The sequence below is a fragment of the Notamacropus eugenii genome, chromosome 5 (assembly GCF_028372415.1).
Source record: "Notamacropus eugenii isolate mMacEug1 chromosome 5, mMacEug1.pri_v2, whole genome shotgun sequence".
NCBI lineage: Eukaryota > Metazoa > Chordata > Mammalia > Diprotodontia > Macropodidae > Notamacropus > Notamacropus eugenii.
The window spans coordinates 418,689,093-418,977,450 of record NC_092876.1 but is presented as its reverse complement, the minus strand read 5'-3'; the positions used below and the strand labels follow the sequence as shown (position 1 = coordinate 418,977,450).

The following is a 288,358-nucleotide window of genomic DNA, read 5'->3' as shown; positions in this document are numbered from 1 at the left end:
GTCCCCTTAGGTGTACCCAATGACTTCTGGTTCATCAACTCCTGAACAATAAGTTCTGTCATATTAGCAGCTGATTAGAAGAATTTTCATCCTCACACATTACAAGCTCCTCAGATGCCTGTGATATCAGCAGCATCTTGTCTAGCTGCCATGTGGTGGCTTCAGCTGGAGCTAGTCATGGAATAGCTACACAAGCTCCCTATAACAATGAAAAGGTTGGGTCCCCATAACAATGAAAAAATGTAACCTATGGCTCAAAGCTAATTTGCAAAAGACTCCATGACTTCATGAGTAGAGCTGGAAAGAATTTGCGAAAGAGAGATCCTGATTTTCTGACTTCCACCTTCGAAGAAGCCAACACTTAGAGGATGCAGCACATCAATCAAATCCCTCTCCTCAGTTTACTATATCATAGATTCTGGAAGATTTCCCCTTGAGTGAGAGCTAGGACTTTTCTTTGGTTAAGCTGGGATTTCTCACTCTGTGTATTGTCCGATACATTCTTATCTCTATACTTTCTCCTCTATACTTTGGTTTATGTTTGTTATCAGCTTGGATAAATGAGTTTATCTATACTATTCATTATATGTGCTCTGTGTAGAACTGGAATTTGGTGGGGAAGGAGTCAAGCCTTGGATATACAACTTGACACAATCCTTCCCCTTTAAAGTACAGTAATCAAAATCTCAGCTTGAATCTATACATTATTTCTTCTAAACTGGGTGTGGGTGGGGGGTGGCAGTAGATAGATATAATATTAGCCATGTATCCCACTTCTAAATAGTGGAGAGTGGTCAGTCTCTGGTACCAACATCCTCCTTCCTCTCCTGGCAGAATCAGACTTTCTTATAGAAAGGGGAGGTGAGTGCATAAGTCTCTAGATATCTATTCTTACATAAGCATGAGCTTATGCAGATCTATGTAGACACACCTAACCCTTATATGAGCAAAATACACAAATACCCTTTAAAAAGAGATGGAATAATAAAGAAAAGTTTGGGCAGGTAAGACAAAGACTGAGTGAATACAACAGTGACTTGGCAGAAGAATGAATAAAAGGTTGAGACAATGGATAATTGAAACTGTATGAGTCACAAATTGAACTAAAAAATATTAAACAGAATTACTTTTCCCCCCATTATATTGCCTTTAGCATATTTTTGTCACTTGTGTACTTTTATTTCCACTTTGTAGAGACAAAGTATCTGCAAATGAGGAGAGGGATAAACTCCAACAACCCAGGACATTTTTCTTTCCTAATTTGCTAAAATCATTGGTCCTCTTCCAAAACGAAATACGAACAACAGTGGGAGGACTGATAAAAACCCCATTTTGAGAGCAAGTCCTAGGAGAAAAGGAAATGCCGCAAAGGCTGAAAGGCAAACTGGGAGACTTTTCCATGCATAGTTATGGGAAGAAGGAAGTACAGCGATAAAGAACACTGGAAAAGCCTGTGTTTGTGTTAGGAATTGGGGAGGGGAGGCCAGATTCCTCCGTGAAAGAAAACTAGAGATTACATAGCTTAAATTCTATATAGATAATCAAATTAAGCGTAATTAAGTTCAATTAAGTTCCAAATAAGTTCCAATAGGGATTTGGACAAAAAGAGACAATTCCATTTTCCTTGGGGCAGCCCACATTTCGAAAAGATTGTGAAAATTTTCCTTCCTCTCCTGTCACAAGCCCCTCCTCCTTTGGACAGAAAATCTTTCAACCCCGTTCTCCTCTCCGTAAGAACTTTCTGCGTCGGTTAACACCTTCATTTCAAAGCCACCGCTATAGCCATTTCCCTTTCTGGAGGAAAAGGGTGGGGGAGGTTGTCAGGACTTCTCTGATTTCTTTGCATACACGTCCTTATTCCAGTAATCCCGGTCTTCGTAGGTTGGATAATATGGTTCCCACCAGTTACTAGCAGTCTAAAGGAAGTCTTGGATTTGATATGGGTGTGGTCAGGAGCTGGAGGACAACCCGAGGAGTGCCTGGAGTTAATTTTGAGAGAGGAAGAAGATTGGGCGGGACACTGCCGCTCAAATGGAAGGGGAGCATTTCCATTCTTTCACTAAAGGGAAATTAACTCAGACCCAGAAAAGAATTGAGATCCCTGTGAGGGTAATAGTCCAAGCGAGAGGCGACATAGATTCTTTTTGGAAGCAAGCGCCCAGCAGGCTTCCACCCCTGGACCAAGTGGAGGGTGGGTTGAAAGAACAAGGAATGGGGGTGGGGACGGGGATTGTAGCAAACTGACAATAGGAAACATTTGAGCCAGGGTGGTAGATTTCATCCCGAGGCCAAGATGGGCTCAAAAGAAGGAATCTCCCGGGAAGAGGTAGTTAGAAATATTCCTAGACTACCCTTTCCCCTACACGTTACACCATCTCTCCTTCCGAGCTACAAAATTTCGGGAGACTGGAGTTTGTTGGATGGAGGGACAGTTGCTTTTGTGAAGTAGGGGGGAAGGGTGTTGATAACAGAGGAACTTTCTGCCACCAAAGCAGCTACTAAGACAAAAACCATCCACAACAACGCCCCTTCAGTTGGTGACTAACGAAGGAATGGCCCAGAGCCAGGTTTAGTTTCGCACCCCTACCCCCACCGTTATTCCCCCAGTCCTCAGCCTCTGCTCAGCCTGAGGCTGCTGGGGCTGCATGAGCGAAGTTACGTATGAACTTAGCTCACAGGCACATTAAAAAAAAAGGGGGGGCGGTGCTCCCGTAAGCAGGGGTGGGGGCTCTGGGGACAAAACATTATAAAATAGAGACCGGGCTGCCAGGTTTCTGCACTCCCACTGCAAAGCCTCAAGGAGATTGAGTCAAGCAAGGCCAAAGCAAGGGATTTGCCTTCCTTGCCTCAGCATTCCCTTATCATCCCAAAGAAAAAAACTAAACACGAGGCAGCCACAGACAGGACGCTGAGTACCAGAAGAAGCTTAAGGGAGTACGGGAGATTAACCAGTTCCTGCCCTCTCTCGTCCTTCTGCCTGGAGAATCCCACCGAAAAAAAAAGAGACGTAGACATTTCTTCCACCATCACCACTTGCAGGACAGTTTCAGCAGCCATCAGAGAAAGCAAAGCGCCAAGCAGTGTACCAGGCTCCTTACCCTCAGTTTCTAGTTAATGCAAACTTTTTTTTTCTGCTGTAAACTTTAGATGACTGCAAATGTTACTACCAAAAGTAATAGTTTAAAAAAAAAATAAAGAAAGACGTCAAGGTTTTCAGGCTCCCTAATTGAAACGCTAGCTTTCACACTTGAGCTGACAGAGAATGGGGGCAGTAGCGTGGCCATTGGAAAAGGAGAGGTCCCTGCCAATTTTGATGGAAGCTTCTCTGGTAGTAGTGGCAGTGGTTTTCCTGACTATGCCAGGCGTACACTGTCTCCCCGTGGAAGAGGACGAGGAACTAGTACTCCCAGTCCCGGTGGATTCTCCAGATCCAGGCAAAAAGCTCTACCGCTTGGATGCCTTCGGAAAGCGCCTGAGCTTGGAGCTACACCCCGACAGCAGCTTCCTCGGCCAGGGCTTCACGCTCCAGTACTTGGGGGGCAAAGTTGAGGAGGAGCAGCGCTCATTCATCCCCACGAACGAACTGTCGCTTTGTTTCTACTCTGGGACCGTGAACGGAGACCCCTATTCAGCGGCGGCTCTCAGCCTCTGTGAGGGCATCCGCGGGGCATTTTACCTGCAGGGAGAAGAGTATTTCATCCAGCCGCCTGCCACCAACGAAATCCGCTTCCCCTCCTTTTCCACCCCAGAAGACGCGCAGCAGGAGCCCCAACTTCACCTCCTCAGACGGAGACCGAAAAGCCAAAGCGGCGCCAAGTGCGGGGTGGTTGACCAGAACTTCCAACAAAGAGAGGGCGAACCCGTGGAGGGGCAGGGGCAGCCGACAAAGGAGTGGAAGCAACGCCTGGGACCTCTAACAGGTAGGTATGGGACCCGGGACGGCCGAACTCTTTTTCTCTTCTCCCTCTATGTGCCCTTACTTCTCCTATATAGCCTTACTTCCATTCAGTGTGGAAGATGCCCCGGGAGACAAGTTCTGTGTGAACACATGCCTATATATGTGCATCTGCAACATGTTTGATAGGAATGTATCATAGGCCTCAGCACATAATCGTGCTCAGACACAGATCTGCCAGCAATATTGGTGGAAATGAAGTCCGTTTCATTTACTAAATGCTTAGTCAAGATTAACATCTCCATACCCATGAGAAACCTAGAAATGTGTACCGGGAGAAAAATGTCATAATCCTGGGACGCCGATGCCTGGGGGACCCACGGGCGGAGAGGTGAGGCGAAGGAGATAGAGGCAGTTTCATAACCTGAACTCCTTCCTGCTTTAGTAGTGTGGCAGGAAGGAAGGGCGGGGATTTCTCTCCCCACCCCCATCCCCACGATTTTTTCCTTCCCTTCTTTCTTTGCCCAGTGCCTTTTTGCTTCTTGCCATGTTTAGTTTTGTCTAGGCTGCACTTTTGTCGTTTTCCTTTGCCTTCTAAGAATCTCTCTCTCTCTCTCTCTCTCTCTCTCTCTCTCTCTCTCTCTCTCTCTCTCTCTCTCTCTCTCTCTCTCTCTCTCTCTCTCTCTCTCTCTCTCTCCTTTTCTCCGTCTCTCTGTCTCTCTCTCTCTCCTCTCTCTATGTGTCTCTCCTTCTCTCTCTCTGTCTCTCTGTCTCTCCTTCTCTCTCTCTGTCTCTCTCTCTGTCTCTGTCTCTCTCTTTCTCTTCCTCCCCTCTCCATCTATATACTGCATATACATACACATACACATTGGTGAATCTTAAGGGGAAGGGCAAGGAGGTTTATTTTGATGGCAGTGAGGGTGTGTGCCACTTCCCCTCATCCTCATTTACTCTTCTAGGAATGGTTGCCCACTGTGCTACCACAGCCTTGTTTTTTGTTTTCTAATTTCTACTTTTAATATTTGTATTAGGGAGTGGATTACACCTACTTACCTGAGGCAAGTCTCCCTTTTGTATGTTTAACCAAATTCTGTCTTCTTACCTTCTACTCCATTTCACTACAGTAACCCTACAACAGTCATTTCTCTTTTTTTAGCTAGTTTTATCTCCCTTTCTTTTTTCTATTTTTTGTTGCCAGTCTTTGACCTACACTCCTTTCTTGTCAACTTTTCTGTCAACTGCACTTTCTTTTTTCTTTCTTGATCTGCTCCATGTATCACTTTCTATTATGAATTTTTCCTTCCCAATTTTTTTTCCAGTTTCCATTCTTGTTGCTTTACATTTGTTCTATTATAGTTTCCTCATGCACTGTTTTATATCCCCTTAGACAGAACCTCTGCTTCACCAAGAGAATATCAGACTTAGGGAAACTTTGGAGGGAGCTCTAATTAAAAAGGGATGTAACTGAGTTTTGTCGGTGGCCTTACCACATTCTGTTGTATGTTTGCCTCACTGCTGCTTTTTCTTTCAAAAAGATAGAGATTGGAATGAAGAGATGAAAAGAGAAAAGTTGGAGATCTCCTTGAGCTTTGTGGCAAAACTGGCCACCAAAACTAGCCACATTTGACTGCTCCTGAGTCAGGAAAGTGATTTGAAGTTGGTTTTCTAACTAGAGATTTTGCATGCCAGGCATTTGATTCCCTAACATGTTTAAACTGAAAAAAAAAAAAAAAAAACCAGCCTCCAAAGTAGAGTGATTTCATATGCTGCCGCTGGCAAAAATGTCACACATTATAGTCCCCATCAACTAAAGAGGAGCTATGCAGTCTGTAGATTCATACCACTACTGACCTTTGAGAAAGCCTAAAAAATCTAGTGTTCTAACTTCCACCTGAAGTTCAGTGACCTCATTCAAAGAATTAATTCCTATGCTATGAAAGAATCACTCAGAACAATACTGTTGACTAAGTGTTAATCACGAAAGCAATTAGCAGTGGCAAAGATGACTTAGTAGGTAGGATTTTGTTAGTACTGTCCTATTTTGTAGAGCCTTTACACAGAAAAATATTATTTTCAATCAGAAGCAATTTTAAAAAAAATTAAAACTCGAAATACTTCCAATGAAAGACAAAAATGAAGAGTTTTTATTTGAGGTATATATTTTGCTTCATTGATTTGAGTGATCACAGTTGATATACTTTTACAAGGTGACTTCTTGGCTAGAGTTATGGACAAATTATCTTTCTTATTTTAATACAGGGACTGGAAACACAAGGAAAAAAAGGTTTGTGTCCAGCCCTCGATATGTGGAAACCATGCTTGTAGCAGATCAGACTATGGCAGAGTACCATGGCAGTGGTCTAAAGCACTACCTCCTGACTCTGTTTTCTGTTGCATCCAAGTTATACAAACATCCCAGTATTAGAAATTCAATTAGCCTGGTGGTGGTGAAGATTTTAGTCATCTATGAAGAACAGAAGGGCCCTGATGTGACCTCCAATGCTGCCCTTACCCTGAGAAATTTCTGCAGCTGGCAGAAACAGCACAATCCTCCCAGTGACAGAGATGCAGAACACTATGACACAGCAGTTCTTTTCACCAGACAGGTGAGGAGGCAGAGGGAGGGAGGAGAAAGGGAAGAATTATGTGAACTTGAAATAAAACTTCAAAAAAGATATACCTTTTTTATTTTTCAGCCTTCACCTGCTATGTTCTACTTTAGATGTTTTCCAAATATTAAATCAGATAATCTTACTGTATCTTGTAATTCTATTTAAAAATAATTGGGAGGGGTTCTAAATAACTTAGCCATGTGTAGACTTTCTCCCAGCTGCCAAGGAAATTTAAATATCAATTAAAAAACCCAGCCTACTAAAGATCTCCCAGGGTTAATTCTCTGTTCAGAATTAATAATAAAATTGCTTTCTTCTTTCTAGAACCTTTGTGGTGCCCAGACATGTGATACCCTTGGAATGGCTGATGTTGGAACAGTGTGTGATCCAAATCGAAGCTGTTCGGTTATAGAAGATGATGGTTTACAAGCTGCTTTCACAATGGCCCATGAACTAGGTAAGTAAAATTTAGAGTAAAGCTTAGGTCCAACTCATTTATTTAAGTTGATAGACAAACACACAAACTGGAGAATATCAGTAGATGATAAAGCTTGCTGTTAAAGTCCCACAGCATATAATTGAAGATACCTTCAAAGTATCCCAAGAACCCATTTTTATTAGATTCTTAAGTATGAGTATAGGGATCATTGATATATGTAGCTTATTTTGCATTATCAAATACAGCCACTTAACGGTACTCTTTGAAGGTTAGGAATTTTATTGAACTCTGTGTCTCTTTCCTCTCCCCCTCCCCACTTTCTCTGTCTCTCTCTTCTCCGTTATGTGAAGGTGCTTAGAATGACCTTCATTTCTGGCCCTGTTCCTGACTTTCTGAATTTCAAAATCATGCCCCCTAAGTTCCTTGAGGGCAGAGATACTATGTTTGCTTAAATTCATATTCTCAGTGCTTATTACAGTCCCTGGTACTTAGTAAGCACTTGATAAATGCCACTTCTTTCTTCTTTCTTCAACTGCCACCATTCAGCTCTTTCAGGATTGCATCCAACCACTTCCCCAAATTTTCTTTATAAAGCTTCTTCTCAAGATAAGAGTTAAAATATTTTTCTCAGGAAAGGAATTCTCTCCATTCTTTTTACATAATTCACTCAGTCTCCAACCATGAGATAGGAAACTCTCCATAATGAGCTGAACTCCCAGTCTTTTCACAAAGAATGACTCCTCAGAGAATGACAGTTTCATTTCAGCTTTACCAGATTCCGATCTCTCTTAAATGTAAAGTACCAGTTGTCTGTAGTCTCTGTGAAACACACTAATGAAGCTGGGAGTACACGTGTCTCTGTTGGGTAGATATTGCAAAATATGAACACTAAACCTGGGGTTGTTTCTCAGGTCACGTGTTTAACATGCCGCACGATGATGCAAAGCAATGTGCCAGTATCAATGGTATAAACTGGGATTCCCACATCATGACCTCAATGCTTTCCAATCTGGACCGAAGCCAGCCTTGGTCTCCTTGCAGTGCTTACATGATTACATCATTTTTGGATAACGGTCATGGTAAGTTCTGATTCAGTACTGTATTCTCATGTGCCCTTTTAAGTTTCCAGTTAAAGAATCTTTTTGGGATATTTTTATCTAATTTATTTTTCTTTTTAATGCAATTTTCCATTTTTCTGATGTTTTATCCTATTTTCAGATATGATTTTGTATCTGAATGGGCCCCAAAATTGTCAGAATAATTACAATTTCAAACTGAAAAAGTAGTTGAAAATGATTTAACTCATGAAATACCTTTCGGCAGAATAATACATCAGTGTTAGGGGTCTGTGGTTTTTCAAGTTGTGGTCATTTTCTCCATCAGCAAAAGTCAGAACCTATCTATACTTTAGTGAGTAAGTCTTAGAGAGTTGCCTGAGCATCAGAGAGTAACTTGTCTATGGGTATCTAGGTCTTCCTGATTTTAAGATTAGTTTTCTACTTACTTTGTCATGATGCAGCTCAGTGAAATAATTTAATAGTAACATTTATACAATGCTTTATCATTTTCAAAGCACTTTTATATGCTTTGTTATCTCATAATTCCTAAAATTCAACTAGGCAGCGTAGTATGTTCTATGGACAGTTAGACTGGAAACCAAGAACTAGATTAACATACTCTCTGATTATAAATTGTAGAAAAGGTGCTGATCTTCATCGGTAGAGGTTTTCAAGTTTCCTCACTCATCCCAAGTGATATTTGTGTGATGCTTTTAGGGTTTTCAAACCATTTTATATACATTACAATGACCATATTAGCTCAAATTCATGCATTGTTTTAAGACAAACAAAGCATTTTATTTGCATTATCTCATCTGATTTTTACCACCCTATGGCAAAAAGGGTGAAGGTTTTATTATCTTCTCATTTCATAGATGAGAATATTTAGGTTCAGGGAGGTTAAGGGATTTCTGTGATACCATGCAACTATTAAGTGAAAATAAAGATTTAGACGTAGGTCTGCTGATGAACAAGTTCATTATACTCTCTAATTGTACTACGTGCATTATTTTGTTAAATGAAAGAAGTGCTAAGAATCCACTTCTTACAAATTTCAGTAAATGTTTTTTTTACTAATTGGGATCTGTCAATTCTTTTGATTTACAGGGGAATGTTTAATGGACAAGCCCCCCAAGCCCATACAGCTTCCCTCTGATCTCCCAGGGACCTTGTATGATGCCAATCGGCAGTGCCAGTTTACTTTTGGCGATGACTCTAAACACTGTCCAGATGCAGCAAGCACATGTACAACTTTGTGGTGTACTGGCACTTCTGATGGAATACTTGTGTGCCAAACCAAACACTTCCCTTGGGCAGATGGCACTAGTTGTGGAGAAGGAAAATGGTGTATCAATGGCAAGTGTGTGAACAAGACTGACAACAAGTATTTCTTTGTGAGTATTACTGCTGAACTATTGTAACAGCATATCCCATCATCTACAAAGTATGATTTAAGAGACCAAATTGGTATTAAAAATCTTGAAAATTAAGTTGAAAGACAATCTAAGCAATTGGCATGTGGAGACTAGGGTCTAGAATTGAGGAAGGTGAATTCTCGTGATGGTAATGCTAAATGCTTAGGCATCTTTGTTGTCCCTTTGGTTGTTTTCTTTGCATAATTATATATTACATATACTAAATAGATTAATTTGTTTTTCCCTTTAGACACCTATTCATGGAAGCTGGGGACCATGGGGACCCTGGGGAGACTGTTCTAGGACCTGTGGTGGAGGAATACAGTATACAATCAGAGAATGTGACAACCCAGTCCCTAGAAATGGAGGAAAATATTGTGAAGGCAAAAGAGTGAGATATAGATCATGTAATATTGAAGAATGTCCATACAATGATGGTGAGTAGCCACAAATTTAAAATGATTGAAGTGAAAAGAGATATTAAAAGATGGTAGTCTAATATTTATTAATTCCGTTTGCAGGAAAAACCTTCAGAGAAGAACAGTGTGAAGCCCATAATGACTTTTCTAAAGCTCCCTTTGGAAATGGACCTGTTGTAGAATGGATACCAAAATATGCTGGAGTGTCACCAAAGGACAGATGTAAACTTATTTGTCAAGCTAAAAGCATTGGCTATTTCTTTGTTCTGCAACCCAAGGTAGTTTAATTTAAGTTTCCTTTTTGGGTTAAAAAAAAGCCCTTCTGCTAGCTTTCCATACAACTAGGTGAAAATACTTTTTCTTTAATTTATCTGATCAATATATATTTACTTTGAAATCAGTTCTTTTTTTTCTCCATGGATCATAAGATCATAGATTTAGAGGTGCAGTAGACCACAAAGGCCATTTGGTCAAATTTCCCTTATTTTATAACTGAGGAAACTGAGGCCCAAAGAGGGGAAATGATTAGTCCAGGTGATAGAGACAGAATGAAATTGCAGCTGCCTGCTTTTGGGTTTTATATTTTATTCAACTTTGACAGATGCTTAATTTATGCATTTATCATTTGTACGGTTGATTTCAATGAATTATATACATCAAAAACATATGGGACAAAAATTTGCTTTAGATACAACTTAGAATAGTACCTACGGCTTAAATTATTGCCATTTGATTATATTTTGTACAGCGTCTAGTGAATAGTTGTCCACTGATATCACTTATTTTTAAAACCTTTTGTTGATAGTGTTCAGTTTTTTTATTAAGACTAAAAAGAGTACCTTCCGTTCATTGGGTAGGCTAGACATACAAATATTTGAATATGCTTATTTTTAGGACACAATTTGGACTAACGAAAGCTTCCCTACTTGTATCATGACCTCATTTGGAACTGTTGTTGCCAAGAAAGAAATTACATTTTTGCTTTCAAAGTAGAAATTCAATTTGATGCAGTTAAAAAATGCAGTCTTGTCATTTGCTTTCCTCATTAAGTTCTTTAGCACGAAAGGCAATGAAAACATTTACAAATTAGAGATGCTAATAGGGGATACTTCCTCATTAACATAGCTTGCTTTTTTGTTCTGTGTGTGTCCGTGGTAACAATGGAAGACTGTTTTTTGAATAAATGCTTTGCCATCCTTTTATTTTGTTCTAGGTTGTGGATGGTACTCCATGTAGCCCAGATTCTACCTCTGTTTGTGTGCAAGGACAATGTGTAAAAGCTGGTTGTGATCGATTAATAGATTCCAAAAAGAAGTTTGACAAATGTGGTATCTGTGGAGGCAATGGATCTACCTGCAAAAAAGTCTCTGGTTCAATTACCCATGCAAAGTAAGTGTATAAACATGTATTCTGTTCCTTTCCAGATGGGAGATTTGGATCATAGATAGAGGTCTAGAAAGCACCCAAGAAGTCCAAATTCTGTTTCATTGATCAGGTAACCAAAACCTAGAAAGTTAAGTGAGGAATAGGTGTCAATGGTAGAATTTGAAGCCAAGTCATCTGTCAATGTTCTTTCCAATGAACCATGAGTTAATTTGAGACCTTTAAAAAATTCTCTTCTATATTTTCAATGATTTTTTCTAAGCCCCATGAAAATTAATCTTAAATACCTGTTAGTGGGCTAAATGGTCATATAAGGACTCAAGATGTGTACTTTTCTTTCTCATAGACCTGGCTATCATGATATTGTCACTATACCAGCTGGAGCAACTAATATTGAAGTAAAGCAACGGAACCAGAGGGGTTCCAGAAATAATGGAAGTTTCCTTGCCATTAAAGCTGCTGATGGTACCTATATCCTTAATGGAGATTTTACACTCTCCACATTGGAGCAAGACATTAACCACAAAGGTAGTTTCTTGAGGTACAGTGGCTCTTCTGCAGCGATGGAAAGAATTCGCAGTTTTAGTCCTCTTAAAGAACCCTTAACCATACAGGTCCTTACTGTGGGCAATTTCCTTCGACCTAAAATCAAATACACTTATTTTGTGAAGAAAAAGAAGGAATCTTTCAATGCTATACCTACTTTCTCTGAATGGGTTATTGAAGAGTGGGGTGAATGTTCCAAGTCATGTGGACAGGGGTGGCAAAGAAGATCTGTAGAATGCAGAGACATCAATGGGCAGCTTGCTTCAGAATGTGCTAAAGAACTTAAACCAGAAAATACTCGACCTTGTGCCAATGTGCCATGTCCTCAATGGCAGCTAGGTGATTGGTCTCCATGTTCTAAGACATGCGGAAAGGGTTACAAAAAAAGAACCTTAAAATGTCTGTCCCATGATGGTGCCATGTTGTCTCAAGAAAGTTGTGATCCTTTAAAGAAACCGAGAAATTATATAGAACTTTGTACTATCACAAACTGCAATTAAAGAGTGATCAGTTTAGGGAAAAAGTGGGAGTGTCAATGCACTGAAGGTAAGAGGGCCAAAGGTAGCTGAGGTATTTTGCATGTAATTCTTAAGGAATGTCTTCAAGGTGAGCCAGTGCAAATAGGTGTTTGTAATGTTGCATCATAGAAATATACTACCAAAAACAAATTTGATGTGATAGTAAAGGAGGCTTACTAACTCTTTACTTCTAGTTGATAATGCCTTAGAGTCTGTTACAAGTTAAACCCAGAAGCACTGGCCAAGGTGAATTTAAACAAACATTTCTTATTTTTCTCAGTTTTTACTGTGATATGAAGAAAGGTCTTTGAATGTGGAAGATTAGTATTGGGAAGAAAAACATCTTAAAATATAGCCAAGAGTAAGGAGGGAGGGATAATGGAAATAGTTGCTTTGTTGTTTTTAAAGTTAAATGCTTCAGTCAGCACTCATAGCTCATGGCTTCTCTGGTTTCAGAGAATCATGTTATGAGTAATGCCCTTTTTAAAAAATCAAGAGTAAAATTCAGAATGGTCTAGCTAGCTTAAGGAATGGTCTTATATTCTGAAGTAACTAAAACATCTGAGTTTACTTGTAACCTTGTATTATCATTTTATTTCTGTAATTCACTTTAATTTAGAAATCATGACTAGTCAGTAAAAATATATAGGTCTTCAATATTGGGAAAGAGGTAATTTTCCTATTGGCTTAAGTGTTAACCTAGAGATGAAACTATTGACTGGGTTGCCATTATTTGGTGATCAGGAAATTGAGCATCTTCTCTCAAACCCTTATGTCGTCTTGCAGTGATGATGTGGATTAAAAGTTACCTCTTTAGCAATGGAGAACAAAGCATTAAAAGAGTTAATGCCAGAGCATGAGTATGATCATTTTAGAAATTGGTCAAGTGCATTTTAGAGTATCAGTCTCACTTGTATCATGCTGAGGACACAGATAAAGGATAGCAGGGCCATCCATAGCAGTATGCAAACAGTCACATGAAAGAGCATATGGTTTTTTCCATATGTACATTGTAAAACATGTTTCTGTAAATTATATGTACTTTATAAGTATTTAATAATTCTGTTCCTTCTAGGAAGGACCACAGTTTGTTATAAATGCATATAATGAACATATTTATTTTTATACTTACCTAATTTGATCTAAGTTATCACTTTTTTGAAAGGTCATATAACAAGAGTATTTATATAGTATATATTACTAAATATAATAAAAATAAGAATTTGAAAACTCGTTTATTTTGTTGGAATATAAAATGATTCTTAGGAAGAAAATTGGAGATACATACTATACTTAAAGACCAATAATTACTTTCTTAATTTTTTTTAAAGAAATTAGATTCCTATGTAGCTAAATATTGGATTGACCCTTTTTTATTGACTAACTATGAAAGAATATAACCTGTGGCTTCAGTTTAAAATAGCTGTATTTGGTTGTAAACAGTGTTCTCTTTCACTTTCACACAATATTTCCTGTATTTTAGTGTTGCATCTAATAAAATACCCTGTAAATTCTTGACTGAGACATTTTTAATTGTGCCAAGTCCTTTATGCTTTTTTGAATTGTGTGTTTCAAATGCCTCACCACCATTATACAGAAATAAAATCATCTGTGAGATAAAAGACCATTCAAGTAATCAGGTAGAAAAAAAAATCCCATATATCATTCAGTAAACCATGTAACTGTCATCAATTTCAGTTATTATTTGAGAATAACATATTTGGTAAAATTGTATCAACTTTTCAGTTCTTTCTTGGTTTGTTGTTATTATCCAACTTTTCCTGATCCCATTTGGGGTTTTCTTGGCAAAGATACTGGAGTGTTTGCCATTTCCTTCTCCAGTTCATTTTACAGATGAGGAAACTGAGGCAAACTGGGTTAAGTGACTTGTCCAGGGTCACATAGCTAGTAAGGATCAGAGACCCAATTTGAATTTCTTACTGACTGCAAGCCCAGAGCTGTGTCCATTGTACTACCTAGCTACTGTTTAGCAAATTACTGACTGAATTGTACCAAATGGTACCTTTGAAAGGACTCAAATATATTTAAGAGAGCTATGAGGTAGTTACTGGGGTTGGAGTCAGAAGAACAAAATTCAAATTCTAGTTCTGATAGCTTACCTGTGTGAGGTTGGACAAGTAGCCCAACTTCTCTGCACGTCAGTTTCCTCATCTATAAACAGAAGAGGTTGGTCTGAGTTATTACTTGTGGTGTTATTTATTCAGCAGATATGGTTTAACTGATTATGTGGCTAGCCAGTGGCAGGTCTGACTTCATTTTTTTCTCTTAATTTATAAAAGTAGTGGTCTTCTAAAATATTTCCACACAATGTACTTATTTCAGAAGAACACTGAATTCTAATTCATCTTGATATTTAATCAGAATAATTTTTGCCTTAAATACTTGATTTTCTAATTCCCACTCTCCAGGAAATAGCTCTCAATCTTAGGTTCCTTCTAACCCCAATCTTGATTAAAAATATCCTGAAAGTCATATGAGGAATGGAGAGAGGGAATCAAGAAGGCAAATGGTTCATACCAACCTGATCAAGTTCATCTCCAGCTTCTTAGGCATCTTCTCTTAATCTTTTGTCTCTCCTTTTGTCATAGAACTGTGCCCACCTGCACAGTGACCCAATGAGTTCTATATTCTACTCTGTCACATAAAATAGTCATACACTTTAACTCAATGAACCAACGTCTACAAATGTTTATTGATTATAGATGCCTATAGATGTCCTGAGTTCAAGTCCTGTCTGATATATAATGACTGTGTGAACCTGGGCAAGTCTTTTAATATCTCAGTGCCTGGGCATCTGTAAATTGCAGAGAAATTGCTAATCTGCATTGGTAAAGTGAATTTCTTCACTGGGATTATCACAGATTCAAAGTTTGCATCACAGTCCCTCCTTCCCCAAATGTACCTGCTACATACCAGGCATTATGTTATGCACTTAGAAGGATTCAAAGGAATTTAAGACAATCCCTGGTCTTCCAAAATTTCCAGTTGACTTGGGAGTGAAAGGATAAGATACACACATGAAAAAAATGACTAATGATAGAAGGTAGTTTACAGTAAATGTGAAATCAGTGGTGAAATATTGATATAGATGTTCAGAGAAGAGAGAGCTTCCTTACTTACCTCATACCTAAACCTCAGTTTCAGATATATTGCAAAATTTCTTACAAATTAATAGGTATGCTATTATATAGAAAAATGCTTTAAAAAGCTCTCAGTTACGGAACTTATGTTTCTGACTTGACTTTTGTTGAGTTCTTGGTTACTAGTCAGAGTACCATGTTGGAATTTGCTGACTATTTATGGCAGAATCACAGTTTACCTGTAGCCAATATTGCTTTCAAATTTACTGCTGCACCTGTGGTACAGAGGCATCAGATTATAGTGGCTAGAGTACTAGATTTGGAGTCAGAATTATTTAAGTTTGGATACAACCAGATGCTAGCTGTGTTACCCTAAGCATTGTCAATTAACTTCTATATACAACTCCATTGAACCTATATGACACAGAAAAGTACATAGGTCACAGGTTCTTAACCTTTTAAAATCATGAACCCCTTTGACAATCTGGTAAAGTCCATGGACCACTTCTCAGAATTATGTTTTTAAATGCATGAAATAAGTAGAATCACAAAGGAAATCAACTATATTGAAATACAATATATATTATATATTTTACATATAATATATACATATAATGCATAACATAGGTATAGAAAGATAGATATTAAAGCTAAGTTCACAGACCACCCTTTGCAGATGGAGAAGTTTGCTCAGCTTAAATAAATTACGTATCATTCAGGGAGGGTAGGCACACTACTCAATTATTAACTTTTGGGGTATCTTTTATTTTATATTTCTGTTTACTTGTTTATACAATATGTGTGTTTTAGAAACACAGAGCCACAGAAATTAGAACTATTGCAGTCCCCACAGCAATTATTTTAAATTTTTTACTCCCCTCTCAAGTCTCTCAAAACACATCTTTACAACTCTTCTCAAGAGAAGACCTTTCCTCACACTTTAGTGAGAAAATGGAAACCATTCTCTGTGAACTCCCTATTCTCAGCCATTCTACATCTCAAAACTCTTTGGCACCAGCTACTTTTCTCTTTACTCCAGTTTCTGACATAGTCATCTTTCTCCTCTGTGAGACCAACTCTTCTACCTATAACCATCATCCCATCCATTCTCATCTCCTCTGGCAAATGGCCTCAGTTATTGTCCCTCTCTGCTTGAATTATACATCTTTTCCTATTTGTTGGCTTTTTCCTTACTCTCTACAATAATGTCCAGATATTAACCATCTTCAAACAACCTTTACTTAGCCCTAAAAATCATCTCCTCAATCTATCATCCTGTAGCTCTCTTCCCTTAGTCAAACTAGAAAAAGCTGTCCAAAATCATTACCTCCCATTCCTCACCTCTCATTCACCTCACCACTCTGTTACCTGTCTTCCCACCTCATCATTCACCTGAAATTGCCTTCTCCAAAGTTATGAATGACCTCTTACTTGGTAAATCCAATGGCTTTTTTGTAGTTTTCATTCTTCATGACGTCTCACAAACATTTGATACGGTTAACCATCCTCTTCTAGATACTCTGTTCTTTCTAGTTTATTTTTCATCGCACTTTTCTTTTGATTCATCTCTCATCCTATTAATCTCTTATCACCCTTTCAGGATCTTTTGCAGAACCATTTATGCACTACTCCCTAATTATGAATGTAACCCAAGCTTGTCTTTCTCTTGATATACTCTCTCAGGGTGGTTTCATCAGCTCACTTTGGTGTAATTATCAATTTGATGAAGCTCACTCAGATTTATATTGCCAGTCCTAGGTCCTCTTCTGAGCTCTAGACACACATGACACCCAATAGTCAATTGCGTATTTCCAACTAGATGTCCTAAAGTCCTTGCAAACTCAAGAGTTCATTCTTTCCCCAAAAACTCATAACTCTTCCTAATATCCCCATTTCTGTAGAAAGAACTACCTATCCTTTCAGCCCTCCCTCACTCCAAACAAAGTCAAGTGCAAGTCATACCATCATTTCTCTGATGGCACGGTCTTCTTTGGCAACAAAGGACAAACACAATCACAACAATCCTTCCAGTCACTCATGTTTAAAACTTCAGAGTAATGCTCTACGCTTCACTCTCTATACTTTGTATACAGTCTGTTGCCAAACTTTGTTGATTTCACTTCCATTACATATACTCACAATCTAGTTTTTATTACTAGATCATTACTCCCTCGTTACCTTTCTTCTGGAAAAGAGCGTCTTGTTACAATATGCAAAAAAGCAAAGAAAACAAAAAAACAGGTCTCCCCGCTTCAGATTTATCCCCACACCAAGCCATCCAATCTATTGTATGATGCTGAAGTGATACTCCCCATGCACAGGTCTGATCATAAAATTTCCCTGCTCAAAAAGTCCCAGTGATTCCCTAGGATCAAGTACAAAGACTTTTGTTTAGCTTACAAAGTCCTTCGAAATCTGACGCTAGACTACTTTTCCAGATTTATTACATATTACTCCCCTTCATTCCAGCCAAAATGTCCTTCTTGTTATAATTCTTCCTATGACATTTATCCCCTAATCTTTATGTCTTTGGACACACTGTTCACTATGCCTGGAATGCACTTTCTTCATCTCCCCTTTGTAAAATCCTGTTTCCTTCAAAATTCAACTCAAGCACCATCTTATTCACAAGATCTTTCCTGTTCCCCCAGCTACTAGATTTCCCTTCCCTCAATTTGTATTTACTGAAGACTGTTGCAATAGCTTCCTTCAGTTTTCCTGAATGAGAAGTTCAGACCTGTCAGTCCTCATATCCACCCCTGTGTCTTTCTCTCAAAGCTTAAGTACATGGCTTCGGAACTCACTTCTTCTTCCCTCACACACACTTATGCAAATCTTGACTTTCATGAGACTTTTCCTATAGGACCAGGAGAAGGTAGTTCTTTTTTTGAGGCATGAATTTCTCTCTAGTCACAAAGCTCACCTACACCCTAAGCAGGAATCTTAAGTATGCTTGGAATAGAGCAATGGAGAAGGCTACTTGGACCACCACAGCAGACTTCTCATGTCTCCCTACCCACACCCAACCCCTCAACCACCACCACCACAACAGATAGAAATTGCTGCTGAACGTATCTTTTATTTAGGAAAAACTGTATTCTGGTTTTTCTAAATCTTTTGGATTTATAAATCTGAATCCTAAAGGAAAGTACTATAACTGTATAACTTCATCATCAGAGACATCCAGAACAGACATCCATACAAAAATATATAATATAAAAACATTTTTTTGTTTATCTGCATTTCAAGTTCCCCACATACATGTTTCCTCCAATCAGGGAATTCTTCCTTCCTTCCTTCCTTCCTTCCTTCCTTCCTTCCTTCCTTCCTTCCTTCCTTCCTTCCTTCCTTCCTTCCTTTCTGAACACTAGGTGTCACAAAGGACTTTATATGCAAGTAACTTTATCAGTGCCATTCAAGTCACTTTTTAAGTTAATGGCTAAGGTCTATCTATGAAAGTGAAGGAGCCATCTGGACTCCAAGCTCCTTGGCAGACCATTGTCCAAAGTTGTATTGTAAACAATGAGAGACTGCGTAAAGCCAAAAGAACAAATTGTATTTTTCCTCACAGGCATTCAACCACTTCATAAACCAAAGCCTTGGAGATAAAACCTCTCCATAACAATGAAAATTTCATTTGAAGAATAAAATCTCTAGATTGTCCTTTTGGTAGTCTATATTATAATACCTACCAGAAATTTTTTTAATACTATGAAATTTAATACTAGGAAATTTTTTTAATACTGTGTGAAAAGACAACAGATTCAGTAATTACATAATAAAATGAGTAGTGGCATATTTAACACAGTAACCTTTATTGTTTGATTGTAAACCATGCTTCCAGTAAGAAAAAAAAGTTAGTCATTTCACAAATTTGTAGTCCAATTAACCAAGATTAAATTTCTAAATTGTCACTTGCTTAAGCAAATAAAACTATAATATTTCTTCTTTCGCTAGTTAGTAAAGTGATATTTTTATCCTTTGTAATGGAGGAAAATGGTATTTAAACACATGTGGAAGAAGAAATTGTAAGTAAAATGAAGTAATGAACCAAAAATAGAAAGAAATATAGCTGAGAGAATTTAGACTATAATTCTGAAAGAGCAGAACAAAAGAAAACTGGGCAAAATGTGCCATATTCAAAATCATAAAACTCCTGTAGTAAGTCATGGGGCACTACATTTTTTGCTCTCTTCCTAAGATTCATTTGTTTATCTTTGTTCCCCATACAAATGCATTTTTTTAAATGCACCGGAACTCATAAATGTTGCAACTAAATCAAAAGGAAAGTCAATGGAAAGTCAATGTGTATTCACTTTTATACTAAAAATACTTTTAGGTAAAGAAAACAGTCTCTTATGACCATGATAATGAATATCAGAAGGACATTTCTAAGTAAGAAAAAGATGAGCAAAAAAAGGCAGGAAATCATATTAGTGCATTTAATATCAATAAGTAAAATACTCTCAGGGGCCAAATATGATGGCTACATAAATCATATTTGAACCAAGAGCACAGTAGCACAGATAACCAACACATATGACATATGGAGAAGACAGAGAAGAAATCACATAGTCAGACAATTAAGAACATGGAGTCTGAATCTTTGGGAAAAACCCTTGAAAATCTTGGCCATTCTTTCCCCTGAATTCAGTAGGGTAGTTGTTTACATTTCTATGTTAATTTTCTCTTCTACTAAAAGGGGCTAATAAATTAGAATGTTCTGCAAATGAACATACAAAAAATGTACAAATAAGCATGCAAATAGATGTTAATAGTACAAATAAGTGTTAATAAAATAAAATATTAATAGTGAGGCAGATAAATGTGATCATAAAAAATGCAAGTAGATCCTAAGTACAATAAAAAAGAGCTGTAAAATAACCTTACAAAAGAAGAGGCTTCTGAAAGAATATAGGAAAAAAAGACCCGGGCTTGAAACCTATCTCTATCCCTTTCTTCTACCTTGAGCAAGTCTTTTAACCTCATTGGGACTCAGGTAATCATCTACGAAATGAAGGAGTAGGATTAGCTGGCCTCATTGATCTCTTCCAGCTTCCAATCTATGATCCAACAAGAATCTATAGTGATGCAACTACTGCAAATTTCCTAGGCTCTACTCTTTCCCTTTTTCTTTTTTAAAGAAAAGTCACTGAGACTTTCCTAATAATGATAATTGTCATCATTATAATAAATAAAAATGAATTAATACAACAATATTAGACAATATAGATAATAATAAAGTAAATATGGTGATTATTGTTAATATCATAACATTTATATAGCCTTACAGTGTGCCAGGAACTGTACTAAATACTTTATAAGTATTATCTTATTTCATCCATACAATAATTTGATCCTTGTAAGGTAGGTGCTGTTATGATTCCCATTTGACATTTGAGGAAACTAAGACAGATAGAGGTTAAATGACTAACCCAGGGTCACACAATTAGTAAGTGTCTGAGGCCAGATTGCAACTCAAGTCTTCATGACTCCACTTCTGGTGTTCTATCCATCATGTCACCTGTTTTTAGCATCTGGGCCACATTCTTGGAAAATACTTGAAGAACTAAAACGTGCAAAAAGTTGAATACCTGGAAAAGCTTTTTATCTCACAGATGCAATCCTGCTCAAGAAAATATACTTCAGATTAAACTTTGTATATGCAATCAAAATATAAAATTAAGTCTTAGTATTACTGGGGTAAAAATTGTTAGCCACAATTGCAAATGAAGTACCTGGGTAATTTCTTACTAACCACATTTGTGGGACTAGACACACCATTCCATTAACTATTTATAAAATTTAACTTTATAAAAATCACTATTCTTCAAAGCATTGACTAAAGTATAGATTTAAAAACTGAGTGTTGTTTCTTGTTTTTTGCTTAAGCAATATAAGCTGCAATAAGATTCCATGCTCTTATAATATTGTTTTTATTATCTGAATATTGAGAATCCTGATATTTTACAGTAAGTGATTAGAAATCAGATCTAATATGTCCACTTTTTCATATCTAAGCAACAATGTTACATGATTACTTGCTTGAGGATAAAATTAACAGTCCTGAATATTAAAGTTAGTAAGATTATTGATCATTATTGAGTTATTGTAGTATGAAGTCCTAAGAGTCAGAAAACAGATTTTAGGACAAACAGCCAATACTACCTATGCACCCTTGGACATGTCATGAAATTAACCACGCTGAGCCTCATCTGTAAAATGGAGGTTCTGGACTAGGTCATCTCTAAATGTACCCTCTCGTTCTAAAATATGATCTTATAACAAGGTGCACTTGTAAATAATTAATACGGAGAAAAGAAATAGTCAGATTTTACTTTTCTTCAACCTCCTGTTGTTTTTGAAGTCTCTTAGAAGCAAATTTTCCCTGTAAAACTAGTGCTTCAGGTTTTGCTAACAATAATTTCTCAAATTCTTGGGGCAACTCAGCCATTTCTTTTGGGATTTTATTTTTTTCTTTTGCTCTGTTTTTTGCTGTCTTAATGGCTTTTAAATATCTCAACTTTTGAAGCATTTTTGATTGCAACTGTTATTTTATCTGCAGTTGGGCTGTTTGGGAGTAAAGCCCATACACTGAACTGCCCTGGATGCTTCTGGTTGGCCACTTGTATTGGCTCAAAACTAAAGAAGTCAGACATTTTGTGATAATGAAGCAATGCCCTCCGGGCGTCCTATGATGGAAATAAGGTATGTCTGCATCAAAAAGATTGGCCTTTGAATCAGTAGGAATTTATCGAATCTATTATTATTGTGTATTATTATTATTAATATTGGGGATGAATATTTGCAAGCCAATCATCAGGGTGCTGAAGGTTCTCCACAAGTCATTCTCTACTAGGATTGCAATCAAGCAACAACCATTTATTAATTGCCAGCTTCTGTGCTAGGTTTTTGAATCTCCACATTACAACTTTCATTGTATAGATAACATTCTGTCAATTCCACAAAAATCTGCTTAAGCAAACCTTGTCAGTTCCATTTTTGAATTCTTGAAGTCCATGCTTTGTAGATTTAGAATTGATCTTAATCAAACAGCGAACTTGGATAGCTGATCGTTTTTTCCCTGAAATTTCTTTTTCTCAAGTGGCTCATATATAATGTGTATTACTAAAACGAATTTCAAAGTCTAACCTGACTTTTTCAGTCATCTAACATTCTTCTCAATGACATCTCACCACATATGTTTGCTTTAACTTCAGGCTGAAAATTAATATTATTCTATGGTTAATATTTTCTATGAAAAAAGAAGATAAAAAGGATATAAGATGTTGCCCCAATATCCTTACCTATTAATATATCCCACAATATTATTCACCTATTTACCCCAATATCATTTCGACCAGTTGGTGTTACTTCAGTATCAATAGCTGATTAAGATCATTAGCTTTCCAAAGGGATATTTACTGAGAAAGTATAGCAGGGACAGAAACACAAACACCACCACCTCATACCCCCAAAATGAAGTGCACAATCCCTTCTATACCTCCTTCCCTGTTGTGAATCCAAATCCACTTTTTCTAGACCTATGACTCTGTAGACAAGTGACACACAGTCCTAGACCAGTGTTCCCAGGCTAAAGTGCCTGGATGCTTTGGTTTCATATTGATCTAAAAGTTCATCCAGGTGGCAGAGGTATCAGGACCCCAAGAACTTCTATAATCTTATTTTTAGGGGACCTTGGGATGAGAAAAAGGAAATAAAGAAATATTACTGAAGTCACCTCTTGGCTACCGCCACCCTCCTCTTCTCCTTTAGTCACTACTTCTATGTCTTATATCATTTCACAGGAGATGAAATGTGTTTTAAACTGTTTTGCCAGTTAGTCAAATCCTTAGCATGACTGTTCCCTGCAAGGCCTAGTTCCCTTCACAACTAGCCAAAGAATTGTCAGGAAAATTATAACTCCTTCTTTATAGCCTGGAACAGCTTAGTATGTCTAGGGCAGACTGACTACCACTTTATTTTAGCTTTCAACATTTATTTTTATAAGATTTTGAGTTCCAAATTTTTTTTCTCTGTCCCTCCCCTCCTCCTTCCCCAAGATAAAAAGTAATCAGGCATAAGCTATACATGTACAATCATATTAAACATATTTTCACATGAGACATGTTGTAAAAGAAGAATCAGAATAAAAGGGAAAAACCAAGAGAAGAAAAAACAAAAGGGAAACTAGTATGCCTTGATCTGCATTCAGTCTCCATAGTTCTTTCACTGGATATGGATATTATTTTCCATCATGAGTCTTGGAATTATCTTAGATCATTGTATTGCTGAGAAGAGACAAGTCTCTTGATCCTTGTACAATGTTGCTGTTACTGTGTACAAAGTTCTCCTGAATCTGCTCACTTCACTCAGTATCAGTTCATGTAAGTCTTTCTTGGGTTTTCTGAAATCTACCTGCTCATCATTTCTTACAGCACGACAGTATTCTATTACATTCATATACCGCAACTTGTTCAGCCACTCCCCAGTTGATAGACATCCCTTCAATTTCCAATTCTTTGCCACCACAAAAAGACCTGCTATAAATATTTTTGTATAGGTGGCTGACTACCACTTATCTTCTATTGCCAGCTTTGGTTCTGGGATCAATGGTTCTGAAGCAGTGCTGAGCAGGGCTTCAATGAGCCTGTTAGACAACTGAAGCTAGTGAGCTACGCTTTGTGACAACGTTCTATTAAGCAGTAGCTGTTATAGCTGATAAGGACTGATGGAAGTAAGCATGATAGAAGACAACATTGCTCTGATGGAGTTGGATTCAGATGTGAAGGCTCCACTTGGGTATCAGGGAATAACTGCAAGTTTTAAGACTAAGCTAATTCATATCATAAAGCTATGATTCTGTTTTATCCAAATAACCCTAAAATTCCAGAGAACATCATGCTGACTTCCTTTGGAAGTTATCTCCAAAAGGAATCTGAACATCAGAATCCAAGTTCTCCCTAGTCTTGACCTACTGGTGGTATCAGAGAAACTCAGAGCAGAAATATGCCAAGTGATCATCAGTTCAAAGAACTCAGCTCAATTTGTCCCATTGTTTTACTTTATCCCCATCTAGTTTGTAGGCCAAATGTTAAGGTTTCAATAAGTCTGTGAAACTGGAGGAAGGGATGGAGTAAAGACAATTATATGAAAAGATTCATAGCAGTGGTTCTTGGAGAGACGTTACCAATTCTTATTTTATAACCTAGCTCTACTAAGACTATGAAAACAAATTTTACTTCCAGTGGGAAGGAAGATTTTTTTAAAAAATAATTCAGATCAAGAATTATCAGGTGCTGGGAATTCAAAGATGAGCTGGCATAGTGAATAGAGCCCTGGGTCTGAAATCAGAAAGACCTGAATTCAAATGTGGCCTTAGAAACTTACTAGCTGTATAACCTTGGACAAGTCACTTCATTTCTGTTTGAGTCAGTTAGTTAACTGTAAAATGCAGGAAAGAATAGCCTACTCCCCCAGGCTGCTGTAAGGCCAAAGGAGACAATAATTGTAAAGGCAGTGTCTGGCATATAACAGGTACTATATAAATGGTAGTTATTATTAATATTAAACAAAAGCAATAATCTCTGATCTTAAGGAGTTTATAGATACTCATAGCATAACAAAAGGGTTATTTTGTTTAGGCTGGATAAAAAATACATTATGATGCCCAATGGAGGGGCCCTTTCCTGGATTCAGATTATTCTATGTGCTTCCTGTCAAAATATTGCATTAGTCAAGAAAACCCTTTTAAGTGGCTCCTGAATCCAAAACTTAGCATATATTTGTAACTGAATGTACATTTTCTAGATCTCAGATAAAGGAATTTAGTCTCTCTCTCTTATTTTTGGTAGCAAAAGAGAAAAGAATGACTTTAAGCCCCTGGGGGAAAGATGTAGCTACAGTATCCTGGTCTTACTAGCCAGGCCAATATTTGGCCTTGAATGAGTAGTGCTGCTATTTTTTCGGTCTCTGTTTAATTTCTTTTTTTGCTCATTTCCTTTTGAATGACTATCTAAAGATGGAAAGGACCAGACTGTGACTTGAGTTGCTTTAAAAGGTCAGAAGAGTCAGTAGTGGTCTAGCAACCAAATCCAGAATGAGCCATATCCTACAATTCCTCTGATTCAAAAGTGAATCAGGAGGTACAAAGAATAATGTTGGCAGCTACCACTTTAAGTCTGAACCCACTAAAAGGAAGAGCATGCCCTAGTTTGGAAGGATGTTTCTTGCTTTGGATTGTGTTATACCTGTTCTGTAAATATTCCTTTGTAAAAGCTAATTCAAGTTATTGCTTAATCAATATTGAGTAGAAAGTAACTAGACAAATTGATAATGAGATTCTAAATATCGGTATCAATGATATTGAAGATGTATTAACTGGCAGTGGGGGATTAATATTGACAGGAAGACAGTGAATGGGGATTCAGAATAGTAATATTAGTAGGATAATCATGCCCAGCTCCTTAAAATTATCCCAGAATTAGGAAGAGAAGATATAGCCTCCCTCTGGGTACTTGACTTGCTAATGTGATGGATTCAGGATAGAGACTCTCAATGTCTACATGGGCTAGTTAGAGGAATGCAAAGATAGGATTCTTGCCCTTGCTAAAAGTTTACCATCTAATAAGGGTTGTAACACCTGTGCAATGGTGTGGGGTGAAGGACCTTTTCAGACTTTGAAATTTGACTACTCCAAGGGATCATGGAAGTCCTCAAAATAAACTCTGAGGGAACAAGACATGGGAGGCTTTCTGATGATCTTAAGTCAAAGGTCTTTCTGATAGGGATGGGGACTGTGATTTCATTGGTAGAACTCCTAGCTGAGGAAACTCACTCTATTAACGCAGGTTGTTATCTCTGCAATTTGTACTGTTAGAGTAGCCCAGAGCATTGAGAGGTTATGCCTTGCCCAGAGTCATAGAATCTACATATTCCAGAGTCAGAACTTAAACCCAACCTTCCTAGTTCAAAGGCCCTGTTTCTATCCACTATACCTTTCTGACTCCCTTTATAAAACAACAAGAGAGGGGGAAAAAAGAGGCTGTGTATGTAAGCAAAGAGAACAAGGCAATACCTGTTATGCAAATAAGAGTTAGCCCAAGATTTCAGATGAACTAGAAATTGGAGTGGTAGAGAACACAGCAAAGGAATATCCAGTAGAGTAGTATCTGGTAGGCTGTGTACTGAACAAGGAGAAGTGAAACTATCAACAATCTACTGCAACTCTAACCAGGGGCAAGCCCACAAGTATGTTGCTTAGATCCAAACCAAAGGCAGGAAACTGAAGAGAGCAAAGGTGAGACCACTTTGGAAGCACTGAAAGCTAGGAGATTCCCCAACCTGAGTTGTACTTGATATCTTGGAATGACCTGACACACAACACTCCCAAGAAAGTAGCAGCAGGACACAGGGTCAGCACAGAATTCCCTTCAGAAGTGCTCAGAGTTTGGTCTTAACATAAAGTCTGAAGCCAGGAAATAGGTTGAAAGAATGGGCAAACAAAAAAAGAGTCCTACCATAAAAAGCTATTATGGTGATAGGGATACTTACAATATAAATTCAGAAGAGAATGGCTCAAAAATGTCTGCAAGCAAAGAAAAAGAGAGCATGGGTATAAGTTCACAAAAAATTCTCAAAATAGCATAAAAAAGAAATTTTAAAATGATTTTTAAAATGAAATTGCTAAAGGAAAAATTGGAAAAGAAATGAGAGCTATGGAGGGGGAAAGATTTTGAAATAGAATTATCAGCTTGGCACAAGAGGGACAAAACCTTACACAAAAAAACACATTCCCTGAGAATTAGAATGGATCAAATAAAAGTTAATGACACCATCAGATAACAGGAAATAAAACAGAATCAAAACAAGAAAGAAAACAGGAGAAAATATAAACATCTTCTAGGAGAAATAGTAGACATGGAAAAGAAAATTAAAAGAGATAATTTAAGAATCATTATACTACCTGAAAGCCATAACCATAAAAAGAGGCTAAATGTTTCAGAAATGAGTAACATAATAACAATTCTTTTGGGAAAAAATATAGAATATCAAGAGAAATAATGAAAAGAGAGGCAAATGAGAATAGCACTTGCAGACTTCAAATTAAATTGTAAAGCAGTAGTCATCAAAACCATATGGAATTGTTTTTAAACCAGAAAAGCAGAGCAACGGAATAGTCAAGACTAGAGATTCAGAAACAATGGAAATCAAAAACCCAGTGTTTGGCAAGATGGAAAAAATAAATTATCCCTTTTTGTTGAAACTGCTGGGAAAACTGGAAAACAGTCTGGAAGAAATTAGTGAGACCCACACTTTACAAAACATTCCACAATACAGTCTACATTTACACCATATTCCATAATACATGGTAAATAGAAACATCACAATATAAAAAAAGAACAGAATGAGACCATAAGCATTACACAGCTATCAGTAGATTTGTTCTTTAAAAAAAAGGGGGATATAGGCAATTAGAAAATAGATAACCGATTACAAGAAACTGAAAAGTTTCTACACAAACAAAATTAGTATACCTGGGATTCTTATCCTTAAGACTGACTGGGAAAAATCTTTTAATCAAATTTCTCTAATAAAGATTTCATATCCAAGATATATAAACATTTAACATACATATGTGTGTGCATATATAGTATGCACATATGTATCTATATCTATCTATACATATACAGTATACATATGCATACACATAGACGTGTGTGTGTATAAAATACTCATATTTGGGCAGTTATTTGGTGCTGTAAATAGAGTGTCAGGTCTGGAGTTAGGAAGACTCTTCTTCCTAAATTCAAATTTGACCTCAGACGTAAGAGAAATTAGTATTAATAACCAATGATTTGGGGAGATCCAGAGTCCACTCCCCACCTTTTCTAAAGTCTCTATTTCAAAATCCAGTCTCTGAAGGCTGAATTAACCTTATCCTCAATATGCTCAGACTCCACCCAACTTTACTAGGAATTTAATCTAAGGTGAGGAAAATCAATGTGCTCTACACAGGTTTGGATGGGGATAAATTCTTTGAATAGATTGCTCAAGGTGGAGGGTAGTCTGCTTATAGAGGTAGTCCCTTTTGTCCAAGAATGACATGATGTCATTCTCCCAGCTCCTCATTAGAATAAGTTCACCTATCATTAATTGTTAACCACTCATGGTTGATGGCCACTCTCTGGATCACCCACTTTTCCAAGGGCATATATGAGCTGGCCACCATGATTGTCCTTGGTCTGAGAGATATGGTCAAATGACCATTTGTTTTACTAATAAAATGCTAGCATTATTAATAAAATGATTAATTACCTAGAAATTATCTCTTAAACTTTTAAAATGTCACAAGCACTTGCTGGTTGTATGACCCTAGACAAGTCATTTAAACCTATTTGGCTTAGTTTCCTCATCTGTAAAATGAGATGGAGAAGGAAATGGTCAGTATCTCTGCAAAGAAAATCCTAAATGGAGTCACAGAGTTGGACCCAACTGAAAATGACTGCACACATACACACTTATTGGGAATTCAAATGCATAAAAGTGAAGACTCTGTACGAAGATAAACAGAAAAACAAATACTATGAAAAGAAAACATAATATACATACGAGGAAAATATATTGATCTTGAAGAAAGGATGAGTAGCAATAAACAAAGGATAATGCATCTCCCAGAAGAACAAAAACAGTGAAAGAACTTGAACACCATAACGTAAGACATAATACAAGAAAACTTTTCCCAAATTATTGAATGAAGGAAACAAAAGGTCATTGAAATGAATTCTCAGATTTCTTCCAGAAAAAAATATTAAACTGCAAACTTCAAGACACATTGTGGTTAAATTCAACAATTCAACTGACAAACAGTAAATTCTCTAAGTGACTAGAAGAAAAAACTTGAAATATAAAGGAAAGAAAATTAAAATACCACAAGACATTCTGCCTCTACTAGCATCTATAGGAGGGAATGGAATATAGCAAAGGATCTCAAAATGGAAAATGAATATTCAATAAAAAGAGGTATTCCAAGCAGTCCTAGAAATACAATTAGAAATTAGTTACTTGCTATTCAAATACCTTACTGCCCAATATGTTTTCTTCAATTCAGTAACAGTGATCTCCTTGCTACTCTATGAACAAGACACTCTATCTCTCGACTCCAGATATTTTCTCTGGCTGTTCCCCATGTCTGAAACACTCTCCCTCCTCTGCTCTTACTACTGACTCTCTCCCCCCCCCACCACTTGACTTTCTTTAAGTCCCAAACTTCTTCAGGAAGACGTTCCCAAACCCTCTGAATGCTAGTGTCTTCCCTCTGTTGTTTCCCACTTATCCAATATATAACTTACTTGTATATGTTTGTTTGAGTGTCATTTTCCCTATCAAATCATAAGTTCTTTCAGTGTAGGGACAGTCTCTTGTCTCTTTTTGCATACCCAGCACTTGGTATAGTTGCCTGGAGTATAGTAGCTGCTTAACAAATATTTATTGATTCAAATAACTCAGAAAACAGATATATAATAAAAATAAACAAGAACAATGATCAGAGATGGAAACCACACAATAATGACAACAGAGAGATCATAAGAGATTTTTTCTAAATACACAAATGGAGAGAAGAGTGAAAACAGAAATCAAACAGAAGTGATAGAGGAGAAACAAACCTGAAATATCGTAGACTAAATCTCTGAAAACGCAATCTACAAGTTAATTTTCTTTTGTGGGATTAAATTATAGAATGACAAGACACATGGAAGGGAGGAGGGAAGGAAAAAGACAGAGGAGCATATGTGCTGCCCCTTAATCATGTCAAAGGCTAACAACAAGTTAGTCTCCCAACAAATTGAGCGCTTATAGTAGAATGGGTGAAAAAACTAAGAGAGGGATTGATAAAGGAGTGGGGAAATTAGGGAATCTTGTTTCAATGGTGAGAGGGGTTACCACTGAGAATGCTCCTGTAAAAGAAGAGAGATAGTCTATAAAGGAAAATGGAGACCTTTCTTTGGATTTAGTGCTTGGAGGGTTCACTCATTCTGACTCACAAGAAAGGGAACCAGAGATCCATGAATGCAATTGACACCCAGAAGAGTGGAAGGGCATGGACTCAGTGAGGATATTTCAAGGAAAGACGGAGGGGGAAGGAAATAATAATGGAGAGGGTAAAGTATAGTCAGGGACAGGAAAATTTCTACGATGGGGCAATATCCTTTATATGAGCATAAACATATATGCACTGGTATAGATGTCTAAAAGTAGGGTATGAAGGAAATAGAAATTAAGGGGCAAGATCTAGAAGGAAAAAACAGTAGCAATTTAGAAGGAACCTAAAAGAGGTACCTTAGAAACTTTAATTCCATAAAGAACACAGAGACTAAGGACTAAATAAATATAAGGACCATAAATCTAAGAATAAAATCCTAGAATAAACAAAAAGGGAAAATAAATAATGAAAAAAGTGAGGGAATGAATGCCTTTTCAGAAAAAGGTGCAGAAAGTGAAATTAAAAAAAAACCTTACATATTAAAGAGGAGGAAAAACAGGGGGATTCTATCTGACTGTTTAAATAAGTGGGGGGAAGTGGGGAAGCAATAAATAATTAGATAAAAATGAGAAAAAAAAAGGAACTAATAAGTTTAAAAAGACTCCAAAAGTAAGAAAAAGGATAACAAATAAGAGAGGGGAATGAGAGTGAGGGGAAGAGAATAAGGAACAGAGCTGACTTAAAATAGATTCAGCTAAAGTCATTGAAGAGACAGAGTACTGTGTTGACAGAGGAAGGGCAGGAGGAATTCAAATTTGGGAAAAAATAGAGACAAATGGAGGAAAATATCAATCTAACTTTCGTAACTTTAAATGTGAATGGATTAAACATTATAATAAAATGAAAAACATGCTGAAAAATTAGTAAAGAAAATAAAACCCAGAATTTGTTGCTTACAAGAAATATTTAAAAACAAAGACATACACTGAAAAAAATGCGAGACTAGCAAAAAATTGCTATGCATCAGATGAATCCAAAAAAGCAGGAGTTGTAGTCATACTATCAAACAAAACAAACAGAAACTTTCAAAGCATAAAAAAGGCTCAACAAGGAAACCACATTTTGGGGAGGCAGAGGGAGAGAAGATGGTAGAATACAGGCAACAACTCAATTCAATTCTTTTAGCATTTCCCTCCAAACAACTTTAAAATAACACATCAAATCATATTTTGGAGCAACAGAGCCAACAAAAGGTCAGGATGAGACATTTCTCCAGCTTAAGGAAATGGAAGGTCAGCAGGAGAAGTCTATGAAACCTCCCTGGGGACCAGCTCACAGCACATACATTATTACAACACCAGCAAACAGGCCTTGAAGGCAGCTGAAACCATGGCAGCAGAAGATGCAGAAGCCAGACACAGTGAGAGATCTGGAGCATTGGTCAGAAAGAGATTATACGGGATCATTTGTTGGCACTGGGTACAGCTGGTGCTGATTGGCCCATACACAGTTCTGGATCCCAGTTACAGGGTGGAGAGGAATGCTTGTGGTCAGTCACAAGGGAGCAGGGGCATTGATTACAGCTCCAAGACAGAGAGTAGTGCTAGTGCCTTCAGCTGAAGTGAAACAGGAGATCTAGTACCAGTTACAAGGTCAAGAGGATCACTAGCACTTGTAGCTGCAGGAGAGCAAGGGTCCTTCCTGGGAAAACAACAGAATTCAGATCAGCAGAACAATGACCACACCCCTCCCCAGATCACACTTGGAAGCACTAAAAATTTTCAGCTCTGAAAATAGCAGCACAAAAAAGCCTAAAGCTTCAGACAGTGCCTTCCTACCACCATATGATCAGAAACCAACATTAACATAAAGTTCAAAGTTAAGAGATAGGCTAGCAAAGGAAGAGAATAACAACAGAAACAATGACAACAAAAGAATTTGACCAAAAAAACCTACTGGGGTGACAGGGAAGATGAAGACACAAACTCAGAAGACAACAATTTGAATAGATACAACCAAAGGCTCAGAGAAAAATGCTAAATTAAACACAAATCAAACAAAAGAAAGAGATAAGAATAGTAGAGAGAAAATAGGGAAAATTGATGAGAGGAATGCAAGAAAATTATAAAAAGAAAATTAAAAGCTTGATAAAAGAAGCACAGAAAATTGGCTGGTTGGTTATTGTCCTACGTTCTTGAAGAGGACCAAAATGACACCATTATGTTGGAGTCAAGGTACAATGTGTCTGACTATTGCTGATCAGACCAATATAAGCTTGGAAGACTCTACCACAGGTTGGACACAAATAACCCCCACATGGACCTTTGGAGTGGAGATGTCTCTAAACTTGAGCATCTCATGTTTCTTTTGAGCTACAGCAATTCTGCGTTGCTCATTGAGCACGGTGCCTTCTTTGATATGGCACTCCATGCTGGATGGTCCAGTGACAGTGTCTCCTTTGTCTCATAATCAATGCCAAAGATTTTCAGAGAGACCTTGAGAGTGTCTTTGTATCACTTCTTCTGACCAACATGTGATCACCTAAATTGTGTGAGTTCTTTGTAAAACAGTCTTTTAGGCAAATGTACATTCAGCAATTGAACAATGTGACAAGTCCATTAGAGTTGTGCTCTCTGTTGTAGATTTTGAATGCTTGGCAGTTTAGCTCAAGAAAGGAGTTCAGTGTCCAGTACCTTAGCTTGTCAGAGGATATTCAGAATATCCCTAAGACAATTCAAATAGAAATGATTCAGTTTCCTGGCATGGCACTGGTATACTGTCCAGGTTTCACTGGCATAACACAATAAGGTCAGCATAACAGCTTTATAGACTTTCATCTTGGTAGGCAATCTAATACCTCTTCCCTCCTGCATTCCTTCAGAGTCTCCCAAACACTGAGCTAGCTCTGGCAATGCTTGCATTAGCCTCATCATCAATGTGTACATCCCTGGAAAGTATACTGTCAGGGTAAATGAACTTCTCCACAGTATTCAAAATTTCTCCATTTGCAGTAACTGATGATTCCAAGTATGGATGGTATGGTGCTGTCGGAGGGAGAACCTGTGTTTTCTTTATGTTAATTGTTAGGCCAAAATTATCACAAGCAACAGAGAATTGATCCATACTGTTTTGCATCTCAGCTTCAGAGACTGCATTGAGGTTACAGTCATCTGTGAACAAAATATAATGACCAATTCTCCCTTCACCTTAATCTTGGCTTGTAGTCTTTTCAAGTTAGATGGTTTATCACAAGTGTGGTAGCTGACCTTGATGCCATTTTCTTCCTCTTTAAAGGATTGCTGAAAACATCATGCTAAAAAGCATGAGAGCAAGCACACAGCTTTACTTCACTCCATTGGTGACTGTGAAAGCACAAAAGATCGTTGATTATCCAGAACCCATGCAAGCTTGCCGTCATAAAACTGACATAATGCTGATGAACTTCTCTGAGCAAACAAATGTCACCATAATTTTCCACAAGCCCTCCTGACTTACAATATCAAAGGTCTTAGTCAGATCAATGAACGTTGTGCACAGACCTTAGCTCTGCTTCTGGTATTTCAAGAATATGAAGGAAATCAATGAGGAAAAAAGCGGAGGAAGGTGGCTTAGAAGTACCAGATATCAAAGTATACTACAAATTGCTAGTCATCATAAGATAAGATCTGCATAAGAAATAGAGGGTTGATCAATAGAATAGATTAGATATGAAATATATAGAAGTAAATGATCACACTAACGTACTGTTTGATAAACTTCAAAATTAAAGCTATTAAGCAAAAACTTACTATTTCACAAAAACTGCTTGGAAAATTAAAAAGCAGTCTGGCAGAAGCTAGGCACTGACCAGCATCTCACACTATATAACAAGATAAGCTCAAAATAAGTACATGATTTACACATAAAGAGTAATGTAATAAACAAATTAGAGGAGCATGGATAACATTACCTGTAAGTTCTACGAATAAGGGAAGAGCTCATGATCAAACAAGAGACAGAATCATAGACAATAAAATAAATAATTTTGATCATATTAAATTTAAAAGTTTCTGGGGAAAAACCCATTGTACTCAAAATTAAAAGGAAGAATTGGAAGCCAGAGAACTCAATAACTCATGGTTTAATAAACTAGAAAACAAATTACTTAGGAAAAAACTTTTTATTTGATTAAAAAAATACCATAGGGAAAATAGGAAATAGTTTGACAGAAATTAGGCTAAGACCACTATTTTATATCATATTACATAATACATTCTAAATTAATTTGCATTCATAATATTAAAGATCATAATATTTAAAAATAGAACATAAGCATATATTTCACACAGGTATGGGAAGGTGATATATCCTCAATCAAATATAGGATAGAGGCAATTACAAAAAATAAAATAGATAATTTTGATTATCTGAATCTGAAAATCTTTTGTACAAACACAACTCATTCACTTAGGATAAGAAGGGAAGTGATGAATGGGGAAAACTTTTGCATTAAATTTATCTAGTGGAGGTTTAGTATCTAAGATGTTTAAAAAGTTTCCAGATGTATTTGGCATTAATTGATGAATACTAATGACCAACAGTCATTTCCCAATGGACAAGCAATCTATGGAAATGAAGAGTTATTAAAAGAAGAATAGCAAATTATTGACAATCATAGGAAAGACTGTTCTAAATCACTAATGACAAGAAAAATATACATCGAAATAGCCTTGAAAATGGACAAAGATTACAAAAGTTGGCAATTATAATGTTGGAGGGGTTATGGGAAGTTAGATCCATTAATGCATTGTTGGTAAAATCAGTATAATCATTTTGGAAAGTTATTTGGAATTATACAAATGTGACTAAAATGCCCATACGTTTTGACCCATAGGTTTTATTCTTGGGTTTATAACCCAAACAGACTATTGATAAGAAGAGAATCCCCATATACCACAAAATATTTGTAGCAGCACTTTTCTTTCCATAGTTGTGTTCATTCTTTGTTTTCAAAGAAGACCATGACATCAGAAAATTGATGACATGCTTGCACTTGACTTTGTTAAGGGCTGTGCAAGGTCACCAGCCTCATTTTCTCCTCCTGAGCCATCTGGATGCAGTGACCAAATATTCATCAGGATGACTGGAGAAGGCCCAGAACGCAATGGGAGACCTTGGCCTTTTTAGGCTAGGCCTTTTGAAATACTCACTTGGAGGGAGGTAATGCCCATTGAGTGAATAGACTTCTTTAAGTAATAGTCAGGGAATGGCCCTTTTAGTGAGCAAAAGAAAAAAAATAACTAAATCAAACTAGGAGGGAAAGAGAAAACTGTTACTACTGATAATCACTCTAAGCCAGCCATTAAGTGGAACTTGGTCAGGGACCTCTTGTTGTACAACCTATAGGCTTCAGAGTGCACTGGGTTTGAGGTTTTGGGAATGAGAAGGAAGGAAGGAAGGAAGGAAGGAAGGAAGGAAGGAAGGAAGGAAGGAAGGAAGGAAGGAAGGAAGGAAGGAAGGAAGGAAGTTAGGAAGGAAGGAAGGAAGGAAGGAAGGAAGGAAGGAAGGAAGGAAGGAAGGAAGGAAGGAAGGAAAACTCAAAGGAAGGAAGAGGGAGACAGAAGGGCGAAGGTGAGCTGGGTTACCCAGCTAGCCGAGTTCCCACTCAGGCAGCTTGGTCTACTCACAGGTTGTGTTAGTCCTTCATTTTTGAAGAAGACTATGACATCAGAGAAATGATGACATGACTTGCACTTGACTTTGTTTTGAGTGAGGGAGGGCTGTGCAAGGTCACCAGCTTGAATTTTTCCTCCTGAGCTATCTGGATCCAGTGACCAGATATTCATCAGGATGACTGGAGATGGCCCCTTTTCAATAGTCACATTTTTATTAAAGTAACAAAAGCACGTATTTATCAATAAAGAGGCAAATTCTTTCATGTAAAAATACTATACAATATAGAAAACCCTTGTTTCCCCCTGTCAGAAGAGCTTACAGACAGTCTCAATATCATGTTTTACTTAATAGAAGAGTCAGTCCTGCTCAAAAGTCCAGTTCTGGGATCTTGTTTTTTAAAAGTAAATATTGAGGAAGAAAAGAGAAAAAAGATTAAGGGACCATGAAGCTGCATCTAAAATAGCAGGGTCCTGTGAGTAGTCAGAGGCAAGCACAGATTCCATAATGATTCACAGCTGTTTTGTTTGTTTGAGGGTTTTTTGTTTTTTAGGGTTTTTTTAGTCCATCCCACAGGTCAGGGAATCAACACCCTCTCAGCAGAGTAAGAATTAACTTTAAAACAAATTTAAAAGTCAAACCAGTTTCTAAGAGCTGGCACAGAAGCCAGTACAGTTATAAAGGAGGTAAGGCCAGAATGAGAGAGTAGGGGGAGTGTTTGGTTATTAGCACCTTCTGAATCAGATAATGGAGTAGCTTGAGGAATCCAAAGCAGAAAGATGGGGAGATACTTCCACAGGAAGGTGGGGGTGGGGGGGAGGAATTCTTTACTAAGCTCTAGTAATGGGACCTTAACCATGCTGACCATATGTTCCAGTTATGTCCTTACTAGAGTGTTCTGATGAGAGATACCTGAAGCTTTCTCAGCTCCTGCCCTTCATTCCCATAAAGTAACCGGGTAGAGTGGAAAGGAGGGGGAAGGGATACCCTTTTCCAGTACAGCAGTCTTCTGTTTCTCTCCAACCAAGAACAGCAAATATTGCTCAATTCTACTAACAGATTGCAGTCACATTTGGAAAAAGACACTCCTCTTCTACCACCGGGCACTCAATGCCAAGAAGAAATAAGTGTCCAAAGGTTTGTTTTTAGAGTCAGCCTAGGAACAATATCGAGGCCTGTAGAAACTGGAGCTCAGGAGAGAAGTGCCCTCAAAACAAACTAACCAACTAGACTCCAGAGGGGCTCAGGGATTGAGATTCTTCATAGATGTCACCAAGAGGGTTAGAAAATCATTCCTCCATCAGGAGAGCCTGAGATGCAAAAGACCATATTGTACAAGGCTCGAGAACTTTTATCCTAAAAGGATGGGGGTGGCTCTAGTGACCAAGAACAGGGAGAAGAAGAGAAAGAGGGAATTGTGCTTTAAAAACAAGACTGTCAAAAAAGATCTGAAGTTTTCTGTAGCTCTTGATTTCACCTCTCAAAGGGATTTCTGTGTGGTTCTCTAAGCAGGTCAGCAGACAAGCTGCCAGTTCAAAGATCTTTTCCTGTTGAGAGCTCTTTGCTTCCAGCCTTCCATTATAAACCATCCCTAGAGGATTCAGTACACATGCACAGAGAAGCATAAAGCAACATGAAGATTTTGTGCAGTTTTCCCTACCTTTCTATCCTACTTCTGACCCTCCATCATCAAAAATATGAATAAAAATAAAATCCTCAAAGTCTTAGAAATCACAGCTGGGGAGTCAAAATCTTTAGGACCTCAAGAGCATTATAAGGACAATATCTTAGTTTCAAGAAAAGTTGATTGAGACAGGAGGAATAAGGAAGTTTGCCTTTTTTTTAATCTTTGCCCATGATCTCATCAGAGGGGAAAATAAAGAGAAGAAAAGAAAATAATAAAAGAAAGAGATAGGCAACGTAGTTCAAAAGTTCGGTCTTGAATTCCAGTTAGCAAAAGAGAATCAAATGCTGAAATCCTGGCTGTAGGTATATGAAGCTCTAAATTGAAGCTCTTGTACCCCTCCCCAACCCAGGATACACCTTGATCTTTTTCATTCACAATTGGCAACCATACATGTTTTAGGGTAGGAGGCTCCTATCCTATAGTCCCAACTTCACAGTCATGAAGAGTCAGACACTATTGAACAACAAACAAAAATATACATTCTCTAGAAAGTAGTGTCAATTTATTTGCATCCACAGAGACAGGATGTCACTTTCTTATATTATAATTAAAAGGTGGTATGGGAGTTACAAACCGAATATTGTGAAATATAACTCGACAGAGTTTAGTAGGGCACTAAGTCAGATAGTGGGGCAGCTAAGTGGCACAGTGGATGGAGTCACGAAGACTAATCTTCCTGTGTTCAAATCTGACCTCAGACATTTACTAGCTGTGTGACCCTATGCAAGTTACTTAACCCAGTTTGCATCAGTTCCTTAATCTGTAAAATGATCTAGAAGGAAATGCCAAACCACCTTAGTGTCTTTGCCAAAAAAAATTCCAAATAGGGTCACAAAAAATCAGATACAACTGAAAAAAGGTTTGCAAAGTCTTTTAAATAATTTATCTCATTAGAACCTTATAACAATCTAATAAAGTGTGCCCTATTATTATAAGCCTCATTTTCTGGATGAAGAAAATGAGAATCAGAGATGTGACTTTTCCACAAACACGTCTAATATAAGAAGAAACATTAAAAAACCTGTGAAGGATAACGAAGGAATTGGAAAGTCAAGTATCAAATCTGAAAGAAAAAAGTAAGATCACAATGAAACCAATGTATAAGTGTTGTCAATCCATCAACAAATATTCATTAAGTGCTGACTTAGGGCACTGTACTAAGCACTGAAGATGCAAAGAAAGGGGAAAACTCAAAACAATTCATCTCTGAAAGAGCTTATATACCAAGGAGAGATACAACATGTAAATAAACAGGTATATAGAAAACATATGCATAGCAGAAGGAAGGTAACTCTTTCAGGGAAGGATCAAGTGGCTAGGGGAACCAGAAAAGGACTCTTCCAGAAGATGGTGTTTGAGCTGAGTCTTGAAAGGAGTCAGTGATTTCAAGAAGAAAAAGGCAAAAAGGGAGAGCATTATAGGTATAAGATATATGCAGTCAATGCAAAAATATGGAGACAGGAAATGGAGCATTATGTGGAAATACTAGCAAAGAAGCTGACTTTGCTGAATCACAGTCCTTAACAGGCCCAAATATTTATGTATTAAAATATACAAATAATCAATTGGATAGTTTCCTTTAATCTGCTTGTTTAGTCTTATAGAAATGGCGAAGAATAAAATATCTGAGAATTAACATTTGAACTGTTGTTTTGTATCATCAGTTTATTTAGCTGTTTCTCTGATAAAAATCCATAAATTCCAAAGAATTTATGTATTATTGTATTGTACATGTTGTATCATATATTAAAATAGGAAATAAGAAATGAAGATTTGGCAGAGGTTAAGTCTTCTCGTGTTCTTTTCTGGGTTTATGACTTGAGGATGCTTGAATTTATTTGATTTAAGTAAAACCACTTCTGTACTTTTAGGTTTAGCCTAAACAGCATGAAATTGACAACATGCCCAAAGCAAATGAAGACAGATGTAAATAGATGAAGAGCCCTTTAATGATTCTCTTAAAATTCCTCAAGTTAAAGATGGATTACATTTTTTCCTTAAAAGGCATTTGTTGCTGTTGTCCTCAAGTTGTTTTTCAGTTGTGTCCAACTCTCGTGACCTCATTTGGGGTTTTCTTGGCAGATTCTGGAGTGGTTTGTCCTTTCCTTCTCCAGCTCATTTTATAGATAAGGAAACTGAGGCAAACAGTTAAGTGACTTGCCCGGGGTCATATAACTAATAAGTGTCTGAGGCCTTAGAGACTCTATTTCCTGACTCCAGGTCTGGGGCTCTATTCACTGAGCTACCTACCTGCCTTAAAAGGTATTAGCATGTACAATTACAAATATTTACAGAGAAAGTGTTTGCTTTGTGAACTTGTGAGCATTTGTAGTCATTTTCTTGGTTGTCTAGTACTGCCTAGTTTGACAGTCATTTCAGTTTCTTTTTGTAAGATCTATTAATTTTTCCCGTAGTCTCCACAGGAAAGAAAACAAAAATTTTTATGTCAAAACCCTTATTTATTAGAATTTCCTCAATAGGAGAGAACATATGAGTAAAGATGAATCATTTCACCTTCAGATATGTTAAGACACTGGTAAGCAGAACACTAAGTTCGTCATGTATCTAGTTTTAGTTTAAAATAATTATGTTCTCATTCATTATAGTTTCCTCCCTAAGCATAGTTAGATGAATTATACTGGATGTTATAATTGTTGCCATTTCCTTTTTGAGATTATGCCTAAGTAAAAACAACAAAGCTTGAGGTTCAGGGAGGAATTTCAATATTATCTTTGTGCTTGACTAATTTCCCAAAATTTATTTTTCTAGAGACCAACTAGTTAAAAATGAGTAAATTCCTGGAATAGTTCCACATTTCCTCAAGAAGATAATTCATTTCAATGTGAATCATTTCCAGGCCCTCTGTCAAATTGGACTCCCTCTGTGATGCTGAATGATGATAGAATTCTGAATGGTTATGTGTATCAACCTTCGTAAGAATAGAAACATTTTATATAAATGTGAATATATAAATAAAAACATTTTAACCTGCAGTCTCTTTTGATTGCTTGCATATGTTTACTTTTTTATGTTTCTCTTGACGTGTATGTTAAATTTCTACTCAGTTCTGGTCTTTTCATCAGGAATGCTTGGAAGCCCTCTATTTCATTAAAGAGCCGTATTTTCCCCTATAACATAGTACTCAGTTTTGCTGGGTGAGTTACTTTTGCTTGTAAACGTCTAAATCATTTTCCTTTTGGAATACCCTATCCTGAGCTCTCCACCCCTTCAGAGTGGCAGCTGCTAGATTTTTGTAGGATCCTGGCTATAGTTCCTTGCTACTTGAATTCTTCCTGACTGCTTGTATAATTTTTTTACTTGACCCTGGATGCTCTGGATTTTGGCTGTAATGTTTCTGGGAGTTTTCATTTTAGGGTTTCCTTTCATGGGGTGACTGGTGAATTCTTTCAGTTTCTACTGTTGTCCTCTATTTCTAAGGGATCTGAGCAGTTTTGTGATGTCTTAAAATATGAAGTTTAGGCTCTGTTTTTGTTCATAGCTTTCAGTAGACCACTGAGTCTTAAATTCTCTCTCCTCAACTAATTTTCAGGTTATTTTGCTGTGAGATACTTCACATTTTTTTTTTGTTTTTTAAGTATTTTGAGATTGTTTTAGTATTTCTTGACATCTTATGGAACCATTAGCTCCTATCTGCTCAATTCTAATTTTCATGAAGTTATTTTCTTGGGTGTAATATTGAAAATCTATTTTAATTCTGTTTTTAAGACAACGAAACTGGCATGGGTTTAATACTGTCCCAAGCAGTCTAAGTCCCTATTCCTTAACTTTGTAACTCTCTTTCTGAGAAACTTGTGTAATTGTCAAGCTATTGTCTTATAATTAACTCAACTCAGTACTCAATTGTTTTGTGAATTGAATCTTCATCCTAGTCTTCTCTGCCTTAGTAACCTCATCCATCACCCACAACTCAAATTCAAGTTGATTCAAAGTTCTTGCAGGCTATACTCACATTTGTAGACTTATCTAATCACTTGAGGATTACTCCCATCTCCCAATGAAGAAATAAAGCGGAAGAGCTGAGGTGACCCACTTCCTCATTAACCTGTCTACAAACATCCACAGGCTCCTGTTGATGGGACTGTTGGCCAGAGAGAAACTACTCTGAAATGGCCTCAGTGGTGGTCCAGAAGAAGTTTTTTTAATAGAGCTTCGATAGATAGAACAACAACATTGTCATTTTTAAGTTAACTGGTGATATAAAGTCAATAATGCTAATTCCCAGAGAAATTAATGCAAGGAGAGTCTCCCTTTGCAACACAAAGAATGAACCAATAGTGAGGATGAAGCACTTTAATTGCCTGTGAAAAGTATGTTTTATTCTTATAACAGATAGCAGTGGGACATAAAATAGAAATATAAGTACTAGAAGGTCCCAGTGAGAAAACTTCCTCTACCAATGTATTTTACAGTCTTAGAAAGTTGGTCACTGAGAGGCTGTGACTTTCTCAGGATTACAGACATTATGTGTCAGAGCATGGGCTGGCATCCTGACTGAGGATGGCTAGCTGTAGTGAAATTGATCACACAATAAACACGCTTCCCACAAACAGGAAGGCAAATGAATCGTGTTCCAATACTGGACCTTCTCTTACTGTCCCTGAATATGCCACCTGTCTGAAAACATGTATTCACCCAATCTTCCCTGGTGTGGAAAGTGATGTGCACTCTGTTGGCAGGAGATTTCTGAAGACTTTCTTGACAAGTCAACCTTGTTATCACCAGAGGAGCTAAAAACAGCAAGTAGAAGCAATAGAGAATATGCCTGGTGTCATGATGGAAGAAATGGGTGGTGGCAGCATGATGAACACAGGGAGCTGGAAGGTGCTTTCTCCAAAGATACAAAGAGCACTGAAATGTTAATTGCTAGGTTTTTGTATGTGCTGATCTTGAAAACATGGCTCAGTATAGGAGAAACAAATATGGACGGTGTAGGAAAATTAAATGGAATATAATAGACATACCAAAGAAGGGAGAGACTGGACTTAGGCTGAACTGTGACTCTAACATGGTTAACTTAGTGAGAGAGTTCAGATGGAGTAGATAGTACTCCAGACTGAGATAATAATATCAGGCTGAGACTTCTGTGCTGCCTCTAGTGTCTACACACGGTCATCTGATGCTTGTATCACTTCTCTAGATGCTTATTTGCAGATCACTGAAGACAGGATGGCTCAAAGGAGTCACAGAGGAGGAGAGGAAGACCATGAATTACTCTGAGACAGAGTACCAGCACCAGTTGCCTCCATTGAGGAAACATAATTAGATGTTAGTGGTGATAGTGAAGATATATCTGCTTGCATTGCACAACACTTATTTTCAACTCAGCAGAGATGTTTGGTTCCAAATGTAAATCAGAGAGCAGCTGATAGATCTGCTGCAGGAGGCAGAGCAGTGAGTACCAGTGTCAGGTATTGAAGATATGATGGACAGTTCACAGTAAATGAAGTGTAAAGGTACTGTTAGCCACATGTTCAAGAATACAAGTACATCTGTAAAGGTATCTGTCCATGAAACATTACAGTCATCCCCTAGTAGTGTATTTTGGGTTTAGGGACAGGAAAAGGGAAAATGAAGAATTGGGCTGTAACTAAAATGTCTAACATGTCTCTGGAAAATTTACTTAAAAGTCAGGAAGTTGGATGTTGATAGTGGAAAGCTACTTAGCAATATCTAGTTTTTCCTTCTAAAAGTCTTTTTATTTTGTAGCTTTTATCCTTTCTTTTCCTTGTTTTTTTTTTAAGATCCTCAATCCTTATGTCCACTGTGTATTCTCTGTACATTAACTCTTTTCATTCTCTAACTATTGCATTGAATTGCAGTTCTCTGCATGAATCAACATTTGGAAAGAACACTGAATTTGGAAGCAATATGAGATGCTGGTTATTCATAAGAACAGGATGCTTAATTTGATGTGCAAATAAATATGTATGGAAGCTATAACACAATTTTTTATCTTCAAGTTCCGAAGTGAAAATGTAAACAGTTAATAACTTGTTGCAAAATATTGACTGTAACACACTTTGCAGTATTTCCATAAGCTTTGCTGTCTATGGCTCGTAATTTGAGGTTTCTCCTAAAGTCTCATCTTTTTTATTTTGTTACACAATTTATAATATAATAAATATTATAGTTTGTCAAAATAAATAAAATGTCTATCCATCAGGATTGTCATGATGTAATATCAAGCCAGTCAAAGGAAGAAACACAGCATTTGAGATTTTACTTTGTCATTTCATAAAACTAAGCTGCCTTCCTTTCTCATGGTCATTGTCCTGAGGTAGCCAATCAACCCACTTTCTTAATAGTTTCATATGTGCTCTGTTAATAAACTGATAAAGCTCGGAAATGTGTACCTGAGTTTACTAATTTTCTTTTTTATCACAGGTAAGATTTTATACCTCTTGTTCTAAGTCTCTAATTCTTTCGTCATTATCTCTTTTTTGCTCTTATTTGGTTTTAAAAATCGTTTGTAGGTCTTTTAAAATTCTTGCTTTAACTCTTCCAGGAATTCTGGTTAGATTTGTGTTTGAGTTGCATTTTTCTTTAAGGCTTTGCTTCTAGATGTTTTAAACACATTTTCTTCTTCTAGATTTGTCTCTCATACTTCCTTGTCACCATAATATCACTTCATGGTGTGATTCTAGCCAACATCTTGAATGTTTTTTTAAATTTATGTTAGTGCTGAGGGTCTATGCACTTCTTAAGGGAATGTTTGGTCTGAGGTTATGTCCTCTTCCATCTTTTTACAGTTAAGGTGAGAGCTCTGCGAGCTTTCAGTGCTACCAAAATGATACAATCTGAGGCAAAATCTGCCCATTACCCTCCTGACCTGAGCTCTGCTGTTTCTTGTCTCCAGTATCTGCCAGTGTCTATGTCTGCTTTCTTAAGCCTCCTTGGATTAGAAAAAAAATGACTCACTGAAATTTTCTTGGATTTCCCAATCAGAATTTGGTTTTCTTTCTCTTTTTGAAAGAGATATGGTGCACAAGCTTTCTGTTACTTCTTATTACTCCACCAGCTTGACGCCACTTTGCCATGTTAATGTAAAGGATGTGAAAGGAGACACTGAAGAAAAATTACATGGAGGAAAAGTGTTTTTTGTAGACTAATAGAGAGATATAGATATAGAGAGATATTGACATAGGTACAAATATAGATTTCCATATAGATCTTCTACAATTAAAAAATATTTTAATTAGATTGAAATTTATCTACCACAGTTTAAATGAACTCTTTAGGTCTGATGACCTAAAACTCTTCTTGTTCAAAGTATCACTCACCAGATCCATCTTGTACACACTTGGAAGACTCCAACAGCCTAAATTTCCATTGATTAGCAAAACAATTCTTATCCTTTGACACAAAGTCCACCATAATCTTCCTCCACTTTATCAACATAAATTTACTTCTGTCAATTCAGTCAATACCCTGGCTACTAGTCTTGATTATTCTAAGCTCTATTTTTTTGTTCATGTTAATAATAGCAATTATACAGCACCTACTTTGTGCCAGGCACTATGCTGTACACATTACAAATATCATCTCATTTAATCCTTACAACAAACCTGAGAAACAGGTGCTGTTGTTATAACATTTTACAGTAGAGGAAACTGTGGCAAATAGGTTAAGTGACCTACTCAGGGTCACACAACTAGTAAGTGTTTGAGATTGAAATTTGAACACAGGTCTTCTTGACTCAGGGTTCTATTCACTGTGCTGCCTAGCTGCATTCTTCTCTCCTTTCTCTCTTTTTGGAGAGACATATAGTTTCTGATTGGCTAGGATACCTATCAGGGAAACAAAATCATGTACCTGCATGGGGGCAGAGACTCTGGGAGGGGAGTGGACTACAGCTGCTGCTTCATCACTTGCCTGTCCCCATAGAACTTTGAGGTAGGTAAAAATGGTAAAATAGTACAGGTGATGTCTTTTGACTGGCACATAAATTGGATTTAAGTAAAGCAGAGTTATGTAAAGTCATTAGACTCTTTTCCAGAGTCATTGAAGTTCAGTGGCAAGATAAAAGTCACAGTAACTGGGTGATGGCCAGGAATGCAGTGGAGGACCTTCGTGTCTTCAATGTCTGACCAAACTCTAGGTATTCCACAGAGTCTGCTTCCCCCAGTTTTGTGGCCATTCAATAAATTTCCATTTCCCTGGAAGAAGTCATCATAAGCTTGGGGTAGACACCTCCTTAATTCACCAATGAGTCTGAGGCCTGTCATTTGCCTTCAACTCGATTTAGCCCAGGTATATTTATACCTATGTCTATATCTCTCTATATCTACATCTCTCTATTAGTCTGCAAAAACCACTTTTCTTCCATGTAACTTTCCTTCAATGTCTCCTTTCACATCCTTTACATCAACATGACTTAGAGTGAAATCAAGGTGGTAGAGTAACAAGAAGTAAGAGAAAGCTTATCCATCTGCTGAGATGGTTTACTGAGGTATGGCTACTGCACATGCTACAACTTTTTGGAGCCACAGTTGAGACTTAAGTGCCAGGTGGACACCAAGGTGAATGAGCAGCCCTGAAAAGAGCTCAACCAAGTCCTCCTCAAACACCCCATATCCCTGCCTTTTCAAATACTTAAACATTATTATTAATAGATAGCATTTATATTAAGGTTTGCAAAGTGGTTTACAAATTTCATCTGACTTATAACTCCAGGAGGTAAATGCTATTATTTTCATTTTACAGAAAACTGAGGCAATAGGAGGATTAAACTATCATGCTTGAGCAAGAATTTATCTGTTGAGGCATTCATTTTTTTTCCTCTAATGAATCTGTGCTCTGAGTGCCCTGAAGCAACACTTGTGTAAGGGATACAAGGCACAGAGCTAAGCATTGTGCAATGCCCATTCCCAGACATACTCTTTCCTAAACCTAGATCCTCCTGCCTTGTTCCTCAAACCTTTTCTTTGTTCCTCCTTCTCCTTGATTGCTGGGCTTGCTCCTGAACTTGCATATTTTCCCCAGTAACTGAAACCTCAAGGCTGCTAGGTGGTACAATGGATAGAGTGGTCAAGTCGGGAAGTCTCATCTTCCTGAGTTCAAATGTGACCTCAGACCCAAATGGCATCATGAAGAATCATCGGATATGACTAAAACAATTCAACAACAAACTGAAACCTCATAGAGCCCCCATGCCTAATATCCAGTTCTGTTCTTTAGGATGGAAGACCAATTGTTTTGTATGTTGCCCATGGGTTACTGAGGGTCCTGGGAGTCACATGATCCCCAAACCTGTAAGCATAATAAATGTGTTGCTTGTTCTGATCCAACAGTGTTAATGTTAGTCCTTCTGCAACCTCTCTGGTTCTCTTGCCATCTTTCAAGCAGATGAAAGCAAAGTAATTTGCCCAGTCACCTAGCTAGTGTTTGAAGCTTTGAATTCAGGTCTTCTGCTTCCAGGTAAAGCACAGTATTCTTTGTACCACCTACCCACCATAAAAAAACCCTGAGTCTTCCCCTTTCCGGTCTATATGTCTGCTTTCTCTTAGTAATACTTACATAAAATGAACTCAAGATCCTTCTTAAATTTTAGTGCCAAGAGCTGAACATAATATGCCAGGCACAGTTTGAGATGAGAAGAATACAGCAAAATTATCACTTCCTTTATTTCTGGAAGCTATGCCACTTAATGCAATTGGTAAACCTTTTGTTCATAAACATTCATTAAGTGCCTACATAACTTAGGTCCTGTGCTAAGTGCTGAGGATGCATATATCTCATTGATTTGTATTAGAATTACATTAAAACTCTCAGATCATTTTTAGAAAAATTGCTGTTTATTCATACATCTTTTGTCTTGTATTTGTGGTCAATTTGCTGAACCCAATTGCAAGACTTTAAATCTGGGACTATTAAATATAATTTCATTAAGTTCAGCCCTATATTCTAGTCTGTCTATCTATCTATCTATCTATCTATCTATCTATCTATCTATCTATCTATCTATCTATTATTTATCATCTACCTATCTATCTATCTAACTATCTAGGTCATCCTGGTTCAGTCATTCATATCAATCTTTTCTAGATTTCAGTCATGAAAAATCGACTAGCATGCTATATATACTTTTATCCATAACATTGATATCAATGATTGATTAATAGGCAGGATCAAACACAGATCCCTTGGCGCACTACACTGGAGATCTTGTTTCAAACTGACAAATAATCAATCGTTAGTGAGTCCAGACATCCACACAATTCTAAATTCATTTAATAGTGTTACCAACTAATCATCTTACCATTTTCTCATAGCATAGTCTGAGTTACTGTGGCAAACACTTTGCTAACATCTAGGCATATTATATCCACAGAATAATTTTATCGAAAAAGGAAATAAGGTTATACTGGAATGGACTGTTGTTCCTCATTAAGTCAAGCTGTCCCTTTGCAATCATAATTTTCTTTTCTAGATATTTACTAACTGCTTAAAAATCTTTCCTAAAATTTTGTCGGCTATCAAAGTCAAGATCACTGGTCTATAGGATACAGATTCCATTTTCTACTTTTAAAATGTTAAGGCAACATCCCAGAGACTGTTCTACATAGTCTTTAATATCAAACAATATGGTTTAGTGTAGTTGGAGCAGAGGCTAAAATCAAACACTTTGAGGAGGTTATCAAGGCTTAGAGGGATCAACAAATCACACAGATAGAGCAGTAGAGAATGCTTTAGCGAGAGCAGAAAAGCAGGTGGATGAAGTGGCTGTTAAGGCAAATGGACCAATCAGTAGCCTAATGACCACCATGACCATTCAAAGTTACACCAGGACTGAAACCTGGCTAGTCTGGGTTTGGGATGGGGGTGGGGGTGGGAGTGGGGGGGGAGATTTGGTGCTCCTAAGAAAAATAAGAAGAAGAAGAAAAATTAGGTCTGGGAGAGAATTAGAAGGATCTTTGCAACAGCCTTCTTAGACTTCCCTGTTCACTGCCCCAGCCAGCTGCTTTTCTGTCTTTGCTGAGTCTTTGCTATAATAATACCACAGCACAGCTGGAGCTGGGATAGGGGAATGTTGCTGTAATTATCTAGGGAAAAGGCCTCCCTATTTATTTCCTTCTCGCCAGTTTATCCTTAAGCCCTGAGAAACTGCTGGGATAATAGACAGATGATAATCATGCTTGAAGAGACACACCGCAGAACCAATACAAAAGACTGTTGTATGAAATCATTAACTGTAGTTAAAGACCAACTATTTCCAACTTTTCAAAATTTCATTCCTTTTTTTGTATTTTTTTGCATATGAAAGTGTCTACCATGCCACCTCCTTTCAAGGAACTAAAAACATATCATAGCCACTTTTGTTTAGGGGAGAGAGTACAAGAGACAGATAATTTGGGGAAGACGATACAAAAAGACAGGGTGAACAAAGGGCATCTTTCAGTTCCAGATATAGAAGTCTGAAGTTACTGCTATCTGACCATGGAGAGAAGAATTATGTAATATATCTGCTCATGAGCCTAGCCAAGGTTCCCATTTCTGTAATTGCCTAGCTATATGACTAAATGACTTTTTGGTTGCATTCTCAAAGATGGTCTAAATAAAAGTGACTACTCTAATTAGATTTATTGAAGCTTCCATGTGGATTAAACCAGTGATGCTGTAAGGCTCCTCTATAGGTAGTCATCTTACTGGTACTTTCCTCTGCTAATACTGTAAACACAAGCTTATTCTGGTTCAACAAGTTATTTTTGCTACCACAAATCACATGCGGTTTTCAGTCCACATTTGCTCCTATGAATGCCATCCCCTCAACCACTCCTACCCAGGCAGGGTGTCTAAGGAAGTGGAGAGGGAGAACAAAGGTAATGACAGGGATACTCTTTCCTGGCTATTGTTAACATTCCTAGAAATTGTTAACATTATTGTTAACATCCCTACCAAAAGAACGTGAAACTGAACTGTCCAGAAAACTGGAGGTAAATGTAAATATCTGGATCTTTAAGCAATGTTTTTCTAGTGGCTTTGGTTGAGATAAACCCCTATAATTACTAAACAAACAGTAACCTGTGATAAACATTGTAAAATACCATTTGTTAAACTTGCATAACTTTGTATATGTGAGTGATTATAATCTCCAATCCTAAGGACTTTAATTTTGGGATTGTCTAAGAACTTTGATGAATGACTCTTTATTGAGCATTTAAAAAGCCATTAAGAGCTGAGCCACATGTACTTTGTTGAGACTCTGTAGTGCAAGACACAAGGAAGTATTTGAAAGGACAATATTGAGCCTCTCTAGGATCCCAGAGAACTTTCCAGAACTGGGGATCTGGACAAATGTGCCAAATGCACATTTACTAAGTGATTTACTAAGGATATAAAAATTATAAGAGGAAAGTGTAGTGGGTTAAGCACGTGCCCCACCACACCTGCAACCATCTGCAGGCCCTTGAACTATGTTTGGGTACTAAGTGTAAATTCCAGGTGGTACCCTGGTCCCTACTATCCTTGATGGATGATAAATCTTTGCCTCAAGTCATTTTTTGCTCTGTAATAATAGGGGAAGGTGAAACTGTATTTGCATAACTATCTAGCCCCTCATGGAAGAAGAGGAGTTGGGGTGGGAGCAGAGCAGTCTCTCATCTGAAGCCTGAAAAGGGGCAAAGATTAGAAAGTGGTGCAGTGGATAGAGTACTGGGCCTAGAGTCAGGAAGATCTGAGTTCAAATCTGACCTCAAATACTTGCTAGATAACTGGGTCAATCATTTAATCCTGTTTGCCTCAGTTTCCTCATATGTAAAATGAACTGGAGAAGGAACACTCTAGTTTCTTTGCCAAGAAAATTCCAACTGGGGTCAGAAAGAGTCAGATACAATTGTAATGATTAAACAATGCGCAGTGTTCCAAAAGAGGGAGAGGTTGTAGCTGATGGGCCAGGGAACTCTGAATGGGTGGTGATATGGGACAAATTTGGTATTCATTTGAACTCCAGACAGTTTGCAGGAAATAATTGTCTGGTAGAGTGTTATTGGGAAGTACAACAGTGGGGACTCATAAGTGATAGTACAAAAAAATCTAGGTTCTCGGTTACCTCTAGAACCCTGAGTAGCAAATTGCCCTTGGGAGATCCTACATTGCAAGTGTGAGTCTGGCACATATGATTCTTTGTGAAAAGCCTTCTGTGTCCTAGCTAGATTTCTTATTCAAAGACCAAACCTTAAAACCCAGTTCACTCTGGAGCTCATAGATTGGACAATAAGTCCCTGCCCAAACACCACTTTAATGGCTATGTTTTGGGCTCTCCTGGCTCAAAGTGAATGTAAACAATAACTGTTTCTTTTTTGGCCAGCAACCCTGAGGGTCTTCTGGTGTGGTTTTGTTTTTTATGAATGGAGCTATCTCTTGACTCACCTCTGAAAGAGGCCTATTCACTCAACTGAATGGGTATTACCTCACTCAAAGCGAGAACCTGAAAAGATCTTAACCTAAAAGGGCCAGGATCTCCTCTTGCATCCTGAGCCATCTCCAGTCATTCTGATGACTATCTGGCCACTAGACCCAGATGGCTCAGAAGGAGAAAGTGAGACTGGTGATTGTGCATAGCCCTCTGTCACTCAAATCAAAGTCAACTGCAAGTCATGTCATCATCTCCCTGATGTCACAGTCCTCTTCTTCAAGAACAAAGGACAAACACAACAATATTAAAGATTAGAACACACTTAACATAGGAAGAAACTGAGACCTAAAAGATTGTCACTTTCTAGGACATGTTAGTATGCATAGCTTTTCTCTCTTCCATCATGAATTCTAAAATGTAATAATCTATCTTCCCTCCCAACTCCAAGGTTTTTATCATTTCTATTCCAGTATTGATGCAAATCAGACCTCAGTATCTGTTGTTCTCATATCTTCCTCCAATATTAGAAGAACAAAATTGTAATTCAACAAGTCAAGCATTTATTAGTTGTCCTGTTTTTTGGCAGAGAGAAAGCTCTAGCAGATGTCTGAATCATTAGAGTTTCCCTCACTGCTCTGTTATGCCTGCACACTATGATTTATTCTTTCTTCTGTCCAGTTTGTCACATATTAACATTATAAAATCAATTCTATATCTCCTTTATTTGATTTTTACCCAAAAAGATTCTTATACTTATACCTATTGCATTTCCTGGATTTCCTCATGTGAATATATCTTCTTAATATAGTTGTAGTACACAGAGATAACTTTTATAAACTTTATTACTACTCTCAAGGGGAAGAGAACAGCTGAGGAAAAGTCTCAGTGTGCCAACTCCATCCCCCTAATGGATAATACACAGGGAAGTTGGGGGATGGGGACAGAGAGCATCCACGCTCTAGTCAAAGGCCTAGAGTCATGAAAGGTTCAAATTTATATTTTGTTTGAGATAAAGGGCCAATATCATAAAACAAGTTTACTTTCTAAAATTCCTAATAAAAAATGAGGAATGAGAAGAGGTGAAGTAGGGAGCTTCAATCTAACAGTGTTATCACCAGCAGCTCACAATCCACCCCTTGGTCTCAGCTCTCCATCACCCAGAACGAAAGGTCTTCCACATAGAAAATGTCAGTAAAGGACAGTGAAGGAATTAGTGAGCTGTGCTGGATACGTTGGAGCACACAGCAGATTATGATCAGGACTGTGGCTGCATCTGTCATGCAGAGGGCTAGGTTTTGGAAGACACTTCAGATCTGCCGTCAGGTTTTCCTATAGTTGGGTGACAGATCCATCGGCTGCTAAATTTAGCTGCCACTGTTATTGCTTGAGACAAGGATAGGATCAGTGTTCAGTGTTATTGACTCCATAATAATGTACTCGGGAGAAAAAAAAAAGCAAAACCAAGAGAAAATTTTGCAAAGTAGGAACAATTTCATGATGCCATCTGGGTCTGACTGCCTCCACAATATGGGTGATAGCCAGGTCCTAAGGCCAAGGAGAAAATCAGACAAGTCAACAGCAATAGTGAGAATAGAATTAGAATATCTCAATTAGTTCCCATCCAGTGTCAACCTTGAAAATTTTAAAAAATAGAAGGAGCAGGGGTCACAATGTATTCTTCTCCTCACCAGCCTAAGTCCTTCTTTCCAAGTCTAGCCACTTCCTTTCCCACCAGCCTATAAGTGGACTGTGTATTGGACAGGATCCATAATGTCCCTCCAGATCCATGAATCACTGTCTTCACTGGGACCCATTTATCACCACTTGCTGGTTTCCACAAATTGTCCCCTTACCTAGGGACAACACCACTTCTGTAACAACTGTTTGAATTAGTTATATGAGCCCAATAGTTTCTCTAGGCTATAAGTTGGCTATCCTAGGGAAGGTAATCAGACCTAGGGCAGGGTGAATGGAAAAGGCTAGTGTGACATCAGGGAATAGCTGGCAGAAGTCAATGCATCTGTAAATGATGGGTGTTAATGAGAAGACCATCCACCCTCCTTGGGTATGACTTGGGCTACAAAAAGGAGGGTGCGCTCAGGTGTGTTGGCATTGGTTATGGACTGCCAGATGTAAGCTAGTGTCTCTGTTCTCTCTTCCCCCTGATAATAGGTCATCTGAGCTATAGCTTTGTGGGGAAGTGGAAGTGTTTAAAGGGTAGAATGGGAGGAGCCAAGATGGTGGAGTAGAAAGACACACATATGCTAGCTCTGAACCCACAGCCCATAAAATACCTGTAAAGAAGAACCCCCAACAAATTCTGGAGCAGCAGAAGCCACAGAACAATGGAGCAGATGAGATTTCTGTTCCAGAGAGACCTGAAAAACCAACACAAAAGGTCCAATGCACACTGGACCCAGAGCAGAGCTCAGCCCTGCCTTGGCTGTGCGGCACCAAGGGGAGCAGATCTGAGCAGGCTTCAGGGACAGAATCTCCAGCAGTCGTGCAGGTCCCTCCACCCACAGGTGCCAAAGGCCAGTGAGAGGGTCTTTTCAGCTTGCCGAGAGAGGAGTGGGGTATACCCATAACTCAGGCCCCCTCGGGAGGCAACAGCAGAGGCAGCAGCAGACAAGGGTTCCCAAAGCAGGCAGGAGCCTGGATCCATTGTTGAAGGTATCCACATAAACCCCCTGAGGGAACTGAGCCCCGTGAGGCAGCCCTGCCCCCACCTGAGCACCTGAACTTAATCTCATACTGAATAGCAGCCCTGCCCCCACCCAAAGCCCTGAGGCTGGGAAGTAGCATTTGAATCTCAGACCTCAAGTGCTGGCTGGGTGGATCTAGAGGCAAGGTGGGTGTGGACAGGACACTCAGAAGTCAAGTCACTGGCTGGGAAAATGCCCAGAAAAGGGGAAAAAAATAAGACCATAGAAGGTTACTTTCTTGGTGAACAGATATCTCCTCCCTTCCTTTCTGATGAGGAAGAACAAGGCTTACCATGAGGGAAAGACACAGAAATCAAGGATTCTGTATCCCAATCATCCAAAATAAATATTCAATGGGTCAGGCCATGGAAGAGCTCAAAAAGGATTTTGAAAATCAAGTTAGAGAGGTGGAGGAAAAACTGGGAAGAGAAATGAGAGAAATGAAAGAAAAGCATGAAAAGCAGGTCAACACCTTGCTAAAGGAGACCCAAAAAAATGCTGAAGAAGATAACACCTTGAAAAATAGGCTAACTCAACTGGCAAAAGAGGTTCAAAAAGCCAATGAGGAGAAGAATGCTTTCAAAAGCAGAATCAGCCAAATGGAAAAGGAGGTTCAAAAGCTCACTGAAGAAAAGAGTTCTTTCAAAATTAGAATGGAACAGATGGAGGCTAATGGCTTTATGAGAAACCAAGAAATCACAAAACAAAACCAAAAGAATGAAAAAAGGGAAGAAAATGTGAAATATCTCATTGGAAAAACAACTGACCTGGAAAATAGATCCAGGAGAGACAATTTAAAAATTATGGGACTGCCTGAAAGCCATGATCAAAAAAAGAGCCTAGACATCATCTTTCATGAAATTATCAAGGAAAACTGCCCTGAGATTCTAGAACCAGAGAGCAAAATAAATATTCAAGGAATCCACAGATCACTGCCTGAAAGAGATCCAAAAAGAGAAACTCCTAAGAACATTGTGGCCAAATTCCAGAGTTCCCTGGTCAAGGAGAAGCTATTGCAAGCAGCTAGAAAGAAACAATTCAAGTATTGTGGAAATATACATTAAGGGATCAAAGGCCTTGGAATATCATATTCCAGAAGTCAAAGGAACTAGGACTAAAACCAAGAATCACCTACCCAGCAAAACTGAGTATAATACTTCAGGGGAAAAAAATGGTCTTTCAATGAAACAGAGGACTTTCAAGCGTTCTGGATGAAAAGACCAGAGCTGAAAAGAAAATTTGACTTTCAAACACAAGAATCAAGAGAAGCATGAAAAGGTAAACAGCAAAGAGAAGTCATAAGGGACTTACCAAAGTTGAACTGTTTACATTCCTACATGGAAAGACAATATTTGTAACTCTTGAAACTGTTCAGTATCTGGGCAGTGGGTGGGATTACACACACACACACACACACACACACACACACACACACACAGAGCACAGAGTGAATTGAATAGGATGGGATCATATCTTAAAAAAAATGAACTTAAGGGGTGAGAGAGAAATATATTGGGAGAAGAAAGGGAGAAATGGAATGGGGCAAATTATCTCTCATAAAAGAGGCAAGCAAAAGACTTTTTAGTGGAGGGAAAAAGAGGGGAGGTGAGAGAAACACATGAAGTTTACTCTCATCACATTCCACTAAAGAAAGGAATAAAATGCACACTCATTTTGGCATGAAAACCTGTCTTACAATACAGGAAAGTGGGGCAGAAGGGGATAAGCAGGGGGGGGGGGGATGATGGAAGGGAGGGCAATGGGAGGAGGGAGCAATTTGAAGCCAACACTTGGGAGGGACAGGATCAAAAGAGAGAATAGAAGCAATGGGGGGCAGGATAGGATGGAGGGATATATAGTTAGTCTTACACAACACGACTATTATGGAAGTCATTTGCAAAACTACACAGATATGGCCTATATTGAATTGCTTGCCTTCCAAAGGGAATGGGTGGGGAGGGAGGGATGAAGAGAAGTTGGAACTCAAAGTTTTAGGAACAACTGTTGAGTTCTGTTCTTGCTACTAGGAAATAAGAAATACAGGTAAAGGAGTATAGAAAGTTATCTGGCCCTACAGGACAAAAGAGAAGATGGGGACAAGGGAAGGGAGGGTTGATAGAAGAGAGGGAAGAATGGTGAAAGGGGCAATTAGAATACTCGGTGTTTTGGGGTGTGGGAAGGGGACAAATGGGGAGAAAATTTGGAACCCAAAATTTTGTGAAAATGAATGTTAAAAGTTAAATAAATAAATTTAAAAAAACATAAAGAGTAGAATGATTAAAGCAGTCCATCCATCCGAAAAAGTTATGTTCTAGGGGCTGCTAGGTGGTGTAGTAGATAGAGGCCAGGCCTGGAGTCAAGAAGATCTGATTTCAAATCTGGCCTCAGACATTTACTAGCTGTGTGACTCTGGGCAAGTGAGCTAACCTTGTTTGCCTCAGTTTCCTCATCTGTAAAATGACCTGGAAAAAGAAATGACAAATCACTTTAGTATCTTTGCCAAGGAAACCCCAAATGTGATCACAAAGAGTCAGATACAACTGAAAAACAACTAAATGGCAACACTGTCATTAGATCATAGGCCTAATTGTTCCATTGTTTCATAATGCCTGCTGGGAAAGGGAAATGGAAAATCCATCTTATGCCCTGATTTCAGGGTCATTTTTGAATCCTACAAGAAATGGAGTTCTGTTGTCAATAAAACAGAATCAAGATAGCCAAGGTAATGGTAGATTCTTTTTAAAAACTGGAATGGTACTCCTTGTGTCTAGGAGTGCAGAGGTTGTGACCACCCCATATTCTTTATAAGGATCCTAAGCCCGTATATCACACAGGCAGGGTCTACATAATCTACTTGTCAAGAGGTCATTATCCCCAAGGACTTTTCCTAAGCAACCTCTTTCTTATTCAGATGGCTCCAGAGGAGAAGTGAGGCTGGTGACCTTGCACAGACTTCCCTCACTCAAAACAAAGTCAAGTGCAAGTCAAGTCATCATTTCTAATGACATGGTCTTCTTCAGTAACAAAGGACAACACAATTCAAAATTTCAGGAAGTATGACTAGCTTTAGCTTCCTTGGTTTCTTCTCATTTGAGATCTAGGCTTTCTGGTGGCTCACTCTTGCATAGGGTGTTCATTTTCACTGCTGGTACAAGTGGATCCATTGCATTACTCAGATGATTTGTCAGGCACAGGCTTGATCAGGCATGCCATTCTACTTGGATTCCTGGGGGAAGGATTCCCTTAGGTCACAAGCATGGTGTATGCTGTCAGTGTTTCCCCCTCTCCCATACTGGGTTAGACTTGATTTTCCAGTTTGCAGTCACTAACTGGCTAGATCACTTTCCATGACCCAAGAGTGTCAGTATAGGTGAATATCTCCTTTTGAGTTCTCATTTTAAAAATGAGGATCACTGCCCTGTAGGTCTTCCCACTGTGCTGAATGACTATTGTCATGATTGGTATGAACCCTACCTTTTATGCTGCTGTACTCCACTGGACCTGGCCATTTTTAATGTGAGGGGTTTCATCAGTAAATCAGGTCTCTTCATCCTCTGAGAGGTAGGACAAAGAAGGATACCAAATCACTTGAAGTGTGGACTTTGGGTATTAGGTTCAGGACACTCTCCAGTGGCTCTGTCAGTCACCAGCTTGCAGAGTACTCACTCTATGGGCCCAGGGTTCACTTGATAGACCGTTGAAAAGCCTCTTGCCTAGTGAGGCATAGTCTCAGTCAGAACCCATTGAAATGTAGGGCTCTCAGGACTCAATGTGACCAGAATGTCCCTAGTCAGTCTCACTGTCTCAATTAGTATCAGGCCCAGTATCAGGCTAGTAGGGGTGGGGAACGTGAGGCCTCAAGGCCCATGTGACCCTCTAGGTCCTCAAGTGTAGCCCTTTGAATCCAGACTTCACAAAACAAATCCCCCTAATAAAAGGATTTGTTCAATAAAACTTGGACTCAGTCAAAAGGTAGTACTCAAGGATACTGAAAGCCACATGTAGCCTTGAGGCCGCAGGTTCCCTACCCCTAAACATTGCTTCTCAAAGGTGAGGGGAGCAATTGACTGTTGCCCCTCTAAACATGCAGATCCAGAACTTGAGAGGTCCCTGGGTAGAGGCTGCATCCTTCTTCCATAAGCGTCAGTCTGCTGTTACTAGAATAATTGATGTCTAGAATTCCATGGCATTGCTGGATGATGGGGGTCCAAGTGGAAGAGCCCATTGGACAGCCTCCCAGGGAGCTTTCAGTGTTACTTGCTGCTGTGATTACCACTCAAACCATGCTGCATATCACACCACAGCATGGAGGGACCACATAATGATTCCTAAATATAGGATATGCTACCTGCTGCCAGTACACAAAGACCCCATTCAGAACCCAAGTCTCCTTTTTGGTTACTAGGAGCTTCGAAACTCCTGACTCTCTTAGGAATCTAGGCCTTTGCCCATTGGACTCCCTGGAACTTTACCTGTGGGGATGGTCCCTATATCGTGTATGGGGTAAATTCTACCCATCTTGGTCCAATTAAGCCCTTAAGGAAGTGAGGGTAGTGACCACTTTCATCTCAGTTGTTCAAGATCATCAACATAATGCAGAACTGTAATGTCAGAATTAGATTGGATCTTGGCCACTATCCACTCCACACATTGGTGACAGAAGGCTAGACTATTAAAGCATCCTGGGGGCAGGAGGGTAAAAGTGTACTGCATTCCCTGTTAAGTATATAATAATAACTAACACTTACATAGTGCTTACTATGTTTCAGGCACTGCACTAAGCACTTTACAATTATCATATCATTTGATCCTCACAATAATACTGGGAGGTAGGTGCTATTATTTATTCCCATTTTTACAGGAGAGGTGAATGGAAATTAAGTGACTTGCCCAGGGTCACACAGCTAGTAAGCACCTGAGGTCAGATTTTACTTCCTGACTCAAGGCCCAGAGCTCTATCCACTGCTCCACCTAGTTACCTCAAATGAACTGTGATCTTCTGCCTTTCATGGAATAGAAAAGAGAGCAGTATTCAGGTCTACCATACCACCGTCTTCACCAGGTGTGACCACCAGAATTTTAGTCCCACTCACTATGGTAGAACACAGTAGGATAAGTCATGTTCACAACTTGGTTTAGCCCTTGATAGTCACCAAGCACCACTGGTCTTCCTTATTGGCCACAAACTAAGAGATGGTCTAAGGATTTTTTTATTAGGACAGTGATCTCTCCTCCTACCTGGATCCCTACCTGGCATTCCATATTGCCTGAATTGAACCATCTCCATGAGGGATGCCCTGGTGGTGCTGAGGGAGATGGGAATAGGAAAAGGAAGATCATAAACTGCTACCCACAACATAATAAGTGGTAGGAGATGGGAAATGGTAGAGGACTATGATTAGTCAGTCTGTCACACTCCCCATAAAAAGCAATTTAGCAGATCTATGTCTATTATTTAGTTTTCAGTGGGGATGACCATTATAATACATTTGATAGACTGGAATGATCTCCCTACAATTGTGGAAGTCCCTTGGGACTTAGGCTGAAGTTACTGAGGAGTATTTTCTTGTTCCTTGTATGTGTAAATCCTAACACTATAGTCACTTTACCCCTGATGTCTAGAAGTCCTAGAAAATGTCTTAGTTCCCCTATTTAGCCATTTTGTTGTGATTTAGACATATCTCCTATTAGCCCCTATGGGAACAGCTAGTCTGGGGATCATGCTCACCCCCATTGTTGTTTGCCCAATCCAGGAAATGTCTTCTTCCCCTACATGGGAGGTAGGTGGGGATGATAGGGTATAATATCAAGCACTGTAGCGCACCCAGGATGACCTGCTAGCACAGGTTCTTTGATCTGTTTTTCTAAAGGAAAGATAACTTTAAAATCATCAACAATCTTCTTTTAATTACATTCACTAGTTCAGGGGAAAGATCAGCACCCTGAACATGGAGAAAACACAAGCAGAAATTAGCACAGACATTCAACAGACAGGGCTCCTACTGTCTGAACAAAGTAATATAAGCACCAGACAGGGAGAGCACAAACCTCTGAGTAGTTATGGGCTCTTAACAAACAGCTTAACATCTTAACAAACAGTTCCATCCAGTGAATCAAAAGGTTCTTCTCATAAGCAAACCCCCAAAGCAAAATAATTTCAGCAAAAAGGTTCAAAGCCAGAAGGCATCACAACCCTCATGACTCAGTGCCTAATTAGCTTAGTATCAAAAGGTGTCAAAGCCTTCCTACAAGTAAGCCTCCCCATAAACAAACTTCCCTCCATGTAAGTTCCTCCCCCAGTGGGCTCTATGTGACTAAGGATGTATCACAGTTGTGATTGACCTTTAGACCTGGGAGCACAGCACCTGTCACATAGGCCTATTAATGGACAGGGAAGATTTTATATTCCATAAACATTACATAGGCTTGGGGGCTGGAGGTATCCATCTAGCAGATACAAACAAAGAGGAACTAGCTTCTCTTACTCATCATTCTTATTCTCCGAGGTGCTCAGGGTTCCACTGCAATCTGTTCTAAATGTGACCGTCTTCCTGGCCCTAGGATCTTCTCATCCTAATCCTCAGGTTTAACTTACTCTTTTTGGTGAGTTTAGTTTAGTGAGTTCCAACCAGCTGTATCACTTCCTTAAGAATGTCCCTATAGCATGACTGCTTTAGAGATCTCCCTTGCATCTCTCTCTTTCTGCCAAAGGAAGTTGTTAGGGACCTGATGTATATCCCCTTCTATCCTCCATCCTCCTAGAAACTCCATGACCTGGTAATCATCACAATATATCCTTTTGGGTGGGAGCTTCTGGGACAATGTCCCTCCTATCCCCATTTCCTGATTTCCCACTCACAGAATAATTGAATCCTATCTCAGGGTAGAAATTGCTTCCATATGAGTGGGCCACTGCCTGTCTGGAGGGACCAGGAAATTCCCCTGTGAATTGTGTTTGATGGCTGCATAAAGCCATTCTAATAGGGCAGTTTCTCATCCCTGTTCTACCCACTGGGTAGCCATTGTATTCATCAAGAGTGGAAGGGGAGGGAGAGGGGAGAGGAGGTCAATGGATAAGCCCCATAGGATAATCCATTCATCTTCTACAATGGAGATAATTTGGGAGCCTTTATTAATAATGTGAACTATCCAGAATTCTAAAGATTCCTTGTGACTTTGCTGGACCCTGTCTCAAATCCTAGCAAGCTCCCTCTTACCAACATCCATCCATACCAATGTCCATAGCTTGCTGTGTTGGGCTGTATGACAGTGGCTGCCAGGAAGATTCTGGCTGATTTTACTGTTCGTGAGGCCGCCCCTGCCATCCCTTCTTCCTTCTGGGTGAGTGCTTCTATCACTGTGGGGAGCAGCCAAGGAATGAAATCCTTTTGTCTCAGTTAATTTCTTGTTCCTAAGCAAGCCATCACTCAGGATTCTGGTGGAGTGCAAAGAGATAAGCCCTCTTGGCCACTGAACAGTCTTGTAATCCAAGTCTCCTGAGTATCTGGCCATCAGACTCCACAAGAAGATTCTCATTCCTCTGGCACTTCCCTCCCCCCTTTTTCTCCTTTTTATTTTTCTCTGAAAAGCTAAAGTCGGGAATAAGCTTTTCATTTCCACTGCTGACACCAGATTGTAGTGCAGGGGAGTTCAGATGAAAAGCAGCAGCCAGCCCACATAGAGATAGCTTTAACAAACTGTATTGCTATATATAAGGGGAAGAAGAAAATAGTTGATAACAAGGAAGGTCTCAGTATGTGGCCTCTGTATCCACAGTGGGCAGCACAAGTGGACAGGAGAGGTCATCCCCATTCCAACTGACAGCACAAAGTCTCTCAGGACTCAAAATCCTATCTCATTTGAAACAAAGAGACAGTATGACACCGATGGGAGATTGCCCTGTTTTCTGCAGTACAATGATGGTATTTTCTACATTGCCTAATAAGAAGTGAGGAATGAGAAGCTGGGAAGTATGAAAAATAAGTATCACAGTACCATGTGACTAAGAGGCTGAAAATGGGTAGCTGTGGCTGTCCCAGTCTAACTGATTTTCACTAGCTACTCTAGTCCATTCTTTTTATCTATTTTATTCCTGTTTTCTTGGGAAACAGTACATGGGAGTGTTTACAGTACTGTTTTGGAATATAGATGACTTAGTCTCAAGTCCTACTTGGACACATAGTGGGCATATAACTTTCTATGAGTCACTCAAACTCCCAGTCCCTGCAGACAATACTGAAAGTCTAAGTATAGACAAGGTGCCAGTCTTCATTGGTAGAAGGTATTTGTACACTTTTAAACAAGAACCCTTTCTGCCTGAATGGACTGTGGGATGTACCTGACATGCAACTCATAGGATCTAAAATTTCAATTCATGACCATTCGAGGAAAGATCTAGAAAGATTGCTCTGTCTATGACAGAAGATGTTATAGAAGAACATGCTGGTTTCAAAGACATTCTTCCTGGTCAATGACATCATCACAGGAAGTGGAAGCCTTTAAGTATCACCTAGAGTACCAAAAAAGAATGGAAAGACACAGATGTATGGACACTGTTCAGCTTTGAACAAAAGAACTACATGGTGATTTTGTCTCAGACTTGCATAGTGGATATTATCAGATACCTATGACTGAGGAAGATTGCATTCACCAGTTTAAGCATATGACCAAAAGATTTCAGGAAAACCTGCACTCTCCAAAAGCTAATGGAAAAAGTAGTTACACCCATGAACAACCTAAAAGTGTTAGTGTACCTTAATGATATTGTATTTGGAAAGACCTAGAAGAACTTGAGGAGAGAAACATGAAAGGCCTTGATTGTTTAGACAAAGCTGGTCTCAAGCGGTCAACCAAGTATCAGTTTTTCAGTTTCTGTTAAATATGTCAGTCAAATGTATTCCAATAATATACGAGCATGAACCCAGAGAAGGTAGAAAAACTTCTGGATTAGGTTTGCCCACATAATCTTAAAGATTTCTAAGATTTGATGGTTATTAAAATTTTGTTAACAGTTATTGATATTGCTGATCTGACTGAATGATCTCACTGGTGTACATATGATTGAACTAGAGGGGTAAGAAATGTGAACTTGTCTTAAAACCTACAAAGTGCTTTGGAGATGGAAGGAAAGAAAAGTATGACATTCCTTCCAGCACTTAATCAACTGCCATGTTTCATTGTTAACTTATTAAGATCCAAACAAACCTTTTGCTTTCACAGATCCCAGCCTAGAAGTTTTCAGTTATATCATACCAAGAGAGTGATGGTCGCCAGAGACCAACTGCATTTGCCAACAAAGATTTAAATGACTAGGAAATTCATCATCCAATCCAAAAACTTGAATTCTTCTTTCAAGATCATTAAAATAGCACAGAATCACTCCCAGGTCTCTGCCTAATTAGCTCCCCTCTATAATATCTTATGAGGTTGGAGTTCTGAAAAGCTATATGTATCATCTTCCCTTATAAGAATGTAAATGATTTAATCCTGTTTAATCCCATATGATTGGTCACTCATGTTTACCTTTTTATACTTCTCTTAATTCCTGTGTTTGTATATTAAATTTTCTACTCAGCTCTAGTTTTTTCATCAAGAAAGCTTGAAATGTCTCTATTTTATTAAAAATTAATTTTTTCCTATAGGGATTACACATATTTTTGCTGGATAAGTTATTCTTGGTTATAGGCCTAGATGCCTTCTAGAAAACCATATTCTAAGTTTTTCTTCTTTTCTTTTTTTCCTTCTCCTCCTCTTCCTTCTTCTCTTTTTCCTTCCTTCCTTCCTTCCTTCCTTCCTTCCTTCCTTCCTTCCTTCCTTCCTTCCTTCCTTCCTTCCTTCCTTCCTTCCTTCCTTCCTTCCTTCCTTCCTTCCTTCCATAATTGTATTAAGTGTCTTGCACAGGGTCATATAACTAGCAACTGTCTAAGGTCAGATTTGAACTCAGGTCCTCCTCACTCCAGGGCCAGTGCTCCATCCACTACATCTCCATTTCTTTATAGTGGTAGCTGCTAAATCTTGTGTGAATTCTGAATTTGGCTCCTCAGTACCTGAATTCTTTCTTTTTTTTTCTTCTGATAGGATTTTTTCTTTTACTGGGAGCTTTGGATTTTGGCTATAACATCCCTGGGAAGGGTTTCTTTCAGGTGTTGGAGTCCTTCAATTTCTATTTTGCTTTCTGGTTCTAAGAGATCTTGGCAGTTTTCTTCTATGATTTCTTGACATATTTGTGACTTTCAGGTAGTACATTGATTCTTAAATTCTCTCTCTTCAACCTGTTTTCCAGATTAGTTATTTAATTTATTTTATTTTGCATTTTCTTCTATCTTTTGAGATTTTCATTTTATTATTCATTGATATCTCATAGTCATTAGCTTCCATTTGGCCAATTCTAATTTTCAAAGAGCTACTTGGGTAAGGTTTTGTACTTTTCCAAATTGTTAATTCTCTTTTCATAGCTTTCTTCTCTAGCTCTCATTTCTTTTCCCATTTTTCCTCAACTGCTCTGATTCATTTTTTAAAAAATCACTTTTAGCTCTTTTAAAAAAAACCCCCAAAACCTTTTACTTTAACATTTCTAGATATTCTTGTTAGTCTTGGGTCCAAGCTGCATTTTCCTTTGAGGCTTGGCTTATAGGTATTTTTGTGTCTGTCACCATAATAGGCTTCTATGGTGAGATTATTTTTTGTTTTATTTTGTTTTTTCCTTCTTTCAGCCTACTTCTTGACTTGGGACTTTATGTTGGTGGGCTTTGCCCACCTCTGGGGGCAAAGTGTATCTGATTTGATCTTATGTACTTTTTCTGCTTCCACAGATCAGATTTGGGTGCCTGAGAATTTTCAGTGCTCCCAAGGTGGTGTGAAACAGCCTAAGGTCTGTTAACTGTCCTCCTAGTTCAAGTTTTCCTTGTTTCTGATCTAGATTTGGGTCTGTTGGTTTGTCCCTGGGTGGGAGTTTCAGTAGATTGCTGCAGGACTCAACTACTATCAGCCTACTGGGAGTTTTCCACGGGTTCAGAGTAACTGAACTGCCAGCCTCCCTTTGGTTTAGGACTGCTGCCCTGGTTATTCCACTGAAGGCTTTCATGCTATGCTAGGCTAAAGGCTAAAACTTAGTCATTGCTCTGCCTTGGGATCAAAATCATATAGCTACATTTCCAGTAGATTTTCTTTGCTCAAAACAAAACTAGGGCCAATGCTCACATCTGTTCTACTCTGCCCTGAATGTGTGACCTGAAATGCCACAGGGCTGCCAGATGGCATCTGTTCCTGCACCTAGCACTAGTTCAGGGATCCCCTGTAATCCCTTTCTGCCCTGGTGCTTTCTGTGCTGGTATCCAGTCTCAAAAATGCATTCTTTACAAATAAATTTCAACTGGTCATAGTGTATGATAATTGTGATATGCTGCTGTAATCTGTTTACTAGTATTTTGTTTAAAATTTTTGCATCAACATTCACTAGGGAAATTGTCTATAGTTTTCTTTCTCTGTTTTAGCTCTTCCTGGTTTAGGTGTCAATACCATATTTGTGTCATAAAAGGAATGTGGTAGAACTCCACCTATTTTTTGAAATAGTTTATATAGTATTGGAATTAATTGTTCTTTAAATGTTTGGTATAATTCATTTGTGAACTCGTCTGACCCTGGGGATTTTTTCTTAGGAAGTTCATTGATGGCTTGTTCAATTTCTTTTTCTAAGATGGAGTTATTTAGGTATTTTATTTACTCCTGTTAATCTAGGCAATTTATATTTTCATAGATATACATCAATTTCACTCAGATTGTCAAACTTATTGGCATATAACTGGGCAAAATATTTCCTAATGATTGCTTTAATTTTTTATTCACTGGTGTTTTCATTTTTGACACTAGATAGTTGATTTTCTTCTTTTTTTAAAAAAATCAAATTAACCAAAGATTTGTCTGTCTTATTGGTTGTTTTTCATAAAACCAGATCCCACTTTTATTTATAAGCTCAATAGTTTTCTTACTTTCAATTTTATTAGTCTCACCTTTGGCTTCCAGGATTTCCAATTTGGTGTTCAATTGGAGAGTTTTATTTCATTCTTTTTCTAGCTTTTAAGTTGCATGTTCAATTCATTGATATACTATTTCTCTATCTCACTGATGTAAGAATTTAGAGAAATAAATTTCCACTTAACTACAATTTTGGCATGTTGTCTCATATTGTCTAATTGTCATTCTTTTTAATGAAATTCTTGATTGTTTCTATGATTTGTTTTGTGATCTACTTATTCTTTTAAGATTAGATTATTTAGTTTCCAATTAATTTTAATCTATCTTTTCACTGCCCTTTGTTGAATGTAATTTTTATTGCATTATGATCTGAAAAGGATGCATTTAATATTTCTGTCTTTTGCATTTGATTTTGAGGGTTTTATGGTCTAATACATGGTCAGTTTTCATGTAGGTGCCATGTACTGCTGAGGAAAAGATATATTCTTTTCAATTCCCATTCAATTTTCTCCAAAAGTCTGTCATAGCTAACTTTTTAAAAATTCTATTCACCTCCTTAGTTTTTTTTCTTGTTTATTTTTGGTTGAATTTATCAAGTTCTGGGAGTGGACAGCTGAGGTTTCCCACAAGTATAGTTTTGTTCTCTGTTTCCTCTTTAACTCAGTTAACTTCTCCTTTAAGAATCTGAATGCAGTACCACTTAGTGTATATATATTTAGTCTTGATATTACTTCACTGTCTATGGTACCTTTTAGTAAGATGTAGTTTCCTTTCTTATCTCTTTTAAAGAATTGGATCTATTTTTGCTTTGTCTGAGATCATGATTGCTACCCCTGCTTTTTTTTTTTTTTTTTTTACTTCTGCTGAAGCATAAAAGATTCTGCTCCACCCTCTTACCTTTACTCTGTGTGTGTGTCTTTCTGCTTCAAGTGTGTTTCTTATAAACAACATATTTTAGGATTCTGGTTTTTGATCAACTCTGCTATTTGCTCCCATTTTTTGGGAGAGTTCATTCCATTCACATTCACAGTTATGCTTGCTAACCATGTATTTCCCTTCATCCTGTTTTTCCTCTTGTTTGTCCTCTCTCTCCTTTTACCCTTTCTCTCTCACCAGTGTTTTCCTTCTGTCCACCACTTCCCCCAATCTGTCCTCCCTTCTGTCAATTCTCCCTCCCCTTAGTTAATCTTTCCTCCTACTTCCCTATAGGGTAAGATAGATTTCTACACTCAACAGATTGTGTATGTTATTCCCTTTTTGAGTTGATTCTAATGAGAGTAAAGTTCAAGTGATATCCATTGCCCACCCTCCCATCTCCCCCTCCACTGTAATAGGTCTTTTGTGCCTCTTCATGTGAAATAATTTACCTGTTTCAACCTTTCCCATACTTCTGCTCCAAGTATAATTCTCTTTCTTACTCCTTAATTAAGTTTTTATGTCATTCCCTCAAATTCACCCTATACCTGTACCTTCTGTCTATGTACGCTCCATCTTACCACACTATTAGTGATGCAGTTCTTAAGAATTTTAAGTATCATCTTCCCATGTAGAGATGTGCAGTTTAGCTATTGAATCCTTTATGTTTTTTCTTTCCTTTTTACCTTTTTATGTTTTTCTTGAGTCTTGATATTGAAAATCAAATTTCCTGTTCAGCTCTGGTCTTCTCCTTATGAAAACTTAAAAGTCTTCTATTTCACTGAATGACATTTTTTCCCTTGAAGGATTATGCTAATTTTCATAAGGTAGGTGATTCTTGGTTGTGGTCCTCACTCCTTTGCCTTGCAGAATATGATGTTCTATGACCTCCAGTCCTTTAATGTTGTAGCTGCTAAGTCCTATGTAATCCTGATTGTGATGCTTTGATATTTGAATTGTTTCTTTCTGGTTGTTTACCATATTTTTTTTCCTTGACCTGGGAGTTCTAGAATTTGGCTATAATGTTCCTGGAAGTATTCATTTTTGGATCTCTTTCCAGAAATGATCAGTGGATTCCTTCAATGTTTATTTTACCTTCTGGTTCTAAGGGTATCAGAACAATTATCTTTGATAAATTCTTGAAGTATGATGTCCAGGTTCTCCTTTTGATTATGGCTTTCAGGTAGTCCAAATTATATTAAATTAGCTCTCCTGGATCTATTTTCTAGGTCAGTTGCTTTTCCAATGAGGTATTTTACATTTTCTTCTATCTTTTTCATTCTTTTGATTTTGGTTAATTGATTCTTGATGTTTCATAGAGTCATTAGCTTCCACTTGCCCAATTCTAATTTATTTATTTTAGTTAGCTTTTGTACCTCCTTTTCCATTTGACCAATTCTACTTTTTAATGAGTTGCTTTCTTTTTCCAAGCTGTTGACTCTTACTTCATGATTCTCTTGCATTACTTTCATTTTTTCCCAATTTTTATTTCACCTTTTTAATTTGATTTTTAAACTCCTTTTTGAGCTCTTCCATGAGTTCTTTCTGGGCTTGAGACCAATTCCCTTTTTTCTTTGGGGTTTTGACCATAGGTATTTTGGCATTGCTGTTCTCTTCTGAACTGGTGTCTTGATCTTCCCTTTCACCATAATTACTTTCTATTGTCAGGTTCTTTTTTTGTTTGGTTGGTTTTTGCTCATCTTTATTAGTCTTTTTCCTTATTTTAAAATTTGAACTCTGCTTTCGGAATGGAAGGGGCACTGTCCCAAGCTTCTTGTGCTGGGGGCTGCAGACCCTGGCTGTTTGCCTGGTGCTTCCTTGTCACTACCCTGAGGCCCATGGGGAAGGGGAGGGGACCCTCATGTCTGGTGCAGTACTGAAGAGGGGGTGTGTCCCAGTGCTAGCATCATCTTGTTCTAGAGCTGTGCTGGGGCATATGGGGGTTCTGACAGTGGTATCTGCCTATTCACTCAGTGCTGGAATCTGTCCTTGTGCTGAGGCACATAGTGGGTCCTAACACTAGCACCTGCCTATGTGCTGAGGCACATGGGGGTGTCCAAGAGCTACTGTCTGCCTATTAGCCTGGGACTGCACTTAGGCATGTGGGAAGTCCAAGTGTTGACATTTGCCTGCTCTTGTTGCACTGGAGCTCAGGACATCCTGCTGACTTGATGAGGCAGAGCCTGCTGCTGACTTGCCAGGATGCTTCCTGTCCTGGATTATACTTCCCTTTTATCTGAGTGAGACAGACCTTTCCTGCCAACCTTCCAAGTTTCTTAGGCTAGAAGATTGTTTCATTGCATCTTTTTGCTGATTCTGCCATCCCGTAATTCATTTGAAGGTGCTATTTTATAATTGTTTGGAGGTGAATATGGGAGAGTTCAGGCGATTTCCTGCTTACTCACCATCTTGGCTCCTGGAAGTCTGAGCACAGAAATATTTATAGCCAGTATAACAATATGGTAAGTTTGGCTGTTGGGAAGTAAATTTATAATCATAATGATCATCTCATACTATCTTCTAACTGAGGCATAGGAGCAGAGAACAGACAGGGGAATTAGACTCATTTGTCAAGTCTCATAATAAGGCAAAAGTTGGAGCAAAGAGAAAATCTATCAGCCTGGACTGTTCTGTGAACTGAGCTCATGTGGTCCTAAGTTTTGGCCTGGACATCATTCCAATTCTAATACTCCACCTGAGAATAAGCACAAAAAGAATCAACAGCAGGGCCACATGCTCATGCAGTAAGGAATTTCCTTTATTTGAAAGAAGATGAGCCCTGGCATATTTGACCAGAATCCCTTGGAGCTGTGTGCGCCATCCCAATGTGGTGACTTCAACTATGGTGGACCATCTAGGAGTAGTGGGACTCTAGCCTGAAATACCTAACTAAGTAAAAGGGGGCAGAGTTAGACCTAGGCATAGAAGAGTAACACATCAACAGAAGGGACAGAGTCAGGTTTTAGCAGTGGTAGCACAAGCCAACAAGAATGCTTTGTGCTGCCATGGGGAGAGGTGAGAGTTGACAAAGTCAGATCTCCATCGTAGTGGCTATCACACAGCAATGTCAATCACAGTGGCCAAAGCATAATAGTGTAGGCCCTATGAGGAGTGACACTGTCTTACAAATTATGGTCTATTTCATTCTTTCATAATCCTACTTGCTACATTCCACATCCAATATCTCTTGAAAGAAATGTTCATTATATAAAAATACAAAGCTTTTGTGTTGTCTACAAGTTTTCACCTTCATGTTTTCCTAACCATGCTCTCCCATATTGTTGTGTTTGTCCTTCATTCTCAAAGAGGAACATGACATCAGAGAGATGATGACATGACTTGCAGTTGACTTTGATTTGAGTGAGGGAGGGCTGTAGAAGGTCACCAGCCTCACTTTCTTCTCCAGAGCCATCGGGAACCAGTGGCCAGATATTCATCAGAATGATTCTTTTCTGTCTTTTTCTTTCTTTCCTTTCTTCCTTCATTACTTTCTCCTTCCTTTCTTTCTCTACCATGTATCTCTCATGATACTCACCTTCCCTCATTTTTTCATTGAAATGACCAAGCATATATATATATAACCTGATTAAATTCAGAGTCTTGTCTAGTTTGATTAAATTCAGAGTCTTGTCTAGTTCTTCATAGAATTATTCTTTCTCTTCAGGCTCAAAACTAATGCTAGTTTATGAGGTGTAGCTATTTTCGGGGTAGTCTTTTTGTCTCAGGCAGCTAGGTGGCAAAGTGGATAGAATGCCAGATCTGGAGTCAGGAAGACCTAAGTCCAAATGCAGTCTCAGACACTTATAAGCTGTATAACCCTGAGCAAGTCACTTAATCCCATTTCTTCCATTTCCTCATCTATAAAATGAATTGGCAAAGGAAATGGCAAACAATTCCAATATCTTTGTCAAAAAAACCCAACAACCTCAAACGGAATCAAACTGAAATGACTGAATAACAAGTCTCCTTGCAAACATTTGTCATCAGTACTGTAATGTAAGATGATATTATATGAAATAAAGTTTCTTGCTGCCTTTAGTGTACAATAAAATCAAGTCTCCCAACTCTTTTCCATGTCTCTCCAAAGAGTTCCTTTGACCCATCTTTCTACTTAGTTTCAACTTTCTTCTGGTTTCATTTACAGCAAGAATTTCAAGAATGATAGAATTCTTCTCTTTTTGCTCAAAATATTTTACAATATCCCATTTAAAATACCAACAGTCAAATGAAGGCTTATAGAAGTTCTTAAAAACTGTAATTCTTAGTACAGTATGACCCCTTTTTCTGCTATTTTTGGAAGTTTTCATTTTGGGTTTTTCTTTTTTTCAAGAGGTTACATGGAGGATTGTTTCAATTTTCACTTTGCCCACTTGTTCTAAAACATTGGGAAGTTTCTATTTATGATTTCTTGAAATAAGGCATCCAGGCTTTGGGATAGTTTGATTTTGGGATAGATTCCAGGAGGCTGTTCCATGATTTTCTGGTAATTTAATGGTTTTAGATGAGCTTCCCTTACCTATTTTCTTTGACAATTGTTGTTGATAATGGTCTGGATATTGGTCTGATCCTCTTTCCTGAAGTGGAAGGGACAGGTAGGTGATGCAGTAAATAGAGCAATAGACTTGGATTCAGAAAGACCTGAGTTCAAATTTGACCTCAGATACCTACTTGCTGTGTGACTCTGGGCAAGTCACTTCTTTCAAATTCAGTTTCTTCAATTGTACAATGAGAATCAGAATAGCATTTACTTCCCAGGGTTGTTATGAGGACCAAATGAAATTATATTTGTAAAGTACTTCTTAGTGACTGCTATACAGTAAGTGCTTAATAAATGCTTTTCCCTTCCCTTCTCTTTTGTGTGGCCCCATTTAGTGCTGCAGATGGGAATGGGATTCTTGAGTTTCTGTGTTGGGAACTGCTCAAGTCACGTCCTATTATGGAACTGGACTTTGCCTTCCACTTACCCTAGTTTGTCTGTATTCTATATTCCTGCAGGATTCTGGAAGTCTTTTTTTGTGCATCCTGTACCAGATGGAGATGTTTACATATGACTGGTTTTCTTTATCATTAATCATTTTGGTTCTTCTTTAGAGCTTTAGTAATGTGCTTCGGATAGGGGAGAAGATATGGGCTCCTGTAAGTCCTAACATAGCACCATGGTCCCATAATCTTCATATATCTTAATTGATAACAAACAATTTTCAGTCACCTTTTCTAAAAATATCTAGATCAAAATAAGTTAACACAAATTGAGACAGCATCTAAATTTGAAGACATTCAAGTCTATTGCCCAAGTTACCCATGTTCACTGAAGTTTGTTGGAATTCCCAATAATGCCCCCCTCTATACTTATTGAAGATAAGTTTTCTCACTTTCTCCCCTCCATTCAAGGACTTCACTAACACTGCCCCGTTTCTTGATTCTAGTTTCTAACAACTACAGTTTTGAGAGTCTAACACTGTAAAAATAGTTACCACAGTGTTTCTAGTATTATATGAGGGAAAACAAGTTTATAGGTTGGCATGAAGAAATTGGATATGGGGGAGAAGTGGAAAGAGCAAAGAGAGGGAGAGAGGGAAGGATGAAAGGGAAGGAGGATAAATGAGTCATAACCATAGTTCTGTAGACTTAGAAGGGTTGTGTATGTGTTATTGGGGGCAGAATGAAGCAGGGTGTGACACAAAAATGTAATGAGAAAGAGGCCAAGAGAAAGCTTTGTCTAAAGATAGGAAGAAATCATAACTCAATGAAACAGTGATTTATTCATTGTGATGCTAAGAGCTCTGTCATCCCAGCTCTGATGTACAGAGTAGTTCTTTGTATATAAAATGCCTCAAATAACAACTGTCATGATATTTTTATTTTTTCTGTAAAAACCAATAGCTGATACAACTAGCATAAGAGTAAAAAATATTAAGAAATGTAATAGACCTTCCAAGGAAACATTCTTGTAAAAAATATAGAGATTATAACTCCCTGGAGCTTACTGTTATTTTAACTATAGATAAGTGAAATTGGCCTTTGTTCTTTTTACAAAATAAATAATAAATAATTCTTTTTTGCATTATTTTTAAAAGTTCTATGATTTTAAAAAATTTCTTAGCGTTCTTCTAAATTATTATAAAATATTCGGAATTCTCTTATTTTGAGTCTGGACCACTCAAAATTATTACATTATTTTTTAGTGTTTCTTAAATAACAATTGGACTAGACAATATGGCAAAGTACTTTGTGACTCAACTTTTCCCAGTAGACAGATTAATTTCTAGATGAACTAAAAAACAAACAACTCTGAAAGACTAGGAAGCATATTATCTTTTTTTCCTATAAAAACAAATATGCTAAGTATTTCCATTGGAGATAGAATTTTCTCCTCATTTACGTTAGAAGCAGATTACACATCTAGAAAAGGGGCAAAGGGAGAGGGTGCCTCTGTAAGTTCAACTCACCTCTTCAAATCAACAAGAAATGTAGCCTAGGTTGACTGACCTATGAGGGTCAGTCCTCAAAGTATGCTCAGATGTTCCTGCCTGTTCCCAATCCAATCAAGTGGAAAATTTGAGGAGCTGGTTTCCAGCCATGAATGACTCAGGGAGTTGGTACTGTGTGATGTTAAAAATGGCTATGAAGCTGCAAGAACTGATATCTCAGCAGCTGCTGAATTGGAACTCAGTGTGCATACAAAAGGGGTGAGGTGACCTGCCCATCTTTTAATCTTTTTTCTTTCTAACTATGAGGAATTAGGACGTAAAACTATTTTGATCTTATCTCAAGAACTGAGTTAGAGTCAGGCGTCAGTTCTGTCTCTCACCTGATCACAGCAGCAATGGGTATAATTGGATGAGAGATGGCCATTTCTGTCTCCTTGTGTTTATTGTTTCCAAATATTAGGTGAACAAGATTCTTTGGTGGATGTGCCAGACATGGAAAATGCAAAGTACAAAATGAAGCATGAAATAACAATCTCAAAGAGTTTGCAATCTATTAGAAAGTTGTGGGGAAGGGGAGGGGAATATACATTGCAACAATAAATAAAAAATACTAAAAATAAATAAATACAGGTAATTTAAGGGGTAGGGAAAGGCACTACCAACTAGAGGAGGTTAGGAAAAGCTTCATGTAGATGAGGATTCTGTGGAAAATTTGAAGGAAAGTGAGAAGAGAGTTTCAGGTAAAGATCAGGTGTATTCAAAGACTGAGGCCTGGCATGTTCAGAATGGAGATAAATGGAAGATCATGTTCACTTACCTGAGCTGTGGAGTACATAACAGAAAATAATGTGTACTAACTATAGAAAAGAAGCCTCAGTCAGATTGGAAAAAGTCAAACAGAAATTTGTATTTTGTCCTAGAAGCAATAGGGAACTACTAGGGCTATATGAGCTTGGTTAGACAACCTGAGCTTTAGAAATATCACAGTTGTGTGGATGAGAAAGGACTTGGCAGACAGGCCAAATAGAAGGCTATGATGGAAACAATATCCTGAGACCTCTGGTCCCATGCAACTTAGGTTAGTTTTTCCTTAAAAGGCATTAAAACACTCTTGACATCTGATTGACTCAATGGTCTAAAGCTTAGGCCACTGACATGGTTTATTGGTCCTTCAGGTACAGAAGGTACAGGACTCTGGGAGTCTTCAGACCACGGGTAGCATGAACAAAACTGGGAAACTGTGCTCAACTTAATAGATGCTTTATCATGTATGAACAAATTAATTAGTGACTCCATAAACATTTATTAAGTCCTTGCCATTATATTAAGCACTTAAGGACACAAAAAGAGACAAAAGACAATCCCTATCCTCAAGAAACTTACAATCTAATGTGGAAGCTGAAAAGCAAATAATTATACATAAGCAAGTTATTAAAATAACAAATAGGAAATAATTAAAGGAGAGAAGAAATTAGAATTTAGAGGGGTTGGGAAAAGTTTCCTGTAAAAGATGGAATTTTGATAAATCAATAAATAAGAAATATGTCAAGGAAGTGAACAGAATTTTAGATATAATACATATCTAGAGAGAATTGAATGGAAATAGAAAGGAACACACCTTTTCCTCAGCAGTACAAACATTGACTATGTATTAGCGCATAAAATTTTTATATTTAAAAGCAGAAAAGCAGGAATATTAAAAGTATCCTTTTCAGATAACAATGCAATAAAAATTATACTAAAAAAGGGACCACAGAAATGTAGATTAAAAATCAATTGGATTAAACAACCTAATCTTAAAGAATGAGTGGGTTAAAGAACAAATCATTGTAGCGCCAATGCCATACGCACAGTATCTACAGTGGCCATGAATATCCTGGCGCAGTTCTGAATCCCAAAATATAACAGACTCTCCACGTGGAAGACAGAACTGAAACACTTATTCAGACACCAGAAAGCCAAATCCATTGTAATCTATACACAATAACAATGCATAGGACAACACCATCCTCAAGGCTTCCCTGTTAGACTTTCCACAAACCAGCTCCCTTAAACAAATCACAAGCAGGCTCTCTTAAACAAAATCACAAACTCTTTCACTTGTGCTAGTCAGCTGCCTGCCTGTCTGCACTCTTTCCAGCTCTAACTGCTCTCTGACTTACTTTCTCTCAGCTCTGCTCTAGTTCCACCTCTTCCTGTTCCACCCCTTCAGCAAACTCCTCCCATCACAGGCTTCATGTGACTCAAACTGATGTGACTTAGGCTTTCCTGTGACTTAAGCAGGTCACAGGAGCTTATTAATGAATGGGGAAGAGCTTCCCATTTAAATTACAATCATAGAACCAATAATTTCATTGAAGACAATGATAATAAAGAGACACCATATCAAAATCTATGCGATACAGCAAAAGCAATAATCAGAGGAAAACATATTTCTAAATGCTTGCATCAATAAAACAGAGAAAGGGCAAACCAGTGAATTGGATATGCAATTAAAAAGTACTAGAAAAAGGACAAATTAAAAATTCCTAATTAAACTCTAAATTGGAAACCCTAAAACTTAAAAGTAAGATTAATAAAATTGAGTGTGAAAAATCCATTGAATTAATAAATAAAAGTAGGAGTTAGTTTTATGGGGATGGGGGGAAATCCAGTAAAATAGATAAACCACTGGCTAATTTGATTTTTTTAAAAAGAGAAAACTGAATCATTAGTATTAAAAATGAAAATGTGAATATGCCACTAATAAAGATGGAAACAAAGCAATTATTAAGAACTATTTTGCTCAATTTAACAATTTAAGTGAAATAGAAGAATATTTGCAAAAACATAAATTATAAAATATAAATACATACAAAAATATAAATTAACAGAAGAAATAGAATCTCTAAATAGACCTATTTTAGAAAAAGAAATTGAACATATCATAAATAAGCTTCCTAAGAAAAAAAAACACCACAACCAGATGGACTCACAAGTGAATTCTATCAAACATTTAAAGATCAACTAATTCCAATATTAAATAAATTATTTGGAATAATAGGCAAAGAAAGGATCCCACCAAACTCCTCTTTTGAAGCAAATATGATATTGGTACCTAAAGCAGAAAGATAAAAAACAGAGAAAGAAAATTATAGACTAATTTCATAATGAATATGAATGTAAAAATCCTAAATAAGAGCTACCTAAAAGGGTACAATAATAAATTACAAAGATTATACATTATGACCAAGTCAGATTTATATCAGGAATGCAAGAATGGTTTAACATAAGGAAAACTATTAACATAATTGATTACATCAATAAAAAAAGTTTTTAAAAATCATATGATTATGTCAATAGATGGAGAAAAAGCTTTTGATAAAGTACAACACTCATTTCTATTAAAAAAAACACTTGAAAGTAAAGGTATAAATAATTTTTTTCTTAAATTGATTAAAAGTATTTATCTAAAACTATCAGCAAACATTATTTGTAATGGAGATAGGGTAGAAGATTTCCCAGTAAAATCAGGTGTAAAACCAGGATGCCCACTGTTACTAGTATTATTCAATATTATACTGGAAATCCTAGAAATAGCAACAAGAGAAGAAAAGGAAATAGGAGGAATAAGAATAAGGAATAAGGTAATAAAACTATTTCTTTTTGTAAATAATATGATGATATACTTGGAAAATCCGAAAGACTCAACTGAAAAGCTAGTTGAAACAATTATTAAATTTAGCAAATTAGCAGGATATAAAGTAAATCCACATAAATCATCAGCATTCCTACATATCATCAACAAAATCCTGCAAGAAGAGATAGTAAGAAATATACTGTTTAAAATAACTCTAAACAGTATAACATATATGGAAGTATACCTGTCAAAACAAACCCAAGAACTACATAAACAAAATTATAAAACACTTTTGATACAAATAAAATCAGATTTCAATGATTATGACAATTTTATCTAAACTAATTTATATATTCCATGCTATCCCAATTAAATTAACAAAAATTATTTTTCTGAAATAGAAAAAGTAATAACAAAATCCTTTTGGAAGAACAAAAAGTCAAGAATATCAAAGGAAATAATGAAAAAATGCAAAAGGAAGAAGGTTTAACCGTACCAGATTTTGAACTATATTATATGACAGTAATTATCAAAACTATCTGGTACTGGCTAAGAAACAGAAATCAGTGAAACAGAGTAGATGAACAATTTATAGCAGCAAATATAGTAACCTTGTATTTGACAAATGTAAAGACTTAAGATTTGGGGATAAGAATTCATTATTTGGTAAAAATTTTTGGGAAAACTGGATAGCAATATGGCAGAAATTGGGCATAGACCAATATCTTACACTATTTACCAAGATAAGGTCAAAATGGATATATGACCTAAAGAGAGATATTACAAGAAAATATGAAGAATATGGAATATATTACTTATTAAACTTATCAATGGGTGAATAATTTATGAATAAAGAGGTAGAGAGTAAAATGAAGTATAAAATGGATAATTTGATTACATTAAATTAAAATGTTTGTACAAATAAGATAAATGCAGCCAGGATCAGAAGGAAGCAGAAAATTGGGGGGAGGAGGATTATAAACCGTTTCTCAGTTAAAGTTCTCATTCAAATACATATAAAGAATTTTGCTAAATCTATAAGAACATGAGTCATTCCCCAACTGACATATGGTCAAAGGATATGAACAGACAGTTTTCTGATGAAGAAATCAAAACAATTAATAGTCATATGAAAAATACTCTAAATTATTACTGATTTGAGAAGTATGTCTTAAAACAACCTTAAGATATCATTTCACCTATCAGACTGGCTAAAATGATTGAAGGGGAATGTGACAAATGTTGGAGGGGATGTGGAAAAATTGGGACGCTAATTCTTTGTTGGTGTGAATTGATCTGGCAGAGCCAGTTTTCTTTCCAATATATCTTGCCTTCCTCCCTTTCCATTTTGGAAAGCAATCTGGAATTATAGCCAAAGAGTTATTAAACTGCCTATATACTTTGATTCAGAAATACCTCTCCTAGGTTTATTTCCAAAAATGATTATGGAAAAAAGGAAAAGTATCTATAAAAGCTCTCTTTGTGGTGGCAAAGAACTGGAAATACAGGGATGACATCAATTGGGGAATGGCTAAACAGGATGTGATGGAATACTACTATGCTATAAGAAATGTTGTGCTCAGTGACCTCAGAAAAACATGACTAGGTTTGTGCAAAATAATAAAAGCAAAATGAGCAGAATCAAGAGAACATTGTATACAGTAATGGTAATAATGTTTTAAGAGCAACTTTGAGTGAATAAGTCATTCTAATTATTATAAATACCCAAATTAACTACAAAGGATATATGAAGGAAGACACTATTTGCATCTAGAGAAAGAAGTGATAAATGGAAGTATGTATAGAATAATTTGCATATATATACATATTTGTGTCTAATAGTTGTCATCTCTAGGGTAAGGGAGGAGGAAAGGAAATTTACATGATAACTATTATACACTTAAAAGGAATAGCTAGATGTACATAACAGATCTGAAGTTTCATGTGCAATAAACTTTTAAAAAATTATACTGTTATAGAAATGCTTGTTTTATTTCATCAATTAAAAATTAATAAAACTTGTTTTAAAAAGGCAAACCCCCAAAAGAAGTGTCTAAGTATAACACAGGACACATGGGAAGCCTTATTTGAATTAGATGCAAAGTGAAGTAAGTAGAACTTACACACATGCACACACACACACACACTCACAGACTACAACATAAATCTGAAGAATAACAACACTGAAAATCTAAACTGAGTGCTGCAGAACTTAAAAAAAAACCCAGCTGGATCCTGAAGAAGAAATATCATTGTAGGATTATATTTCTAGAACATGTGGGGATCTCAGAAACCATCTAGTCTGACTTTTTACTCTGTAGATGAGGAAACTGAGACCCAGGGAATTAAAATGATTTTTTAAAGGTCAGGTAGGTCGCATGAGTCAGATTTGAACCCAGGTCCTCTGACTGCAGAGCCAGTTTTCTTTCCAATATATCTTGCCTTCCCCCCTTCTTTAAAGGGCATGGAGTGGGTGGAAGGGGGTACTATGGATGTGGAATATTGTATACACTTTTGTAATTGACACTGGTTAATTTTACTGAATTGCTTTATTTTCCTCTTTTTTGTTCTTGGTTTTAAGGGGTGGCTTCCTGAGCAGGGAGAAAGGAAGGGATATATTGGGAAATGGAGGTGATATATAAATAAAAGACATCATTAACATTTTCAAAAATAAATGGGATTTTAATTGGGACTTAGAGAAAATAGGCAGAGATGAGGAGGGAGAGCATTTCAACCAGAGAAAATGGCCAGAGTTGAGAGATGAAGTCTTTTTTTTTTAAATTCATTTATTTAACTTTTAACATTCATTTTCACAAAATTTTGGGTTCCAAATTTTCTCCCCATTTGTCCCCTCCCCCAACCCCAAAACACCGAGCATTATAATTGCCCCTTTCACCAATCTGCCCTCTCTTCTATCATCCCTCCCTTTCCTTGTCCCTATCTTCTCTTTTGTTCTGTAGGGCCAGATAACTTTCTATACCCCATTGCCTGTATTTCTTATTTCCTAGTAGGAAAAACAGTACTCAACAGTTGTTCTTAAAACTTTGAGTTCCAACTTCTCTTCATCCCTCCCTCCCCACCCCCTCCCTTTGGAAGGCAAGCAATTCAATATAGGCCATATCTGTGTAGTTTTGCAAGTGACTTCCATAATAGTAGTGTTGTGTAAGACTAACTATATTTCCCTCCATCCTATCCTGCCCCCCACTGCTTCTATTCTCTCTTTTGGTGCTGTCCCACCCCAAGAGTGTTGACTTCAACTTGCTCCCTCCTCCCATTGCCCTCCCTTCTATCATCCCCCCCCCACCCTGCTTATCCCCTTATCCCCCACTTTCCTGTATTGTAAGACAGGTTTTCATACCAAAATGAGTGTGCATTTTATTCCTTCTTTTAGTCGAATGTGATGAGAGTAACTTTCATGTTTTTTCTCTCACCTCCCCCCTTTTTCCCTCCACTGAAAAGTCTTTTACTTGCCTCTTTTATGAGAGATAATTTGCCCCATTCCATTTCTCCCTTTCTTCTCCCAATATATTTCTCTCTCACCGCTTAATTTCATTTTTTAAAGATATGATCCCATCCTATTCAATTCACTCTGTGCTCTGTGTGTGTATGTGTGTGCATGTGTGTGTGTGATGTGTGTGTAATCCCACCAACTACCCAGATACTGAAAAGTTTCAAGAGTTACAAATATTGTCTTTCCATGTAGGAATGTAAACAGTTCAACTTCAGTAAGTCCCTTATGACTTCTCTTTGCTGTTTACCTTTTCATGCTTCTCTTCATTCTTGTGTTTGAAAGTCAAATTTTCTTTTCAGCTCTGGTCTTTTCATCAAGAATGCTTCCAAGTCCTCTATTTCATTGAAAGACTATTTTTTCCCCTGAAGTATTATACTCAGTTTTGCTGGGTAGGTGATTCTTGTTTTTAGTCCTAGTTCCTTTGACTTCTGGAATATCCTATTCCACACCCTTCGATCCCTTAGTGTAGAAACTGCTAGATCTTGTGTTATCCTGATTGTATTTCCACAATACTCGAATTGTTTCTTTCTAGCTGCTTGCAATATTTTCTCCTTGACCTGGGAACTCTGGAATTTGGCCACAATGTTCCTAGGAGTTTCTCTTTTTGGATCTCTTTCAGGCGGCGATCTGTGGATTCCTTGAATACTTATTTTGCCCTCTGGTTCTAGAATCTCAGGGCAGTTTTCCTTGATAATTTCATGAAAGATGATGTCTAGGCTCTTTTTTTGATCATGGCTTTCAGGTAGTCCTATAATTTTTAAATTGTCCCTCCTGGATCGATTTTCCAGGTCAGTTGCTTTTCCAATGAGACATTTCACATTCTCTTCCCTTTTTTCATTCTTTTGGTTTTGTTTTGTGATTTCTTGGTTTCTCATAAAGCCATTAGCCTCCATCTGTTCCATTCTAATTTTGAAAGAACTATTTTCTTCAGTGAGCTTTTGAACCTCCTTTTCCATTTGGCTAATTCTGCTTTTGAAAGCATTCTTCTCCTCATTGGCTTTTTGAACCTCTTTTGCCAATTGTGTTAGCCTATTTTTCAAGGTGTTATTTTCTTCAGCATTTTTTTGGGTCTCCTTTAACAAGGTGTTGACCTGCTTCTCATGCTTTTTTTGCATCTCTCTCATTTCTCTTTCCAGGTTTTCCTCCACCTCTCTAACTTGATTTTCAAAATCCTTTTTGAGCTCTTCCATGGCCTGAGCCCATTGAATATTTATTCTGGATGTTTGGGATACAGAAGCCTTGACTTTTGTGTCTTTCCCTGATGGTAAGCCTTGTTCTTCCTCATCAGAAAGGAAGGGAGGAGATATCTGTTCACCAAGAAAGTAACCTTCTATGGTCTTATTTTTTTCCCCTTTTCTGGGCATTTTCCCAGCCAGTGACTTGACTTCTGAGTGTCCTGTCCACACCTACCTTGCCTCCAGATCCACCCAGCCAGCACTTGAGGTCTGAGATTCAAATGCTGCTCCCCAGCCTCAGGGCTTTGGGTGGGGGCAGGGCTGCTATTCAGTGTGAGATTAAGTTCAGGTGCTCAGGTGAGGGCAGGGCCGCCACACAGGGCTCAATTCCCTCAGAGGGTTTATGGGGAGACCTTCAACAATGGATCCAAGCTCCTGCCTGCTTTGGGGAGCCCCTGTCTGCTACTGCCTCAGCTGCTGCCTCCCGAGGGGGCCTGAGTTATGGAGACACCCCGCTCCCATCCCGGCGAGCCAAAAAGACTCTCTCACTCACCCCTGGTGCCTGTGGGTGGAGGGACCTGCGCGACTGCTGGAGATTCTGTCCCTGAAGCCTGCTCGGATCTGCTCCTCTCGATGCTGCGCAGCCAAGGCAGGGCTGGGCTCCACTCCAGGTCCAGTGCGCGACAGACCTTTTGTGTTGGTTTTTCAGGGCTCTCTGGAACAGAAATCTCCTCCATTCCGTTGTTCTGTGGCTTCTGCTGCTCCAGAATTTGTTGGGAGTTCTTCTTTACAGATATTTTATGGAGTGTGGATTCAGAGCTAGCATATGTGTATCTTTCTACTCCTGAGAGATGAAGTCTTGTTCAAGGAACAGCCAGGAGGCCAGATCACTTGATCAAAAGGTACATAATTGTGTTTATTTTTCATTGCCGTAGAAGACCATGCCATTAGAGAAATGATGACATGACTTGCACTGGACTTTGTTTTGAGTGAGGGAGGGTTGTGCAAGGTCACCAATATCACTTCTCCTCCAGAACCATCTGAATCCAGTGACCAGGATTCACCCTGATTCATCAGGATGACTGGAGATGGTCCGGGATGCACTGGGAGACAGTGATCCCTTTAGGCCAAAGCCTACGCAGGTATTCACTTAGGTTGAGGTAATGCCCATTCATTGAATAGGCTTGTTTAAGGAGGGGATTGCCCCTTTAATGAGGCAAAGAAAAAGAAAGACTTCAGACTGGCAGGGAAACAGCAACAGTTACTATGGATAATCACTCTTAAGCCAGGAGGTCCAGAAGAGCCCCTAGGTCCAGAGAGTAAAATGTAAGAAGACTGGAAAGGCTTGCCGCGAGGCAGGTTATGAAGGGCTTTGAATACCAAACAGAGGATTTTGCATTTGATCCTGGAGGCAACCGGGAGCCTCTGCAGTTTATTGACTAAGAGGGTGACATGATTACACCTATCTATGTTTTAGGAAAATCACTTTGGCAATTGAATGGAAGGTAGTGGAGAGAGACTTGAGGCAGGCAGAACTACAATCAAGCTGTTACAATAGTCCAGATGTGAGTTAACGAGGGCCTGAACCAAGGCCAGTGGCAAAAAAGAACATGCAGTTTAGAGAGAGATGTTGCAAAGGTGAAATCAATGAGCCTTGGCAACAGTTTGGATACATGGAGGGTGAAAGATGGTGAGGAGGTGAGGTGGATAAGACCTAAGAACCCAAGGGACCTGGGAGGATGTATCCCTTCCCTGCACTGAACATCATTCTCTGCTGCAGTTAAGTAGCTTCTATTAGCTTATGAGTTTCTATTTTGTTTCTATTAGATTATGAGTCTCTCAATGTACTACAGTTTTGTTCTCAACTGCTAGGGCGCTTACTTGCCTGAGTCAGGTTCAGCCTGTCACAATTAGTGATAGTTGGGGGGCAGGAAAGGGGAAGAAGGAACAGAGTTGGACAATGCAGGAAAAAATGTGGACCTCCAAGCTTCTGATATTACTACTGATAATAGTGGCTGCTTACTTTGAGACTTCAACTATTGCCTCTGAGGAATTAGTGAATAAATTGTCCATGATCACTCAGCAAATAAGGGACCAATATATCCTTAAGAATTGTACCTTGAAGATAACAGCAGAAAACTGTATTTTAGGACCACCAGCTGTGTTGTCCCTCCAGCTTGCAGTCTGGTAATGTAAGCCTCCTCCAAGTTCTACTAAGGGATTTCTTTAAAACTCAAAGCAGATGGCAGGGATTGAATTTTGGGGATTAAAAGTGATTTTTTTTCCCCTGTAGGAAAGGACAAATGCATTCGAATGAGATGTGCCCTGAATTTGCTGGCACCTGATGCCTCCGTATTGCTAATGTTCATCACCTTGAGGGAATCCTACCAAGGAGAAAGCTCCTGTCAGCTTAAAGAGAGTTTTCTACAAAGTAAATTTGACATCAAGACTTGGTAGTTTAAATGGAATGGTTTTTGTCCTTTAGATCTTTCTATGAGATTTGCATTTAAATGAGGAAAAAACTGTTTAGATTTTTTTGAAAATGGCAGTACAGTTGAATAAACTCTACTCAGTTCTATAATTTTACATGGACATAACCAGTCATGTGAGGGGTGGCATGAAGGATCCCAACAATGAGAGTATACAAACCAATACAGGTGCCTGCCATTTTAGGATTATGAAACTGCGCTGAAGGAATAGTTTGAGAACTTTTAGAATGTTCAGGAAGTCCTTTAGGAAAGCCATGTGAATTGTGTTGTGATTCTTTGGTATGAAGGACTGGTTAGAAGATCTAAAAAGACTGCTTAATTTCCCTCCAGAGCTCTGCCTCTGGGTGTATGGACAAATCTGCCAATTTTTTCCTAGTTATTTGCTGAGTACAAGGGTTACTCTATCAATTTACAGGGAGGGAGAGACTGTGTCTCTGTTTCTCTCTTTCTTTTAATGGAAACTCACTGTGGGCAGTTTTACTCCACTCTCCCCAGCAGAACTCACTACTGTTTGCACATGGCAGATCAAACCACCTATTGGCCTAGAGGAGTCTCGGGCTTGGTGAATTTTTGCTTTTGCTTTGTATCTCTTTCCCTGGCTTTGTGTATTTTTGCTTTTGCACAATCTGTGAGCATAAATGGATGACCCTGAACTGAAAATTCCTAGTATTGGTGGCAACCTTGTGAGTTCAAGATGTCAGAAGCTTGTGACTCCCTCAGAGAAAGCTGACTGGCAGTAAGAGGTATTTTTTTGTTTGGGGAAAGGTGACTACTGAAGAGAAGGGAAACCAAATCCCTGGTGTAATCAGTCAGAATCCTTTGGAGTTTTCTAAACTATCCCATATTAGGGTCCCAAACCTCATCAACTATGGTGTACCAGTCAAGAGAAATGACTCTTTGCCCTATAGCACCCAGCCAAGGTATAGGGGAGACAAAGTTAAGTTCAAGAATGAAGTGCAACACTTACCCCAGCATATAGAGGCAAAATCAGGCCCCACAGACATGGTTTACTGCATGCAGAGTGGGCATGGGCATGGGCAATGATAAAAGCAGGCCTATCGTAGCCCTTTGTAGATTATAATCTATAACTGATTGACCCCTCCATAGCACTCGGGGGTTCTCAGCCCATGACATTATCAAACACTTTTGATGAGTCTGATTTATGTCTTTCTTGATATTGAAGCTAAGAGGACTGATCACCGAACAAAATAATCCATTGTCATATGTCTCATGCAATCGTGCATGATTTAATTTACTGATCTCTCTAGCTTCCTTCAAGTTCCAATTATCATTCCACTTTCTGCAGGAAGCCTTTTCCAATCCCTCCTAATTCTAGTGCTTTTGCTCTGTTAATTATTTCTCATTTAGCCCACATATAGCTGTGTGTGTCTGTCTATATACATATATATAGATACATATACATATATATCTATATACACATATATATGTATATCATATATATGTATATTATATATATGTATATATATATAATATACATATATATATATACACACATACCTATGTTTGTATGTTATCACCTCCATTAGAAGCAGACTGGTTGGTTGGGTTCTTTTTGCTTCTTTTTGTGTCCTCAGCACTTTGCACAGTGCCTGACAAATATTAGAGGCTTAACAAATATTTATTTCTCATTTGATTAATATGTTCTCAGTTGAATAAGTTGGTTATTTCTTTTACACTTCACAGAATGCTAGAATGTGAGCAGGATTCAATGGCCATTTAGTCCAACGTATACTTAAAAAAGAATTCCCACCAGGATAGAGCTGGTAATCCAATCTGTGTGAAGACCTCTGGTGGTAGTGGAGGGAGGTGAAGAAAAGAAAACATACGAATTCCCAAAGAAGCTCATTCCATTCACAGATAGCTCTGTGATTCTGTCTGTGAACTTTCCATACTTTTGAATGCTACCTTCTTTGAGATAACTTTTGAACACTTAACCCTAGTACTTTAAAAATTATATTGTTTTTGTCAGATATTTGTTTTGCATACATTTGGGGCAGTTGGATGGCACAGTGGATGGAATACTAGACCTGCCTGGAGTCAGGAAGACCTGAGTTCAAACTTGATCTCAGGCATTTAATAACTATGTGACCCTGGGCAAGACATTTACCTCCCGTTTGCCTCAGTTTCCTCCTCTGTAAAAATTTTAGCAACTATATGCCAGGGTGATCAAATGAGATAATAATTGTACAGTGCCTGGCACACAGTAAGCATTATGTAAATGCTAATTATTATTAGTTATTATTAATTATTACTGTTTGTCCAGGTCTAGTTGCTTTTCCCAATTTATCTTATGACATTATGACTTCCTTATATAATGCATTCAGTACAGAGGTGGTAGAATTCAACTATGTCCATTATGGTCCCTTAGAAGAATGAAGATAACTGATTCCTGTCTGTCAGAAAGTTCAAGGATTTTCTATTCACTTGTGTAATGGTAACTTAAATGGGAAGATCTTTCCCATTCATTAATATGCCCATGTGACCTGCTTAAATCATATGGAAGCCTAAGTCACATGTGGTAGGAGGAGCTTGTTGAATGTGTAGAACAGGAAAGGTAGAGCAGAACTGAGAGGCGAGTGAGAGTAGTTAGGGCAGAGAGAGAGGACACAGGCAAGCAGAAAGCTTGAGTGTTTGTTTGTTTGTGGGAAGGCCCCAGAAGTGGGGGAAGCTTGGGAATGGCTTTGTCCCCTGCAATGCTAATGTATATTGGCTTCTTTGGTTTTCTGGTTTGGGGATTTGGCTTTCTGGTGTCTAAATAAATATTTTTCTTCTGCCTTCTATATGGAGAGTCTTTCAATTCAGAACTACGCTGGCATATTCATAATCACCACCAGTGCTGTGAATATTGCCTTGGTTTGGTTCCCCTATTCTATATACAAAAGTCTCCAAATAGTCCTTGTGGCATAGGTCTTCTATAGTCTCAGATTTACAGGCAAAAGTCACACTTTCCTCCCAAACATAGACTTGTACAAATTCAACACAAAACATTTTACAAAAATGGTTATCCCTGGTTGTTACTGTTCAGTCGTTTTTAGTCATGTCCAACTCCGGCACCAGAGGTCATTGTTCACTTAGTACTTAAAATAAGCCTATCCTAAACCATATAAATACAGAAAAATAAAAGAAATGAAAATTGGAGTTTCAATAAGTAGCAAAAATGAGGAAATAAAAACTGGAAAAAAGGCAAATTGAGTTTCCCCTCAGAGACAAAAGGGAGCAAAGTTACAAATGTGGACTGAAAACAATCAAATGACTTTTATTCTATCTGGATCCAGGTTAGATGGTAGTATTCGTTAATTAGGAATTTAGCATACATTACCAGGTAGGGAAGGATACTGTGGGTGCAAATGACCTATCCCAAAGCTGCATGAGATTGAAATTATAAAGATACCTTAAAGAGTAAAAGCTTACATCAGTGAGCACCCCAACATTTAGGGGGGACTGCTATCACAGGTTCTTAGATCTGCATTCATAAAAGGAAAGCAACTCTCAAGGAGTTTACAATCCCTTTAATTAAGCATATGTCTCATTCCTTTAACCAAGCACATATATTATTCACCTCCTTCAGGGGAGTCAGCACCCTGAACTTCAAAGAAAATACAGAGAAATTAACAGTCAACAGACATGGCTTCCTCTGCCTGAATTCCTCTGTCTGACCATAGTTACCAGAGAAGGAAGCACAACATCTGGGTTTTCAAAGCCGGGGGGGATGGGCTCCTTACCAGCTTCCCAGAGTCCTCATTTGGCCAAACAAACACTTCTAGTCAGTAAACCCCAAAGTAAAACCCACACCTCAGAGTCTTTATACACTTTTTTAGAGCCAGAGGGTATCACATTCCTTGAGAATCAGTGCCTCATTAACAAGAGGCATGGACCTTCTTACAAATCTTTCCAGGTCTGACCATGGGTGGGAAAGATCCTCTTCAGTCACATGCAGATAGAGGCATTGTACTTCTTGATTATACTAAAACAAAAACAGCAAAAGTTCCTATTTTACTTGCCATTACAAAGCTGTTTCACCCAAGGAGCTTTATTGCAAATTGATAACCAAATATGTTGAACAAACCAAACAAACATAATCAGGTCATAGCCATGAAAGCACTACATGATAACATTGTGTAATATAATTGACTTAAGGTCCCACACTAGTATTAAGTAGACTTTGATGACCCAGGATGGCTTCATATGTTACCAAGAAGTTTGAGCTTTGTACTTGTCATGTCCAAAGTAAAGCATTACTAACTCATACTGAAAATTTGGAGAATGTTAGCATCAGAAACATTCCAGTACTTGGGTTCAGTGTGTGTAAAATAAAACACTATTAATTCACACTGCATTGCCATCTCATATAGAATATTTGTGCACTATAAGTACCAGAAACCCTTTAAATTTTGTTTGTATTGTTTTATCTCTGAAAGGAGATATCAGTTGTCGTTGACTACAAGTATTTGCAGGTGTACCCATCTGAGAACCAGAAAGCTTCCACAATTGTAAAGTATTGTGAAAAAATATGTGTTTCTTAGCATTTGGAATTTCTGCTAGGATTCATTTGAACCAAGGTAGGTGGTGCAATGGATAAAGTACCAGACTTGGAATCAGGAAGACTCATCTTTATGAGTTCAAATCTGGCCCCAGATACTAATTAGCTGTGTAACCCTGGACAATTCACTTAATCCTGTTTGCTTCAGTCTACTCATCTGTAAAATGATCTAGAGAAGGCAATGATAAAACACTCCAGTATCTTTTGCCCCAAAAAGGGTCACAAAGAGTCAGAAATGATTGAAAAATTATTGAGCAACAGACTCCTTGAAAGCACGCTGATTAAAAAAATATTAGCTTTAATTAGCATTAGGGAATCTAGAGCAATACCTTGCAATGTCCAGGGGGCAACCTGAATGTTTCAACTGATGAATACATTAGCTACACCGGAACAAAAATCTCAGTGAATCCATCATGTGCTTTCCTAATACATAAGTTCAATTCTATCAGAGATAATGTCACTGGCTTTACACCCTCTTTGCTAATGTTTGAGTGTAAATTATGCCTACATATTGATTTGTGTTTTGGAGGCTCTGAAGATGAGAGACTACAGGCATCTACAACCAGTACATCTGCACTAAAAAAAAAAGTAAAGCAAGCTTACCATCTAGCTACACCTTTAGCTAAGAATGTTGAAAGAAAAAATTTATGGCCAAATTCATTGGCAAGATCTTCAAGAAGGAAACAGAATTCTACTGAGAAATCTTGGTATTCATGGTATTCACTCAAACTAGCAAATTGATGGGAATTTATACCATATTCAGTTATGGAGAAACTGATCAAATTGTCAGTTGACAAAACAGACCCAGAAACGAGTAAGGGGCCTTCAAAGACAATTCACTGTAATCACTAACGTGAGTTAGTTAGTTGCCCTTCCTCACAAGCAAATTGACATTGATGCTTACCTGCCAAATCATGTAAAGTCATCCTGACCTAAATGATGGCTTGGAAGAGGACATTTCAAGTGAAGATTTGGTATCTCATAACCCAAAAACAAATTTCAGTGCTGGGAGTGGACTAAATCCTGTGTGTCACCTTTTCTACGAAGTACTTCAGCTGACCAGATTCCTAGAGTACATATATCCCACAGGGCATAGTAAAACTACTATCTACCCCATGCCCTCTACAAGTTTAGGTTTAAGAAGGCAAGACTGATGAGGAAGATGTGTCACTCATAATGCCAATTAGCATTGGTCTAATAACAAATATGTTAATTGGCCATGGAAAAGCAAGAACCAGCTGATCAGTGATCAGACTGACATGAAGAACAAGGTAAAACTGATGAAACAGTCATATTTGTGTCTAGATGATAACACAAGTTGTTGATTCACATGATGGTTATTGCATGTTCAAGCTGGTCCTGATTTATTATTTTTCTTATGTTTATTTGCATTAACACCATGAATGTATTGCATAGTTTCTTAATTATTCTTAGTTTTGCCATTAGCTACGTCAGTCAATAAACATTTATTAAATACCTAATATGTACCAGGTACCAAGCTAAGTACTGAGGATACAAAGAAAGGAAAAAGACAGTCCCTGTCCATGAAGGTCTCACATTCTGATGAGGGAGACAACGTGCAAAAACTATGCATAAACAAGTTATATAAAGGATCAATAAGAAATAATCAGTAGAGGGAAAAGGATTTGGGAAAACTTCCAGTAAAATATGGGATTTTAATTGGGCTTGAAAGAAATCAGGGAATCCAGGAAGCAGGAATGGGGGCCGAGGGGGGGAGTAAACTTTCCAGGCAAAGGACAGAGCTGATGAAAATGCACAGAGTAGGGTGTCTTGTGTAAGGAACATCAAGGAGGTCAAGGTCTCCTTGAAGGCTTGATCATTCCTACTTGGAAAGGTAGGGAAGTGGGCTAGACTATGCAGGCTTTGAATGTTAAACAGAAGAGAGTATATCACAGTAAAGATTAACCTGGAAGCCTGTACCAATGAGAAAATGACATTCCTACAGGGAAAACTTTATGTCTCTAAGCTCTTCAAATATCTTAGCATCATGCCATATTGAGCCACTTTCATTGCTAACAATGAGTCGTGGGTTGTCACTTCTTTCATGGCATATGGTTCTGTAAAGGATCTCATCTGCACACAGTTCATGGATGGTGTGAAAGAGAAAGCAATTGCATACATCCTGCAAGGAATTCTAAAAGCATGAGACTATATCCATCATATGATCTATGTATACAGGAATGTTAAAGCCTAATCTTAGAAGATGGGAAGGTCTTTCTGTCTGGCTCTGGACTGTTCAGCCATGAACAGCACCAGCATTGTTCACGTTTTCCCCAAATATAACATGAAGGTCCTATCTTGGTTCAGTTCTGATTTTTTTTTATTTTGTTTTTCAGAATCTTCAGGGTTAGGATGCCAAGTGTGAGCTGTGTGCCAGCTGTGATCTGGCTAATAGCCACATCCTCTTTAAGGACATGCCTGCTACCTAGAAGTTTCTGGAAAAAAACTAAATGGGACAGGATTTCTGGGTCATGTGATCAACAATATGGGGGACTAGACATTTTCTCTGATCCTCCCAATCTCTCAAACTTCTGCAAAACAGAAATCGTGTGCCAATGATAAAGCAATTTCAGCTGTCTCCATGATTAAAAACACCGGAATCAAAAACAAGGCTAAAAACAACAACAAAACCCCTATGAACTGACTTCTATGCTGAGCTCACTCAGGACTCCCCGCCTCCACCTCCCACAACCAGCCACAAGGTTGTATTTAGTTGACCCAAGAATCCAACCCAAGAATGAGACCCAACAAATCTCAACCCCCAGACCTTTCCCTCTTTTTAGTAATGTGGAGACCCCAGATCCAGGCTGCAGAAGTTTTCTAGGGCCATGACAGACAGCCAGTGTTGCAGTGCTCCAGGGGTGGAAGCCTTCTGGCACCCGAACAGCCAGCCAGCAACATGGCAGTGCTCCAGGGGCAGAAGCTTGCTGGTGGGAGGGGCAGTGTTCTTTGCTGCAAAATATCTCTGTGGTTGAGCCGGTAACAAGAGAAAGGAGTAGAATACAAGTTTAGGTTTAAAATAGAACACAATACCCCATCCCAACACATTCTCCTCCCAGATCCTTAGAGACCCAAACTATAGAAATCAACCCTATAGTACCAGCATGGCAACTCTCTGAGCTGCTGGTGCTGGGCCAGAAAATTGAGAAACAAAGGTTGTGGGAATAGTCACAAGAACAAGACTTCATTTGTGTATGGGAAAGGGAGATTTGCAGTGGTCCACTAAGACTGAAGACAAGAGTTCAGCATCCAAACGAGGTCAGTACTATCTCCCCAAAGGTCACTTGAAGCAAAGACCTAGGCTAGTGATCCATGAATTGCCCACTGTGGGAAAAAGCTGAAATGCTTTGAGATATAGATCCTAAAGAAACCACCATCAGAGGGGAGAGATCAGGCTGTGAACAATAGGGGGAAATAAAAGGAAAAACTAAAATTATCAAACATCTCATGAAGAAAAAAAATTAAAGACCTTGAGCACAAGCAGATGAATCAACAGGGAAAACATTAACAGCAGAAAGAAATATAGCCTCCAGATCTAGTCAACTATTTCAGGAATATATGAATATAAATACTGTAAAATGAAGGAAAATGATCCAACACTTGATGAGAGAGAGGACCCTGTGGAATTTCAGGAGAACATGGAACCACAACAAGCTGTTCCTGAAGGGCTTAAAAGAGAAATGAGAATTATGAGAGCAGAATTTATCTCCTACATAGCTAAAATAATGGGCAGAACCTGAGAGGGCAAATCTTAGAAAAGAAACAAAAGAGAGAACAACAGATTGAGAATGAAAATTCAAAGAAGTGAAGAACAATCTAAAGAAGAGGAAAAAAACAAAAACATTAAAAGAATATGCTTACTCTGCAAGCAAAACATATGGATCTCAAAGATAGTTTGTGTAGAAACCACCTAAGGCTTATAGTTCTCCCAGAAGAACATGACAGGACAAAAAAACCTAACTCAATAATGAGGGAAATAATAGAAGAGAACTTTCCAGAAGTTTTGAACATAAAAAATGAAATACCATTGGAAAGAATTCATAGACTTCCTCCAAGAAAAACTCCAAAGTTGCAAACTCCCAGACCCATAGTGGTTAAATTTAATAATTTGATTCAGACACAATAACATCTGCAATCAACCAGCAGATGTTGATGTTCAGTTATTTCAGTGTTTCTGACTCTTCCTGACCACATTTGGGGTTTTCTTGGCAAAGATACTGGAGGGATTCTCCATTTCCTTCTCCAACTCATTTTAACAGATGAGGACACTGAGGCAAATAGGGTTAAGTGATTTGCCCAGAGGCACAAACTGGTAAGTGTCTGAGGCTGGATTTGAACTCAAGTCTTCCCAACACCAGGCCATTCACTCTATCCACTGGGTCACCTTGTTGCTACCAGCTGCAATCAGCCGAAAGACATTCAAATAAAAAGGAAAGAAAAATTGATTAATGCAAGAAAATTGTCCACCTATGAAAAAACATGGCAGGGAGGGAAAGGGAGATGGAAGAAGAGAAATATTCAGAAGTATTCAGAGTGTTCAGAAGAGCAGTATAGCTCAGGATGCAGCTCAAGGTGACCTACCTTCAGCTCTGAGCTTAAGTGAAAAGAGATGAATATTCAATTACAAAGAGGAATTTGAAACATCCTCAGAAATAAAACCAAGCCTTAAGAAATTATTTGCTTTTTTGAACACCCTAGACAACAGAAATGTAAGAGAGGTGAATGAATGCAGCAGCTAAGTATAACAGCAATAGAGTGATGGGGGAGTCCTACAAGAGACTTCTTTCTAAATGGACACAAAGAGATAGGATTTAAAATAGTAGTAATGCAGAGGTTAATAATGAAGAAGCAGGCCAAGAGCATTACAGATAGAACCATGTCACATCCTGTCTACAGATGAATCAACACTTTTTGTGGGAGTACGTTACAAAATGGGAGATAAATGAAAGTGGAGAGGGGAGCAGGAGGATAGAGGGCAGTGTACGTGGTCAATTCAAGGGCTAGCAATGAAGGGAAAGTCATCTCCGTTGTGTCAGGAAGAGAAGAGTCTATAGCGGAATGGGTGAGGAGGAAGGAGATAAAATGAAAAAGAGTGGGGAGAAAGAAGCAAGACCTTGTTTTGGTAGTGGGAGGGGGTTTTACCCATTGAATGTTTCTATGAGTAAACATAAATGTCCTGTGAAGGGAGATGGAGACCTTGTGTTGAATGTGTTTCACTCTTGTTCTAAAAGACCAGTTATTCTACCTCAAGAAGAAGGGAGTTGGAACTTCTAGGAACTACAGAAATCTGGGAGAGTGGGAGGTCATAGACTTGGGAAGGAGATTTTGAAAGAAATGGAGAAAAGAGTATAGGGCGGGGAGGGAGAGTACAGATCAGTGATGCACTGCATAATCAGGGATGTGGTGGTGGTGGTGGTTGTGGAGGCATTCTACCATGGGGCAATGTCTTCTCTGTCACCTGAAGAAATTGGTTTTTGGAAGTGAGGAAAAATGGAAAAGATGAAGAAAGAAAACAAGCTCTGCAAGGCAGTAGCAGAAACTACCTAGAAAGGAGAGGCCAGAATGGACACCTTGAAAGTTTTGATTTATGAGGAACATAGAAAAGAGAAACTAGATAAATGACAGAAATCAGGAACCAGAAAATGAAAGTAGACAGAAATAGAAAATGGATAATGAAGAGAGTGAGAGAAACTCCCTCTGGAAAGTGTTAGAGACGCACTTGACACACAAAAAGATATCAAGGACAATTTATTAAAATGTAATTCAGAGGAGGGAGTGAATGCTACGTTCATTATGAACAGGTAGCTTCCCAGTAAGGCTACAGGAAAACTACAACTTGTTCAGATCAATGGAAGCTTCTTATACTGTTTCAAATTTTGGACCTCCCATGACACCATCCATTGACACATGACTTTATGTCCTTCTCTCTGATAGGCTTACCCTCAAACAGATCATCAAGCCTGTACACAGGCTTAACCTGACCGTGGTATGTCACAACCCTGATCACCCAAAATTGTGGAAAGAGAACTTTCTTGTTTTTCACAAACTCCCCCCCTTTTCTTCTTATTAAAATTTCTGTTTCCACAGCTAAGTTCAATCAATACCTCCTCATTTTCTTTCCCCTATGAATTCTTTCCTTCATCTATCTCCCCCTTACATGAATATGGGAAGGGAGAAAAGTTGACCAACTCACTGACAAATTACAAGGGGGCAGTCCCCTTTCATAAGTACAGATACAGAGACTCAGAAAAAAAGGCAAATCAACAAATTGTCCTTTTAGAAGTTCCATCTCATATAGCAGTCTGGGGAGGAAAATCATCTGATTCTGTTTTCTGATCTGGATGCTCATTCAAGCTGTCTTCAACACAGCATCTCAGCATCTTCTTCCTTTTATCTTCTTGTAGAAATCCAGATATCCATTCTTCTATAACTCTTCTAAAACCGACCTTAATACAATTTGAGATTACCATTCCTTTTCATTCTTACAAAATCAAAATTGGAACTTTAGCCAATTCTTATGTTTAAGAAATTCACATTAGAATCCAGTTTTTACATTTTGCCAGGCCTAGAGGCCTGTGTGGGCTACCCGAGTCTTTCTTACCTCACCTCCCGAGGTCTTCGGCTGGCCACGCCGGATGCACATATGAGAGAAAGGACGTTCCAGAGTCGAACAAGGGTTGAGCTTTATTTCAGGGTCTAGTTACAAGTGCAGGGGGGTCTTCCTTAGGAGGAAGAGGGGGAGCTTTCCTAAGGAGGCTAAGATCTTAAGGGACTGGAAGTAGAAGTACAAGCGGGGAGAGAGGGGGAGGGGAGAGAGAAGAGAAAAGAGCGGAGCCTACTGTCCTCTTGGCTCCTCACGTGCTAAGAGAGCTTTCAGGCTTCCTCAATCCTACTTAACCTTCAGCCACACAGTTTGCATCTAAATACCGTGCTGTTAGGTAACTAGGTGTGCTCCAATCTGGGATGATCTCGAGGGCAGGGAGACTCCACCCATCACGTATCTCCCGGGGAGAGGCGGAAATACCCGAGCTAGCCGAGCTAGCTCAGTCTGACCTTCTCGAATCCCCGCTGTTCATGGAGGGCCTCGTAAGACTCTAAGATTTAGAAGTCCCACTTTTACCCGCTCGAGATTTGAACTTCTAATCCCAACAACATTTTACATTAATTCACTATTCATTTCCCCCATCAGGAGGATGAGATTTCACTAAGGAATTAATAGCAGGCTCTCTAGTACATATATAAATACAATAAGTAATCATTTTTAACACAGTAGATATCACATCATAAAACAATTCCAACTTCTGGTCATGTGATGCTTCTTTTAAAGAATTTACAAGATAGACCACAACCATTCTTCTTTTAACATTAACCAACTGATACAAGAATAATATTAACTAAGTATGCTAACCTCACAAGCCCTCAATCTGTCTCCATGCTATTATTAAGAATTAAAGGACCCTAACTTATTGTTGTTGGTCTAAAATCCTAAGCCTAATAGCTTAATTTTTGGACTTAACCTCAGATGTTCCCCTACCAACAATCTATTATTTAAAAGATCTTGTATAATGCTTACAAAACTTTTGATTATAGGTAATTTGCCATTAAGAGAGGGGATATTTCAGGGAAACAATATCTCCCTAACTTCATGTCAGTTCCAGGCAGGAGTAGATTATCAACTAGCATTTAACCAGGCTTAAAGTCTGCCAGGTGTCAGTGGGGAAATTGAGTCAGGAGAATTCTATCTCAGTTCAGGCTGAACAGTCATTCTCCCAACCTTCCCATGAGATAACCTTTTTGCAGTTCATACCAGTATCTCACAGGCTCACTGGCATCATGGGTCAGTGGTTCAGACAGCCTTTCTTACTATCCACACCTGGAGTTAGACTCAGAAGAACAGTCAGTTAATAGTCCCATAAAAGCTTAAATAGCAAGCTCCAATAATCAGTTTCAGGTATGACTATAAATTCACGTTGACTCAGGAACATCTTCGAAACCAAGTCTTAAGTAGCTTGCCTGAATTTCTATATTTGTTCTAGTTCCTGATTAAATAACAATCATAAAATCAAATTTACTATTAAAACCATAAGTTATTACTCTAATAGATTTACATCTGTTTCCCAGACTTCTCTAACCCTTTCCAATCATGCTCAATCTAAAAAAATGTATTACACATATGATAAGTTCAAACACTAACTTCAACTTATGTTCATGAAATGAATTCAAATCAAAACAGAAACATTTAACTTATCTATCAGTGCAAAATATTACCAGAGGTTACCTGCCTCTAAGAAACTACCCTGAAACTCTTTTTCTTTTCCAAACTGATTATGTCTCTGATTTATTCTCTGTAATTTGATTCAGTGAATTTTATTTACCCAGTTGATCTTTGTAACATGCAAAAACCTTACTCTAAGTTGGGACCTTTGTCCCTTAACTCAAAAGACCTTTAGTCTCATTTATCTAACAGGGTCCTGGAAAACCTCACCTTGAAAGCTCCTTGGATTTCCCCACTTGAACCGTCTCTCTTGAGGTCCATAAGCCTCTCCCTATCACTATGCCCAAATCTCTGGTCTATTTCCCATGCTTGATCCTATCAATCCAAATCTCCAAGTTACTGGTCACTCCCATCAAGACCATCCCTGGAACCCCCAGACCACCTGGGATTACCCCCAAACTCCTGCCTCAGTCCCTCTGTAGATAAGATACATCTTGTTTTAGCATTACAAATGCTCATATTCCCTAAAAGTCTACCCAGTATTGAGAAATCTCAACAAACTTTGACTTTCTTTGGCTGAAAGAAGGCTTGGGTTGAATTCATTTGAACAGGACCCAGTGTGTCACTATTTTGGGGTCCCAAGCACCCCTAACCTCAACAATTCCATATCATCACAGTTAACTTTAAATCCTAGTCTTATTATATAGAACAATGATTCAACATCACATTTATATTTTGATTTCCTTTCCTTTATCTAATTATTCCCATAACGTTCAGAAAGAATATTCTATGTCAGGACTTTTATCTTTCACAAGACTATACCAGACTACACATTTACCGAATTAACTGAAAACAGCAAGATTCCACTACTTGCATTGTGCTTACATCTTAAACTTTCTGCTTTGATTATAGAAACATGGCATGAAGATGAAAAGCAAGGACCTAATTGGATATCATCTCCACCTTATAGTCAGATTCAGAAATAGCCAAATGGGAAAAGATTACTTTTCAGGGAACACAATGGGGAAACTGAGTCAAAAAGATCCCATTCGAGGCTGAGGATAGAATTGTCCCCTGAGGCAAACTTCTGCCTCTAACAGTCCCATTCCTCTCTGAGTAGTAGAACACAATTAGTAATGGTCCCAAAGGCTTTGTATCAGATGACAGGTTTCACTAATCAAAAATTTTATCAGAACTTACATCTTAGATCTTAAATTTATCCTAAAAATCAATCACTAGATATTATTTATCACCAAAACAAGTTCCTTATTTAGTAACTCCATATACAAAGAGTTAAAATCAATTTGATACACCTTGCATAAAGACTACAACTTTAACAAAGTAAGTTCACCCAAGTCTGAGGCTTCCTGGAGCTTCCTGGAGCCATATAATTCCTGGTCTCCTTTATCTTGTCCCTTATCTTCCAGCTCCATAAAACATTTATATAACAAATTAGCTTACAAATACAAATTTGGAAGGCCTTCCAAAAATCACACAAAAGATTTTTACGTAACATTTCTTCTACAAATATTTTCCTCTCTTAAAAACAGTTTACAATTTATCACAAAATCCTGTTGAATTTAATTGACCAAAATTACAAGAAAAGATCTAAAACCAAGGCCTTTGCGTAATTACCAAGTGTCCTTTCACAAACATACTTTTGTAAATGTCTGATTTACAGAAAAAACAATTTTAGTTAAAACTTCCTTCTTAATAGCATAAATGAACATATTAACATACTCAATACATCCTTAGATGGAACAGGCTTAAAAATCACGCTCATACATATAAATATATATGTATATTTTCAAGGATTCTCATTTTCTCAATAGAAATTCTACAGTACAGAAACTCTTACACAGAATTCATAACAGCTTCTTAAGCAATCCATCATTAATTTAACAAGGCAATTCCTAACATAGCAATATTTAGATAAATTACTTTTTCAACAATATATAATATATTTAAAACTTGAAGCAACCCATTATCCATTCATGTGAATGCATTTTCACATCACCTTGCACAGAAATTCATCTCCTTACCACCACATGGGCACACACTATCACCTGATAATCATTTAATATAATGGCTGACTTTTTCACAAGCTTGTTCATTCTTCCCTAATTACACTCACTGTGGAAGAATGAGTTGCTTCAGAAATTAAATCTTTTTAGCCAAGATTTGAAATGGAAAATCTACCATTATATAGCAAACCTCAGCATTTTCACTTCTTATCTATAACCAAATATAAGTTTCAAATTATCAAATTTCTATCACATCCTTTTAAAACCCCAATCTACATATAACAAAATCTAAATTTGAAAACCGTGTAACAATTACATTAGATTAATGTTGCATCTAACATATACCCATCTTTATGTCAAGCATTTTACAATCATAAATGCCAAGTAACAATATCTTTTTCTCTCTCAGATGCTGGTCTGTATTCCTTCAGGACAGATTTTGACTTGAATCTTATCAAATCTGGATTTATAATCACTAATGATAAACATTTTACCCCCCCCCCCCCCTTTTTCTTAAGTCAAACACTCTTGCTACTTAAAAGAAAATTTTATTCATAACTTCCCATAATCCTTTGAAGGAATACATGGTGGCCATTTTCAGCTCTGAACAGCTTTTTCCCTTTTTACTCTACTTCCTTAAAGAACTAAAACTGCATCTTCTGTCTTTCCTCCCCTTTCTAAGCCTCACCAGACAAGAAGCTCTCCCAGTCCCATTTCAGCTTTTGAATCAGATTGGGGGGGTGGGGGGGAGGTGAAGGGGTAACTTCCCTGGTACACAAAGTAAAGAGTACATGGATACTTGGCTGTTCAACCCATATTTTTCTTCCTTGGGAATTTCAGGCTACATACTAGGAAAAGCATATAAAGTTCTACAAAGAGTTTGAAATCATACCTGTTCTCCTCAGGTTAGCTTAAAATATGCCAGTATTCTAAAACTAAGCTTTGGATACAGGCATAGACCTAAGGAACTTAATTTGATGCAGACAGGGCATAGCCAGTCTCCCCAGGTAGAAGCTTCCATAGTTTCAAAAGATTAAGTAATTGACTGCCTAAGTACTCACCCTCCTGGTCTTCTGAATCTAGAGAGAAATGCTTATCACATTTAAGACAATCTCTTCCAGCTTTCCTGTTCTTTTTTAAAAAACAACCTTAGAAGTCAAGGGCTTAACAATTTACATATCAAGAGAGTCACATTTTTTTTAAGTTGAATATTCTGCAAAGAGCAATCTGAGGGAAAATGGTTTTCCCTTCCTTTACCTTTCTTTTTACTTTCAAAAACTTGGCCAGAGTTTAGAATGCAGAAAGAAAGGTTTTTAAAAAGGTTTTCAACTCTCTATTGACATCATTACAAAACACTTCACAAACACACACAGACAAGATATTTAACAAAGCATTAGAGTGTACAACAATTTCAAATTTGAATTCCCTACCATTGCTTGAATTCCCAAGACTCTGTCCAAGTTCACTTATTAGCTTAAGGCCAACAAGGAAAGTCCTGGACAGGGATATGACCAACAAAGGGTTTGCCATTCCGAACTTCACTCCATCAGTAAAAGACCTACCTGGAGTGCAGGTTCCCGGGGTGGCCTGATCTTTGCAAGGTATACCAACTTACCTGGTTAGCCAGAGAATTTCTTCCCCAATTCCTCTGAACTCCCTGACTGTGGTTTGGAGTCGAGTGCTTGCACAGAGTAGATTTAACTTACAGGAATTGTAAAAACAACAACAACAACAACTTTTTTTACAGGAGTGCTCTCCCTGTATTTTATCTCACTCCTCCAAGTCAGTGAGTCAGGCCCCACATTGGGCACCAGAATTGTTACTGATGCACTTGACACGCAAAAAGATATCAAGGAAAATTTATTAAAAGAGTAAATTTATTAAAAGAGGAGGGAGTGCCTGCTTCATTCATTATGAATGGGTAGCTTCCCAGTACAGCTACAGGAAGACTACAACATGTTCAGATCAATGGAAGCTTCTTATACTGATTTGAATTTTGGACCTCCAGTGACAGTGTCCATTGCCACATGACTTCATGTTCTCCTTTCTGATAGACTTTCTCGCAAACAACTCATCAAGTCTGTGCACAAGTTTCTGACCTCTAACCTGATCATGCTAGGTCACAACCCTGATCACCCAAAACTGTGGAAGCAGAACATCCTTGTTTCCCACAAAAGGGATGCAAAAAAAAAAAAGAATGGAAATTTTAAAACTAATGAACAGGAGTAGTTGAAGAGGAAAAGGAGATGGGGAAACTACTTGACTGAGAGGGAAAATAAGAGGGGAAGAAGATAAAAGCAGAAAAGAAAACATAACTATAAACAAAACCTCAAAGGGAAAAGAGGAGAGGATCAAGGGTGAGGGGAAGAAAGCTAATGAGTATAAAACCTCCTTTAAAAAATTAACTTAAGAAACAATACTGTGTTTATAGTAGAAGAAAGGGAAAAATCACAACTTTAAAAAATTAGAGACAAAGAGAAAGACAGAAAAAGAGACAAAGAAAAATATAAACATGTCTGATAACTTTAAATTTGAATGGATTAAACTATCCAATAGAACAAAAAAGTGACAGATTGGATAAGAAAACAAAAGCCTACAATCAGCTGCATATAAGAAACACTTTTAAAAATAAAGATATACACAAAATAAAACTTAGCAAATGAAAATATGTACTATGTATCAAGTGAATTTATAGTATGATTGAAAACATTCTATTCAACAAAGTAAAAACAAATATGCAAATATGCAAAAAATAAAAATTAAAAAAAAGGAAGCTACATTCCAGTGAAAGAAATATAGGCAACAAAACAGTATCAATAATAAATTTACATGCTCCAAATGTCTTAGCATCCAAAATCATAGAGGAAACATTAACTGTGCTACAAAAGACATAAACAGTAACACATTAGTGACAGGAGACTTCACTAATCCTCTATTGATTTTCTACAAGAATAGCAGAAAAATAAACAAAAGGGAAAAAATGAAACAAAACATTTCCAGGGAAATTAGAATGAAAAGACTTATGGAGTCTTCTGAATGGGATTGTTAAAACTACTTATTTTTCAATACCATATGGAACATTTGCAAAAATTTACTATAATAGAGATATTTCAATTCAATACTTTTAAAAAATGCAGAACTAGTTAATATATCCTTTATTGACCATAATGCAATAAAAATACTCATGAGTTCAAGGAAAGACATAGACATCGATGGAGATTTAATAATAAAATCCTAAATAATGAGTGGCTCAAAGAACAAATCATAGAAATAATAATTATGTGAAAGGAAAAGATAATGATGAAACAGCATAATGAAATTCAGAGATGCAAGTAAAGCAGTCCTCAAGGGGAAAATACCTCTACAAACATACTTTCTTAAAAATAGAAAAAGAAAGGATCAATTTATTGAATATGCATTTTAAGACACTGGAAAGCCAAGAAATAACCAAACCTAAAATAAAAAAGAGGAAATATTAAAAACTAAAGGAGAAATATATGTTGAAAAAATGAAAAAATGATAAAGTTTAAAGCTGGTTCTTTGAAAAGGCTAATAAAAGTGAAAAACCTTTGGCTAATCTAATTAAAAAGATGCCAGTAAATCAAATCAATAAAATAGCAAAGGAACAAGGTGAAATCCCAAGAAAATCAGGAGAAATAAAAAGATAATCAGAAAAAGTGTATAGTTATAGGCTAAAAAACCCCAACAAAACAGAAGACAAAAGAAAAATAGGAATATTTTTAAAAATACAAGCTAACTTTAAAAATCAGGAGACTAAATAGAGATCTTAATCCAATCTTACAAAAGGAAATAATGTACCCGTAAAGGAACTACTAAAGGGAAAAAATAAACTACTGGTCCTGATGGAGTCCCAGGAGGATTTTATCAAACTTTTAAAGAACTTTTAATACCAATAATTTAAAAATTATTCTCAAAAACTAAGAAAGCTCCCTACCAGAATCCTTTTATAAAACAAATAAATTCCAGCACCTAAGCCAAGAAAAGATAAGGCACAGAAAGAAAACTATAAACCAATATCATTAATGAATATCGACTCAAAAATTTTAACAAAACCCAGTGAAACAGGCGTCAGTGATTTAGCTAAGAAATCATTTAGTGTAACCAAATGTGATTTATATCGGGAATGTGAGGATGGTTCAACACTGAGAAAACAATCAACATAATTAATCATATTGAAACATAAAATGTCCAAAATCACATGATCTTCTCAATAGGTTGTGGTCTTTGTGCTTAAAGAGGATCAAAATGATATCACTATATTGGAGTCAAGGTACAGTGTGTCTGACTATGGCTGATCAGACCAATAGGAGTTCACAAGGCTCTACCACAGGTTAAGCACAAATATCCATAGGAACATTTTGAGTGGAGATGTCTTTAAATTTTTGTATCTCACATTGCTTTTGAGCTACTGCAATTCTGCTTTGCTCATAATGCACAGCACCTTCTTTCACGCAGGCACACCATACTGCGCTGTCTTTTGCCAGTGTCTCCCATATCTTACAATCAATCCAGAGTTCTTTGGAGATACCTTGAGAATGTCTTTGTATCACTTCTGACCAACATATGAGTACTTGCCTTATGGGAGGTCTCTGTAAAATAGTCTTTTAGGCAAATGTACATTTGGCATTCAAACAATGAAGAATTTAAATGGTTGGCAGTTCAGCTCAAGAAAGGACCTCTGTGTCTGGTACCTTATCTTGTCAGGTGATCTTCAGAATCTGCTTAAAACCATTCAAGCAGAAGTGATAAAGTTTCTTGGCATGGTACTGGCATACTGTCCACGTTTCACAAGTGTACAACAATGAAGTCAGCACAATCACTCTGTAGACCTTCAGTTTAGTAGACAGCCTAATATTTCTTCTCTTCTACACTTTCCTTTAGAGCCTCCATAACACTGAGCTAGCTCTAGCAATGTATGTGTCAATCTCATTATCTATGTGTACATCCCTGGAAAGCATTCTGCCAAGATAAGTGAAATTATCCAAAGCATTCAAAATTTCTCCATTTGCTGTAATCAGTGGTTCCACATATGGATGGTATGGTGTTGGTTGGTAGAGAGCCTCTGTTTTCTTTATGTTTAATTGTTAGTCCCAAATTAGCACAAATGGCAGAGAATTAATCCATACTGTGTTGCATCTGAGTTTGAGAGGCTGCACTGTGTGCACAATCACCTGTGAATAAAGAGTGGAGCACCAACTCTGCCTCCACTTTAGCCTTAGCTTCTAGCCTTTTCAAGTTACATACTTTGCCATCAGTGTAGTAGATGACCTTGGTGCTGTTTTCTTCCTTTTTGAAGGCTTCTGAAAACATGGATGAAAACATCATGCTAAAAACCAGCGGACAAAACACACAGCCTTCTTTCTTTCCATTGGTGACTGGGAAAGCACAAGAGCATCACTCATTATCCAGAATTCATGCGAGAATGCCACCATGAAACTGACAAACAATTAATGAACTTTTCTGGGCAACCAAATTTTGACATGATGTTCCACAAGGCCTCATTGACAGTGTCAAATGAATATCAATGTTATATCAATGAACACTGTATATAGACCTCTGTTCTGCTCCTTCCATTTCTCCTGGAGTTGTCAGACAGCAAATATCATATTGACCATTCTTTGGCCCTTTCTGAAGCCACATTGGCTCTCAGGTAGATAACCATAATTTCCTTATCACTAATCAATGTGGCTCCATCAGTGATTAAGATGTACAATGTGTCTTTGGTCCACAAATAGCCTTCAGGGAATGATAAAGGCACTTTGGATTATTATCAGCATAAAGCTGAATTTTGTCTGCCTTCTTATTGAGCCAAGAATCCTGCATCTCTCTAAGCTTTGTTAGCACTTTACTTTTGATGGAGCTAAATGCTGCCTTCTTAGACACAGATGATCTATTCTGCTGATAACCCTGTGGAGTTCTCTCTCTCTCTCTCTCTCTCTCTCTCTCTCTCTCTCTCTCTCTCTCTCTCTCTCTCTCAGCTGCTGAATTTCCCTATCATTTTTATCAAACAAGTCTTGACATTTGCAAAGGTTCCAGCCCAGATGAGTAAGTGCAGTGCTGTACACCAAATTTCTGAAAGCTGCTCATTCCTTTTCTGCTCCATGTTGCCAACCATGTGTCGATTCAGCTTTCCCTCCAAGTTAGCAACAAACTGTTCACACATGGAGAAGAACTCTCATCTCTTGGCGTTAAGTTTTATGGTAGTCAGGGTAGTCATCTTGCTTGGAGAGGATAAGTCTATGATCAGCCCAGCAATCTGCACCACACATTGCCTTTGTCACTGTCACATCCTGTCTGTCTCTTCTCCTTATATTGACATAGTCTATTAAATGCCAGTCTTTGATGTGGGTGTACATCCACAAAGTTTTATTATGTTCAGATACATGGATGACAGTGTTGATGAAGTCACAAGACACACAAGTCTTCTGTAGTGAGTGATGATTGCTTTTGTCATTTCTGATTGTTCCTCCCAAGGACTTCCTGCCATGTCTGATAACTTGTACTTACTCTAGTGTTAAAACCATCCAGAATTACAACCTTATCTAGTTTTGGCACATTGATGATGAGGGTCTCCAGGTCTTCATAAAAAATTTGTCTTTACCTCATCAAGGTTCATCAGGATGGGAGCATGCACACTGCTGATGGTGGTGTGATACTTTCCTTTCTTTTTTAAAAAAATGAATTTATTCCTTTTTAGTTTTCAATATTCACTTCCATAAGATTTTGAGTTTTAAATTTCCTCCCCTTCTTTCTCCTCCCCCCTTTCCAGGAAGGCATGCAATCTGATATAGGCTCATATATATTCATATTAAACATATTTTCACATTAGTCATGTTGTAAAGAAGAACTAGAACCAATGAAAGGAAGCACAAGAAAGAAGAAACAAAACAAAACAATCAAAAGAAAGGAGGGGGGGAGAACAGATAGTATGTTTCCATCTGCATTCAAATTCCAAAGTTCTTTCTCTGTATGGGGTCAACATTTTCCATCATGAGTCTTTTGGAGTTGTCTTAGGTCCTTGCATTGCTGAGAAGATCTAAGTCTATCGGAATCAGTCAATTGTCTGTTAACTGTGTACAATGTTCATTCACCTCTCACAGCATCAGTTCATGTAAGTCTTTCCAGGTTTTTCTGAAGTCTGCCTGCTCATAATTTTTTACAGCACAATAGTATTCCTTTACATTCACATACAACAACTTGCTCAGCCATTCCCCAATTGATGGGCATCCCCTCGATTTCCAGTTTTTGGCCACCACAAAAAGAGCAGCTATAAATATTTTTGTACATGTGGGACCCTTTCCCATTTTTATGATCTCTTTGAGATACGGACTTATAAGTGGTATTGCTGGATCAAAGGGTATGCACAGTTTGATAATTCCAAATTGCTCTCCAGAATGTTTGAATCAATTCACAACTCAGCTAACAATGCTTTCATATTCCAATTGTCTCACATCTTCTCCAATATTTATCATTTTCCTGTTTTGTCATGTTAGCCTATCTGATAGGTGGGATGTGGTACCTCAGAGTTGTTGTGATTTGTATCTCTCTAATCAATAGTGATTTAGAATATTTTTCCATATGACTATAGATAGTTTTAATTTCTTCTTCCGAAAATTGCCTGTTAATATCCTTTGACCATTTATCAATTGGGGAATAACTTATAAATTTTCTCAGTTCTCTACGTATTTTAGAAATGAGACCTTTATCAGAGACACTGGCTATAAAAATTGCTTCCCAGTTTACTGCTTCCCTTCTAATCCTGATAGCATTGGCTTTGTGCAAAAACTTTTCAATTTAATGTAATCAAAATCATCCATTTTGCATTTTATAATGTTCTCTATCTCTTGTTTGGTCATAAGTTCTTCCCCTTTTCCATAAATCTGACAGGTAAACTATTCTTTGCTCTCCTAGTTTGCATACAGTATCAACCTTCATATCTAAATCATGTACCCATTTGACTTTATCTGGATATACAACGTAAGATGTTTGTCTATGCCTAGTTTCTGCCACACTGTTTTCCAATTTTCCCAGCAGTTTTTGTTAACTAGTGAGTTCTTATGACAGAAGCTGGAGTTTTTGGGTTTATTAAACAGATTACTCTAGCCATGAGCTATTTTGCTTTGTGTACCTAACCTAGTCCACTGATTCGGGGGTGATGCTTTCCTGAAAGTGACAATTGCAGTGTCACGAGCCTGTCATTCACTCCTTTTGGGAGGCATACAAGCTTGTTGACTAGAATAGTTTTGATTGTGAAACCTATGCCAGCTTCACATTTCTCCCCATCATTGCAGCCACCCCAGAAAAACAATGTCCAATTCTGATTTTAATAAGTTGACCTTAATTTGCCAGCCTTGTTTGATTCAGGGCTGCTAGGTGGATGTGATACCTGCTGAGTTCTCTCACAAGAATTGTTCATCTTTCAAGTCCACTGGATTTTGTATTGTTTGTAAGTGTGCATATATTCCATATGCCAATGGCGAGTAGAATCATCTTTGCAAAAGATTTGGACTTTTTTTGTATTTCAACTGCAGGGTAGGATTCCTGCCTACCATGGTAAGCAGGGCAGGGTTAGGCTTGGTGAAGCTGGCAGTTTTTAGGAGATTTTTTCTAGCCCCTTCCTCACACCAGGAGGGGACCAGTATGATTCTGTAAAAAGGTTGTTCAGACAGTCAGGGGGCTTCTGAATCCCACTGTTGCTTCAGTACAATGAGAAGACAACACTATAGACTGGGCTGCCTGTGTGCAAAGTTCTGACTACAGCTCCCAGGGTATCTACACCTGCTGCATCATCATTTGCCTGTCCCCACATGACTCTGATGTAGATAAAAATGGTAAAATGGTATGAGTGACGTCTTTTGACTACAGCATAAATTGGATTTAAGTGAGGCAGAGTTGCACAAAGTTATCAGCCTCACTCTCTCTTCCAGAGTTATTGAATGTCCAGTGACAAGATAAAAGTCAAGATGACTGGTGATGCAGTGGATGACCTTGCTGACTGAGCTCAGGATGCAGTGAATGTTATTGTTGTCTGAGCAAGCTCTAATTACTCCACAGTATCTGTTCTGCCACCTTCATGGCCAGTTACAAGTACTGTTCTCATCTGCCCACTCTGCCAGGGGAAGTCCACACATGTTTGGGGTAGACATCTCCCTAACTCACTGACAGGTTTGAGGTCTGTTAGTTACCCTCAACCTGGTTTAGCTCCTCTGCTGAAAAAGTTCACTAGGATGTGACCACTGCACATACTACAGCATCTTGGAGCCACAGGGGAGAGTTGGGTGGCAAGTGAACACCAAAGATGAAAACCAGACCCAAAAAGTGCTCCATAGCCCTCACAGCAGAGGTATTAGTCTTCCCTGCCACCTGTACACACCACTTTTTTATACTAAAAACCCTGCAAAATATAGGCATAGAGTAACCTTTTTTTTTAACATCATAAAAACTATCTATCTAAACCCCAAAGCTGGCATTGCATATACTAGAATCTTTCTCAGTAAATATGAGAGTAAAACAAGGATACCCACCCTCCACATTATTATGTCATATAGTTCTGGGAATGCTAGCAACAATAAGAGAAGAGAAAGAAATTAAAGGCATAATTATAAGTAAAGAGAGACATGATGATATACTTGGAAAATCCAATGGAATAAGCAAAGATACTAATTGAGACAATTAATAGCTTCAATAAATTTGCAAGCTTACAAAATAAACCCTCAAAAATCAATAGTATTTCTAGATAATAAGAAAAAACTCAAGAAGAAAAAAAGGTAAATCCCATTCCAAATAACACAAATGCATGAAACATCTGAGAATCAACATACTAAAACACATAAAAACCTTGTATATATTAAATTGCAAAATGCTCCTTAAAGAAATAAGAATAACTTAAATTGATTGGGGAGTATACAGTGTTAATAGCTGGGTCATGACAATTTAATAAAAATGACAATACTTCTAAAGTTAACTTATACTCTTAATGCTATATTAATCACATATTCAATAGTTTACTGGACATGATAGAATAATAAAATTCATTTGACAAAACAAAAGATTTAGGATAACAAAGGAAATTATGAAAAGAAATGGAAATGAAAGAAGAACCTCATCGAGATTATAAAGAAGCACTCATCAAAACCATGTGATATTGATTGAAAAATAGAAAGATCAACGCAACTAACTAGATGAGAGAATCAAAAACAATGGAACTCAATAATATGGTACTTGATAACACAGGAAACATAAATTCTCTAGGAAAATGCTCTTTATTTGACAAAAACTACTGGAATGAAGTTATCTACGCTCAGAGAAACAGAGGACAAATAAGTATAGTATGGTTTACATATGCATATGAATATACATGTTTTATGTATGAGTATGAGTATAATCTAAGTATATCTGTCTGTATGTATACATATGTGTGTCTATACGTATGCGTGTGTGTATATATATATATACATGTATATATAAATATATCTGCACTTAATTGTAGCCTTCTTGGGTAGGAGAGGTAGCGGGGAAAAAAGAACAAAGTAAAAAGCGCACAGCAGAGAACAAAAGAAAACTTACAAGGAAACAAAGAAAAGATGGACAGTATCGATCACAATGCATAATATTTATTATATAGGCTTTCTTGAAATGGAAATTTATTGTTGTATATTTGAATCCTCTCATTTTCTGCTGTGCACATGACAAAGCTTTTTTCTCTTTTCTTATTTTGTATTTGTTTCAATATTTAAGTTTATAATATGTTTCTCTTTCTTTTCTTGTATATTTAAGTATTACTACTTAAGTTTTAAAAAAAATTTTAAAAGAGGAAAAAGAACTACTGAGAAAGCTGGAAAGTACTCTAGCAGAAATCAGCTTTACATCAATATCTTACATCATGATCTCAATTCACTCTAAATGGATATGTGACATTGATATTAAAGGAGAGAGGAGGAGACCAAGACCAAGTTTAAGGTAAACCTCACAAACTTGAATAGAACTATTGTCTCCTTCAGTTAATGAGTCAATAAACATTAATTAAGCACTGACTATGTGTCAGACATTGTCCTAAGTTCTGGGGATACAAAAAGAGGCAAAAAAAAAAAAAAACCCAAACAAAACAAATCCAGTCCCTGCTCTCAAGGACCTCACAATCTAATGGGAAAGGAAAAAAGTAAAGAAATATGCAGAAACAAGCTATGTACACCATGAAATGATAGGATGAAGGCTGCCAACTAGTTGGTGTATACTAGCATTTTTATCATGGAAATCAGTTGCATCTTATGGATATATTTGTTACGGCTCCAGCTTTTATGTTGGGAAACCTAATCAGAAAGGATCTAAATGATCATCTAATACAACCCCTTATTTTACATATGAGGAAATTTAGACTCAGAGCAGTTATGTGATTTATCAGGGGTTACACAGGTAGCAAATAGGAAGGAGGCAGGTTAGACATGTATGCCAGGGCCCCAGCCCTAGGGAGGGGACCTGCTTTACTAGGGCTGAACCTGGATTTACATACTTGTAGCTAGACAAACAGTCAAACAGTGTAGTGTAGCAACAACAGTGAGACACAACAGCAACGGTGAGGTAAGGTTGTCTAGTGACAAAAAGTCTGTTCATAGCAGGGATTCATGTGTGGGCCTGTGTGTGATGCCCAGCCTCAGGGACAATCAGTTCTGTGATTGAACTGCAGCAGTGTTCATCCAGACAGTGAGCCCAAAGGACTGCTGTTTGCCAAGCTCAGGGCACAGCTTGCTTGCTGGGCCTTAGCTCTGGAAAACAGGGAGTTGTCTAATAGTATCTTGACACTAAATTACGTCAAAAGGAAACACAGATAATAAACCAATATTAATGTTATACTTACATGCTCCAAATGCCTTAGCATCTAAATTCATAAAAGAAAAACTAAGTGAATTAGAAGACAGACCGCAATACAACAGTGGAAGATTTTAATATTCCTTCAGTTTTTTTTATCCATCTAACAGAAATATAGACAAATGAGAAAATATAGAATTGAACAAATTACCTCATTTTGTCCCAACATCTACTCTGGACTCATAGGATACTGGTATTAGGCTCTATCTCAACAATTTTGGTATGTTTTCTCATTGTTTTCATTTTCTTTGATGAAATTATCTATTATTTCTAGGATTTATATTTTAACCCACCAATTCTTTAGTATTAAGTTATTTTAGTCTTCAATTAATTTTTAACTCTTTCTTTAATGTCCCCTTATTGAATATAAATTTTATTGTATGGTCGTCAGCAAAGAATGTGTTTATTATTTCTCCTTTTCTGAATTTTTGGTGATATTTTTATGGCTTAATATATTAGTAATTTTTTTTTTACAGATGCCATATACAGCTGAGAAATGTGTGCTTCCTTCTATTGTCATTCAGTAATAGCTAGTGAGCTATCATATCTAACCTGTCTAAAATTCTATTCAGGTCCTTAATTTCTTTTTTGTTTGTTAAATTTGTCTAAATCTAAGAGATGCACTAAGTCCCTAACTATGATATTTTAACTATTTTTCTCTCTAAATTATTTAGTTTTTCCTTTAATATTTAAGAGTGATTATATATTAAATATTGATATTAATTTATTGTCTTTGGTGCTGTTAAGCAACTGTAGTTTTCTGTTTATTACTGTGTTGTCTGAGATCAAGTGCCTCTGCTTTTTTTTTAGTTCAGCTGAAACAGAATAGATTTTGTTCTAGGCCTTTATTTTAATTCTGTGTGAATTTTATATTACAAGTGTATTTCCTGTAAACATATAATTGGATCCTGCTTTCTGATGTATTTTGCTATTTGCTTCTGTTTTATAGGGTATTTCATATCATTTGCAATCATAGTTAATTGGGTATTCTTATCATACTTTCTCATTTATTTACTGCCCTCTCTTCAGAGGCAGGTGAGCTCTCTGCTCTTCTATTGTTTTAGCTGTTAAATCCAATGTCGTCTTGACTGTGGCTCTTTGTTATTTGAATTCTGTCTTTCTTGCTACTTTTAGTACTTTTTAATTAACCTGGAAGTTTTGAATTTTGGCTCTTATGTTCCTAGTAATATTCATTTTGGGGTTGCTTTCAGGAGGTTATTGGAGCATTCTTTCTGTGTTCACTTTGCCCTCTAATTTAAAGAAATCTGGGCAGTTTTCTTCTATTATTTCTTGAAATAGAATGTCTGGGCTTTTTTTTTTTTTGGTCGTAGCTTTCAGGGCATCCAGCAATTCTTAATTTCTTTCATTGACCCTATTTTTCACTTGAGACATCTTACTTTTGCTTCCTTTTGTTAAACTTTTGATTTTGTCTTAATACCTTGTTGCCTCACTGAGTCATTAACTTTTATTTTGTCCACTCTTACTTCAAGAGTGTGTTACTTGAGTTAGGTTTTGTACTAGTTGTACCTAGAATTTTCCTTTCAAAGTTTTTCTTCACAGTTCTCATTTCTTTTCCAATTCTTGCCTGTCATTACCATTTCATTTATAATATAATTTGGACTCTTTTATTAACTCTTTCTTAATTTCTTCTGGAATTACTTTATAGCCAATCTTTTTCTTTGAAGCTCTTTAGAGTGACAGAGCTGCCAGCTCAACTTTGATGGTCTCTGCCTTTGTCACTCTGTTGCAGGTCCAATTCCTCTGGTCTGTTGACTGAATTTGAAATTCTGGGTCAGAGCAACAGAGTTGTAGGTCTACCTCTGATCAGCAGGCCTCTCCATGGTACTCACCAGTGGGCTGAATCCCATATTTCTCACTAGGATCAGAGCTACAGACTCACTCCTGAATCTGATTGTGTGTGTGTGTGTATGAGTGTGTGTGTGTGTATGAGTGTGTGTGTATAAGTGTGTGTGTGTGTATGAGAGAGAGAGAGAGAGAGAGAGAGAGAGAGAGAGAGAGAGAGAGAGAGAGAGAGAGAAGAGAGAGAGAGAGAGAGAGAGAGAGAGAGCTGGCAACTGACCTCCAGTCCAATGTGGTTACTTGCCTGTATGTTGAATCTTGGGCTTGAAAAATGAATCATTGCCCACTGTGATTTCTCCTTGAAGTCAGGGAATCACTACTCAGTCTTTGTTGGAATGGTCGTGGGACAGAGCTAGGCTTGTATAGCTTTCGCCTCTTCTACCATGTCCCTGGATCCAGATGGCTCAGGAGGAGAAAGTGAGGCTGGCGACCTTGAGCAGCCCTCCCTTACTCAAAACAAAGTCAAGTGCAAGTCACTGTCATCTTTTCTCTGCTGTCAAGTTCTTTGAAAAGGAAGGAGGAACACAACACAATACAATGACCTCCAGCTTGGTTCATCTTCAAATTTCTCTCCTGATTAGTCCAGGACATTGAAATACCTTTTAAAGACACCCTGAGGCTCAGCATGCCATTCTTCAGACTATATATAATGCTTCCTTTTCGACTGCGCAAGGAACTGACTCATTTGCACCTCCTAAAGGGATATCTCCTGGGTGAATTTTTACCCTTAGTTTAACACCTCCCTATCTTTCCACTCAAGACCAACTCCTTTACCTGTGCAAAGAGGAAGATTAAGACGCCGCTTCTAGCGTGTTTTCTTGTTCCTAGGCTCTTTATGCAGAACAAATGACCAGTATGGTCTTTAGGACCAATAAGTGTGAACCCCAAAGTCCTGCACCCTGAACCTCTGATTCTCCTAGGAAGGGAGGGTGGACAAGACTTGGTCTAAACCCCTCTCTAATCCTTTCATCCGTCTTCTGGAACACGAGCAGCCGCTGTTCTTTCCGCATCCACCTGCGGGGCTCAGGTGAGCTGCCGAGGCTTGGGGAGGAGGGCTGAGGGGAAGGGAAGGACTGCGAGCCGAGAGCAGCCCTCGGCAGGGCCGGCGCCGTTACCCCGCGGCTCCGCTAGGGGTCCCTCGCCCCCCCGCCCCCCCAGCATCCACGCCGCTCGGGATCGCCCGAATCAGGTGACTCGTCTCCCGGAGCCCGGCTGGAGCAGCTGCTTCTGCTCAGTTTCCTGAGCAGCCGCGAGCCAGACGAGGCAGGGCGGGAGGCGGCGAGGCAGCGGGGGCGGCGGCGGCGATCGCGGCGGTGGAGGAAGAGGAGGCGGCGGAGGAAGAGGACTAGCGCAGCTGCCGCCGCAGTGGCCGCAGGAAGCCCCGAGCAGCCGGAGGCCGTCTCCCAGCGCAGGGTCGGGATGCTGCCTCCCTGGGTGCCGCTGCTGCTGCTGTCCTGGACGGCCGGAGCCCTGGAGGTGGGTGCGCGGGGCCCCGCGGCCCGGGGAGGAGCCGGGCGGGGAAGCGGGGCGGGACGGCCCTGCGGCCGGGCTTTGTCTGTGCCCTGTCCAGCCTGCGGCTCCCGGGCCCCGCGGCGGGCAGGTGTCTCCCCTCGGCCCGGCCGCTGTTGCCCCTTCCCCACCTCCTCCCACCTGACCCCCAAATGACGGCCTCCTTGGAGGCAGCGTGTCAGCCAGGCGGAGCCTCCGAGACCGTCGGGACAATGACTGGACGGATGCGGAGGGCCAGCCCTTGGGGGAGCCCAGGCTGGGACCCGAGTGCGCGCATGTGGAGGTGGCCCGGCGCTGGGGGAGGGAGGGGAAGGAAGAGGGGGCACCGGGGGGGTCTGCTGCCAGCGCTAACGCGCCCTCGGAGGGCGGTTGGCCAGTTTTCCAGTCTTCCCCCCAGTCTCTTATGCACGTTGATGGAGAACCCCCCCCTTCCCCCTCCACCACACCTTTCCAGAGCCCCGACATGTCGCTGGGTGGTTTTCCCCCTTCCCTGAAACAAAAGCAGAAGCCCAGCCGCCCTTCCCTTCCTTCCCCGGGCTCCTCCATTTGTCCGGAAGGCTGTGGGCAGAGCTGCGGCTTTCCTGTGTCCGCTTTGGGGACACGGCTGGGGGGGAGCCTGGGTGACTTCTCCTTCCTCCTCCTCCTCCTCCTCCTCCTCCTCCTCCTCCTCCTCCTCCTCCTCCTCCTCCTCCTCCTCCTCCTCCTGCCGTGGCCTTCTGCGTGGTCTGGGGGGGCTCTGGAATAGCCCGTGTCCTTAAGATTAAATACAAGGGGAACCAAGCAGGGTGTGTTTAAAAAGAGGAGGAAGAGGAATGGCCAGGGTGGCCGGCTATAAATGGGCTGTTTACTCCTGGTCTAGGAAAAGAGAGGCTGGCGGGGGACAGATCAGCCCTCGGCCCGGGGTGGGGTGCGGGCGGGCCTGCTGGTTGACCCTCGGGCGGTATTGGGAGAGGATTTCCTCTTCCACCTTGTTTCCGAAGATGCAGGAGCCAGGGCTGCATTGGGCGAAGATTCTGATGAAGATGGCGTCTCTGCAGTGCAGCAAAGGAGAGCTGTGAGGAACGCAGCATCCTGGTGAAGTGCAGCCATCGCTAGGTGTTGAGCAGATTCTCCTCCTTTACATTCATTTCCAAGCCTTCGGTGAATGCCTCATGCCAAAAATGAAGTATTTTTTCTTTTTGTCTGAAAGCCTTAAATCCTCTTTGGGTGTTTATATTGCCTGGAGGCGTAAATGATCATCACTTGGGTTCCAATTCCATACTTGGCAATTTGTCTCTTGCCTCCACCCTCATCATCCACTCCCCTCCCCCCCATTATGATAATTAAAACGACCAAAAAAAATCTAAATAATTGGGGGGTTTTTGTGACCCCAAAGAGGAGATATATAGGATAATGTAACATCACAATTTTTAAAAACTTGCTAGTTTTGTAAAGGTCATAGAACTTTCTCTGGGTTTTACCTTCCAGAGTCCAAAATCCTTCCAAATCTAGTGAAAGAGAGTATTTATGAAAAGATGACCTAAATGTGCCACGTTGTTTTTTTTTTTAATCCATTGGAAAAGAGGACTTTGAAGCAATAGAGTCTAAATGTATTTATAGAATTATCTCATTTTTTTTTTCCATGATGTGATTTCTCCTGTTGATTTCAAAAAGCTCTTGGGAATGAAAATTATTACCTTCTGTATTTTGAAGGTTTTGTTTGGAACTTAATGTGAAAGCAACCCTCCAGAACCTGGATTGTTTTCTTTTTCTGTATAGTGTTTAGGTCATTAAACGGGTACAGCTTGATTCTACAGCATAAGGCCTTTGCTTCTATTTCGGTTCTTTCTGCTAGCCTTTTAACCATTTGACTGCTTGTCTACACTTCATCCAGAGAACAGGCCTGAAAAGTTAGAATGAGATTCTTTTTGATTTTGATGAAAACATTTTGATGTTTTCAGTTCTAATTGTATTAAGAAATTGTCTGCAAATTAATCAGTGCTTATATTGGCCTTAAATGTAGGTGTTCCTTAATACTCTATTATGTTCTCATTCTAGGCTATGCTCCTTGATGATCTAATTAACTCTCATCTATCATCTTTGTGTAGATGACAAATAAATATGTATATTCAGCCCAAATTCCTTTTCTGAATGGCAGTCTTGTATTACCAACTTACTGTTGAACATCTCCCTCTGGATGTCCTATAGGTATCTTAGACTTAATATATCCAAAATGGATTTCATTATGTTTTCCCCCTAAACTTATCACTCCTCCAAATTTTCCGCATGGCACAACCGTGATTTTAACCAGATTAGCAAGCTTGGAGTTCCATATTTAATCAGTTGCCAAATTTTGTGAAGATCCTGAATCCACACTATCCCTTGCATTTATGCCCCTTCCTCCGTTCACACCACAGCCACTCTAGTTTGGGCCTTCGTCACCTCTTTGCCTGACCTATTACAGTAATCTCCTAAGTGGTCTCCCTGACTCCAGACTCTTCCTTCTCCAGTCCATTGTCCACAAGCTGCCAAATTGATACTTCTGAGACATATCCAGTCGTGTCACTGTGTACTCCCCCTACTCGGAAATCTTCTTTTGCTTCTATAATAAATTATAAGTTCTTTGCCTGACATTTAGGCCCTCCACAATCTGGCTTCCACCTATCTTTTAAATTTTATTTTATGTTACCCTGTTTATATAATCTCTGTCCCAGTCTAACTGGCCTGCTAGCCATTCCTCATGCATAACCATTTCTGTGGCTTTCCTTCCTCGTCTTCTTTCGAGAAGGTATAGCTCAGCTGCAGCTACTTAGGAGACTTTTCCTTCTCGCCCTTTCCCCCTCCTCACAGAGTTACTAGTGTTTTAACTCCTTTTAAAATTACTTCATATTTATTTAGGGACTGTTATGGGTCAATCACTGCCTTAGTTTAGCTTTGATGTGGACACAAAATGAGGCCCTGCTATGTAGGTCATTCAACTGTTAATAATAGGACTAGCTTGAATCAGGATGACCCATGTCATGGCACTTATAGAATATCACACCCCTGAAATATAATTTATATGTATTCAAAATGTCAGCCAGGTGGCACAGTGGATCAGCACAGAAGAGTGTTAGACTTAAGAGTCAGGAAGTCCTAGAGTTTAAATTTTGACCTTAGCAGGGTAGGGTCTCACATAGGTTTGGGACATTTGCCAAGTCTGAATGACCCAGTCCCCAAGTACCTAGAAATCATGTCAATATAGCCAGAGGTTATTATCCCTCCACCCCCAGTCCAGCTCTGTTGCCTTTTCAGAAAAAAAATAACCGAACCCTTGTTGGGGTGGGGGAGGGAAACAGAAGAAACTCTGGGAAGTATTGGTTATATCAGATACCATCAGGGTAAAATCGGTACTATTCCAAACTGAAATTTCTTGGACTATGATCCTGTCATATCTGTTGGTTGTGAAATAGATAACAGCTGAATTGAATTAATCTTCTGAATGGTTTTATAATAAGCAGTATTAAGTGTTATGGAAAGGGTGGGGAGTCATGAAAACTGAGTTCTAATGTATGCTCTGTGTTCATCCAACATATCTTAGTTATCTGCTAAAATCAAAGCTAAAATAGAAGAGAGTTTATGATCCAGTGGGGTCCACTAATTAGCTTGTGTCCTTAATGAAGTTCTTTCACCTTTTTAGTCTTCAGTTTCATCATCTGTAAGTATGAGAAAGTTTCAGGGGTGGGGAACCTTTGGCCTTGAACCCACAAGTGGCCTTCTTGGTCCTTGGGTGTGGCCTTTTGACTGAATCCAAGTTTTATAGAACAAATCCTTTTATTAAAGGGATTTGTTCTATGAAGTTTGGATTCAGACGTCCGCACTTGAGGACCTAAAGGGCCATACGTTCCCTGCCTCTGGACTAGGTGGATGTTCTGAGTTCCCTTCCTACTCTAAAACATTTGGAGAGGATTCTCTCTCTTGCTTTATTTACTTTTTATCAGATTCTCTATTTCACTCAAGCTTAATGAACATAGGTATAAAAACATAAGAGACAGTCGTGGTTGCAGTTAAGGAAGGTAGCTTTTGTGTACACGTACTTGCCAGTTTAGCTTCTCTCCACAAAATGATTACACAGAGGTCCATTGCATAAATGAATAGTGAATAAATCCATTTATCCAAGCAAACAGATATCAGATAAGTCATACAGATTGTAATATGCCAGAAATAAAACATCAGTAAATGAGTTCTTTGGCTGCAATCAAATTTAAATCTCTCATCTTAAACCAAGAGAGAGAGAGCCTAGTCTCATCCAAGTGAGAAGTCCATTTTAGTGTATAGGGAGGCAAGCTGGAAATCAAGGACATGTTGAACTGCTGGTTTCCCCTCCGTGTCTGCAGCTTTTCTCTCCACAAATCTCTCTCAAAGTGTTTCTGGATTTATATGCATTTTTCCTTGAAGAAGCTCTGGCACCACTTTTATTTTTTACACAGGTCCACAGTCTTTTCTCATTCTTTCCATCATTCAGGAGTTTTGGCTCCTTCCCCATATGTTTGAATGCAGAACATCTTAAACCCAGTTACTTTAGGATATTTTTTAGTTGATAACATCATTACTACTTAAGAATATTTTCACAATTTTTTAGTGGTCTGATCTTTGCACGTTAATCATTCCAAGAGAACCCAGTTATTTAAGTCTTATGCCTTAAGTTCTCTTCTCAGAGAGAATTATGTGCCATATTCTCCAAAGATGGTAAATATTATCATGCTCGATTATGGAAATTGAGAAATTCTTTTTCAGCCATGAAGCAGTGGTAGTAGAAGAGATCTGTCTTGGGGAAAAATCCTTTTGTTTGATAGTGGTAATTTGTGGGTTAGGCAGAGAGGTTGATTTGATCCATTGCATCTCTGAGACGCCCCTTTTTGGAATAGAACTTGATTAAATTTTTAAAAGAAAAGCAACATTTAGAAAAAGGTCTGATAAAAGAATATTAAAGCACCTTTAGTTAAAAGTTTGAAATTTTTGAGGGGTAACATATTGCACTGGAAATACAACTATACTTGGAACCAAGTGATACATAGGTTCAGATCGTGAGACTGGTACTTAACTTCCTGTAATAGACCCTTGCTAGTCCCTTCTACCTCCTAATCTTTCTTTCTTTAACATTTCTCTGGCTGTTGGGGGATGGAAAGGGTGTTTTTCATAAAAATACAAACTCGCTATTAGGAGATGTTAAATTAGGATGCATGGGAAGTTAAATATGGTTCATGTAGATAACCATACCAAACTTTTAGATTTTTTTTAAACCATTGCAACAAACTCATTTGGTTAAGTAGTTTTTACTTCTTACAGATTTTATATGGGGACTGAACTTGTGATTTCTTAGGTGTAGTCACCTTTGAGTGAGGAGCTTCTTGTACCAGTGCAGGTCTCTAACTTCTCTGTGAGTTGTAATTGTAGTGTAGCTTGCTTGGGGCACTGGGAGGTTAAGTAATTTGCCCAGGCTAACATATCTGGTATGTGGTAGAGGCATAATTTAAGCATAGGTCTTTCTGGCTTCTGGGTGGAACAGTCTACGTCACCTTGTGAAGATAACATGAGAATGTTTGTGAAGTGCTTTTCTCATCTTAAATTGCCTTCTTTATATAAATACTAGCCATCATTATTTATTTACCATTATTATTCACAGCCAACCCCATCTATGCTATTCTGCCTCTAGAGGCACTAAATAAAGAATAAGTAATGTGGTGTCTACCTTTTCTGGGTTAAGTGTGATGCCCCAGAAGAGATATTTAATTCATTGACAAGTTGATTTTTCTTAGAAAGGATAATTATATCATCTTCTTTAGAGACTTACACTTAACAATACATTTTTAAACTATTAAAATCTTTTAAATATGGTTTTTTTCATTATGGCTATAAATATCTTTTGATCATGATGAAGCTATGCAGAATATTTTGATGTAACTTTTAGCAGCTATTCAGCATTTCTTTTAGTATCTGTTATTTGGCATAGCAGTTTGACACATTTTATTATTCAGTTGTTTACTTAGGGACCCCCAGTCTTAGTTATGGGATTAATTCTCAAGGCAGCTTTTCTTAGATCCATTAGTATTCTCCACTGAAACTAGGTTTCTTCTTGTTTCTAACTGATTCCATTTTAAGTGTAGTTCATCATTGCTTTTCCTTTATAATTTAATCTAAAGACTTGTTTTTGTGTCATAAAGGAATTACCAGGTCCTGCAGCATTTTAATAATTAATTTGAGACTGGAGTTTAGGGAAATGTGTGTGTATAAACATATACACATATATGTATATATGATAAATATTAAATTGTAATATATAAGATTTCATTTTAAATTATTACCACTTTGGGGGAATGGCTCTTATGTATGTATATATGTATACATATATATGTATAAGTTCCCTATATATTTTAGATCTCAGAACCTTTTCTGAGATATTTAATATAACTTTTTTCATATGTTCCATTCTTTTCCTAGCTACATTGATTTTATTTATGCCACAACTTTTCAGTTTCATATAATGACAATTATAAGAACTCTACTCTTTTTGATATATAGGAAGGGTACCTGATTTATTTTTCTTCTAACTTCCTTGATGATGCAACCTTTAATTTCAGGTGGTGTAATTGTTTTGAATTTATGGTAGTAAATGTTATGATATTGACCTAAACCTAATTTCTGCCAAACTGTTTTCCAGTTTTTCACATAGTTTTTCTTAAATGAGAAATCCTTCACTAAGCAATTTGTGTTCCCATGTTTATAAAAACTGGACTATTAAATTCAGTTATTTCTGATTCTAACTTTTCTATCTGTTCTGCTAATCTAAATTTATTTTTTAATGGTTCCAAATAGTTTTGATGATACTGTTTTATAGTATAATTTGAAATCTGGTAGTGCTTGTGATTCTCCCTATTTTCTTCATTTCGCTTGAGATTTTATCCCTTTGGTTTTTCCAAGAAACAATTTTTATGGCTCTCAAATATTTGCTTGGTGTTTTGATATAACACTGTACATATAAATTATCATTTGCAGTTTGAATTGTTGGAGGGAATTCAATGGATTGAAAAGATCATAGATACATTTGAGTATGATTTTCATTAAATTTATGCCTTACCCCTCCCCCCCAACTGTGGCCAAGTAATGTCCCTTTAATCATGCGAATCATTCTTTGCTTCGGTAAAGAGTGTTTTGTAATTTTGACTCCCAGATATTTTATACACGTTAGAATTATTTTAAATAAAAGTTGCTTCTGTCTTTTCCTCCAGATATCACCATATATAGAAAATGTATAGTTATAATATATAGAAATTATTTAGGGCTGGGCATTGCTGGCTTATTGGCAAATGTATAGGGAAAATATTTAGAACCAATTAGAAAGGAAGGCATTTCCATGTCAACAAAAACTGGAAACCCGATTAACCAACCAAAATAGATCAAATCAGCCAGTATTTATGAAGCTCTTACTTTGTATGTGGGCTTTATGCCAAAGTCCTGTCCCAGAATAGTTTCTGGAGTTGGGAGTAGGACAAAGGACTACACCCCCACCCCCTCTCCCCCCAACTCTCTCTCACTTCTTCCTCTTAGAATATCTAGTTTCTTTCAAGGTTTAATTCACTCACTGTCTTCTACAGGAAGCCTTTCTTTATCCTTCTAGCTACTAGTACCTGCCTCATCCAAAACCTTTCCTGGTGTCCCTTAATGTTAGTGCCTTTCCTGGGGCCTATATGAATTACTCCCTATTTTTTGTACATAATTGTTTATATGTTCTCTCTCCATTACATTGGGAGCTCCTTTTGGCTGTTTTTGCGTAGCACTGTGCTTGGCACAAAGTAAGGACTTAATAAATGCTTGTTGATTTGATTTGTTTGATTCACTGGTTCCCCAGTCCTCTTTTCCTTGACATGGAAGTTTCTTCCTTTCTAATTGATTTTGAGTGTTTTCCTGCATCGTAGTTTATTTTCCATTTCCTTTGCATGAATAAACAGAGTTAGTAACCCTTGCTTCATGTGGAACGTGGGAAGTGAAACCCTAGTCACTGCAATGGGATACCAGGTTGGGCCTCCCTACAACCAGAATGTTACGCACAAATTTGTAAGGTGATTTAGGCTGTGTAGGCCTAGTACCCAGTATGGATTTCAGATTTGGGAGGCTGTATGGGAATTTCCAATATTATAGTTCTTGTGTGGAGTTTTTTTGTTGTCTTAATCTGTTGCGGATTCTGCTTTAATCACTTTATATTTTGGTACATGACTTCTTTTTCTGGGGTCTTTGATTTAGAGAGATTTGAGGAAAACACTCCCATATTGCTTGTCACATGAGTTGGTAAATTGTTTTTTCAAATGCTTTGTAAACTTGAAAGCACCATATTAATGTCAGTTATTTTTATTGTTAATTAATAAAAATGAAGTTATATATACAAACAAGAATAAAGATATAAATGAAACTAGACATTTCCTTTGCCTAGTTGACTTTTTAAAAAAATTTCATATTAACCTTAATCAGATAGTATCAACAAGTTTTTTGCTTTCCTTCTGAACATTTTTTTCTATTTCTATAATTTTCTGGATCTTGTTAATTTACATGTGAGAGGTTGATGGTGGTGCCACCCCTGATCAACTGAATCTTCTAGGTAAAAGTGACAGTGAATGGTTGTATGTATAGGCTTTGAAGAACTTGATACTTTGAGTGATTCACATCCCAAGAATCCTGTTTACAGATTTTGAAAGGTCTGAAATTGTGGCCTATTCATAGCTTATAAAAGAAGTTTAAAGAATGGTTTACATTTCTTTGTTTCTTGAGATGTAAAGAAGCTGCGCAAAACAATAGAGTTGTTAGCTTTGACTGGCTGGACTATTAGCCATACTCCATTGACATTTAAGTAGCTAGACCATCTAGAAGTTAGTTATTTCTGGTTATGGAGTTGCCTGGCATTTCAGAAGAACTCAGCTCTTGGGGGGAAAGGATTGATTCTTTACCTTTACCTTTGTGCCTCTGTTGGAGTACAAATTTTTCTTTCCTCCATAGCTCTCTCCTCTTTTCCCTCATCTACCATTGGCAATGGCATCTTGCAATAAAGCAGCTCACCCAGTGAAGCAATGAACCCTACAGAGAGCAGACTGATAGAGAGGGTCTAGTTGCTGCGTTGAGTTGTCAGGTCAAGGATTTGAATAGCAGAGCAGATCAGGGCCAGGGAGCCTAGATGGGCAACCTGCCCAACACAGATGTGGTGCATGGCCAAGGGGGGTGGAAGTGGGACGTAGGGATACAGCATGAGGCTCGCTCAAGAAGGAAAAGGACAGCAGGGCCCTACAGGCCTGGAGGTGTGAGTTGCCTTGGCCATCTGAATTCTTTGCATGTATACCCAATGTCACTCTTTTGCTGATGCATTGTGTTTGTTGAAAGTTCACAAGTTTATGGAAGTTATGGGTTATTGCTACTATTCATGGTATGCCATTTTGTTAAATGCCTTTATTCTGACTTATTGTATCAGTAGGCCATTAAAATATAAATATGTTGAGGATACCTTGAACCCAGGATAGCTGCTTTCTGGTGGACCTAACTTTTGAATGCAAGTTGGGGGAAGTAATACAGAAGGGATGTTCTGTACCTAGGTAGCCTCAGTGTTAATGTTCAAATTCTGCTTACTCTGCTGCTTTACTTCCTATCCTATAGCATCCCATATTTTTTAAAATTCTTTCTATGTCATTTCTTATGGTGTAGTGAAATTCATTTTGTTTAGCCGTTCTTGAGTTGTTGGATATAGGGGTGGTTTCTAGTTTTTGTTTTTGTTTTTACAAATAGTGCTATTATGAGTACTTGTATACAGATGAGACTTTTTTCCTGTCTGTAGTGCCCATTATACATGAGACACTGTATCTGATGTAGTTCTTGCCTTTAAAGATCCTGAATTCTGTAAGAGAAGAGGACCCATACATATTTTAAATATATACAAAATACAGTGCAAAGTAATTTTGGTGAAGAAGGCACTAGAGGCTGGAGGGATCAGTAAAGGCTTCATGTAGAAGATGATACTTGAACTCTTTCCCCCACCCATTTTTTTAAAAATAAGTTTTTATTAACATTTTCTCTTTTTTTATTTCACCATAGTATACAATGTATCGCTTTTTCTCTTAGAGCTATATGACAAATAGTATTTTTTGGAGAGGGAGAAAAAAGTCAACAAAACTTACTAATACAGTGAAAAAGTCCAAAAATGTGCAATATGTAACACCTGTGGATCTCCCCACTTCTTTGAAAGGGTGGGTTGAAAGTGTTTTCCCATATTCTTCATTCTGAGTTCTGTTTATAATTTTGTTACATTTACTTTTGATTTGGGGATATTATTTCCATTTCCATTTTTGTAGTTACTCTTTATTTTGTTTTCTTGGCTCTATCACTCTGCATCAGTTCATACAGATCTTTACATGCTTCTCTGTGTTCCATTATATTAGTAGTAGTATTCCATTATTTTCATGTACCACAGTTTATTTAGCCATTCCCAGGTGATGAGCATCTACTTTGGTTCTAGTTCTTAGCTATCACGAAATATGCTGTTATAAGTATTTTGAAGGACATGGAGACTTTGTTCTTAGTGATGACTTGCTTGGGGTATAAGCCTGATTCAAACACCGGGTTATTGAGTTCTATTATTTCTGAATCTCCTTTGTCTAGTCCATTCCTTAGATGTCTCTCTGTTCTTTAACTAATACCAGACGATTTTGATAATTACTGTTTCATAATATAGTTTTAAGTCTGAAAGTACCAGTTCCCCTTTGTCCCTCCTTTCCATCATTTCCCTTAATATCATAGATCTTTTGTTTTTACAAATGAATCTTATTTTATCAAACAGTAAGCGATCACCTTGATAATTTGATGGCAAAGCATTAAAAGTACGTATCAGTTTTGGTAGTAGTGTCATTTTTGTTATATTACATTATATTATTATATTGTATCATGACCTAGCTATCGGCACTGAGTATTCCTCCCGCTATTGAGCTGGTTCTTTCTTTTTTTAAGGAGTACGTTGTAATTGAATCTATGTAAGTCTTTCTTGTACCTTGGGAGGCTGCTGCACAGACATTTTGTTCATTCTGTAGGTATTTGGAATGGAGTTTCCACTTCTGTTATTGCTTTTTGTGTTTATTATTATCTAGAATTGCTGTTGATTTTTGAAGATTTATTTTGTGCCTGCGACTTTGTTGAATCTGTTGTCTCAGTATCTTTTCTGATTCCCTGGGATTTTCCAAGTAAGCCGACATTTTATCAGCACACAGGGATAGTTTTCTTTCCTCTTTGCCTGTATGACTTTGGTTACTTTCTATTGTCTATTGCATTTCCAGCGCTGTATAAAATAATAGGAGGGGAAAATGGACATCTTGCTTCACTCTTGTATTTATTAGGAAATATTCTAGTGTATCCCCATTGCATATGGTTCTTGCTTTTGATTTTAGATAAGTGCTTTTTAATGATATTTTTAAAAGGCAGAAAAGAGGAATTAAGATGCCTCTTAATGAAGGTGAAAGAGGAGTGTGTAAAAACTGGTTGGTAGCTTAACATAAGAAAAAGCAAACCCAAGATCTTGGCAGCTGGTCCCCTCACTTTCTGACGAACAGAGGGAGAAGAAATGGAAACAGTATCAGACTTTATGTTCTTGGGCTCAAAGATCACAACATATGGTGAACATAGGCATGAAATTAAAAGATGCTTGCCCTTTGGAAGTAAAGCTATGGTAAATCTGGATAGCATAATAAAAAGCAGAGAAATCACCTTGTTGGCAAAGGTCTGTATAGTCAGAGGTACAGTTTTTCTAGTAGCAATATGTGGGCTGTGAGAGTTGGACTTTAAGGAAAGTCGAGTGTCACAAAATCTATGGTTTTGAATTTGTGGTTCTAGAAAAGACTTTTGAGAGCCCCTTGGACAGCAAGGAGATCAAATTAGTCAATACTTAAATTAAGTCAGGCAAGTTACTGGAAGGTTAAATTTTGAAACTTAAATAATGAGCAGATGTGACTCATTGGAAAAGACCCTGGTGTTGGGAAAGATTGAAAGCAAAAGGAAAATGGGATGGCAAGAGGGTGAGAAGGGTAGTGTCATGGAAAGGATGAACATGAACTGGGGCAGACTTGAGAGATAGTGGAGGATAGAAGGGCTTGGCATGCTATGGTCCATGGAGTCTCAAGGAGTGAGACACAACTGAACAACATTATGCCATTACTTTTAAAAAGTTTTTTAGCATAGAAGAGTTTTGTCCTTTGTCATAGACTTTTTCTTGCATCTATTGAGATGATCATGTGGTTTTAGATGTTTTGTTTTTTTATGTAATTAATTATGTTGATTGTTTTCCTAATGTTGAAACATCCTTGCATCTCTCATATAAATTCCTCTTGATCGTAATGAATGATTTTATGGATAAATTGTTATAATCTCTTTTACAGATTTTTGTTTAAAACTGAGTCAGTGTTCATCAAATTGGTCTATCGTTTTCTTTCCATGTTTTATCTTTTCCTGGTTTAGGTATTAGAACTCTATTTGTCTTACAAAAGGATTCTTTCTGGTAGGGTGTTTTCTTTCTCAGTATATGAGAATAATTCTTGAAGTATAGGTACTATCTGTTTTTTCAAAGTTTGGTAAAATTATCCTATGAATGGATCAGGATCAGAAGTTGTTGTTACTGTTGTTTTTACTTCCCCTTTGGTAGTTCATTTGCAGTTAGATATCTGTTTCTTTTTTTGAGATTGGAGTATTTAAGATCTTTATTTGACCTTCTGATAGTTTGAGCATTTTATATTTTTGAAATTATTTCTCAATATGTCCTTAGCTTTGTGAGCGTATAAGGGTATATAATATATTCTGAGTATTCTTTTTATTTCTTCTAATTTTACTGTGATTTCACTTTACTCATTTGTTATTCTATTCGATTTTCTGCCATTATCTTTTAAGTCAGATTCACTAAGGGAGTTAATTTTATTCATCTTTTCAAAGAACCAACTTTTAATTTTATTTGTTATTTCTATGGGTTTTCCCCCCAATTTTTCTATTTCCATTTCAATTTTAATAACTCCTATTTTTTGTATATTTTAGGTTTATTTTCTGATTTTTAGAAATGCATATTCAGTTCATTAATCCTCTCCTTTTCTATTTTGTTAATTTATGATTGTAAGGATTTGATTTTTGCATCTAAGCAATTTTTTTGCGTTGTTCCATCATTATCATTTTCTTTTTCACAGTTATTGTTTCTATGATTCATCCTTTGACCCCTCTCATTATTTAAGATGTCATTGTTAAGTCTACATTTGGATCTGTATCTTTTGTTGTCTCTGAACCAATTTCTATTCTTATCTCATTAAGGTCTGTTAAGGTTGTATTAAATATATTTTCTGCCTTTATATCTGTTTACAATATCTCTCTGTAATAGTGTATGGTCAATTTTTGGAAAAATTCCTTCTAATTCATAGAAGTATGCAGTGTGTGTGTGTGTGTGTGTGTGTGTGTGTGTGTGTGTGTGTGTGTGTGTACTGTCCCATTTAGAAGATGCCATAAATCTTTTAACTCTAGTATCTACAGAAATTTGCTCAATTTTGTAGTTTCCCTTTTGTTTATCTTTCTGTTAGACTTATCTACTACTGACATAGGGATATTGAAATATCCTGTTACTATTTTTTTTTCTATTTACATCTTCTTGAAGGTCAGATAATGTTTCCTTTATGAAATTGGATGCCAACGCATTTGAAATGTGTTTATTATTGATAGTGGTTTGCTGTCTGTGGTTCCTATTGGCATAATGTAGTTTCCTTGCTTCTCCTTTTTCGTTCTTTAAATGTTTGTTTTTACTTTGTGTGATGGCCTGATGGCAGTTCCTCCATTTTTGGATTCACTTGATGCATACAAAAAATTTTTCTATCCCTTCAGTTTTCATTTGTGTATATCTTTGTTTTTTAAATGTATTTCTTATAAACTATAGATTATAGGATTTTGTTTTCTAAGCAATCTTTCACATTTTATTGGATTATTTAATCCATTTATATTTAAAGTTATATTAGATTTATATTTACCTCTATCTCTACTCTTATTTTGAGTTAAAATTGTTTTTCCTTCTGCTGTAAATCCAGTATCATATTCCTTTGGCTACTTTACTTTCATCTTTTTTAAAGGGATCCAATTTTTACTTCTCTTACCCTCTAATCCCTTCTTCTCATTTGTTACCCTTTTCTTTCAGTTTGGGATTTTCGTTCATTAATTCTCTCCTGATTTTATCTTGTTATATATTTCTTCCCTCTCTTTTATCTTCTCTATTAGTCAAGTAGATTCCCTCTTTCCCTTTCAGCTAGTCCTGTTCATGAGTTTTTAAATTTTTTATTTTTTTACCCCATTCCAAATTGAAATTCTTTCACTGTCTTCATTATCTTCCTTTTCTGTTTACCCTAGACCCTCATTCTGAGTCGTGACTCCTATATTATCTGGTCTCTTTTCACTGTACTCTTCACGTAAAGCTTTGAAGGCATCTATTCTAGACTTCCCCTTCTAGGTGCCTTCTACCACTACCTTGTAGACACCCCATCGATTCCCCTTTTCCATAGTGCTTCACTTCCACAACAATGCCAGTTGTTGCTGGTGTCAGGGAGGATATTGCCCCACTATTTTCCTATATCTTTTCCTGTTGACTTTTTTTCTACATTTGCGAAAAAATCTCCCTGTGTCCATGCTCTCCCATTCCCCCAGGTGCTAGTTGCTTCTAAGGATTCCTACTCCTCCTCTCCTAATGTAAGACAAGTAGAATTTTCATGGATGAAATCCCCCAGGTCTCTTTGAATATAAAATCCTCATTTCCCTCACTAACCATTTCTCTGGGGGAAAAAAGAACAAAATTTAAGGTATCTGGAAAAAATAACTGATCTGGAAAACAGATTAAGAACCATTTAAGAGTCATTGGACTACCCAAATACCACAAGCATCAAGTCTATACATATTTTAAAACATTTTTTTTAATTGCCTAGATCACTTTGGAAATAGAGGGCAAGGAAAAACAGAGAATCTACCTGTCATGTCCTGAAAGAAAGCCCAAAATGAAAGCTTCTGGAATACTATATCCAAAATCCGGTGTTTCCAGGTTAAAAAAAATGCCACCAACCACTGAAAAAGAAAGAATTCAAGTACCAAGGAACCATGGTTAGCATTGCACGTGATTTACCAGCAACTGCAGTAAAGGAATGGAATATGATATTCCAGAAGACAAAAGATATTGACTAATAATCAGTAATAACTTAGTTATAAAGCTGAATGTCATCCTATAAGAGAAAAATGTAGATTGAATGAAACTTTCAAGCATTTGTAATTAAAAAACTGAAGCTGTTTAGAAACTTTGAGTACAAAGACAAATAGTCAAAAGAAACTAAAAGGTAAACATTAGCAAACAATCTTAAGGGACTAAAAAATTATAAACTGCTTAATTTGAATATGGGGAAATTATACGTGTGTCTTCTCAAAGTTGTATCCTAAACAGGGGCCATAAAGGGAATATGATTAGACAGAGGGCCTTGGAGTGGTTGTTACATTCTGATGATCTTAAGGGAAAGGAAGGGACAGAGGATTGTACTAGTTAGAAAAAGGAGATAGAGGACAGGAAAATTGTCTCACATAATTGAGATGTACAGATGGAATTTTACACAAATAGAGAAGAAGGGGTGGAGGGGGAGGGATGTGTCTGACACTTGAATCTTACTCTCTTCTGAACTGATAAAAGGAGGGATGAATGTGTGTGTGTGTGCATATGCACACACACACAAAACCTACATTTGGATACAGAAATACATTTCACTCAAGAGACACAAGAAGGGAAAAGGAAAAAGGAAAGTGAATAATAAGCATGTAAATTAAGCAAAAGGTTAATTTTAAGCAAAACGTAATTAAGGAGGGTATATTTCAAAAAGAATACTTAAAGGAAAAGGTAAATGACTTAGATGGAACAGCTGTTAAACTGTAGTAATTGGGGGCCTCAGTGTGATTCTTGGGGAGGAGAATGAGATAGAGAAAAGATGGCTCTTTAAATTAAAAAAAAAATCTTTAGTCTGAGAGGATTGCAGCTGTTTAGATATCTTGGTGACCATCTTTTCTTCTGTTTTAATATCATCTCAGTTATTTATCTGCTTGTGCTCAAAGATTTTATTTTTAAAACATTTTTCATTTAGAAAAAAAAAATCTATCTCCTTTCCCTTCCACTCTAACAACTCTACCCCCTTTCCACACTGAGACTGAAAGAAAAATAATACTCTGGTTACAAACTTGTGTAATTAAGCAAAACAAAATTTCCCTGTTGGCCATGTCCAAAAAAATATATCTCATTGTTCCCGAGTCCTTTACAGCATGTTTCATCATTGTCCTCTGGCACCACGCTAAACCGTTAGGAAGATCAGAGTTCCTAATTTTTTCAAAGCTGCTTACCATTACATCATATTATTGTCATTTTATAAATTGTTTTCCTGGCTCTCTTCCCTTCATTCTCCATCAGTTCTTTCACTTCTGCATAAAAGTCTTTCCAGATTTCTCTGAAACCATCGCCTTTATTAATTCTTAGAATACAATAGTATTCCATCACATTTATATACTTAGTTCAGCCATTTCCCAGTTTTTGTATTCCCCATTCTTTGCTGCTTCAAAGAGAGCCAATGGTATTTTTATACCTTCTTTTTTTTGTAAATATAAATTAGTTTGTTTTGCTTAGAACTAAACTTTCTCTTAAACTACCCTCTAATTCCCCTTAAATTAGAAAGTAAGTGACAAGGGAATGTTAAACCCATCAAAGATTTCAAGAGAAGGTAATTTAATTAAACACTTTGATCACAAGCAAATAAATCAAGAGGTGACTCCAAAACTGTAAGAAAGAATGAGTGCTAAAATTTAAAAAAAATTAATGTCTCCAAATTAACATAAGACAAGAAATTGAAATAATACACGATAAAACACAAAACCCTTTCTAATAGCGAAAGAATATGAAAAATGAATTCCAGAGACATGAAAGACATTTTTAAAAAGCAGTTAGAGGAGAATACATGATAGCACTGTGGCCTGTCAGCAGAAATAATTAGCAAAAGAGAAGCAAATTGAATTCACAGTGGCAGGTGTTCTAGCAGCAGAGAAAGAAAGATGAAAAATAGTTTAGAAGAAGAGAAGTAAAAAGGCAGTAATACTAATGAATGCATGATCTCTATCCATGTGAAATCCATGAATCTCAAAGACAGTATGTATTAAATTAAAATGACGGTAATAAAACTGTGCTTCTTGTTTGTATTCCCTTATAAACTTCTTTCTGCTATAATGTGTAGATTTCAAATATTTCATTGTTTTTTTAATTTTTTGTATCACTCTCACTAAACAATCTCTCTCCTAAAACTACCCTGTCCCCCCAAAAAGCTATCTTTTAATAAATATAACAAAGTAAAAAGAAATTCATTCATTAGTCATGTGTGAAAGTCTGTCTCCTGTCCTCCCTGTGAAGAGGACAGAAGGATGCTTCAGACGCAGATTTTCTACAAGATGTTCCTGGAACCTTCTAGCTACCAGTGTCTTCTTTCACCAAATTACTGCTCTCTATTGTATAGTTGGTAAGAAAAAAAAATTATTAAAGTGCCTCCTGTGTGCCAGATATTGTGCTAAGCACTAAGGTTGCAAAGAAAGGTAAAAGACAGTCCCTGTCCTTGAGGAGCTATGGGGAGACAACATGCAAATAACTGTACAAAGAAACCATAAATTAGAAATATCCTTAGAGGGAAGACACCAGAATTAAGGGAAGGCTTCCTCTAGGAAGTGTGATTTTATCTGGTACTTGAAGGAAACTGGGGAAGCCAGGAGTCAGAGATGAACAAGAGAAGCATGAATCAGCCAGGGAAAATGTCCAGAGCCAGGAGACTTGTCCAGGGAGACTAGCCAGGATCGTTGGATTGAAAAGGGCATGGAGAAATAGAAGGTGTAAGAAAACTGAATAGGTAGAAAGGGGAACCATGTGATGAATTTTTCCCTCTTCTTCATCTCCTATCACCTCCCTTTGTCTCACATAATGAAATGACCTTACTCCTTACCAAGGCTAACCCGTCTGTTTATTCCAGCAATCCCATCCCAACACTTCCAACAGAGAGTCACCTCCACCTTTGTCATCCCCACTCTTTCACTTATTTTTAATCTCACTCTACTGGCTCATTTCCTACTGCCCACAAACATGCTCATGTCTTACTTATCTTGAAAAAACTCTCACTAGATCCCTGCTAATTTTCATTCTGTATCTCTCCTATTTGTAGTTAAACTTCTTGAAAAGGCCATCGACAATAGGTGCCTCCACTTTCTCTCCACTCACTCTCTTCTTAACCCCTTACAAACTGGCTTCTGACTTTATCATTCCACTGAAACAGCTCTCTCCACAGTGACCAGTGATAGCTTAGTTGCCAAATAAAATGGCCCTTTTCAATCCTTATTCTCCTAGACCTCTCTGTAGCCTTTGACACTGTCGATCACTCTCTCTTTCTTGATAAGTCTCTTCTCTAGGTTTATGGGACACCACCTGGTTCTTGTTTCTCCTTTGTTGGATCTCCTTCCAGTTCATCCCCTTCTGTCCTAAGTTCTCTTCTCTTCTCCCTTTATACTACTTCATCCGGTGATCTCATCAGCGTCCATGAATTTAATTACTGTCTTTATGCTGATGATTCTCAAATCTACTTCTCCTGCCTCAGTCTCTCTGCTGACTGGGACTGGGGGTCTTGAACCCCAAATTGCCATTTCAGACATCTTGAGTTGAATGTTTGGTAGACATCTGAAACAAATTTATTCAAAAGAAAACTCATTATCTTTCCCCCTAAACCCTCCCTCCCTCCTACTTTCTTTATTACTACAGAGGGCAACACCATCCTCCCAGATGCTCAGGCTCACAACCTAGGAGTTATCCTGAATTTCTCACTGTCTCTCACCTCTTCATTTCCAAGCTGTTGCCAAGACCTGCTGGTTTCATTTTTTCAGTATCTTTCTTATAGTGCCCCTTCTCTCCTCTGACACTGCCACCAGTCTTGTGCAGATCCTTATCATCCATCTCACATCTGGATTATTGCAGTGTCTAATGGTGGGTCTGCCTGCTTCAAGTTTCTGCCATCTCCAGTCCATTCTCCATTCAGCCACTAAAGTGATTTTCCTAAAACACAGTTTTGATCATGTAAACCCCCTTGCCCCTCCCTAATAAACTCCAGTGATTTCCTGTTGTCTCCTGGAGCAAATATGGAATATTGTGTTTGGCATTTGAAGCCCTTCTTACCCAGGCTCCCTTGCCACATTCTCTGCAATCCAGTGACATTGAATTACTGGCAGTTCCACTGACAAGACACTCCATTTTTCTCCTCTGGGCATTTTCTTTGACTGTCCTCCATACATGGAACTTTCTCCCTCCTCAACTCCCAACTACTCACCTCCCTGGCTTTTTTTTTCCTAAGATCCCACCTTCTCCAGTTAAGTCTTTCCCAATCACTTTCAATATCAGTGCCTTCACTCTTTTAATTGTTTATCGTGTATATAGCTCATTTTGTATTTATTAGGTTCCAAGTTGTCTCCCCCATTCGATTTTAGATTCCTTGAGGGTGGGGACTGTCTTTTGCCTCTTTTTGTGTGCCCAACACTTAGAATAGTGCTTGACATATAGTAGATAATAAATTGATTGAGGAAAGGCTTTAAATTCCAAACTTAGGATTTTATATTTGATTCTGAAGGTAATAGGGAGCCGTTGGAGTTTATTGAATAAAGGTGTAACATAGTCTATTGCCAGGCCTAGAGGCCTGAGGGCTACCCGAGTCTTACCTTACCTATCGCAGGTCTTCGGCTGGCCAAACCGGATAAACGTATGAGAGAAGAGACTTTCCAGAGTTGAACAAGGGTTAGGCTTTATTCAGGGTCCTGGTTACATGTGCAGGGGGAACTCTTCCTTAGGACAGAGGGAAATCTCCCAAGGAGGCAAAGATCTTACAGTAAGAGAATGAAAGCAGAAGTGGAAGTGGGGAGAGAGGGGAGAGGGAAGAAAGAAGAGAGGAGAGAAGGAAGAGGGGCCTTCTGTCCTGTAAGGGCCCCTCAGCGCTAAGCGTGCCTTCAGGCTTTCCTGACCCTACTTAAGTTCTCCGGCTGCATAGTTTGCACCTGAATACCATGCCTGTTAGACAACAATAGGTGTGCTCAGATCTGGGCCAATCTCGAGGGCGGGGATGCTCTCTCCCAGCACTTTTCTCACGGGAAGAGGCGGGAAGAGGCGGAAATGCACGAGATAGCTCGGTCTCACACCTCAATTCCCTGCTGTTCCCTGGGGGGCCTCATGAGAACTCTAAGTTTTAGAAGTCCTCACTTTTACCTGCCCGAGACTGTCCACATGGAACTGAGTTTACACCCCCAACAGTCTATATATTTCCCTCATATTCTTTTTTTCCCATTTAAATCCTTTCTTTACAATCTATCCTCTAAGTTTAGAATTTGTTTATAACTAAGCTTTTCTTAAATCCACACTCTCTCTTAGTCCTTTCTAGTCATTTATAATTCCCACTTTCCTTGTTGAGTGTATTTTTGTACTCAATTCTGAATGTATTCTTTCTTTTGATCAGTTCTGATGAAAGCACAGTTCAAGTGGCCTTCTTTTCCTTGTTTCTATAATTTTTTACTTTTATACTCCAATTATGTGAGATAGCAACTCCATCCTTCCACCTTTTTTCCCATAGTATATTCCTTCTTTCCTCCCTTTCCCATCTTTTAAATTATCAAAATCTAACCAACTCACTCCTTGGCTGTGTTTCATTTAATTCCTTCTGGGATACTTGATAGTATCATTTTGAAGATAGATTTGTATCATTTTCCTCATTAGAATATAAACATTTTACTCATATAGACACTTCTGGTAGATCACTTTTGTTTACCTTCTAGGTCTGTTATTTTTGGTATAAGAAAACAAGTTTTCTAATTTTTTTTCTTTTGACTTTTTAAAATATATCTTCTTGTTTCATGAAATCATTAATTTCTATTTGGTCCATTCTAATTTTCACATGTGTAAGATTTTGTATGTTATGTAATAAGTTGTTAATTTTCCTTTTATTTCTCAACCTCTAAGTGATCAGTGGATAGATTTCATTGGATCTATGAACTTAGATGGGAAAACAATGCATTTCAATTTCACTAACCTCTAACTGATGTCTAGTATTTCTTTCAGTTGTGAATGTAGGTAGCAAACCTTTTCCATAGACTTGCCTAAACTGTTAAAGGGTTCATGATACAAAAAAGATAAAGAACCCTTGTTTCAGAGCTCTTGATTAATAGTATCATTTTAAAATATCTCTTGTTTCATTTATTCTAGAAATTCTAGTTGACTATGTGTGCAACCTCTTTTTTCTTTGACACTTTGCTATTAGATGTTTCTCATATTCTGATTAGTTTTGTTGGTATCCTGTTGAGACTTTGTATCAGGGCCAGGCTCTGTGCACTATTAGGGAGAATGTGGTGGGCTTGCGTAATTAAGTTTTGTGGAAATTTTTAAAAAAATTTTTTGTTGTAAAGGTTGGTTCTCTGGGAGGGGGGAGAGGAAAGGGTATATTGGGAAATGAAAAAGATGTAAGAACAAGGGGTAGCAATAGCATCTTTTTAAATAGGTAGAGCAACCATATTTAGACTTACTACAATCCATTGAGAGCTCGGCCAGATTCAAACTGGTCTGGCTCTATGAGTTTAGAATTGGAATGAAATAAGATACTTGTAGACCATCTAAGAATTAATGAAAGGAGATTTATTTAGTGATAGCATAGAAAGGATAATCACCAAATCCCTGAGGCCTCATCTAGTATAAGATCCTCATCTCCCTTTATTAATAGAAGCATTCATGAGTAAAATACCCTCCCACCTCCAAATAAGGCCTCCTTTCTTTACAGTCTTTCTCCCCATCTTCCATATCCACTCTTCTGTAGGCTCTTCTCTTTCTGAGACCACAGAGATCACTTTCCCCTCATTGCTAGCCCTTAATTTGACCCTGCTACATCAGTCTCTTCTCTGTATCTCCCTGCTGCACCCCTCCCTTTTCTGATGTAATCCCACAAAAGAAACATTCACCTATAGGCAAGGTATTGCCAGAATCTGTCCATAATGCCTCCTGCCTGCCTGCACCCCTGCTCCTTGTCTATACTTAGAAAGAAGTCTCTTACTGGTTTTTCTGTCGTCATGCTGTTACTGTTGCTCTGTGCGTTTAATCACTAGAGTATTCGAGAAGCAAATAATCTCTTCAGTCTGGTTTTCTTTCTAAAAATGTTTCAAATCCATCTTTATTATTAAATGTCTATCTTCTGTCCTGCATGGTTAAGCCTAGATCCACAGGATAGATCACTCTGGACTGCATCCTAGGTACCATGTTCTTTGGAATACATTATTCCATTCCCTTCTCTTTTTTCTAGTAAATGCAGAATAGGTTTGGGTTATTTGAATGTGTTTTCCTTTGTATTTTGAATGTCTTCCTCTTAATGGCTTGCAGAACTTGTTTCTGAATTGCATTGTTAAATTTAACCACGACATGTCTTGGGATTTGCAACTTTTTTTCCCCTGGAGGTAATTTGTAGATTCTTTGAATTGGAATTCCATTTTCTGTGTTCAGATGTTCTGGGAAGGCCTCTTCTATTATTTCATTCCTTATGATATTAAGTTTTTTTGTCCTAAAGTGTCCTTCTGGGAGATGTATGATTCTTAGGTTGCCTCTATACATTCTGCCTTCAAGATCCATATGTATTTTACTTGCATAGTGAGCATAGTTTCTTTTAATATTTTGGTTTTTTGCTTCTGTTTTTCCAGTCTCATTTGCCAAAAGTGGGCGTCCCCCAAAGCTAGGTCCTAGGCCTTATTCTTTTTATGAGTTGGGAAGATATTGTAGAGCTGAGTTAGTGTTCCAAGTGGCTGAGATAGGGAAGGAAGAAGAATACAGTCACAGTTTAAGGGAACTGGCTTAAGAAAAAATTAGAAATGTGAAGGAAACGGAAATCATTGTAAGAAGGCGCTGATAGATAATATTGTTCCCACAGTGCAATAACCACTATGTTTTATAAAGGACTAGAAATGGCTGTAAGAAAGCCGAATTGGGACTGAGGATCAGCCATCAGACTAAGGGGATTGAAGGAGGATTCTAAATGTTTAGAAGACGTTTGAGGCTTTTTGCCAGAACAGTATCAATAACTATCAATTCATACACCTGCTTTTTCCACTCCTCAGCCCCTTTCAATCCATCTTCTGACCTTCCAGTTCAAATGAAAGTGCTCTTTCCAAGGTTACTAACCATTTTAGTTACTAAATCTTTTTTTTTTCTGGTAAGGATTTTGTTTGGGATTTTTTATTTTAGGAGGAAGGTCAGATAGGCAGAATATTTTGCCAAAAAATTGAAGACAATTCATTCACTCTGTCATCTAATGCTGATTATTTATTCACTGACTGCTTCATATAGAGCATTGTTCTGGTCCTGAGAGAAAATGAAAGTGACTTCTTTTTCCCTGCCTGGAGTTTATAGTTAAGTTGGGGGAGGTAAGATGGGTACCCAGATAACTCAAGGTAGAGCATTCAAGGCATATAAATAGCGCTGTGGGTATTCATAGGTTGGAAATAGGACAAATATCATCGTCCTCAAGTCAGTCACTGCTATGACATTCAGCAGTGGTCAAACTTGTTCGCATCTTCTCCTACAATTACTGGGCCTCTATGATCCTAAACTCAGAAATTTCTTTCTCAAATCATAACCTCCTATCCCTCCATTTTACTTTCTGCCTCCAGTAATGTAGACCCCCCTCTTCCAGCAGAGAATCTCACCTCATATTTAATTAAGAAAGTGGGGACTGTGGTGAGCTCAACCCTTCTCTTGTTTTTAAACCTCAAATCCCCTAAACATGCTTTACACTCTCCTCTTTTGCTCAGATCTCAGAGGAAGAGGTGCAATCCTTTTTTCCAAGGCCAATCTTTGTACTTGTGCCTTCAGTCCCCTCAACTCTCACTTCCTTTGGGAACTTGCTCCCTTTGTCACTCCCTCTGTAAATAATCTTCAGTCTTCTTTTATTCATTTATTTCTTCCTTATTACCTAAAAATATTTCCACATCTCTCCATATCCTACAGAAGTCTTCACTTGACCTGTTACTCCAACAAGCTACTGTTGTATTTCTCCTCGTTTTTATAACCAGACTCCTCAAAGAGTTATCTGTACTCTACCCCTTGCCTCTACTTTCTCGCTTCCCACTTACTTTTCTTTCTGTTTTTTTATCATTTTCAATTAAAGTTTTTTTGTTTTGCAAAGCAGTTGGAGTTAAGAGACTTCCCCAGGGTCCCATAGCTATGGTCAAGTGTCTGAAACCAGAGTTGAATTCAGCTCCTGTACTCTATCCATTGTGCCACCTCATTGCCCTTTTAATTTAAGTTTTGAGTTCCAAATTCTGTCCCTCCCTTCCCCCTGCCTGAGACGTTAAGCAATCAGATGTAGGTTATACGTATGCCGTTGTATGAAACATTTCCATATTAGTCATTTTGTACAAGAAGATGCAAATAAAAGAAAAAAAGAAAGTGAAAAATAGCACGCTTCAGTCTGTATTTCATCAATATCAATTCTTTCTCTGGAGGCCGATAGTATTGTCATTTGGGATTGTCTTGGATCATTGTATTGCTGAGAATAGCCAAGTCATTCACAATTCTTGATCGAACAGTATTGCTGTTACTGCTCTTTACAGTGTAACAGTTTACATTCTTCTGGTTCTGTTCCCTTCACTAGGCATCAGTTCATGTAACTCTCTCCAGGTTTTTCTGAAATCATCCTGCTTGTCATTTCTTATAGCACAATAATATTCCATTGCAATCATATGCCGCAGCTTGTTTAGCCATGTCCCAATTGATGGGCATCCCTCTGATTTCTAATTCTTAGCCAGCAAAAAATAGCTGCTATAAATATTTTTGTCCAAATAGGTCTTTTTACCTTTTTTGGGATGTCTTTGGAACAGGCCTGCACAACAAACAGCCTGCTTGCAGCCCATGAAGAATGGAGAGGATGTAAAAGAAAGTACAAATGTAATTGTGCCTATCACGTAACTTGGTGGGTGCTCTCTCCTATTTGTCATATGACCCATGGCAACCAAGTGTCTTCAATTACATTTAAGTGAAAAGTGAGCCACTAAAAACCTACCTGCAGCCTGAAGAAGTTTAGCTGTTTTAATTTTGGCCCCTATCTACTGTCAAGTTGTGTAGGTCTGCTTTGGGATATAGACCTAGAAGTGGTCTTGCTGGATCAAAGTACATGCACAGTTTTATAGCCCTTTGGGCATAGTTCCACATTGCTCTCCAGAATGGTTAGATCAGTTCACCACTCTGCCAACAGTGCGTTAGCCATAGTGGAAGCCTGAGAGAAATAGCCAGCATCTTCCCATAATAGTGCAATGTCAGTATTCATTGCTATCATCTGATAGTATCTGACTGTTACAGTCAGAACCATGAAAGTAAAGTGGATAGGAAGTTTTAATTATATTTAATTTCTTCCACCATTAGAAATGGTAGAAGTAGTTTCACCCCAAGCATGCAAATATACAGTCCATAATAATGAAAGTTTATATTTTGTAATTTTTTAAGTATGTGATCAATGCAAATTTTAGAATGCCATTCTGTTAATAGAGAAAATTTTAAAAAAATTTCTTCATCTAGCTTTCTTATTATGACATCTCTTTTGAGCTTTAAAAGCTCTGTGACTTTCAGTAAGTTATTTACCATCTCTAGGTCTCAGATTCTTTCTCTGTAATATGATTATTAGATTAGTGATTTCTGAAATTCTTTCTAATAGTTTGTAATTCTAATCTAAATGTGTGTGAGTGTATAGGTGCTAATAAATATTGACGAATCCTGTAAGGATCTCTTGAACTTGCTTAGTTTTCAGCCTAGTGACAATGTGAAATGCATATATAAGTTGAGTCAAGAGGTATATCATTTATAATTACTAAATAGCATAGTATCAAAAATTAGTTCAGGTATTCTTCTGAGTTTTAATGTTATTTTAATCCTTTCCTATCTATCCCTCATCCACAACTCTGGGGACAAAATCTGAAAACTTCAGTAACTGAAACAAATTTGTTTTGCAGGTATCTACTGATGGAAATGCTGGACTCTTGGCAGAACCCCAGATTGCCATGATCTGTGGCAAACTCAATATGCATATGAATGTGCAGAATGGGAAATGGGAGACTGACCCATCTGGGACAAAAACTTGCATTGGAGCCAAAGAGGGAATTTTACAGTACTGCCAGGAAGTAAGTACCTCTGTCTGCTGACAAGTTTTGAACACTTTTTAAAGAACTTCTGCAATCGTTTTTCTTGCATGTCACTGTTTTTATTCAGAATATTCTTTCCATTTAAGAGGCAGCTTGGCATAGTGGATTCTGGGTCCACCTTGAAATCAAAAGGACCCAGGTGCTTCCTCTGAAACATTGGCTGTTTGACTATGATCATGGCAAGTTCTGTCACTAGGAAGTTGTTAGACTGTAAATTACAGATGAGGTGCTAACATATATCAGAGAAAGTTTCCTTACCAGGAGTTCCCTATGCCAAGGACATTAATAGTCTGGACCAAAAAGCCAATCTGTCCATTAAACTCAAAAATAATGGAGCTAACAGACTTGTGGACATTTAGCCTATTTAAAAAAAAGAAACCACAACTGGATCTCGGAATGTGGATTTTTGAATTCTAAACATCCTCACATCAGAAGAGTCTGTTCTTTATCAGTCATTAATTTCTACTGGAAAAACGATGGAGAACTGCTAGAGTCAGCATTTTCTTCATTATAGTCCTTCAAATTTTCAATATTCTTGTATCTAATGTGAATCAGGATTAATAAATGCTATTTAATTTTCTATCTTTTGGAAGTCAGAGCAACTGTATCTACCAAAATGTCAGTCTTGTTGTTTTGAAAAAAAAGTTATCTATTTTATATCATATATACACAAATTGATAGAAAACCGTAGAATGGGAATGTTAGGGCTATAGCAGTTTCTAGCTGGAATCTGTATGTTGAACTCTACAATTGTGGATTGATCTGAACCTAGGCAAGTGTTACTGCTCCCCAGTGACACATACAAGCACTAAAGAATCAGGGACAGAATCCTAGAACTAACCAGAAGTATAATAATGAGACTTTTGGTGAGACTACCTTACATTGACTTTCTCTGCTGTGCTTTTCTGGACTCATCTGCTATCTGCCTTGTTAACTCCCTTGCTTTATCCTAATGGAGAATTGGGTGGAGATGAAACTAGCTGTCTTCTTAATTCCTCTCTCATGAGATCTCCCTTTTTTGTAACCCATAAATACTCAAGTTTCTGCCTGTATTAAGGACTTCTTTGTACTTGGCATAAGGAGTTTCCACATGCACGTGTCTTCCACTTGTAATGAATCAAGTTGCTATTCATGTCTTATGGAGTCATCACTTTTGTTTAGTAGTGTCATTGTATTAAAATGCAGATGGCCATTTGAATCTGTAATAATTCCATATACTTGATTGCTTTCAACGAGATTGGGATTTGAAGGAGGACAAAATCTTGGTGGGGAAACAGATTTGAAGCCTTGGGGTTGCATAAGTCAGAAGTTGTATTTTGTCAGGAAAAATTGATTTGTGTCTTGAGCTTAATATTTACAGAGTACATCAAAGAGAGAAAGATAATTTTATATGGATATTGATTTCTTCTGAGATACTAACCAAGGCTGTTACTAGGCAAAGACTCTTTCTCTCTCTCTCTCCTTTCCTCCCTCTCTCTCTCTCTCTCTCTCTCTACTCTTTTTCCTCTCTCCCCCTCCCTCTCCCTTTCTCTCTCTGTCTTTGTCTCTCCTTTTCTCCCTCCCTTCCCTTTTCCCTTCTTCCTCGTCCCTCTCTCTCTTCTCTCTCCTTTCCTTCTTTCTTGCTCCTCCTTTTTCTCCTTCTCTCTCTCTTTCTCCTTTCTTCTCCAGTTCCCCTTACCCTAGTGAATTACCAACAGTTCTGCTTGCCTAGCTTACTAGTACCAGTGAATGTATGTGTGTGTGTACCTGCATCTTTTTATTTCTGTAAAAACTGAAATTTTTATTTTGCCAGACCTGTGATTTCACTGGTGTTGGTAACTTCTGGTGAGGAAATTTCCTCCCAATGATTACAGTTACAGCAGTTAGAGAATCATGGCATTGCAGAACTTGAGAATTGGAAGCAACCTCAGTGGCCATTGATTTCAACCCATTTATGAAAGGTATCCCTGATAGGTCAAAAAGCAGTAATTAGACACCCTTTATGTGCCAGACACTGTGCTAAGCACTAGGGATACAAAGAAGGGAAAAAACTTTCCCTGTTCTCAAGGAGAGTAACATGGGGAGACAATGTGTAGTTAACTATGTATGAACAAGATATAGATAAATTGGAGGTAATTTTAGAGGAAAGGCACTAGCATGAAAAGGGTGCAGGAAAGGCTTCTTGAAGAAGATGAGATTTTAGCTGAGGTCTAAAGGAAGCTCAGGAAGCTAAGAGATGGAAATAAAGAGAATTCTAGGCATGAGGGAAAGTCAGTAAAAGTACTCAAAGTTAGAGATGTAGTGTCTTATGTGAGGATGACAGAATATGTTTGAGGTAGCAGAATAAGATGTAAGAATACTAAGTAAGAATTTGCCAGGTTGTTAAGGGCGTTAAAAGCCAAATGGAAGTTTACCCTTGAGTTTGTTGAATAAGGGTGCAACATGGTCAGAACTATGTTTTAGAAAAACCAGTCTGGGGCAGTGGATAGAGTGCCAAGCCTGGAGTCAGGAAGACCTAAGTTCAAATCCAGGCTGAGACACTTACTAGCTGTGTGACACCGGGCAAGTTATTTAACTCTGTTTGCCTCAGTTTCTTCATTTTTAAAATGAACTAGACAAGGAAGTGACACACCACTTTACTATCTTTGCTAAGAGAACTCCAAAAGGCATCACAAAGAGTTAGATACGATTAAACAACCATAGCAGAGCCTGGACTGGAATGGGAAGAGACTTGAGGCTAGAAGCCTAAATAAAAGCCTGCTGAAGTAGTCCAGGCTGTAGGATAATTAGGGTTGTGGCAGTTTCTGCAGGGAGAAGAGCATAGATACAAGAGGCATAGATACAATAACAGATTGGGTATGGGGAAGAGGCAGAGTGAGAGGGAGTGAGGAACCTCAGATAACAAGCCTGGGTGAACAGGAGGATAGGTTGTGCTCTAGAAAGTAATAAGGAAGTTAGGATGAAAAGAGCATTTTGGGGGAAAGATACAGAATTTGGTTTTGGACATGCTGAGTTTAATATATTATATCCAAGAGGTCAGTGAGCTTCTTCCTGAAGACCTCCAAGCAAAGGCAACCTCGGAAAGCAGCATCTTCTACTTGTGGTCACCTCTCATTGCTGAGAAATTGTTCCCCTCCCACCACCACCACCCTTCCATCAGGCCTAATTTTGCTCTTTTTTCAACATCTGTCCATTATTTCTTGTTCTGCTGCCCTTCTGGGAATTAAATAAAGACAACTGTTCTAAGTCTTCTCTTCTGCAAGGTAAACATAGCCATTTCCTTCCACTGATATTCTTTTGAAATGGACTCATGACCCATCATCATGCTGGCTACCATTTTGGACACATGATGGCTTATTAATGTCCTTAAACTGTGGCACCCAGAACTGAACACTATTCCATAAGAGGTTTGATAAGAGATCTCTTCAGTGGGACTGTATCCTTCCTGTTAGTGAAAGCTATGCTTCTCTTAATGTAGCCCATGATCACATTAGCTTTTTTGGTTGTTGTGTCACACTGTTGACTTACAAGAGTCAAGCAGCTTGTTAAAACTTCTAGATTATTTTTGGAACTGTTGTCCAACCATGCCTCCCCTAACTTGTCCACATGAAGCTTTTTTTGTATCTTAGTGTAAACTTTTACATTTAACCTTGGTGACTTTAATATGATTAGATTCAGTCTATGCAGTAGCCTGTCAAAATTATTTTGGATCATGACGCTTTTGTCCATTGTGTTAGCTATCTTCAGTTTTGTGTTCTTTGAAGATTTGATGAGCCTGCCTTCTGTATCTTTAAGCCATTGATAAAAATCTTAAACATTATAAAGCAATCACATCCCTGGGGTATACCACAAGTGACCACGTGCCATGTGTAGTTTGAACCCTGTAAGATGGTACTTTTAGTTTGTCTATCTAATCTTCTTCATAGGAATATGAAAAGAAACTTTATTCAAAGCTCAGTTAAAATCTGTGTAAGCTATATCTATAGCATTCCTCTCAGTTGCTAATTTCATAATCCTGTCAGAAAGAAAATGTGTTTAATTTGGCATGACCTGTTCATTTAACATTACTTCCCATCCTGCACTGCAGTCCAGCCAAACTGTCCTGCACTCACCAGACTCCATTTCCCATTTCTGTACCTTTTCATTGGCTGTCAGCCTTGTCCACATGCTTACCTCCAAGTCAGGCCCCTCTCTTTCATTTAAGATGCTGTTCAAGCACCATCTTCTGTATGAAGTCTTTCCTGATTCTCCTAATAGTTCTCTCTCTCCTAAATAAACTACCGTGTATTGTACTGCCTTGTATTTGTACATGTGTTTGTTAAATTCATATTAATGCTATATTTGTTTTTGTATGTGTTTGTGTCCCTCCTTCTAGATAGATCATTGCAAGTAAGAATTGTTTCCTACTTTGTGCCTAACTCAGTGCTTGGCACATAGTTGATGCTTAGTAAATACTTGTTGATTGGTTGATGAAATTCTGTTAATTCTTTGTAATCATTATTTCTTAGCCATCTCTTTAATGATCCCTTAGATTTTTCTTAAGAATCACAGTAATGCACAGTGGTCTATAATTTGCAATCTTCGTTCTGTTATCTTTTGTGAAAACTGAAGCAATAACCCAACTCCAGTATCGTGGTTTCTCTTCAGGTTTCCATGACCTTTCAAATATCACTGATAATGGCTCACCATTCATATCTTCCAATTCTTGTAAGATTCAAGAATGTAGTCCATTTCTCTTAAGTAACTTGAATTCATGGAGGTCTACGAGATATTCTCTTATTCTCTCGCCTTACTTATCTTGGGTTTGAATTCTTTAGTCATTTTTTTGTTTTGTCATTTCCTCGCAAGTGACACTAGCCTCCTTGCTCCTCCTCACATAAGACACTGCATCTCCAACTTTTTGAGTATTTTCACTGGCTGTCCCCCATGCCTAGAGTTCTCTTTCTTTATTTCCATCTCTTAGCTTCCTTCAGATCTCAACTAAAATCCCACCTTGTTCATAAAATCCTTATTGATTCCCTTTAATGCTAGTGCCTTCCCTCTAAAATTACCTCCAATCTATGTCTTATTTGTACATAGTTATTTTCATGTTGTCTCCCCATTAGATTGTGAGCTCCTTGAGAGAAGAGAAAGTTTTTTGCGAATGTTTGTTCATATCCTTTGACCATTTATCTACTGGTGAATGGCTATGTGTGTTTATATATGCACATATACATACATGTATGTGCGCACACATATACACACGTATATACATATAAATTTTATTTATATTTGTTTCCAAACCCTTATCAGAGAAATTTGATACAAAGATTTATATCCTTTTCCTACCTAGATGCATTAAGATTGTCTATGCAGAAGCTTCTCAACACTTCCGAATAAAAAAACTTACCTATCTTATGTTTTGTAATTACTCCTATCACTTATTTGGGTAAAAATACATTTCTTCCCATGGTTACGAAAGGTATGTGATCTATTTCTCTTTTAAATTTTTTAAATAATATGTAATCTTTAATATTAAGGTCCATATACATTTAGAATGTTATGGAATGTGATGCCAGACTGTTTTACACTTTTTCCCAGCAGTTTTTATCAAATAAGGAGTTTTTCTCTAGGTAACTTTTGTTTTCTACTTTATCATAGAGTAGGATATTGAGTTCTGTTGTTTCTGATTGTTGAATCTCCTTGGTCTAATTTATTCTATTGACCTATTTCTCTATCTCTCTTTAACCAGTACCAGATAGATGGTTTTGATGATTGCTGATTAATAATATAATTTGAAGTCAGGAAGCGCTTCCCTCTTCATCTTTACTTCTTTTTATAATTTTCCCTTGATATTCTAGACCTTTTTTTTTTAAATGAATTTTGTTATTATGTTATTGAGCTCTGTAAAGTATTCCCTTGGTAATTTCAGTGGTATAGCATTAAAAGTATAAATTACTTTTGGTAGTATTGTCATTTTTATTATATTGGCAAGGCCTACTCAGAGACACTGAATGTTCCTCCAGTTAATTGGTTTGCTCTTTATTTCTTTAAGTAGCGCTTCGTAATTGAATCTTTACAAGTCTTTTGTGTGCTTTAGGTGGTTAATCACCAGATATTTTATGAATTCTGTCATATTTGAAATGGGATTTCCCTTTCCATTACTGTTTTTTGATTTGTGTTTTGATGTTATTCTGTAGAAATGTTGATCATTTTTGAGGATTGTTTTTATAGCCTGCAACTTTGCTGAAACTATTAACTACCTCAATTAGTATCTTTGCTGATTCCCTGAGGTTTTCCAAGTAAACTGGTATATCAGCAAATAGGTATAGTTTTATCTCCTCTTTACAAATCTTTAATCCTTTAATTTCCTTCTCTTACTGGTATTGCCAGCATTTCCAGAACAGTATCAAATGATAGTGGAGAAAGTGGGCATCCTTGTTTCATTCTCATGTTTATTGGGAAAGGTTGTAGTGTGTCCCTGGTGCATATGATGCTTGCTTTTGGTTTTAGATAGAGGCTTTTTTGGGATACTAAAAAAGTTCCCTCTGTGCCTATATTTTTAAGGGTTTTTTTGTTGTTGTTGTTGTTTTAGCACAAGAGAATGTTGTACTTTGTCAAAAGTTCTTTCTCTGGCTATTGAAATGAGCATATGATCTTCATTTTTGATATGATTAATTATGTTGCACCCCTGGTATAAATGCCACTGTGTCATAATGAATGGATAAATTGCTATAATCTGTTTGATAGGATTTTGTTTAAAATTATTAAGACAAGGTTCATTAGTGATATTTAGCTGTAGTTTTATTTTTATGCCTTATCTTTCCCTGGCTTAGGTGTTAGGACCATATTTGTCTCTTAAAAGGATTGTGGTAGGGCTTTCACTCTATTTTTTAATAATTATTTCTGAAGTATGGGTACTTATTTAAAAAATTGATTGAATTCTTCTGTGGATCAGGACCTGGAGTTTTTAATTTTTTCTTTGATAATTCTTTTACAATTAAATATCTTTTTCTTAGATTGAGGTATTTATGATCTTTATCTGGTTTTCTCATAAATTGAGTATTTTATGCTTTTTTTTTGAGGTATTACTCTATTTCTTTTGTGACCTCAATTTTATTAACATATAGCTGTGCATAATATGATCTGATTTTTTTATTTCTTCTGGTTTTGTTGTGATTTCACCTCATTCATTTGTTATTTTATTGATTTTCTGTTCTTTTTAATCAGATTAAGCTAAAGGTTTATCAACTTTATTAGTCTTTTCAGAGAACCAGCTTTTACTTTTATGTTATGTGTATTTTTTTGTTTCAAGTTTATCTATTTCCCCTGTAGTTTTTAATATTTCCTCTTTTATACTTATTTTAAATTTATTTGTTGATTTTCTAATTTTTAAAATGCATATTCGTTTCATGAATCTTCCCCTTTTCTGATTTGTTAATGTAGAATTGTAAGAATATGTTTCCCTGCAAGGACTACCTTTGCTATATCCCAATAATTTTGGTATATTATTTCTTCATTTTCATTTTCTTTATATCGTTATTGTTTCTGTGAATGTCTTCTTGAATCTCAAATAATGTTTCCTTTATTAATTTGGATGCTAAGGTATTTGAAGAATATATTTGTTCTTGTTCTTCAGTTGTTTCATGACTTCATGACCCCATTTGGGTGGGTCTGACAAAGATCCTGAAGTGGTTTACTGTTTCCTTCTTCAGCTCATTTTAGAGATAAGAACTGAGGCAAACAGGAGTAAGTGACTTGCTCAGGGTCATACAGCTGCTAAGTGTCTGAGGACATATTTGAACTCGAGAAGCTGAGTCTTCCTGACTTTAGGCCCAGCAGTGTACTCACTACACCAACTAGCTGCCCCAAGTTTATTACAAATATTGATTTGTTGTATATGGTTCCTTTCCACATGATGTATCCTTGTTTATTCCTTTTAAATTTTTGAACACTTATCTTTTCTTTGTCTGATAGCATGATGGTAATTCCTTCTTTTTCCATCTCCTCAGCTTTACTTTGTATGTGTCTTTGTTTTTAAATTGTGTTACTTATAAGTAGAAGATTATTAGGTTTGTTTTCTTATCCGATATTTCACTCTTTTCATATTATTGGACCTTTTTTTTTTTTTTAACATTCTCACTTAACATTTTAAGAGTTAGGTTTATATTTACCTCCATCTGTCTCTGAAATTGGAATTTTTTTGTTTTGATTTTTTCCTCTGGTAACCGTAAACATAATATTATATTCATGCAGTTACTTTAATCTTTTTTTTTTTTTTAAATGTGGTCCTCTTTCTGCTGGCTTTCTTCTCACATTTGATCCCTTTTTCATATTTCCACCCATTTCCTCTTAGTGTTTTGTTTTAGTTCCTTTTCTTTTCTCACTTTTACTGGTTTATATTTTTTCCTTGTCAGTTAAGTAAATTCCAGCTACCACTCTCCTGCTTTGGCTAGTCCTTCCTGTTCAATGTTTTCTAAAATTGGGGAGGAGGGGTTGGTGCCCTTTTGTGAAAGAATTTTTCTCACTTCATTATCTTCTCTTTCTCTTTCCTCTAGACCTCTGATTCATGACCCTCTTTATGACTATCTGGTCTATTCTTCTTACACTTAAAGCTTCCTAGGTAGTCATTCTTTAGAGGCTCAGCCCTCTAGGCACTTTCTGCCACTGACTTGTAGGGCTGACCCTATGGATTACTGTAATGTTAATGGTTGGTGGGATGAAGGGTTAATGATCTTCCCTGCCCATTAATAGGCCTCAAAGATACCTTTTGTTAATTTCTAATGAGGCCCTGGGTCATGACAGTCGTGCCCTCCAGCTCTGACAAGTGTATATATACTCCCAGGTGAGGTTTTACTTTGGGGCTTACTCTTTGGAAGAAGGTTCATGTACCAGATGAGACTCTGGATAGTCACTAAGAAGTCCTCCCTACCCTCCCTCCTCCTGCCCTTTGAAAACCCAGATGTTGGTGCTTCTCCCTCTGGTAACTATGTATGTATATACATAGATGGTTGGATCTGTCTGTTGATCTGTGACGTATGTCTTGCTTATGGTCAGACAGTTGGAAGCCTTGTCTGTTGGTTTATTTCTGTGTTTGTATTTTCTCTGTTGGTGAGTGTAATTAAAGAAGATTGTCGACCCCTGAAAAGTTGCTTTCCTTTTAGAATAGCAGATCTAACAACCTATACAGCAGGCCCTCCTGTGTATGCCAGAGTCCTTGCTGTTACAATTACCCTTTTTCATTGTGCCTTACTCTAAGAACAGTTAGAATTATTACAAGTGTCAGAGGACATTGTGCTATGGTAACACCCTCATCACCCACTGACATATGTGTGTGTATTATATATGCACATATTATATGTGTGTGTATATGTACACACACATGCATACACATGTGTGTGTATGTGTACACATATACATTTGTGTGTACGTGAATATACATACACACACACACATTCTTTCTTGTTGACTTTCCCCCCCTATTTTAGCCTGGAAATTTTCTTCCTACGTCCATGTATTCCTCCAGGTGCCACTTGTCCCCAGGTAGACTCTTCTGGCACTGCATTCCCTGGGCCTCATGCAGTTTAAGGTGTATCTATTTCTCTTCATCCACAGGAGCATTCATTAGTGGAACCTCATCCCACCTCCAAAGTAAGACGTTTTTCCTTTCCTTACCCCCTTATGCTCTCACCCCCATTCCTCACCCAGTCTCCTATAGACTCTTCTCTTTCTGAGCTCACAGAAATCATTTTCCCTTCATTGATAGCCCTTAATTTGGCCCTGGAATATCACTCCTTTCTATCTTCCTGCTACCCTCTCTCCCTTTCATGTCTTCTCCCATGTTGTAATGTAGTCCCACACAAGAAGCATTCACCTACAGGCAGGATGTCACAAGGTTCGATCCCTGATGGCCCATCTGTCTCCTCACTATTACCTCTACCAGATTTCTGCCTTCACTCCTGTCTCCTCGTGTGTATTTAGAAAGAAGTCTCTGTTGTTGCTGCCTGATTTTATTTGCTCCTCCTTCATTTCTTCATTTGGGGTATTTGAGAAGCAAATAATCTCTTTAGTTTTTGTTTCTAAAAATGTTTCAAACTCTTCTTTATTATTGAATATCTATCTTCTGCCCTGTATGGTTAATTTGCAGGATAGCTCACCCTGGGCTGCATACAGAGCTCCATTGCTTTTTGGAATACATTATTCCATGCCCTCCTCCTTTTTCTGCTAAGTGCAGAGTAGACTTGTGTTATTTGAATGTGTTTTCCTTTGTATTTGAATGTCTTTCTCTTAATGGCTTGCAGAATTTGTTTCTGAATTGCACTATTAAATTTAACCACTATACGTCTTGGGATTTGTGGCTTTTTTTTTTCCTGGAGGCAGTCTGTGGATTCTTTTCAATGGAATGTCATTTTCTATGTGCGGATGTTCTAGGGAGGCCTCTTCTATTATTTCCTTCATTATGGTGTTAAATTTTTTGTCCTGTCATGTTCTTCTGGGAAACTTATGATCCTTAGGTTGTCTCTACTCAGCCTGTCTTTGAGATATGTTTTGCTTATAGAGCTAGAATATTTTCTTGTAACATTTTTGTTTTTTGCTTTTCCTCTTCTGGGTTGTCTTTCACTTACCTTAGGAGTTAGGGTCTTGTTTATCAAAAGCTAAGTATCATTTGTTCCTATATGTTATATACTTAACAAGTTCCATTTTTTTACTTCTTTTTTTTTAAACTGTTATGAAGTTTGAGGTATGATACTGACAGGACCTTTTCATACTTTTTGTGATTTCTTTTTTATTTTCTTGAATTTTGTTTCTTCAGATGAATTTCAAATTATTTTTTTCTTGCTTTATAAAGGAATACTTTTCTAGTTTGACTATGTCCATTGAATAAATAAATTGATTTAGGTTTTATTGTCATTTTTACATTTTACTTTATTGACTTACTCTTGAGCAAATCATATTTATCCCCTTATTTCTGTCTTTATGTAATGAGTTTTGTAGTTGTGTTTGTAGAGTTCTTGTGTTTTATTTCTCTCATACATCTATACTGGATCCCCTGTAGACATCTTAAATTCCACATCTAAAACTTAACACATTCTCTTTTCCCCAAATCCTTTTGTCTTCCTTACTTCCATATTACTGTAGAGGGTACCACCATGCTTCCAGTCACCCTGTTTCTAGAAACATAAGACAATTTTTGACTCCTCGCTATCTCACACACATCTCCTACCCACTTCCAATTGAGTGCTTAATTACTATTAATCCTACCTCTGTAACATCTCTCATATATGTCCCTTTCTCTCCTCTGATAATTGCCATTGCTCCTGTACATGCCCTCATTACCTCATGCCTGGCATTCAGTAGTGATGATTGGTTTTTCTGCCTCAAGTCTGTCCCTGCTCCACCACATCCTCCATTGAACTGTCAATTTGATTTTTCTAAAACATAGATTTAACCATATTTCCTCCTCTCCCCCATTCAGTAAACTTTGTGGGCTCCTGATCACCTCCAGGATAGAAGATAAAATTTTCTGTTTGGCATTTAAAGCCCTTTCTACCTGAATAGCCTTGTTACGCCTCACTCCTCCCCTCTGATGTACTTTATGGTCCAGTGACACTGACTACCTTGCTGTTCCTCACATAAAATGCTCTGTCTCCTGCCTCAAGACATTTTCACCAGCTGTCCCCTTAGCTCCGTCTCTCTCCTAGCTTTCCTGGCTTCTTTTAAGCCTCGGCTAAAGTCCTACCTTTTCCCAGCTCTCCTTAATGTGTGTACCTTTCCTCTGATACTGTCCTCAATTTATGCCGTATAGATCTTTGTATACAGCTGGTATATAGTTGTTGTACACTGTTTGTTCACACGTTATCTCCCCGTTAGACTGAGCTCCTTGAGAACAGGAGCTGTTTTTTGCCTTTCTTTGTATCCCTGCACTTTGCACAGTGTCTGGCACATAGTGGATGCTTGATAAATTCTAGTTTACAGTTTGCTTCTGTTTTGTCCTCTTTCTTTGCTCCTCCTCCTTCTACAAAGAAGAAAGTAATGAAAGGCCAGTGATCTATAATAGATGTGATGTTTGTTTCATGGTGCCATCCTCCCCACCCCCTTTGCTTTGCTCCTAATCACAGTTTTTGACTCTTTGCCTTTTCCTTGTTGATCCACCTTTTGAGGTCGGAGTTTATTTTACTTTATTCCCTTACTTATTCTGCCCTCCCCCTTAGACCTATCTCTTCTTCTCATTTCTGTGTTAAGCTCTTCCTGTGTGTTCAACCTTCTTTTGAATAATTCAAAAGAAAGTGAAAATGGTTAGAAACCCTTTTCCCCATTTTTTCACCTTGATCACATATAGCCCTATTATATGTTAATAAATTCCTTCTCCTTTTTTCCCAACATTTTCTTCTTTATATCCTTTACTTTTTCTTTTAGCACCTTCAAAACATAATATGACCTCGGTAGATCCTCTATCATTCTTATTTAACTTTTTCTGTGATCTTTGAAGATATTAGAGTTCTGAGGAACACATGTCTTCTCATCCCTTAATAAATACTAGTTGATTGAAAAAAATCATAAACAGTTTATCATTGTAAAGTTCCTTCCATTTGGTCAAATGTCTTTGGGGAGGAGTCTCTTCTCATATAATTCCACTTTCCCATCTGCTTCTAATAGAGCTAGGTACTTTTATAATCTCTTGAAATAAGTTATCTGGACCCTGCTATCCCCATGTTCTTTATCATGATTTTCAGGTAACCTGATTGTTGCCCCGATTTGTTTTTCAAGTTGATTGTTTCTGATAGTAGATATATTACCTTTTCTATATTATTTTTTCTTTTGCTTTTTTTCCAATCTTTTGATTTTAATATTTTTAATTGTCCCATAGAGTCATTGCTTTCTGTTTGGCTAATTCTAATTTTGTCACCATCTAGTCTAAGTTATTAATTCTCTTTGTCTTCCCTACTAGTTATAATTTCCCTTTAATAATATATTTTGAATCTTGTGTTTCATTTCACTTCATGTGGCTAGGACATTGTTTTCTCTGAGGCTCCACTTGAGGCTTGTGGGGTTGTTTTGTTCTTATGTTTACCTCTTGGGTTTCTCCCAGTTCAAAATATTTCAGCATTAGGTTTGTAAAAAGGACTTAGCACTGTGCCTGCCACATAGCAGATACTATATAAATGCCTATTGCCTTCCCTGCCTCCTTTCTGTTTCCTTACCTCTTTAGCAATAGTTTCTGGACTGGTGTTGTTTCTTCTCTCTTTTGTCAGACTCTTTGACATGTGTGAACATGCATGAGCAGACATTGCTTAGTTCTGGATTCCTTTTGATGAGTCCTTCTGCAGGAATTGATGGGTTTTAGCTAAATCTCCTGTTGGCTCAACTTCGATTTTGGTCTTGGCTCCTTGCAAAGTCCTGAATCCAAAGTCGACTACACACTTGCTGTGAGCCTGACAGGCCCCAACTAGATGGTGATGATAATTGACAGTTTATTGATAGCAAACTTCCTGCAATACCCTAGGTGTTTTGTTCACCAGATTCTGCCTCGGTCCTTTCTTCTGCTGTCTTAATTGTAGGTTGCCTGGGTTCTGCGTCAGGAATGAGTCCTGAAAGAAGCACCCAGTTTTGGTGCTAGTTTGGCTCTGTCTTTTTTGTAAGTTTGGGTCAGGCCCTCTCCTGGGCTGTCTCAGCTCTATACTGGGTACTTGTCTGGCCTGATTGCCCTGTGGTCACTGGCCTATTTTCTTGCAAAGCTGGGAGTACAGTCTTCCCTTGCCCAGTATTGGGTTGGGCTAGACCTGTTTCCTGCAGTGGTTAGGGCACAGGATGCCTCGCACTGGGCATATTTATATCCCTTGTGGTGGCTGTGGTTTGTCTGACCTTGTAAGACTTAGTTGCTTTTGGGTTTTGCCTTCTACCTACTCAGGTTTGTTTCTTTTGAGGGCTTCCTTTGGATTCTGTCAGTCTTATATGCAGTTATGAACTAAGTATATCTTTAGAGTATTTTTACTAGAGTGCTTGTGAGGAATCTAGGCTCCTTTAGTTTCTAACATGCTGCCAGCTTCCCATGAGTCCTCAAGCCTATCTTTTAAACACTGTTCTCCCACTGATGGCTATGAGCCACAGAATGCTGAACGTCAGAAGAACTGAAGTTGAGAGTCAGCCAGGGGGCTTTTTAGAAGCGCATGGTGGGCACAAAAAGACTGAACAACACTATTTGTTACAAAGGAGAGCTGGTTGGGTTGGAGCTGGAGAAGGATGTATTCAGATATGAAGGTGAAGTAAAAACAAAAAGGTATAAATAAAAGAAATAAAAATATATTAATAGCTTTTGTCTTTCCAGAACAACAATTCCTGGGTGCCCTTGTCACCTCACCTCAAAACAAACTTCACCATGTAACGAACAAAAATCAAGCAGCAACAAAACTTGTTGTTTGTGATCGATCTCATCTGACAAGCGTGGACAGTATTCTGCCCTCGTAGAACCTGCCTGTCTGCCCTAAGGATGAAGGCAGGTTCATTAGAGGCAGCTAGGTGGATAAAGCTCTGGGTCTGAAGTTGGGAAAACTTGTGTTCAAATAGAGCCCCGGGCATTATAATGTAGCTGTGTGACCCTGGGGAAGTAACTTAACTTCTGTTTGTCTTATTTTCCTCAACTGTAAAATGGGGATAATAACACCTCCCTCACCCAGCTGGAGTGAGGACCAAATGCGATATTTGTGAACCATTTAGCACAGTGCCGGCCGTGATCTACGCGCTCCAAGTACTTCTTCCCTCCTTTTCCATGACCTGTTCTATAATGCTGTCATTTTCTTTTCATTTATATTGTTGTAGACTGCTTATAGTGTTCATTTGATTCTGTTTATTTTGCTCTGCTTTGATTCATAAAAATATTTCCTTGCTTCTCTGAATTCAGAGCAGTGAGCTATATTTCTTTTTTTTAACCAGTACAAGTAGTTTTGGTGATTACTGATTTTTGGTACAATTATAGGTCTGGTAATGCTAGCAATAAATCGTAATTCCTCAAATCCTACTTTTTACTCAGAACTTGAGATTCTAGACCTTTTGTGACTTTGTTTTATAGTGCTGTGAAATAATACTTTGCAAGTTTGATTGCTATAGCACCGAGAGATTAAATTAATTAGTGCAGTATTGTCATTTTTATTATATTCTGAAGGCTCAGTCCAGTTTCAGGTATTTAAATCTCCCTTTATTTCTGTATAGAAGCAGTGTGGTTGTGATCATGGAAAACTTTATATTGTTTGATATTAGATTTATGATGGCACTCCAATATGGAGTAAATAAAAGTATACAGGCAAAACGGTGCATTTCCCACTGATGACTGTGTCCAGTGCACAATAAGCCTTGCAGCTTTTTGATTGGATGAATTCTTGATCTCTGGCAAGGGCCTTCCATCATTCCCCTGCTGCTAGTTAATGTTAGATCATCCCACCAGTCTGTGGTCTCCATAAAGAACTCCCTCCACCTGAGCTTCACCCACGCTTAGTATTAATTAGGGACCCTCAGAACTTTTCCACCACGTCTGGGTCTGATGAGGAACGGACCTTTCTATATCTAGCACCAATTACCTGTTCTTCACCAAGCCCGTTTTTAAGGTATTTAAGCTTCTACCTGACCTTCAGTTCTGGGCATTTTTTCTCCCAGCACACATCCTTTGCCCTCAGGCTGAGGTGAATTTCTTGCACGTGGGGAAAAAACCTATTTGTATCGCCATATGGTGTGTATATGCTTTTGTCTGCTTGGTGTATCCCATAATGATACAGCTCATGATCATATCCTTTCCCTGGGTGCCAGTGTTCCAGAAATCCTGAACCCGGGTATTTGGTTTAACCCAAGCTGTGAGGCTAAATAAAGCAGTAGTGTATAGAAAGCTAGCCTCAGAGTATAGTGGATAAAGAGCGCACACTGCAGCCAAGAAGACCTAGAAGACCAAATCTTGCCTTTGATACAAAGTAGCTTTGTGACCTTAGGCAAGTTACTTAACTTCTTAGAACCCTGAACAGCTCTCTTAACGCCGTAAATCCCATGGAGATCAAGTGAAATGAATGATTCATGTATCCCCTTTGCAAACATTAGCATGCTATGTAAGTGCTAGATGCATTTATTATTATTATCGTCTCAGGAATGACCCAAACCAATGAAATCACCGTTACAAACCTTACCTTGTTTTATTTTTGCAAAAAAAAAAAAAAAAGTGATTTATAATTTTATTTATGTAAATCTTACAAGTATCTTGGTAGATTAACTCTCAGATATTTTATACATGTCAGTTACTTTGAATGGAATTCCTCTCTCTTTTTTATTGGTTTTTATTAGTTCTACTTAGAAATGTTGAATATTTTTGTGGATTTATCATGCTACTTTACTGAAGTTATTCATTATCTTAGGATCCTTGCTGATGCTTTAGATTTTTATAAGTGTACCGTTCTTTCATCTACATATCAAGGTAATTATGAGGCCCCTTTGCCAACATTTATATCATTAATTTTGTTACCCTCTCTTATATGTATAGCTAACATTTCTAGAGCTACATAAAATACTAGTAGGAGAGGAGCTATACTTGTTTTACCACAATGTGTACTGGTTTCTTCATTTCTTCCTGCCATTACTAACCTCTCTCAATCTATAAATCTCTTTACATTTATTTGTATGTGTTTTGCATATTATTTTGTACATGTCTCTCTCAATACAATGTAAGTTCCTTGATTTTAAGAATTGTTTCATTTTTTGGTTTTTGTTTCTCCTGCTTTGTGAATAGTGCTTTTTAAATAGTAGGTGCTTAATAAATGTTTGTGGATTGGCTTATTGAAACAATGCTAACACTTGACTTTAAATATATGATTTTGATCATATTAAATCATATGGGCTATATTTTTCAAAGGATTTTTCTATATCTATTAATTGTGTGGTTTTGTTTCTTTGATTAATGTCAGGTTATCCTAAAATTCTATGACCTCTACTTTCACTTCACCTTAGCCATACGTAGGTATGATCACGTGCCAGATTTTATTACCAATAAGTGTGCCAGTTCCCTAGGACTAGAACCTCCTAGTATTCCTTCCACCTTAAACTGTGACTCACTGGCTCAGACCTATTCTTTACTTGTCCCTAATTGATTCCCTATCATGCTTTGCAGAGAAGCTGTTCCAAAACTTCTGTGTCTTCCTTAAGCCTCCCATACCTCCCCTCACTGCCCCTCTTTCTCCAAGCTTAGGGTCTTGCTTCTTAGCTTTTTGAGAAAATTAAGCCCATTTGATTTTACTTCACTCTTCTTCCTTTCTCTTTATCACTAAATTCCTTGGACATCATCTTTCACACTTCCTCCTTCAACTCAACATGTCTAAAATGGAATTCATTATCTTTCTCCCAGGCCCTTCCCCTTTTCTGCTCCCAGTGTCCCTCCAGTCTCCCAGGTTTCTAACTGCAGCATTGTCCCTGACTCCACTTCCTCTCATTCCATCTATCCAGTTTGTTACCAAACAGAGCCATCCCTGCTTCTGCAGACTCTCTCCTCTCTGCCCACTCCTCTCCTTCACACAGCCGCCACCAGTGTTCAGCCTTTTGCCCACATTATTGCAAGAGCCTTCTAACTGGTCTGTTTCAGTTCTCCCTGACTATAATACAACCTACCTGTTGCTGCTAAAATGACTTTTCTTAAAAAAATTAATGACATGATTTGACTTTGTTTTGAGTGAGGGCGGGGCTGTGCAAGAGGGCAGCTAGGTGGTGCAGTGGATAGAGTACCAGTGCAGGAGTCAGGAGAACCTGAGTTCAAATCTCACCTCAGACACTTGACACTCACTAGCTAGGTGACGTTGGGCAAGTCACTTAACCCCAATTGCCTCATCCTGGGTCATCTCCAGTCATCCTGATGAATTGGATTCAGATGGCTCTGGAGGAGAAGTGAGGCTGGTGACCTGCATAGCCCTCCCTCCCTCAAAACAAAGTCAAGTGCAAGTCATATCATTATTTCTCTGATGTCATGGTCTTCTTCAGCAACAAAGGATGAACTAACACTTTTCTTAAGCAGAGATCTGACTATGTGACACCCTCTGCCCTCATCACCACTCAATTAACTCCCAAAGTGTCCTGTTGCATCTAAGATAATGAATGACCTTCTCTGTTTAACTTTTAAGACACTAGGCACGCAAGCCTCCACCTGTCTTTCCAACCTTCCTAGATACACTCCCCTTTCATTACTCCTTGACCCACCCTGTCTGGCTTCTCTCTGCTCCTCACTTTACGACCCCTCCCTTTTCTGTCTCCATGTCTCTGCATTCACCTTCCCACATTCCTAGAATACATTCTCTCCTTATTTCTGCCTTATAGAGACTCCCTCTTCCTTTTAAATACAGCTTAAGGAGCTTCTTCTGAATGCAAGCTTTTCCTAAATACCTCAACCTCTCTTTCCCGAAATATCTTGTATTTAATTAATTTGTATGTATTTGTATTTATCAACTTTATATTTTGACTGTATGCCTTTATATATGTTATTGTTGGATCCACTATTAAATGTAAGCCCCTGGGAATAGGAATTTCTTCATTCTTTATTTTTGTATTTTTACTGCCATGTACAGCACCTAGTGCCTATTAGACACCGCCGATACTTGTTGATTGATCATAGATAATTAAGGAATATATATATATATCTATATATATCTATATAGATATATATATATATATGTATCCCAGGTATGTGTATATGTATGCATGTAGCTATATCTGTATCTGTGTGTATATACACATGATATGTGTGCGTATGGTTCATACAGAAACAAGCGTGTTGGGCATGTATGTGTATTTTGTTGTTCATTCGTTCTAGTCATGTCCTTCTCTTTGTGACCCAGTTTAGGGTTTTCTTAGCAAAGATACTAGAGTGCTTCGCCAATTCCTTCTCCAGCATTTCCCCATTTTACAGATGAAGAACTGAGGCAAATAGGGGTTAAATGACTTGCCCAGGGTCACACAGCTGGTGAGCATATGAGGCTAGATTTGAGCTCAGATCTTCCTGACTCCAGGCCCAGCACTCTATCCACTGTGTCACTTCACTGCCATATGTATATACACACACATGCACACACAAACACAATGTCATAACATCTATGCACTTAGAGGAAAAACTTAGTTGAAATACAAAAAGACACGTAATAAAGTGGTGATTATCATAGACTTTATTTCTTTAAGTTGAATGATCTTCAGATAGAATTTATTTATTCAGATGATATTTATTTTTTCCCTCTCCCACCTCTCCCCACAACTGAAATGAAAAGAAAAAACAACACCATTGTAACAAATATACATGGTTAAGCAAAACTAATTTCTACATCCCAAGTACAGGTCCACTTCATTGTAAGCCTGTGACGTTGTTCATGATGGTTGATTATTGCCTTGTGTTAAACCCAGTGCTTCAGGTCTTTGAAAATGATTGGTTTTTTTTGTTATTGTATAAACTGTGCTCCTTGCTCTACCAGGGGTGGGGAACCTGCAACTTCAAGGCCACATATGGCCTTTTAGGTCTTTGGGTGTGGCCAAGTTATACAGAACAATCCTTTTATCAAAGAGATTTATTCTGTGTGAAGTCTGGATTGAGTCAAAGGGCCACACTTGAGGGCCACATGTGACCTTGAGGCCACAGGTTCCCCACCCAACTCATTTAACTTCATATTGCTTTGTGGTTTTTCTGAAGCCATCCTTTTCATCATTTCTTAAAAAAATGGCACAAAAGTCTTCCTTTATACATGCCATACATACCATAATTTATTCAGCCATTCTATAGATTATGGGTGTTCCTTAGATTCTAGTCTTTTACTTTTACCAGCAAAAAAAAGCTGCTACAAATAGTATGTGACCTTGTGATACCATTACTAGGCCTATTACCTCAAAGAGATGAAAGAAAGAAAAAAAGAAAACATGTGCACAAATATATTTGTAGCAGCTAGACACTGCGCTAAGTGCTTTACAAATATTATCTCATTTGATCCTCACAACAACCCTCAGAGGTAGTTGCTATCATTATCCCCATCGTACAGTTGAGGAAACTGAGGCAGAGTTTAAGTGGCTTGACCAAGGTCACACAGATCACATTTAAACACAGGTGGTCCTGACTCCAGGGTCAGCGCTCTAGATGTGGTGCTACCTAGCTGCAATTATATTCTGCAACTTTGATGAATTTATTATTTCATTTCTGTTTCATGATTATTAGTTGAGTCTTTAGGGTTCTCTTGATAGATCGTCATATCATCTGAAAAAATAGTAGTCTTGTTTCCTCTTTGTTTATGTTTATTTGTTCAGTTTTCTTTTTCTTGTATTCTTCCTCTATCTAAAATTCTAACACTGTTAAATAGAAGTGTTAAGAATGATATTCTTGCTTTACTCCTGATGTTATTAGAAAGACCTCTAGCATTTCTCCTTTACATAAAATGTTTGCTCTTGATTTTAGATAGTGACTGTGATATTAAGGAAAAATAGCATTTTTTTCTGTGCTTTTAAAAGAAAAAACAAATAGTTGTTGCATATCAAAAGCTTTTTCAGCCTCTGTTGACATAATCATAGTTTATATTCTTTTAAAATATTGAACCAACTCTGTATTCTTGTATCATTTTAACCTGGTCATAATGTGTACACTTTCTAGTATGTTGTTGTAGCTGATCTGCTAGTATTTTATTTAAATTTCTTTGTATTAGCATTCAGCAGATGTCTCTAGTTTTCCTTCTCTTCTTTTTTCTCTTCCTGGTTTCGATGTCAAGATCATATTTGACTTGCAGATAAAAGGGTAACTTTTCTTACTACTGCAAAAACTTTATGTAGTTTTAGAATTAATTGTTCCTTTAGTGTTTGATCATATTCATTTGTAAAACCATACAGGGGTTTAACTTTGAGAGTCCTTTTTTGTCTTCTTCAATTTCTTTTTCAGATATTGACTATACGATCTATTTCTTATTCTGTAGATTTGAATATTTTTATATTTTGATACACAGTTCATTCATCCTATTTTGGGGACATATAAACAGCCAAAATAATTTCTTTCATTTTCTTCTCCATTTGGTAGAAATTATTTCTCATTTTTTATACAAGCAATAAAACTTCTTCCTCCTTTTTAACTAGATGCTAGTTTTTACTCACCAGTGAAATTACTTTGCTTGAAATTTTGTTGAGCTTTTCTTAGATATTTGGAATTTCCACTTTGGTGTTTAGTTTGAGGTTTTTGATTTGTTACTCTAGCCTTTCTTTTTTTTTTAATATTTACATACTCAATTCATCAACTTGTTCTTTTTCTTTTTGCTCAGTGAAACTGTTAAGAGACATAAAATTTTCTTCAAAGCCTATTCTGCTTGCGTTGCATAAATTTTTTGGTATGCCTCGTTGTCATACTCTGTAATGAAATTTTTTTTATTGTTTCTGTTATTTGTTATTAGATCCACTAAATCTTTCAGATTTTTAATCTCCATTTGTACTTTAATCTGTTCTTCAGTTACTCATTTTTAACACAAATTTGCTATATTCTTATTAATCAATGATGCATTTAATATTTCCTCTTTCCTATATTTGAATATAAGATTTTTATGCACTAATACATCGTAAATTTTTGTAGAGGTACCTTTTATGTTGAAGAAGCATTTAAAGTCCTTTCTGTTCATATTCATTTATCGCTATTATTTATCATTCCTAATTTTTCTGAAGTCCTGAAGCCCTTAACATTCTTATGTATCTTTCAGTTAGATTTTGTGCTGCTCTAAAAGCAGTACCTTGAGGAGCCATACTAGTCCCTTTTACTGATTAGTTCTGTCTGCAACTTGAGAGCTTTCTCTTTAAGTAACAAAATACTCTGCTGTGTATGTGTGTGTGTGTGTGCGTGTATGTGTACATGCACCAACACGTGTGTATATATAGTATTGAAATTGATTTAAGTCTTTAAATACTATTGCAATTTTCCTGATTCTCTCTTTTTATCATTTCTATTTTTGCTGTAGCTGTTTTGTATATGTACCAACAACTAAGTGACTCAGATAGAGTGCTGGATCTAGAGTCAGAAAGACCTGAGTTCAAATCCAGCCTCAGACACTTACTAGCTATGTGACCCTAGGCAAATCACTTAACTTCAGTTTGCCTTAATCCATTGGAAAAAGAAATGGCAAAACACTCCGTATTTTTTGCCAAGAAAACCCTATTGTATTGGTATGCTATGGTCCATGAGGTCACAAAGAGTTAGACACAATTGAACAACAAAGCATAAGCAATTCTGTTCCTCCCCTTCCTTTCCTCTATTTTTCATCTCATGCACCCCTGTCAAATAGCCGTTGTCTCATTTTTCTTTCCCTAATTTTTTCTTTTTTTCTCTTAAGATCATCAAAACAGAAGAAAACCACCCCCAGCCCTGTTAGGGTTCTGAGAAGATGTTTACTTGAACACAAATACATAGACTATTGTAGTCTCTTCCATTTGGCTAAGTATATTTGCCTTTCTCTGTTTCTCTTAACTCTTGTATTTATATTTCACAGTTTCTGTTAAGCTCTGACCTTCATGATTGCTTCGAAATCCTTTGTTTCATTAAAGGTCCATTTCCCCCCTTTAGGATTAGTTATGATGGAAAGTAGGTTATTCTTGGTTGTGAGTTTTTATCTTTTCCTTTTGGGAATCTCATATTGCAACCTCTTTTCACCTTTATAGTTGTAACTTTCAAGTCTTATGATAACTGATTTTAGCTTTTCAATCATCAAACTCTTAATTTTTGGCTTCTTGTAGTATTTTTTTCTTTGCTTTGGATATACTGAATTTTGGCATTTTGCTGGACTGGCATATTCTTCCTATTTTCACTTTGCCCTTTTATTCTGATAGATCTATGCATTTTTCCTTTACAATTTCTACAATTATATTATTCAAGCTTTTTTTTTTAAAGTTATGATTTTTCAGGTAGCCCAAAGATTCTAAGACTACGACCTACCTTCTCCTTGATTTCTCCTTGATCTGTTTGTGTTTTTTTTTCAGGACAGTATGTGTGGGTATGGTATATATCTTTTTTTTTGTCTTTTAATTTTATTTTCATATTTTTTTATTCTCAAGTTGTTTCTTTATGTGGTGTTGTTATTCACTCATAACCAAATTTATGTGTGGTTCATCCTAATTTTAAGGGAATTAAGTTCTTAATTAAAGTTCCTCATCATCTATTTTAAACTATTGATTCTTCTTGCCATCTTTTCCTGCCTAGATGGCATTTTATATTTTCTGTTGTTTTATTCTTCCAGTTACTCTTATAATTTGTGTTCAAATAATTGTTTTCTATGAGGTTGATACTTGAACTTGTAGAATTTCTCCTTTCCTCTGGATTTACCTTGTGGGCTTATCTTGGTCCATAATATTTCTTTATTATCTAAGTCATTTGTTTCCATTTATATTTCCAGCCTTCATTTCTGAATTCAGGTTTTGTACTTTGATAAGAGTGCTACCTTTCATATTTTTTGATGGGTCTAGGTAGATCTTCTTGGTCCTCTGAGTTGTGACCAAGATTAGGCCCTACCATTTCAGGAATTTCTGACTTTTGGCTCAGTCTCCTATCTGCTGATATGTCTTGAGTTTCTTGTGCAGTCTCCAGTCTAGAATTAGCTTCATCCCTTGCTTTAAACCTGACAGACCCTGACTGGATATTGTTGATAGAGCTTATAGCAAGTTTTCTGCAATGACCCTAGGTGTTTTACTTCTTAGCTGCTGCACTGGCCCTTTCTTCTGTGGTTCCTTGGGAAGTGCTGCCTGGGTATTAGTCTGACTCTGCCTCCTGACTGTGGGCTTGTTTATACTTTGTGCTGCTTGGATTCTGGGTTGTCCCTCTTTCCTGCTGTTCCTTGGGTAGGGTTGTGTGGTGTTTCCTGCGGTTAGAGCTGTGCATATGAGGCAGAAGCCTGAGAGGTTTTGGGGTCCTGGTCTTCCCTGTCTTCTGATATGAGTCTGACCTGTCAGTCATTTGATAAGTATTAAGCACCAGCTATGAGCCCTAGGGCCTATACTAAGTGCTGGGGATACAGAAAAGGTAAAAGACAGTCTCTGCTCTCAAGGAGTTAACAGTGTAATGTAACCCTGGCCCAAGATCCATTGGTATGGGACTCTCCTTATTTGTGGAGATGAATTCCCTGCCCTGCATGAAGAATGGGAAGGAGTTGGCCAGAACAACTGAGCTCTTCAGTCTTTGAGAGTCTGCTTCAGGACTCATCAAACTGAGATTTCTGACTCTTCAAATGTGAGTCACTTGAGGCATTTCTAGTTTCCGGTTCCAAAAGAGAAAATGGAAGAGGTCAGTTATATTTCAAGTTGTTGAAGGAAAAGGCTGAGAAAGCATGAGAGGAGCAGATAGTTTCCTTTATGTCCATATCTCCAGGTTGGTACTCTAAAGATTGCAGGCAAATTCTCTTTGGGTGAGATCCAAGATTCAGTTTCTCTTGGTTGAGCTGAGTTATCTCAATCCCAGTGGGAGAACTCCTTCACTCTATATTGTCTGGCATCTTATATCATACCTTCTTTGATTTCTGTTTTGCTATAATTTAGATAAATGTATTTCTTTACTATTTGCTATGTGTGTTTATTGTAGAACTGGTATTAGGTAGGAAAAGGGCCATACCTTGGATACAGAGTTTGGGATCCCTCTTCCCCCTGGTAGTGACAAAGTGATCAGAACTGAACCCAATCATATCACTAGATTAGCAATATTTAAGAGAACAGAAAGAAAATACCATAAATCTTTTCTCTCTCCTTTCATTCTTGCCAGGAAGTGAAGTGAGTCCTTTCAAAGCTAGAAATTTAACCTGAAGCAACTCACACTGAAAGAATGTCAAAGAAGGCTCAAAACTTATTGAGTCTTGAAGAAGGTTTCCAAAGACTGAATGAAAAGTTCAGCCATTTTTGCCAACTTCACCCCAACCCTCACAGAGCATTCATCTCCACCAATTAAGAGATGGTCCCATATCACCGGGGCTTGGAACAGAGATTATACCAGCGTTTATATTCTTTGCATTCTTTTCAGATTCCAGTAATGGCAATCTTTCTTGGATTGGAGGGAGGGACTTGTAGTTATCTCTCTTTTCATTTCTTTTGTCATTATTCCTTCTGGTTCATTTTTAGAGCTTTTTCCACTAGATATCTTAGACTTCTAGAGGCTCTATGTGGTGACACCTTTCCATATTTCCATGGACTTTTAAAAAATTTTCAGCATTTAATGGTTGACCCTCGACCCCGACTCATCCTATGTACTCTTTGTTCTCTGGCTTTTCTTGACACTCTTTTCTCTTGGTTTTCCTCCCACCTGTTAATCCTTATTGATTACCTTTTCCAATTCCTAGTTTGAGTATTCCCTGTGGCTCTGTCCTAGGCATCTCCAACTCAAAATGTACAGAATAGAATTCATTATTTTTGCCCTCAAACACAGCTCTCTTCTGAACCTTCCTAATTCTCTAATTGGCAGAATCAGCTTTTAAAAGTTCATTTATTCTAGTCACCCAAGTTAGCAACCTTGTCCTCAGCTTCTCACACTGTATCACTTCTCCAGTCAATTGCTAAATCTTAACTGTACCTGCCTCCCCAACATTTCTTGAATCTGCCCCTTCTTACTACCATAGAACCACTATTATAGGCACTGTGCCAAATTTTCTTCAGAATGTTGTTTAATTTTTCTTTATATAAAGTATAGGAATAAGAATCATTGACACACAAGAGAATACAACAATAAAACTGCTAAATGCCTCTAAGACAGGGATTTTTACATTCCCCCACAGAACAGTGCTACAGTATTCCTTTGTAATAGTAGATACATAATACAATTTTAAGTGAATTATCACAGTCAGCCTCAACATTAAATTTAGACTTTTTATTCTATATTTCAAAGTATCACTGATCACATTCTTCTCCTTTATCTTTTGGATCAATGTGGAAATTTTCATTTTACATTTGGATCCATTTAGAGTTCAGATCCTTGGCTATGGGATGATTCAGGTCATCAGAGTGATGCTAGTGTGAAATTCCAAATACAAACTTTTTTACATTTCTTTACACAGAATCAAATTGGAAGCTGTTAAAATAATCTTCATGTGTATTTTATACCAGGTCTATCCGGAACTCCAGATCACCAATGTCGTGGAAGCTAACCAGCCAGTGACAATTCAGAACTGGTGTAAGAGAGGCCGAAAGCAGTGCAAGAGCTATCCTCACATTGTGATTCCTTATCGATGCTTGGGTGAGTTCATGGGAATGTATGTTTTTCAGTATCTCTAATTATTGTTACGTTGGGCAATTTTACCTCTGTGCTTCTGAATTCCCTCATCTGTAAAATGAGGGAGTCGGACTAAATAGCCTGGAAGATGCTTTCCAGCTCTGAATCTATTGTTATGTGTCCTATAACACAAGTGAAGTTGGACTCCTTTTAAGCTTCTTGTAAACTTAAAAATAAAGCTTACAGATTTGTAAGCTTGTAAATCAAGTCAGATTAACAAGAATTACTTAAGTACCTGTTAAGTGCCAGATACTCTGCTAAATGCTGGGTATCTATAGAAAGAGTAAAAAAAAAAAAAAAGCCCTTGCTCTGAAGGGGAACCCACAGTTTAATAACAGAAGGTTATTGTAAAGTAAGGTTATTGTGAATTCAATCTTTATTTCTGTGCAATGACCTATTTTATTTTTCAACTAATTATTATTAGTTTTGAAGATTCTTTGAAGAAGAAAATATATATTAGTTGGATCAATAATAAAAAAGAAAACAGCTAATATTTAACATTTACAAAATGTTTTATATGCATTTTCTCATTTGATCTTCACAACAAACCTATGAGGTAGGTACAACTATTATGATCCATACTGTCCAGAAGGAGAATATGAGGTTCTGAGAGGTCAAATGAATGCTGAGGTTCACACAACTAATGAGTGGTAGAGAAAGGACTTAAAATCAGGTGAGTTTACAAGTATAGCTCTCTACTGTAGCATAATTGCCTCTTAACAAATACCCAGATCATTCCTGTCTGAATTAGACTGTTAAAATCTTCAGTGTAAATTAATTTCTACCTATTCGCATTACATGAATACTGCACTATATAATTATTCAAATTATATTTATAGAGAAAGTCTAGATAACTACAATAACCCATATAGTTGTGCCAGTACTGATTTGGGGGGAAGTTCTGTGTGCTTATCAGCAACCCATAATACTTTATTTTGCATTGAGTCAGATGGTTAAAACTGGAAAAAATCCTAATACTTTGCCAGTATGCAAATTCCAGTCTTTTTAAAAAACTGATTTTATTTTTTTAGTATTGCTGTGGTTTCTCAATATCTTCTCTCCCCCTTCTCCTGCCAAATACCCTCCTTTATAACAATAGCAAAACAAGTATTTGCAAAAACAAACAGTGCCACATTGATCATGTCTGACAGTAGGTACCTCATTTTGCACCTGTGGTCCACTACTGACAGGAAAGAGATATGTTTCAGCATTCTGTGAGTCAGTTATTTATCTTTCAGATTCAGATTAGTTTTACAGATGTTTCCCTTTGTCTTGTTGTGGCATTTATTAGAATATAGTTGAGTACATGGGGGAGACAGAAGATGGAATTTGGAGTCGATCATGTATCTGGAGTTGAAAGGGACCTGAGAAGCCTCCCCTTGTTTTACAAGTGAAGAAACTGAGGCACAGGGAGGTTAAGCTACTTGCTCAAGGTTACACAGTTAATAAGTGGTGCTGAGGTGAGATTTGAACCCAGATCTTCTGACTTCAGAATTAGTGCTCTTTCTTCTGTGCCACTTAATTCTATTTATTTTATTCTACATCCATGCATATGTCTTCCAGAATTTTTCTGAATGTCTTGTATTCACTTGTTAGAGCAAAATAATTTACCATTTCATTTTTATTGTGTTGTTGTGTTCATCCTTCATTTTCGAAGCAGACCATGACATCAGAGAAATGATGACATGACTTGCACTTGACTTTGTTTTGAGTGAGGGAGGGCTGTGCAAGTTCACCAGCATCACTTTCTCCTCCTGAGCCATCTGGATCCAGTGACCGGATATTCATCAGGATGACTGGAGAGGGCCCAGGATGCAATAGAAAACCTTGGCCTTTCTCACCTAAGGCCTATTCAGGTAGTCACATAGAGTGAGGTGATGCCCATTCAGAGAATAGGCATCTTTAAGAAGTAATGAAGGAATAGCCCCTTTAATGAGCAAAAGAAAAAAATATATAAGTAAATCAGGCTGGGAGGGAAAAGAGCAACAGTTATTGATAATCACTGAAGCCAGGAGGGTCCAGAGAATAGCCATGAAGTAGAGTTTGGGCAGGGATCAGAAAGAGAGAGAGGGACAGAGGGAGGGAGGGGGAGAGAGAGAGAGATCACATTCCACAGCTTTGTTTTCAGGTACGGATAAGACATGTGTTACATGTGTTTTCTTTATACCATCAATTTTCTTGAGATATATGCTTAAGACTGTATTATGCTTTTTTTTATATACATAGCAAAGACTGTTGCCCATCTGTAGCTGGGATGTACTGTTGTCAGGTTTGAAGGAGTGCAGAAGAGCCTTTTCTTCCTGCACTCTTCTCCAAAGGAGAAGCAGGAGGTTTCCTCACAGAGAAAGGAATGCTGGGCTAGAATTGCATTTATATGCTCCCTTAAATATTATTAGTCTAGGAGATGTGATTTTAAGGTTCAAGCTAAACTTCTGATTGCTATTCATTAATGGAGAAAGAAGGGCCTAAGCTGTGTATCCAAGGCTTGACTTCTTTCCCACCAAATACAAGTACCACAGTGAGCACACATGTAACCAACAGACAGCAAAGAAACTCCATTTATCCAAATCAGCAGCAAAACAGAAATTAGAGAAAGTATATATATGAGAATATGTACCTGATATTATAATCAAAGAGCTCTCCCTCAGAGAGCAAGATAACTTAGATCAATCAGGAAAGAAAGTCACAGGTCTCATCCAAAGGGCAAATTCTCTAAGTCTCTGAGAAGAGGTACATGTTGGAGACTGTCAGCCTCTTCCCAAGTTTTTTCTTTCTTTAGCAACTGGAAGTGAGGGATGGCCTTGTTCATTTTTTACTCTCATCCAAAGAGACTGCAGAACCTGAAGACATTCAAGAGACCCCAAGAAGGTCAAAAAAGTGAATCTCTTTTCTCTCCTGCTCTCCCCAACTCTTCCCTGCCCCCTGCCCCACACAGATGTGGGGCATGATCCCACCAATGAGCAGCAAGGTCCATACCAGTGGACATGAGGATGCTAGCTACATATAATTCCAAAATGTTCTCCAGAATGGCTAGACCAATTCACTGTTCTACTCCTGTTTTAAAGTACTTGTCTTTTCACAACCCCTCCATTGTTGACCATTTCAGATTTGATGGTTTATGAAATAAAACCTCAGAGTTATTTCAGTTTACACTTATCCTATTATTTCTGATTCAGATAAATTCATATGGCAGTGGACTTTTTCCATTTATTCAGAATAAAATTTCTGGTTTTGTGACCATTTATCTATTGGGGAATGGCTCCTAGTATTATATTCACCCTCGGTCATGGCTTTGGAGTCAGTCTCAGCTCCTTCCTTTAGCTCACCCCACATCTCCATTCGGTTACCAGACCTGGTTCTACAATATTTTTCACACCCACTATTTCAGGAAGGTCCGTGCTCCATGCTTTACTTCAGTGTCCACTTTCCCACCTTACCTTCTAGTCTGTTCTACCACCTTGCTCCTCCAGGACTACTCTTTATTCTCCTGCTTCCCATTTTGGAAGCATGATGCATGACCAAATACTCTGCCATTATTTCTGGATGAGGTGCCACTCTACTCTCCTGTGCCCTCCCTCACTTATATATTTTGTATTTCCCAAAAGAAAATAAACTCCTTGAAGTCGAGGACTATCTTTGCTGTTCTATTATAGCTGTATTTGAGTGCACAGTGTAAAAAAATTGCTTTTGTTATTCATTTATTTCTTTCTCTCTATTAACTGGTTCTTATCATTGCTCTCCTGGACTATTGAAATAGCCTCCTAATTGGTCTTTTTCTGCCTCAAGTCTTTTCCTTCTCCAGTCTAGCCTTCTTACCACCATCAGACTGACTTTTCTAAAGTACAAATTGGCTTATTCAGTTCCTCCCAGGACTTCTTTATTGCTTTTAGGATCAAATATATGCAACATATATGTTGCAATTTAAATCCCTTTACAACCTAGCTCCAACCCACCTTCCCAGCCCTATTTCTCTCAATTCCAGTGAATTAAATTATCAACTCTGTGCTAATGAATCTTAAATCTCCTTATCCAGCCCATACCTCCATGCTGAGCTCCATTCTCACATCTGCATCTGCCATCCCCTAGACATCTTAAACTCAACATGTCCATTATCTTACTTCTCAACCTTCTTTTCCCCCTTCCAGATTCCAATGTTATGCCTTCTGTCATAGCATACCTTCCATTTGTACTGACTATATCTTGTTCCAGGAGTTGGGAACTTGTGGCCTCAAGGCTACCCTCTAGGTCCCCAAATGCTTGAGGATTTGGTCTGTGAAGTTTGGATTCAGTCAGAGGGCCACACTTGAGGACCTAGAGAGCCACATGTGGCCACCTCTGTCGGCTGTTCATGTTTCCTTCCAGAATGTGAGGGCAGCAACTGTCTTGCTTTTCTTTGTAACTCCAGAATCCTAGCACAGAATAGTTGGTTGTTGACCTTTGTTCTCGAAGAGAACCAAAATGACATCACCATGATAAAGTCAATTTTCATTGTGTCCTACTGTGGCTTCTCAAAATGCTCTACCACAGGTTGGGCACCGATAGTCCGTGTGAATATTTGGGGTGGATACTCCAAATTTGCACCTCCTGCATTTATTTTGTGCTGTCTCAATTCTGCTTTGCTCATAGAGCACAGCACCTTTTCTGATGTGGGCATGCCATGCTGAGTGGTCCTGTGCCAGTGTCTCCCATGTTGCACAGTCAAATCCAAAGTTCTTGAGAGAGACCTTGAGAGTGTCCTTGTATTGCTTCTTCTGACCACCAAGTGATTGCCTGCCCCATGCAAGTTCTCCATAAAATAGTCTTTTCAGGAAGCATACATTTTGTATTCGAACAATGTGGCCAGCCCATTGGAGTTGCACTCTCTGAAGCATTGTTTGAATGCATGGCAGTTTAGTTCAAGCAAGAACCGCAGTGTCTGGTACCTTATCCTGCCAGATGATCCTCAGTATCTTCCTAAAACAGTTCAGATGGAAGCAATTCACTTTCCTGGCATGGTGCTGGTAGGCTGTCCATGTTTCACAGGCATACAACGATGAGGTCAGCACAATGCCTCTGTAGAACTTCAGTTTGGTAGTCAGTCTAATGCTTTGGAGCTTTGGAGCCTCCCAAACACTGAACTAGCTCTGGTAATGTGTGTGTCAGCCTCCTTATTAATGTGTACATCCCTGGAAAGCACATTACCAAGGTAAGTGAACTTATCCACAGCATTCAAAACTTTTCCATTTGTTGTAACTGATGGTTCCACGTATGGATGGTGTGCTGGTGGCTGATGGAGCACCTGTGTTTTCTTGGTGTTGATTATTAAACCAAAATTAGCACAGGCAGCAGAGAATTGATCCATACTTTGTTGCATCTCAGCTTCAGAGGCTGCACTGAGTGCACAGTCATCTGCAAACAGAAAATCATGCACCAACACTCCCTCCACTTTGGTCTTGACTTGGAGCCTTTTCAGATTGAAGAATTTACCATCACTGCAGTAGTTGACCTTGACTGAAAGTATTTGACAACATGGCTGAAAACAGCATGTTAAAAAGCATGGGAGCAAGCACACAGCCCTGTTTCACTCCACTGGTGACTGGGAAGGCACAAAAACATTTTCCACTCTCCAGAGCCTGGGCAAACATGCCATCATGAAATTGACATACAATATTGATGAACTTCTCTGGGCAATCAAATTTTGACATAATTTTCCATAAGCCCTCACAACTAACAGTATCAAAGGCCTTGGTCTATGAACATTGTGTACAGACCTCTGTTCTTCTCCTGGCATCTCTCCTGGAGTTGTTGGGCAGGAAACACCATATTGACTGTTCCTCAGTCCTTTCTAAAGCCACACTGACTCTCTTCCAGGTGAAGGATCAGCCTATTAAGGAGGACTCTAGCAAGAATCTTTCCAGCAGTGACTAAGAGAGAGACCCCTCTGTGATTGTCACAGAACAATCTATTCCCTTTACCTTAATAGAGGCATCCTTGAACCCCTGGGGGATAACTTCCTCTTGCCATATAACCTGGAATATTTCAATCAGCTTTGGTCCCCCTACCTTGTAAATTTCACCTGGAATAGAATCAGCACCAGGTGCTTTGCCACATGAAAGGAGCCTAATGGCCCTCAAAACCTCTTTTTCAGTTGGAAGTTCAGCTAAGGAGGGATTGACTTCAACCAGAGGTAAATGGTCAGTGGCCTCAGCATTGATTGATGATGGTCTGTTAAGAACACTATGGAAGTGTTTAGCCCATCCCTCTAGGATCATGTCCTTATCACTAATCAATGTGGCTCCAACAGCACTGAGTAGCTGTGATGCACCATAAGTTTTTAGTCCATAAATAGCTTTCAGGAAATTATAAAAGTGCTTTGGATTGTTACTATCAGCATAAAACTGAATTCCATCTGCCCACTTACTGAACCAAAAATTCAGCATCTCTCTAAGCTTTGCTTGTACTTTACTTTTGATGGAATTAAATGCCTTCTTAGAGGTGGATGAACTATTCTACTGGATAGCACACAGTTGCACTTGACTGATTAGCTGACTGTCTTGAAGGATATTGTCATTATCTTCATAGACTTCCTCTGAGGAAGGGCCCACCCAGTCATGATTATTTCTGACTCTGCTGCCCCCCTCCTCACACTCCCTTCCAAATCTTTTTTGTGTCCCATCTTCCTATCATACTATAAATTCATCGAGGTCCAGCATCATCTTTCTTTTGGCCTTCAATATTTCCAGCATTTATCACAATATCTGGGAAATAATTGGCCCTTAATAATTATCTGTTGACTTGTAAATACATCCTTTAATCTAATTTTGTCCATTTTCTTCTACAGATGATGGCAGGTAAAGCTGCAATTATTCTCATGGTAGTCATTTTTTCTTTGTATTCATAATGAGTAATGCATACTAATGCTGACTTTTCAGCCTTCTTTATTTCACTTTCTGAGAAGTACTTGTGAGCTGGACTTCATTAAGCTGTAAATTATTTACCTGTTGATTATAACTTTAGATCTACAGGGAGAAGTCCTCTGTTCCAACTCCCTCATTTACAAACGAGGAAACTAAAGCTCAGAGAGATTACACAACATGACTCAGGTCACACACATATCAAGTAGCTAAATTCAGTCACTTGATGCCAAGTCTTGAATCTATTGCGTGGTTCCTTTATCCTTGTACTCCATATGTCAATACTGATGTGGTTTAGGTCTTTTAGTAATGTAGTAGCATGTTCATCAAGACTTGCTGTTTGTAATATTATCATTTAATAGTTATATCCAGTTTAAAAATTCTGTTGTTCATAGTATTTCCTTCCTTCCTTTCTTTTCAATATTCTCCTATTGTTGGCATGATGAAAGATGTTAGCCAAGTATGGCTATCCTGAAAAACACTCCAGCAAATAAGAAAAAGAGTACCAAATAGAAAAATGGTTCATTAAATCAAAGATCAAGTTTCATTCATTCTGGTATGTCAAAAAGACAGCAATCAGCCTGTGGATATTCTGGTATAGGGCTATTCAAGTAGCCTACAGGCCATCATAATCTCTGGCAAACAGGGCCTATAGGTAAAGGGATCTCGGGTTCTGACCTGTTGGAGGCACAAAGTGAACTACTTTGTGGTATAGTTTGAGATCTGTCTCTACAGATGAATTTTATTATTGTTTTTCTAGATCTACAAAATAATGTTTTGGTAATTTGATACTATACTGAATAAGTAAATTAATTTAGGTAGAATTGTCATGTTTGTTATATTGTCCTGACCCACCCATCTGCAACTAATTAGATCTGTCTTTGTTTCAGTAAAGTGTTTTGTAGTTTTATTCATATATTTCTTATATGTGTCTGGGTATATATAAGCCCAAATATTTTATAGATTCTATACCAAGTGGAATTTCTCTACTCTCCATCTGCTGGGTTTTGTTGGTCGTATACAAGAATTTCTGACAATTTCTATGGATTTGTTCTGTGCCCTTCAGCCTTCCTGAGATTATTGCAGCAATTACTCTTTTTAGTTGACTCTGAGATTCATATCTTCTGCAGAGATAGTTTTCTGCCTGTGTTTATTCCATTGTTTTCTCTTTCTTGCCTTGTTACTAAACTTAGCATTTCTAGCATCTCATTAAATAGAATGATTGTAACAGGCATCCTTAAACCCCAGGTTTTATTTGAAAGACCTCTTACATGTAGTGCTGGCTTTTTAGTCTAATGGATACTAGTTACCACATTAAGGAAAAATCCTTTTATTCCTATGCTTTTTTTACATTAATGAGTGGATTTTGTAAAAAAAAAAAAAAATCCTTTTCTCAGCATCTGTTCATATGATCAGGTAGTTTTTATTATTCATCTTTTAATATGGTTTGCTCTTTTTATAGTCTTCCTTATCAATTCCTATGAATTTCTAGTTTTAAATCCAATATGTTCATATTATATGATCTTTTTAAATAAGTTGTAGCCTGTTTGCTTAGATTTTACTTAAATTTTTTGTCGGTGTTCATTAGAGATATTGGTGTGCAGTTTTCTTTCTCTGCGTTATAGCAAACCATAGGAAAAAAATTGGAAGTTTTCTTTATTTTCATAGTTTTGCAAACATTTAATGTAATATTGGAATGAATTCTTTTTAATGTTTGTCAGAATTCGCTTGTAAATCCATCTATTATTTCCCACTTGACCCTTTGAGATTTCATTTATAGCTTGTACAGTTACTTTAATTTGTTGTTGATACTTTGTTTAAATTGTGCCCAACTTTGTGACCCAATTTGAGGTTTTCTTGGCAAAGACACTATAGTGGTTTGCCATTTCTTTCTCTAGCTAATTTTACAGATGAGGAACTGAGGCAAACAGGGTTAAGTTACTTGTCCAGACACAGCTACATGTCTGAGGGAGGATTTGAACTTATGAAGATGTCTTCCTGATTCCAAGGCCAGTGCTTTATCCACTGCACCACCTCGATGCCCCCTTGGTTGTCTATAGGCATCCTGTATTTGTGATCAGTATCTTTGGTTTAGATAATGAGCATCCTCATTTAATGTTCTTGTTTTTTCCTTCTCTTCTAGATTGTCCTCCCTTCTGTGAAGTTATATTCAAACCCTACTATTCTCCCTTTTGTTTCTTTGGTCAGGCTAGTCATTACTCATTCCAGTTTTTGCTTTGTTTATTATTTTTCCTCTGTAATCCATCAGCTCTGCTCTCATTTCTCTTATGAACCACTCAGGAATAGTGTGTTGTGGCTCCATATTCTCCCCAGATTCCACAGGGTCTTCTGTCTCATCAAGTGGATCGCTTTCCTTCATTTTTCAGTATTTATTTGTAGATGCCTGCACTCACTTACTGTACCACATTTCCTAATGTTGTTATTGTTTTTCATACTGATTTATATGTTTGTTTCCAACATCTTTAAGTTCTCTTCTTCCCAAAATCTTTGATACCTTCAGTGTTCTGTACCAATCCCTCCTTCCCCCCGAACCTGTAGGTTTTTGCTTTGGAGAGGCTGTGACCTCCCAGTCATCTTTCAGAGCCAGTGCAGATTTCTGCTGTCTGGAGTTGGGATCTCCACAGCACTGGAAAAGGGGAGTGGAAGACCAGGGACCCAGGGGTAGGGATGGGTTTTGTTGCAAACCTGGGTTTGCTGTTGTAGCCTTGTTGCCAGTAGCTTACAAGTTGGAGTAGGAGTGTATCGTGACTTCATTGTTAGTAAGCATTAATGCATTTTAAAAAAAATGTTTTGTTGGTTTTTGGGTGTGTGGGTGTCTGTGACCATTGAGACAATTGAAGTCACTTTATTTTGGGTGCATAATTTCTATTTTCCAGGGGTTTGAGAGGCAGTGGAAATCAGAGAAACTGTCTACTCCATCTTGTTGCTTACTTTGGACTTTTGAGGATTTTGTAGTCTGTAATTTTGCTGCTGCCATTATTTCAATATCATTGCTGATTCCCTACAATTTTCCAAATATACCACACTATCATCAGATGGGGAGGGATAGTTTTCTCTCCTTTACTTTTCATTATGCTTCTAATTTCTAATATCTTTTAGTTCTCCTCTTGTCTTACTATTATTACTAACGTTTCCAGATATATACTGAATAATAGTGGGAAGAGTGGGAATCTTGTCTGCACTCCCATCTTTACTGGAAATAGTATCCCTGTTGTCTTCACTGCCTACTTTGGGTTTTAGACGAATACTTTTTATACTTTGTTAAAGGCTTTTTCTTCATGTGTTGAATGATCATGTGATTTTGGAAGTTTGGGTTTTAATTATTTTAATCAATTATGTTAACCTTTTTTCCTTATTGTTGAACCATCCAGACATTCCTGGCATAAATCACACTTGGTCATAATGTTTGATTTTTAGAACAAATTGCTGTAGCCTCTTTGAAAGGCTCTTTTTTTTTTGACTCAGTGCATCCCGAGTCATCTCTGGTCATCCTGATGAATATCTGGTCACTGGATTCAGATGGCTCTGGAGAAGTGAGGCTGATGACAGCCTTCCCTCACTCAAAACAAAGTCATGTGCAAGTCATGTCATCATTTCTCTGAAGGCATGATCTTCTTTGCAGTGAAGGACAAACACAACAATTCATCAATGATATTAACCTCTAGTTTTACTTGTGTGTTTTATCTTTCCTTTGTTTGGATATTAGGACTATATATGTCATTAAAAAAAGCTTCTGCTAGGGCACTTTCTCAATATTTAAGAATAATGTGTGAAGTATGGAGAGTAATTTTTCTTTAAAAGTTTGATAGAATTCTCCTTCGAATCCATCAGGACTAGGATTTTTTCTTTGGTGGTTCTGTTGAGGTTTAGGGGTGCTGGGACCCAGAAATAGTGACATACGAGTTCTACCTCAAATGACTTCTACCCAAGCCTTCTTTTAGCCAGAGACAAGGTTTATTAAAACACAGGACAGGTTGGGCATGATTCTATAAATCCTCACTTTGGTAAACAAGATTCTTTTTATAGGAGAAAGATCTGGATGAGAGTCGACAGTAGACTGGGGTGACTGGGAGGTAACAGAGAAGGACTGGGTGCCCCAGGTGAAAGCCACGGACTGAACCACAGGGTCAAGGACAAATGGGGTCTAGATAGGATCTGGGGTAGGAAGTAGCCAGGAGTGATCCAGAGGTAATAGACTATGAACGGCTGGGCTAGGTTAGGGGTCACAGAATTGAGAGATTGGGTGTAGGCCAATGAAAAGCAAGTTGAGAGGGTTACTGGGATGAGTGGATGCCTCAGCCAAACACCATAGACTTGACCCTGTAGTCAGATTCAAGGAGAGTTCAGGGGAAAGTTCAAAGCAGGGAGAGGAGTTTCCAGGACCTGTATTACAACTAATTCTTTTTCATTTTTCTGAATTTGGGTTACATAAAGTCCTTAATCTAATTGTGTGATTTTTTTTTTATTTTTGAAGGTATTCCTCTGTTTCTATTGTGTTCTCAGTTTTTTGGCCTATAACTGAGCACAATTTATTCTGATTATTCTTTTTATTTTGTCCTTTTTTATTGATTTCACCTTGCTCATTTGCTATTGTATTTATTTGTTTTTTTCTTGCCATCTTCTTTTTAATTAAGTTAGCTAAAGGTTTGTCAGTTTCATTAATCTTTTCTAAGAACTGGGTTTTCATTTTATTTACCATCTTTATGGTTTTAAACTTTTGTTCCAATTTATCTATTTCTCTTCTAATGCTTAACATCTCTTCTTTTGTTCTTATTTTAGGCTTATTTATTATCTTTTTGATTTTTTAACATACATATTCATTAATTCATACAAGTTTATTAATCTTTTTTATTTGCATTTTGTTAATGTATATTTGTAAGGAAATGATTTTTACCCTCAGGACTATTTTACCTGTAACCTAGAAATTTTGGTATATTGTTTCATCATCATTTCCTTTCACATAATTATAAATTATTTCTATGGTTTGTTCCTTGACTTGGTTATTATTTAGGATTCCATTGTTAAGTCTCCATTTGGGTCTGTAGCTTTTGTTTGTGGTTGTTAGACTAACAGCTATTTTTGATTGTTTTATGGTTGTGAGTGTCACAAAATAGTTTTTAAAAAGACAGATTTATAATCCCATATTACCTTCAGTGTCATAAAAGTTGAACAAACTTAGTTAAGTGGAGTCATAATCTAATTAATCTGACTCTACAGGTAAATTTAATCAGGTTACAGATTTAAAACTCCATTCATCAGAAACATTTTCATCTTGGATCTTAGCTTTCCTGTGTAGTCACCTGATCCTTGGAAATCTTTTCCCTTGGAAACTTTGCACTAGGCCTTCTTATTCCCAGGGTATCTCTGGAGTGATATTCTCCTAGTAATGCAGTTTACTAAGGCCTGCCTAATAAAACCTCTTACATTTAGTCTTCCAGTATCTTGAAAACCAGCTCAAACCTTATGGAGCTAACTTGTCCTGTCATTGATCTTAAGAGAAATATTTGAAAGCCCCCCCGACACACATATGTGTGTGTTGTTGCTTTCTCAAAGTGAAGTTTTTTCCATTACAATTTAAAACTTTTACATTTTGTCAAAACGCATCTTTGTCCTAATTTCCTATCCCCACTTTGAGGTTTTATGTGTGTGTGTGTGTGTATATGTATGTGTATATGTGTGTGTATATGCACACACATATACATATATATCAAGTGTGTATATATATTATCATATTCAGAAAGAAAAAGATACTTAAAGAACTAAATCTTACACATGAATATATAACTGTTAATGATCACAAGTTCAGAATAGAAAATTAAAAACAGTAATATCTTTTATACTTGCGTCCCATTATAGTAAATTAAATATTGAGTATTGCAACAAGATTATATGTGTGTATATATAATTTATGTATGTATATAAAATACATATGTGTGTGTATGTGTGTATGAATATTACCAAACTTTTACAATTTGAGTTGGTATAGAAATTTTCTGTGAAAGAAAGGAAGGACAGGTTTATAACAATATCAAGACTATTTCTTCAAGGGCGTAGATTGAATTGACATAAACATAAGATAAAGCTTCCTTAGTTTTGTTTGATTCTGAGTAAGAGTCATAGTTGACCTTTATTTTGTAACAGCTGATCCAGCAACAAAGTTCAACATTATCCGTAGGGTATCATATCCAGGCTCAGAATTAACCAGGTGGGAAAATTTCCTGTTCAGAAAGGAAATAGCATGGTGGAGAAACTGAGTCAACAGGATCCTACCACCATATATATAGAGTTCTCCTCTCAACCTTTCCATGCACAAACATGTACTTATATCAGTTCTTAGATCATGCTCCCTTTAAGAAGCATATGGCTTCACTTAAATGGTTGATTATTGACTTAATGACAATTCAAACATCATACCTGAAATTAAAACTCAGGACAATATCAATTTATAGTCCCAAGAAATTTTACCTCAAATAGCAAGTTTCCTTAATCCCAGTTTAGGGCTGATTACAGCTATTATTTCCTGCATTTTGTCGCAGTAATAGTTAACAATAAGCAGAGATAAGGCCTTATCTTATTCATCCTTGCAGTATTTACTTTTCCATGTTAGGTGAATGGCAGTTTGTTGTATGGTTAGGTAGTGTTTTACATATTTACCTTTGAACTAAAAAAGTTTTAAGTCCAGTCAGGAAAAAAAAATCATAAAAAGTGTACAATTCTTAGGTGAAGCAGAATTCATTTCTGGTTCCTTGGTAGGATGCAAAGGCTACTTGTAACACTTGAAACAGAGGATTATTATTTTAATCATAAAAATCTTAAGTGTTATTAGTACACATGGGAGAAGCTTTTTAAAAAGGATAAAAAATTGCAAAAACGTCAGAAGGGCCTTCAAGAATATTTTTTTCTAATAGGGTAGTAAAAATGGAACAAACTTCTCAGATGATACTGTAGAACAATTATTTAGAAAATAGTTATCTGTTGGGTTTAGCTGCCTAAAAGAAGACAGAGCAGATAGTCCCTCAAAATTTCTTCTAGCCTTTGTAACTCTTCAGTTCAAAAGTCTGCTACAGTGTAGAATTAAAGCTTTCGTTTTTGCCTTTTCTTTCAGTTGGTGAGTTTGTAAGTGATGCTCTTTTAGTCCCAGACAAATGCAAATTCTTGCACCAGGAAAGGATGGATATATGTGAAACTCATCTCCACTGGCATACTGTTGCAAAAGAGGTAAAAATGTGTGAATTTTTTTCTTTTTTCAAGTTGTAAAATTTGTTTGGCATGTTAACATGCATGTGTGGGCAAATGTATGTACATATGTGTATGTATGTGGTATCTATCTAATGATATTCTAGAAAATATTCAGAGGAAATAGCTATATTTTTAAAATTTCCGTGGATAGTAAATAATTTGTGGAAAATTGGACACAACTTATTGCGTCGCATATCTAAAGTGATATGTATTTAAAATAAAAGCTATAATCTAAAGTTTACTATTGCTTGCTAAGCTTAATGATTTAAAATATTTTTCAGAGTTTTTACTTCATGTTATCTTTTAGATAAAATACCTTTAGTTTAATTACCACATTTTTTCTGAGACAGTAGTGTTTTGTTTTGTTTTGTTTTAACAAATTGAGATCCGTCAGCTACTGTTGTCAGACCATTGAGAGAAGATAAATTTGAATCCAGTTTTTTAGTTATATGTTAAAATTTCAGTGTACTATACCGCGCTACCATCCTGCCTCTTTGTAGGTGTCCTAGGAAATGCTTTCAGAGTACAAACATGGCAGATATTCTGGCATAAGAAGGTGATAGGTTAGAAACCATTTGAAGGTTTAAGGTGTAATTTCATAGATAGTTCACTGTCACTGTGACCTCCAACTTGTAACAACTAAAAGATTTATGTTCCTTACATTTCCATCACCTTTGCTCTAGAACCGATCCTTTGAGGTGAATGAATTCAAAAGGGCAGAGAATACACGATCTGTGCAAGATTGGAATGGTAGATGCAGATGGAGTCTTCATAATTTTCTAACCATATTTACTGAGTGAAGCTGACACTTGTACATGTATGCCTTTTACAACCTGTGCATATGTACCTCTCAGCACTTAGAGCAATACTCTAGCTCTGGGTCATTGGGTAAAGCTCTGACTCTCAGTACTGCTACTTCATTCTCAGTGTTATTGCTTCTCTATTGATTAAAATACTTATGGAAGAAAGATTACAAAAACAAATTTTTGGCTGGGAAAAAAGAAAGATAGTAGAAAAGTTAGGATTATTCAGAAAAAATCAAATAAGTACCATTTTAGAATCCTTGTAAATAGGGGTTTCTTCCCTTCAATATATAGTTGAAACTCTGTTTTCCACAGTAGCTCTGTAAAGACATGTGTGAATTGATTTTTTAAAATAATCATAGGTTTATGGAATACTAAAGATAGGTGGGGTCCTAGAGACCATCTGGTCCAGGAGTTCTAAACCTAGTATCCTTGAACTTTTAAAAAATATATTATTTTGATAACTATTGGAATGTAATTGGTTTTCTTTGCAGTCCTATGTCTTTTATTTTTTTTGTATTTGAAAAGATGAATCTGAGAAGGGGTCCATAGTCTTCATTAGCTGAACAGAAGGGTCCATGACCCGAAAAAGTTTAAGAACCCCTTGTCTTGTCCAGTCTCCTCATTTTATGGATAAGGGAACTGAGACCCAGATGGTGATGCAACTAGTTTGTGTCACAGCTGAAACTATAATCCTCACAATTAAGAAATTGAAGGGAACTCATTCTCATAGAAATCCTATAGCGAATTTCCTTCCTAAAGTGTTATTTTGTAAATAACATCTTCCACATTTATCTATTTTAATCCTGTAGCTTTTGTATATGGATATTCTTACTGAGACATATCTCTCTATTGGTCATACTTCATTGGTTATGTCAATATTTAACATTTTTTTTCTTTGTTCCTCTTACTCTTTAAATTTTTTTTAGACTTGTAGTGAAAAGAGCATGAATCTGCATAACTATGGTATGCTGCTGCCTTGTGGAATTGACAAGTTTCGTGGTGTAGAGTTTGTTTGTTGCCCATTAGCTGATGAAAATGACAACGTTGATTCTGCGGATGCAGAAGATGATGATTCAGAAGTCTGGTGGGGAGGTGCAGATGCAGATTATGCTGATGGAAGGTAAGAGTATGCAATTTTAATCCCACCTGAATGCTTCACTTTGATTTACTGAAAATATGTTCTAATCTCATATAAGTAGAATAGAAAATAAGAAATTTTTATCTCTTCTTAACTCATTAAAAACGTTCCTAAAAGAAATACATTTTCCCGATGACATTTAAAAAAATGAAATGTATAATTTTTAAAAATATTTTTAATGATGTCTTTTGCTACATTACCAGTTTCAAAAGTAACTTTCCCCTGCCCTCTTTAGAGACATCCCATATAATCAGTAGTATTTCTTTAAAAGAAAAAAGAAAAGAAAAAAATTTGCTTATTCATTGATATGTCAAAGAACTCAGAAAATATTTTCAGGGTGCCGTATCTGTGGACCTCTCACCTCTGCAAAGGGATGGGGTGGAAGTGCTTTCTCATGTCCTTTCTTTCAAATCATACTTGTTTATAATCTTGCAGCAGTCAGATTTGATTTATGTGTGTGTTTCTTTCCATTTGTATCGTTATAATCATTGTGTATGTACAGGCTACACATCTGGTCACGTAGATCTTTCTGTGCTTTTGCATTCATTACAAAACACATCATTTCTTACAACATAGCAATGTGAATGTATTTCCATTACATTCATGTACCACAATTTGTTTAGTCATTCCCCAGGAAATAGACATTTACTCTGTTTCCAATTCTTTGCTATCCCAAAAAGTGCTGCTTTCAATATTTTGGTGTATATAGGAACTTTCTTCCTTGGGGAATAAACTGAGTAATGGAATCTCCGAGTGAAAGAATAAGGCTATTTATTTAGTTCCCAAATACTTCGTAAAATGGTTTTTATCAGTTCACAGCTCTACCAACAGTTCAACAGTGTATCTAACTTCCCACAACCCCTCTAACATTGACTGTTGCTGTCTTTTTGTCATTTTTGCCAGTTGACCAAGTAAGAAATAAAATATGAGGAATGTTTTGATTGCTTTTCTCTTATTAGTATTTCTGAGCATTTTTTCATGTGATTGTTAATAGTTCACAGATCTTTTGTACACATGTGTATGTGTGTATCCATGTGTATATGTGTGTACATGTGTATGTGTATGTGTGTACATGTGTATGTGTGTGTACATGTGTATGTGTATTGTGTACATGTGTATGTGTGTGTACATGTGTATGTGTATGTGTGTGTACATGTGTATATGTGTGTACATGTGTATGTGTATGTGTGTATCCATGTGTATATGTGTGTACATGTGTATGTGTATGTGTGTGTACATGTGTATATGTGTGTACATGTGTATGTGTATATGTGTGTACATGTGTATGTGTATGTGTGTGTACATGTGTATATGTGTGTACATGTGTATATGTGTGTACATGTGTATGTGTATGTGTGTACATGTGTATATGTGTGTACATGTGTATGTGTGTGTACATGTGTATATGTGTGTACATGTGTATGTGTATGTGTGTGTACATGTGTATGTGTGTGTGTGTGTGTACATGTATATAATTGTTTATATGTTGTGAATACCAAACCCTTATCAGAGAAATTGGATACAAAGATTTTTTTCCCCCCATTTGATCACTTCTAACCCAGGCGCATTAATTTTTATTTTTGCGGAAGCTTTTCAATTTAAGGTAATCAAATTTATTTATTTTATCTTGTGTACCTGCTTCTTTGTGTTGTTTGAGTAAGAATACATCTCCTACCCATGATTTTAACAGGTATATGCTATGCTGCTCTTTTAATTTTTTTAATGGTATAATCTTTAACAGTAAGGTCATATATTCGTTTAGAATCTATTGTGAAATATCACGTAAAACATTGGTCAGGGTTTCATTTTTATCAGAATGCTTTTCAGTTTTCTCAGCAGTTTTGGGGATATGTGGAATTTTTTCCCAAGTAATTTGTTTTGTTTTCTAGTTTATTGACTACGGGGATACTGAGTTCCATTGTTTCAGTTTTCCCTTGTGTAGTCTGCTCCGTTGATCTAATTCTCTGCTTTTTAACCAGTACTTGATGGTTTTAAAGACTTCTGATTTGTATTGTATTAGATAATAAATACTGTATTTATTAAATTATAATATATTATTGTATTATGTTTTATGTTTATCATATATTTAATTATATCACACATTACATGTATTATATACTGATTTATAGTAAATTGTATATTTTATATAATATTTATTATATATAAATATTTGTTTATATAGTATTTTATTATATTTTATGCTACTGATCTTTATTATATATTAATTTATTATATTATTATAAATTTTATTTATTACATTATATTGTTTCTGTTATGTTTATTATATTAGGCTGATTTTATTATGTTAATATATAATACATTATATTGTGTATTTATTATTTTCTATTCCCTCTTTTCTTACCTATTTTCATTATTTTCTGTTACTTTATCAATTACTATGAAGTACACTTTTGAGAACTTAATTGATATGACATTAAAAATATAAATTAACATTGTAGTATTGTCATTTTTATCATATTAGTATGCTTCAATCATGAGCGCCGAGTATTGAAGTTCATTATTTCTTTAAGGAGCAGTTTGCCGTTGAAGCTCAGCCAGTATTTTGTGTACTTTGGTAGATTGATTTCCTAGATACTTTTTGTACTTTGTAGTTATTTGGAATGAAATTTCCTTTCCTATTATTGCCTTTTGAATTTTTGAAAATTATTATTTTAATGCTGTTAATTTTTGAAGGTTTGTTTTGCAGCCTAAAACTCTGCTGAAGTCATTAATTGCATCAGTATCTTTACTGATTCTCTAGTATTTTCCAAGTAAACCATCATATCAGCAAATAGGAATACTTTCATCTCTTCTTTATCTTTTTGCCTTTAATTTCTTTCTTTTGTCTTAGTACTAGTCTGTCCAGAACTATATTAAAAAATAGTGGAGAGAGTACACATCTTTGCTTTACTTCTATATTTATTAGAATATCCCCATTGCAATATGATGCTTGCTTTTTGGATGGATACTTTTTATGCTATTAACAATGTTCCTCTATATGCCTATTTGTAGCATTTTTTTTCAGGGAGGTGGTACAGAGTACTGGCCCTGGAAGACTTGAATTAAAATCTGACCTTAAATACTTAACTAGCTTGTGTGACCCCGAGCAAGTTGCTTAACTTCTGTTTGCCTCAGTTTCTTTATCTGTAAAATGGGGTTAATAATAGTACATATAATCCAAGGCTCTTGTAATAACCAAATGAAAGATTTGTAAAGTGCTTAGCAGAGTGCCTGGCACATAGTAAATTATAAATTCTAGCTATTATTAATAATAAAAATAATTGCTATAATTTTAGCACAAGTGTTATACTTGGTTAAAGACTTTTTTTCTGTGCTTACTGAGATTATCATGTCATTTGGGGATATTTTGGCTAGTATGTTAATGATAAACCATCAACATAACCGCTGTTTTTCTGAAATCTGCCTGCTCATTATGGCACAGCAGTATTCCATTACATTCATATACCACAACTTGCTCAGCTGTTCCCTAATGATGAGCATTCCCCTGAATCTCCAGTTGTTTGAACCACAAAAAGAACGGCTATGAATATTCTTGTACGTAGAGGTCTTCTTCCATTTTCATGACCTCTTTGAGGCGTAGCCCTGGTCACAGTGTGGCTGGATCAGGGTTCCTCCCTTTACCTCTTCTCTCATTTTTGTTTAAGCTTTCTTCTTCCTGAGAGATGATAGTGTTCTTTCTTTGTTAACTGTTGATTTAATTAGGATACATAGCATATTCTCCTCTGTCTTCCTCACCTCACCACTTTAATGTATAATTTAGTCCCTTTAAAGAAATTGATTTACCTCCAGGTTGGTGTTGTGAGGTTTATTCTGTAATGCTTCAAGTCTGCCTCTCCACCGTCATTTCTATTTGACTTTCTTTTGCCCTGCCATGTCTGTGTACATTTGGAAAGAAATCTCTTAATGGTCTCTCTTGTTATTTTGTTGTTGGTGTTATTCCTGGTTGTTGTATTTGTTTACCCTTCTTTTATCTGGAGGATAAGAGAAGCAAATGATTTCTTTAGATGTTTTTTTCTAGGAATGCTTCTTAAAAGTCTTGCTCAAGAAGGAGGTTTCTTGAATGCCTCTTTTCTTGAATGTACATTTTTTTCACTTAGGCTGAGATTTGCAGGGTAGCTTACTTGGTGCTGCATCTTGAGCTCCTTTTACTCTTTGAAACATATTCCTTTCCTTCCTTTAGATTCTAGTTGGTACAGAATAGTCTTGTATTATTTGAATTTCCATTCCTTTGTATTTCAAGATCTTTCTCCTAGTTGCTTGCTGACTTTGTTACTTTCCAATGAAATTATTAAATGTAACCACTATATATCTTGGAGTTTTTTCTAACAGGGATATAGGGATTCTTTCAGCTGACACTTTGTTTTCTGTTTTCAAAAATAGCATACATGTAATTGATGTAAATAAGTTTTTGTTAAGCTCTTGCTCTAGGTGATTGGCATTGTGATAAATCTGGGGAATATAAATATAAAGGCAAAATGATTCCTGCCCTCAGGGAGCTTACATTCTGCCGTTTACATGTGATTTGTGATGTACTGTCAAACTCATTAGCAATTGTGCAACATGGTCATGAAAGTCAGTTTGGTATAGTAAAGTGCTAGACCTGGAGTCAGCAACGTCTGGTTTCTAATCCTGCCTCTTACACCCACTGTTTGTTTAACCATAGAGAAGTTAACTTAAGTGACCCTGGATTCTTGAAAGCAGAAGAATATAATGTCTTGATTTTACTGTTATAAAAATTATCCAAGGGGTCCACTGATTACTAAGTGTGGCCATAAGCATGATGGAAAAATGAAATTTTTCAGAAAACAGGAGGGGAGGACACATACGTGGGAACAGGTAACAGAGTGGGGAGATATAGACATCCGCCAGCTAGTCAGAGCAGGAGCTGTAGCCTTTTTCCTAGTCTTGATTTGGGGAGGGGGTTGTGTCCTTCAAACTTCCAAGAACAATGTCTGAAAATTCAAAATAGAGACAGGAGCAGCATTCTCTTCCTATCGTAGTGTGGGCAAGAAGGCTGAGCCAGAGTTTCTTTTCCATCACACTCTTTCTCCTGTCACAGTGACAGCAAGAGGCTTGAGCTAGAAACTGTCTTGCCGCTGTCCTCTCTTTGGTTGCAGATCACATGTGCAGCTCTGACCTCATTCTCTTTTATCTTTATGTTCCCTTCTTTTTTTCCTTCTCTTTTATATAAGTTTTCTGACAGATATTTTCACAGGCAGGTACAAGTATTGAGAGACATTGAATAATAATTATTAGTATTGTAAATCATAGGATTTTCAAAACTTCTTTTATCTAGCCTTACCCTGGCAACCAACCCCAGATATCCCAATCACATATAGTTTCATGTTTAGTTTCTTCCAGGTGTTTCTCTAACTTTCTAGTGCAGTTCAAGTGCTGGGAAACAGTAAGGGTTTGGTCAAATCCACATGTGCAACACTCAGTGAATGTTCATTTAAACAGCAGATTTCTTATTCTGTCATCTTGGATTTAGCTGTTTCCTCCATGAGTCATCTGCTTGTGGGAAATATTTTTGCTTGGAAATTCTAGAATCAAGGTGTCTGTACTTGACCACAGTCCACAAATTGTCCAATTTGCTTCACTCAAACCCAGAGACTCATGTTTTTAATAGTATATCTGAGTCTTTGAAACGCTCAACAATTTTTCCTGCTTTTTCTAAAACTTATTTCCCACTGAAAGTTTAATCAGAGGGTTAGTGGAAGTCCCAATTTATTGAGAAGGTGAGTTTAGCATCAGAACTGCAGTAACTTCTGACACTGAGGTGAGCTAATTTAGGTATGAAGCTTCAACAGTTAACATACACTTACATAATATGTTGGTTTCAAAAATTCCTCCCTGGGGTCAAGGATATTACCTTTTGGCTGTTGTTATTGTTTCTACATTTTTTTTCAGTGTTTAACCATGCCAGAATTTCCATATCGGCAGTATGTTAGATCAGGAATAATTAAACTTCTAAATACGCAGGCATTTGCCACAGATTAGAATGACTAGAATTTAGCTGTAGTTATCAAACCTGAAGAATCCCATAATGATCACAAATTCAGATTTATGTAAGCGCTGACAATTCAAAGCAGGATTGAGATTTGTCTTTTAAAATAAATTTAAATTTTTCTTTTTATATCTTTCAAATTTTCCTCCGTATCCCTCCTTCTCTTTCTTGTTTTCCTTCTCAGAGAGCCAAAGCATAAAATGAAGAATAATATTTCAAAGAGAGAGACTTCAAATAATTTTTTAAAATCAGTCTCATTTAAGAACTCCAAAAATAAAATACAAATTCATGCATTTATATAAACATCCATTTAGCCATCCTGCACATATGTAAGTGCTTTGGATGCCTAGTCCACTTGATGTTTATATATATTATCTTCATATCATGCAGAAAGATGTGATATCATGTAGACCTAATCTTGTACATAAATATATAACCATTAAGAAGTGGATGGCAAGACTAAGAATTGATTTGTCCTGGTTGTTTAGCTCTCATTTCTTCCCCTACTGTTTTCTTCTCCTGACTGTCTTTACTTTCTTCAACTAATCCTCATAAAGTGTATTAACTCGTCCTGATTAATTCTTGTCTCAACTGACTTCTTGTCTATATATATAAACTTAAGTAATGACATATCATTCAGGGAAAACCCAATACTGGTACAAAAGATGTTAAAGAGTATTTTTTACCATATGGCCACTACACTGCCTGATAGAAGTCAGTGATGTACAATATATGTAACGTTTATGTAATGTGTGCTCTATGAATTAAAAATAAAAACTACTTCCTCTCATGGTGCTTTTATTTCACATCTTTTGGCAAAGACCCAGTGTTAAAATAGGAACAAAATGAAAGTTGTTGCATTTTAAAACCAAAAAGGCGTATCTTAAAATTTTCCATCAAATGTTTCCACCATATAAAACTTGGCATTTTACATCAGGTTCTAAAGCTGTATGAAAGAATATTTTTTTAAACTTTTATCTTTTGTTATCTCATTTTCCAGATTTCCTTCTGTAGCCCTCCTCTTCCTTCTCTCAGAGAGTTAAACCATATTAATAACAATGAAAAAAGGAAGAGAAAAAAAATCAGCAAAACTGATCATTAAATTAAGAAATATGAAAATATATTCATTGTTCCATATCATGGACTTTCCATGTCTTCAGAAAATTGGGAGAGTCATCATCTCTTGTGGTCTAGTTAAAACTAGTTTTCTCCTTCCTGAGGTCATTAGTAATATCAATCTTTTTTTTTCCTATTCAACTTTCTGAGACTTTCTCCTTTGGTAGCAGATTCTCCAGGGATTGATTTTCCAAACTGTCTCAGCCTTTTCTCACGTTGGAGAATTCAGTTTTTCATGGCTCAGACTAAGTGACTTCTGGGGTCCAGAACTGGCCCCAGCCGGATGCTAGTTTCCTTTCCTTCAGACCTGAACAGTCACCCACCCATGCTGGCATCATTCCCTGCTTCCTTTCATTCTTAGTTTTCTGACTAAGAGCTGCTGATTAGCCTTCCTGTACTTCCTTTTCCATGTACGAGTGGGCAGAGTTGGTTTTCTGCTTGTTGCCACAGAATGGTGGGATGAGGGCGGGGCAGGTATGCTGGCAGGGTCTGAAGCAGCAACAAGGAAACTGCTATTTGTAAAAGCTCTTAGTGCCTGGCATGAAATATATATATAAATATATAATATTTCCTTTCCCCTCTCTTTCCATCCCTTCCCTTCCCTTCATTCTGTCAAAAAGTATCCATTAAGTACCACTGTGTGATGTATACTGTACTAGGTGACAAAAAGAGAAATAATCTGCCTTCCCAGAGCTGGTGCTTTATTATGGAGAAACAGCATGTACATACATGAGTGTATACGAATCTGGCACTCCGCTCTGGCCTCGCCCCTCAGATCTGCGCTTACACTCAAGGCCCCAACTAAAATCTCACCTCCTTCAGGAGGAGATCCCCACCTTCTCTTAATTCCCATGCCTTCCCTATTTTAATTATTTCCTCCTTATCCTACATATAGCTCACTGTGTTTGTGGTAGCCTTCTGTGATCCCAGTACTCTCCATACCTTTCTTAAAACCTTTACATTTGACTTTGGATTATAATGATTTGACTTTTTCTTAGTCCTTTTTTTTCAGTTGGTTATGTGAGATAAGAAGTGTTTGTACTTAGCAGGCCTAGTTAATTCTTCTTGGCTGGTCCCCCGTGTTGTGTGAGCCTCCTTTCCCCAACCCCCATCCTTTTTTTCTGTCCTCCCTCTACTCATCTGGTGTGGCTTTCTTCTCTGGTCTTTCTCTTGGGGTATAGCTTTCATTCATCCTTCCCCTGAGTAACAAAAGGCCTAAAGTTACTTGAGGTAACTATCCTCAGAAAGAAGGGACTTCAGCTTCCTCTTCCTTTTCTATATTTGTGCTGCTTTAAGCTTAGTCTGTGCCTTCATAATTGATAAGGAGCCTTGATTCGTATGATCTTTCCCCCGTTAGGAGCGAGTTCTAAAATACGAATCAGTAATAGCTCATTCTGTTCAGTTATAAACCTATAGTTATCAGTATGAACAGACACATTAGAGAAATCAGTTTGCTTAAAATGAAGCCTGCCTCTCCATCCCCAACCCCCCCAAAAAAGGGAATTTCTCAAAAAACAGAGGTCAGGAATGCTGGAGTAAAGTACAATAGTGAAAGTGAGGGGGGAGTTGTCTATCATCAGTTTGGGTTTTGGCAGCACGAATAGTTCCACAAGTCTCTTTTTCCTTTAGCCACTCTGTTTCTTGCCAGTAGCCAGAAGTAGCAATAGCTCGGAGAGTTTCTCTCTCTCCCCTCTTCACCAGCAGTCTTTCTAACCTCATAGAATGCCAAGAGATCTCTTTTCTCTCTCCTTCCATTAAGAATGTAGAAGGGCTCTGTCTGCTTGGGTCTCAGTAGATAACTTCTGGTTATTGAGCTCCAGCATCCTAGGATACCTTTAACTAGTAAAGTCTTTAAGGAAAAGCTCCTAATCTCATTTATCTTTGTATCTCCACAGTGTCATGCATATAGTAAATGTCCAGTAAATATTTGTTGGGAGAATTAAATTTGCATGTATAAATTTGTGGTGACATATTCACATATTAATGACTATCATGTGCATATTTTAGAGTTTACTTCTGCCTTATTCCGTGCTGCCTTATCAGAACTAATGCTTCCTTCTGTATCCACCATGGTACCAAGCCCAGTGTTTGGTAGACAGATAATAAGCACTTCTTTCCCCCTTGGACCTGTGATTTTATTAACATAAGAAGGGGGCTCTCACCCGTGCAGGATAGCATCTACTTTTCAACTTAGAGTGTTTTCTGGGAGCACTGAGGAATTCATTTACTTAGCCAGGGTCACAACAGCTGTGTCAGTGGTGGTACTTGAATTCAGGTCTTCCTGATTCTGAGGTGAGCTGTGTATCCACCATGCCATTTAAAAGATAATTATAAATAAGTTTGTTCTTTGTTATAGCCATTCAGATGATAGGTTGAATAGTAAGGGTTTTCAAACCACATTTTTCAGGAATTCGAACCTTTCACCTCTCTCAGAAATGAATACTCCATGCATTATGATATTAGCAGGCTTTCCTACCTCACTTTTAAATGTAATGCCTAAAACCATCCCCTCTAGAGATTCTAATATGTTGATAATATATTGGTCCCAAATATGTTCTTTATATCTAACAGAATCCCAGCATCTGCCAAGCTGGATTTCTGGCTGTTCTCTGAATTTGTCTTACTTTCTCACACCTAAATGCATACACTGAAGTCCCACTAAGGTTGGAGTGTGTATTGTGCTTTCCTCCACCAGTCAAAAAATCGTTTTCTTCCTTTCAGACTTAATTCAAACACTGTGCCCTCCGTGGGTCTGCTAGCTTCCCAAGTTTTCCAAGAGTCCTCTTGAACCCATCATAAGCTATCATATTTGTCATATAGATATAAATACAGATAGGTCATACCTCCCCAGACGACAGTCACCTTCTTGGAAGCAGGGATTGTTTTGCATTCTTACATTCTCAATGCCTGTCACAGTGGCGTTTTGGGGTCACCTTTAGTTTTATTGATGTGTTTTATTTTTGTATTATGCACATTTACAGATTCCTTCTACTTTGTGAGAGGTCTCTTGTAACAAAGTATTGCAGTTAAATAAAATTAATAATACAGTGACTTCATCTGTACATGCAGCATTTCACATCTTTAGAACTGCCGCACTTCTTGTTTAAAAAAAAAATTAACAGAAATCTATTTTCTTTCTCCCACTCCTATTAAAAAAAGAGGAAAAAACAAATTTCATGCTACAAATGTGCATAATCATTCAAAACAAATTGTCCCAGTAACTCAACACAACTACCAACTCTAGTACCCCGTCAAATCTAGCACCTCTCCATAATGGATAGTATGTTTTCACCATTGGTCCTTTGGAATCATGAATGTTTATCATATTGATCATAGCTCTTATAGCTTTCAAAGTTGTTTGTTTTTAGGGTGGTGGTCCTGTTGTATAAATTAGTCTCCTGGTTCTGATCGTTTCATTCTTCATTAATTTATAAAATTTCTCAAAATTGTTTATTTTATGATGTTAATGTTATAAATGATTCTTCTGGTTCTGCTCACTTCACTTTGCATGACAGCGTTTTCTACATGAGAACTTAATAAGTCAATTCTTTTATTTTGTGGGTCAAGTTTTCCTCACTTTGTGTCTCCAGTGATACATGATGTTGCATTTCATACCATTTCATAAGTGGTTTACATGGTTATTATCCATTTTCTTTGATACATAAATTTTCACTTAATATTGATATATTGTACTACATATGTGGCAGAATGCTGTCACTGATGCATTAAGAACATATTACTAATCTGACATATTTATTTAAAATTAGGAATGCATTCACACTATCTTTAATCTATGGATCTTCCTGTGGATCATCTCTTACTGTAATAAACCTAGCAAAACTTTTCTTTATCATTAGTCAAATGAAGAAATTCCACATAGTCTGTAACAGATTAGCAAAATTTAAAATTAATGAAATACATTTAGATTTATTGTTCTTCAATTTAACTACAACATGATCTGCTACCCTGTTTTTCCTTCTCTACTTCACTGGGAAAACTCAGAATTTCAGTTGCTGAGATAATTGACTAGAAGTAAATAATTTTAATTTTTTGTTAATTTCTGAAAAATTTCAACATGTTTTATTGGGTTTTCGTAAGGAAAACAAGATTGCTGTATAGAGCTGACTATAAATTAAAGGAACTTCATGTTGTGGCTGTAGTAACAGACTAAAGATTGTTTGCCATGGATTCTTAGTAGGGAATAAAAACTATATCCTTGAATTTGTTTTTTAACTGAAATATCAGTCAATCGACTTGTATTTATTAAGTGCCCAATACAATCCAGGCACTAGAAGTACAAAGACAAAAATGAAGTAATATATTAGAAATATTTTGTAAGATGTATTTGGAGAAACCTTTATTCAAAATGACTGATTTGAAGAGTAACGTGCTTTTTTATATAACCTATAGCTGGTAGATATTTCTTTTTGAACCCCCTTTCTGTGTGAAATCATCATTCAGAGACGTAATTAGCATTAATTTGGCATTTGGTAGTTGATAGTTGCCATACAAATGAAATTGGTTAAAAATTTCTGGGCTAAATGTCATAGAAATATGTCTTTATTGAATAACTACAGTAAGTAAGGGGCTGTATGTGGAGGGAGGGAGGTATGTGTAGGGGTGAGAAAGAATGAGAAATCATTTTATGGGATCACTTGCACATAGTATTCAATCATTATTCTAGAATTCTGCTATCAGCTAGGGACATACGTAATTTTTAGTTGACCTAATAAGTTGTTCCTTTATTATATGTTAGAGGCTGGGAGAGATTATATTATCCTGAACCTAACATCATATATTTAAAAAAAAGTCTCCAAAATGTTAGTCCACTCTGAGGCATGAAGTCATAGGATAATTGATTATCAATGCAGTTCTGGAGCTAGAGGGTCAGAAGCTGTGCTTTCATAGTCAGATATTGTAAGTTTGAGTTATGTAAACTGGATTTAATGATGTCTGGGGTACCTGAGAAGAGAGTTGTCCTCCATCACAATGTATATTGGAAATGTCACAGTATATTATTCTCTCAGGCGAGATGCAGCGATAGTTTTATGAGGGTTTTGCTTTTTGTGGGCCAGAACTGTGACTTCATGGATCAAGGGACCAGATCTGTGATTTCGTTGGTGTTGGGAGTTACTAGTGAGGCACTTCCTTTTACCAGTGGAGTTCAGCATCTTTTTTTCTAATGTAATGTCAATGTAATTCAGCACTTTCTACTTTTTTTTTTTTTTTTGGAGGAGGAACATAGGCAGAGAACTTAGTATCTTGAGAGTTAGCTAGAACACTGAACAATTAAGTAACTTGTTCCAGATAACACAACTAGTATATATTAGAGATGGGACTGATGTAATCCAGAATTTCTTGACACTGTGGCCTGTTGTCTATCTAGTAGGACACTGCCTTTCTTGCCTTAACTTAATCAGTGTTAACGGTGTCAGCACTGATAGTTAATATGTATAAATGAAACAGCTAAAAAGCTACCTCTTTTCAATAAATCACAAGAAAAAAGCTGGTAATCTGCCCTCAGTAAGTCGAGAATCATCATGATCAATGCACTGTATTTTAAAATAAACTTCTTTTGTATTTTTTTTTTCCATGCCCTGAATTTCTTTCATACTTTTCCTTCTTCCACCTACCATCCCATGTACGAAGAATATTTTTTTAAAAAAAAGAAGAGAAGAAAAAAAATAACCAGTGAACTCCTTGGTGTACATTGTTTAGTAGTGGAGTCTCTGAGTCAAAAAGTAGGGACATTTTAGTCACTTTATTAACAAATTGTTTTCCAAAATGGTTGTACCAATTTATAGTTCCATACCCTCTCCAATATAGACTCTTACCATTTCTTGACATTTTTTTTTTATTAATTTTTAACATTTATTTTCACACAATTTTGGGTTACAAATTTTCTCCCCTTTTATCCCCTCCCCCCCCTAAACCTGAGCTTTCTAATTGCCCCTGTGACCTATCTGCTCTCTCCTCTATCCTCCCTCCCTGCCCTTGTCTCCGTCTTCTCTTTTGTCCTGTAGGACCAGATAGCTTTCTTGACCCCTTAACCTGTATCTCTTGTTACCCAGTGGTAAGAACATTACATTTGGTCCTAACACTTTGAGTTCTAACCTCCTTAGCTCCCTCCCTCTCCACCCCTTCCCCTTGAAAGACAGGCAATTCAATATAGGCCATATCTGTTTAGTTTTGCAAATGATTTCCATACTAGTTGTGTTGTATAGGACTAATTATATTTCCCTCCATCCTGTCCTGTCCCCCTTTACTTCTATTTTCTTATGGTCCTTTCCCTCCCCATGAGTGTCGACCTCGGATTGCATTCTTCTCCCCATGCCCTCCCCTCCATCCTCCCCCCCACCCTGCTTGTGCCCCTGTCCCCCACTCTCCTGTATTATGAGATAGGTTTTCCTATCAAAATGAGTGTGCATTATATTCTTTCCTTTAGTGTAATGTGATGAGAGTAGACCTCATGTTTTTCTCTTGCCTCCCCTCTTTATCCCACCACTAATAAGTCTTTTGCTTGCCTCTTTTATGAGAGATAATTTGCCCCATATAACTTCTCCCTTTCTCCTCCCAATATTTCTCTCTCACTGCTTGGTTTCATTTTTTTTTTTTTTAATATATGATCCCATCCTCTTCAATTCACTCTGTGCACTCTGTCTCTATGTATGTGTGTGTGTGTGCATGTGTGTGTGTGTGTACTCCCACCCAGTGCCCAGATACTGAAATGTTTCAAGAGTTATAAATATTGTCTTTCCATGTAGGAATGTAAACAGTTCAACTTTAGTAAGTCCCTTATGATTTCTCTTTGCTGTTCCCCTTTTCATGGTTCTCTTCATTCTTGTGTTAGAAAGTCAAATTTTCTTTCCAGCTCTGGTCTTTTCATCAGGAAAATTTGAAAGTCTTCTATTTCATTGAAAGACCATTTTTTTCTCCTGAAGTATTATACTCAGTTTTGCTGGGTAGGTGATTCTTGGTTTTAGTCCTAGTTCCTTTGACTTCTGGAATATCCTATTCCATTCCCTTCTATCCCTCAATGTAGAGGGTGCCAGATCTTGTGCTATCCTGATTGTATTTCCACAATACTTGAATTGTTTCTTTCTAGCTGCTTGCAATATTTTCTCTTTCACCTGGGAATTCTGGAATTTGGCCACAATGCTCCTAGGAGTTTCTCTTTTTGGATCTCTTTCATGCGGTGTTCTGCGGATTCCTTGAATATTTATTTTGCCTTCTGGTTCTAGAATCTCAGGGCAGTTTTCCTTGATAATTTCATGAAAGATGATGTCTAGGCTCTTCTTTTGATCATGGTTTTCAGGTAGTCCCAGAATTTTTACATTGTCTCTCCTGATTCTATTTTCCAGGTCAGTTGTTTTTCCAATAAGATATTTCACATTATCTTCCATTTTTCGAATCTGCGCGGTATGTTCTGAGATATCTGTCTTTCTCGAAAAGTCCTTAGCGTCCATCCGTACCATTCCAGTTTTGAAAGATCTATTTTCTTCAGTGAGCTTTTGAATCTCCTTTTCCATTTGGTTAATTCTGCTTTTGAAAGCATTCTTCTCCTCATTGGCCCCTTGCACCTCCCTTGCCAGCTGTGTTAGGCTAGTTCTCAAGGTGCCAATTTCTTCAAGATTTTTTTGGTTCTCCTTTAGCAGGGAGCTGATCTGCTTTTCATGCTTCTCCCTCATCCCTCTCATTTCCCTTCCCAGTCTTTCCTCCACCTCTCTAACTTGATTTTCAAAATTCCTCTTGAGCTCTTCCATGGCCCAAGCCCATTGGGTGGGCTGGGACACAGAATCCTCGATTTCTGTGTCTTTGCCTGATGGCAAGCATTGTTCCTCCCCATCAGAAAGGAAGGGAGGAAGTGTCTTTTCTCTGATAAAGTACCCTTCAATAGTTTTATTTCTTTTCCCTTTTCTTGGCATTTTCTCCAACCAGTGGCCTGACCTCTGAATGTTCTCCTCACACCCACCTCGCCTCCTGGTCCTCCCAGCCAGCGTTTGGGGACTGAGATTCAAATGCTGCTTCCCACCTTAGGATTTTTGGCGGGGGCAGGGCTGCTATTCAGTGTGAGAATTAAGTTCAGGTGCTGAGGTCAGGGGCAGGGCCGCCTCTCTGGCTCAATTCCCTCAGGAGGTTTATGCACAGACCTTCCACAATGGATCCAGGCTTCCGCTGGCTTGGGGAGCCCCCATCCGCAGCCGCCTCTCAGCCCCCACCTCCCGGGGGGGCCCGAGCCTTGGGGGCACCCCACTCCCCTCTCACCCACCCCCGTCAGTCACCTGTTGGTGGGGGGACCCCGTGCCGCCACTGAAGATCCCGCCTCCAGAGCCCTCTCAGATCTGTGCCTCTCGGAGCTGTGGCTGCCGCAGGTCTGGGCTGGGCTCCGCGTCTGCAGTGTGACGGACCTTTTGCGAGAGGTTTGCAGGTCCCTCTGTGGGTGGGGGGACCCGCGTGGCCGCTGGAGATCCCGTCCCCGTAGCCCTCTCGGATCTCCTCCCCTCAGTGTCGCGGCTGCGGCAGGGCCGCACTCCGCTCCCCGTCCCCATGCCCAGTCCGCGGCGCGAAAGACCGCGAGAGGTCCGCAGGTCTCTCTGGAGCAGGAATCTTCCTCGCTCCAATACTCCGTGGTCTCTGGGTGCAGAATTCGCCCTGGCTTGGTCCCCTCTAGCCGTTCTGTGGTTTGTGTGTTCGGAGCTATGTGTATGTGTGTCTTTCTACTTCGCCATCTTGTCTCCGCCCCTCCATTTCTTGACATTTTTACCAATTTTCAGGGTATGAGGTGAAACCTCAGGGTTGTTTTGATGTTTTCCTCTTATTAGTGATTTTGAGCATTCTTTCATATGGTTGTAAAGTTTGCAATTCTTCTTTTAAGAACTGTTTGAGGGGCAGCTAGATGGTGCAGTGAATAGGCCACTGGCCCTGAGTCAGGAGGACCTGAGTTCAAATCTGCCCTCAGACACTTGACATTTACTACCTGTGTGACCTTGGGCAAGTCACCTAATCGCAATTGCCCAGCCTTCCCCCTTCCAAAAAACATTTTTTTAAAATATTAAGAACTATTTATTCATGTTCATGTCATTTATCTATTGGGGAATGGCTTTTGGTTGCATACGTATATGTATTTATATTATATATATGTATATATATACATATATATATTTTGTAGAAATTTGATTCAAAGGTTTCTTTTTTTGACATTCAAGCTGCTTCCCTCCTTGTCCTGGACACTTTAATTTTGTTTGTGCCAAAGATTTTCATTTTCATATGATCAGAATGATCTATTTTATCCTTTGTTTTTTGGGTTTTTTTTTAAGGCTACATCTTCCAAACAGAACTGTGAAAGTATATGATCTGTTTCTTGTCTTTTTTATGGTAGTATTAGTTGTGACAGTGCTAGGAACTGTTCAAAGCAAGTATAAATTTGGTCTCTGCATTTTTGAAAATTTATCTGAAACAGATAATATGATATGTATTTGTCATATACATACATGTACATAATGCTGAAACATTTTACGAGCTCCTGACAGAGAGGCTATGGACTAAGGATGCAAAATGAAACCCATTTTTTGCTTATAATCATTGAATTTTTTTGATTAAGCACATTTGTCACAGAATTGTGGAGTTTTTACCCCCAGTGATGGAATTAGAAGAGAGAGATAATTCAAAAAATGTAATTATGCTAAAATACCGTATATATTTAACAAATATATGCTTAGTTTGTACAAACAAAAGGACATTTCCTGAGGAAAAATTAAAAGTGCAAATTTACTTTTTTCCTCCTCAGTTCTTTTCATTAGTCAGAAATGATCCAATATACCTTGGTAATCGTTTCCTCTAACAAGTAAATTCTAGAAGCTAGGCACCCCTTTGGGGCACAGTATGTTTTTCCCTTCTCTCATTTCCACTGTGTCCATGTATAGTAATTGTTTCTTTTGTGATGCATATTAGAGATAGTCCCTTACACTGTCACGCTTCATACTTCTCACACAGAGTATGTGGACATCCTCTTACTCTCTAGTCTGGCTCACTCGTTCCAACATATCCATCCTTATATTGACCCAGAACAGGCTTCCTTCCTCGTTTTACCCTTAGATTTGCTCAAGGTCCTAGATACAGCCTTACGCCTACTGCTCACTACTTTAGCTTTGAAGGCCCCACTGACTTGCTTCTGTTGACACAAAATCAGCCACTTTCAATGATGAACATCTGATTGTAGCCATTTATTTAGCAACAAGTAAAAGAAGTCATAACATTAGAAATACTCGTATATTAAGGCAGATTCAAAATTAACAAATATATTACAATCTCTCTACAAGCCAGTGCACTTAGTATCTGTGGAAAGAGTGCATGCCTACTTACAGAAACCTGGGAGAGAAACATAGGAATGAGGAATGTCCACTCTTGAGGTAACTCGATTCTAGATGGCGGCTGCCTTCTGCTAACTGCGTCTCTTCTGATCCTTACCACTATCCTGCTTGGCAAATCCTCTTTACTTCTATTCTGGATCTGATGAAGCATTTACAAGCTCTTTCAATTTACAATCACCCTTTAAAGGGCACTTACAAGGTGTTATAATCTTAATCTAGCTAGTTGTTTAGTCATTTCAGTTATATCTGACTCTTCATGATCCCATCTGGGATTTTCTTGAAAAAGATATTGGAGTAGTTTGTCCTTTCCTTCTCCAGCTCATTTACAGATAAGGAAATTTAGGCAAACAGGGTTAAGTGACTTGCCCACGGTCACACAGCTAGTAAGGGTCTGAGGTCAGATTTGAACTTCCCAACTCCAGGCCCAGCCCTCTATCCACTGCACCACCTAAGCTGCCCAATTTAGCTAGTGTTCCCTTTAAACGAGGGAACTACAGAGTTCATCAATGTCTCTCTAGGCAACACGGACAATTCCAGATATCTGTTCATTCATCAGAATGCTGTGCCATCAGCTCAGCTTGTAACAAACACAGCTTTTAGCAGAGCAGTTCAAGTTAACTCTTTAGGCCCAATCAGCTCTTTACCATCCAGTGTGCTGAAATCCCATCTTTCTCCTTTACTTTTTCCCTTCCAGAGCAGAAGTGACATCACATTTCTGAGAGGCTGCATATATTTCTCAAACTTTTAATGGCACTGAAGGGTAACTACAGGTAGAGAAGCTCTCCTTCACCTGGAACCATCTTTCAGGAGATTGTTCCAGCCACATAGACTCAAGAGAGTTGACCTTTTTACAATCCGTGCTTTTTATTTAGTTTTTAATATTAAGTCTTTATTCTTCACTCACTACTCTCAGTGACTTAAATCAGAACTTCCTGGTACTTGGAGACTGAGCAGTCACTTAGGAGGTAAAAGCTTACAAAATTTGCCTGTGAGAGCAACAGTTTTTTAATTAAACTATATCATAATCTTCAGTCAGTTTTGTGATTTTTCATTTTTGTGAGTTTGACCCTTCTAAGTATAAAAACAATTACATGTAAATGAACCTAGAGACCAGCAGTGACCTGCAGCTTCAACACATGTGTAGTCTGCAGAGAGGTCTGCCTTTGAATATTCTATTTCTTTATGCTTATACTTCACCAACTTTTAACAAATAAAGTTCTTTTTATGGCCCTTTAAACTATCAAACTATTCATTTGCTAAAAGAAACATCAACCTGTAGTTTTTACAAGTCAGTTTAAACATTTATATTAATGACACAGTTCATTTTCTGTCCCTTTTGTCCAGCTGCTTACAGCCTGTTGGAAAAAGTTGGGGTTTTTCCATGCCAATAATAATTTTTATTAAATCAGTGTTCCTCCTGTTCTTTTCAGGTGCCATGAGAAAGGCACCATGTAACCTTAAAGAGACTATACATGTGTTTGCCTCAAATTATTAATTTTTAAAAGGAAATCTATTCTTTTCCCCTTTTAAAATGAGGAATTAAATTCATTTACATTTAAAATTATAATTTTTTTCTGCTATTAAATTGCTTACATATTTAACTCCTTTTAAGTTAGCACAGTCTCTGTGGTTTATTTTGCTCATGTTGATAGGAGCTTTTTCCTGCCTCCCTTTTTGACTCTCCTTTCCTTTTCTTGAGTAATCTTACGTTCCAGGAGCTTAACTGTCTCCATTAGTTTTTTCCCTTTTATTTCCCGGGCTGTATCCTTTCCCATGGCAGCATCCCATCCATGCCTCTGCTTCTATGTCCCTCACCAAGCACTGTTTTTTTCCCTCTGATTATTCCCTTTACCCTCTGACCTTTGTTCTCATCTTGTCAGTGGAGTGATGGGAAGTGTCCGCACCATGCTCAGGATGAGAGGCATTGCTGATCTTCTTCTTTGCTTTTCCCCTCATTTCTTGTCCTTCTTGTCATCTGCTATTAATACATGGCCCCCTTTGTCCTTTTACTGCTCTTTTCTTGTCAACCTTCAGCCCTGGAGATCTTGTCCTGATCTTCTGAATAGACTTAGAGGACGTCTCTCAGCTTGGACTTGGCACATTACAGATTCATCTTACTTAACTCAATTGGGTTCTCACTACTTCAAGGCAGTTCTTTTATTCTTAATTAATTGTTTACCTATCCCATTAGTTACAGAGTTATTCTAAACCAACAGTGGGGAACCTGTGACCTCAAGGCCACATGTGGCCCTCTAGGTCCTCAAGTGCAGCCCTTTGACTGCATCCAAACTTCACCTTTGTAATCCAAACCTTCTCTTTCCCCTTTACCATAATTCTCCCTTCTCTCTTCCCCTCAGATGATGACCTTGACTGTCACTTTACTGAGAAAACTGAGGCCATATCACAACCTTGATATCATCTCCCTGCTCTCTTTCTTTCAGCAAGCACCTACCATGTGCCTGGCACTGTGCTAAGCACTGGGGATACAAAAACAAAAAGGCAAAAAATAGCCCCTGCTCTCAAAAAGTCTGCAGTCTATTAGGGGAAGCAACATAGAAACAACTCTATACAAACAAGATAGATTAAGGCTAAATTGGAGATCATCAACACAGGGTAAGCATTAAGATTAAGGAGGGCTAAGAAAGGCTTCTTACCGAAGGTGGGACTTTAGCTAAAACTGAAAGGAAACCAGAGAAGCTGGGAGTGGAGAAGAGAGAGAGTTCCAGACATGGAGGGGCAACAAGTGAAAATACACAAAGTTGGGAGATGGAGCGTTTAGTACAAGGAAAAGCAGGGAGGCCATTGTCACTTGATCACAGAATATGTGGAGAGGAATAAGGTTTAAGAAGATTGGAAAAGTAGGAAGGGACTAGGTTGTAAGGGGCTTTGAACGCCAAACAGAATTTTATATTTGATTCTCTAGACAATAGAAAGCTATTGAACCCTTTTTTTTTTTTTTTGGAGTAGGGGTATGATATGGCAAGACCTGCACTTTAGGAATATCTGTTTGAGAGCTCATTTGAAGATGGACCAAAGTGGAGAGAAACTTGAGGCAGGCTGACCAACCACCGTACTATTGCAGTAGTCCAGCAATGAGGTGATGAGGGTCTGTGTTAGGTTAGTGGCAGTGTTAGAAGGGAAAGGTGGTGGGCATATACAAGAGATGTCGCAAAGGTAGAAAGGAAAGGACTTGACAACTGATTGGACTGAGAGAGTGAGAAGTCAAGGGCAATACCTGGTAATAGCGAGGTTAGGAAGAAGGAAGGATTTAGGGGGGAATATAATAAGTTCAGTTTTGCATATGTTGAGTTTAAGATACATGTGGAACGGCCAGTTTGAAATGTACAGTAGGCAGTTGGATATTTGAGGCTGGACTTCAAAGAGGTTAGAGCTGAACAAATAGTTGTGAGAATTATTTGCATAAAGGTGATAGTTGAAACTGTGGGAGCTGATGAGATCACCAAGTGAAATATTACAGAGGGAGAAGAGAAGAGGGCGTCTTGTGGGACACCCACAGTTAACAAGTATGACCTGGATGAAGATCCAGTAAAGGTACTGAAAAGAAATGGTCAGACAGGTAGGAGGAGAACCCAGAAAGAGCAGTACCATGAAAACCTAGGGAAAAGGGGGTGATTGACAGTGTCAGACGCTACAGAGAGGTCAAGAAGGATGAGGGTTGATTAAGAGATCAGTGGTATTGTTGGACACAACAGTTTCAGTTGAATGATAACTGGAGTGAGGGGACAGGAAGTGGAGGTTTCCATGGTAGATGTTCTTCTCTCAGAGCTTAGCCACAGAAAGAGAAGAGGACTAGGAAAATAGCTAACAGGGATGCACAGATCAAGTGAGAGTTCTTCTAGTCTCTAGTGAGGCAATAATCCTCATTTCTAAGGCCAACTACTCTGCTTGTGCCCCTGATGCCATCCCATTCCATCTTCTCCTACAGATTGTCTCCCCTTTTCTCTCTCTAGACTGTTCAACTCCTCTCTGTCAATTAGTTTCTTCCCTTTCACCTTCAGACATGCACAAATTTCCTCTATCCTTAAAAAAAAAGTCACTAGATGCTCAATCATCTGTATCTTCCCTTTCTCAAATGTCTTGAAAAAGCTATCTACATTCACTGATCCCACTTCCTCTTCTCTCACTTACTCTTTAAATATTTATTTATTTATTTTTAGTTTTCAACATTCATTTCCACAAAATTTTGAGTTTCACTTTTTCTCCTTATCTCTCCCTTCCCCCACCCCATAACACCTTGCATTCTGATTACCCCTTCCCTCAATATACCCTCCCTTCTATCACACCTTCTCTTCCCTTGTCCCCGTCTTCTCTCTTTTCTTGTAGGGCAAGATAGAGTTCTATACCCCATTACCTGTATTTCTTATTTTCCAGTTGTATGCAAAAACATTTTTCAGCACTCATTCTTAATACTTTGAACTCCAGTTTCTCTCCCTTGCTCCCTCCCCACCCATCCCCACTGAGAAGGCAAGCAATTCAATACAGGCTATATATGTGTAGTTTTGCAAAAGACTTCCACAAAAGTCATGTTGTGAAAGACTAACTATATTTCCCTCCATCCTATCCTGTCCATCATTTATTCTATTGTCTCTTTTGACCTTGTCCCTCCCCAAGAGTGTTTACTTCTAATTACTCCCTGTTCCCATCTTTACTTGCTTCTATCATCCCCCTCATCCCACTTTTCCCCTTCTCCCTTACTTTCTTGTAGTGTAAGATAGATTTTCATACCAAATTGAGTGAGCATATTATTCCCTCCTTAAGCCAAATGTGATGAGAGTAAGCTTCACTTTTTGCCTCTCACCTCCCCCCTTTGCTCCTCCATTGAAAAAGCTTTTTCTTGCCTCTTTTATGTCTTTCATTTACTTTTTAAAAAATCATATTTATTTTTTCCCCACTTATATGTTAAAACAACTTTTTGAAAAAGGTTTGAGTTCCAAATTTTATCTCTCCCCCCTTCTCTCCACTTCCCCTCCCTGAGATGGTAAGCAATCCAGTATAGTTTAGATATGTGTAATCATCTCATTTACTCATTAACCGTTTGCAGCCTTGTTTCTGACTTCATCACTCTGCTAATAATGGTTTCCAAAGCTATCAATGGTCTCTTCTTGCTAAATCTGATGTTTCCTTCTTAGTCCTAATCTTTTGCAACCTACCTGCTACATTTGCTATTATTGACCACCTTCCTGGGCACTCTTTCTTCTCTGGGGTTTTGTAACCTTTCCTTGTTCTGGTTTGCCTCTTGACCTCTGCTCTGACCTCTCATTTTAGTCTCCTTTGCTGGGTGTTCATTCATATGGTGTTTACGGACACCCATCCCCAAAGAGGTGTTCTAGTCTTTCAGATGTGTCATATCAGCATCATTCTCTACTATATATCCCCATACCATACATATGTACTTAGTTGCTAGGCTGTTGGAATAAAGTATAGCGTGATGAAATGATGAAGCCTTGCCCAAAATGATGCCGTATCACAAGAGAGACGAGACGTGATCCCGAACAAATCACTTAGGCAGTTTGCCTCAGTTTTTTCATTTATAAAATAAGGATAATAATAGCACCTACCTCCCGAGGTTGTTATGAGGATCAAATGAAATAATAATTGTAAAGTGCTTAGCAGGTACTTAGCACTATACAAATGTTAGCTATTATTTTCTTCTTGTTTTTGTTCTTCTTATTATTAATGTAGTTATGATGTCAAAGTCCCGAAAGTCAGAAGCAGAACTAGGATCTAATGAAGTTTGGCTCACCCAAGCCCTTTACTGAAATAGAGGGCCCCTAGAAGAAACTCACCAAGCGAGAAGGGGCCTGCATGGTAGATGGATCTTCCAGGGTGAGAAAGCTTCAGGGGAGGCTGGATGTTCTAGCATGAGGATGCCCAAAACATTAAGGGAAGTTCTAGGAAACTGAGGCATGGTGGCAAAGCACAGAAAGTCAGTAGCCAAGCTAATAGAGGAATGAAGGGCAATTGGGAAAGGGTTGGCCTAGTAATGGAGAAAGATCACCTCTTCTCAGAATTTAAAATAAAGTAGAAGAGAGGTTTAAAAAAATGGGAGAATTCTGAAGTTTGGCACAGGGGAGATGAGAACACTTGTAGAGAGGGGATGTTTCATTCTTATATTCACCACACCTAGACCATAGCAGCCATTTAATAAATACTGCAATCAGTAATCAATAAATATTTATTAAGTACTTTGTGCTAGGTGCTCGAGATACAAAATTAGGCAAAAGATGATTCCTACCCTGAAGGAACTTACATGTAAAATATGTAGTCAATTCTCAACTTTTGTAGGGACAGCATTCCTAGAAAATAACAAGGAAGTCAAAAATGCAAGTACATTAAACCTGTGGGAAACAGGTGTTAGGTTCCTGCAACCACCAAAACTGTAGTATTTGGCTAGAGATGACTGAAAATATTTTTCTGCATATAATTCTTTATAACAAAACATTAATTCTGATGATATGCACTTTCCCTAACAGAAACCATGAAATTACCCATAAAATGGAGTACACAAAATAAAATGGATAACATGCTAAACATTTTTTATTCCTAATAATTCTCTAGAATTCTGTGATCTTTTGTGCTAACATCTCATTTTGAAAAAACAAAACATTGATTTCACATGATATTCACTTTTTATAATACATGAAATCTATAATACCATAAAAACTGTAAATCAAATAAAATTCTTAAATCTGAAATATTTTTTAACCTGAATCTTCCATTCTGCTGTGTCCAATGGCAGTGTGAGGGCTTTGTGCTGTACAGTATATTGCTGTAAATCTCTCTACCTTGGACACCCTCTGAAAACCAAGGAAGAGTTTGCTGGAACATTACTCACTGTTGTCAGCAGATGTGAAGACTAGCGAGATCTTGACAGTGCCTTAAAGCCCAAAGAGTTGCACTATGCTTTGGGGAATGACTGCAACATAAAACTTGAATTTTAAAGGCAAACCGTGAAACTATGTAAGGAATGTCCAGGGAGCTCCTCAAACTTGAGGGTATATTGTGCCTCTCATTTTTTTTTCTCTACAGCGCATAGCTGTGAATGTACTCAGTGCCAGTGGAAGAGTAAAAATGAGGATACTAATAAAAATCACATGAATGCTTGAAGTCATAAAAATGAAATTGTTAATGTTGAGAATTGACTGTATATCCAGACAAGCAGTATACAAAATAAATAGGGAACAATCAAGAGACGGTAGACACTGGAATTAAGATGGGTTGGGGAAAACTTCCTATAAAAGATGAGATTTTAGTTAGGATTAAAGGAAACCAGAGAGGTGAAGTTGAGGAGGGAGGGCATTCCAGGAGTGGGAGAATTGGGGGGAGCAGGCAGAGAAAATGCTCAACACAGAGATGGAGTGTCTTGCTCATGGAAAGGTCAGGAGGCCAACCTCACTAGATTAAAGAGTACATAGCAGGAAGTAAGGTGTAAGAAGGGTGCCAAACAGAGCACTTTTTATTTGTTCCTGAAGGCAATAGGAAGCCACTGGAGTTTGAAAAGGTGGAGAGGTACATGAAATGGTCACACCTGCACTGTGGAAGAATCACTTTGATGACTGAATGGAGGATGGATTGGAATGGGGAGAGCTTTAAGGCAAGCAGACCATCAGAAGGCTATTGCAGTAATCCAGGTGTGACGTGATGAGGGTTTGTACTACAGTAGTGGCAGTGTCAGAAGAGAAAAGGGGTTGTGTTCAAGAGAAGTTGTAAAGGTAAAATTGACAGGCTTTTGCAACAGTTGATATGGAAGGGTGAGGGGTAGTGAGAAGTCAAGCATAACTCCAAGGTTGTCAGCCTGAGAGACTAGGAGTATATTGGTGTATTCCTCTACAATATCTGTAATAGAGAAGGTAGGAAAAGGTGGAGGGTTTAGAAGGAAAATTATGAATTCAATTTTGGACAAGTCAGGTTTAAGATGTCTACTGGACAGCCAGTTAAATGAATGTTGAAGTATCGGTTCTATATTGCTCATTTAAATTCGCCTGGGGATTGATTGTAACTCTTGCTTTTTCTTTTTAATTTATGCCTGGTTCATCTTTCCATGTTCTGAAAATCTGGTGGTTGATTTTGATCTTTAATGTTCTACCTTTTATTTTGTCCAGTTTAGAAAAACAAGTGATCAGTATGAGCCAGTAGAAGTTAAATAAGAACAAGTCATACCCTGCGAACATCATTTTTTATAGTATAAGATTGGTAGATTTGGGAAATACCACTTGAAAAAACATCTCCACGTGGCAATTAACAAAATCTGTCATGGAAGAAAGACGTATCAGCTGAATAATTGACTTTGTAGTCAGTTGAGTAGCTTTATCACAAGAATATGAATTGTTCAAGTTAAAAAGAGGGTCCTAATGAAGTACCACCGTTTTCTGTCTTCAGTGACCTGATAATTGGGGTGTTACATGCTCTACTGGTAAATAGGCCAGTGTAGTTGGATCACAGAGGAGGTATGCTTATAAAAATTATAAATCACATGAAGTTGGAGGGTAGTTGTAATATGTTGGGTGACATAATTAGAATTCAAAAAGATCTTAACAGGCAAAATTAGTTAGTAGAGACAAATGTAAAGTCTTATACTTACGTTACCAAAAAATAAGTCAGTGATACCCCCTTAATCTGCTTCTCTTAGCAGATGGCCTCTTTACTGAGAAAATAGATGCTCTCTATTATGAGCACTCCCATCTCTCTTGCCACACCTCAGAATCCCTCTACTGCTTCACCTGCCCCTTCCTCCTTTATTTTGTTTTTGGTTTGATTTTGATTTTCAGTTAAGAATTCTATCTCACCTTTTCCTGCTCTTACCCATTGAGAAAACAAGGAAAGTAAAACCCTTTACAAATATGTATACTTATAAAAAACTTAAAAGAAAGATAAGATAGTAGCTTTAATATAAATAACTGCATCTATCGTTTCTCTGTCTGGAAGTGGAGAGCATGTTTTATCATGAATCCTTTGGAACTGTGGTTTTCCTTTTTTATTTTAAACTCTGAAAAAGAATCTTGTTCTGGAAGATTGAGTCCAATATTGTGATTCCCCTGAAAATTTGAGCCCTACAATACCCCTGTGGACTCCTTCCTCCTCCCTGTGTTGTGGTTTCATGGTGTGTTGTGGTGGAACCATCTCAAAGAATTGAGTCAGACCACTTCTAATCCAATTGAGATCGACGCCTGTTATGAAGTGGGCTAAGTTTCAAAAGGAACCAGCAACTTCAGAGAAAGAAAGATGGATTTTTAGAGGGTAAAGATGCAATTACATAACAGAAATTATGAATGTTAAAAAGGCAGGAGGAGTTTGTTAAGGGATTAAGTAATAGGGGAGGGGTCCCAGCCACAATGGAACTGCTCATATGATTACCTATACTGCATACAGAAAAACCCATTTGGGGTGGTATGTATGATAATGATATTATAATAAGCCTCTCTATGTCAGAAGTTCACTCTAGGTCAGTTCTTTACTATTACTGTACAGGTACCCTCTTAGAGAAAGTCCACATCCTGCTTGGGCATCCTGGTGGTGCTGCTTTCTGATTGGCCAAGAATTGTGGTCCTGTCTGAGACTAGATGGATGTAGTTGTGGTTGAGGGCATGGACACACCCGCTGTTTCTGTGGGAAATATGAGTTTGTGGACACACTTGTTGTTCTAGTGAACAGTGAGGCACATATGAGGAAGTAAGGATATTGAGTGGGGGGTGAGAGGCTAGGGAGGGGCAGTGGGCCTGCTGTTCAGTGGGCCTATAAGGAAGTTAGAATGGGGGCAGCTTTATTAGGATTCCATCACCTGGAGGGTGATGGAGGGATAGGAAGACCTACCTCCCCTAGCTGCCATCCTCAGATTTCATGCTTTCTCCCTTCCTTTGGGGCTGGCAGCACCCTAGGGACCTAGGTCAGCCCAGAATTAAGTAAATTAGACTCACAGCTGGCTGCTTCTCCTTTCTGTCCACTTATTCCCCTTATGTGCTTCCCTCTGTTTCAGACAGCTTGGTTGCTTAGTGGATAGAATTCAGAGACTGGAATCGGGAAGACTCGAATTCAGATCCTACTTTCAGACATTTAACTATGTACCAGGGCGGATCTCTTCACCTCTCTGGGTCTCATCTGTGAAATGGAGATAATAATAGCATCCGCCTCCCAAGGTTGTTGTGAGAGACAATGTATGAAAAGTGCTTTGCAGACCTTAAAGTACCACATATTATTATTATCTTCTTTACCAGGCTAATACTTTTCCTCATGTCCTTGAGAGCCCGTATCTTTTGAGGGCTTGTCCCCTTACCTATTTGCATGTAATTTCACTCTTGTGTTCTCCCTTTCTTCCACCCTCCATCCTTCAATCTTTCCTTTCCGCTATTTTCTTTCCCAAACCCACGTCCTCATCTCCCCTGACCTTTATAAAAACCAACCTTTAGAAGAAATTGGCACCTTGAGAACTAGCCTAACTCAGTTGGCAAGGGAGGTGCAAGGGGCCAATGAGGAGAAGAATGCTTTCAAAAGCAGAATTAACCAAATGGAAAAGGAGATTCAAAAGCTCACTGAAGAAAATAGATCTTTCAAAACTGGAATGGTACAGATGGATGCTAAGGACTTTATGAGAAAGACAGATATCACAGAACATAGCGTGCAGATTCGAAAAATGGAAGATAATGTGAAATATCTTATTGGAAAAACAACTGACCTGGAAAATAGAATCAGGAGAGACAATGTAAAAATTCTGGGACTACCTGAAAACCATGATCAAAAGAAGAGCCTAGACATCATCTTCCATGAAATTATCAAGGAAAAAAAAAAAACAACCAACCTTTAGCTGATCCATTCATCTGTCTTCTAAATATTCTGCTGTCTCTCTGTTCCGTTATGTGGCCATTTCCTCCCACTCTTCTCAGCGCCTTGCAGTTTGTCTTCCTAACCTCTCACTAACGAGAAACTCTCTAAAATCATCAGTGATCTCTTAACTCTGAATCCCTTAACTCCAAAGCTGACGACTCCTACTGAAGAGGGATCGTGGTCCCCACAGGAGCCCTGGAAGTAAAACCTGGTTCTCCCTATTCTATTACAGTTTGATTTAACTCCTAAACTTGGCAATTTTTTCTCCAACTTATCTTTATTGATAACCCTGATGTTCTTATTCTCTATGGATGGATTGGTATCTGTTTCCTAGTCTTACAGTCATGGGTTTCCTCTAAAGCTCTGTCTTGGAGTTCTCTTTCTGATCCATTTTCCCCTTTCCTCTCCTCCTCTACCCTCCACATTTTATCTTGCCTATCTCCATGATTTTACTTACCCTGTGTGATGTACATGACTCCCAAATGTGTGTGTACACCAATATATATGCCCATCCCTAGTCTTAAATTTCCAGTTATCTGAGAGTTATGTCTTGGATGTACCAATAGCATCTAAAATTTATCACATAAGAAATGGAACTGATTTTCTCTTTTCTCCCTCCACTTCCACTCCTATTTCTTCCATTTGTGTTGTGAATTCCACTACACATTTAATCTTTACCTCTTGGTGAGGTTTGGGGGAAGATAATGAGTCACATTTTGTTTAAAACAGTAATGGGACATCCATCTGAAGATGTACAGGAGGCATTTGGTGATTCAGTACTGGAGTTCAGATATGAGATATGAAATATAAAGGTGAGTGTGTATGTATATGATATCTGTATTAAGATCACTATTAAACCTGTAAGAACTGGTGAGGTTATTATAAAGAAGAGGACAAAACTTTAACAAATACATGTCTTTTAAAGTCTTTTCTATGAGTTTGGCTATGAAAAAGAGAAGATCTATAAAAGAGTTATGGTTGAAGGGAGTGGCAGGGCCAAGCAAAGATTTGTTTTAAGGATGGAAGGCATCTGGGCATATTGATAGGTAGCAGAGAAAGAACCAGTAGAAGATGAGCAAGAAGGAAGAAATGATTGGTAGGGGACAGGGAAGGATTGGCTTGAAAAGGAGAACCACCTCTTCCCGAGATATGAGTAAAGGAGAATGAGATGCGTGAAGGTGTTCTGAGGTGTGGAGAGGGGTATATACTTACAACAGATGGCTTCAGTTTCTTTATTGAAGTAAGAAGTAAAGTCAACTTCTACAAGTGGGATGATCAAAGGACTTAAAGTAAGAATTTGTAACAGCTACTAAGAACTGGAAATAGAGTCAGTGAAAGAAGAATAAGAATAATAGTGGTAATAACCCAAGGTTGAAGATAACAGCATAGGAATAAAATGGGGTCAGACAAGAGAACAAGGGATCCAAAGCAAAGGATGGTGTATGGTCACGATTGTGAGGATAAGAGAGTGAGGCTGGAACAGAAGAGATGGGAATATCAATCTGGCAGCTGTATAGAGAATGGATTGGAGAATGAAGACACTAGAGTCAGAGACAATAATTAAGAGGTTATTGCAGGGGCGGAGCCAAGATGGCGGAGTAGAAAGACGCACATACACATAGCTCCAAAACCCACAACCCATAGAACGGCTATAGGGAAGTAACTCACGGCGAATTCTGCACCCAGAGGCCATGGAATATTGGAGCGAGGGAGATTTCTGTTCCGGAGAGACCTGCAAACCTCTCGCGGGGGGTCCTTCGCACTGTGGACTGGGCGCCGGGACTGGGAGCTGAGTGCAGCCCTGCTGCGGCCGCGGCCCCGAGAGGAAAAGATCCGAGTGGGCTTCAGGGACGGGATCTCCAGCGGCCACGGGGGTCCCTCCACCCACAGAGGGACCTGCAAACCTCTTGCAAAAGGTCCATCGTGCTGCAGACGCGGAGCCCAGCCCAGACCTGCCGCGGCCACGGCACCAAGAGATACAGATCCGAGCAGGCTTCAGGGACAGGATCTCCAGCGACCACGCGGGTCCCTCCACCCACAGGTGACGGGGGTCGGTGAGAGAGTCTCTTTGGCAGGTTGAGAGGGGAGTGGGGTGTCCCCATAACTCAGGCGCGTCCCCCCCCCCAGGTAGAAGCTGAGAGGCGGCTGCAGACAAGGGTTCCCCAAGGGGGCAGGAGCCTGGATCCATTGTGGAAGGTCTGTGCATAAGCCCCCCTGAGGGAACTGAGCCTGAGAGGCAACCCTGCCCTGACCTGACCACCTGAATTTAATCTCACACTGAATAGCAGCCCTGCCCCTGCCCAAAGCCCTGAGGCTGGAAACAGCATTTGAATCTCAGACCCCAAACTGGCTGGGAGAATCAGGAGGAGAGGTGGGTGTGAGGAGAATATTCAGAGGTCAAGTCACTGGCTGGGAAAATGCCCAGAAAAGGGAAAAGAAATAAGACTATAGAAGGCTACTTTCTTGGTGAACAGGCATTTCCTCCCTTCCTTTCTGATGAGGAAGAACAGTGCTTACCATCAGGCAAAGACACAGAAATCAAGGCTTCTGTGTCCCAGCCCACCCAATGGGCTCAGGCCATGGAAGAGCTCAAAAAGAATTTTGAAAATCAAGTTAGAGAGGTGGAGGAAAAGCTGGGAAGAGAAATGAGAGACATGAAGTCAAAGCATGAACAGCAGATCAGCTCCCTGCTAAAGGAGACCCAAAAAAATGTTGAAGAAATTAACACCTTGAAAACTAGCCTAACTCAATTGGCAAAAGAGGTTGAAAAAGCCAATGAGGAGAAGAATGCTTTCAAAAGCAGAATTAGCCAAATGGAAAAGGAGATTCAAAAGCTCACTGAAGAAAATAGTTCTTTCAAAACTAGAATGGCACAGATGGACGCTAAGGACTTTATGCAAAACCAAGAAATCACAGAACAAAGAGAGAAGAATGGAAAAATGGAAGATAATGTGAAATATCTCATTGGAAAAACAACAGACCTGGAAAATAGATCCAGGAGAGACAATTTAAAAATTATGGGACTACCTGAAAGCCATGATCAAAAGAAGAGCCTAGACATCATCTTTCATGAAATTATCAAGGAAAACTGCCCTGAGATTCTAGAACCAGAGGGCAAAATAAATATTCAAGGAATCCACAGAACACCGCATGAAAGAGATCCAAAAAGAGAAACTCCTAGGAACATTGTGGCCAAATTCCAGAATTCCCAGGTGAAAGAGAAAATATTGCAAGCAGCTAGAAAGAAACAATTCAAGTATTGTGGAAATACAATCAGGATAACACAAGATCTAGCAGCCTCTACATTAAGGGATCGAAGGGAATGGAATAGGATATTCCAGAAGTCACAGGAGCTAGGACTAAAACCAAGAATCACCTACCCAGCAAAACTGAGTATAATACTTCAGGGGAAAAATTGGTCTTTCAATGAAATAGAGGATTTTCAAGTATTCTTGATGAAAAGACCAGAGCTGAAAAGAAAATTTGACTTTCAAACACAAGAATGAAGAGAACCATGAAAAGGTGAACAGCAAAGAGAAGTCATAAGGGACTTACTAAAGCTGAACTGTTTACATTCCTACATGGAAAGACAATATTTGTAACTCTTGAAACATTTCAGTATCTGGGTACTGGGTGGGATTACACACACACACATGCACACATGCACACATACATAGAGACAGAGTGCACAGAGTGAATTGAAGAGGATGGGATCATATCTTAAAAAAAAATGAAATCAAGCAGTGAGAGAGAAATATATTGGGAGGAGAAAGGGAGAAATTGAATGGGGCAAATTATCTCTCATAAAAGAGGCAAGCAAAAGACTCATTAGTGGAGGGATAAAGAGGGGAGGTGAGAGAAAAACGTGAAGTCTACTCTCATCACATTCCACTAAAGGAAAGAATAAAATGCACACTCATTTTGGTAGGAAAACCTATCTCACAATACAGGAAAGTGGGGGATAAGGGGACAGGCAGGGTGGGGGGGGATGATAGAAGGGAGGGCATGGGAAGGAGAGTGCAATTCGAGGTCGACACTCATGGGGAGGGATAGGATCAAAAGAGAGTAGAAGTAATGGGGGACAGGATAGGATGGAGGGAAATATAGTTAGTCCTATACAACACAACTATTATGGAAGTCATTTGCAAAACTACACAGATTTGGCCTGTATTGAATTGCTTGCCTTCCAAAGGGAAGGGGTGGAGAGGGAGGGAGGTAAAGAAGTTGGAACTCAAAGTGTTAGGATCAACTGTCGAGTAATGTTCTTGCCACTAGGAAATAAGAAATACAGGTAAAGGGGTATAGAACACTATCTGGCCCTACAGGACAAAAGAGAAGATGGAGACAAGGGGGGAGAGGGATGATAGAAGAGAGAGCAGATTGGTGATATGGGGAATTAGAATGCTTGGTGTTTGGGGGGGAGGGGATAAAAGGGGAGAAGATTTGTAACCCAAAATTTTGTGAAAATGAATGTTAAAAGTTAAATAAATAAATTTAATTTAAAAAAAAAAAGATAGGTAAAAAAAAAAAAGAGGTTATTGCAATAGTTAATCAGTCAATAAGTGATTTCTTAAGTGCTTACTATACAACAGGAACTGTGATAAGTTCAGGCAAGCGGTGATCAGAGCCTGAACTAGGTTGGTTGAAGTTGAAGACTAGGATCTACAATGACTGCTGTAATGCAATAATAACTAGCATTTATTTTATTGTATTTTAAGGTTTGCAAATTATGTATTCTTACTAATTTGATCTTCATGGCAGTTCTGACATAGATACTATTATCCCTGTTTTACAGATGAGCTTGCTGAGGCATAGAATAGTTAAGTAGGCTTGCCTAGAAAGTCTGAGGTTAAATTTGAACTCGGGTCTTCCTGACTCCAAGTTCCACACATAACCTATTGCCATAAAAAGAAGCTGAATTCAGATTTAAGGCAATGTTGCAGAGGACGGATGATATGAATGTTGCATCTGCTGCCGTATGGGGTCAATTTGTTATTTGATTTTACTTAACAATATTTCTTTTTTTCATGAGAGTGTTCTATTTAGAGAGTCATGTTTATTAGGAAATAAAAGTAGTGTAAAAAACAAAAAGGCATCAATGCAGCTTTAATAACAGGCTTAGAAACAATAAGGCAGAAGGAGAGACAAGATACAGAAAGATGAAGTGAATTCAAAAGGATAAACTGTTGCAGAATTATGATAACATCCAGAATTTGGAAACAGTATTGAGGAACAAAAAGCAGATTGACTCTTCCTGTTAGGCCAGTGTGTCAGAGGGCATGAAAGAAAGGGAAACTCACACTATTGAGTGGAGCCAGTCATTCTTTGTCTTCTGGACACAGCCAGTTTTCTATGAATGAGAGTAGGTGGAATGTGAGAAGAAGATAGAATGATAGGGAATTTGTTAGTAATAGAACAGGGATAGAATGGACAAATGCAAGCTAGGCCCAGAGCGGGTGTGCCCAAGGTGTATAAGAGTAGGTGGGGTAGAGGCAGCAGGGAAACTGGGTCTAGGCCAAGGTGGGGAATAGAAGGAAACAATTCAGTTCTGTCTCACAATTAAACAACCCAATTACTGAACAGGAGATGGATGGATGGATGGATGGATAGAGATATTCCATATTATTACAACATACTGCATATATATATATGTACATATATATATATATATATATACAAAATAAATTTTATATAAGTTTTTATTGTTGACTTGAATTTTACATAATCATACTTTTCCCCAGTATTCCTCCCCCTGCCCACTGAGAACCATCTGTTAGGTTCAAGAAATAAGGTTTTTTTTTTTAAAGAAAAAAAAGAAAAAGAGCAAAAATCAGCATAGCCAATAAATAATTTGAAAAAGACATGTGCAGTGTGCAACACCTTTGGATCTCTTACCTATACAGAGGGGAGTGGTTTGGGGTTGTCCTCTCATGTCTCTTCGTTAAAGTCATACTTGATCTTTATAATTTTACTGCATTGACTTTTTTTTTGCATGATTTTTCTTTTTATTTAGCATAGTTATAAGTAATTGTGTATATTTGGGGGGCTCCGCTTACTTTGGCATCAGTTTCCACTGATCTTTTCATGCTTCTTTGTATTCGCATTCCTCATCAGCTTCACATTAATGCTCTGCCATCTTCATGTTCAGTCACTTGTTTAGCTGTTTCCTAATCAGTGGCTATCTGCTTTGTCTCCTAACTCTTTTCTGTCAAAGAAAATACTCATCAATACTTTGGCTTATATGGATATTTTCTTCTTATCAATGACTTCCTTGAGGTGTAAAGTCCAATAATGGAGTCTCTGGTTCAAAAAGTGTAGATGTTGTAGTCACTTAACTGGCAAAATTCCAGATTGTTTTCCAAAATGATTGTATCATTTCAGAGCTCAACCAACATGAATTAATATGCCTATCACTCCACAACCCCTCTCCCAATAAATGTTGTTGTATTTTTTGTCTTTTTGCCAGTTTGCAAGCATGAGGTAAAACCTCAGAGGATTTCAGGATTGTTTTGATTTTCGTTTCTTCTCATTCATCATTTAGAGCATTCTTTCATTTGGTTGTGAATACTTTTTGTTTGTTATTTTTAAGAAGTTTTTATTGATATTTTCTATTTCTTATATCATTATACAGTGTCCTAAGTATACCTCCTTCTATCCCTCCCCCTTTTAAAGAGCCATTCCTATGTGATAAATAGTGTATCTTTTGAGAATAAGAAAAAAAGTCAGCCCAGCTGATCTGTGCATTGAAAAAAGCTGTAAATATGTGTTATGTGTTTCACCTGGGGACCTCCCATCTCTATGAAAAGGTAGTTAGGAGGTAACTTTTCATATCTCTTCATCTGAGTTCCAATTATAATTTTGTTACATTTATTTTTGATTTTTTTGGAGGAGGGGTGTCATTCTTCTCATTTATATTGTTGTAATTACTGTGTATAATGTTTTCTTGACTCTGCTTACTTCACTCTGTTTCAGTTCCCATAAATTTTTCCATGATTGTCTACATTTATCACCTATATCATTTCCTACAGCATGAAAAAATTATTGTTATTAAATTATTGTTCAGTTACATTCATGCACCACAATTTGTTTAGCCATTTACCAGTGTATGGGTATCTACTTTGCCTCCAGTTCTTAGCTATCACAAAAAGTACTGCTATAAATAATTTTAGTATGTGGAAGAGTGGCTTCCTTATGTTATAAGCTCCATAAAGGAGTCTCTGGTTCAGAGAGTATAGACATTTTAGTCACTTTCTTTGTATAATTTCAAATTACTTTCCAAAATGGCTGTATCATTTCACAGGTATCAATAGGTATGGCTATCTTTCTACAACTCTTTCATTATTGGCTCTTACCATACATTTTGCCATTTTTGCCGATTTGCAGGGTGTGACATTTCATTAGTCTTGTTATTTGTGGTATAGATCAATTTTTGATGTGATTGTGAGTACTTTGCAGTTCTTTTGAGAACTTTTTGTTCCTATCTTCAGCTCGTTTATCTTCTGGGGAATGTCTATTAGTCTTATGCATACGTGTGTATGTGGATATATGTATATACATAAACATGCAGGTGTATTTCATATATACATATATATGTACATGTGTGTGTATTTATACCCAGAGAAAGTTTTATTTATCTTGGATGCCAAATGCTTATCAGAGAAATTTGATGCACATTTTTTCCCATTTGACTACTTCCCTTATCCTAAATGCCTTAAGGTTATCTATGCAGAAGCTTTCAGTTTCAGGTAGTTAAACTTATCTATTTTATCTTTTTAAATTGCCTCTATCTCCTGTTTGGTTAAGAATACATCTCTTATTCATAGCTGTGATGGTTACATGATTTGTTTCTCTTCTAATTTGTAATAGCATTATCTTTAATATTAAGATCACTTATCTATTTAGACTGTATTGTAGTGATATAAGATGCCGGTCTAAGCCTAATTTCTGCTAGACTGTTTTCCAGTTTTCTCAGCAGTTTATAATCAGATAGGAAGTTTTTCTGGTAGTTTGCTTTCCACTTTATCAAAAGCTCAGTTATTTCTATTGTTTCTGATTCTCCCTGGTCTTGTCTATTCCACTGAAACATCTCTCTTTTTTAACCAATAGGAGATGGATTTGATGACTACCCTCTATCCTGATTTCTTTTCATCATTTCCCTTGATATTCCAGATATTTTGTTTTTACGAATGAATTTTGTTATTATTTTATCAAGTTTTATAAGATATACCCTTGATAGTCTGATAACATTAAAAGTGTAAATTAATTTCGGTAGTATTGTCATTTTTATGATGTTGGCATGGCATAGCCATGACTGCTGAATATTCCTCTAGCTATTAATATTAAGTTGTTTCTTTATTTCTTTAAGGAATGCTTTGTATTTGAATTTATCAAAGTCTTTCATGGGCTTTGGGAGGTTGACCACCAGAATTTTTGTGTATTTTGTAATTATCTGAAATGGAATTTCCTTTTCTCTTATTACTTCTTTTGTTATCATATAGAAATGAAGATTTCTTTTGTAGCCTGCCACTTTGGGCAGGTAGTTGGTATGGTGGCTAGAGCACAGGGCTTGGAATCAAGGAGACTCATCTTCATGAGTTCTAATCCAGCCTCAGACACCGCCTATGTGACCCTGCACAAGTCGCTTAACCCTGTTTGCCTTCGTTCCTCTTCTGTAAAATGAGCTGGAGAGAGAAATGGCAAATGACTTCAGTGTCTCTGCCAAGGAAACTTAAACGTGGAGTCATGAAGAGTTGGACACAGCTGAAACCACTGAATAAAACAAAAGTCATTTTCTCAAACAGTTCCTGTACTTGATCATCCCTGGTGTTTTCGGAGTAAAGTATCATATCATCAGCAGACAGGGATGCCTTTCTCTCCTCTTTACCTATCTTAATTCCTCTAAGTTCTTTCTCTTGTCTTGTTGCTGTTGTTTTTAGAACTATACCAAGTAATAGTGGAGACAGTAAGGTGCTTACTTTACTCCCATATGTATTAGAAAAGCTTCTCATATATCCCCATTGCATATGATGCTTGCTTTTGGTTTTAGATAAATACTTTTCTATGATACTAAAAAAAGGTCCCTTTGTGCCTTTATTCTGTGGAGTTTTTAACATTAAACATTGTATTTGGTTAAAGGCTTTTTCTACATCTGTTGAGATGATCATGTGGTTTTAGATGTTTTGGTTTATAATATGATTAATTATATTGAAATTGCATCCTTTGTATAAATCGTACTTCATTATAATGAATGATTTCTTGGATAAACGCTGCAGTTTGTTTTACTGGATTTTATTTAAAATTGTGGAGTCAGTGTTCAGTAGTAATACTGGCCTATAGTTTTCTTTCCACATTTTATTTTCACTGGGTTAGATACTAGGATTATATTTATCTTCTAAAAGAATTCTGGTAGAATTCTTTCTCTGTTTTTGAGAATAGAGTATGGATGCTAATTCATTTTTTTATTAAATTATTTGTTTTCAGTTTTCTACAATCACTTCCATAAGTCTTAGATTTTCCCTCCACTCCCTCCCTGAGACGACATGCAATCTTATATGGGTTCTACACACATATTCTTATTAAATGCATTTTCACATTAGTTATGTTGCATGGAAGAATTAAAATGAATGGGAGAAACCATGAGAAAAACCCAAACAAAACATAACACAGGAGAAAATATTCTGCTTTATTCAGCTTTCCAATTCCATAGTTCTTTCTCTGGATGTGGAAGGCATTTAGCCTCAGGAGTCCATTGGGAATGTTTTAGGTCCTTGCATTGCTGTGAAGGGCTAAGTCTATCAGAAACAGTCCTCACACACTGTGGTTGTTGCTGTGTACAAAGTTCTCCTGGTTCTGCTCCTTTCACTCAGCATCAGTTCATGTAAGTCCTTCCAGGCCTCTCTGAAGTCCCTGTTCATCATTTCTTACAGCACAATAGTATTCCATTACAATCATATACCACAATTTGTTCAGCCATTCCCCAATTGATGGGCATCCCCTTGATTTCCAATTCTTGGTCACCACAAAGAGAGCCGCTATAAATATTTTTACATATGTGGGACCTTTTCCCATATTTATAGTCTCTTTGGGATACAGTCCTAGAAGTGATATTGCTGGGTCAAAGGGTATGCACATTTTTGTAGCCCATTGATACTAATTCTTTAAAAGTTTATAGAGTTCTCTTACAACTATTAGGTCCAAGAGTTTTTTTTTTTGATATTTCCTTTACTGCTAGTTCTGTTTCCTTTTCTGAGATTGGAATATTTAAAGTCTCTATCTAGTCATCTGACAGTTTGGGTATTTTACATTTTTAAAAGTATTGCTCTGTTTCCTTTGTCTTCTCAGTTTTGTTAGTATATAATTGTGCACAATGTGTACTCACCTCCTGATTTCTGGGCCTGTAAAAGAGCCCTCCAGTATTGCTAGTTTCTCAAGACTCTGGACCTCCAATGCATGTGTCTTCTGTCATCACTAATTTTATGGCAGTGTAGGTACTTCTTCTGTTAACATCTATCACAAGCTCCATCATGGCAGCTAGATGGCACAGAGCACTGAGCTTAGAGTCAGGAAAACCTTAGTGCAAATCTATCCTCAGACATTTTCTAGATGTGTGACCCCAAGTAAGTCATTTAATCTTTTGCTGCCCCAGTTTCCTCAACTGTGAAAATGGGGATGATAGCAACTACCTCCCAGGGTTGTCGTGAGGTTCAAATGAGATAATACTTATATTGTGCTTAGCACAGAGTGTGAAACATAGTAGGTGCTTAATAAGTGCTTATTCCTTCCCACATACCTCTCTCACCCTAGCCCCACACGCCAGAATAAATCATTTTCTTGAGTTAGTGAGGCTGAAAATAATTACTGAGTTGCTAGCTTTCTTAGGTGAGCTTTTCTCACCTTAGCGTTTGTAGTCTCATTCTACATCCATATTCACTCTTTCCTATCTTGGTAGGATTTGCTTAGAGCCTATATTCGGGGTGGGGGGGCAGAGTTTTCAGGAATCTAGTATCTGTGCATCATATTGAATCAAGTCAGCAAGCAGTTATTAAGTGCCCGCTATGTGCCAGGCACTGTACTAAGTTCTGGAAATGCAAAGAAAGGCTATTTTTCCTTCTGCTGCTGCAAACTAATGGGAGACGAAAAAAATAGATGTCTTCAGATACTTTTTCCTGTTAGGGTGATATTGGAGCAGGAAATTGATGCTTGAGTAATAATTGAAAATGAAATGAATCTGTTCAATTTCTAAAGTAGATTACTGATTTTTCTCCCTATATCAATCCTGAACACCCCCAAACATCTTAACTTTTACATGCTTTCATTTTCAGTCATTAATAGTGCCTCACAGAACCTGAGTTAAAATCTAGATCATATAGGTTGTTATATAAAATACTAGTTCAAAGGACATTTCCTCTCCATTCTCAATGAGCTCAGTGCTTGACTCAGTCTTACTCTGTACCCCAGATCTTGCCCTTACTGAGTTCATGACCTATTACTTTTAATAAGAGGACTTCAGAATTCACATATTAACTCAAATATCTTAACTTCCTACTTCTTCAAACTACTTAGCCCCCCTGACTTCCTCCTCCACTCCATGTCCTTTATACAGGATATAAATACAACTCTGTCCTGCTTTTACCCACAAGTGTTTTACTTTAAAACTCTGAAATACTTTTATTTGATAACATAAAGCGTCCTACTATTCCATCTATCCTTTTACCTTATTTGTACTAACCCTTCCCTTCCATCCTACTTCACTGGTACTTTATAGGAGACACTGATAACATTTTAAAAATGTTTAATACTGCAGAGCTAAGCTCTCATCCCTGTGGTATTCCACTGGAAACCTGCCACATCTGACACTTAACCATTACCAACTACTCTTTGAGTCTAGCCATCTAAACAATTCTGAATCCATCAATTTGTTTTATCACCTAACTTTTATCCACAACAACAGAGATACTTAATCAAAGCTTTGCTAAAATCTAGGTAAACTATATTCATAGAATTCCCTTCATCTGCTACTTTAAGTGTCCCTGTCAGAAAAGGAATTGAGCTTAGTCTAACATGACATGTTCTTGATGGCCACGATGACTTTCTGTAATTCCTACATCTCTTTCTAGATATTCTTCAACCATCTCTGAAATGATCCTTCAAAGAATTTTCCCAGGAATTGAATCCTGTTCACAGGTTCATAGGCTCAATTTTCCTTCCCTTTTTTGAAAACTGTGATGGTTACCACTTTTTCTGTCTCCTGGTGCCTCTCCCATTCTCTATTATCCTTCATATCACTCACTTCTGGAAGTTCTTTCAGGACTCTGGCTTTTAGTTCATTTGAGCCAGGAGACTTATATTGATCAAGATCATTTATGTGCACTCTTAGTTATCACCTTACTTTGGGTATAGATTCCCAGTAGTTGTTTTTGTCCTATCATTTCCAATATAAAAGTCATTCTCTTTTGCAGAAATAAAGTAAGAATGGGGTTGATCTGCTTTTTTGTGTAGTTAGATATCATACTATCCATGATATCCCATCTTTGCTCTTCCTTTTTGTCACCATGTACCTAAGAAAGCCCTTTTTGCAGTCCTTAGATTCCTTTAACAATCATAGCTCATTATGAGCCAAGGTCATTTCCTCTGGACTTCTACAGCAGATTGCGCCCCCACTTCTCTAATCTTCCATCTTTTCCTATCTCCTATTTCCTCCCTGACTGTCTGCAGATAGTCTCCCTATCCTTAAAAACAAACTGCAGGATAGCACCATCTTCTTAAGCAGTCATCTTGTATCTCTTACCTTTCCCAAACTATTTGAAAAAAACATATCTACTTATCTCCACTTCCTCTCTTCTCATTCTTAATGCTCTGCATTCTGGCTCCTGATCCCACCATCCAAATGAAACTGCTGTTTCCAAAGTTCCATTGATTCCCGATGGCTTCATTTGGTTTTCAGAATCTTCCTCCTTTCTGAACTTTCTTCAGTAATCACAATGGTTGACTGTTCTCTCCAGGATACTTTGTCTTCTCTGTGATTTTGTGCCACTTTTCTCTCTTGGTTCTCCTCTGAGCCATCTGACTGCTCCTTCTCAGGCTCCTTTCCTGGATTATCATCAACACTGTGTTCCTTAATGTTGCATTGTGCCCCCAAGGCTGCATCTTGGACTTTCTCTTAATTCTGCATGCTCTGACACTTAATGAGCTCATCAGCCCCCTTGGGGTCAGTTGCTGTTGCTTTGCAGATGACTCCCAGGTCTAAATATCCTGCTTTGTTCTTTCTTCTGAGCTCCATTTTCTATATTACCCACTGTCTTTTGTATATCTTAAATGAGTTGTCTCACTGGCATCTCAAACTCTCAACGTTTTTGTCATTGTCTTTTGAATTCATTGTCTTTCTCTTCAGACCCTTTCTTCTCCTGAGCTTTTTTTTCCCACTGCTGAGACTACCACTATTCTTTCAGTCACATAGTCTCCAAACTTGGTGCCATTCTAAACAACTTTTACTCATCCCACATATCCAGTCTGTTGCTAAGTCTTGTCATTCCTACCTTTGCAAAAATTCTCCTCTACGTGACCTTCCTTTTCATTTACACCACTAAGTCTCTAGCTCAGGCCCTCATCAACTTCTCCTTTAGACCATTGCTTTCGCTTCCTCATTAATTTCCCTGCCTCTGTTTCCTACTCCAATTCATCCACAGCACAGCTTCCAAAGTGATTTGCTTAAAGCACATTTCTTAAGAATTTACACTCCCCTACTCAGTAAATTCCAGTGACTCCCTTATACTTCCAGGAGTGAATATAAAAACCTGTTTCACTTACTATTTCACAATTTGTCCCCAACCTACCTTTCCAGATGTCTTATACATATTCCCTTCCACATACTCTGCCAGAGGATCCTCATTCCTCCCATGCTACCCACTCCATTTCCTCTGCCTTACAGCCTTCTCAGCTAAGAACTGTACCTTATAGTTCACTGAAAAAAAGGATTGAAGGAATTTGCTAAGAGCTCCTTTTTCCCTCCTCTGTATCTCTCATCACTAAGATGTCTTCCCCCACTGTCTTCTCCTTTACCCTTGTCTCACATGAAGAGGTGGCCCTTTTGGCCAAGACTGACTCCTCTACAGGTACTCTTGACCTCGTTCTATCCCATATCTTTCAGCAGATTGCCCTTATATTATCCTTACTCTCTCACTATTACTGGGTGTTTTCCCTGTGCCTGTAAGACTGTATTGATCCATCCATCTCTACTATCACCCTAACGCTTTCCTCCATTTAATGTCTAAACTCTTTGAGAAAACCAGCCAACTTGGTGCCTCTACTACTCTCAAACTCTTTTTAACTGTCAGCAGTCTGGCTTACCACCTCATCATTCAACCAAAATTGCTCTCTTCAGAGTCAGTACTTGATTTTCAAATTGCCAAATCTAATGGCCTTTTATCAGTCTTCATCTCTCTTGACCTCTCCACAGCTTTTAACACCACTGATCACCCTCTTTTCGTTGATACTCTCATTTCTATTTTTTGTGATATTACTCTATCCTGATTCTCATCCTACCAACTGAGCACTCCTCTTCAGACACCATTGCTGGATATTCATTCATCCAGGCCACACCCCATCACCATGGACAGCCCCCAAAGTCTGTCCTTTTCTTTTCTCACTATACTATTTTGTCAGTTCCCAGGGCTGAGTTATCAGTTCTATGCTGACAACTCTCAGATCTACTTATCCAGCCCTAACTTCCAGTCACACATGTCCAACTGACTTTCGAACATCTTGAAGTAAATATCCCATAAACATATTAAACATTGAACTTGTTAGATCTCACTTCAAACCTTCCTTTCTTAAGAACTTCTCTGTTTCTGGCAAAGAAACAGAGTACCTCATATCCACTTAGTCTCCCAGCCTATCTGTCTTTGTTGACTTCTCACTTTATCTCACTCTGCCCCCCCCCCCCATCTAATCTTTTGCCAAATCCTATTCTCCCTTCACAATAACTTCTTTACATGCCTCTTGCTCTCCTTCTGCACAGCTGGCCAGCCTTGTGCAGGCCCTTCTCACCTTAAACCCAGACCGTTGTGAAGGCCTTCTGTTTGCTCTCCCTGCCTCAAGTCTTTGCCCACTCTAGTCCACCCTCCACTCAACTGCTGAAGTGGTTTTTCTCAAAAGCAGGTTTGACCATGTCACACCCCTACTCCATATACTGTAGTGACTCCTTATCGCCTCTTAGATCCAATATGAAACCCTCTGCAACCTTGTCACTTCCTTCCTTTCTAGTCTTCTTATACTTTCTCATCTTTACTTTCTGGTTACCCTCAAGACTCAGCTCAAATCCTGCTTCCTATGAGAAGCTTTTCCTGGTCCTCTTTAATGCTTGTGCCTTCACTCTGAGGTTACCTCCAATACCTGTATAGTTCTTATATATGTATTTTTTGCATGTTTTCTCCCTTATTAGAATGTGGGTTCTTTGAGGATAGGAGCCATTTTTGCCTTTAATTGTATCCCAGTACCTGTAACATAGTTTGTTGATTCTCTAGCCCAGGTGGTTCCCAAAGTGGGTGATATCGCCCCCTGAGGGCACTGGAATGATCCAGAAGCAGGGAGAGGGGGGTAGTAGCCTCCAATGCAATTGGAGTGGGTTGAATAAAAATAAAGGGGCGGTGGAAGCTAAGGAAAGAAGAGAAGATTTTGAAAAACTGTTAGTACATGTTTCATCTGTTGTGTAACAGCATTAAAGTCATAGTGATTACATTATTTTCCATATAAACACACAAAATGCAAGTTATAACCAATCAGTGGCCAAGTCTACCTACAGATCTTAAGAAGCAAGTGTTAGCACGCAAGTGTGTCCTGTGTTGTTGGGAAGTCTACAACAGCAAGAATATGTGCATGGAATGACTTATTTACAACATGGTTACCTGAGACAACATAGCCTCATCAGAATTTCAATGCAGGAAAAACCCCACAAATTTACAACAAATTATTTAGTTTGCATCATATTTTGAAAAATATTTTTTTTTTTTTGAAATAACGCAAATTGCAAAAAAAAAACCCAAAAACCCAAACCCGTTAAAGTAGGTTCAAGAAAGTAGATTTCCAGAAGGGCATTGAGTAATTTTTTTTAAAGGGGGCAGTAGGCCAGATAAATTTGGGAACCTCTGCTCTCAACACACAGCACTGAATCTCCTATCTCCACATGCTTGTAATAGATAGTTCTCCTATCCCTCCTGCACCTGTTCTAATTCCTGGTTCCAGGAATTTTATTTTTCATGAAGACTTTGCTGATACATCTAGTTCCTCATGCCAACCCTTCCTTTACCTTGTACATGTTTTATACATTTTGTATCTGCATGTGTGTGTGTACACGTTTTATATCTACCTGTACATGTGCCTGTTGTCTCCTCCCAGTCTTTGAGGGCAATGACTGTTTGGCTTTTTTCTTTATATCTTCAACACTTAGGAAAATGCTTGTCACAGAGTAAGCACCTAATGAACACTTGATTTATTTACTTGTTTGTTTTGTGAGGCAATCAGGGTTAAAGTGACTCACCCAGGGTCACACAGCTAGTAAGTGTCAAGTGTCTGAGGTCATATTTGAACTCAGGCCCTTCCTCTTGACCCCATGGCTCCAACTCTTGATTTATTGATGGCCGAACTTTATCTAATTCAGCCTATTTGCTCTGGAGTTAGAAGTCCTATCCTCTGGCACTTACCACCTTGATGACCTTGAGCAAATCACTTAATGTCCCTGGGCATCTGTAACATGAAAGAGTTGAACTAGATCGTCGCCAAGGTATCTTCTAGTTTTAGACTGGGGATCCTGTGTTCTCTTATCCAAATCACAAGTCCAAAGGCCTAATTTTCTATCACATATTACAGCAGTATCATATGATGTGCAATGATTGTGTGATGAAGAGAACCTAGTAAACTCTACCAGTAGATAACCTGTCATACACTTCCTACCTTAGTGAAGACACAGGTCTTTTTTCTGACAGTTTGCACAGTCAATGAAATGGTATTTTTCTTTTTACAGTGATGACAAAGTAGTAGAAGTTGCAGAAGAGAAGGAAGCAGGTGATGTAGAAGATGAAGAGAACAATGATGATGATGGGGATGGGGATGAAGTAGAGGGGGAAGCTGAGGAGCAGTACGAGGAGGCTACGGAAAGAACGACTAGTGTGGCCAGTACAAGCACCACCACCACCACCACCGAATCCGTGGAAGAGGTGGTTAGAGGTAATCTCATTTTGGATGCTTTTAGCTGTCAAGGAAAAGGTGACCTTTACTATTTTTAAAATGTTCCAAACAGCAAAATATTCCATATTATTTGAAATTGTTTTAACCTCTAGTACTTTTCTTGATTTAAATAATATCTAAGCAGAAGAGTTCCCTAGTTTAACACCTGCTTGTATGCGGGTATGTGTTTGTATGTTTGTACCTGTATATATGTGTATATGTGTATACTCTCCATTTATGTGTGTCCATGTGTATTTGTGTTTTAGTGTGTTTTATGAATATTTACCCTTAGATACACATGCCTGTATATATACATTGTATGTGTGGATAGATTATGATCTGGGAAAATATTTTTGGACTTTTTGGACCCAGCAGTTTGTTTGAAAAGAACATATGCTAAATATCTTAATGAAGCATAAAGTTCAGTAGTTACTTTGCAGATAAAGCACAATGATTATTGGATAGCTACTGGATTCGTAAGTGCTCTAAGCTGCATATGGAGAAATGTTCTCATTCTTGCTTTTAAAGAAGTAGTAGATGCTTTAAAAAATGAATGTTAAAAATTGTTTTTGCATGTAATTGGGAGAAAATAAAATTGCTTTTAAAAAATCATTATTTTAAACATTAAAATTTTTTCCTTCCTCTTTCCTCTCAGGTAAAATCATAAGTATTTTTATACTATCTACAGTTATTTGATTTGAAATTTCACTTTCTATCTCTTCCTGCTATATTGTCTTGGCAATATATAGAAATGCTGATCGTTTGTATAGGTTTATTTTATATCCTGCAACTTGCTGAAGTTGTTCGATGTTTCAGTTAGGTTTTTGATTGACAATCAAGGTTTTGTAAAATACACTATCAGATCATCTGGGAAAAGCGGTAGTATTGTTTTTGCTTTATCTATACTCACTCTCAATTTCTTTTTCTTTTCTTATCACTATAGTTCTCATCTCTAGGACAATGCTGAATATTAATAGTGATGGTGGGATTAGCTTGGCAGATACTGCTGACTCTTGGCTTTAGATAGATACCAACTAGGTGGCTCAGTGGATAGAGCGCTAGACCTGAAGTCAGGAAGATCTGAGTTCAAATCCAGCTTCAGACACTTGCTAGCTGCATGATGCTGGGCACATCACTTAACGTCTGTTTGCCTTAACCCACTGGAGGAGGAAGTGGCAAACCACTCCAGTATCTTTGCCACAGAATCCCATGGATCAGGGGTGGAGAACCTGCGGCCTTGATGCTACTTCTAGACTCTCAAGTGCAGCCCCTCAACCGAATTCAAACTTTCCAGAACAAATCCACTTAATGAAAGGATTTGTTCTGTAAAGTCTGAACTCAGTGAAAGGGCCACCCCTGAGGATCCAGAGGGCCACATGTGGTCTCAAGAGCATAGTTCCCCCACCTCTGCCATAGGCAGTATTGTCATGCTATGGTCCATGGGATCACAAAGAGTTGGATGCAACTGAACAATGCATACTTATTTTAGTAGAACTCAACTGTCAATCCATCTGGCCTTATTTTTGTTTTCTTTTGTTTTTGTTTGAGGATTTTGAGGGGTGTTTTGGGGGAGTAGGTGGAATTTTGTAGTTGGTATAGGCAGAGAGGAGTTCATTTATGGATTGTTCAATTTCTTTTTTCTAAGATAAGGTTATTTAAGTATTCTATTTCCTACTCTATAGTCTGGGCAGTTTTTACGTTTTCTTAAAAATGTTCATCCATTTCATTGGTGTGTAGTTAGGAAAAATAGCTCCTACAAGTATATCTCCTTGTAAGAATGTAAACAATTTAGCCATGTTCAATCCCTTATGATTTCTCATTCATGTTTGTCGGTTTATGCTTCCCTTGACTTCTGTTTGTCAGACTTTGTACTTAGCTCTGGGCTTTTCCTCAGGAGTGCTTAGAAGTCCTCCAATTCACTAAAGGTCCACTTTTTACCCTGTGGAAATATACTGTTTCCCTGAATATGCTATTGTGTGTAAGCTTAGATCTTTGCCTTCTAGAATACCATACCCTTAAGCTCTCTGCTCCTATATGACAGTGACTGCTAAGTCTTGTGTGATCCTGACTGTGACTCCTCTGTACTTGAATTCCTTTTTATTGCTTATGGTATTTTTTTTGTCTTTACCTAAGACCTCCAGATTTGACTATAATAGTCCTAGGAATATTTTTTTTTAATTCATGGCTTTCAGGGTAGTTCAGTGATTCTTAAATTCTCTCTCCTTGTTTTGTTTTCCAGGTCAGTTGTTTTTCCTATGAAATATTTCACATTTTCTTCTATTTGGGCAGGGAGGAGAAGGAGATTGTCACTATTTCTTGATGTCCCATACAGTCTTTAGTTTCCATTTTGGCCAATTATAATTTTCATGGAGTTACTGTCTTCAGTTAGATTTTGTACCTCCTTTTCCCAGCTATTAATTCTCTTTTCATATCTTTCTACTCTAACATATGAAAAATAATTACACAATAAAGAGAACAAATGAACTCTAATGGTAGACAACCTGAAGCTTCAGAAATTGAGAAAGGTTCCTGTGCTGCACTTCCAAACTTAGTAAAGACAGAGGTCTATTTCTCTGACATTTTGTAAAGTCAGTGTTTGTTCCCCTCTATAGCTCTGATGTAGCTTTTAGCTCTTGCCTTAACTCTTCTAGAAATTCTTATGAGACTTATATTCAAGCTGCATTTTTCTGCAGGGCTTTGTATTTGTTTTCAAGTAATTTTCTTTTGTGGAATATGTTTGTTGTTGTGTGTTATATGTATGTGTGTATATATATCTCTAAAACGTAGGCATTTATATGTGTGTGTATGTCTTGGTTAGTGCTTGGCTCTGCACACTTCTAAGAAGAGGGCACATCTGTTGCATGAGCTTCAAACTTCCTGCATTCTTTTGCTGCTTTCACAGCTCTGGTGGTGGGCCTGCAGGCTTTCAGGACACTTAAATGCAGTAATCTGGGGCAAGGTCTGTTCACTAAACACTAGGTGAAAGTCTAGAACTATATTTTTGCTATTCTCCTAAGACAGGAGGCACACTTCTCAGTTCCCAGAACTTGTTTCTTGCTCAGGCCTAAGCCTTAGACCCATTCTCATGGTCACTCTTCATCTGTAACCCAAAACTGAGGAAAAGGGACAGAACTACTAGACAGTACTTGTTCCTGCAGTCAAGCACTAATTCATGGATCCCCTGAGATTTATTTCTGCCCTTCTGCCCTTGCCCTCTTTCAGTCCCTCGGTGCTAAAGGGCTACGTACAGTGTGCACTACTGACAAGACCCCATTGCCCAGTATCTACAGATCTCTCTCTATCTCCCCAAGTCTTCTTGAGCTGGAAAAAATTACCCACTGGAAATTTTTATTAGGTTTCCCAATTAGAATTATGTTTAGTACATTATTGAGAAGGCACAATGGGGAGCTAAGTTGTCCTGCTTCTTCTCATTCTGCCATCTTGACTCCACCCCCTGTTGTTGCTTCTGAACCTAACTACTCTTTAATTACACTGATTGAGGACTGCAGCAGCTCCCTACCCCGACACCACACCTGGAACCGGTTCTCCTCCTCCTTCCGATCTGGATTAGGACCCAGAACTGAGTAACTGCACCTTTCTTCTGTCACATTGCCTGTTTTGTGTCGTTAGCCTTTCTTGCCCTGGTGCACAGCCTTCATGGATGGTGCATTTTCTAGATCCTTTTGGGGGAGTTTTGTTAGAACTTTAGACTGCTTCATACTACTCTTTCATCTTGGCTTCATCTCCTACCCTACCTGCCAAATATTTTTAAATTTTTCTTCAAGGACCATTTTTGCCTATAATTTTATTGCCTTGTCATTAGTAAATTATGTGCTCAGTATCTCTGCTTTTCTACATATTTTGGCCACAATACACGGTCCTTTTGTAAATATGCTATGTACAGCCAAGCACTTTGTGAATTCCTTTCAATTTTCTTTCAGTAATCACCATATATATACATATCATCTGTAATTCTAAAATTATATTGATGCCCTTAAATTCTTTATTGTTTATCTTTTTGTTAGATTTGTCTAAGTCTGAGCAGAGTGTACTATTATTGCTTTCCTATCTGTTTCTCCCTTCAATTAACTTTTCCTTTATATTCAGGTTCTATGATATTTGGTCCATATATATGTCTATATAAAATATTGATTGATTATTTATGGTGGCTTTAAGCAAAATATAAATTTCCTTATCTTTTTATCACTTCTATACTTAATGTTACTTTCCTTGAAATCATAATTACTATTCTTTTTTTAATTCATCTAAAAATATAATATATTTGCAGGAGGCAAAGCCAAGATGGATGAGTTAGCAGTTTTGTTGAACTCTTCCAAACCACCCCTCTAAACAACTTTTAAAAGTATGTCAAACCAAATTGAGAGCCATTTTTCCAGCTCAGAGCACAGAAGGAGAGGTCTAACAACACTCTGGGCTTAGAGCTAGCCCAGAATATGGTGTACCATTGTTTGTAGGCCTTAAAGGGTAGAAATGAATGATTACCCTTGCACAGAAGGGCAACTTGGGTAAGGACCAGAGTGCAGACCAGGAGATACTAGACCACACCCTGGATCATACTGCTTTTGAAGCATCAAAAATTTACAGACCACCATACCTACCTGTGAACAGAGCAGGAAAATTGGAAAAAGAAATGAAAGTAATGCTAGAAAATTATGAGTAAGTTCCCCCCAATTATAATTGATCAAGTAGAAGATGATGAAATCAAGAAACAAAATCAAAAGACGGGGAAAAAAAGGAAATGTAAAACATCTCATAGGAAAAACAATCTAGAAAAATAGATCAAAGAGAGATAATTTAAGAATTAGTGGATTACCTGAAAGCTGTGTTTAAAAAAAGGCCTAGACATCATATTTCAAGAAATTATAGAGGAAAATTGCTCAGATTTCTTAGAACCAGAAGGCAAAGTAGAAATTGAATGAATCTGCCAATCAACTCCTTCAAGAAAACTCCCAGAAATATAATCAAGTTCCAGAGCTTTCAGGTCAAGGAGAAAATACAAGTAGTTAGAAAGAAACAATTCAAATATCATGGGTCCAAATCAAGATCACACAAGATTTAGCAGCTACCTGGATAAAGGAACTTGGAATATGATATTCTGGAAGGCACAGGAACGAAGATCCCAAACAATAACCTAGCCAACAAAACTGAATGTAATCCTTCAGGGGGAAAAATGGACATTTAACAAAATAGAAGACTTTTAAGCATTCTTGATGAAAAAATCAGAGTTGACAAGAAAATCTGACACAGAGACTTGGAATGGGGAAAGACTGAATGAATTAGGGCTCACTTTTCTTGAATCCTGTGTGTATTTGTACTGAGAAGGAAAGGTAGCTCATCAGACCTAATGTACTGTTTTCATCCTTTGTAGGATATGGTACCAACCTGGGTACCTACAACTGTCAATGAAAACATATCAAAGTTGATTTTGTTAGGTTTTGTTTGTCTTTAGTCTTTGTCCTTGCTTCAGTCTCTTTCGATCTTGACCCTGTTCTCAAGACCCTGTTTCCAGATATAATTTTAGGAGCTGAGACATCCTTCAAATCCTACTGTTTTGATAGCCAGATTTCTGTTTCTGATTGCTGCCTTATTTTTCTTCTCTCTGCTCACTCAGCTATCACACTAATTGAAGCCCTCATCACTTCTCATCTATACTGTAGTGTACTAGTCTTCTCATTTTAATTTTCCCCACCTCAAATAGTTCTCTACCCTAATCCATCTTCCACATAGCTTCCAAAGTGAGATCCCTAAAGTGCTGATCTCATCCCCCATCATCCCTCCACCCTCACTCCATAAAATCCAGAGGCTCCCTATTACCTCTAATATCAAATATAGAAGTCCTTTGACATTTGAAGCTCTTCACATGTGCTTTTTTTCTCTATCATTAGCCTTCTTCCTCTTTATTCCCCTCCACACAGTCTGAAGTCTAGCAATATTTGCCCTCTTGCTCAGCACATGACATTCAGCATTCTTCTGCACTGGCTTTCCCACCTTTCTGGAAGGTGCTGCTTCCCCCTCATGTGCGTTCCCAGGCTTGACTTAAGGCTCAGATTAAACTCTAGTTCTGTAGATTTTTTTCCCTAGTCCCCTGTCTACTCTGTATTTTTCATGTACCTAATTATTTACATATTGTCTTCCTCAGGAGAATGTAAACTCCTTGAATATATAGACACTAGTTTAGGGTTTGTTTTTTGTTTGTTTGCTTACTTGCTTGTGTTGTTTTTTCCTTTCTTATTATCTCCAGAAATTAGTGCAGTGCCTAGCGTGAGTATTTAAGAGATAGGGATAGGAACTTAGCCTATGATTTTATTGGGGCATGGAATTCTTAGAAGAAAGTTTTGTCGATGTATATTGGCACCTTCTCTGCAATCTGTAGTCTTAGAAAGCTGCATAAAGCCCTGAAAGTTAAAGTGATTTACCCAGGAACACACAGTCAGTTTTCTTGGGACAGCAGGGTGGCAAAATGGATAGAGTGCTGGGCCTTGACTCAGGAAAACCTCCGTTCTTATCCAACCTCAGATACTTTCTAACCTTCCGACCTTGGGCAAGTCACTTAACTGCCGTCTGAGCCAGTTTCCTCAGCTGTAAAATGGGAATTACAATTGCACCCACCTCCAAGGGCTGTGGTAAAGATCAGATGAGATGTGTGCAGAAGGCACCTAATACAGTTCCTGGACACACAGCAGCCTCGTCATAAATGTTCGTTCCTTCTTTCTCTGTTCGCTCTTCCCTGCTGCCTCTAGTCTTTGGTTTATGCTCCTGTCCTAAGACAAACACATACTAATACAAACTTATTAATAACATATTTCTTCAGAGTGCTAGCAGTTTTAATGTGTTTTCCTGTTTGGAACATTATTGGTAAAGAGTCATATTTACATAAGTAGATGTTGAGATGCTTAAATGTAGAGTCCAAGTTTGCCATTTGAAGACCAAAATTCTATGCAAGTCCATTGAAAGGTCTTGCTGCATGTAAAACAAGTGACTTAACCTTTCTGAACCTCAGTTTCCTCATGTGTAAGATGAGGCGGTTGGTCTGGGTGAACTCTAATAGCCTTTCCCACTGTACCTCCAAGGTCTGGGGAAATTATGTGCCTCAAAAGTACGGTGTATGTCCTGACTCCTGGTGAAAAATAAGAAATGCAGATAATATTCAAAACATACTTTTATGTTTTAGCTAGCGGTTCTTTTGTGAAGGTCACTGTATGAAAGGGAAAGAATAAAGTCTTGTATCACTGATAAAATAATCTTCTCACATAAGAAGTAGTCTGAATTTTAGTTTCTGTTTTCATCATTTTAATTCAAGATTTTCATTTATAGATGCTTTCTCTCATTTGATATTAATCTTACCAGAGCTAAAAATATTATTGTCTTAGACAGTATTCCTTTTTATCCTTTTGGGGGGTACATTCATTAAATCAGATAAGAAATATGCTCCTTTGTTTCAGTTAATTTTTTTAACATGTAGGAAGTAATTGAATTACCCAGGGAGTGTATTGATAGTTGCTTCCCAGCAATCTCAAATATGGATTCATACAATAAGATAAATTAATATGTATACTTGAATGGTAAGAAAAAGCCATTTTCATGCTAAATGTAGTTCCTCCACATATCCTATAATTAGAGGTGTGCTCTGAACAAGCTGAGACTGGTCCTTGTCGAGCAATGATCTCCCGTTGGTACTTTGATGTGACTGAAAGGAAGTGCGCACCATTTTTTTACGGCGGATGTGGTGGAAACCGAAACAACTTTGGCACTGAGGAATACTGCATGGCAGTCTGTGGCAGCATCAGTAAGTGGATCCTTCCTCAAGCATGTGGCCATCTCTCTTTCTTGCCACTGACTCTGCGCTTTGCAACAAATCTATTTTTCTGATTCCTGAGGAGTCTGTTGCTACCACTAACAATAATACATCTGTCAACTTTTGTAATTTCCCAGTCTATGCAATATTTTTAGTCATTAGCACATATCTCCTTCTTTCTCTAATAAAGTATGACCCTTTATAAGCTGTTGCAGATAGATGTCTTTGACCTGAAAGGAAATATCATGGGGTCATGATCTTTCTCCCCTTCAAGTTTTCATCCTATATCTCTCCTTTCATTCTCAGCCAAATTCCTAGAAAAAGCTATTTATGCTTGTGCTATTATCTTGTAATTTAAAACTTTTAGTTTTTTTTGTTTTTATTTATTATCTAGCATAGTGCCTGACCCATAGCAGGAACTTAATAAATGTTTGTTGATTGACTAACAGATGCAAAATACTTTTCGACAAGGCAAGTATCATATTTTTTCATTGAATAGGTTTATATGGACCTCATCTCCTTTTTGTTTGTTGTTTCTCTTAAAAATCAAATTCTGAAAGGAAAAAAAATCATCAGTCCTAGAACTTTGAAACTGAATTTCAGAGAGAAATTGAGTTAATAAGTGCATATATTAGACCTACCAATTGGGTCTCATGTTTTGAGGAATTAAAGAATTTCAGAATTAGATGGGATGCCTGGACTGGAATCCCTTCTACAACATCCATCTATAACTTTGCTCATCAAACATCTGGCACAGTCATCTTCTTCATTCTTGTGAGAACAATATTTACTATTTCCTTACTGGTATATATGCAGGAGTGTGTCATTATTGATCTTCCTCTGTATAGAAGGAGGCAAAACAGTAGAAAGATGTGTTTGTAAAAATATTGCCTTCCTATTCATCAGAACATCTTAATATAAAAATTTTTCATTTTTAAAGGTGGTGATACTGCAGCTTTGTAGACCCTTTCTTTAGTGATAGAATAATATGGATGTTTTGGATAGCTTAAGTATAGACTTATCTGAAAAATGAGAAATCAACTAGTTAAACCCTTATGGTTCTGGTCTAGAGTTCTCAAATTTGATCATTTCAGCGGCTAGTTTAAGGTTTCTTCACTTTCAAACAATGAAATTAAGTAAGCTAAGTAGTATAATATAGAACACAGTGGGTGGTTTTGTTGGTTGCTTTGTCTAGAACAAAGAATTTTTTGCTATTGATCATAACTAGTTCTAATCATCACAATAGATTTTCTGTCGTATTTCCAACAATTTATCTTTTTTAGATAAAAAGGAATTTATTTTCATGAATATTGTATTATTTACTTTGTTGCAAGATAGAAGTTTTGTGTGTCTGTGTCTGAGTCGTTTTTCATTTGATCCTAAGACTTAAAAATAGAGTCTGTGGAGCATTTTCTTTCATCCTTTTTTCATATTTACCCTTTCTATTCAACTTATATTAATAGACATCAACAAACAACTACCATTGGGTTACTACGTAGTAAAATGGGTTCTTTGGAACTCTTGAGTATTTTATTGTGACTTTTAAAATAAGATTCTTGAAAGGTACAGGTATCACTAGTGTAATAAATGTTACTGGATGTTTATTCAAAGATGGAATACAGATAAATTGTTACAAGCAAAGATTGGTATAGATTAAAATTAGGTCCCTTGAAAAAATAATCATAGACCTACCAGTTGGGTTCCACTTATAACTGAGATCCAGTAATCATAGAGGTATATGGAAAAACATTGACAGCAGTCACTACTCTAAGATTAAGTAGATTAGATAATAATGAATTTTTCATTTACTAAAAGAAAAGTTGAAATATGTAGTAGCTGTTCTGATTTTTGTTGTATTATCTGATTTATTCCTTATATCTTTTTCAGCTGAGTATGGAACCCATACATATGTGCTTTCCTTTTAGGAATCATGATCATTTCTTAGTTGTTTTGTCTGTTTTCTCTATGGTATCTCTTTTGCACTGAATTTTTGTGTCTCTTTTAACGTGTGGCCAATTTGTTTTGTATGGTGTTATTTTCTTGAGTATTTTTTGGTGCTGTTAGTCCTTTTTTATAATTTTCTTGCTTTATCCTCATGTCTTTTCCTCATTATTCCTCTACTACTCTTATGTCTTTCTTGAAATCTTCCAAGAATTCTTATTGAGCTTCTGTCCAATTAGCATTTACCTTTGAAGCTTTACTTGTAGCTGTTCATGATATTGTCTTCTTCTGAGTTTGTGTCTTGGTATTTCCTGCCACTGTAGTAGCTTTTTATAGTAAGGTTCTTTTTGTTTGTTTGTTTGCTCATTTTTCCGGCCTATTTTTTTACTTTGAATTTATATGTTAAAATTGGGTTCTGCTTTCCAAGGGTTGGGAGGCACTGTCCCAAGTGTCAGGCTTTTTTCATATTGCTGTTTTCAAAGCTAGTTCTGGGACTCTGCAAGTTTTTGGAGCTTCCAAGGTGATGTGACATGGGGAGAGATATGGTCATTGCTCTCATGGTCCGCACTCCAGTTTTTACTCACAAAGGGCCCTTTCTCCCCTTGTACCTAGCCACAAGTGCTAGTGCTCCTCTTGTCCCTGGAACTGTGACCAAGTCCCTTGTTCTACTCACACTTCCCTCCACCCTGGAACCCCTGTTCCTTTATGACTAACTACAGGTGTTTCTCTCCACCCTGGAACTGTGACCCAGAACTTCATATGGTCAGTAGAATTGCCATGTCCTATGCCTCGTGCCAGCAAAGGATCCCCTATAATCTCTCTCTGACCAGTTGTCCAACACCTTTAACATCTCTGGGCTGAGAGCTCCCAAAGTTGCTGCCACCACTGTCACTACCTCCAAGACCTATAGTGTTGCTACTACCTACACTCCATGCCAGCCTCAACCCTGGTTCATAGACATCTGACAACCTCCTGAGTTGTCTTAGACTGGAAATATATCTTACTCTGACTTTTTGTTGGCTCTGTCACTCCAGAATTTAATTTGAAGCATTATTTTAAAGTTGTTTGGAGATAAGAGTTTGGCTGGGTTACTGCGTCTACTCCGTAACCTTGGCTCTGCTCTCCGTAGAGTCTCAGAAATTTCTTATTACTCCACAGGAGCCCTTTCTGAAAAAATGGAGTTAAATGTATAATACACATCATCATTTGGGGGAGTGGGAAAATATGACTGACATAAATATCACATGTAACATCACTGTCTTTTACAAAATTTTGTGCATCTCAAGCCTTTCTCTTTTAAATACTTTTCTCATTCTGTTTTTTTTTTTTGTACGTGGTTATTATGTCTAACTTTACCAAGTGAAATCATATGTCAGTGGTAAGAGCAATGAACATTGAGATCGCTGGTGAGCACATACTTTAATAATAGATGTATTCTTTTATATTCCTTATGAAGTTTGTAAGAAGATATGTTTCCTTTAAAAAATCTAACGTCTTCCTAAAAAATGGCTCTTTGTTACAAGGTCATTATGGGAACTCTCTTAATTTTTTTTTAAACTCTTTTTGGTTTAATTGCTAAGGTAACAAGGTTTAGAAGGACCATGTCCATAAGTAACTGACTTCTCCTAAGAGACGTGTGATATGATACGGAGAATGATATGATTTTCCCTTAGGGCTTCAATAGAAACTTTAGCAATCCAGGGGATAGGAGAGCCCTGAGCCTGGAGAAAAGAAGGTCTGAATTTAAATTTGGCTCCAAATATTTAACTAGTTGTGTGAACTTGGACAAATTATTCAACCTCTCTCTGATTCGATCTCCTCAACATAAAATGGGGATAGAGTTGTTATGAGGAACAGGTATTTGTAAAGTAGTGCTTGGCACATAGTAGTTACTATTTAAGTGTTAGTTATTATTGTAGAATTAGAGGCACACTGAACGTCACACATCGAAGGTGGAAGGAGGGACAAACCACTTTAATTTTTCTTGTTTGCCGCAAATTGGAATTCCCAACATTTTTTGCCCCTTTAATGTTCATTTTTTGCCTCTTTAATTGATTCAGTATCCCCTTCACCACAGCCTCTGTTCCAGACTTGTCTGTCCCTTTGAGAGCTTCCATTTTTCTCACCATCTCATCTGGGAACTTTGCCTGATACTTAACTGAAGAAAAGGAGGCCTTCTCCAAGAGCCCCCTCTTTCCTACTCATCTCTCATCACTCCTCTTCTTTCCCTGTTCTTTTTCCTTTTACCTCTGTGCCTGAAGAGGTGGCCCTTAACCTTACCAAGGCTCCCTTCACTACTTGAAGTTTAATACTGATGTTGGTTTATTACCTATAGTTCCTTTCAGCATAATATAGTTTCTTTGTTTATCTTTTGCATTTTGTGAATATTTGTTTTGCGTTTTCTGACAGCATGGTTGCAGTTCCTGCCTTTTTGGATTCACTTGATGCATGGTGAATTATTTTTCCATCCCCTCAGTTTTATCCTGTGTATGTCTTGGTTTTAAAATGTGTTTCTTGTAAGCAGCAGATTTGGGTGTTTTGTTTTCTTATCCAGTCTGTCGCTCTTTTTTGTTTCATTAAATTGTCTCAGCCCCAGCAAACTTCCCCAGCTTGAAACCCATGTCTTCACACTACTGGAAGGAGGGTGTGTGCCACTTGGTTTTGTTGCAAGACTATATGTTGGACCCTTGGGTCAGCTCCTGTTTCCTCACTGCTGGTTGTGTGTTAGGTGGTTGAATAGAGGGAAGCAGTAAGCTCAGCAAAGCTCTCAGTTCATGGGGGACCTTGTTTTGCATTCTGGTTTCCTAGACTCCAAAGACAGCTAACGTTGCTTTATTTTCAGTGCATGTTTTCTGTTTAGAGAGGATTGAGAAGTAGTAACCATAGAATATGTCCGTACTCCATTTTAGGGGAATCATGTCACCCAGAAATCTTCTAAAGTACATTAAAAGTTATGACAGTAGCCATAACACCCCCATTGTCTGTGGGATATTGTCTGGGCCCCATTCTGAACTTCCTTTTCTTCTCTTCTGCATGTTTCTAATGTTCCATCGACATTCTTAGAGTTGTGTACTGAACTTCTGTAAAGAAAAAAAGATACCAAAGTTTCACTTCTCCTTTAGATACTTCAGATGCCCAATCAACTCTTTCTTATTGTACTTTTGGGAACCAAAAGAGCTTAATCATTTATCACAAGATGTTTTCGTACATTTTCTCAACTTTGCCAGTAAATCTCAAGATAGGACCTAAAGGTCCTAATGAAATGAAATGAAAATATAATGAATAATGAAATGAAACCCCAAAACAAAATGATAAAAGTGATAGCATTAAAATTTAAAGTTGGAAAGGACATCATCAGCTATCTGGGCCTTGAAAAGGAATCTTACCCTAATGTCCCTGAGAAGTCATCATCAGATCTCCACCTGAAAATCTCTAGTGCCCTTCTCTCTACCACCCCCCAACTTGTCTCGCTCTGTATTTCCCATTTCTCTTGATGATATCACAGTCTCTCTGGTCACACCAGTTGAGAGCCTTAGGACTTTTTAATTCTTATTGCTACCTTATCTTCTTATGTTTAATTTGTTGCCGAGTCCTCCTAATTCCATCGCTTCACTTAGCTCTTATATCTATTCTCTCCTTTCCATCAGTAGCCCAAGTTCAGGGTACCATTACCTCTTGCTGGAATTAGGTGAACGTCCTTCAAACTTGCCTCTAAGCTCTCTCCTCTTGTCTGTCTTACATACCAGTTTCTCTAATCATCCAATGTTCTACCCTGGGCATGTCATTCATCTTCTCAGAAACTCAAGTGGCTCTACCAATGCCTACTGTCAAACTGCAAAGGATCACTTTTGCCCCTGCCCTCTGTTCACAAGGCATGCCGTTATATGTTCCCCACTACTCTGGGTATGGCTGCTCCTGGAACTCACATGTTTCTTCTTTAGGAGTAGAAAACAAACTAGACACACACAGCAGCCTCTCTCTCAGAAGAGGCAACTTCCCTCATACAAATTCTTCCCAGAATAAAATGTGACAAATCCTTCATCTCTCACCACAGACGTTTAACCCCTCCGCTGTCTTGTTAATCAGTGCCCCATCTCTGCCCTCCTCATCTACTCTTCTGATCCTAGACTTTTCTTCTGCCATCTCTACCACCTTCTCCTTATTCTACCCCTCCCTGTCCCAGTTTGTCAGGAGATGGTAATCATCTCCACCCTTCACTGTTCAACCATAGAACTCCATTACTTTTAACTATAGGATTTTTCCTTTGTTATTCAAATTACTTTCCTTTATTTTAGAAGGTCTTTCCCCTGGCCACTAGCAGAATTTGTTGTTTGATCTTTGAAATTGTTCAACCTAATCACAACTTGTCTTGGAATTTGAAGCACAAGGTTTTTGTTTGTTTGCTTGCCTGCTTGTTTGCCTTCCTGGAAGCATCCTGTGGATTTTCTTTAGTCAGTAGTTTGTTGTCTGAATTCAGAAGTTCTGGATAGTTTTCTTATATTATTTCCTGTTTCATGGTTTTTAAATTTGTCGTGTATTTCTGGGCAGCCCTGTGTTCGAGTTATCTCTGTACATCCTGTCTTCAAAGTTAGTGCCTTTGACTTGTACGTAATTCACTTATTCACTTAATACTGGGATCTTTTGTTTCTCTTGTTCCAAATTTTCATCAAGTTCAGCATTTTTGTGTTTTAAATCTGTTCATCTTTCACTTCTTTAGAGGTTTTCTTCATTATGGATTTAATTTTTCCTACTTATAAATACTTTTTAAAAATATAAATCTGCATTGAGCTTTCTTTACTGCTTTGAGAAATCTGATTTTTCTTTATTTCAGATATTTTATGAGTTTTATTTCTATTTTGAATCCTTCTGAAGCTTCTTACGATTGTTCTGTGATCTCCAAGGGTTTCACAAGGATATATTTTCATTAAGTATCGATGTTTCACTTTATTTCATATTTGCCAATCATGTTTTGGTTTCTCTTTCAGTTTTTTTTTTCTCCATTTTTAGAATCCTTTCTTTGGCTTATCTCTTTGATGTCTTGGCTTTTATTAAAGCTTTTCTCTCAACGTCTTTGTTGTTTAGGCCTTTTCTTTGTATTTCCCCATTAGTCACACTCACACACTCATCTCTCTCCTTTTCTAGTAGCAGAGGATGCTAGAGGAAGAACTGCAATCTTGTATCAGCCTAATATAAAGTCTCATATATGGCTCTCCAGTCTGGGGTCCTTTCCTCAATAACCTCTGAGCTTTGGGCATGCTCTGCCCAAAAAAAGCCCTGGCTTTCAAGTTTCCTTTCCCATGTGCCCATTGTCAGTCAGCTCCATTCTCCCTGTACTTTCTTCCTTTGTTTTACATGGTTGGATTCAATTCTACGCATAATGTAATGATAAATGGTATACTTGAATACGCTATACAAGACGATGCTAGGTAGCACTGTGGGTAGAGAGATGGGCCTAGAGTCAGGAAGACTTGAATTCCAATTCGGCCCCAGGCAGTTTCCAGGCAGGATCTGAATTCAGCCTGGCCCAGTTTCCTGTGTTGTAAAATTTAGATAACATTTTTCCCCCAGGCTTATACCATAGCACGTGGCACATAGTCAGCTCATCCCTTCCACTTTCCCTATCGTTGTTAGTTACTAGCCTGAAATGCACTTAAAATGCAAATTCCTTTCCCTTCCTTAGCCATTGTATTTTGTAGATTGATGATCTCTTGGGTTTTACTTTTTCTTTATAGCATTTTTTCAGTGTATTTCATTCATTTGTTATTACAAAGATGTGTTTAATAACTATATTTTTAAAATAATTTTTTTCTTAAACTATGAATGTCAGTACTTTTAAAAGAAATGCAGTCTAGAATTTCCTTTTACTTTAGGGATACAAGTTCATTTTATGTCATGTGATGTTTGAGGTTTGGGTGTTTCTACAAATATAAAAGGTATAATTAAGGGTGTTAAGGATGTTTAATTTTGAACTGCAAAAAGTAAATCTAATGAATCATGCGATAATTATAAACTTTATGTTGTTTGATGTTATTGTTTGTTCTTTTATAACGATTGGGCTGCAATTTGGAGTCACTCAGGCCAAATGGTCCTAACATCTGTAGAAACGTGGGCAGAATAGACATTTCGTACTTTTCCACTTTTAACTGTCAGACAGATAAGATTTACTGCTTTCTGACTGGATAAACTCTTCGCATGCTGCGGACTTTGAGACATTTTCCTGCTGCTAGTGAAGGGTAGACTATAACACAGGTTTGTGCTCCAAATAAACAAACTCCCCCTACCCAAATTTCACCAAAGCCCAGTATCCATAAGCAACCCCAAAAACTTTTCCACTATATCTGATTAGGGATGTCCACTCCCGTATCTGTCATGAATGATCTGTTTTCAACCAAACCTTTTAAAAAGGTATATATAATCTCACCACCTGATCCTCAATTTGGAGCATGTCTCTGAGATCCAATTTTCTAGAAAATCTCAAATCCAAGTGTTTTCTTTAACCCAAACCATGAAGCCAAATAAAATGTAGGTAGATGTGGAAAATCTTTGTGCCACAGGCTACATGTGCTTTAAGACCAACTGGGATTATTCTTTATGTGTATTTTTCTCTTAAATTATGTAAAATGCTACTATAATACAATTATAAATCTGATTATTTGAAAGATATTCTTTATCCTGCTCCTAACAAGGGGTGAAATACTTGTTGCTGTGCTGTGAAATCAGTGATGTGACATAATTTTAAACAGCCGTACAGTGGTGGTAAATTTTTCATATGGGTTTCTGTGCTATAATCAAACATTGTTTTTTATCTCTCCTCCTTGCAAATCTCCTTCCGTCTCTTTTGCCTTTTAGTCCCTACTACGGCAGCCAGCACACCTGATGCTGTTGACAAATATCTGGAGACACCTGGTGATGAGAATGAACATGCCCATTTCCAGAAAGCCAAAGAGAGACTTGAAGCCAAGCACCGTGAAAGAATGTCCCAGGTAACCTAGATTTATTTTTCTGTTTGCAAAACCAAAGAGGACTAGTAATAAGCTACATTTGCCTGAGATTTTCTGCAATGCTCCTGATTTTTAACAAAACATCTTGTGGGAGTCCAGGATTTCTCTCCAGACCAGTAATAATCCTAAGCTTTAAAAGTTAGTTTTATCTAATGAATTTGGTACCTAATCTTATTTTTGCTCCATTATCCAAATTCATCCTGTGTAGTTATAAATTATAATACTAAAGGTAACCTTGTCTGAGAGGCTAGACATGAAAGGAGGAAGACCTAAGTTCACATCTGGCCTCAGGCGTTCCCTGGCTGTGTAGATCCAGCAAGGCTTTTAAACCCTGCCTCGTTTTTCTCATCTGTAAAGTAAGCATGACAATAGCATCTACCTCCCAGGGTTGTTGGGAAAATAAAATGAGACGATATTTGTAAAGTGCTTTGTAAACCTTGAAGTGCTAGATTAAAAATGCTAGCTATTATCGTTATTACTGCTGCTTACTACCACCAAGGAAAGGCTCAATTATATTGGCTAAAAGTGGGATGGCATAGGGATAGGGTAAGGACTTATTGAATGTTTCTATTAAATATTAGGACTTTTTCAGGGAAAATACGTACAGTGTGTATATGTATTTTTAACATGCACATACATTTTTTCCATTCAGTACACAGAAGTGGCATGGTGTTGGGCATGGAAAGCTGGTGCTGGAACTGGAAATTAGCAGGGCCTGAACTCAAGTCCTATCTCTGACAGATAATATCTCAATGCTTGGGCAACTCTGTAAGGCTAGAAGCCTACAGAAAAGTTCTTGACCCACTCAGATATACACACACACACACACACACATTTCTTTATGCACATATATATACGCTTATGTATTTATATATTAACATGGGTGGGTGTGTTTTCTTTGCTCTGCATAGAAGCAGCATAGTGTACTCAGTAGAAAACTGATGTTGGTGCTAGGAAGGTCTGAATTCAAATTTTGCCTCTGACACTTAGAAACTATATGAATGGGACAGATAATGTAATCTGTCTGTGCTCTAGGCAACTCTGTAAGACTGTAAGTTGCAAAGAAGGTACTGACCTGTATTAGTAGAGGGAATTAAGTAGACACACACACATGCACACACGCACACACATGCACATTCTCTCTCTCTCTCTCTCTCTCTCTCTCTCTCTCTCTCTCTCTCTCTCTCTCTCATTAGAGTTCTGGCCCCAGAATTAAAAAACCTGAGTTCAGATCTAGTTGTGACAATAGGCAAGTGTCTGTCTTGCCTTACTTTCCTCCTCAGTAAAACAGGGATGACAATAGTACCTACCTCCCAAGGTTGTTGTGAGGAAAAATGAAATAATATTTGTAAGTCACTTTGCAAACCTTAATTAACTATGTAAATGTTTGCTATTATATATGTACGCATAGGTGCAACTTGTAAATTAATTTGAAAAATGCTGTTATGTATAAATATATGTATGTGTGTGTACATATGAACGTTAAATACTTCTCTCCCATAACCATTATTTAGCTCTTCCTTTATTTCAGCAGTAAAAGTTTTACAGTTTTCTTCAACCAAATTATATATATATATTTGAAATGTGTTGTTCCCCCAATGATCAGTGGTTTGGAGGGTTTTTTGTTATTGCTGTTATTATAAATATTTTTTATGATGTTTTCTTAATGCTGTTCCCTAGTAAATGAGAATACAAAATATTTTGTGTTAATTTCATAGTCAGCAACCTTGATGAACTTATTTTTTTATCTCCATTAATTTTTTAGTTGAGATAATGAGATTTTTCTAATTACATTATCATGATATTTTAGCCTCCTCATTTCCAATGTTAATCGCAGTGTGTGACTCATAGATCTACATCTGGAAAAAAGACCTAAGGAGCTATCTAGTACAATCCCTTTCCAGGAGCTGAAGTCCAAGGAGACACAATGGGGGAGGCTCAAAGTTACATAAAGCAAGGAATTTCAAGTCAACAAGCAGCAAGTGTCTACTTTATACCAGGCGCAGTGTTAAACACTGGGAATCATCTCCAAATCCAGTATTCCTTTGATGATAATGTTGAACTTGGATGCAAGACTGAAGAGTTAGGATTTAGTTCAGTAGGTGACATAAGGCTTTTGAGAATTTTGAATCAGCGGGTTATTGTTGCAGTAGCGATACTGCACCTGCCTCCCAAGGTTCATAATCTAGGGTCTGTGAACTTTTTAAAAAAAAGTTTAGATATTTGTACTTCACTATAATTGTTTTCCTTTGTAATCCTATGTATTTATTTTATGCATTTAAAAATATCTTGAGAAGGGATTTATAGTCATCCCCAGACTGCCAAAGGAATCCATAACACTAAAGAGGCTAAGAAGCCATTGCTTGATCTCTGGATAAGGGAAGAACTTAGGACCAAACAAGAGATGGAGAGCATTACAGGATGTAAAATAGATGATTTTGATTACATTAAATTAAAAAGGTTTTGCACAAGCAAAACCAGTGCAGCCAAGACTAGAAGGAAAGCAGAAAACTCGCAAGGAGGGGTGATTTTACAGTAAGTTTCTCTGACAGAGGTGTCATTTCTCAAATAAATAGAGAACTGAGTCAAATGTATAAGAATATGAGTCATTCCCCAACTGATAAATGGTCAAAAGATATAAACAGGCAGTTTTCAGGTGAAGAAGTCAAAATATCTACAGTGACATGAAAAATGCTCTAAATTACCATTGATTAAAGAAATGCAAATCAAACAACTCTGAGATACTACTTCACCCCTATCAGACTGGCTAATTTGACAGAAGAGGAAAATGGTAAATGTTGGAGAAGCTGTGGAGAAATTGGAACACCAGTGCAATGTTAGTGGAGTTATGAACTGATCCAACTATTCTGGAGAGCAAGTTGAAATTATACCCAAAGGACTAGAAAACTGTGACTGAATCCAAACTTCACAGAACAAATTCCCTTAATAAAAGGATTTATTCTGTTAAATTTGGACTCAGTCAAAAGGCTGTACCGAAGGACCTAGAAGACCCTTGGGAACTTGAGTGGAAAGAGTTTGTAACAACCATATTCAATAGGGAACTATCAACTGGTGAATAAAAAGATTGCCAAGCAGCAATGAAGGAAGAACCTATTGAAATTAGTTAATGTTCCTTAATGCAGTGAACTAAATCAGAGGTTTCCCTCTTGTAGTATACCTTCTCCCTGTTTCATGTATACCTAATTATTTACATGTTGTCTACCCCACTAAAATGTAAATTCCTTGTCAAGATCTGGTTTCTTGATCTCCAACTCTTAGCATAGTGTCTGGTATGTAATAGGTGTTTAATAAATGCTTTTTGATTGATTAGTTAGTTCAGTTTAGTTGAGAACTTTGGTATCAAAATTAAATCATTTCAACTATAGTTTAAAACATTCATTGGAGAAAATCAGTATGCTTTTCATAGGGTGCTTTGAGCCCTATGTGCTCCTGTCACTGTCTTTTGTCTGACTTTTTAATAACCATTAACATTCATAGTTAATGCGTTGTGAACAGGTCACCTACAATGAAACTAATGAGAAGCTAAAAATAACTCAAGACTAGGACAAATTTAATTTCCTTATATTAATGTAATAGAATTTGATATCTCCTTAGAAGAACAATTCAAAATATAAAGAAAACTTGGAATTGGTTGTGTAAAGTCTATTTTAGTGGGGAAATGAGTTATTCTTCATTCAAAACCCATTTATTTAAATATGCAGGTTATGAGGGAATGGGAAGAGGCAGAACATCAAGCCAAGAACCTGCCCAAAGCTGATAAGAAAGCAGTTATCCAGGTAACTACACCTGCATGATCAATGAAGCAAGATATCAGAACAGAAAGAAAATAATTCTTATTGATGATACTCGCTTAGTTGTATACACGCTGGTTAATATTGGTAAATCTCGTCTTCCATTATCATAAATTGTCATTAAAGGTATCATTTACAACCTTATTTTTTATATTGCCACCATTTTCACCATTTTGCCCTTGTATTTCTGTTCTATACGTTGGACGTATTGAAAGCACAGGTGGTCTGACCTGTCCATGTATTTAGCCATATACATTATCAGGAAGATTTTCATCCTTATCCTAATGAGCTATCATTAAGTTAATTTCTATTGACAGAGAGAAAAGATAAGATGTTTTTAAAATACTTATTTCTATTTTATGTCATTTAGGTTTTTTGTTTTTTTTTTAAGAACAGTTTAAACTGCTTCACAACACATCCCTGGTGAAGGCCAATCCATTGAACCCAATTCTTAGAGATAAATCAGTAAAATATTGATTAAACATATGAACGGTAATTTTCAGGAAATTTGCAGGCATGTGAAAAAATTTATTAATAGCTTACACGGACCTTTGGCAAAGAGTTTTCATTTCTTAGTGATCATCTGCTGAATGTTACTCACTCAGTGTCTTTTATCGTTGACGTGTGCCTGTGTTTGTTCACTCTGCAAGCATTTCCAGGAAAAAGTGGAATCATTAGAACAAGAAGCTGCCAATGAGAGGCAACAATTGGTAGAGACCCACATGGCCAGAGTAGAAGCTATGCTGAATGACCGTCGTCGTATGGCTCTGGAGAACTACATCACAGCCCTCCAGGCAGTCCCTCCCCGGGTATGGCTGCATTATTTCTCATTTTACTTTTGATTTCAAATGACTACAAAAGAAAAAGAGAAAAAAGGACAAATGTTTTGAATATCTCTGTTTCCAGGTGATCCCTGAATACTTTTGAAAGGGATTAGGGGAGTTTTCCAGAGCCAGGGGAATTATTTACTAGGGTTTATAGAAGGAAAGAGTGAGTTCTCAGAGTCTTGGCAATACCACCTTTGAGAGGCAGTTGTAGTGTAATGGAAAGAATCTTGGATTTGGAATCGGATGTCATAGGTTTACATATTGCTTCTCAAGAGGTTTGTGGCCTTGGACAAGTCAGATTAGCCTCTCTGGGCCTCATCTTCCTAATCTATATGTATCAGTTGGTATAATTAGTACCATAAGCAGACCAGCTCTTCTCACCAAGGTAGTCTCCATCTTTGGAATGTGGGTAGTTGTTACTGTTGTTTAGTTGTTTTCAGCTGTATCCAACTCTTTGTGACCCCTTTTGGGGTTTTCTTGGCAAAGATTCTGGAATAGTTTCCTTCTCTAGGTCATCATACAGATGAGGAAACTGGTACAAACTGAATTAAGTGACTTGCCCAGGGTCACACAGCTAGTAAGTGTCTGAAGCTGGATTTGAACTCAGGTCTTCCTGATTCCATGTTCAACACTCTGTCCACTATGCCACCTAGCTGGAATATGGGTAGGGACTCACTATCCCAATTTCTCTCATAATCAAGCCCAGAAGTGTAATTTTTCTTCTCCAGAACAACTTTCAGAGAAAGGAAGTGGATAGTGAACTTTCCTGAGGCTATTTGCCTCAGAGGAAAGTGTTTTCTGCTCTTTTGTGTGCCAAACCTCCTTCCACATAAATCTATTTACTCTTGTGTAAGAATGACATCAAAACATTTGGCTCTGATGCCTTGACCAGGTGTATTATGAGTGTGAAGGGGGCCTATGGACCTCCTTTAATTAATCAAAGTCTTTGTGTGAGAGACTAGGTCACACCCTATATGATAAACATTTTGCATAAAAGGAAAAGGCTACCTCAGAAACTAAGAAAAAGAGGTTCTGAACATCAGGATTCAAGAAGTTGGACCAAACTTCATACAAAGAGAGGACTGAGCTGTAGCAGAGAAGGGGGAGATGTTGAGGAGAGCCCTCATCTCTACAGACATCTGAGAAAGACTCAGACTGAGAGGAGTCCCAAGAAAAGGTCAACTGTTTCACCAGCTTCCTCTCCCAGTGCCTATGTATCTAATAGACAAAATAATATAATCCCTTGTTACTGAAGTGTTTCCAATAAGATGAACTTTGCCTTAAGCACAAAGAGGCTAGGAATAAACTAGAGATAGATAAAAATATAAGGTTGCAAAGGGAACCCACCCTCTGCATAGGGGTATTAGGAATGTTTTCAAACTCTGGGTTTGTATTGGTTGTGATTGAACTCAGAACTTTTTTTACAGAAACCCTGGAACTTTTTGTACCTTAGACCAAGGTCTTCTCATTTGCAGCCTCCATGTTCATAAATAAGGAAATACACAGCTCAAAAGCAGTTATGACCAATTATTTATATCAAACGGGCTTTGATGTTAATTAAAATGGCAAGAGAACAACTTTAAAGAACAGAAAATCCTACACTTAAACATACATCCTCTTAGATGGAAAGACCCTTCGAGGCTACCAGCATTACTCTTGATCACAAATATGTAAAGGTGTTGTGCTGGAAGATTAAACTATGAATTTCCATGATTGGTGTCAGTATGCCATATCTTTTGAGAAAGAGAAAAAAAGGAAATTGAAAGCTTATGATGCAATTAACATAGAAAGATTTCTTGATTCTACAGTGAGTCTATCTAATGATTGGTGTTCTAAATCATAGAAAGGAATCTGGACAAACCTTCAAAAGATTTGAAGCCTAATGTTTGCAAGCAGCTCTGTACTGTGATAATTCAACATTAGTTAACTCGGTGACATTCCTTACCCTGGGAACCAACATTACTGGCTATGTACCAAAGAGTCTGTATTTCAGGATCCCTATTAATTAATTCACTTGTGCTCAGGGAAATAAACACAAAGCAGAAGACAGACCTGTAGGGCTTTGAGATTCAACTTCAGGCTTCCTTAGACTAGCACACGTTCTTGCTCCCAGTCTTCAGTCACCTTTTCTGTGGAGTATGGCCTCCACCACTCCTTCACAGGAAGTCCAAAGCTACACTTTCATAAGAGAAGAGAGAACATTGGCTTTCCTTTTAAAGTTCATTGTAGGTGCTTACGTCTTACGTGCCAATCCTCTTATACATAGCTCTCTGTTATAGAGTAGAGAGGGCATACATGGGGACCCACCAGAAACCTGAATCCACATTCCATCTATCAAGATGCCAAAGTATGCTTCCTTTTAGAAGTGACCAGAGGGAAGACTCAGTGCTTTCCATGTTCCATAGACTCAGTGCTTTTCCATGTTCACAGGCCCATCCCCAAGTTTGCTTGGGGTAGGTTCTAATGCAGTTTTAACTCCCCTGTCTTCCTCCCCCCACCCAGCTACACAAGGTATGATTTCTGCCATATTCATCAGACTCATTTTTGGAAACGAACCCTTTAAAGGCAATGTTATGATCTACAAAATCCAGTATTTCTTAAACAGTCAACAATAAACACAGAAGCATCTTGTATTATCTTTGATCAAATGAGAAAATATATTAAATGCTTTGCAAATATTAAAGGACTACATATAAATCATAAAACTATTAATATGAGCTCATATCTTCATCTTTCAGTTGTGTGATATAAAGACGCCCACTCTGGAATACTGTTTGCCCTCAGCTAGGATGTCCTCAATGCATGTTCAGGTTATTCTCATTCTTTAAAAAAATTCATATAATGGGAAAGTACGGACCTGGTTTGATAGTTATTGATGTTCGCAGGGTCACTTTTTTGGGGAATAATAAATTCTAAGATTCTTTCTATACCTTTGGCACATTGCCTTCAGCTAACTTGATAGCTGATCTCTTGACACCTTGAAAATGAGTATCATCTCTTACATGTACACCTGTTTATACTTGGTCTAGTCCCATCTATGACCACTTTCCACTTTTCTCTTCAGGACGTTTCTGCTTTCTCCTTAAGTGCATCTTATACGTACTCATATATACTTACATGTAGGCTTCTCTGAAAGGTATGTGAAGCAAATATCTAAACTGATGTAAACCTTGGCTTTCGTATCCTTCCCCTTAGCAAATTATTTAAGTGTTTACTACCTAAGGCCCTTTTTATTTTTCATTTCATTTCCTTCATAGTTGAAATAGTGTATAAAATTATTATAATCAGTGTTGATGATTGATGCACTTTTACATCAATGACATGATCTATTTGGTCTTTAATTGTTTTAATTTCATGAATACTTTTTGTTTTTCATTTTTACTCTTTTTATTAATTTTTGCTTCAACAAGTGGGTGGTCTAAACATTCAAATTCAGCTGACTGAAGAATGATTCCAGCATTAGTCATTTCCTGTTGTTAAAATGTAATAAATTTCATTTTTGTGATGTTATTCAGAACAGACCACGTATAAGGCCTTACAGTTATTTTCTTTAAAAATACAGAGTTACGATGCTTCTGCTTAGTCCTCAAGTCCTCTCTCTTTACCTTACTCTGGATACATATTTCCAGGATGGTGCTTTTTGCATTGAATGTACTGAGTTATCAAAGTATATGTTGATTTGATTTGGTGACTACTACCAAGTTCTCCACAGGATTCCACTACCTCTTCATGTTCTGCTGCAGATGGTGATGTATAAGCCATGGTTATTTCCTTGGTGTTCTTTTCATTGACTTGATGCCACTATCACAAACAGTACAACACAGGTTGGCTAAATGTCCCGTTAAATTATATTTTTTATTGACTTTGGATGCTGGAATAAAATGACCTTTAGTTGCCTTTCCAAGAAGTTCTTGGAGCCATCCTTCCACGTAATTCTAACTTCCTTCTAGCTTGTTTCATGTTTGATGAAATGTCAAAATGGATCAAATTCACTTCCTTTGGTATTGTGCCTATTCATTGATCATTGGGCAAGATTCTCATGTTAATGCTACTGACAGCCAAGGTAGTGTTTGTAGATAAGTGTGCCTTGCCTTCCCTTCCCGTTTTTTAGCCAATCTGCTTCCTTCACCAAAGAAAAAGGACTAAGCCCCGTTTTGTTTTATTTGCCATAGCCAGAGTTTTTCACCAAGTAGCCAGTGCAAGTACTCTATATTTAGATGAACTTTTCCCAAGATTGACTCCCATGTAACAGACAGTATCAGAGACTCTATATCCTTTGAGAATCCAGAAGTACCTCAGGATCCCAATGAGGCATCTGTCCTAGTATACTTTTTCTGTACATGCATATTTATTTATTTATATTTATACACACACACGTATGCTTTTTTATGATAGTAACATGTAGTCTCAAAGAACACAAGTACCTTCCTTAGAAAAGAAAAATAACACTTACACTACCTGTGTGTTGCACTGAATTTTTAAAAAGCCAATTGTACATTTACTCCGAATAACATGATTGGCTTCTGTGGCATGTGTAGCAGTTTCACTGACAGAAGTTGCTTGTATAGAAAACCAAACCTTAAAAAAAAAGAATCTTAGGAATGGATAAAGTCTTTCATTTGCTATTATAAAGTAAGTAGCATTCATCAAATTAAAAGTGGGAGGAAGAACAAACCATGTGCACGTATCTATTTTGAGCAAACAGAGCAGTACATGTTACAGTTTTTTGAATAACGATTATATGCCATAATGCAAGGCTGGTAGGCAGTGTCAAATTGCAAGCCTGCTGGCATTGAGCTTCTTTCTTCTCTGCAAGTTTGAGAGTGTCATCCACAGTTGTCATGGTACCTGCATTATCAAACTCGCCACATTATTTGGGGCAGAAAAGAGTGTCATAAATTGCCTCTTCACCAAAAAAAACGTACCCATTTCAACAACCTTTACATTGGATTCTACATTTAGATTCAAGTAATGCTTATGGAGAAATTTTGCAAAATACTTTGGCATCAAATGTAAAGGACATGTATCCGTCATTTTTACCCCAGCCTAAAACAGCTTTGTCAGGGTCAGGACCACACTAAATCACAAAAAAAATTTTGATCTGGTAAATCAGTTGGTCCCATAAGTCATTTAATCTGGTCCATAGATTAAAGATCTGGTTACAAACCTCCAAAACAACAGATTATTTTCTCTTCACAATGGATGCAATTAAGGCAGTCTATAAAGATTTTTTCATAGTTTAATATTGTGTCTTCTTGCACATTTGTCATAAAATCCATAAATTCTATTGATGGTAGCACATGCATGGTTCCTTCTAAAAAGAAAAGGAATTTGTGTATTTGATTTTGTAGGACAGTAAGAGACAGATAGTTTCCGAAGACTGCTTCCCCCATCTGCATCATCTCTAAGAAATGGTTTCTGGTAGGAAACTGCCACATTCAAAAAACTTAGGCAAATTATAACATTGACCATGAATATCATCACATATTTTAAGCAGCACTTCAAGTTTTTAAAAGGATTGACTGAGAAAAAAATTCCCTTGATATTAAGCAGTTCCCCCAAATTTCATTATACATAGTTGGAAGTTTTTAATCTGGCTGTGACCTTCTCAGTTCCAGCAGCCTGTCTATATCTACTATCACTTCACTGACCACCCATACTCCCACCCAGGCTGCTTGGGACTCAGGCCATCCACCTCCCTTTCCTCAGTCTCTTAGCACAGAGAAACAGCACAGGTAGTGGTGGCAGTGGAAGAAACAGTGGAAGCTTTGACTACGGTCTCCCTTCTCTCTGCCCCATTTAGATCTCTTTCTCTTCCTTTCCCCCTTAACTCTCCCTCCTCTCCTTTGGTATAGTTTTATTTTTTTTATGTCAGCTTACCTCACCAGCCTTTAGCACACTTTTACATTCTCAAGACAGATTTCCATGGCATGCCATGCTTCTGTGTTCTTACTTTGTTACCTGTCCACCTTCTGTGTGTCTTTTTAAAATCTAACTGGTTTGTGATTTCCCTTCAGACAGCTGTCCTTGCATCTTTTCTTGGGACTTTCTTTGATCTCAGTTCCCTTTTCTGGGACAAAGAACTCTGCTCAGTGTCTCCTGCCTTTGCCACTGCCTAATTCTCCCTTTGTTCCATGTTTCCTCCAGCTCCTTAAATCCAGATGCTCAGAATCTCTTCTTTTTAGATTCTAAGACCTGCCTCCTTTTCATACAAAATTGCTTTGAACTAAGAGTATTTTTCATAAGGATTGTAATATATTCACTCACTTCTGATTATTCAATTTAATCAAAAAGGGTTTTCAAATAGGGTGGTTTTAACCCACCCTTAGGCTGGTAACCTTTGAGAGAATAGTTCCAGTTAGAGTATTGGTACCAAAAAATAGGAGTTGTTTTGCCTTAGAAAAGATGGGGAAGAAAGAATTTTTAGAATAAACAGGAGGAAAATTCATCTAAATATCATAACATTTTGATAATTAAGATGGTTCTAAACAAAGTTCTTAGACTTCATAGAGCATACTAATGACTAGACATTTGACAAGGCCTACATGATTACTCAGACAGCATGATCATAATTTGAAGGAAAACTGATTTATTAGGCAGCAACGTATGAACTAATATACCTAATAGGTCTTGAACTAAATCAACTAATAGGGCTTTTAACCTGTCCATCCCCACTGTTATGTATTATACTTGCAAATTTAAGTCAATAAACAATTTTTTAAAAGTTCACACAGCCTACATACATAAGGAATTCTGATTATATGACCCACTATTAAAAAAAATTTAAGTCTTCTTTTAGCAATAGAAACACTGACTTGGAGGGGGGAAATTTATGCTTATACACTGAAAAAATATTTTCCATTTTCATTCTGTAGCCACGTCATGTATTTAACATGCTGAAGAAATATGTACGTGCTGAACAGAAGGACAGGCAGCACACCTTAAAGCATTTCGAACATGTTCGTATGGTGGATCCAAAGAAAGCTGCCCAAATCAGATCTCAGGTAAATAATAAAGGGTAGTAATCTTTTAAACATATAGCAAATATTTAAAATTTTTAAATGTTTTTCTTACTGATTTGTATATGTTGAGAAAATATTACTTTTAAATACATAGCAGCAAAAGAGTTGTTTCCATGAAGTTAATGGTATAACAAGTTTCAGAACTTGAGAAATTTCCATTGGCAGATGATTGTGCTCTTGAATAATTTGTCCAAGAATTTTATAGCTCATGTTAGTTCCTGAAATCCCGCCTTGCAGGGTTTTTTGCAAATTCTTGCTTAAAGTAGCAATGAAGAATCATCATACACTTACCATTACTTATTCTTGTCACCTTTTATAAAATTAGCAGAATTAAATGAAAAATATTCCTAATGTACAATAGCCTCCAAAATTGTAGAAATCAAATAATTTTTTATAATCATGTCATCTTTCATTCAAGATACTTAATCTATTAATCCTCATTCCTTTTTTAAAGTTAAGTCCTACTAAATGTATATTTTTAAGCACACCAGATTCTTTGAAATTTAAAGTGTATTCTAGCTTTTAAATTTTACCTTTTCTGGAATGAGAGAATCTTTAAATATCTAGTTTCAGGGAGCTTGTAAAACCAAAATTTGGTCCTATCTATTTTAAAATATAGAAAGGAGATTTTTGGCTTCACTGTTTTTTAGTCCCCAAATTGTAGATTTCTGATACAGAAAGGATCTTCTAACAAGTTTGTGGTATAATAGGAAATATAATGTCCCAAGGCAAAGCAGTAGGACCAAAAAAAAGCAAGATGAAAAAGAAAAATAACTTTTTAGAAAAAAAGTCCCCAGTGTTAGATCTTTCAAGTGATTTTCAATTGTAATGACAAATAAGAGAAAAAACTACTTTTGGTTTATTTTGAGCTTCCATCTTTGGTAGGTCATGACACACTTGCGTGTGATTTACGAGAGGATGAACCAGTCTCTCTCTCTACTCTACAATGTGCCAGCAGTAGCCGAGGAAATTCAGGATGAAGTCGGTAAGCTAACTGATGTATTGAAACTGTTGCTTTCTAACCACTCCTCTCTTTCTCCTATATCCGTGCCTAGAAAAAGAGAAGTGAATCAATTTTTGGAGGGAAATACCAGTGTTATCTATTTATAGTTCCACTAGGAGGGGATATAGTGCACTGGTGGCAAATACAAATCTGTGTCATCATTAATTACTTCGTAATAGGATTCTCCTATTGAGTTTTTATTTTAATAAGTTTTTATTAAAGTCTTCTGTTTTCTGTTGATGTTTTAGTGTACTAGTAATGGAGTCATGAGTGGTTCAAGGTAGGTATAATTTAGTCCCTTTATTTGTATAGTTCCAAATTTTTTTTTAATTATGTGCCAAATTCCAGAGTGTTTACCAAAACTGCTCACGCTATTTCAGAAGGCCACCAACCATGCATTCATGCGACCTCCCACAACTCCAACGCTGACTACTGTTTTTGTTGTCTTTGTTATCTCTGGCAGTTTGCAGGCTGTGAGATGAAACCTCCAGGCGGTTTCGATCTGCACTTGTCTGATTACTTAGAGATTAAGAGCATTCTTTCATGTGGTTGTGAGTCATTTGCAGTTTTTCTTTGAGGAGCTGCTTGTTCATATCATTTGGCCACTTAGCTATTGGAGAGCGGCTTTTAGTCTTAGGTACATATATATATATACACACACACACACACACACACACACACACACACACATATGTAGTTTATATAACTTGGATGCCAAACACTATGAGAGAAATTTGATACAAGGATTTTTTCCCATTCAGGTACTTCCCCTCTTACTCTACTCTGTTAAGTCTAACTGTGTAAAAGCTTTTAAGTTTCATATAATCAGTTATCGTTTTTTATAATTGCCTCTGCCTCTAATGGACATAGACAGGTTCCTGTGAGCTTCTTCTGCTCACAACGTTTACTCTCGCATTTTCTGGAGCAGCCTCACGTACAAACGGGCAGTTTTCCTCATCCTTTTTCTGGATGTACCATATTGTTTGATTAACACTGAACTCAAGGCCAGCAGCACTGTAACTCGTACTTGAAGGAAACCTTTCTCCATAAGGCACATCACAGCCTTCTGGCACTTGGGAACACCTAGACAGTACTTCAGCACTACACTTGGGAGGCATTTAAACAGCAAAATCACCGAAAAAAGTGGGAAGTGTGACGATAAATAGACTGCAGAAAGGACACTTGTTTACAGTGTGTGAACAAAAAGGCAGAGAGAGCATCAGTGCTTTGTTCAGTCTCATTGGGGAATATGTGCATCATTTGACTCCAGTTTTTCACCACTCTGTACATGTCTGTGAATGTTTGTGAAAGCATAAGAATTGATTTTGAGGTTGCAAATATGGAATCTGTGAATAATTAAGATCAGCTGTACTACATGTAAATACATGTGCACATTTATATGTATTCACATGTTTACATAACAGACAGAGGGAGAGGTGGAATGATAGGGTTGTGTGCGTGTTTGTGCACACATGTGTGTGCACATGTCTAACATGGGAAATTTTTTTGCCTGACTATACCTGTCTGTAATGAGTCTTCTTTTTCTTCCTTTTTCAGTGGGGAGGGGGGGTGGAGGTGAGATGGAGAGAATGTGTGGCGAGGGAGAGATCGTATGTGTATATATAATCTCTCCATCCCTCAATCCACCACTCTGAGCCCATAATTCCTAAGTCTTTCAGAATTGTTTGTCTTTACAAAATTGCAGTTGTTGTGTAAATTGTTCTTCTGGTTCTATGTCAGCCTTCTCTGAAATCACCTACTTCATCATTTCTTACAGCACAATAATACTCTGTCTATTCATATTCTTTAATTTGTTCATCTCTCCTCCCCCTGATGGGTACCCCCTCGGTTTCCATTTCTTCATTATTACAAAAAGAGCTCATCGCAAACCCCCCTACCTGCCCAAGGGATCCCATTCCCTCCCATCTTTTCCAGCAGATTGCCTCCTCATTCCACTACTCTCTCGTTGACCTGCATTCTCTCTCTGCGCCTAGACTGCTTCCCTATTGCTTATAAAAACAGCAGCGTCTCACTCATCCTCCAGAAGCCCTCACTTAATCCACCCACCCCTGATGGCTCCTTCCCGTATTCCTTGTTGCTGTCTACAATAGGTGCTTCTGCTTCATCTCCCCTCAGTCTGTTCTTAACCCTCTAGATTCTGGCTTCCAACGTCATCATTCAACCAAAATGATTCTCCAAAATTGCTAAGGATCTCTTAATGACCTTTCTTAATCCTCATCCTTCTGGTTGTCTGATGAAGCCTATTGACCCCTCCTAGAATAGTTTTTTAAATGAATACATTAAAATAGAATCACAAATAAATCAATTACTTTGAAATTCAGCTGTCATAATTTTTTTTTTAAGTTCATCGGTCTGACATAGTGAATAAAGTGCTGGACCTGCAGTCAGGAAGACCCATCTTCATGAGTTCAAACCTGCCCTCCAACATTTAATAACTGTGTGACCTTTAGTAAGTCACTTTACCCATTTTGCATCAATTCTTCATCTGTAGAATGAGCTGGAGAAGGAGGTGGCAAAGGATTCTAGTGTCTCTGCCAAGAAAACCCCAAATAGGGTCACAAAGAATCAGACACAACTAAAACACACCTCAACCACACTAGCTTCCAGGCACTATGCTAAGCGCTGGAGTTCATGGATTTCATATAAAGAACACTTCTCTTTCTAAGAGAAGGAGAAAGAAGCACCAATAAGAGCATCCTATAGAAAATGTGATTTAAACAGTATCTTGAAGGGAAGCTAAGGAAGCTAGAAGTTAGAGGTGAGGACAAAGAGCATTCCTGGCGTAGGAGATAGCCAATGCCAATTATGACTGAGTTGGAAATGGAATGTGGTACAAAGAGCTGGTGTGAGGCTCGGGTGACGTGAGCAGGGGAGGAGAGTGCATAGGAGCTACAAGGAGGCGAGATTGTGAAGGCTAGTAGGGAACCACTAGGGTTTATCAAGGAAGACAGTCTAATGTGGTTATACTTGGACTTTAGAAAGATCTGTTTGGCCGCTGAGGGGAGAGATAGGGAGACCAGGTATGCCTGCTTCAATAGTCTAAGTGTGAGGTGATGATGGTTTGTGCCAGGGTGGTGACAGTGACAATGGAGAAAAGGAGACATATGTGAGAAATGTTGTGAAGGCTGAAATGACAGGAGTTGGCCACAAAAGAGAAAGGAATGGGTATGACAGATGTGAAGGTGAAAACAAGAGCTGGAAACAAACTAGATATGCAGAGAGAATGCCAGCAGAGTCACAGATAACATCAGGGTTACTGTGAGCAAGGCCCGTAGAGGACTGAGGGCTAGAGTTTCCCCACAGCACATTCACAGGGTTCCAGCTCCACCGCCAATTAAGCTTTTTGATTGCCAAACAAATGCAAACCCCTAAGTTGTCAGGGCGAACAGGAAGCTTGTCAGAAGATATCTATACCTGTTCCAAAGTGGGGGATAGAAGAGTCACTACAGAGAGTCTCTATCATGCACGACTAGAATCAGGTCCACCCCAGGCTTACCTGTAGATACTGGCTGAACATCCTTTAAGTGGGATGGAATGTGCAAAGAGATGCAGCATATTAATAATTACAAAGTAGTTAGAGATGGAGGGTGGGCACCAACAGTTTGGGGGAATCAGGAAACCTTCATGTAGAAAGTGGTACATGATCTATATCTTGAATGAAGTGAAAGATTGTATGACACAGGAATGTATTACAGGCATGGCATGTAACCAGTGATATGATAAAAAAGATTGATAGATCTCTTCCAATGTCAAAGTTCTGTGATTCAGTGAAAATACTGAATCAGAGATGAGTAAATAGGATAGTATGGAATCTGCAACCATGTCATATGGAGAGTGGTGGAAGGCAGTAAAGATCTTGGACCTGTAAGAGGAGAATAAAATAATAGGTAGAAGTGGTGACTGTCCTCAGAGAGTTGAAAGACTTTCTTAACGATGGAAGAATATTCTCTGTAGCTTAGTTCAGTGTTAAGGGAATTCAGAAGAGTACCTCATAACTTAGGAGGATGTGATCAAGGGGAAAACTGAAAAGTCTAGATTTTTCAAAATATTATCATTGATCTTTAAAGAGACCAACTGGTCTGCCTTCCCTTTTGTGAGAGAAGTGACGGACTATGGATGCAGATGAGGAATACATTATCAGATAGGGTCAATAGTTTATTTTCTTTTACTTATCTAGAAGGAAGGACTCTAAAAGAGGTGGGGGGTAGAGGGAAGGGATCCCTGGGATGTGGTAATGATGTATAACTTGTTCCCAGATACATCAATAAAACATTCTTTAAAAGAGACTGGTGCGATGGACAGAAACATCATCCGCCAACCTCCTTATAACAAATTATTGGGTAACCATTAGAAAGTTCTTTCATCTATCTGTCTTAATCTTGGAGTCCCTCTGAGGTTACACAGTTAAATGACAGTTCATGTTTTATATCACACTTTACGGTTACAAAAGGCGTTAGCTGCATTATATTTTGTTTTATTTTCATAACAACCTGTGAAATAACTAGTATAAGTATCACCTCCATTTTTTAAGTTAAAAAAAAAGCAAGGTTTGACAGGGTTAAGTGACCTAATTCCCAATTGAGCATGAAGCAGAGCCTGTGCTAACGTCAAGCCTCTGAGGCCTGAATGTCCAGGGCACTTTCTTCTCACATACCAGGTTTCTCCTGGTCATTTAATAAATGGCTCTACTTTTTTAAAGAAGCTATCAATTCTTTCAGGCTTTTGGGAGTGTTGTCTTGTAAATCATTGTTAGGCAGCTAGATAGAATTCTGAGCCTAAATCCAGGAAGACCTGAGTTCAAATCCAGTCTCCAACACTAGCTCTGAGACTCTGGGCAAATCACTTAATCTTGGCCTCAGTTTCCTCAACTATAATAAAAATATGAGTGGAATAATAGTACCGACCTCAGGGGTTGTCATGTGGAGCAAAGGAAATAACATTGTGAGGCTCTTAGCACGCGGTGCTTGGCGTTGGGAGCTTAGCACCTGCTGGCTTTCTGCTCCTTGCTTTCTTGAAAGAATTGTTGCGCGTGTCTTTTCTCCATGCACTCACTCCTGCCATTACCAATAATTTGAACCCACAGTCTCCATCTTCTGCTTCTAGAAAATATGTTTACTGAGAGGATCAGCAAGACCATATGCCAAATTAGGAATGCCCCAACGTGACTAATGACTAATCATTAGACATGGTTCTAATTGTACAGATGAGCTGCTTCAGAAAGAGCAAAACTACTCAGATGACGTCTTGGCCAACATGATCAGTGAACCCAGGATCAGTTACGGAAACGACGCCCTCATGCCATCTCTGACAGAAACAAAGACCACCGTCGAACTCCTTCCAGTGGATGGAGAATTCAGCCTAGATGATCTGCAGCCTTGGCATCCTTTTGGTGTCGATTCTGTTCCAGCTAATACCGAAAATGAAGGTAAGATCCCCAGCAGCAAAGAGCTGTATTCTGATCGGGAGGTCCGTGTTTGTGTCTTCTAAAACGAAAAGCAGCAGTACTTAAATGCTGCTTGCTGGAGGGAATGTTTTGCTGGTGTAGTACACCATTCGAACAAAAGTGAGGAATCAGTGAGAGTGGTGATGTGTAGTCATGGAAATGGAAGCTCCAACAAGCAGGCAGCACGCAGTGAGATCTGTGTGTCCCATGTGGAACATGCAGGGCACTCTTCAGCCTCCCTAATCCACGTTGGCTTCTGTACTGCCTTCCCTCAGTCCGCAGAGCAGCAGCACATCATTGTGTTATTATCTAGCACTTCTCTGTCTGCTTTGTGATTAAGGCAGTTGGCTATTTAATAAAATCTCATCATTAAATCACTAGGATTGGGAGGGAGTATTAGAGTGTTGTTATTTTAGTCCAAATTAAAAAGTTCCATTTCCTCAATTCACTTAATTATCAATATGTCCAAATTTGGGAGCATTTCTTTTTAGAAGTTTAGCTTCTCTAAAGCTTTATGAAGCTTAAAATTTGATTAATTTTATAATTTTCATATGTAGACCTTTCCACTTAGGGATTTTCACATTAAATTAAATATGACTAGCTCTTACTTTTTTCTGGCAAAACATTTCCTCTGCTTTTGAGGACATGTCTATAGCAGAATTATCTAGCTATTATAAGATTCCGGTATCTGCCTTATACACAAATGTCCACTCAGCTTCTGTTCAGTCATTCCGCAAGTATGTATTAAGAGCTTATTACTTGCCAAACATGTACTAGGCTCTGAAGATAGAAATTTCACAATACCTGATCACAAGGAGCTTGCACTCTAATAGGGAGCTCAAATACATGTGTAAATAAATATTAAATAATGCATATAAATAAATATAAAGGTCAAACGATTCTATTTGAAAATAACTTTCATTTGATGATTTTAGTGAGTGGGACAAACTTCACGTTTTTAGTCATCTTCCAGTGTTATTGATAACACAAGCAGCAAAAGCCAGAAATTGATATTTTTATATAGTGAAAAACTAAGAAGAGGCCAAGGGAAAAAAAGTAATTTCATATAGAAAAAGCAAGGCTGTACTTTTGTATGATTTCAGTATAGGGACTTCCCAGTAAAGAAACTTTCTCTAGCAGCATAGATTAGATTGATGTGCCTATAGACTTAGAGAATGGCATGGGGCACTGGGGGGTGAAATGACTTGCCCAAGGTCACACAGCCTGTGTCAAGTCCTAATATGTTAGTGCCATTAGAAGGGACTAAATATTGATGCATGCTTACAGGAATACAGTAGGGAAAAGGAAAAATGGGAGGAACTTAATTGTTTCTTATAATTGGGATGTGCCAGAAGAGCATATAATCAGGGAGGACAGATCAGGGGAATAGACATCTCAGAAAGTTTACTGTTACTTGAACCAGGGAAAGGACAATTAAACACAAATTACCAGAACTGGGTGTACAAGTTAATTATGTTCAAAAAGAGGATAGGTCTAAGGGAGAATGCTCCTGACTGTGACCTTTCAGAAATTGTCTTTGATAAAACAGTGCCGTTCTAGGAAAGGAGAGGACTCTCTTATTTAGTGGCTTCTAGGATAAAGTAAATATGGACTTTTTTTTTTTTTTTAACCTAATTCCACATGTCCCCTTTCAGCACTTCCTTAGTCTTAACCTTTTGCAGAGTTACTGAGGCCTTTGAACCTTTGCTCCCTCTGTACTTCATGGGGAAACAGCTCAGGGCCTCCTTAATTGACAGGCCTCCTTTTCCCTGCATTGGTTTAGACAGTTCCTTCCCAGAGTAGGCTTAGGTGACCAAGAGATGGTATTGATAGGATATGCTTTGCTTTCTAATTGCTTGGGGGAGTTGAAATTATTGTTACATAAGTTTCAAGTTCCTCTAGAAAAAAAGGAATATCCTCCATACACTGGTAGTAATTCTAAGTTCCTGGATAAAGATGAAGAAGAGTCATTATCCAACAACTATGAAAGAAGGTGGCAGCCCCTGAGCAGAGGCATCTGAGGGGCCGAAATTTGATCATCATTACCTGGTGAAGCTCTCAGGGCTGGACTAATGAATACCAAGAGAGTGGTGGTGCAGAGTCAACACTGCCATTGGGACAAGCAAGAGGGTAATGGCCTCGAGCCACTTTATTGTAAATTGCCCCCGTTGGGTGAAAAATGAGTGACTGCGGTGGAGTTATCACCATCTGTTCTGCAGTCTTTCTGCTCAGCCTTCGCTCATCCTCACTGCCTTCTACAGGGAGAGACAGTATGAGCCACAAACACTCTTTGCCTACCTTCCTACTGATAACCCTGACCAGTGATGAAGGGTCAGTAACAGTTCTGAAGGGGCTCTAGCTCTGTTTCTTTTGCTTCTGATCACTGACACTTTCTTAGGTCAGGAGCTCAACTATGAACCACCAATATGTGGGATGAGCCGCTGCACAGAGCAGGTTGTTGAGACCTGAAGTGAGGGGCAAATGCTCAGATTTCTAGTCTTCCTCCTCTTCTAAATGTAGTCATTCTTCAGGGATCATTAACATTTTTTATTTTGTTTTTGCCAGCAGCTAGGTGATAGAATTCTGGGAAGGCTTATCTTCCTGAGTACAAATCTGGCCTCAGACCTTTACTAGCTGTGTGACCCTAGGCAAGTCACTTAATCCTATTTGCCTCAGTTTTCTCATCTGTAAAATAAGCTGGAAAAGGAAATGGCAAAACCAGTCCAATATCTTTGACAAGAAAACCCCAAATGGGGTCAGGATATGACTGAAAAACAGCTGAACAACCAAAGTTTCCTCTTTGCTAGTGCCAAGTTTTTCTCATCCCCCAAGTTAGGGCTGCCCAGCAGTAGATCTAAAGTTGCTTAAATGGTGGAAAGTCCCCTAGAATAACTCTAAGACCTTGGCACCAAGAAATGGGATAGAATAGGCCTTCCCCTCTTCCTCCTCACCCCACCCCAGCGTGTAGTTTAAGCTAGTTCTATTTCTAAAAGCCAAGGAAGGTGTTCCCAAGACTCTCCTGGGTGGTGAGGGTGGGAATTAAGGGGGGATATTATGGCTGAAGCTCAAACTGCCTAGTAATTGTTGCTGTTTCCTGATGATCCCAGTCCATATTGATGTGGCTTCCTGTTCCCTTATGGACTATGTACACAGAGTCAGGGTTTCCACACTTTGCCCTGCTGAACAGACTTGTTTCCTAATGGAGAGTAGGGGGACCTTGTCGGCAAACTGAACTGAATGCTTTAGCCTTATTAAGTCTCATTTCTGTGTTACAACCAAAGAAACCTTTATGCTAACTGTTAAATGACCTATGAATGCCTCATTTCATTCCAGTATTGGTCCTAGACTGCCAGGGGACTGGCTAGAGTAAGGATCAGGTCACCACACCAACAAAAGCAGAGCAAGAAGGGGGGCATAGAAATTGCGTTCAAATAACTACAGATTAGATCAATGGGAATGGGAGGATAAGGGGGGATTTCTAGAGGGGAGGGTGAAGGAATAGGTTACAGGGGCTGTAAAAGGGTGTTCAGATTGATGGGAATGGGAGGATTGGGGAGCAGTCCTTAGAGGGGCGTAGGCAACTAATAGGAGGGCAAGGTAGCTAGTAGAAGTAAAGTAGAAGAGGCAGGAGGGATAGGAAACAAGAGATATGCACATACATAAAAATAAAGATCAGGAGTAGAATTTATTTGGGAAAGTGTATGTCCATCCATGTCTATGTCTATGTATATATCCATAGCTATAGAGAAATATATACGCACTTAACTGTAGCCTTCTGGGGAGCAGGGGTAAAAAGAACAAGGTACAAACTGTACAGCAGAGAATAAAAGAAGACTTGTAAGGAAGCAAAGAAAAGATGGACAGTTCTCAGCACAACGTGTAGTCATTATCATGCAGCCTTTCTTGAAATGAAAATTTATTGTTACATATCTTGAGTCCTCTCATGTTCTGCTCTGCACATGACATGCTTTTCCTTTCTTACTTTGCATTTAAGTTCCAATATTTAAGTTAATGATATGTTTTTGTTTCTTTTCTCTATTCTGTATTTGTGTTCTGGTATGTGTGTCTAAAATAATTTTTTTAAAAAAAAGAAGCTAAAAAATAACTACAGGATTGAGAAGATATCTAGTAGTGCCAGACATAAGCAGAAATGATCTGAATACAATAACAAAACAGCCCTTATAGAAAGAAAAGAAGACTGGAGTGATTAAAGAGATGTTAATTACTCATTGTTGGGACGTGCTAACAGGAGAAAAATGACCATACTACCTCTAGTATCGCCCTCCAGGATCTGGCTCCTCAGCTTGTACTCATAGTGGACTGAATCCCTCGAGGGCAGACGCTGCCCTCTGCTTCTGCCATCATACATCTAGCGTTCATAAACCCCTGTGGTATTTCTTTGTCAAAATCAGTGAGTAGATTCAACTACCTCAAAGAAAAGTCATTTTTCTAAGCCTGCATGGTAAGAACAGTATCTACATAGCGTTCCCTTCTTAAACTTGTATTGTGTTCTCCCATAAACATAGACAACATCCGTGGGAGAGCATGCTAGGTGGCACAGAGCACTGAGCCTGTAGTCAGGCAAGCTTGAGTTCGAATCTAGCCTCAGACGAGCTGTGTGGCCCCGACAAGTCACTTAACCTCTGTTTGCCTTGGTTTCCTCACCTATAAAAAGGGGATAACAATGGGACCTACTTCCTAGGGTTGTTGTAAGGATCAAATGAGGTATTTGTAAAGCACTTAGCGTGTAGTAAGTATTTAATAAATATTTGTTCTTTGCTCTTTTCCTTTACTTACTATTCTTGCTTAATACTCTTAAATTTCTTTTTAATGGACTATTTAGAACAAGCTAGTAAGTATCTGAAGCAGGAACTGAATTCAGGTCTTCTTGATTCCTGATTCCAGGCCTAGCACTCTATCCATTATGCCACCGACCTGCTTTGGACCATATTAAGAATTATTTCATACTTGGAAAGAAATTGCAAGGAAATATGATAGTTTCTGGTGAAAGAAGACCTTTGTAAAATGACGGTGAAGTGTCACCTGGAATCCTTGCCCCGTTAACAGACCTATCATTGTGACATAGCAGTTGGTGTGTGTATGAGTGTGTGGGTTTGTATGTGTGTGTGTGCATACATGTATCACAGTGCAGTGAAAGCACTTTTAGGTAATAACTTTGACCCCCTCAGAAAGGAATATCAATTAAGTTGTCATAGCTATCATCAAATTATTTGTAATACTTCAGTGCTCATTTCAACCACCTGCTTATCTTCTTAAATAATAATTATACAAACAAGACCAGGGTTTTCAAAGCACTTTACATATCCCTCTTCTTTGATCCCCACGATGCTCTTCCGAAGTACATGCTACTATCATCCTCATTATATGGATGCACACACTGAGGCTGAGAGGTGAAGTGACTTGACCAACATCCCAGGGCTAATAAGGGTCGACAAAAAAATTGGAGCTCTTGTCTCCTTGACTCCAGGAGTGGAAGGTGATCACAGAAGGATCTAGCAATAGGAGAGATCAGAGGTGGAGTTTGAGCTTAGGTGTTGAAAGGGATAGAGTCCTAGAAACCTGGGAATACACAGAAGAACTGATGCACTTAAGTGATCAGAACCATGAGAATCATTTATCCAGTGACCACAAAATTGTCAAGGAAAACAACTTTGAAAGATTTCTATGAACTCTGATCAATGCAATAGCCAGTCATAACTTCAGAAGATAAATGGTTTGATACTGCCTCTTGGCAGAGAGGTATATATATATTGTAGATGCGAAATGAGTCGTGGATTTTCTGATATGACAAATGTGTATGTTTATTTTACTCAAACATACTTATTCGTTACAAGGGAAGGCCTGTCTTGTGTGGGAGACAACTATGATCTCGCTAAGAAGCAGTTAGGTGGAATTCCAGTGGCCAAGTAGCAGGAAGAAGTATAGCCTAGTGCCTCCACCAAACATCCTCCCAAAGATCTAGAAAATGCACCAGACAGAATTCTCATTGCGACACCCAAGGGAAAAAACAGACATGTTTTCAGCCTGCAATGGCTTGGGGAGTCTGGCAGAGAGGTTGGAGGACCCTCGGGACAGGATCTGGCCAGGAATGTGCCACATGCAGAACGTTACAGTTCCCAGGGGCTGAAAAAAAAGACTGATATTAGGCACCAGGGCATTCCTGAACTGGCCCCGGATAGAGCATCGGTGCCATCTAGTGGATCTCTCACCTACTCCCCAGCTCTGAATCAGACTGGGAGAGGAGGGATGACCAAAGAGCACTAGCTGTGTCCTGAACACTAACAAGCTCAGGGCAAACAACAGCTATGTGGCTCTGATCCCGGGAGCAGAGCAGGGATTTAATTCTACCCTTCAGCATAGTGTCAAAGCCTTCAGTGGAATAGCCAAGGAAGGAATCCCAGACCAAAGGGAAGCCAAGGACAGACAAGCCAATGTACCCAAACCTGGGTCAGGAAATCACAAAGCTCAGACCCGCAAGGCATGGAGCCAGTTTTTACCTAGGATTGCATCACTGTGGAAGCACTGGAAACTTGCAGGCTCCTTATCCTTAACTGTGAAAGAAGGCAGAAGCTCAGTCCAGACATAAATATTATAAAGTCCAAAGTGGAGAAGTAAGCTAGCTGAATGAGCAAACCAAAAATGACTCCCGCTATAAAGAGCTATTATAGTGACAAGGAAGCTCCAGATACAAATCCAGAAGAAGAAAATGACTCAAAAACATTGATGAGGAAAACCCCAAAGAAAAATGCATCTTGGACACAAATCCAACCAGAATTCCTAGAGAGTTAAAGCAAGATTTAAAGAGAGAGAGCTTTTTAAAAAGCATTTTAAAAACCAAATGAGAATGCTAGAGGAAAAGTTGGGGCAGAGGGGGATGAGAAAGGTATGTAAAGAGAATTAGCACTTTGCAACAAAATCTTACCCTAGAAAATAACTCCCTGAAAATTAGAATTTATCAAATAGAAGCTCATGACTCCAGTTAATATCAAAAATATCAAAAAATACTTTAAAAAAACAACCAAAGTTAAAAGACTGAAAAAAAAAGAAAATGTGAATTCTTTCATGGCAAAAACAATTGACCTGGAAAGAAACTGAGCAGGGAGAGAGAATGTAAGACTCATTTGGACTACTTAAAAGTCATGACCAAAAAAAGAACACAGTTCTCACATTTCAAGAAATAATAAAAGATACTGCCCAATTGTCTTAGAACAATGGGCAAAATTTAAAGAATTCACCAGTCACCTCATGAAAGAAACATCAAAATCAAAACTTCTAGGAATATTATAGCCAAAATCTAGAACCTCTAGGTCACAGAAGAAATACTTCAGGCATTTAGAAAGTTCATAGGTAACTGTCCAAATTTACACGATAAAATTGGTTGTCATCAAGGTTTTAAATCTGGCTATTTTACATCTAGTTTTTCATCAAAATCTGAGAAATTATTCAAATGAGCAGAAAATGTTGTCTCTGATCCCAGTTCTGTGGTTACCCCACTGATTATAGAGACCTGCTGTTTTAGATGGACTTAGTAGTAAAATTGAAGTTTTGTGAAGGGATGGTCTTTTCTGAATTTTTAAGATTAACTTTTCAGTCTTTTCAGCTGTTGCTCTTTCCAGTTTATTTATCTCTTCTACTCTGTAGGGCAATTGACTTAGCATCTTTGTGTTTTTATCGTTTGTTTTCTCATGCATCTTGCTTCCTGTGCCAAGTTGAGCCTGTCGATGCCCGCCCTGCTGCTGACCGCGGACTAACAACTCGACCAGGTATTTAACTGGCTTAACTTCTGTCTGATCAGCCTTCTCTGAGCATGCTGTATAATCTGCTCAGGCTGAAGAGACCTTTTTTCCTTATCATAACCTTCATAAATAAGTATCTCTTGTAAATAATGTTAGACTGTTAAAATATAGTGCTATTACAGAAGCCTTTTTTTCTATTCTCAAAGCCAAAATTAATAAAACTTGCATCTAATCACTTTTTCTTCTCCTCATGATTTTCCCCAGCTAATAATTAAGCAGTATTTCTTTTGTTTATGTATTTATTTGATTTTTAATTTTTTAAGTAAAACAAGCATTTCCATAACATAGTATAATAAAAAGATGATTGCACTTGAAATTACAGATCTTTTGTGTACAACTTGATATTCCTTTTATATATATATAATAAAATTATCACATACATTTTTTTTTTACTTTTTTTCTTCCTTCCCTCCCCCTGCCCTAGAGATGGCTACCATTAGACACAAATATGTATATACGTGTAAAATCATTCCAGATATACTTCTGTTTATCAGTTCTTTCTCTGGATGCAGATAATCTTCATATGTCCTTAGTAGTTAACTTGATTTTCTGTAATGGTCGTTCACAGTTGTTCTTAAACAACATTGCTATTACTGTATGCAGTGTTGTCTTGGTTCTAATCATTTTGTTTTCATTAGTTCATGCAAGTCTGTGTTTCTCTAAGGTCATCAAGCTCATTATGTCTTATAGCACAATAGTAAGATATCTAGGGTTTCCCACTGGAACAAATGACTAAAAATAACAACTGTTTTTAAAATTGTTATGAGGAAAAGTATGAGAAGTCATATAGTAGGGAAGGGAGAGGAAGAAAGGGGGAAATTATCTTACATGAGGTACATAAGGAAGAGTTTTATACAGTAGAGGGAAAACTATGATGGGGGACTCAACAGTGCTGGAAACTTAACTCTCATCAGAACTGGTTCACAGAAAGAAGAATATATGTACACACACAGCTGTGTAAAGGAATTCATCTTACCTAACAGGTAAGTAGGAGGGGAAGGGGATAACAGTGAGGGAGGAAATATTAAGGACAGTAGTAGTCAGAAGTGAAATAGACTCCAGGGGACCGAACAAAAAAGTGAAAGATAATAGCAGTCATAATTGTGAATGTAAATATGATGAGCTTACCCCCAAAATAGAAGAGGATAGCAGAGTGGCTTAGAAACCAGAATCCAACAATATATTGTTTACAAGAAGCACACCTGAAACAGAAAAAACATTCAAAACAAAAAAAATTAAAATAAGAGACTGGAACAGACTCTGTTATGCTTCAGCTGAGGTTTTAAAAAAAAAAAAAGGCAGGAATAGCACTCACAATCTCAGACAAAGCAAAAGTATAACCAATTAAAAGAGGTAATATGTTGGAAAATACATGCCCCGAATATTATAGCATCTAAATTCTTGAAGGAAAAGATAAATGTGTAACAGGAGGACATAGTAAAATTATAATAGTGGAAACCTCAGCTTAACCCTTTCAGACTTAGAAAAATCCAACCATAAAGTAAGATAAAGAACTTGTGAAGATGAATAGAATTTTAGAAAAGTTAGACATAATAAACCTCTGGCAAATATTGAATGGGAATAATATCTAATTTTCAGCTGTCCGTGGCACCTTCACAAAAATTGACTATGTATTAGAGCATAAAAACTTTACAAAGAAATTCTGACAAGCAGAAATATTAATTACATCTTTTCTGGCTACAATGCAATAAGAAAATTACATTAAATAAAAGGTTTTGGGATCATAGATTGAAAATTTATTGGAAACTAATTAACCTAATCCTAACGTATGAGTGAATCAAAGAACAAATAATAATTTCATTAGTGATCATAACAGTAAGACAGCATACCAAAATTTGTGGGATGCAGACAAAGCAATATTTAGCAAAAAAAAAAAAATTATGTCTAAATGTTTACATCAATAAAAAAAAGAGAATAGATCAGTGAATTGGGCATGCAACTAAAAAAAAACTTAATAAAATTAATAAAATAAAAAAACAAATTGAACTAGTAAATAAAACTAAGAAACTTGTTTTATGGGAAAAAAATAAGACAAATCATTGACTAATTTGATTTTTTAAAAGAAAGGTGAAAAGCAAATTAATGGTATGAAAAATGAACAGAGTGAATGCAAAACCAATGGAGATGAAATAAAAGCAGTTATTAGAAGCTATTTTGCCCAACTATATGCCAATAAAACCGACAATCTAAATGAAATAGATGAATATTTATTTAAAAAATATAAATTATCAAATATTTAAATAACCTAATAACAGAAAGAAAAAGTGAACTAAAGAAAACAGCAAACCAAATAGATTTACAGGCAAATTAAAGAATAGTTAATTCTAGTACTATATAAATTGTCTGAAAAAATAGGCATAGTCTTACTAAATTCCTTCTTTGACATAAATATGGTTTTGAGAACTGAACTAGAGAGAGCAAAAACAGAAGGAAACTATAGACCCAATTTCCCCAGTGAATATTAATGCAAAAATCTTAAATAAAATACTCGGAAGGAGACTATAACAGTATTCCACAAAGGTCATGCACTATGACTGGGATTTATATCAGGAATGCAGAGCTGGTTCAGTAGTAAGAAACCTATAATAACAACAGAAAAGCAAAAATCCTATGATTATTTCAACAGAAGCAGAAAAAGCTTTTGACAAAATACAACACCCATTTCTGTTTAAAAAAATCACTAGAATATATTGGATAAATAGGGTTTTTCTTAAAATTAGTATCTAAAATCAACAAGTATCTGTAATAGAGAAATTTTTCAATAAGTGAGTATGAAGCAAGGATATCTATTATTACTGCCATTATTATTCTAAACTATTATTGTACTAGAAATGCTAGATATAGCATTAAGATATAAAAAAGAAATTGAAAGAATAAACATAGGCAACGAGGACGCAAAACTATCACTTTTTGCCAATGAAATAATGGTAGAGCACTCTAGAGACTACACTAAAAAACTAATTGAAACAATTAACTTCAGCAAAGCTCCAGAATATAAAGTAAGCCCAGAAATTATCACAGTTTTTATATATTACCAATAAAATCCAGCAGGAAAAGCTAGAAAGAGAAATTCCATTTAAAATAACTGCATACAGTATGAAATACTTGCAATTCTGCCAGCCAACACACACAGAGGAACTACATGTACACAATTAGAAAACATTCTTCACACAAATACAGATCTAAATAATTGGGAACATATTAATTGCTTGTGGGTTACCCAAGCTAATATGATAAAAATTACAATACCACCTAAATTAATTATTAAATGCCATACCAGTCTACCAACAAATAGAGCTAGAAAAAAATAGCAGAATTCATGGGGAGTAAAAATAGCTCAAGATTATCAAGGAAATCAATGAAAAAATGTGGAGGAGAAGGTCCTAGCACTAGATCTTGAATTTATTACAAAGCTTACTCATTAAAAATCATTTGTTATTGGATATAAATTTTCTGCTAAGTACTTCTTTGGCTGCATCCCACAAATTTTGGTGTATCATGTTATTGTTATAATTATCTTTCATGAAAGCAGAACAAGTAGGCACAGTAACCTGGTATTTGATAAACTCCAAGATCCCAGCTCTTTGGGCAAGAACTCACTATTTGACAAAACTGCTGTTGATAAAATGGTCTGGCAGAAACTAGACATAGACCAATATCTCATACCATATACCATGATAAGTTCAAAATGGGTACAATATTTAGACATAAAGGATGATCTCATAAGCAAATTAGGGAAACATAGAAGAACTCACCTGTGAAATAATTTTGATTAAATAAAATTTTAAAGTTTTTGTACTAGAAGAAAAACAAGAAACAGGGCAGGGAGGATTTTCATCAAAGTTCTCTGATAATGGTCTCTTTCTCAAATATATAAGGAATGGAACCAAATTTATGAAAACAAAAATCATTGTCCGATCGATAAATACTCAGAGGGATATGAGTGACCTGCCTTTCTTGTACTTAGCTACTTCTCTCACCAAGATCATGCCTGAAGCCTTTCAAGTAGCTCTTGTTCCTCAGGCATAGTCCTTCAAGAATGCAGCATCACCATCATTCTGTAATGAAAGTCATCAGAGTAGGGTTTGAAAAGGTCGGGAGAATTGGTAAATTCCAAAGTCTGTCATTTGAATAGAAACATTCTATTTAAGTTTTCAAAAGAAAGCAATCAGAGCTATTAATAATTATATTAAAAAGTGCCCTAAGTCAGTAATAATGAGAAATACACAGTAAAACAACTTTTTGACATTCTATCTCACACCAATCAAATTGGCTAAAATTACAGAAAATGAAAATGACAAATGCTGGAGGGGGTGTTAGAAAATAGGCAGCGTGTTGTTGATGGGTCTATGAACCAATGCAATCATTCTGGAGAAAATTTGGAACTATACCCCAAAAGGTATAAAACTGTACATACTTTGACCTAGCAGTACTACTGCTACTAGGTCTGTATCCCAAAAAGATAAAAAGAAAAGTCATCATATATACAAAAATATTTATTTTTCTGGTAGCAAAGAATTTGAAACTGAGGAGATGCCTATCAGTTGGAAAATCACTGGATAAGTTACGATATATTAATGTGATGGAATACTATTGTGCTATAAGAAAGGATGAAGGGAATGGTTTCAGAAAAACCTGGAAAAGGCTTCATGAAATGATGCAAAGTGAAGTGAGTAGAACCAGGGAAAGAGTTCACACAATAAGAGCAACACTGCAAAGATAATCACTTGTGAAAGATTTAGTAACTGATCAATACAGTGATCCACCATAATTACAAAGGACTCATGATGAAAAATATTATTCACCTCCAGATACAATTGATCAAAAACTCAGAGTGCAGATTGATGCATAGTTTTTTTTTTTCTCTTTTGGAATATGACAGAAATAATGTTTTGTATGACTTCATATGTATAATGGGTATTGCGATTCTTGCCTTAAAAAAATAAATAAAAGTTTTTTGTTTCATGGTGAAACCTGGAATCAAGAGCAGTCTAGTCTACTTTCCTCCAACTGTTCAATTCTGGGCCCAGCTCATTGTCTCTTTGCAGTTTTTGTCCCAAGAGATATGTTCTCTTCTGACCAATCAACTGCATATTTCTTGAAAATAAGTCAATAAGTATTTTCTTGACTGATTACGAACCTTAGGAAGCTCTGAAGTGTGCTGGGGTTTGGTTGCAGTCAGCACCATATCATCCACAAATCAAGTATCTAGAACATTTTACTACTTCATAGAATTTTTCTACTTCCTTTTTCTCTGCTACAAAAGTTAATTCATAAGTTTCAAATATTTTCGTAGCAGTTTCTTTTCAAGGTATTTGCCATAAACCCTGCAATATAACCATGTAACATAAAATAATAATTAGGGTTTTTTCCTTCTGCATTGTGAGGGTAAAATTGGATAATATTTATAAAACTCTTAACATAGTGCTCATAGTAGGTGCCATGTAAATTTTAGCTGCTATGGGTCAGACTCCAACTCTATTTTCCTTTCCAGTAAAAACCATCTTTCAATTTCACTATAACCTCCTTTTGTCTTTTCACTGCATTTCTAACAAGAATGCCACGGTTGTCACAATTCAATTCCTACAGTAGTCTGTCTGTTTTTTGGTCACTGGACCAGGATCTTACCTTTAGAGTATAAAGAGTTAAGTAAAAATTGGGTGGTTCTTATCATATTCTTCCCCTTTTTTCCACAACTCTGTCAGCATCATTGCAGAAACAGAAAGTCTCCTCACATGACACAGAAGACTATATTGTATTTTTCTCTATTTCACTAGCTTTCATGGTCAAAGAATTTGTCACCAAGTGAACTACCCATTGGTGATGGGCTTTTCTGTGCTTAGCTAGTTCTTTTACCAGCACTGTACTGGAAGCCTTTCAAGTAGATTGTGGCAGAGCTCATGCCCCTCTGGCATAGTTTTCGAGAACTCGGTGTCACCATCATGCTATAATGAATCATCGGAGGAGGGCTTGTGGAGGTCAGGAGAGTTGTTAAATTACAAATTTTGTTAGTTGAATAAAAGCATTCTCAAAAAGGTTATTCTCTCTTTGCTGATTATACTTAATATATATATTATACCCTCAAGTAAATAATACTCTACTAGAATATTTAATTCAATGAACATTGATTTTTCAAAGACTTTGCTACTTATTCTCACGAATATACTTTAATGTGATAGAAACAAACCTCCAAAACATACCTTTTTTAAGTAAGTTAAGTAATTATTGTTGAATCTTTTAATCATGTCTGACTCTTTGGAACCCGTGGACGATACTGTTCCTGAGATTTTCTTGGCAAATATCCTGGAGTGGTTTGCCATTTTGTTCTCCAGTTAAATAATATTCCACTTTAATATCCTTTACCCAAAGATAAAACCTGGAAAGACCTACAGTGGACTAAATAGTATGCCTCTAAACAATAACAATTTTTAGCATATTATTGAACTGTGATCCAATACAGGTTCTGGATTGACAAACATTAAAACAGAGGAGATCTCCGAAGTAAAGATGGATGCAGAGTTCCGACATGATTCAGGATATGAAGTGCATCATCAAAAATTGGTGAGTACAGTAATAAAGCTTTTGTTTTAAACCCTTTTGCTTTAAGTCTCATTCTCAGATCTCAGTAGCATATACTCCTTTTATTCATACTCCAGCGGTGTAGTGATCTTACTCAGTCTGTGCCAAAAATTGACTTTAGAATAATCTTGGAAACATAAGGCATTGTACTAAAAGGGTAGAAGTAAACTGGATTCTCTAGAGGAATGAGAAACAGTCTTTATGAGTAGAGAAAAACACTTTTATTACCTTTGACTATTTTTCAGTCATATTTGTCCAAATAAAGGCTATACATATGTGTCCCTGTCTAAGCCCTGTTGCACAACTCTGATCACTATCACTCCCCAGGCATTCCAGCATCCCCACTCTGAGGCCTTCTGATCTCCCTGGTTCTTTTTAGGGGATTGAGGGGAGTCATTTGGTCTTACAGTTTCTGGACATGTTACCTTGCAGGCAATGTCTCTGACCAATCTCTGGTCTTATGGGAAGCCTGTTTGTTTGCCTGCATTGGCACTGGTTTTGCTGGCTCACTCCTTTTCTTTCAGCCAGGTTTCTGGCTGACTTTTTGTGCATTTTGGGAGTGTAAAAAAATCACTAGTTGCTCATGGGATTTCCTAATCATTATTTGGCCTGGTTGCACATTTCAGATTTTGCTAGAAACTCCCAAATTGATTTTCAAATTTTCTTTTTTACTAAGTTTTCTATCAATATCTTTTAATATTGCATAAATTTTCTCCTATAGCCTCCTAAATTTCCTTCCTTTCCACCAAGAGCCATCCCTTATAATTTTTTTCTTTTTTAAAGAAAAAGGAAGAAAAAAAATCTACAAAACTGACCAATACTCCAAAAACTCTGATAACATACACAGTGTACCATAGTCATAGACCCTTTCTTTTTGCAAAGGGGAGGGGGAGGAGAGAATGCCTTATCATAACTCTTCTTTGAATCCAGGTTTTCTTTATAACTTTACAACATTCATCTTGTATCATCTTGTGGTTGTTCTCTTATATTGTTGTAGTTATATGTATTGTTTTCTTTGCCTTAGTTCATACAAGTCTCTCCATGCTTCTTAGTGTTCATCATTTCTTAAACACTGTAATATTTCATTACATTCATGTACTACAATTTGTTTAGCCATTCTCCAATCAATTTTCATCTACCTTATTTCCAGTTTTTTGCTGCTACAAAAAAAATGCTGCTATAAATATCAAAATAGATTTTGAGGAATCCCTATGGGAAGCAGCAGATTTGGAGTAGTTCGGTAGACTGTGATCATCACTTTTGGCCCCAAAAAAAAAAAAAGACTCCGATAATAATTAGGTCTTGAAGTAACCAAGAAATGTAGAAGAAATGAACATTTCCTTTAGACAGATGATATGACATAAAATTTTTGGTTATGTATGTAAAACTTTCTTTAGCAGTAATAATCTTTTTTGTTTTCAAGGTATTCTTTGCTGAAGATATGAGTTCAAACAAAGGTGCAATCATTGGACTCATGGTGGGTGGCATTGTCATTGCCACAGTCATTGTCTTCACCTTGGTGATGCTGAGGAAGAAACAGTATACATCTATCCACCATGGTGTAGTAGAGGTAGGTAAAATCACTGTGTATTTGCCAGATGGTCATTAAGAAATGGGTGCAAAGGAACAGTGAATTTTTACATAGCTTAAAAACCACCTCGGTACAAAAGTCACCAAATTTTCAATTCCAGTCCGTTCAACGTTTGTTAATAAATGGTCATTATTCATTTTATTAACAAAATTTTGCATTTATTAATTGAAGATACTTAAGCAACTGTATTTGGCCCTCTTTTATTCAACAAATATTTATCAGGCACCTGTAAAGTATAAAATAGCATACCAAGCATGATGAACCTCAGTTTCCTCTTTTGAAAAATGAAATCATTGGACTCAGGGACCTCTGAAGTCCTTTCCAGCTTAAATTTACAATACCTCCTCCCCTTTATAGAATCTAATCAGATTCCACCCAAATAAATCTTGGCTCAAAAATAAAATTATGTAGAAGCCTTCAAACAATCAAAGTTAATTCGTGAAGCATTTGAGCATGCACTGTGTTTTGTACTAGTCGCTGAAGAGGCAAAGACAAAAATAAAGCAGCACCTGTCCCTAAAGAAACTTACATTCTACTGGGGAATTGCAACCTGTTCACAAGAAAATAAATGCAATATATTTTTAATAATTCCCCCTTAAAAAAAAAGCTTCATTGAGATGACAGGACCTAAGCTTAGCCTTGAAAGAAAAGTATTATGAGACTTAGATATGAGAGAAAACATGGGGACAACTTGTGTCCTTTCACCCTGAGGTAAAACACAGAAGGTTAAATTCAGGTGACAGCTTTCAGGTTGAAGCTAGATTCTCAAGGACCTTAAACACCATGCTAAGAAATATGTCTTTTATTCTAGAAATAATAAACTCCTGAAGATTTTTGAACAGGGAATTAAATGATGAGATCCATGCCTTAGGAAGGTTCCATGGGCAGCTGTATGGAGGTTAGATGTCAGAAGAGAATAGTAGGAAGTAGGGCTACCAAGGGTAGGACTTTATTACCATAATGTAAGCAAAAAACCAGGAGGACCTGAGCGGATGGCTTTTTATAATAAAAAGGGAAATACTAAACAGAAGTATTCGCTGTGAACGAAGAAAGGTTTTACCATCACCAGAATAAATTTTCCTCATGTTTTTAACATTATTACAACCTCTTCTGCCATTTTCTCTCTTTTCTAAAAAGTGTACCCATAAATTTGATTTGATTTGTTGACTTTTATGTCAAACCAGACAACAGATAACAATGGCAGTTTTCATTGTAAATTTGAAAATCAAAGGTGACTTCCTGCATTTCACTGAAGGTGCCATATGCAAACATGGAGGAATAATAAGAAAAAATGTTATTGGGGATCTTACTCGGAAACTTTGGATGTTATTTTTTATCCTTCTGCTTTTACCTCCAGTGATGTCATTGAACCCGTGCATCTTCAAATCAGTAAATATTGCTACAGTGTAATTAATGATCTAAAGAATTTAGAATGTCCTGATTGCTGGCCCATTATGAAAACAAATTATGAAAAAATAAATGCTAATACTTTCTGTGTAAACACAAAGATGATGAAAATAATTTGTGAAGGGCCAGGTGTGTGTATATATGTGTATATGTTACTATTTTTAGATAATAATTCAGTTTTGCTACATCAATAATTTAGGGGGAAAATTAGTGAAATAATGAAAAGGGTACCGTAAGATGGATTATAAGGACTCCTTACGATCGATCATCTTCCTTGTGCATTTTAAATGAGTCACAGAAGATCAACTGGGACACCTTTCCCAGCTCATTAATAAAATTTTTAGATCTGGAAAAGACCTTACATATTTTCCCATCCACTGTTTTCATTTACAATTAAATTTACATTTACAATTTCCTTACTTTTACAATTAAGGAAACTAAGGCCCTAGTGTCATAGAGCAAGGCAAAAACAGAAGTGGAATTAGAATCTCAATCAGGTCCTGGCTTCTAGCCCCATGTTGCCAGCTAGTTAAACTTCTCAGTAGCCACCTAGGAAACGTGATGCCACTGACTCTTGAACAGAAATCGTCGTGAACAGTTAATCCCATGGATAATCCTCAGATGTCATTTTAACTCAACATTTAAAATCTGCTCAAACTGTTTACCAGAGAATATCCCAATCTGTCACCCAGACGTGATTATGCTAATGACAACAAAACGAATGAAACAGACAAGCAGAAGGTAGACAGAAGAAGCAGGAGACTTGAGTGGTCTCTAAATTATTAAGCGATAAATCATCGAGAACTGATGGTGACTCAGATTGCAGACCCCACTTCTCTGTGAACCTGCCCTGTCTGCCTCTTGCATAAGAACTGCTCCCCATTTGTCCTGTTGATTCCTTTTTCATTTTTAGCTGATAACTTCATAGGGATGACAGTATAATTAGAACAGAAAATCAGCGCATGACTGGACAGTAATGAACACCCTTCTTTGTCCTTTTTTTCCAGTCCGGGAAATAAACAGGGAATTTTCTAATTTGAAATGTTACCCATGTCCAGATCTGTGTTGTTGTTCAGTAGTGTCTGAGTCTTCATGGCCCCATCTGGGGTTTTCTTGGCAAAGACACTGAAATGGTTTGCCATTTCCTTCTCCAGATCACTTTACAGGAAATGGAGGCAGCAGAATTCAGTGACTTGCCTATGATCACACACACAGATTTGAACTCGGGCCTTCCTGACTCCAGGCCCAGTGCTCTTTTCACTAGCTGCCCCCTAGTTTGTTATGTATCTCAGTAAATGACAGAGCTGCCCTTTGGTTTGTTTGTTTGGGGATGTGAAGAAAAAGCAGCTATCCTTCCCTTCAGTTGTTTCAGGCACAAAGGAATCTAGCTTGGTTCTTCTAAAGCACACCATCTCCGCTCTCTCAGAATATGGAAGAGTTATAGGTTTGTTGAGATGGGGACTTGCAGGAAGGTGGCATCATACCAGGGTTCCTTTTCCACTCTCCCACCATTACTCCTACTACTCCATCTGAGCACAAGACGGTATAGTAGTAATGTACAGAACAATATTTCCAAATGGAACAGTCTGAATTATTGTTGGGATGATTAGATTTGCAGTTCACTGGAAAAATAGAACAACCTAATGGACAGTATTTATAAAAATGGTAACTTCCACCAGATACTTAGGATTTCAAGAGAGAAGCCTGATCTTCTCTAGTACTGGTAGTAATATAACAGTGGCAAGTAGGAATAAGGAGCCTGGGGAAAATAAGACTGAAGGCCACATGAGACTAGCTTAAGATGGAAGTACCTAAATTAAACATCATCCTCTGAGGATATTATTTTATACTAGAGTTGACTCTAGTGGTTGAAAAGATGATCTGTAAAATTCCCAGATGTTCTCCTACTCCTGATGAATGTAGGTTACTATTCATAACCATTAACATACCTGTGCTTTCCAGAAGAGATTAGAATATAATATTCTGTCAGTAAGACATCATTATTCTTCCTTTCTGAATTTTGAAAACAGGTGTGCTCTTTATCACCCTAGCAAGAAAATAATAAAAAATCAAATCAGCCCTCCATCGGGGATACAACACTAATAAAGTGTTTCAGAGCATATAAAAATAGCTTGTTCAGATGGTTTCTTCCAGAAAGACGGATTAGATCAGTAAAGTGAATTTGTATTAGATCTCCAAATCTTTGATAATATTTTTAACTGTCAAGTTGTTGCTAATTACACAGATGCTAATAAAAGCATAGTGACCTCATTTGCTTATTTCAAAGCAGATCAAAAGTAAGTGGAGAGGATAGGAACAGATTTGTGACTAAATCGTTCCCTTCTGCAAAATGATATTTAGAGCAGACTGTACTGTTGCCCCATAAGACAAATTAAGTTGCTATGAAGGGGACCATTTTACTCTGAGGAAATGAGTCAGAGAACCTTGGTCAGCTTTAACAAGATGACATAACAGGGAGAATTTCAAAGACTACATGCTGCCCATTTATCAGATACATACTTAATAAGCTGAACAAGTAATGGAGAAAATGGGCAGCTAAGTGTCACAATTAATAGAGTCCTGGGCCTGAAGTCAGGAAGATTCAGCTTCCTGGGTTCATATCTGGCCTCAGATACTTACTAGCTGTGAGACCCTGGGCAAGTCACTTAACCCTGCTTACCTCAGTTTCCTTTCCTGTAAAATAAGCTGGAGAAGGAAATGGCAAACCACTCCAGTAGTCTGGAGTTATGAAGAGTTGGACACACTGAACCAACAGTAGAAGAAGCGATTGTGACTAGAAAGGACAGGGATCAGTGCAGTTACATGTGCTCCAATGACATCTGGAATTAGCCTCTGAGATATCTATAACACCATCCTCCCTTACCACCCTCTAAATGCTGGCATGCAATGTGCCAACCTTTGGGCTGATGCACTAGGATAACTAGTCCTTATCTAAAGTTAAGAAATAGAGAGAGAGATTTGTAATTTTGCGCATTAGTTTTTCTTCAATATTTTTCAGCTCCATTCTACTCAGAGTATGAGACAGACCTAGTTCCATCCCATATTAGGCATGTTTTAATGGATGTACTCTCATTTGGTTTTGGTCCTGTTTTATTTTCACCATAAGAAATATGATCTTGGGGGGATGGGTTCCATAGACTTTTCTGTGAATGATGAATGAATGATGAATAAATAGTGGAAAGAGCCCTGGATTTGGAGTCAGATGACCTTGATTCCAATTCTAACTCTTCTATTTAGATTAAAGCAAGTCACTTAACCTATTTTAGGTTAACGTAGCCTTTGTTTAATGAGGCAATTGGCTTTACCATTAATGTCAAAGGTAGACAGAAATGTATACCAAAATATGTAGAGCAGCACTTGTGGCAGTTAAAAAAAAAATAAACCAAAATAGGAACCTTTCAGTAGTAGAAATGGGTGAATAAATTATGGGAATATGAAGTACAATTGCAACTATAAGGAATTCAGAAACACACAGGAAAATTTGTTAGAATGTATGTAGAGTAAATGGAATTATTATACCAAGAACTATAATAATACAAGTGAAAACAGTACTATAAAGTTCTGATTAACTACAGTAACCAACCTTGATCCAGGAATACATATTATGAAACATATTTCCTCTCTGTAGATAGGTAGATGATTATAGATATAAAATGTTGCATATGCTATGACAATTTTGCATAACTGCTTTTCTTTGTTACATGGCAAGGTTCCAGTTGTATATAAAGAAATTAATATGGTTTAAAAAGAAAAGATATCAATAAAACTTTAATAAGCTAAAATGAATAATTAAGTTAATTATCTTTAAGGACCTCTAGATTTTATAACCTAAGTAAAAATCAAGTGACTAATTCCCTTCTCCCCTAGAACAGAAAAGGAAATTATAGGTTCATAGACTTAGAATTAGAAGGCTCTTCAAGGTCCTCGGGTCCAACCCTCTCATTTTACAGTTCAGGAAAGAGCAGCCCAGAGAGGTTAAGTAACTTCCACAATGTCACACAGGTAAAGTAGCAAGGCCAAGAGGCAAACCCAGTCCTTCTGACTCTAACTCCAGCACTCTTTCCATTTTACCACACTTTGAATCAATAAAATACCTATTTATGAGAATTCATATGTAAGGAAACTATTTCTACCACATGCATGATTAAAAAAATGCACAATTACTAAAACAATTGAATGTACATTTTCTTAAGGAACAGATACTGTTTTGTGTGTAAGGGTACCTATTTCATTTAAAAATTGAATTAACACGCCTTAAACTTTAGAGGCAAACCATAATCTATTATTTCCATTCATCTTCAGTTATCTTTAGGTAAGATGTAAAAAAAAAACTTTTAGAAACCCCGAGTGAATATTCTATTTATTAAAAACTCCTATCTTTAAAAAACCAAAAAGTACAAGAAACTAAATGTTACAATGGTTACTTCACGTGTTAAATCTAAACATCCACATTAGGCCTGAAATTCTGTTTTGTATCTTTAATTTCATACAGTACTGTAATCATCACAAAAAAAGACACTGATATCTGGAAGATCAGAAAGTAATAGTGTAATTCTGGAGTTCTCTCTGGAGAATTCACTGAGCAGAAAGCCTTATTAACAGTAGCACGTTTCATCTGAGTACACAACCATTGTCAACTAGAAAGTTCTTTGGATTCACTTAAATAATATTGACTAAAATTCTCTGAGATAAGTTAAAATAAATATAGTAAGAGTAACTACTCCTAGGAATATTATAGCCAAATTCTAGAGTTCCCAGGTCAAGGACAAAATATTACAAGCTGCCAGAAAGAAACAATTCAAGTATTGTGGAAACACAATCAGGATAACACAGGATTTATCAGCTTCTATACTAAGGGATCTGATGGCTTGAAGTATGACATTCCAGAGGTCAAAGGGCCAAAGGAAACCAAGGATCACCTACTCAGCAAAACCTGAGTGTAATACTTCAAAGGGGGAAAAAATGGAATTTCAATTAAATAGAGGACTTCCAAGCATTCTTGTTGAAAAGATCAGAGCTGAATAGAAAATTTGACTTTCAAATACAAGAATCAAGAGAAACATGAAAAGGTAAACAGGAAAGAGAAGCCATAAGGGACACATGAAAGTTGAACTATTTACATTCTTACATGGAAAGATGGTATTTGTACTTCATGACACCTTTCTCAGTATTAGGGTAGTTAGAGGGAATATATGTGTGTGTGTGTGTGTGTGTTATATATGTGTAGGTATGTATTTATGTATATGGAGATTTATGTATGTATGTATACATACACACACACACATATACACACACATACACAGAAGGCACAGGGAGGATACCTAAAAAATAGAATTAAGTGTTGAGAGGAATGTACTGGATGAAAGAGAAAGGGAGAGGTAGAATGTAATAAATTATCTCACATAAAAGAGGCAAGTAAGAGCTTTTACAATGGCAGGTGAAGAGCGGGGGAGGTGAGAGGGAATAAGTGAACCTTACTTTCATGGGATTTGGCCTAAGGAGGGTATAACACATATTCAATTGGGTATGGAAATGTATCTTACCCTGCAGCAAGGTGGGGTGGGGGAGGATAATAGAAGGAACATCAATTTGGGGGAAGGGGTAATCAGAAGTAGGGGGACAGGTCAAGGAGAGAATGGAATAAATGGAGAGCAGGACAGGATAGAGGGAAATATGGTTAGTCTTTCACAACATGACTTATGGAATTGTTTTGCATGGTTACACATGTACACTATATAAAACTGCTTGCTTTCTCAATGAGGGTAGGTGGGGAGGGAGAGAATATGGAACTCAAAACTTTAAAAATGAATGTTAAAAGTTGTTTTTGCATGCAACAAGGAAATAAGTTGTACAGGCAATGGGGTATAGAAATTAATTTGCCCTACAGGAAAATAGAGGGGAGGAGGATGGGAGAAAGGGGGGGTGATAGAAGGGAGGAGAGACTGGAGAAGGGGGTGTTTGGGGTACATGCTGACCTAGGGTAGGGGGCAGGGAGAGATGGGGAGAAAATTTGGAATTCATAACCTTATGGAAGTGAATATTGAAAGCTAAAAATAAATTATATTTTTTTTTAAAAGGAAGAACTGACCATAAGATTGAATATTTTCCCATGAGTCTTGGTTCTCACAACCAATCAGCACATTAGTGAGGACATGATGAAATTCCCCAGAAAACCCTTGGATTAAATCTAGTCAAAATGTTTTATCACAACTAGCAGTATGATTAATAAGAAATGTCCAGATTGGCGATATTTAAAGAGAATGATCTTTGGCACTTCTTATGAACTTAAATGAGCAGTTTGAGGAAAGAAGACATATTCCTAGTAGGTCTAATTACAAGTTTTGGTCTAGTAACAGATTGTGTTTTAGATGAACAAGTAGTCATGGTGTTGAGCACCACCTGGTGGCCATAGAATAGAGACAGTCAACCAAGGAAGATTCAATCCATCATCACCTTACAAAAGCATGGAAACTTCCAGAAAAGAACCATGTTAGGTGATAGTGCCATAGGATAGACCTGCTATTCTGTGGACGCATGGAAAGCATCACTGAGTACTTTTTCTTTGCATTACACATACACGTCAGTTGCAGGAATGGATCAGATCAGTGACCTAAGTCTCGTTTGTTTACTTTTTCAGATTGATGCTGCAGTTACCCCAGAGGAGCGCCACCTTTCCAAGATGCAGCAAAATGGCTACGAAAATCCAACCTACAAGTTCTTTGAACAGATGCAGAACTAGACCAATATTATGTTGGACAGCAACATGATTGCTTCTCTGCCCATCAGTGTTCATTTATAGAATATTGTGGAAAGGAAAAAAAACTCCCAGTTTTATTATTTCCTCATTATACTCTTCTGACAGCTGTGCTGTAACATAATTAGATGCCTGAATATGAATTAATGCAAATCAGTAACATTCTCTTTATTTACATTGCCGCCTTTACACTACATTATTAATGAATGGTTTTGTGTGATATAAAGATTTTAGCTATACTTAACTAATGCATGAGTAGATTCTCTACCTGATTATTTATTATGTAGCTCTATAGCCAGTTGCATATTATTCTTGTGCTTTGTGATGAACTATGAAGTCCTAAATGAAATATGCTTTACGACTCAAGGGGGGGGTGCTTTTTATTTATGTCGAACTTTAGCTACTTTTATTTGCTGGGGTTTTTTTCCTTATCACTATGCATTTAAAAGCAAAACTATACTTTTTTTTAAAGTATTCCAAAAGAGTTAGTCTTTCTTTTCTTCCGTAGTTGCATTTCATTGTACAGATTGTTGCCTCTGCTATATTAGTGATATAGAATTCATGAGAATACATATTTGTTTCTTTGTGCCTGTTTTATGTGCACATTTTAGACATTAAAAGATGAAGCTCTCCTCCTTTCCTACACCTTGCCCCCATATTTCATTTGCTCTTAAAAGAAAAAAAAGAAGAAATCTGTTGATTTTGAGCACTTTTCTTGTTGGGGGTTAGGAATCTGAGGGGAAATAGCCTGCTGTTCCCAAATTACCAGGAATTATCCAAAAATTTCTGCCAGATGATTGTACAGAATCATTGCTTATGAATCAACTGCTTTATACACAGTGTTACATAAATAAATTGAATAAAATAACACTGGGCAAGAGTTTTATTTGAAATATGTAAAGAAGTAGTTATTATTAAAATGAATTTCTTAAGATGGAGAGGCAGTGAGTTTCCCAATTGACCAGTCTCATTTTATTCATTATTACAAAAAATAAGATAAAACTGAGAGAGAGAGAGAAAAGGCCTGATTGGACAAACACAAAGGCTTGAGAGAAAAATTATCAAAAATTCCATTGGATGCAGAGATAGTTAACTGTAGTTTTTTCTATTATGCTCAGAGTA

At 37.7% G+C, this 288,358-nt stretch overlaps 2 protein-coding genes and 3 pseudogenes across 5 annotated transcripts; 4 read left to right on the top strand and 1 right to left on the bottom strand.

Annotated features, from left to right (window-relative positions):
• Positions 1-2,770: 2,770 nt before the first annotated feature.
• On the top strand, positions 2,771-13,809 carry ADAMTS1 (ADAM metallopeptidase with thrombospondin type 1 motif 1). The gene is made up of 9 exons (XM_072614926.1): positions 2,771-3,920; positions 6,155-6,501; positions 6,832-6,964; positions 7,858-8,025; positions 9,112-9,398; positions 9,670-9,856; positions 9,941-10,116; positions 11,052-11,227; positions 11,568-13,809. Exons 1-9 carry the CDS (start codon positions 3,263-3,265, stop codon positions 12,265-12,267), a joined length of 2,832 nt encoding a protein of 943 aa, XP_072471027.1. The 5' UTR covers positions 2,771-3,262; the 3' UTR covers positions 12,268-13,809.
• Positions 13,810-31,758: 17,949 nt separating this feature from the next.
• Positions 31,759-42,946, top strand: LOC140508004 (E3 ubiquitin-protein ligase RNF146-like; annotated as a pseudogene).
• Positions 42,947-49,451: 6,505 nt separating this feature from the next.
• On the top strand, positions 49,452-90,941 carry LOC140508003 (STE20-related kinase adapter protein alpha-like; annotated as a pseudogene).
• Positions 90,942-113,661: 22,720 nt separating this feature from the next.
• APP (amyloid beta precursor protein) lies at positions 113,662-288,104 on the top strand. Of its 4 annotated transcripts, XM_072614921.1 has the most exons (17): positions 113,662-113,944; positions 140,090-140,257; positions 166,325-166,454; positions 180,510-180,622; positions 182,376-182,569; positions 227,958-228,160; positions 235,800-235,967; positions 244,767-244,900; positions 248,641-248,715; positions 249,381-249,539; positions 256,433-256,561; positions 257,465-257,564; positions 262,807-263,028; positions 270,777-270,830; positions 277,345-277,445; positions 278,887-279,033; positions 287,120-288,104. In XM_072614921.1, the coding sequence occupies exons 1-17, from the start codon at positions 113,888-113,890 to the stop codon at positions 287,219-287,221; spliced, it is 2,256 nt and encodes a 751-aa protein (XP_072471022.1). In that variant the 5' UTR covers positions 113,662-113,887; the 3' UTR covers positions 287,222-288,104. The 4 variants fall into 4 exon arrangements, with proteins under 4 accessions (XP_072471022.1, XP_072471024.1, XP_072471023.1 ...); XM_072614923.1 differs by lacking the exon at positions 235,800-235,967 and having other exon boundaries at positions 113,666-113,944; XM_072614922.1 differs by lacking the exon at positions 270,777-270,830 and having other exon boundaries at positions 113,666-113,944.
• LOC140504053 (serine/threonine-protein phosphatase alpha-2 isoform-like) lies at positions 254,121-256,226 on the bottom strand (annotated as a pseudogene).
• Positions 288,105-288,358: the final 254 nt, after the last annotated feature.

What these genes read in the sequence shown, in the direction of transcription:
- ADAMTS1 (XM_072614926.1), top strand. Translation starts at nt 3,263, where the DNA reads ATGGGGGCAGTAGCGTGGCCATTGGAAAAGGAGAGGTCCCTGCCAATT. An exon ending in CAGTTCTTTTCACCAGACAG is followed by an intron (nt 6,502 to 6,831) that starts GTGAGGAGGCAG and finishes TCTTCTTTCTAG; the next exon opens with AACCTTTGTGGTGCCCAGAC. An exon ending in AGAATGTCCATACAATGATG is followed by an intron (nt 9,857 to 9,940) that starts GTGAGTAGCCAC and finishes TTCCGTTTGCAG; the next exon opens with GAAAAACCTTCAGAGAAGAA.
- APP (XM_072614921.1), top strand. Translation starts at nt 113,888, where the DNA reads ATGCTGCCTCCCTGGGTGCCGCTGCTGCTGCTGTCCTGGACGGCCGGA. An exon ending in GGCAGTCTGTGGCAGCATCA is followed by an intron (nt 235,968 to 244,766) that starts GTAAGTGGATCC and finishes TTTGCCTTTTAG; the next exon opens with TCCCTACTACGGCAGCCAGC. An exon ending in CGGACTAACAACTCGACCAG is followed by an intron (nt 270,831 to 277,344) that starts GTATTTAACTGG and finishes GATCCAATACAG; the next exon opens with GTTCTGGATTGACAAACATT.